The 288,358-nt window shown below is 45.9% G+C and overlaps 1 protein-coding gene and 1 long non-coding RNA gene across 2 annotated transcripts; one reads left to right on the top strand and one right to left on the bottom strand.

The window, feature by feature from the left end:
- Positions 1 to 52,224: 52,224 nt before the first annotated feature.
- On the bottom strand, positions 52,225 to 287,843 carry SH3BP1 (SH3 domain binding protein 1). Its single transcript, XM_078684037.1, has 18 exons — positions 287,456 to 287,843; positions 145,900 to 145,942; positions 143,735 to 143,839; positions 131,520 to 131,596; positions 129,443 to 129,554; positions 128,255 to 128,331; positions 127,958 to 128,090; positions 117,068 to 117,136; positions 116,575 to 116,665; positions 115,961 to 116,100; positions 113,422 to 113,533; positions 112,744 to 112,825; positions 111,208 to 111,288; positions 107,512 to 107,625; positions 106,958 to 107,055; positions 104,155 to 104,317; positions 103,738 to 103,892; positions 52,225 to 53,759 (listed from the first exon to the last, which is right to left on the bottom strand). The coding sequence occupies exons 1-18, from the start codon at positions 287,509 to 287,511 to the stop codon at positions 53,386 to 53,388; spliced, it is 2,082 nt and encodes a 693-aa protein (XP_078540163.1). The 5' UTR covers positions 287,512 to 287,843; the 3' UTR covers positions 52,225 to 53,385.
- LOC144773065 (uncharacterized) lies at positions 206,607 to 220,415 on the top strand. The gene is made up of 4 exons (XR_013599912.1): positions 206,607 to 206,689; positions 206,801 to 206,867; positions 207,323 to 207,373; positions 220,037 to 220,415. It is a non-coding gene; the product is annotated as an uncharacterized LOC144773065 (long non-coding RNA).
- Positions 287,844 to 288,358: the final 515 nt, after the last annotated feature.

Genomic DNA, 288,358 nt, shown 5'->3' with positions numbered 1-288,358 from the left:
GTGCACTGTACTTGAAAGAAAATCAACGAATAAAAGGTACAGCCTTTACAAACAGAGGCTGCAAAGGAGAGCGAGAAAGCAACATTTACAAGGTAGGATTCAAATGGAGGGTGAGAATTGGCAATGAAATGTGCCACTGTACCTGATCTGCAGATAAACACACTATCTGGATGAGGACTGCAATGGACGTACAGCAGCACCGAGGGATGAATACATCCCAGGTGGAAGTATCACACTGAAAACAGTACTGGACGACATTGCAACACAAATCGAATAATATACAACGGACGGCAACAAGAAGGGAAACTGGCAACCAAGGTTCACTGACTTGGGCAGTGCACATTGAGGTTTTGCGGTAAGAGGGGAGAACTGAGCTGATCAGGGCAATTAATAACAGCAAAAGACAGAAAGAAGCCGCAGCTCAGCATACATTCAAAACGGGGATGACTGCAGATAGAAGAAACGTTAAAATGAACGAGGGTCCATTTGTACATTTGAATGGAGACTGGATAAGCAGAACACTGCCACAATATGAATTATTCTACATGGCTCAACTACTAGAGGACTTGCAGGAGTCCGAGATGCACACTGGAAAGATCATGCTATGCTCGTAAGGGTACTACACTTACCTCCGGAGTCCGATCCTTGGGCTTTTTCCGCAGAGCCTCTTTAAACTTGGGCTCCAGGAGGGAGCTCATGATACGAGTTTCCAGAGTTACTCTGCCGGTGGAAGTTCCAAGTCTGAGCGCTGGAGTCCTCCAAGTAATGTGCCGAGAGAAAGCCGGAGTGCACGGCTCAGTGCCAGGCAATGCAATCTGGGGGTCCCGGGCAGCTGCTGTCCGTACATGGGTCCCTGAACATTGCTCCAGCCCGCCCATTACTTGGGCTCAACTAAAGGGGTTGCCAAGTTCCATAATGCTGGTCAGCACAGGCCAAGCGGCCACTCCATGCTCCCCTCTCACTGCCTGCAGCCCACGCACAGACCCCGGCAGGGAAGCCGCACGCTTGGGCTGGGACAGAGGCGAGGAGCGTGCGGGAAGCTCCAGCCGGGACAGGGCTGGCAAAGAGGAGGCGACGCGAGCGGTCCACAGGTTTCAGACTGGAGTCCGCCGTGAGAAGAGCGCTCTCCGAGGCGGCCTCAAGTCCTCGTTACTTTCACTGACTCCCCGTTCTCCTCAGTGAACTCCTCCCGCTCCGTGGGCGCAGCCCCGGTGCCTTTGCGAGTGGCGCAGACTCCTCCCGCAGCCAAGCTAGCGCGTGCCGCAGCCCTCGGGGCCAGGAGTACTGTCAATGGGCAAGAGGGAGCCCACGCGGCGGCGGTGCTATGGCGTCCCCGGGCTCGCCTGCTGCTCCCAGCTCCTTCTCTCACCCTCAGCCCTTCATGCGGCGGCGGTGCTATGGCGTCCCCGGGCTCGCCTGCTGCTCCCGGATCCTTCGCTCACCCTCAGCCCTTCATGCGGCGGCGGTGCCTCGTGACGCCTGCAAGGAGAAGGCAAAACACACACACGGCTGTTACTGCGGGGCTCTGCCTGCCACCCGGGGAAGGAGACCCCGCTGGCACACCTCGTGGTTTACAGCAAACATTTTTGGGTGGATTTGACAGTATTTACAAGCTGTTCCTCAGAACAACAAAAACAAATGTTCCTCACAACAAAAAAACAAAAAAAAATGGCGCCCGTAAAGGTCCGAAAAGTTCGGATTCGGGGGCGTGTTTTTGGCGTTCTGAGTGACGGATGGCGTCACAGGTGGAAAGAACGCCAAAAACACCCCCCCCGAATCCGAAAGAGACGGGGCTTGATTGGAGTGATGCCCCTCTCCTCCAATGGCTGGCCTCCGTTTAGGAAGCCAGCCAATGGAGGAGAGATGGAGGAGAGAGGCGGGTTCAAGCCCCGTCTAAAAAACATTCAATCTCCGACCCAAGACTGCGCAAGCGCAGCCTTTAGGTCCTCGACCTAACAAAGACTGCGCAAGCGCAGCCTTTAGGTCCTCGACCTAAAAAGGGACAGAATCCAGGCGAATTAGGCGCCTTTAGATGCTTCCTGAAATAGTTACACAACGAGCCAGAAACATCTGCTTGGAACGGCTTAAATGTGCATTTTTATACAGAACATGAAATGATAGCGGTCTCCTTGATTCCCTGCCTGCCACTGCTCAATACTTAAGGAAGCAGTTTATATACCACGATTATGACTATAAAATCCATTCAATTCATTATATAAATTTGTTACAGGAACCGGACATCATTTATCTGCCCTACTACAAATCTGTTAAAAAAGCTTGTTGGATCAGTAATAATAATAATTGTTTTGCATGAGTGCTTGCTGGGAACAATATTCCCACTTAAAACAAACACACCCACAAAGTAAGAACTACTTTGAACCATCCGCATCCCATCCTCTCACTGTGTAACACTTAAATCCAAGCAGGCAACTACCACACGCACTCAAACACATACACGTGTCTTCACACCATTTGCTGGCAGCCGAGCCTTACTTCTCTCAAATCAAAAAGACAGACGAGAAGAGCTAATTGCAACTATGTATTTGCAATGAAGCAACATTCCAATGGGAATAGAGCACACAAATATTTTACAATTATGTCCACTGCTTGGCAGATGCTCAATGCATGTTTTAAAATGTTTATTCAAGTTATTTATACTGCTTAAAGGGCCCCTTGCGGAATTGGGAGATTTTAAATATAAGCAGCACAGTTTCATGATAGTTGGCTTGTTTTTTTTGCTAGGCATGGGGAGATTGTGATTTGCCCAGAATCACAGGATGTTCAGCTTCATTGCCGAGACTCAAACTCTGGAGACTTTGTCTCTGTTCTGGGAAGAGCTAACTCTCCCAAGAGGGGTTTAATTCATGGAGCTGAAATGCTTCAGCTGCAGTGCGAGGCGAGGGGTCTCCACTGCTAAAATCGAAAGCGTGTCTGTTTGTTTGCGTTTGGTTTCAGAACCACTCGCGCAGGCAGTGGTTAACGGGCACACATCAAAGACTTTGCCCTAAACCGAAGGACAAGACTAGGTTGCCCTTTGTCACCAATTATATTCACACTGATTCTTGAGCCCCTGGTGAGCTGGATATGCGCAGATCCTTTGATCTGAGGATTGGAGGGGATGGATGGGAAGGTAGAATTTCTCTCAACGCCGATGAAATCTTGTTATATGTGGCTTCACCCCGATCCTCTATTAACAGGGTCCTTCATGTCTGCTCCAGCTTTGAAAGGTACTCAGGATACACCATCAAATGGTCCAAATCGGTAATATACCCACTACACGGGCCCGCCCCAGTCCTCCCTATGGAATGTGAAGCAACTATAGTGATGGATGGCTTTCGGGATCTCGAGAAAGTTGTTAGACTAAGCCTGCACTTTTCCATGAACAGAATCTCCAGTCCTCCTTCATTCGGCTGCAAGGCAATGTCCGACACTGGAGATCATTACAGCTGTCCCTACTGGGACAAGCAGCATTATTCAAAATGATGGCACTACCCTGTTTCCTGTGCGCCCTGCAAAATATGTCATACAGAGTTCCTGAAACGTACCTCAAAGCGATAGATGGGGAAGTCGGAACCCTTCTCTGGGACGGTAAACCCTGCATTGCGGCTCTTAAGCTGGTTCGGGGATGGTAATATGGGGGAATAGCTCTACCAAACATTTGAGTGTATTACAGGGCAGCACCACTATCAATCATTAATAAATGGATATATGGCGCAGAGGAGGAACCGGCCTGCCACATGGGTAAGTGGATGATTCAGATTCAGAGAGGCCCTATATACGAAGCCAAGAAGGCAGCAGCTCATTGGCCCAACAGCCCTAACTGTCGCCCTATGGCACAACATCACAAGAAAATTGGGCTGGAATAATAAAGTGACGCTGAATATGCCCCTGTGGCATGCAGAGATATTGGGCAAGCTAAGCAGATACTGGGGATTCGACAAATGGGACACTATAGGTATATCAAAAGTGAGGGACCTTGTTAAAAAAGGGAAAATAATGTAATTTGCTAACCTACAACAAGAATTTGAGTTGTCCAAGGGGAAAATGTTTAGATATTCGCAAATACAACACGCTCCAAGGGCAGTGCTCCGGGAGGATGGGGATATACCGGAGGCCTCACCACTGGAGGATAGACTGCTGATGGAGTACATAGACTATAGCTTAATTACACTCACCTATCTGAAGAAAGTCAACAACTCTCCTGACCCACTACAGTGCCTCCCAGGTGCGCAGGCAGACAGATTTGGGAAATCTAGAGGAGAAGGACTGGCGCGATATGGTGACCTGTGGGAGGTCACCATATCATCACGGTTAATCCAATTTAAGATACTCCACAGAACATACATTTCATGTACATCGTTGGTTAAGATGGGTAGGAGTGTCGACACAGAGTGTAGAAGGATGTCGGGGGGTTGACACCTTTTGTCATACACTCTGGGACTGCCCGGCTATCCAGGAATACTGTAATACCATAATTGCAAGGGTGAGAGAGGTCAGTGGGGGTGCCCTACCGCTGTCACCTAAACTGTTCTTACTTAATATATGGGAGGCCACCAACATGACTCGCACGGATCAACTCTGGATTACCATGGGTTTTATAATTGCTAAACGAAACATCGCTCGGAGGTGGGGATTGATCGAGTCACCAACCTTGGAAGAGGGGGAACGGGGCATGGTTGCAGAAAAGGCAGTCTATAAAAGCAGGGGGTGCCCTCAGAAATGGGACTGGGTATGGGAAAAATGGAATGCACATAAAGGTAATATTTATGTTTCACCGTCTATCCTAGGATGCGGATCAACATGATTAGACACTTGTAATCAATGAAGAACAGAGAGGGGTGGAGGGTGCTGAAGATGACGATCTGGAAATGAGACACACAGTAGATTTATCTTATTTGAGATGTAATGCTTGCTGCAACTGTAATTTAAAAAAAAGAAGAGTAAACAAAAAAAATCTCTGATAATTTATCAATCTTTGGAGTGTTTATCGACCACCTCGGAAACCTAACAATAATTTTTTGTGAGTGCCCAACTTCCTCTATCATGCCCTCTTATTTACAATATGCTAAATTCCTGGTATTGGGTGAACGTAACCTATATGTTGATGACCCTAGCTGCAAAGCTGCGGAATAACTTACTGAAGCCCTGTCTGACCTCAACCTAGTTCAAAGGGTAGAAGGACGCACCCATAATGGCAGTCACATGTTGGGCGCCATTTTTTCTTTTTTTTTTTTTTTTTTACTTTATTTGTCATTTTCAGAAGCATCGCACATAGACCAACAGCAATGGAAAAAATACACACCATCTTACAGTACAAGACACCCAGAGTGACAGCCCTCAGTTAAAAAAAAAACAAATGTGAAGTCCAAAGGGAATGGGGTCGTTCTCAGCAGGCGATCGCAGCCCTCAAATAGCCCCGTGTTCCATAACATTCCCACCCGGCCCATGCAAACAGTGTTCAGTAGCAGCGCATAAGGTGTAACATCAGCACAAACTAGCCCACTCCTTCTGGGTACAGTTGATTGTCTAGTTGCGCCTGGCGTTCTGCTGCTAGTTTAGCAATGTATGTGCGGTACGGCCCCCATATGTCCAAGGGTCTAGATGACGTAGGGATGGTGGAGGAGTATTCGACACAGTTAACATTGCAGGAGGTCAAGCTCTTTAACCATGATTTGGGCGCCATTTTTTCTAACATTCCTTCTTCAAAAGTTGGGCCCTCAGTTCTTTTAACCTGGTCAGGCAGCTATTTAGTTCCTTTCTGTATATAACAGTCTCTCATAGCCCCTAAAATGAAGACGGCATTTTTATACCACCCATGGCACTATATATCCGATATAACTTTAACCATGGCCTGCTTGCAAGTAATGGTTGACCAGTCAGTAGACATCAATACAGCCAACTCTTCTTTAAATTGAGGTTAAATTCTGACCTCAATAAAATACCATGCTTGAAAAATAGTAATAGCAAAAGGACTTCTTCCTCCGGTGCATGGTTCTCTGCCACGCTGAAAACTGAAACATTTAAATGTAAAAAATAAGAGAGGAAATGGCAGTGTAATTTCGTGGAGGAAGAAAAAATTACCTATACATTTTTCCTTAAACCGTTCTGGAAAAATATTTTAAAAAGCTAAAGCCTATATATTCAAATTGATGATACAGAAAAATCCCTCGAACAATTTTTTAAATTGTTAACTCCTTTCTAAATCCTTCTGCAATAAATTAACCCACCTCATCGACACAGGAGTTTGTTGAAAAATTGCCAGAATGTTTTTATTATAAAGTCTTTAATATCTATTTCAAATTCACAAATAATTAGGAAGTTGTCTCCATGACACATCCATCTGTTTCCCAGATTTCGAACACTCAACTAACCTCTTTTTCAAAGATCTCCTTGAAGGACTCGGTGATCCTGATTCACAAAAGCCAATCTGGCTCCCCTTTGGTCACTTGCCTACTGCACATTCTCAAATGGGCAGCTCAGTCCAATAAACCGCAGATCAACTCTCTTTTAACCTCTCCCTTGGTCAAGGCTCAGTGCCATCATGCTGAAAAATGGCCCTAGTACTTCCTCTTTTTAAAAAAATCCAACCTGGACCCGACATGCCCAGTTAACTATAGACCCATTTCGCTTATCCCAGTTTTTGGGAAGATGCTGGAGTCTCTAGTCAACCGTCAGATTACCAGATTCATTGAGGAGGCCCACATTCCACATCCTTCTCAATCTGGTGTCCATGCTGGCTTCAACACAGCATTTGACACTCTTAGAAGTGACAGATTTTATTAAAACCTGTTCTATAATCATTTTGCTTGACTTATCAGCTGGTTTCGACACTGTGCTGCACAAAATTTTATTAGAACGGCTGGAAAATATGGGTAGTCGACACTGGAATGGCTAAAATCTTTCCTTTCCAAAGGAAAGCAAGCAGTACATCTACCCCCTTTCACCTGAGTTTACAGAGAGGTCAGTTGTAGAGTACAGAAGGGTTCTGCCCTTAGTCCAATTCTCTTTAACATCTATATAGCACCCCCTTGCTGCCATCAAACAATCATGGGGCTTCAACTTAGTCTTATGTAGATGACAGTTGATGTATACCTTTAAACACCTGCATGATTCTGTTACAGCTAACTTCCATAGCTGCTTATTAGCAGCTGCAGAGTGGATGCACGAAAACTGTCAGCTTGAATTTAGAAAAGTCTGGGGTCCTAATATTTTGTACATCCTCTAAATATCTGTCCTATTTGTGGTCGACAGAACTGGGCCAACCTCTGATGCCTACTACCACTGCCAAAACCCTTGGGGTAAAACTAGATAATGCATTATCTCTCAGGTCACACATAAAATGGGAAAAGGCATTAACCTCGCATGCCGTTACAACACAAGCGATACCACGCTTTCCTTTAACAGGCATATTCCTTTATCACGCATGCCTTTACAATGGTTTTCGTTGTAAAGACAATAAAGGCATATGCGCGGTAAAGGCAGTCAGCGCTCTGGATTCAGTGCAAATGGCTAGATTCGAAGCGAGTGGACAGGGTTGGTTTTTGGAGACTTGAAGGGGCTACCTGTCAGGACGAGAATGGAATGAACAGGAAGGATCGGGAAGTGGCATGGGGAGTAGTTTTCAGTTTTTAGGGCTAGGGTTGGGTAGTTTTCAGGGCTGGGGGCTGGGTTTTAGGGCTCAGGGCGGGAGGTCGGGGTAGGTTTCAAGGCTGGGGGTCGGATTTAGGGCTCACAGCAGGGACTGGGGTGTTCTTAGGGCTGGGGTCAGGGTAGTAGAGTTTAAGGCTGGGGCCGGGTTTTAGGGTTCAGGGTAGTTTTGGGGCTGGGGCCAGTTTTAGGGCTCAGAAGGAGGGCTTAGGTGGTTTTATGGCTAGGGTCAATGTAGGTTTTGGGGCTAGTGTCTGGATTTAAGGCTCACGGGGTGGGGGCTGGGGTGTTATTAGGCCTGGGGTCTGGGTTGTTTTCAGGGCTGCCTACTAAGGCTCAGGGCGGTAGGCTGGGGTGTAACCTTTACCTTGCATATGTCTTTACCAATCAAATTGATTGAAAAGGCTTGCCTGATAAAGATGAGGTTGTGGTAAAGACAGCGTTGTTAAGGCATGCCATGTAATTGCATATGTGGTTCTGCCATACAACCACGTAAAAGCCACTGCAGGAGTCTGTTTTTTTCTGTTGAAACCTCTAAGAAAGACGTTTAGATTTTTGCCTGAACACACTGGGAAAATCATCACCCACACTTTAATTACATCAAGACTTGATTATGCCAATGTGCTGCTTCTCAGATCTCCTCAAGCACTGATTAACAGATTAGAGTGGGTCCAGAATGCAGCAGTCAAATTTGTTCTGAACATTCCAAAACGTAATTCAATAAGGAATGGCCTGAAAACCATCCACTGGCTACCTATTAGCCACAGAATAACATTTAAAACTCTCATAATGACATTCAGACAGGGGCAGCTCCTCCATGTGGGCGGAGGAGCGTCGCCTCACTGTTTTCTCTCAGTGCGAGAGGCAGAAACATAAAATGGTATTATGAATACCATTTTATGTTTCTGCTTCTCGCACCGCGAGAAAGCAGAAGGCAGGGTTTGGTTGCGGGTGGGCGGTCCTGCTCCAGGCAGGGGAGGAGTGGCTTGCCTACTGTTGTGGGCGCTGACTGTTTGGTCGGTCCTAGGGCCGACCAAACCAGCCATGCACACTCTACGTATTCTCCATGTCGGCTGCATGCTGCCTACTTCCTGGAGGAGCAGAGAGAAGGAGACGCGATGCAGGACCGGAGGCGAAGGTTAGATGTATGTTTTTTTTAATTTTATTTAAATTAACCCACCCTCCCCACGCAATCCCCCCACTCACGAGTCGTGCCAGCCACGACTGCATTCAGAGCTACTGAAATGAAGGGCCTAGCACAGATCTGAGACAAGATTAAAAGATATCATCCCGCAGAGTACTTGGATCCGCTAACCATAATTTGCTATGCAACCCTGAGATCAATAAAGCAAGAGCAGGAGCTGTTCTTTTATTTTTTTAGCCTAAAAATTTAGAAATCTACCCTCGGAAGTTATTAGGAGTATAACATCAGAGGTCACCTTTGGGACCCTCCTGAAGAAACATCTCTTTAAAGAGATTTAGTATGGGCCCGCTCTGGACAGACTGAGGTTTTCTTTTCTTACTTCTTGTTACAACTCAGCACAGATATGCTCCTACTGGAGCAGCTGTCACGCTGTATACATTCTGATCATTCATTCATTCATGTGCTTAAGCCAGCCCCTGCTGCCCATGTCACTGTCCTTGGCCCAGCCTCTCCAGCCCACCCGCCATTGTCTATGTGCTTGTCCCAGCCCCGTCGGCCTACTCTCCGTTATCCATGTGCTTCCCCAGCCCCTCCTCTGTTTGTATTCTTGTCCAGGCCCTGCCTCCCACCATTCATTGTAAATGTGCTTCCCCCCCAGCCCTTCCTGCCTATCCTCCATTGCCCATGTGCTCGCCCAGCCCCTCCTTTCGTCTTCCACTAGCCTCTTCTTCATTGTCCGTGTGCTTGTCCCAGCCCCTCCCGCTCACACTCCGTTGTAAATGTGCTTGCCCCCCCACCTATGCTCCGTTGCCCGTGTGCTCGAGAGACAAGACAACACAGAGCAATGGAGTAAGAGAGGGAAGGACACAGGTGGGGGACAGAGGACAGACAAGAGGGAATAAACAATAAAAAGTGTCACAGGGCACAGCCCATTGCTACATATCATAGTGCCAATATCTGCCCACTCACCAGCCCTCTCGCAGCAACATGCATGTCGCATAAATAAGCAGACCAGACAACTTTTTTGTTGGAGAAAAATTGCTGCAGGTTTATTAGCATACACAAATGCCAACAAGGTGGGTTATCTTACAGGCGATCCAAAGGCAAGCCGCCCCTCGCGGCCTACCACCTGATGGGCCAATTTGCATTGTGGCCTTAGCCAATCGGTGCTTAGCGGTTGTGGTGAGGAGATAGCCCCTCCCACTTCCGGTGAACCATTGGTCCACCCTCTTGCTCACGCCCCCTCCTACAAGGGGCGGAGCGTTCAAGCGACCCCCGGTTGTACAGGTTTCCAACCGCCCATAGGATAGCGGGGCGCCATCGCACCCCAGGGTCCACCGCACAGACTTCCTGGGGATATTAGGCCTCAGAGCATCCTTTGTGGCCCTGAAGAGGGTACTCCCGGGTACCTTTCCGCCTCTGGATCGCCCTGTAACTCTGCCACAGCCCTGGGTGTGGCGACCGTCGCAGCCAGGGCCCCCCACCAAGGCCAGCATTCCTCTTACTATTTCTAGCGCGTTATTTCTAGGGCCTCTCCCCCAACCAGCCTGAACAGATCCAAGTTTAAATTGGGCAGGAGTGCCAAAATGTCCTCCCAAAGCCCCTTGCGCTTGGCGTAAGGTCTCCCAAGTCTAATGACGTCTTGTCTCCTCTGCCCCTTAAATTACACACAGCGCAGGACTTCCAGCGCATTGGCTCCAGCGCCTCCCTTGACGAGCGCCTTGCCTACAGAGATAGAGACATGTCTGACCACTGAAATTTACCTGTCCCCCACTGGTGGCAAAACCCAACGTAAGTTCAATGTGGTCGTTTTATCGGTGCCATAGCATGCCGTGATGGCCAGCGCAACATTCGTAAAAAGATCCTTGGTGCAAACACCAGGTGTCACGTTCAGGATTGGGGAATTAAGAGTATTTGGTCCGATCATGAAACACTGCAAAGTGTCAATCTACACTGCTTGCTGAACCAGGGACTGGTCACAGATGCCTGGACCCTGCTAACCGCTTGAGACCCTTATATATACACCAGGGTGGTGTCGACTAAAGATAGTGTGTCACAAGGTTCCCTAATTGGTGGATAAGGAGTATCCGCTGGAACCAGTCTGTGAAAGTGTAAATACAGTGACACGCACCTCAGTCCAGAATACCCTTGCCTGATCCTCAGAGGCACCTAGAGCCCGCTGCCCCCGCAGCGCATGGCGAGGGAAAACTGTCCCAAAACCCCCAGACTGAGATTCGAACACTATCACCACCACAGGCTCTAGCTAAAGATTGGCTACCCATGACCTGGCAAGGTTTGACACTTGTACAAGTCGTCCCCCTGTGCCTGGCCTTCGTTGGACCCTATGAAGCTTTTGACAAGCAGCCTATACAACTGTATATACATGCTATGCAACTAGGGGAACTAATACTTCCTCCTCTTACTTCCTGGTATGTGAACACTGCAAAAGGAATCCCGGCTTTCGTACCTGAAAACAACTAAATAGATACTGTCTGGGTGAAAAGCTTACCCAAGCACCTAGCCAAGGGCCCTCCACTGCGAGTCAACCCCTGTTGTAGAACTTTAGACTGTGGAAATTGCCTGCCCCTTGCGGACCCTTCACGTAAAAAACAGCTAAAGCAATTGCCTACCTGGCCGCATATGTGCCAACATGTGTCCCACGATATTAAACAAGTAGAGGCTATAATGTATCAGCCTGAACCACAGTGGAGCCAGAGCTGAGAGGACTTAGTGGGATCAGACTGGAGGAGGTATGTGTGGCTAATGCAGGCCCAAACTTTTTGTGCAAATTGACAATGCATCACCAAAGTGCGAATTTGCCAGAGTATAGAAAACTGTCAATGCTGTGGTACAACTATGTGAGTGTCTCGGCGTGGGCCAGAATGTATGAGTTATATGTGTGGCTCATGCAGGCCCATCCAATCTGCAGGGCTACCCATCTAGTCAGGTGATGTGCTGAATATTGCCTGGTATATAGCTGCTATGCCATAGCCTCCGTCCGTACCCTTCAAGAAAGTAGATACAAAACAGTTGCCTACAAGGCCATAAACGCACCGAGCCTGTGAAGGCCGACCAAGTTACCACCCTTGGCAACCCGTCCCTACAACACCAGGCTTACTTCATAGGCATGGTACTATATGTCCCCAACCTGCGTGTAAGGCTGGTTGGGACCTACTTAGGCAATCACTCTACTAGTACACCGTGCCGAGTAACTTTTAGTGTCTGTCTCTTTGCCAGATATCCCTGTAGGGCACTCGATGGACCTAAGGCGGGTATAGACAGCTGATAGATCGAGCCGGGTGACATGGGACCCTACTAATATCTCACTGTGTACTTCCTGGTGTGGAATACTGCCTACGATCTCTCCATCTTAGGTCCTGAATTACAACTAAAATAATCTGACTCAGGCCGAACTATTACTAGTGCCTCTAGCCAAAGGCCCTCCACTGCATGAGAACCCCAGCAAATCGTCTAAGACTGAGGTCAACAGCTGTTCACCTTGGACCCTGCAAGTGAAACCTCGCCAAACAATCTAGGGCCCTCCTGCTAGGCAAAAACCTTATTTGGCTGGGCGCGTGCCAATCAGTGTCTAAATAATTCTGGACACCCGAAAATAACAAACTGATATCCCAAGGCAATTGACACCAAGCTCTTGGCGTAACCGTGGCTGTTGTAGCAGCCTCTCTGAAAGCCAGGCCGTGCTTTTTCGTGATCAATGAGGAAGGCTGCCGCGCACAGAAACAACCACCCTAGGATATAGAGCGCCGGTGAACTTGCTGCTGTAAATAGCCGGCGGGCCAAAACAGCGCTCCCGGGTGAGGAACTAGAATTAGATTAGGCCTCGCACGAGGAAATAGATTGTAATTTCTCCGTCAGTGTTCAGCGCGATGCAACTAATTAACATGCTGAGAACGCCCCTATGGCTTAAGACACCCTTTTCGTTATATTCTGTCATCCCTTTTATATTAATTTTACTCCGCTCTCCCTGTAAATAGGGTAGCGTCGGACAACAGGACTGGCGCCAATTTTGTTTAGGCAACGCATAGCACTGATTATAAAAACCTCCTTGGCCCTGCATTTTCGCATCTCCCGTTCTCTTGAGAAATAGCTAGACACATTTAGCGAGCAGCTGCTTCTGCTTTTAGGCCCTGTCAAGGTTATAGGAGGGGGCCGGCCAGATAAGCACATTCTTGCAAGCGCTGTGCGGACTCTCACCAAAACCACCAGAAGGGAGTCGACCAGCGTGACCTTGCTATACTGAGCTCAGATAGACTCTTTGTGTGCCATATATGGACATATCCTCTGCCACCTCCTGTACCAACTTGTACTTTTCCATCTTAGGTAACGGTTTCAAATTGTGATAGTATATATGTGTAGACCTGACAATGTGCCAGCAGTCTCTCTGCGGTCCTCGGGGTGTGAGGTCGTTGGGAGCTCCTCTGGCAGAGTATTATTTGTTTAATAAACGCATGAACTTTCTACACTGCCAATCGACTGATTATTGATGAATGGTATTTGGTAATTGTAAGTATAATCCTCTGGGGGTTGTAAAACTTTAGGTACTTCAGTTGGCGATTCCGCCGGGACTCCGCGTTGGGGTCATCCCTCCGTATCTGGAAAATAACGGGACATTACGAGGGGTATTCTCGGTTGGGAGGGTGGACTGACCAAAGAAAAAGGGTTGTTCCGCTTTTCCGATCGGGAAGAGCCTTGGCTGCTAGTGGCCCCACGCCGGAGTCCTACGGGTGAAACCCGGAAGAACAGATCGATTGGCAGTGTAGAAATTTGCAATCGGACCTGAGTGCACCAGGTGAGTGTTTTGTCTCGTTCCATGTTGGATATCCTTCTGCATTTGGTTTTGGAATTGGGTTGTCATAGACCACGGAGATCGCGGTATTTTGGAAGGGGGTCTGACGGAGCAGTAGTGAGACTGCACGGGCGGACACCTCTATTTTGTATTTGATAGAGATATGACTAACATGCCTAAGTGTGAATTGTGAAACGTTCACACCTGGCCGGACCGCCCTCTGAAATGCTGATGGTCAGACTTGGGTAGCACTCGGACAGATCTGGAGCGGTGCTTGAAAAAGTGGGCTAAGCCAGCATAGTCCGGGAGGTGAACCAAGGAGGCCGTTGGATGGTCGGTAGGTTGGTCTGTGGTTGTGGAAAACCTGTGTGACTATCTCTAGGCAGCCCCTATGGGGAGGCTGTTTTGATTTTTGGATTCTTTGGACTTTGGAACATACCGGTTCTCCACAGACGAGAGTCGACGGGCTCCGTCTTTTGATTTAGGCTAGCATTTGGTTCATATTGGTTTGTTTTGTTTGTATTTCCGTCTATGTTCTGTGTTCGTTTAATTGTATTCAGGATGGTCATATGATTCTTAGGGTATGAATGAGTGATTGAGTGAATAGTTGAACATGGCCATGTATGTGTAAGAGTATTGTAAATAATAACTTGCCTTTTTCCTTCTACAGCTACCATTAGAACAGTATTAAACAATGCCGTGTTTCAGTAAACTATGCTTTGGCTGTACGAGCCAAGATAGTACTAGATTAGATGAGAGTCAGCCCGCCCCTCCGGAAGGTACGCCCAAGCCATGATTTATACTGTAAGCACGGGATTGGCCCCTTGGTGTTAATCGTTTATGGCACAAGTACACCAAGGATAATGTAGAGCTGCAGTGGCCATTAACCGGGTCCTTCGATGAGAAAAAGATCAATTATTTGCAGGAACGTCTGTTCGCAAAACACAGCAGACAGTCCATGTTCGATACGCTGAGGACATGGCGGAAAGAGGCCACCCGCAGAAGAGTGAGGGCCGAAAAATTAGTAAAAATGAAGCAAGGACAGACCATTACTCAGAAAGCCATTGAGCATGACAAAAACCAAACCGAGCAGAACATCGAGTACCTAGATAGGCAATTTTGGTTGGAGGTAGATAAGAGCTATGTTGTCCGTAAGGAAGCTGAGGATGAGATAGAGGATCTGTTGGATGTTCGCCCCCCTCCGCCATATGCGCCACAGCGAATATATCCAGCGGTGCCTCTCCCGGCGCCCACGGCCCCTGTGGCGTCGGCTCAAGAGGGAACTCCGCTCCGAGCTCCGAGCTCCAACCGATGTGCCGGGCGCCGTTGCTTCCTCTGCTAGGAACTGAGCCACCCTGATCCCGGACTCACCCCACCCCTTGGGGGCGGCGGGTGTCTCCCCAACAATATTAACCATGCCTAGCCCTGTGGGAACTTCCCAGTCAGCCAGCGCGACACCTGAGTGCAGGGGTCAGGCTCCGATTGGGGATCCGGAGGGCTCGCGTATTAGGCGGTTATTTACGAGAGGGTCTGTAGGCTACGGAGAAAAGGAAGCAATAGCTGACCAAGCAGTTAGATGGATGTACAAAGACATATACACCTTAACTGACATATGGAGTACCATGAAAGACTTTGAACCGGTAATGCAACAGACTGCCTTGCAACACATGTCCCGATTCCTTATTGAAATCTGGGAACAGTGTTTTGGGGAGAAAGGATTAGCCCCACAAATTCTGTACAACATTAAGGACCGTGCCCATAGATTTGAGTTAAGCCCGGAAGAAGTTTATAAGAATGTTGACACTCTAGTGGGTTATCGAGGTAGACTTTTTTCACGGTTCCCTGAATTAGGTTCCCAGCACCCCATGAGGGAGGTACATCCCATTTATCATCCCGAAATTCCTGAACTGCGCAATGATCAGAATGCAATAACACGAGACCGAGTAGAAGCCAGGTTTCAAGAACAATGGGTGTACACACCATGGAAACGAAGTGAAGTGTTGGCTTTAAAAGCACAACTTCCCGACCCCCGTAAGAATCCCACTGCCTACTATAAAGAATTAACAGAGGCAGCATCTTCCGCTGTCATGACTCTAGCAGATATTGAGTTGTTTTTCGGATTATTGGTTCCCGTAGATATATGGCGGCAGGTCCATGATACTCCCCACGCGGCCGAGTTGGGGGGTACATGGGACGAGCTTAAGGCGTTGGATAAAGACCGTAAGCCGGGAGATAAGCCGAAGGCTGAAATAATTGCCTTACCAGCAAAAATTATAGCTTGTATGCACACCTTGATCCCTCCACGAAAGGTGGATTGGGATAAACTGACTGCTTGTAGGCAAAAGAAAGATGAAAGTGTCTCCGATTTCTTTACCAGATTCGAGGGAACCTTCATCGATTTTAGTGGTCAGGACCGCGCTAGCGAGGGTGGAATAAGATTATTTGTAAATAGATTTGTGACCAATCTTATCCCTGAGATGTCGACCCGACTGAAAGCTGCCGAAAGCACCTGGACTACGTCCTCCCCCTCTATCATACTAAGCATGGCTCAGTATTACGAACATAGGGAAAATGAGAGTAAGGATAAAGATGAAAAGAAGACTAAGGATCTCAAAACTCGAGTATTGTTGCAGCAGGTTATGAGGGGTCGAGGCACAGGGAGGGGCGCCAGAGGGCCCGGCTCCAGCGGGCCAGTCTGCAGAGGGGGAGGAGGAGGTCAGCCCTCCCGATGGGGACCCAATCAGTGCGCGTATTGTAGAGAGGAAGGCCATTGGAAAGAGCAGTGTCTGTGGCTTTTAGCACAGAACGGAGCTGTCCGAGGAAGGGGTAGAGGACGAGGCGGCTCAGACCGCAGTGATATGCACAGGGAAGGAACTGCGCAGGAAGAACACGAGCGAAATCATTTCGATAAAACACGAGGCACAGGTAGGCAGTACTACAATGAAGATTATGGTACCGAGGATCAGGATAAATTCGGAGATGTATAGGACAGCCAAGGACAGAGTGGGGGCCAAGTGTCAATACCGGTCAATCAGCAGGGACCCTATGTAACAGGGGAATTGATGGGGACCACTGATAAGTTCTTGATTGACACAGGAGCAATGAATAGTTCGGTTGCTCGCTCGTTGGTCCCAGGGGCCGCTCTGTCCGGGCAAAATAATGTTTCAGTGGGATTTTCAGGAGTTCCTGTAATCAGCCCCATCTCTCAGCCTCTCCCTTTCACGATTGGCCCGTTCACTATGGACTCTCCGTTCCATTTAACCTCCAGTTGCGGAGAGAATCTTTTGGGTTTGGATATGTTGAAAAGATTGAATGCTAAAATACATTGCTCTCCCAATGGTGTTTATTTGACTATTCAAAATCCTGATGTAAGTACAAGACAATGTTTTGCTAAAAATTACCCATTGCCACCTGAATTTGCGAACATATCATATGGGCAACAGGAGATGCGGATGTCGGGAAGCTAGATATCCCTCCTGTCCGGATTACGTTGAAACCCGGTGCTAGATTACCTCGCATACCCCAGTATAAGATCTCCCCAGCGGGAGAGCGAGCATTGCTGTCCACCATACAGGATTTATTTGATAAGGGGGTGGTGGAAGAAACGGCTTCGAACATTTGTAATAGCCCTATTCTGCCTATTTTGAAAAAGGCTCCTGAGACAGGGACATCTGAGAATGTTGATGTATATCGTTTCGTGATTGATTTAAGGGAAGTTAACAAGATAGTGGTGCCCCAATTTCCAGTATGTCTGACATCACTACCATCCTTACTAAGATACCTCCCACTGCTAAGTATTTCTCCGTGATCGATTTAAAGATTGCTTTCTTTAGCATTCCTATTGATCCGGATAGCAGACAGATCTTCGGATTCTCATTATCTGGCTGAAGCTTCAGATTTTGAAGCGCTCCTCAAGGTTATACCGAAAGCCCCAGCATCTATAGCCAAGCCCTTAAGGTGGTCTTGGATGACCTGTCCTTGCCTGATGATAGCGTGCTCTTGCAATACGTTGATGATTTATTAATCGCGTCTGACACTGAAGAGGGTTGTAAAGATGCCACAGTTAAATTACTACACCATCTGGCGGACAGAGGTAATAAAGTTTCCTTGTCCAAGTTCCAATATTGTCGACAGGAAGTGACCTACCTAGGCCACTTACTATCGAAGGAGGGTAGGCGTCTATCACCTGAACGAATTACTACCATCTCTAACATGCCTGTGCCTTGTACTCAGCGTGAAGTCCATGCTTTTCTTGGCATTACCTCTTATTGACGTCAATAGATTCCTAATTTTTCCCTTCTTGCTAAACCTCTGCTACACTTAACCACTAAAGATGTGCATGAACCCCTCCCTTGGACTGATGAATGTCAGCCTGCCTTTGCTTCTCTGAAATCTGCTCTGTGTTCTTCTCCTGTCCTTGGAACTCCTGACTACCGTAAACCTTTTGTACTATATGTGCACGAGGTCGACGGCTGCTCACTTTCAGTGTTGACACAAGGTTTTGGTGGTAAGCAAAGAGATGTGCTTATTTTTCAGCCACATTAGATAATGTGGCTAGAGCACTTCCCAGTTGCCTGAGGGCCACAGCGGCTGTGGCGGCGGCCATCAGAAGGGCTTGTTCTAAATTCTAATTTGACCGTGATGGTGCCGCATGCTGTGGATGCATTATTAAATAAAACAAAAACACAGCATCTGACAAGCGCGCGCCTCACGGGTTATGAATTGACTTTGTTTGCCCCACATGTGACCATTAAGCGTTGTGCCACATTAAATCCGGCTACACTGCTACCTCTCCCTTCGGAGGAACAGGCGAATGATGTCCATGATTGTATCTTCAGGACAGAAGAGGAAACGAAGGGAAGAATCGATCTCACAGACATTCCCTTATCTGAACCCCAAGGGGAATTGTATGTGGACGGTTCTTGTTTTAAATTAGCAGATGGCACAACGACAGCTGCATATGCAATCACCACTCTAAAAACAGTAGTTGAAACATTCCGAATACCCCATCGATCAGCCCAAGCTGCTGAGTTGATGGCTTTACTACGGGCCTGTGAGCTAAGTGAGGGATTAGAGGTCAACATATTTACGGACAGCCAATACGCCTTCGGCGTGGCCCTTAGTTTCGGAAGGTTATGGAGGGAGCGGGGGTTTCTCACCTCACATGGTCAAAAGATACAGAATGGACCCTTGGTATTACGATTGCTTGAAGCATTGACTCTCCCCAAGAAAGTAGCAATCGTAAAATGTAGTGCACATAAAACAGTGGTGGATGAAGTGGGAGAGGGCAATGCGTTTGCAGACCAGGTAGCTAAACAAACAGCCCAGTCAATGATGTCCTCTATGTACGTAAGCTCCTCTGCCAGATGGGTAGGGGAGTCCGATTTGTTTAATAATACTATTAAAAGTGTACAAGAAATTCAGAAAGAAGCAACCACAGCGGAGTTAGACAGGTGGGGACAGGAAGTAGGACGATTGGATGAGAATAACTGTTGGGTGGATTTGACAGACAAACAGAGATGGATGCTGCCCAATGCAATGGTACAGGCTGTTGTCACTATGGCCCACGGACCAGCTCATGTCGGAGCTAAAGGCATTTGTGCCTTGTTGGATCCCGTTTGGAATAACCCCAATATACAAAGAACAGCTGTACGTCTGGTCCAATATTGCATGGTTTGTTTGCAACATAACCCGGGGAAAGGAGAACCAGTTCTGAGTGGGAACTTTGCCCCCCCGACATTGCCATTTGAGGTGCTCCAGATGGACTACATCCATATGGAGCGCGTCAATAACTTAAAGTACGTACTAGTGGTGGTATGCGCCTTCAGCAAATGGGTTGAGGCGTACCCTACGAAAGAAAATACCGCCCTAGCCACCGCAAAGGCGCTTATAAAAGAGTTCATCCCACGCTTCGGATTGCCCCGCTTGATCTGGTCCGATAACGGCGGGCATTTCCATGGGGCCCTTGTGCAGAGTATATGCAATGGGCTCCAGATAAAACAGAAATTCCATGCAGCCAGACACCACCAGTCAGCAGGGCTGGTTGAAAAATATAATGGGATATTGAAGTTGAAGATGGCAAAAATTCAAGAGAGCACTGGTTTAAAATGGCCTGACACCCTCCCATTAGCTCTTATGTCCCTGCGGGTCACCCCCCATTCACGCTCTGGCTTATCTCCTTACGAGATAGTCTTTGGGCGACCTGCTAGTGTGTGGGGTGTGCCTAGGCCGAGATCATTTACTGATGTTGAATACCCTATGTTGATCGATTACCTGTATACTTTGACTAAAGACCTTCGTTCTATTCATCAGCAGGTAGCATCTGTACTGCAACCCCTGCCAGAGGGCCCCGGACATCGCCTGGAACCCGGCCAGTGGGTGTTGGTCAAGAAATACGATCGAGGCTCCGAGATGGTCTGAGCCACATCAGATATTGCTGGCTACGCAGACGGCAGTGAAAGTGGATGGGAAACGACACTGGATCCATGTGTCACATCTGAAAAGAGTTCCTCTTCCACTTCCTTATGACCAGCGACATCCTGAAGGAATCCTGACTCAGGAACGCGAGAGAGCTGTTGCGTTTGTACCATTTTCCGACGCTCGTGAAATCGGAGCTCAAGGAGAGATAGGGCCAGACGGGGCAGTCCCTGGAGAATCTGCAATTGCCCCTGGCCCTGTCCATGTTGATTTGGTTGGCAGCAGTTCTGACGAAGGTATTACACCTTCCCCTTTGTTATTCCCTGATCAGGAAGTGCCCGGTCATGTCCATTACAACCTGCGGCCGAGAACACATCACAGTACCTCAGATGACACTGTTAGGAGATAAGAAAAGGCTTGGATAAAAGTAGGGTTTGCTAGTTTCTACTCTGGGCTACTGAGCGAGTCACTGGACTAAACTAGTTGAGAGGCTGGAACATTGATATTGTGCCAGTGCTTAATTTGTGCCGGTGCTTTCCGGTGCTAAGGGCCGGCACCTATTTCTCAGGGCCGGGTCTATAGTATTGAGAGCCTGAGGAGTGCTGCATGTGCTGACTTTATCGTGAAGTTTCCAGTCGGTCAGCTGCAGAGCAAGGAGTGAGAGGGGCTGTGGTTGGAGGCACCTTCAAGGTTCTGCAATCTGCAGGGATAGGCAGGCCTCGGCGCGAAGGGAACAGGCAGGTTTCAGCGCGACTCAATTAATTTCCGGGTCACTCCTCGCAGGGCTGTTAAACTGACTAGACTAAGATGCAGTGGGTGGCAGTGTGAAGAGCGATTGATACAGGAAGCAGACGGTGAAAGTATTAAGAAATACTTTATTTAAGTAATATGCAGCAGATCACAGGAGCGCAGCCTGTTCAAGTTAAGTCCAGGGAACAACTGACACAAATCATTGAACATAAACTGTATACAGGATTGACTCGAGGGGACGCACTTTTGAAGAGAAACATTCTCTTCAAGAGTGCGTGTACAATGATGGAACACTGAGCGGATGCTAAAACATGAGCGCGCCGTAGCGTGCTATGTTGACAATTAAATAAAGAACTTACGTGTACTTTACATCTTCTCCCTATTTACATAAATAAAAGAAAACAAAATGACAATAAAAAGTCAATATTTAAGAAAGAAAATAATCTTTAAAACGAGTTGGGAGAGAACAATTCCTGTGAGACCTGTCAGAGGAAACATGAGAAGAAGAATTTGCAATAACATGAGGGTCATCAGTAGTATCATATGTTGTTTCTTCAATCTGAGAATCTGAAATAAAGTTTGAATTAGGAAGTGAAATTCGAGAAGAAGAAGAACAATTATTAGTAAGTGTGTCTTCATCAGAGGTGGTACCTAAAGGGAAAAAGGAACAAGAGGACGGTTTATTTACATATTTGGTAGTGGAAATTTTCCTTGCTTGTTCAGGAGTGAGTCTGACAATGACACGCTTACTCCACCACCCCCTTCCATTAAGAAAGAGAGATCCCTTAGATACTTTAAGGACTTGTGTGGGTAAGGAGAAGGTCGAAAGGCCTTTTTTTATCTTGTTATTAAACTTAATCATGACCCAGTCTCCAACATGGAAGGGCTGAACAGAAGAAAGAAACTTTGAATTAAAATTTCTTTCTTGGGATAATTGTTTAGAAGCAACATTTACTTTGACAATTTCTTTGTCAAGACAAGCTAAACAAGAGTTGTCTTGAGTTTTCAAATCTTTTAACCAAGAAGGGCAAATGTTCCCATTAGGATTTCTCTTCCTCAGGAGTCTGAAAGGGGAAATACCAGTTGTACTATGAGGGGTAATCAAATAAGACCATAATTTGCCCCTAAGAAATTTTTCTACATCTAGACTAGAAGACACAGCGGTCTGTATTCCTTCCTTGAAAAACCTATTCATTCTCTCGATTAGTCCGTTGGAAGAAGGAGAGTATAATGCCACTTTAAGATGTTTGATATCATAAGACTTGAGGAATGACTCAAACGAGGATGAACAAAAATGAGAGCCATTGTCACTGACCAGCTCTCTAGGGGGACCTTCAGAGAGAAAAACTTTATTGAGAAAATCAATGGCAGCAACAGAAGTGGGAGATTCTAAGAAGTCAAAAACACACCACTTAGAATGATAGTCAACTAGTGACACAATAAAACGTTTATTACTAGGTAAAATCTCCCAAGGACCAGAGAAGTCAATAGCTAGCTTTTGCCAAGCTTCAGCAGGAAAAGGAACTGTATGTAACGGTAAAAGGGGTGTCTTCCAGTGCTTGTCTGAAACCAGACAAGTAGAACAAGACCCAATCCAGTTAGCAACATCACCATCTAGACCAGGCCACCAAAAGTGTTCCTTCAATTTCCTTGAGGTGCTGCCAACGCCAAGGTGTCCCTGATGAGCAGAGTCAAAAAGTTTCTTCCTAATACCTAAAGGAGGAACACATAAATCACCCCTAAAAATGACATCATTGGCAATGTAAAGTTCACCAGACACTTGAGCAAAGACTTTCAAGGAGGCAGGAAGAGAGCGAATTCTTGGCCACCCTGAGACAATTAGATTTTTAACATTGAGAAGAACTGAATCCTCAGAGTAACTATGCTTCCATTCTGTCTCTGATATACAAAAAGGTGAAAGGACTAACTCTTCTATGGATGCTACCACACACTCAACGTCATCAACGGGATCATCATCAACATCATTTTCAAGCAAAGTAAGTCTTGAAAGGGCATCAGCACGTAAATTATTGCCACCTGAAATGTGTCTAATGGTGAAATTGTACTCATGTAGTCTAGACAAAATACGAACTAACCTAGAGGAAGCCTTGCCTGTACCATTACCATTGAGAAGATGAAGTAAGGGCTTGTGATCACTGAGGAGAATAAAGTGAGAGCCCCATATAAATGTTTTGAATTTTTCAATTGCCCAAGAACAAGCAAGGGCTTCTCTTTCAATAGTGCTATAGTGAGATTCAGCTACATTTAAGGCTCTTGACGCAAAACCTATAGTATTTTCCTTACAAGAGTCTCTTTGAGTTAACACTGCACCTAAGCCCTTTTGACTTGCGTCAACAGCAATGGTACATTCTAAACTTGGATTGAATGATGATAGTGCAGGTGCTTCAACAATAACTTTTTTAACAGTGTCAAAAGCCTTGTTAGCTTCTTCAGACCAAATGAATTTGATATCTTTCTTGAGTAAGGTGCGGAGAGGTTGGACAAACTGAGAATAATTTTGGATGAATCGTGAATAGTACTCAGCAAGTCCAAGAAATGACCTTAGGGCATCCTTATCTTTAGGGACAGCAACATTGGAAATAGCTTTGGTTAAACAAATCTTTGGTTTAATACCATACGCAGAAATACTATGTCCCAAGTAGTCAAGTTCTTTTACCATGAATATGCATTTCTTAACACTTAGAGTTATGCCAACTTCCTGAAAGCGAGATAAAACTTTCTTTAACATTTTAAGATGCTCTGATCTATTTTTTGAATGGATCAGGACATCATCCTGATAGGCTTGTACATTGGGGATGTCATGTAAAATTGTGTCCATGAATTTTTGGAAGACACTGGCGGCAGAAGCCAAACCAAAAGGGAGTCTGAGATATTTAAATGCCCCGAAAGGGGTTATGAAGGTTGTTAACTCAGAGGAGGACTTCGAGAGAGGAATTTGATGGTAAGCACTCTTGAGGTCCAAAAGTGAGAAAATTTTTGATTCTGAAATACCTGCCAACAATTCTTGAATTTTAGGTAAGGGATGGCAATCCACAATGATGTTTTGATTAAGGGAGCGTAAATCCGTACATAAACGAATAGAGGAATCCTTTTTCTTAACGACAACAATAGGACTAACCCATAAAGAAGAATTGGTGGGAACAATAATGCCTTCTGAAACTAAATTGTCTAGAACTTTTTTAAGGTCATCTCTTACATTCAAAGGAACATTCCTCAGTTTATGACAGACAGGAATGGCATTGGGTTTCAATCTGATCAGATGTTCAAAATCTTTGATGTAGCCTACGGAATCTTTGAAAACTTCTGGAAATTCAGATATTAAACTCTGAATCTCCAAGTTTTCTTCATGAACTACATTAAAAATTGAGGTTTCATTGATTTGGACTGGTGTGTCAGAACCAGGAACCAATTTTAAACCCATTCTAGCCAAATCTTGCCATCCGACAATAAGTTTTCCATCAATGGCAATGTATACTTTTGTATTAGTAAATCTACCTAAACATTCAATTCTTGAAATAAAATATCCTAACATGTCAATGCGTTTCTTATTATAGGCTTTGGGAATGATGTCAAGAGGAGATAAAGTTACATTCTTGCTCCAGATTTTATCAAATAAGGTATTAGAGATGATGGTAACAGGTGCCCCTGAATCTGCCATCATGTCTAATTCTATACCATCAACTATTACACAGCAAGTGGGGTCTTTGACAAGTGTAGTGTCTAGATCAAGCTCAACTAAATCAATGGAGAGAATTTTCCTTTCAGGAATAGACAGGTTAGAATCAACATTTTGAATAGAATTAATGTGAAGATCATCAAATGGAGATTGCAAGACAGACATTTCAATGTTGGAAACATTTACATTAGGGTCTTCATCAGAAGAAAGATTATTGATTCTAACACCTTTCCTGTTTCTGCAAACAATATTAAAGTGGCCAATTTTGCTACAAAAAGTACATTTTTTACCCAACGCAGGACATGTGGGGCTGTTACTAAGGTGGTTTTTTGATCCACATCTAAAGCAATAAGAATTAAATTTCTTTTGAAAAGGTTTAAATGATGAGTTTTTTTGAAGAACAGCATTAATTTGTACATCCTTTTCATGTTGAAGAGAATTTCCATCGGTGATGCATCTGGAAGAAACAATCGACCTTTCTATACTTTTGGCCATATCCAACACTTCATTTAACGTGGGGTCACGACAACTTAAAATCCTTTCTTGAATTTTTTTGTGATAGCAGTTGTAGACAAATTGGTCTCTTAAAACAGTATCTAGATATGCTCCAAAATTGCATTCCGCAGCCAAATTTCTTAAAACAGAGATGAAGTCTTCCACAGACTCATCTTGATGTTGTTTCCTTTTCATGAAGTTGAAACGCTCCATCATAACACTTGGCTGATCAATAAATTTTTTATTCAATCTTGAAATTGCATCTGTGAAAACATTCCATCCTTCTCCATCTCCTGATGGAGGTACAGACAATGGAAGATTGTTGAAAATTTGTTTTCCTGCAGTACCCAAATGGCTATATAAAATGGCCAGCTTCCTTTTTGCAGAGTATTCATCTGCTCCAATGGCCACTAAGTAATTTTCAAAACTTATGAACCATAACTTCCATGACTCTTTAGGTTTACCAGGATTGGGTAAAAAATGGTTCAAATAAACAATTTGTTGACTAGTGGCCATGATAAAGTAATTAAAACAGGAAGCTTTCTTGTGAAATAGTAATAACAGTATATAACATGTAGTTAAAACGAAATGCAGGAAGTCTTTAAATTTGTAAATATAAAACAAATACTTTTTTTTTTTAAAATGCAGAAAGTCTTTTCTTTTGTAAATATGAAGCAAATACCTTTTGAATTAGGTGTGCGCGCTGTTTAAAAGCAACTTGAGGGTCACTGGTTGAAGAAAATCAACTTTAAAATCACTCGTTACAGCGTTGTCATAGAGACGAGTGAATAAACCTGGCTGTCTGGGCGTGAGCGTAATGACGTTGAAGACGATGTCATACGCGTAGTTGGCTGTTAGACAAATCAAACGCTGGTATCCCAAAACTGTAAAAAGGGAAGAAATGCCTCACGGCTCAGCGCAGTGCCACAGGATGACGAGGTTTCCAGGAATGCAGTAGCAGATTAAAATCGAGGTTAACGCGGTACACACAAAAATGAAGGTATTTGAGAAGGATGCGCAAAAATGGTGAAATGCTGGTAAAATCGCCGGAGTTGCCGAGATGCTTGTCGCCAATATGTGAAGAGCGATTGATACAGGAAGCAGACGGTGAAAGTATTAAGAAATACTTTATTTAAGTAATATGCAGCAGATCACAGGAGCGCAGCCTGTTCAAGTTAAGTCCAGGGAACAACTGACACAAATCATTGAACATAAACTGTATACAGGATTGACTCGAGGGGACGCACTTTTGAAGAGAAACATTCTCTTCAAGAGTGCGTGTACAATGATGGAACACTGAGCGGATGCTAAAACATGAGCGCGCCGTAGCGTGCTATGTTGACAATTAAATAAAGAACTTACGTGTACTTTACAGGCAGCGCACTGCACCGTGATGTGCTCGCAGCTCATGACACTGGGCTTCTTGGGGGATGGCTTAGCTAGAAGCTGCTAGTGGTAAAATGTATCAATTGAGATGTAACTGATTACCCGCATGGCGCGCATTGCCATTTCACTGACATCATAGGCGCCAGGCGGCCGGCGCGACGTTACCTCCTACTGCAAGCTCCCGGGCTGCATTTAAGTCTGTGGGAAACTTCCCCAAGGTGTGTAGGCTATGGACTGCTGCGCATGTGAAGTGAGCCCACTGTGCAGCAGTAGCGCCTGCTGCTAAGCCGGACACCGTGCAAGTTTGCCGAGGGGAGTGACCAGTGTTGTAAATGCCAAGTCAGGCTGCTGTGATGAGCTCGCTGCGGTAAATCCCGCGGCTGGCCCCGTACGGAAATGCAGCTCTTGCCGGTGGCCGTCGCTCCATATTCATCTTCAAGCAAGTAAGCAGAGGCATAAAAATATTCAGTGAAGGTCTCGCGGGTATTTCAAATGTACTTTAGATTGCCTTGCTTTCCTCCTTCCGTATGACACTGGCTGCATTTGCAGCCACATACTTCACTTCAGGCACCACAATACCTCTGTCTTAGGCTGGCTGACAATTGAGCGGTAGACAGGCGCCCCCCTCCCCTCCCTTGTGTGGGTCAGCCTGGGCTGAGACAGCTTCCCAGGCACACACAGAGCCGCAACCGAGTACTTCACAGACCTTTCCCTTGTTAATGAGGCTTTGATGTTTTACACCCCTTCTTAGAGCCCCTGCAGCTCGACTCTTGCTTTTACTTGAAGAATCGTCCCTACCCCCGAAATGTTTTCTTAACAACCCACCCCCCCCCCCTCCCCGCCGAATTTGCCTGTAGTTGCGCCTCTGGTGGTAGATGTAACTTAACTGCACTGCAGCTGGCCTAAAACTGCACTCACTGATACTACGTCTGCTACTGCCACATATTTTCCACACAATTCATTGCCCAACATGCATCATACCCATTTAAAAATTAAAATTGCTTTTAATTCTCGGTCCGGACACCCAAGTGCTTGCTGTCTCACTCTACTGCAAGTGCTTCACAACAGACGAGACCTTCACCCTGCTCCATTCCCCCTCTCCCCCCTCCCCCCCACACACGTCCAGGTTAGGCTGAGTTATGAACGCATTTGGGTGGCACATGATTTGAGGGATGAGAGTAGACAAAACCTCAGTTTCCTAGTCCTTACTGCTGCAGTTGACAGAAGCACAGTCGACCTTTCCGCATATTTATTATAGTGCTGCGCATGAATGAGCACTCACTGAGTGCAGCCTATTACAAAAGATAAAGCGCAATTAGATTATAACCAGCTTGTCATTCGTGCCTGCCTTTTATCTACATGTTTTGGGTGTGAATCTTTTCTCGGTTTACCTCGTTGCGTGCTGGGACATTAAGTCCTAGCTTTACTAGATTCCTTTGAAAATGAAACTGGAAGAACTACAAGCCCCAGAAAGGCCCTCCCTGGGAATCCTGACACTTTCCAGTGTACAGGAATACACTATCAGAGCCTCGAAGTAAGGCCAGTGCGATCAGCTGTTCCTAAGTGACTGGAGCTGAGGGACACGACAGGAGGCGTAGGATGGGCACAGAGGAGCAAGGCTTCAAGCTAGACCCTGCTGGTAAGGAGAATTCCTGGGAGGGAGAGGATCACAGGTAGGGAAGGCCAAACTGCAGATGGCAGTCCAGAGGCTAAACAATAGACGGACCCTTGTCTCCAGAGTACACCTTACAGTGTCACTCTGTAACCCCTATCCATTCTGTATGCACTTGAACTGGCTGTAGAGTCCGTGGACCTCTTTTGTACACCAAGCAGGCCCAGGTCTCCCCTGTCATTTCCACAGAACCCACAGGAAGGCCATGAGCCCCATGTAAACACATTAACCTTCAATACTTAGTATTTTGACATCCTATATAACCTTTTTAAATGTAACCTCCTTTCCTTCTCCGGCACACTGCTCTCCTATATGAACCCCAAGCCATCGCTATTCTCCGGGCCTCCTTTGTACACTGTGACTTGCAAACCCCGTGCCTCCTGTACTGTACACAGTTACACTGTGACTGGTCTCCTCAGTAAGTAAGCACTAGCTGGATCTCCAGGGTCCCACCATATAGCCTTCAATTTCTGGTGATTACAACAGTTTTAAGAGATTTTCTTATAGTTTCTTTTTTTGCTTAAAAGGGTGTCACTCATAATTTCACTGAAATTATGAAATTGTCATATATGAGGGTTAGAGGCTGAGAGCTAGTTGGTTGTCCCCATATTGAGGCGCTTGTACCGGTGTGTAGGTGTGAGGCCTCTAATGCTTGTGTGAAGAGCCAGGGCTTCAGCTTCTTGCCGAACTCAAGAAGTGAGGAAGCGACTCTGATGAGTTGAGGCTTATGGGTGTCGATGGAGCTAATAAATGAAGTGAGTGGAGCCCCTGGAGGAAGTGGGCGGAGCCGGGGAAGTGGGTGTGGCCTCCTAAAAAAAATTAGAGCACCTGCACTTAATATTTTACAAATTAAGCACTGTATTGTGCTCTGTTCAGAAAGAAAGAATCTGTTCTTGTCACTGGCCAGGTTGTTTGAGCAAAATCCTTTCAGAAGATCTGTATCGTGGGACGTCGTTGGATGTGTACTCGGATTACAAGTCTGCCTGTGAGGCTTTGAAGGACACAGGGAGAAGCACCCTCTGGCAGGAAGGTTGTTTTGGCCCCACTTAGTTACTTTGGACTTTTAGGTAGGAATGTACCCTTTTGGTCGACTTGTACTTGAGGAAGAATTACCTTTTGCTTATAGGTATTTGCCTTTTTACGAACCAATGTTTTCCAGTTGGACCATGCGTGTGAAAATAGCTTTTGTAGTTACAATTGCAGTAATTTTAGCCATCTTTATGTTTTTTTTTTATATACTTAGAATATAAACACCCAATGCAATCAATGATGATGTCGACTGTTGCCCCCCTGAGCATTTTATGTATACTTTAGCACCCCACAAAGAACGACATCGCCAGACCTATGCGAAAAATGTATTTGTAGAAATGCTGCACCAAACGCACAGCCCCACCAACACCACTGACTGCTGGGTTTGTGGCCTTCTGCCTTCTGTTGTACACAATCATGATCTGTTCCTCTCGCTACCTCTCTCCTATTTAGGGAGTTGTGAAGCTTGGTTCAAACTGTTTTCCGCCATGTACAACCATTATATAGAAAATTACAAACAGTTCGTTTACACTGAAAAAGACTATAATATGATTTTAGCGTACATTAGGGCCATCAGGGATTTGATCCACAAGGCAATGGGGGACGGGGATCTTTAGATCCTCAGGCGTATATGAACAGGTATATGGAGGTCCGGAATAGTACTTGGTTGCAGGATGAACTCTATGATTTTAATCAATTTAATTCCACCCAATATTTCCAGCTTTTTGTTGATCGAAATGTTACAAGCGACCGCATTGTACCCATTCCTATTCTGAATACTTCCTCTGATTTCTGTGTGCAGGGAATGGGGCATGTACAAGTTGGTGACAGCGTTTGTAATTATACCTATCAGATGAATATACTTAGCAGTCCACCTCTGTTGACGCCACCCAACGTGTTTTTCGTATGTGGGGAAAATGCTTACACTTGGTTACCCCGGGTTTGGGCCGGGCACTGTTATCTGTCCTTCCTGTACCCGCCTGTATATATAGCACCGTCTGATTATCATAGAACACACCAGTTGCACTCAACGAGAGAAGTGCCCAATAGGCCACATAGGCAGCTCATAGCCACTGAAGTTGATCAGACCGACACCTCCCTGGAGCAGTTCACAGACTTCAGCAAAGGCTTGGTCCCATTCTGGGGACCGATATTTAACAGCAGAGAAATAAGACGGTTGTCTAGAATAGTAGAAAATGTGATTAACATCACCACTGATATCATGGCCAATCTAACGGTTGAGCTTCAGGCGACTAGACTCGTGGCGCTTCAGAACCGTATGGTTTTAGACGTTATCTTGGCTGATCGAGGCGGAGCATGCCGGGTGATCGGTAGCTCTTGCTGTGTTTACATTCCAGACTCCGCCCCTACTGTTCATTTGGCCATCCAGATGCTCCATCGCATAGCAGCAGAGATGCATGAAGATAATGGGTCTTGGTCCCTGTCCGGGTGGTTCTGGGGTCTCCTGGGTACTTGGGGTTGGAAGATATTACTGATTTTGGGGGGAGCGGCAGGTATCCTTTTTGTCTGCTGTCTCTGTCTGCAGTGCGGTCCTGCGTGCTGTTCATATTGTGCTTCTAGATTAACAGCTGCAGTCACCCCTTCAGCAACCCCCACCAAAGCCCAGATGCTCCAGCAGGAGGTCCGTGAACTTATGAGAATGGACAAAGATCTCTTTGACGATTAGTGACCTCTGTTATTAGCTTCATCACGCTAAAAGTAGGGTTTGAGGAACTAGAATTAGATTAGGCCTCGCACGAGGAAATAGATTGTAATTTCTCCGTCAGTGTTCAGCGCGATGCAACTAATTAACATGCTGAGAACGCCCCTATGGCATAAGACACCCTTTTCGTTATATTCTGTCATCCCTTTTATATTCATTTTACTCCGCTCTCCATGTAAATAGGGTAGCGTCGGACAACAGGACCGGCGCCATTTTTGTTTAGGCAACCCATAGCACTGATTATAAAAACCTCCTTGGCCCTGCATTTTCGCCTCTCCCCGTTCTCATGAGAAATAGCTAGACACATGTAGCGGGCAGCTGCTTCTGCTTTTGGGCCCCGTCAAGGTTATAGGAGGGGGCCGGCCAGATAAGCACATTCTTGCAAGCGCTGTGCGGACTCTCACAGAAACCACCAGAAGGGAGTCGACCAGCGTGACCTTGCTATATTGAGCTCAGATAGACGCTTTGTGTGCCATATATGGACATATCCTCTGCCACCTCCTGTACCAACTTGTACTTTTCCATCTTAGGTAACGGTTGCAAATTGTGATAGTATATATGTGTAGACCTGACAATGTGCCAGCAGTCTCTCTGCGGTCCTCGGGGTGTGAGGTCGTTGGGAGCTCCTCTGGCAGAGTATTATTTGTTTAATAAACGCTTGAACTTTCTACACTGCCAATCGACTGATTATTGATGAATGGTATTTGGCAATTGTAAGTATAATCCTCTGGGGGTTGTAAAACTTTAGGTACTTCACGGGAGTCCAGGCTGGACTCTCTCACCTTGTGGGGGATAAAGTTACTAAGTGACAATAGGGAACCCCGCAACTAACTAGTCGGGGAGAAAGTGAGGGCCCCTCCCCCTTGTGCGACAAAGGTGGCTCGATCTGGCAGAACAGGTAAAATGTTATATAAAGTGTGATAAGAGTATCTTCACACAGCACTTAGGGGAGTTCATCAAGGGAAGATAGAACAATTCCCATAGCTTCTAAACACAATCCTACTAGCTGCACTTTGAACGTAGTGCACTCCTACGAGCCCTATCAAGAACAAGCATAAGCAACGCATAATAATGGCATATTCCTGAGCTAATATGCCAACTAAACCATGAATCTGAGGCTGAAACTAAGTGAATATTTAAAGTAACACAATAGAGAATGATACGTTAAAGACAGTGCCGTCGCTGCATCCCCAGAGGGGTGACCCATCCAAATCCCATCGAAATTAATTGCAGGAGTCCTACCCAGGAAACCCTACCTGCTGCCTGCTGCCCTAAAGAGACCCTTGGTGTTGAACCAACCATGCCTTGGTTTGATTAGTGGCCCCCGGAAATGCTAGCCCCCCAACGAATGTGAGAAGTGGGCATGCTCGTCTCGTGGAGGTGCTGGTGGACCTATGTAATATGCTGTTCTTGAGGAATACCATGTCCTTACAAATACACGCATATGAATTGCACGCTGAAAACAGCAAGGAGCATGTCCAACAATGCACCATGCAACCCAGGCCAAACTAGTTTGCCAGTTATGCGAACTAGGTCAACCACATACCTTCTTGAAATGATTTGGGTGCGATAAACACAAAGTTAATTATTCCAATGCTAAGTCACAATGACTGATGCACGTTGTTTACATAACTTCCCCTAACCAACTCTGCATCCCAGGCCTAAAACTGACCTCAACGTTCTCTCTTTCAAAGGCCCTTCCAAGTTGGCAAGCCCTCTCTATTATCTGAAAGAAAACCTTTAAATAGAAGATTAAATTCTCCTAGACTATGTAAGTGTCCTCCCCGTGTGTTCTTGTAGATTAAGAGTCTGCTATTTACTATGAAATATCCTTCTACCTGTTTTAGGTGCTTATTTACATGCCCCCTTCCTCTTCTCATTGAACTCGCTGCTTTATACTTCTTACAAAGATATTAGTTCCCGTACTTGCACAAATGCCACCATAGCCTACGAAATCTTAGTTCTCGTCTGGAGTGTCCTCCATTCCTTGCAATAATATAACTCTACCTAATCTTATAGTGAGGCACTCTGACACCACGGGTGCAGACCGCGCTATGTGAAGGCATAAAATATTGTGAACCACACCTGGGAAAACCTGCCCTCAGAGACACCCCTTAAGTAACTGCACCCGGGCCTTCCTGTGCTTGCGGGAGGTAGTCTGCCTCCCAACTGGCACCTAGTAGTTATAGCCAATACATCCGGATAATGATGCAGCAAGAACATCAAACTGACGACTCCGGGAAGTAGGCTTTGAGGATGCCCTAAGGTGCTGAGTTAAAAGCCGCAGTTGTGCCTGTAAATAAGGCTACCAACTATCCCTTGAGCACGGTGACAGACCGTATTGCTTGTGATCAGCAAGCAGCACATCCTGACGTGATTATACTGACCCTCCCCACCACTTGCAGAGACTACAGTAACAAATCCAGCCTAACTGCAGTAATCTTTTGGTGACGGAGTAAAAAATTCACTGTGTACTACGAGGGGGATGACCGCTCATAGGCAACTTCCACACACAACTGAAAGGGGAGTATTAACACACACATAAGTCAATAGACTCACGCCAAGTGAATAAACTATAAGCCATCGACCCTTCTTTACTGAGCCAGCACAGACTCAGCATTGTTAACACGCACCATTTCCCTGTTCCCCCAGCCAGACACAGAAAGCTACTCTGCAGTGCCACCACGAAGCCAAGTATGGTCAATAATGAGTGCCGTGAAGGAATCCATGAAAATTCCAAAGCATCCACGTTCCAGCACAGCACCGCTGACGCAAACAGAAGCCTCCCAGGTCCCTGGGCATCACCAATGACAACGCTGGCCCATACTTGCAAAGTAATATCTCACAACGCTGTGCTGCGCAGGGAAGGAAAACGGGCAAATACAAAGCTGAGCTATTGCGTGGGAAAACGTGAATAGAGCAATATCTGACAACTTTTCCCTGTAACACACCGAAGGCGAACGTACCATACTGAAGAGCCTAGGCTAACAATACCAAGTTGATCAAATCAGAGTTATATTACTGGTCCTGAGGCATCCTCATGTACTAAATTCTCAAACCCTGGCCTGAAAACCAGGTAACTGCAACGATGTCGAGCAAACTTTCACCACTACCAATCCTCCCAGCAGCGCCCCCAGAGCCGTGTAAATAACATCCGCTGATATTTAAACCCCGCAAGTGGCACGGAGGAAGGTGTATTTAGTATAATCCACGTTAAGCGTGTTGGGGGTGAAAATGTGGTCAAAACGGCATGCCGAAGGGAGGACAGAACTGGGAACCTCTAAATCAATGGGCAAACGCTCGCTGAATGGAGCTATCCTGGGCACTCTAATTAAGTTCCCATAGTCGTGTACTTATCTGGCACAAGGAAAACCGAGAGGGAATGGCTCGCTTGCATGAGCACCGGTTGCGATATCATAAGGCCCGGGTGATTCGTTGATTACATTCTCATAATTCACTCTTACAATGGTGCGATTAGACCGGAGGTTCTAGGAGCACTTTACAATGTCACCCATTGCCTAAACCTACAGGCGCGGGCGAAAAGTGCATTTTCTATAAAATACCCATGCTTACTTTTATATCACAATCACGCTTCCAACAGTTTTGTAATTCACGCTTCCCAAGCGTGTAAGGAAAATAAAAATGGTCCCTAAACGGCTACAGCCGAATCCCAGAATCGAACCAGGAACCTATAGAACAAATGTCAGAGCTCACTGCACTGAGCGGACACTATACTTCCCCTTCAGGATAGGGTATCGCGCTTGATCGCTCGAAGTGCTAGAAGTGCAACGTGCGCCCCGGATACTTCTACGTTGGTCGCTCACAGGATAGCAAGCTGCTACGAGTCCCCGAAATACATCTTGCGAGGCTGCGCGCTCATGACCCCGACTCTCGACCTCGGACAAACCCTGAACTCTTCAGCCCTGCACCCTGCATGCATGCTAATTACCTAGGGATACCCGCGGCTAGGTGCCTCTTACAGGCATACCCACCCGGACTCCTGCACCAGAAATGACAGATACACAACACAAAACGGATGACCTATGCCACTGAAGTTTCATTAAGCACGTTGCCATACTAAGCAGCCGCGACAGATCTGAATTCCGTGACACAACCCCCTCAGCACACGAGGGGCGCTTACCAGGGTGAAATCTATACGTGACATCAGTCGCAGTGGCCAAAACCGTGAACATTTCTATTGTCAAGGCTAGCGTGCATGAAAGAGAGGAGAACAAGAAGCCTCGCTCCGGCTGCGTGCAAAATTGCAGCTGAACAGGTAATGCAAAAGGCTATAACACGTGTAGATTATACATATCGAAGAATAAAAGGAAATCCCCATCAAAACAAATCTTTTTTACCGGGGTTGAGAACCCTGTACCCCTGCTTAAAGACTCCTCCACCTCCTCGCGCCAATAAGTGAAGAAATAACATGGCGAGAGCTTTCCCGGCCCGACGAAGTGCCAAAATCTTAGTGCCTGGTGGTTGTGACACATGCCTACAAGCCAGCTGCACCGGACCCAGGGGGAGAAAAAATTTGCTGCTGACCGTGTGCGCCAATTCGCCCAGGTCACCAACACACAACGCAACCATCTAGGGGGGCCCGGCGGCCAGAACAAATAAAATGTACCAACTTGCACTATCGGACGAGTAGGGAGAAGATGGCCGCCAGGCGAGGGCGCCATGTTCCCCAGGCCTCGCCAGGGCTGGCAGCCGACGATAAAAGAGCGACGAGCAGTTATGGCCGGCCCTACAATACAAATGTCCAAGCCTCCTCAAGGAAAGAGGTAGCAGGGCCTACAAATCAACCTGGCCGGCACCGTGGCCCTGGAAGAATGGTGGGAGGGGGAGAGTCGGGAGACCAGATAGCAAGCTCCCGCCCTGTACAAGACCCCCCCCTCCCTGTTCCCGATGGAGTCACGAAACGCGGTACGCAGCGAAGGGGTGCCAGCCAGCGAAGAGGGGGAACCCCCAAGCTCCGCCTGCCCACGAGTTAAGAGGGATGCATACTAGCGCCTCACAAAGTCCGATACCTAAGTACTAAATAAGGTAACAGCCACAAAGAAAACACCGGACATGATGCATCAGTGGAATACTGTAGCATAACAAAAGTAGCACACGGTGCGCCACTGAGTAAATGGAGACGCGTGTGCAAGGAAACAGATGTTAAAATTGCTGCCGCGCTCAGTAGGACCCCCGGACCCGGACTGTCCGAAATAACCCCTAAACCTCTGCACGTTCATCACCAGTATGTCCCGCAAAAGAAATTGCTGAGCAGTCAGTGCATAACACCACCAAACCCTGGTTTCTGAACTGGAGTCCGCGGGTCCGTGCGCAAGGCCCCTGCCTTGCACCCCTGCTGCCTCCTTGCCAAGAGCGCGCCGATAAAGCATAATAACCGCCCCCTAACACACTACTTCATCACCCGACTCACCGCAATAAAAACAAAACAGCAAACGGCGGAAGCACCGCACCCGACGCCAGACCAGGCCTCTGGACGAGCTCCCAGAGAGCCCACCAAACGGCGTCAGGGTGAGGGGACAGCGGACAAATTGGCCGCTAGGTGGGCGGGGGAGGAATATATACTCTCCCCCGCCCACACCAGGCTGGAAGTGACGAGCGGGACCCTTGCTGGGATCTCATAGCACTGGGCTGCCCCGTGTGCCATCTTGTGGCACTATGGGGGCCGCCCTCTTACTAGTGTCCCCTGCGGGGACGTGTCGGTCGGCCTGCATTGCCTATACAGTATGGCAACAAATCATTGGCAAGCCAGTTGCTCTCATAGGCGAGACCTATTTGCATTGCAAATGCTTGTGTGACTTTTGGTTACAAACTTTTCACCTACTTCCTTGTTTTAATCTTACCACATAATTGCTATTAGATTAGACCACCATATAGCAGTCTGTAGATCCCGACCACCATTTCCTTTTATAGCGTATATCGATGTCATATGGTTTGTCAATGACGTTGTGTCAATAGTGTCAATGGGCAGATAGGCAGCTTACTAAAGGTTCTGCGTACTTCAGTCCTTATAGCAATCATTAGCAAAGCTTTTCTCCTGCATGCTTCAAGGGCCTCATTACAACACCTGCAGTATTCAGGGTGGAATCACAACAATAAGTAAAAATACAAATACCACGGGTGGCATTACTTACCGGTTGTGTTATTACCATATAAAACCATTTTCTACACCTCAGAGTGGAGTACAACTCAATATTACCACTTGCTTTCCCTGTCCTAAGTTGCAGTTTTCGGACTCACACATTTCACAAGCAGTTTTCGTACTCACGCATTTCACATGCACTGCAGTTTTTGGACTTGCACATTTCATATGCAGTTTTCGGACTCACATTTCACATGTAGTTTTCGGACTCACACATTTCACATGCACTGCAGTTTTTGAACTTGCACATTTCACACCCAGTTTTTGGACTCACACATTTCACATGCAGTTTTTGCACGCATGCATTTCACACCCAGTTTTTGAACTCACACATTTCACATGTAGTTTTTGGACTCACGCATTTCACAGTTTTTGGACTCGCACATGTCACGTGCAGTTTCTGGACTCATGTATTTCGAGTGTCATTTTTGGACTCATGCATTTCTCATGCATTTCACATGCAGTTTCTGGACTCACGCATTTCACATTACAGTTCATGGATTTCACCATGAGTTTTACCTGTTGAACATTGTGTGGACATAAACTTGAGGTAGTTACTGCAAAACTTAGTTTCCTAATTTGGGTGGAGACTCTGTACCTGCAGCCATATTAGATGTAATGTAATGATGCCTAAATTGTACACTAGAAAACAGCTCATTCTACTTAAAAGTAACATGTCACTATTTCCAATTAATTGACAAACCTTCAGAGGTCTGTACGAAAAATAGGGTTAATGCCTCGGGGACATTAATAAAAACATAACAAAAGAAAGATGTTTGGGAACCTTCGAAAAACAACCACGTGAAATCGTTATAAATGCTGCACTTGTCAGCTAGAATAACAATTCCATTCCTTGGTATGAAGAATAAGGCTGACCCTGGTATTCTGGGGGCAATCTCTGGTATATTATGTGAATCCATGCGATTGAAGATCCCCATTTTTGCCATAATGGCGACCCTGGCACAATGCTGCTTAATCTTGGCAGACGATGGGCATTCAGGGCATGGTGGTACCCACTGCTGGTATGAAGGTGTAATAACGCAGGCAATTCTTGGTGCATCATGGACATCCCTGGCATGAGATGGCGGCTCTTGTTTTAGTGCCTCTTGGAGAGTTACTGCAGGGTTTCTGCAAGTGGGACTCCTCAGGACATTATAAACACAAGAGCAGGAAAATAGATGCAGTCAGGCCCGGCTCACAAAAATGAAAAGTAGGGGACGGAATTTCGGCCAGCACATGCTGGCATTAATAATGCATTTTTTATTATAAAAACCTCAAATGAGGAATTAAAGCAAACCATAGTATTACTCCCTGTAACTGGGAGAGACTGGGTAAACAACAGATAACACCAGTCACTGTTTCAGAGCCAAAGCACTCCTTCCTTTAATCTTTGAACATACTCGGGCTGTTGGGTGTATGGGCGTAGCTTCTAGGGTGTGTTTGGGGCGTTACCCCACCCTAATAAAAGTATTTTGTGATTTATAGTTGGGTACAGGTGCTTTCAGTCGGGTTTGGTGCGGTGTCTGTCGGAATCACTGTGGAATCTGTTGGAATCACTGTTGGAATCACTGCGGCCACGCCCACCTCCCTTAGGCCACGCCCTCTCCATCCAGTATTTAGGCGCGTTGATCTACTAGCGCGACCAGAGTACTGCTCAGCTCCTGAGGCGGAAAGCCGGGAGATTTTGCTAAGACTGTTGTGCTTTTAATACTTTTAAACTTGTAACTTGTGTGATACTGTGTCTTTTAAAAAAGTAAGGATCCTACCTGCCACTCGCCCAGTGTACTCCACGGCTGCCCCCATTCGAGTGGAATCACTGCGGCCACGCCCACCTCCCTTAGGCCACGCCCCCTCCATCCAGTATTTAGGCGCGTTGATCTACTAGCGCGACAAGAGTACTGCTCAGCTCCTGAGGCGGAAAGCCGGGAGATTTTGCGAAGACTGTTGTGCTTTTAATACTTTTAAACTTGTAACTTGTGTGATACTGTGTCTTTTAAAAAAGTAAGGATCCTACCTGACACTCGCCCAGTGTACTCCACGGCTGCCGCCATTCGAGTGGAATCACTGCGGCCACGCCCACCTCCCTTAGGCCACGCCCCCTCACATCATAAAAATGTGCATCCTCCGGAAGCGCAGCGGGCGCGCCGTTTGCGTGCCGAAGGCGCGCCTAAGGCGAGCCCGTCTGCGCCCGTCCGCGACCAGACCGCGCACAGCGCCAGCCATGCTGCCGGTATAACGCCCCACACAAAAAAGATAGTCATGACCAGGGCGGAACTATTGGCACTGAACACGGCTAAACCCTGTCAGGCGACCAGACTCGACCTGGCTCAGTCGGACCTACCATCCCCTTGTCGGATTTGCGGCGATTTGCTGACCAACGTTCCGCCTCAATCAAACATACGTGTTAAAACATCTAGCCGCCCGACAGCCACAAATCCCCTTCCCATTCTGTTCAGGTCAGCACTATTGAACTGTAGATCTCTCCCTAAGCATGCCGACGATATTAGCCTACTAATAACGGACTCTGAGTGGGATGCCTTGTTTCTTACAGAAACCTGACTAAACATAGATAATATGGCCTCGATTCCTCTGGCGATACCACCGGGTTACAAACTAAGCTTCTCAAATAGAGAGGAAGAGAGAGAGACCTTTTTAGGTCTCGCCTGGCGTTAGCAGCGCGCATGTGCTGCCCTCGCCATGCGGGAGCCTTTTGGAATCGATACGGATTCCATGTATTTTCTGACTACTGTCCTGTGCAGCAGTTTCAAATCTGGTTCGAACTCCAGACCAGGAGCTGTCGGTGCACAGAGGATTAAATCTGCCTCCCACCCGTGGGCCGCCGGGAGGCTGCGCCGTGTAATGCGTACATGCCCCCTTACCCTCCTTCTCCCCCTCTTGCCTTCTTGCTCTATTGCAGGAATTGAATGCCCGGTCCCTGAGCTTCTCCACGCTCTCCAGGGCCTGGGGGCTGTTGGCATAGACTAGATTCACAGAGGCGCCTCTGGTGGCCAAAGGGGTGGGCACGTGATCAGAAACGTGTGAGGCCCGCTGCAAGGGGGCGACTGAGTCAAACCCACCTGCCGACACTCGAGGGAAGAATGAACACAACAGGTAATGCGCTGGCTCTGAGGAGGGGTGGTGGGGCTGTGGTGATGTGGTGGCATCCGTGCACTCTGTGCACTAGATTTTGCCCGGTTCCCATGACCGGAATCTCCTCTGTGTGCTAGAACGCCACCTAGGCCAGTCGAAGCCTCGGGCTCGAATCAGAGCACAGCCGGAGCACTCTGAATGAGTCGGGCAGGTACAGAGGGCCTCTGGCGGGGAAGGAGGGGACGCAAGCTTTGCAGGCCGTATTTTTCCGGGGACGGGGGGAATAAGGAAGGTTGCCCCCAGATTTCCCATAATGGTGGTGTTCCTGAGAAATATTCTCAGCTGTGAAACTGTTCTAGACTGATCATTGACTTTATTTGGGAGAGTGCGGCCTGCATATTTTTGGGGAAGAACAGGGGACTATATTGATACCCCCTTCATCATTGGAAAGAAATTACGAGGCCGGAGCGATCGTTGTATGTCGGCCATGCAAATTTTGGTAATATAATTGGAGGTAGAGGACATTTGTGTTGTTTACTTATTCAGGTTTGTAGAGGTCTCCTTAAAACAGGAGTCAGTGCGGGCTTGGGGGGTTGGAGGTGTAGGGTTACAGCCTCACATGACCAGTTTAGATAAAAGAAAAAAACAATGTTAATGTAACTCATGTCCCTTCTGAAAACGAGAGTATCCCTGAAGAATTGACAGTCATTTTAATGATTTCATGTATCACAGCCAAAAGGTGGGTGCCGGAGTGTAAGTGCACTGTAGCGCCCCTTCCCCAATAAATGGTGGCTTTAAAAACTTTGATCGGCTTTAACTGGGTCTGCAGTACATGTGAGCTTCAGTCAAGCCCGTCAGCTGGAGACTGCCGACTCTTGTAGCTAGCACTGTGTATTAATTACTGAAAGGAATATATATGCTCCTATCTTTGAACTGACCCCCTGTGACTTTTCTTGCCTTTGGGGGTCTGCTTATACTTACCATTTTTATCCAGCATTGTGGGGGTACTGTTTAATCTCTCAGGATACGCAGATCCTGTATGATATGGCATGCCCTGTGAGTGCGTTAATGACCTCTGGTGCTTGTCTGCAGTGACTGGTAGCATACATCCAGTTTGAGCATTGTGTGGCACCAATCTGTTTTATGACCAGCTATTAACCCCTTCGGTGCTGATGACGGCTCCAGGTCGTCATCAGTTACGGTGGGCGTGTGCCGTCATGACCACGCCCGCGATCGGAATGTGCCGCACAGGCGCAGAATTCCGGCCGCAGCCAGAGGTTAATGGGGTTGATGGTCTTACCTGCTTAGGGACTTCGTGACAACCCAGGAATTGCCCCAACGGGACGACAGTGATTTTTCTTGGTATGCCTATACATGCATTGGTAACTACTTGTGGTTTGATTGCCTCCTTCTATGGGTGTCCTTCTCTGATGGACCCCCACACACCTTTCTCCCTACTCTGTGTAATGTTCTCACCTCAGCAGTGGAGTGAGTCTATAGGAGTCATTCAAGGAAAATCTAACTCGCTGTATTACTGACATCTTTCTGCTGTTAAAACACTTTTGATGACTTTGCTATTAATGTTCGTTTGCTATTAATGAAAATCAAATCATCCATGAGACAGAAGTCCCCTTCAAAGAGAGCTGCATGATGCGCAGTGTGTCAGCGCGATAAGTGCAATTTTACAGATCTGCTGCATTTTGTTTTGCTCTCCAGCCCCGCATATGCAGCCCTCCCTAGCGCGGCGACCATGGTATCACCTCCATGAGGACAAGAAAACTCCCCATGGTCATCGCGACTCTACACCCTGTGTTCAGATTGTTGCAGCAACAAAATCGAGCTACTAACCCATAATCGGATAAAAACATGAAAGCAGAATTAAAACAGGCATTGGCAAAGTCAATAGTTCTCTCCTATGAGCTCAGTGGCAGTGTAAAGTGCATTAGCGCTAAATGCACCATAGTCCTTAAAAAAATTCATTTTTAGCCAGGCTGTACAGCAGCCACACTTCTATATAGCAAAACTATAAATCATTGGCAAAGTCTGGAATGCCCGGGTTATAGAGCATAAATCAAAGGCAATGGTCGAGCCAATAGTCTAAAAGGCGAGACCTATTGGCTTTGCCAATGCTTGTTTATGTTGTGATGCACCTAGTGTAAATTTTTTAAATAAAGGAACCAGATTTAGCAATAGCTGTGACCTGATGCGTTCTGTTTATGAAAAAAACACAGTTGATGGACAGAATGTAGAAGAATGTCATACATTCACCCCAGTACAAGGATCTGGGCCTAAATCCATCGTTTTTTTGCACTCCACACCACCCTGGGTTAGACACTGGCTATATGCAAATCAGCTCTGACCCTGTGCCTCATGGGAACAGTCCAGTACGAACTACCAAGCCATGTCTTTCCCAGACCGGAATCAAGCATCCAAGGACCGGTTTCTGGCTATCAGCCTTCATCAGCCTGGATAGCTTGACTTCAGTGGTGTGGAGAGCCTGGGACTCACCCCGAATGGGCTGGGTATGCTCAGACGTGAGTCCCAGGCTCTCCACACCACTGGAGTCAAGCTATCCAGGCTGATGAAGGCTGATAGCCAGAAACCGGTCACTGGATGCTTGATTCCGGTCTGGGAAAGACATGGCTTGGTAGTTCGGACTGGACTGTTCCCATGAGGCACAGGGTCAGAGCTGATTTGCATATAGCCAGTGTCTAACCCAGGGTGGTGTGGAGTGCAAAAAAACGATGGATTTAGGCCCAGATCTCTGTACTGGGGTGAATGTACGACATTGTTCTACATTCTGTCCATCAACTGTGTTTTTTGCAGCGTTCTGTTTATGAGCCATTTCAATTAATTGAAAAAGAGGCTGCTGACCTGGCTCAAATAAAACAAACAGACTAACCAGGGTATGTATGTGTGTGCGTGTATATATATATATATATATATATATATATATATATATATATATATATATATTCACCACAAACAAGGTTGCCCTTTTAAGAAACGCCTGCACAGTCAAAGATATCTTCCTTCATTTATTGTAGATGCAGGTACAGCGTGCCTCTCTTCCCCCTTTGCAAGTGCCAAATGCATTTCGGGCTGCCTGCCCTTTTTCAATGGCTCACTCGAAATTCTGGCAGCTGAGAGGACTCATTACACTCATGTCCCACCCTCATGGGATTTCAGGAATGCTGGGACAGGTAGTCCATATTTCTTAATCCAAAGTGGGCTGCTCTCCGAAAGTCTTGTGAATAACTGTATTCCCCGTAGTGGGTTGAAAGGGGGAGAACCACCTCTGTGCCAACAATTAGTATCCCACAATACCGGAAATCTTTGGCTCCTGAAGGCACTCGAATTTTCGATGCCAGGTCCGCTGGAGTTGCGGCGGGGCGTTTCTGCGACGAGGCGCGCCGCGTTTTCATCACCACAAACAAGGTTGCCCTTTTAAGAAACGCCTGCACAGTCAAAGATATCTTCCTTCATTTATTGTAGATGCAGGTACAGCGTGCCTCTCTTCTCCCTTTGCAAGTGCCAAATGCATTTCGGGCTGCCTGCCCTTTTTCAATGGCTCACTCGAAATTCTGGCAGCTGAGAGGACTCATTACACTCATGTCCCACCCTCATGGGATTTCAGGAATGCTGGGACAGGTAGTCCATATTTCTTAATCCAAAGTGGGCTGCTCTCCGAAAGTCTTGTGAATAACTGTATTCCCCGTAGTGGGTTGAAAGGGGGAGAACCACCTCTATATATATATATATATATCCACACGCACAGCAGCTTCCGCAGCATAATTAGGAGAGCACTCACAGGTCCTTGTTGCAAGATGTTTATTTGGTGCACAGACCCCCCCCCCGCGTATACTATCAGACGCATTTCGGCAATCTGCCTTTTTCGATGTCAGTGATCCCAAGTGTATGACACATTTAAAGTGGTAAACGTCATTCGATAGGAGGTTAAAAACGAAAACATCAAAACAAAAGAAGGGCTCGTGAAGTTACTGCTTAATGCAGAATACATAGCGGTCAGTGGTTGGAGACGTTCCGCGTGCAGGAGTAGCTAAGATCCCCGCTCTCCTGTACGCGGATGACGTGGTGCTGATAGCTCGCACTGGCGTCTGTCTCCAACGGCTCCTGGACGCCTTTGGTACCTTTATGGACCAATTCGGCCTGAAGATAAATACAACTAAATCACATACAATGGTTGTCGGGCGCCAAAGAAATAAGGGGAGATCTAAAACCTTCAAGTGCAAGGGCGAAGTTGTTACTAGAGTCCCGACCTTTCCTTACCTGGGGGTGCTCTTTGATGAAAGGGGTTCTTGGGGCCCCCAGGTTAGGGCAAAAAGCCTGGCGGTGGCCAGGTCATCAGCGGCTCTTATGGGCTTTGCAAATAGGCTGGGCGCCAGGCCGATGGAAGCCCTTTTAAAGGTTTATATTAGCAAATGTATCTCACTGGCAATGTATGGCTCACCCCTTTGGGGCTATGTATATCTTGAACCAATACAGAAGGCAGAAAATAGATTTTTACGTTCCCTTCTGTCTCTCCCACAGTCCACACCGACTTTCTCCATACATGTGGAGGTGGGCTTGGATTTCGTTATTGATAGACTGAACATGGCACCTTTAACCTTTTGGGTAAAGACGTGGCTCAATAAGGAATTATCCCTTAACCACAAGATCATGAACGATGTCATGTCTCTAGACCACTTCAAAAGGGTGCCATGGTTGGCCTATCTGAAGAAGTCTTTCACAGAACTGGGCCGCCCGGAACTCTTTACATCCCCTTTGGGTATTAAGAAACAGGATGTAGATATAATCAAGAAGCAGTTCATGATCAGGGCAAGAGCGGGGCGGGAGGAAAGGGAACTGCAGAAGCCGGCTGTGAGAAAACATTATTTGTTAGTAAATTCCATTGCACTTGCACCTTACCTTAGTTTTGTCACTAGGCCATTCCATAGGTTTCTCCTGACCAAGTTTAGATTTAACCTGATACATTTTTACTTGGGTAGTTTTAAAACATGGAGAAAAACCAGAGTTAGCCCCCCCCTGTACCTGTGATAACTTTTCTGTTCAAGATACCTTGCATTTTGTTATGTTTTGTGGTCTTTTTTTTGGAGCCTAGGAAAAAACATCTGTTGCCTGTTTTAAAGGAGGCTGGTTTCTCTCAGGTGAGACCAGCCCTGCTCTATCTTTAATCACTGAGTAACATCCGTATTACATTTTGTATGGCAAATTTTTTGGTGGCGGCAGCTAGAACTAAAACATGTAAAACAGTATTGGGCTTTTCCCAATGAGCTTTATTTTATAAATTTTTTAAATACTGAAATAATTTTTTATATAGCCCAAACAAAAGTACCTTAACACATGTATTTGATTAGTATGAAATTGTACAATAGCTTTTTATCTGTATATAAATGTTTTTATCTCTTTGTATGATTTTTAACTAAATCGAATAAAGATTTCTTGACTGACTGACCGACTGACATAGCGGTCATCTTAAAGATCATTCCAAAGCCAATACAGTCTTATGTGATTTCATCGGTACTTAATATTTGTAAATTATTATATACAATTTTTATAAGTGGTCAAAAAGATTTGTCAATTTGTATATACATCTATATACATTCATGTTGATGGGTTTATCTTAAAGTTCATAATCTTAGGAAAATTCCTTGATATTACTCCCATCTACTAAATCAGTTTATCTAGCATAGCAGATTATGGCAAGATTAAATACCTATGTTCTGCCTAAATGACAATTCGTTTTACCGTTTAACGGCTATCTAGAACAATGACATACTGACTTTAAGTATAGCCCAATGGGCCACAAACCACTCGAAGTACTGTGAGCTATACAAAATTGCACCCTGAATGAGCAAACATCATAGACCCAAAGCTAGGCCTAGAACGTGAGGAAATAAAAAAAAAAGTAATTCATGTAAACTTTACAAGGGAATGGGGACTAACAATACATCAGTTCGTGTCTTTCAATACAGTCTATGTAAAAAACGGGAGAGAATAAACAGTTCATCCACAGGTGAAGAGTACAGAAAGAAAAATAATAATAATAATAGCATCTCCAATTAATCAAGGTGAGACCACAGTTCCTCATCGATGTTAAGACCTAAAGGAACCCTGGTTTGGAGGTCTATTATATGTTTAGATTCTTAGGCCCTTAATGCCCTAGTTCTGTCTCCTCCTCTTTTATTCTTAACCACCTGATCGATACAAAAGAATTTGAGCAGTTAAGGGTCACTTTTATGCATCAATTCAAAATGGCGAGCCATCGACTATGTCTGATTTTTTCTTTTATATATATATATATATATAAAAATTTGAATCAGGTTTGCGATAACTCCAGTAAGAACCTTGCACTCCACAACTTCGGTTCTCACAAGGATTTAATACAGCAACGCGTTTCACCAGAACTTAAGCTTGACGAGTTCTATCGCAAACCCCGGTTTAAATTCATTTTAAGATTTATAATGGGCCCGGCACCCGTAAGCTTGCACCAGCCCCTCAAGTGTGGAAAAGGCCGGTTTCACTGCAGGATTCCTTTCCAAGTATATATATATATATATATATATATATATATATATATATATATATATATATATATATATATATATATATATATATATATATACCACCGGCAATTCAATACTGCATGCCTCTAGCTGTCATCCTCCTAACTTCAGATGGGGCATACCATATAGTGAATCTCTGAGGGCCAAACGCAACTGCAGCTCTAAAACCAGCTTCCAAAGCACAAAGCAAGACATAATTATAAGGTTCAGAGAAAGAGGCTACTCGTGCAACGCGTTAAAACAAGCTGAAGCACAAGTTGAGAAACAGACCAGAGATGACGTTTTATTCAGGCAATCCAATAAAAAAAATCCCCAAAGATGCTACACAAGAACCCATATGGTTCATCACTTAGTTCAGCAGCCAAGCAGGACAATTACACAAAATTCTTAAACCAAATGGGGAATTTTGAGACAGGATCCCATTCTGAGAAATAAAGTAGGTCTCCAACCCTCTATGACCGCCAAGAGAAACTCCACACCAGAGACCTTCTTGTCCACAGCCACCTTGAGAGTAAATAAACCAATTAGCTCAAAAAAGCCAAAGGTTTTCGCAGATGCGGTAACTGCAAGGCTTGCAGGTATAGCATTAACGTCTCTGAAGTCACCCTGGAGAGAGTGAAAACAAAATGGAAAATCCCCAAATTGATCACCTGCAGCACAGACTATGTGGGTTATGCTAATATGTCCATGTGGCACATTGGCTCCATTACATTTCCGGTTAAAAAACGGATATTAGAACATTTGAGAGCCATCACCGATAAAGATCATAGTTACAGCACAGCCAGACAAACATGCAGGTGATTGGAGGCAGGTAAAGTACTTTGGTTTAGACTCAGTAAGCTTGAACCAGAGGGGTGGCAACCGCTTGGCAGCATTACGCAAATTAGAATCCTGTTTTATTCTACAGGCTGGCACCAAATTTCCGGATGGGTTAAATCTTGATGAGAAGATACATTCCATTTATAAAATTACTTTACAACTACTCCAGACCTTCATGGCAGAATCCTCCCGTTCCCTCCCATTTTCCTCTTTATTTTATCTTCTAAGTATGCTACAGATATCAGATGCCTTTGCAGTGTGTACACATCATTTGCTCAGTTAACTCTTGGGTAGTGCATATTAGGCGTCTGTAGTAACATTTACCAAACAGGAGACTGTTTATCTAATATTTTTTTCTCTATATTGTCTTTCATAGGAACTGTGTGGCAGAAAAGTTAAGATGGGATTGACTCATCAACACCAATGTTTTGCGCACCGGAGTGGACAGATGTTCCAGTGAACTTTCACTACTCTTAGTCACTATAGTCATGCAGGGACTGTCCACACTTATCTCCTGGAATTTGATCAGGTTTTACTTTCTTATATGTCATTCCCATATATGGACTGCACCACTTGGACAACATTGAATGTAAGAATCATGGCTTAACAAGTAAGTGAAATACTCACTGCACAGCAAGATTGGGTACTAGACCAGGGGCATCTCACCCGTGATTAGTCACTTTTCTAGGGATACAATATCTAATAGAGTAATGTTTGCCATACTCATGTCAGGGACAGCTGAACCTGGACAGTTCAATGCAATTTTTCGCACCTTGTGTGTCTTTCACATGTCCTTATTGGGTGTTTGTAAATGGGTATTATACTCCATACCAAGGCTGATGTTTCCAGGCATCGACAAACGTTTGAAATTCATACTATAAGCCACAATGTTATCTTTGTGAAAAAAACAACAACAGTTTCCCAATGCTTTTGCTAAATGTATTTTCACTCTTTTACATTATGCGCACTAACGAACGCCTATAAGCCCCTTTGACTCTATCTACGTTTTCTCGATCTGTAACCACATCGTGCATATTGAGAACTGATAAAGTTGCAAAAATTGAATGATACTTTAAGTAGAGCTTATACACGAAATGACAGTACTATTTGTATTGTAATGGATTGAAAGGTGATGTCAGCCAGTCACATCAATGAGCACATGAACAACAATGTAAACAATTCTTTATTGTCCTTGGGTGTCTGTATTAAGTTTACAACTTTTGTTTTCAACTTTTCTATGTCTATCGAAGCATCATGCTGTGGGTACGTTGATGCATGGATCGTTAAGAACTGTGTGACCCAGGAAGAGGTCATGTGAACAAGACCAAGGCTTTGGTCGAAACGCGTAGTTTTTTTGCCATAAATAAATACCTTTTGCTGGATCAGTGGGCTCATGGATATTCTTTCTGTGGATATTCCTTTATTTTGAGATTATATATATATATATATATATATATATTTGAAGTTTTGAGATGTGGAGTTAGGAATAGTAAATATATAATTTCATATATGCATTTATGGTATGACTTATAAATTCTTTATTGTATAGTTAATTAAAACCGTTACAATATTCCAGTTATTAAAATACTTTCCTTTGCGTACTATAATACATTAAATACAATTTTAAAACCGCCTTTGTTGGTGCAACTTGGTATGTTATATGTTTGGCCTTATTGTCCTTTGCATGTGTTAATTAATAGTTTCAGAGACAAGTTCTAAATCAACCAATGTAAATCGCAAAATCAAAGTTTAAAGGTTCTGACTTGTGTTAGCTTTTCAGTAAATTGTCTAAATTGGTTACATATTTAATTATTCGACAAATGAATTGTGGGTCCAACGCGTTTAAAATCGCTGAGCGGCATGTGAGAATACCTTTTTCGTTGAACTTTCTCCTGAGTAAACTCCGGCGATCACTCTCCAGCACTGGACAGATGCAAATCAGATGTATGAGGTCTTGCACTGCTGCGCCACATAGATTACAATCCTTCGGGCCCGGAGTCCTCCAGCCAGGTTGGTCGACGTTTGTTGGCAGTTTTCCCATGCGTAACTTCAAGTACTTTAGTTTTAGGTGGGGAGGAAATGCGAGGCCTAGGTAGGCAGCTGGTACCGGCCTTTTGTAGGATTGTATAATCATCCATGCGTGTGCACGGCGTCTTAAAGTTGTTTTATCTTCGATCAACGAGTGCATGTTAGCTGCTTTTTTTTACGATCTGCTGAAATGCTGATACTGGTAACTTCCTTTGCCAAACAGCTGTCATCTCAGTGCTTTTCAGGGAGGAATTTAGGTACTTCGCATAGTGAGATTTGGGGTTGCTTTGCAAGGCGGCCCAAATGGCAGAGTTAATTTCTATATCGCAGTTGAGCCAGATGTTATACCAAAATTTAATTGACTCATATCTTTTATGCAATATTTGGGACTGCAATCCAAATTTGAGACACACCTGTGCTGGTGAAGCATCGCACGGTAAACAAAATACGCGTTTGTACACTCTTGTTTGGATTCTATCTAATAGCGGTGCACTTCTTCCATTATGTACCACACACACTGCCATAAGCTATCGTTGGAAGTAGTTTTGCTTTGATAACTGTGAGAAGGGGGGTGAACAAGGGACCTTTTATGGTATGATATTTTGGTCCTCAATATTAAGTAAGTAATTTATGGATTTATAGAGTTCACGAATGCCGAGGCGTCTTCACGCTGAATGTAACGTGTCACGGGAACTGTTGCATAATGGACTAATTAAATCCGCCTAGATGGAAATAGCCAGGTCTTGAGCATTTTCCTGAACAGGAGCCTGTTTGGTTGTAGCCTAATTGCGACCGGCAGCGAGTTCCAGGGCTCCCCCCCCCTCCTCCTCCCCAATCTGGCTCTTCAAAGTTTTGGGACCTGAACTAGTCCCTTATTAGCTGATCTAAGGTCTCGCCACTGGAAGTGCCACAGAAAAAGTTTCTGGACGTCCAGCAAATCCCCTTCATATAGTGCTTTGTGCACCAGACACAGAGCTTCACATTTGATATTTTGCTGGACTGGAAGACAGTGGAGCTCCGAATACTGTTGGAAATAGAATGGTATTTCGGGATGCGACTGGCAGCGAGTTCCAGGTCTCTCCCCCCACCCCCCTCCTCCTCCCCAATCTGGCTCTTCAAAGTTTTGGGACGTGACCTAGTCCTTTATTAGCTGATCTAAGGTCTCACCTCGGGATGTGCCACTGAAAAAGTTTCTGGACGTCCAGCAAACCCCCTTAATATAGTGCTTTGTACAACAGACACAGAGCTTCAAGTTTGATATTTTGCTGGACTGGAAGACAGTGGAGCTCCGAATACTGTTGGAAATAGAATGGTATTTCGGGATGTTGAGTAGCACCCGTGCTGTGGCATTCTGCAGAGATTGAAGTTTTAATTGTTGGTGTTTGTCAACTCCAAGAAAAAGCACATTGCAGTAATCGATTCTCGAAAGAATCAATGCGACTACCACAGTTTTGCTAAGGTCTTGGGGAATTAATGGAAGAATTTTACGCAGAACCTTTAGGAGGAAGAAACAAGAGGGGGGTCAAGAGATTGCACTGGCCTTCACAGTTCAGCTGATCATCAAACATGACCCCTAAGTTTCTAACCTTTCCAGTCAGTTCAGGATACTGCCCTGCTTCCGCTGGCCACCACAAGTGATTCCAGATTGATGGTCCCTTTCCGTACTCCACAACCTGTTTTATCAGTATTTAGTTTAAGGCAATTCAGATGCATCCACCTAATAATGTGTTTCAGACAGTTGTGAAACCTCCCCGCTACTGTTTCTACACTTGAAAATATAAATATTACTATCTGAGTGTCGTCGGCATAAGAGATCAATGATAAACTGTGTGCTTTGATCAGTTTTTCCAGAGGAGTAACGTATATGTTAAACAGGGTCGGTGATAGAGCTGATCCTTGCGGGACTCCACACAGGAGGGAAAACGCCTCAGATGTCGTTACCCCAGCACAACCTCTGTTCCATAGAAGTAAGAATTGAGGTGAGTAGGGTTAGAGCCATCCATTTAATTCCTATCTCACTCAGTCTCTGTGTTAATACTCGGTGGTTCACAGTATCTAATGATGCTGAAAGGTCCAATAGGATAAGGATGGCTCTCCCCCCACTGTTCAGCTGTTTATGTATCTCCTTGGTAGCCATGGCTAGGGCTGATTCTGCAGAGCGACATGGTCTGAAACAATGTTGGGCGGAGTCTAGTAGGCTGTTGGATTCGATGTAACCTGTTAACTCTTGGTTGATGGATTGCTCCAAAATTTTTGCCGCGAGCGGTAGGCAGGGTATGGGCTGGTAGTTTTTTCTTCAGTGGGATCTAATGAGGGTTTTTTCAGAATGGGCCTGATACAAGCTTTCTCCCAAGAAGAAGGGAATGTACCCGACATACAGACGTTGTTCAGGAGTGGCGCCAGATAGGTACTAACCCTGTCTGAGGCCATATGGAGTATGGTGGGAGGACAGGGGTCTGCTGGGGAGCCAGATTTAAAAGTTAGTAGCAGATCGTTTACTATCTCATGAGTTAGAGGGGGAAACTGACAGTTGGGATGAGGAAGGATTATCAAGAATTGTGTCCTCAGTTAGCCTTATATTGGCTGTGTCAGGGGTGTTCACTGCAAGCTCGTTGTAGACCACTTGAACTTTTGCCTGGAAGAAGGTAGCCATCTTATTGCAGAAGGCTTAGTCTATTTTGGATACAATATTAAACTAGCTCGATATTCCATACTCCCTACTGCCTGGAGGTGCATGTACTATGGTGAGCAATCAAGCAACACACAAAATCTCTTTTTCCTTAAAAAATAATTTATTACACTCTGATCAGCTATAAAAAGCGTACCGTTGGCAGGATAAGAACATACATTTTTTAGTTACAGAGCAAGGACATTTTTGGGCTAGTTATACGGGCACAAGACGAATTCTGGGAAGAGGGCTATCTTAGGAGGAGGAGATTTTAGGAAGTGAAAGGGGCAGAGAGGGGTGCACATCGAAGACCCTGAGTCTGCAAGTTATTTCTGTACTCTTGCCATTTGAGCAAAGAAAAGAAGCTGTATCGGTGTACCAGTGAGACCAAATCCAGCTGGCCAAAAACAAAAAAAGCAAATATAGCCCTTGAGAAGCGCCTTGAAGCAGAAGTGCAAAGTGCCATTCTATGGCCTTGAGAAGTAACCCACTGCTCGTGCCCCCACCTGCGAATAATTAGCTTTTGCCTTCTTTTTTTAACATTAACTGGCTTGTGACAACAGAAAGAGATCTAGACAAAGAGAGAGAGAAGTTAGCAAGATAGGTAGAGACATAGAATAACAAATACCAAATGAAGCTGGTCTCTGATTCATATTAGATATTCATCCCAGAGTGCACTGCTCCAAGCTTTCCTTCCCTTGTATTTTAAAATGTTCCATTTTCTCTGATGGCCTTTATTTAACATCTGCATGCTATGAACCCACATTATATGTCCACGTATTGAGTTCCTATGGTGGTGTTTCTTGCCAGTTCTCTTTCTTTGGGGTCTTGATGAAGCTACACCTTAGCCTCCCTCTAATAAGCGAAGGTCCCTATTGCTTTCACGGTGCCCCCATCTCGCCTCTCTTGATCTCTTTCGTTCAATGGTGTCTCTACTGACTTTATTTTAGCTTTTGCCAGCTTGCAATCGCCTCCGCTTCAATGCAAGATAACAAGAATATGTAATTTCCACATGTTTTTTCCAAACTTCACTCTTAACTATTCCCTAATGTTGGCATGTAGGACTGTCTCATTTTCTCTTTCCCACGATCACCTTATCTTTTGTACCATCCTCTCTTTCATTCTCTCTACGATCACCCTCCCCTGCACTCTCTATCTCTCTTCCCCCTTATTTCTCTCCCCCTCTCAAGGTTTCACTCCTTTCTTATTTTCCCTTGAGCCGCATTCCATGATGAGCATCGGGGAAAGGGGTACTGTACAATCCTTTCAGTTTTCAGAAGACAATCTCCTGGCCCTGGGCAGTGGCACAGGTGGTGGGCCAGTTTTCTGTACTGATGCTTCAGAAGGGGCTTCTTGTGTGTTCCCAGGTGGCTGGGCTTCATCTGTGCTTCCCTTGTCCTCTGGCTCCCCGCTCCTGGGGTTTGCCGGCACCACCATGGAAGTCCTGCTCTGGCGTTTTATGGGCTGGGGTGGTATCGGGGGAGGTGGACCGCCCGGGGTCCGGACGCTGCCACCCCAACGTGGGAGAGTTTTAGGTGCAGCTGGGCTCTCTGGTGCATCAGTGCTGGTGTCAGTGGAAGGAGCCACTCGTGGCTGGATAGGCGGGGGGATGGACGGGCGGGCGGGTGCAGGTTTCTTCACTGTAAAATCAAAAAACAAAAAAAAATCCAAATAAATATACATGTGATTTGGCTGAAAAAGAGAACGTTCTGTTTTTTTTCAGTGTAATGAAGAAAAATGGCTTAAATGAATCCTTAAGTCTGAAAGATATATTTTTTTTAATTCTGGGAAGTAGCAAATGTGCCCTGGATGAAGAGTTTAAGATCCCCAAATTGAATCAATGGTGTTGTTTCACATATTATAATAGTTTATTGCAGTGCAGTTCAATATCTCACCACTATAAAGAGTTTACAACCGCAAGATGTAGCTAAATGCATTTTATTTGAGCACTGATTTACTCGGGTGTAAGGATTATTCAAGGCCCAGCAAAATGGAGTTCTTTCATACTGATGCTCCATTCCACTAGCGACAATACCTTTTTTGGGGCCCATTGGTGCAACCTAGTGCCCTCTTGTGGCTATTTATGTTTGTGCTCTAAGACAGCTGTTAGTAGTAGTCTTAAAAAAGCAGTTGCCATAAGAGTTGCATAAATCACTGTTAAGTTGATACACAGCTACTTTAAAGAGCTCAATAATTTGCATGATTAACCTACCTATAGGCTTTGTCTATAATTGACGACGATCAAGGTCTATACGTCATCTGTTTGACCCCTGGATTAATTGGGAGAAGCGACTTAGAAAGGGCGCTCAAATGGGATGGCCAGTTAGAGTCTAGGATTAGCTGAGGAATGCCATTTGTCGGACTGTCTTCAATTGCTGCTCTTAATGTATCAGTGGGTTGAGCCAGCGGCGGCTCCTCTGCTAAGGCAGAGGAGCGTCGCCGCACAGGAAAAATAAAATGTTAATAACACCATGTTATTATCCTTTTATTTTTCAGTACTGGCTCTGTTTAGGTTTAAGGGCGGCTCTGGGGCTGCCCACAGAGCAGGGGGAGGAGTGGTGGGTACTTTGTATATGTGCATGACGGTTTGGTTGGCCAACAGTCATGCGCACTTACCATTTCTCCACCGAGCTGTATTGCACAGCCGGGTGCAGAACATGCATAGCCTCCCACTCCCTGTCTGAGAGCCGAACCAGGCCGCTCAGACCAATCATGGCGCTGCTGTCGTGCTGGTGACAGCAGCGTAGTGATGATTGGCTTAGGGGAGTCTGGGAGCCTATGTGCTTCCTATTTCCTACGTCGACTAAAGAGGACGGAGGAGAGGCGGCGGCCAGCAGGTAAGTGAATTTTTCTTTTTGTATTTCTCAATCCGTCCCCCCCCGCCCCACCACTACTTCCCCGTAGCAGACACTACTGGATTGAGCATCGCTGGTTATGTGTCCCTAGTCTGGGAATGTGGTCAGTTCCCTATCACATTCATTTGGGTTACTCAATTCTCCTTGGCCTGGCTTTTTCCCTGTGCTTGTTGAAGAACACACTAAGGTTCTTGGTACCAGTGACAGTGTTGCAAGGATTGTGCTTAAAAGAACCAAAGTGATGGTCAGTATTTGAACTGTGTCCTGGTGTGTTCAATCGCCGTCCAGTAATTGTCTAAATAGCTCTGATTTAGCTTGTACGTGATTTATTACCAGCAGGTGATTTGGCTACTTTCAAAATGGGTAAAAGAACATTCTGAAGCCCTGGGCCATATACTCTTACAAGGGAGCAGCCAGAAAATCGAAATAACCCCCACTTGAATCATATCTACAAACACACAGAGCAGGCATGCGAGCAACAGGGGCGTAACAAACGCCCCCGCAGCCCTTGCAGTGCGAGGGGGCCTACTCTCTTCAGCAAATGAAGGGGGCCCCCCTCAGCTCTTCTGAGATCTGTGAGAGAGGCTTGCGCTGCAGCAAGCCTCTCTCCCTCCAAAGCAGCTGCTGTCTGCAGCCTGCTCCGAGCCCCTCGACCCCTCCATTTGACTTAAGAGAAACAAAGTATCAAGTTAACCTTGTTTCTCTTCAGTCAGAGGCGCCAGGCCCCTGATTGAGGGTGCAGCCAGTTCCGCAGTGAGAGGTCCGGTCCACCTCAGATTTGGAGAGGAGTAGAGCTGAGCAAGGGGGGGGACGTGCTTCGAGTTGTATCCTATCCCTCCTCCTACACATTTATTAACACCCCGTTGGCTGCAGATACCCACCCATCCCACAGCTCCCACGAGGGACCAGGGGATGCCCCCATCAGGTGGGGGGGGGGGGCGCTCCGTTCCCCTGCAGTCTGCCTAAGTGTCTGCACACTGCCCCCCCCCCCCCCCCCCGGACAGAGAATACACTCCCCACTCCCTGAGTCTGGCACAGTGACCCGCCCCCTCGCTTGCCTCGACAAAAGAGATCAAGCAGCAGCGCTACCTTGCTTGTGACAGACATCAGCTATCCATGCATTCATCCACTCACTGCTCCCTCGCTTGCTGCTGACAGCAGAGCTATCCCTCGCTTGTGACAGACATCAGCTATCCATGCATTCATCCACTCACTGCTCCCTCGCTCGCTGCTGACAGCAGAGCTATCCCTCGCTTGTGACAGACATCAGCTATCCATGCATTCATCCACTCACTGCTCCCTCGCTCGCTGACAGCAAAGCTATCCCTCGCTTGTGACAGACATCAGCTATCCATTCATCCACTCACTGCTCCCTCGCTCGCTGCTGACAGCAGAGCTATCCCTCGCTTGTGACAGACATCAGCTATCCATGCATTCATCCACTGACTGCTCCCTCGCTCGCTGACAGCAAAGCTATCCCTCGCTTGTGACAGACATCAGCTATCCATTCATCCACTGACTGCTCCCTCGCTCGCTGCTGACAGCAGAGCTATCCCTCGCTTGTGACAGACATCAGCTATCCATTCATCCACTGACTGCTCCCTCGCTCGCTGCTGACAGCAGAGCTATCCCTCGCTTGTGACAGACATCAGCTATCCATTCATTCATCCGCTGACTGCACCCTCGCTCGCTGCTGACAGCAGAGCTATCCCTCGCTTGTCACAGACATCAGCTATCCATTCATCCGCTGACTGCAGCCTCGCTCGCTGCTGACAGCAGAGCTATCCCTCGCTTGTGACAGACATCAGCTATTCATGCATTCATCCACTGACTGCTCACTCGCTCGCTGCTGACAGCAGAGCTATCCCTCGCTTGTGACAGACATAAGCTATCCATTCATTCATCCACTGACTGCACCCTCGCTCGCAGCTGACAGCAGAGCTATCCCTCGCTTCTGACAGACATCAGCTATCCATTCATTCATCCACTGACTGAACCCTCTCTCGCAGCTGACAGCAGAGCTATCCCTCGCTTGTGACAGACCTCAGCTATCCATTCATTCATCCGCTGAGTGCACCCTCGCTCGCTGCTGACAGCAGAGCTATCCCTCGCTTGTGACAGACATCAGCTATTCATTCATTCATCCGCTGACTGCACCCTCGCTCGCAGCTGACAGCAGAGCTATCCCTCGCTTGTGACAGACATCAGCTATCCATTCATCCACTGACTGCACCCTCGCTCCCTGCTAACAGCAGAGCTATCCCTCGCTTGTGACAGACATCAGCTATCCATTCATTCATCCACTGACTGCACCCTCGCTTGCATCTGACAGCAGAGCTATCCCTCGCTTGTGACAGACATCAGCTATCAATTCATTCATCCGCTGACTGCACCCTCGCTCGCTGCTGACAGCAGAGCTATCCCTCGCTTCTGACAGACATCAGCTATCCATTCATTCATCCGCTGAGTGCACCCTCGCTCGCTGCTGACAGCAAAGCTATCCCTCGCTTCTGACAGACATCAGCTATCCATTCATTCATCCACTGACCACCCTCGCTCGCTGCTGACAGCAGAGCTATCCCTCGCTTCTGACAGACATCAGCTATCCATTCATCCGGTGACTGCACCCTCGCTCGCTGCTGACCGCAGAGCTATCCCTCGCTTGTGACAGACATCAGCTATCCATCCATTCATCCACTGACTGCACCCTCGCTCGCTTCTCACAGCAGAGCTATCCCTCGCTTGTGACAGACATCAGCTATCCGTTCATCCGCTGACTGCACCCTCGCTCGCTGCTGACAGCAGAGCTATCCCTCGCTTGGCCACAGACAGCAGAACTATGTCTTGCTCCAATGATATATCCCTAGTGAGGCACGTTCATGTGCTCATGAACTGAGGACACAGGGAGACACAGATACAGAGGACACAGGAGGACATGGGGTGCTGTGGACACAGGGAGACAAGGGTACAGCGGCATAGGTACTGAGCATACAGGAAGACAGGTAGCGAGGCCATAGAAGACACGGGTACCGATAACACAGGAAGACCCGGGTACTGAGGACACAGAGAGACACATGTACCGAGGACACAGCAAGACACAGGTACTGATGGCACAGGGAGACACAGATACAGAGGACACAGGAAGACATGGGGTGTTGTGGACACTGGAAGACACAGGGAGACACGGGTACTGATGGCACAGGGAGACACAGATATAGAGGACCCAGGAAGACACAGGGTGCTGTGGACACAGGAAGACAAGGGCACAGCGGCATAGGTACTGAGCATACAGGAAGACAGGTAGCGAGGACACAGGATGACACAATACTGAAGACACATGAAGACACAGGTACCGAAGACACAGGTACTGAGGACACGTGGAGACACATGAACTGAGGACACAGCAAGACACAGGTACTGATGGCACAGGGAGACAAAGATACCGAGCACACAGGAAGACACAGATACTGAGGACACAATAAGACATGGGGTGCTGTGGGCACAGGGAGACAAGGGTACAGCGGCATAGGTACTGAGCATACAGGAAGACAGGTAGCAAGGACACAGGATGACACAATACTGAAGACACATGAAGACACAGGTACCGAGGACACAGGAAGACATGGGTGCTGAGGACACGTGGAGACACATGACCTGAGGACACAGCAAGACACAGGTACTGATGGCACAGGGACACACAGATACCGAGGACACAAGAAGACATGGAGTGCTGTGGACACAGGGAGACATGGGTACAGCGGGAATAGGTACTGAGCATACAGAAAGACAGGTAGTGAGGACACAGGAAGACACGGGTACTGATGACACAGGAAGACACGGGTACTGATGACACAGGAAGACACAGGTACTGAGGACACAGAGACACATGTACTGAGGACACAGAGACACATGTACTGAGGACACAGGAAGACAGGTACTGATGGCACAGGGAGACACAGGTACAGAGGACACAGGAAGACATGGGGTGCTGTGGACACAGGGAGACAAGGGTACAGTGGGCATAGGTACTGCGCATACAGGAAGACAGGTAGCGAGGACACAGGATGACACATTACTGAAGACACGTGAAGACACAGGTACCGAGGACACAGGAAGACAAGGGTACTGAGGGCAAGGGGAGACACATGTACTGAGGACTCAGGAAGACTGGTACAGAGGACACAAGAAGACACGGATACTGATGACACAGGCAGACACAGGTACTGAGGACTCGTGGAGACACATGTCCTGAGGACACAGCAAGACACAGGTACTGATGACACAGGGAGAGAAAGATACCGAGCACACAGGACGAGACACGGGGTGCTGTGGACACAGGAAGACATGGGGTGCTGTGGACACAGGGAGAAAAGGGTACAGCGGGCATAGGTACTGAGCATACAGGAAGACAGGTAGCGAGGACATAGGATGACACAATACTGAAGACACGTGAAGACACAGGTACCGAGGACACAGGAAGACAAGGGTACTGAGGACACGTGGAGACACATGTACTGAGGACACAGGAAGACTGGTACAGAGGACACAAGAAGACACAGATACTGATGACACAGGCAGACACGGGTACTGAGGACTCGTGGAGACACATGTAATGAGGACACAGCAAGACACAGGTACTGATGACACAGGGAGACACGGGTACTGAGGACACAGAGAGACATGTCCTGAGGACACAGCTAGACACAGGTACTGATGGCACAGGGAGACACAGATACAGAGGACACAGGAGGACATGGGGTGCTGTGGACACAGGAAGACACAGGTACAAATGACACAGGAAGGCACAGGTACTGAGGACACAGAGAGACACATGTCCTGAGGACACAGCTAGACACAGGTACTGATGGCACAGGGAGACACAGATACAGAGGACACAGGAAGACATGGGGTGCTGTGGACACAGGGAGACACGGGTACAGCGGGCATAGGTACTGAGCATACAGGAAGACAGGTAGCGAGGACACAGGAAGGAACGGGTACCGATGACACAGGAAGACACGGGTACTGAGGACACAGAGACATGTACTGAGGACACAGGAAGACAGGTACTGATGGCACAGGGAGACACAGATACAGAGGACACAGGAAGACATGGGCTGCTGTGGACACATGAAGACAAGGGTACAGCGGGCATAGGTACTGAGCATACAGGAAGACAGACAGGTAGACAGGACACAGGAAGGCACGGGTACCGATGACACAGGAAGACACGGGTACTGAGGACACAGAGAGACACATGCACTGAGGACACAGCAAGACACTGGTACCGCTGGCACAGGGAGACACAGATACAGAGGACATGTGGTGCTGTGGACACAGGGAGACCAGGGTACTGCGGGCATAGGTACTGAGCATACAGGAAGACCGGTAGCGAGGACACAGGAAGACACGGGTACTGATGACACAGGAAGACACGGGTACTGAAGACACAGAGAGACACATGTACTGAGGACACAGCAAGACACAGGTACTGATGGCACAGGGAGACACAGATACAGAGGACACAGGAGGACATGGGGTGCTGTGGACACGGGGAGATAAGGGTACAGTGGGCAGAGGTACTGAGCATACAGGAAGACAGGTAGCAAGGACACAAGAAGACACGGGTACAGATGACCCAGGAAGACACGGGTACTGAGGACACAGGAAGCCATGGGTACTGAGTACACAGGAAGCCATGGGTACTGAGTACCCAAGTAGACACGGGGTACTGAAGACATAGCAAGCCGCGAGTACCAGGCATGGTGGTGCCGAGGCGCACACACGGAGTTATATCAGCTGGTTAATAACAGGTAGCCCCCCCAGCACAGTAATTTCGCCTGAGAGTTCCTGACAAAATTAGGAGGGGGGCCCCCTCCATGCATCTTGCAGGGGGGGGCCCTCAAATTTCGTTACGCCACTGGCGAGCAAACCTGATCCTTCTTCCTTCACCCCTTCCAAACACCTATCCATCAATCATGTAACTTCTATCAATTCATTTGTATATCCTTTCTCCTTTACATCTATCCATCCATCCATCCATCCGTTCACTCTTCCCAATTAGTCCATTTTCATCTTTCCACCCATTCACCATTTCATCTATTGATCCTTTCACTCTTGCATCCACCCTTACGCCCTTCTGTCCACCAATTCTTTCACTCTTCCTTGTAGGTAAGGGTAACCATCTTGCTTAGGGAAAGCTCCATCAATGAGGGTTCTTTGTATCTCTTGAACTAGCGAGACTCAGGACATTCTTCAGGTTCTAAAATTGGCATAGCAATGTATCCGCATCCTTGGGTGCTGTATTTTCAGGATACCCGCTGAATAGGTAAATTATCGGCATTCAGATTCACTGCATGTACATGTATCTTATGTAGCTATCTTGAAAACCAAGCACGTCTGGCCTTCGCCAACTTCCGTTGAGCACCACTGACAAAGATCTCCAGAGGAAAAAAAACAGTTTCTCCCTAGATAAAAAACACCAACAAACCATGTTAAAAAAAATACTTTTGATAAAAGAAATAAAAGTAATGTCTGGTTTAAGCTGGAATTGCCAAATTGACCCTGACTCTGAGTTTGTATGCAATCCGATGTTTTTTTTCGCAGGAATGTTATTTGTCATGTGCAACAAAAAAAAAAGGCACATAGTCTGAGTTTCTGGGGAATAACACGCAGATTTTGCTTAAAGCACCAACATATGGTAAATATCATACTTCTGACCTAGATAGGTTTCACCTGCCGAAATTTAACAAAGGGTGAGATGTTTAAAGGACTCGATAATTCCCAGATGTGGTAAATACCACTCAACTCGTAATTCTAACAAATGCGCAAAGAGGGGTTTATGCAGGGGACAGAAACCACGGACCCACTCATTATCAGGGCTACATAGTGTAATGCCCAGCACAAGTCAGCATTCTAGTGCTGAGCCTGTAACTACACTGAACACCCACCCACCACTGATGTCACAGGTCATGTGACACAGTACCAATAAAAGAGGCCGAGCGCACGTGCTCTGGGCCAGTTGCACCGAGCAAGCAGTGTGTCCTGCGTCCAGTCATTTACCCAGCATGAGGGCCTTAGGCCCGACCCTACAATGGCGACGAGGGTAGCTGTGTCCACGCGTGCCACAGCTCTCAAAATCATCGAGGAAAAGGGGAAGAGAATGCTGCTCGCCTGAGAGCACCCCCTGCGAAGAATCGAGCCGGCCGCCGAGAGGCCCGTGGGGCGTGTGTCGAGCCCCGGGCGTAGAGCAGAAGGAGGAGGGGACCGGGAGCTCACCCCGCACCTCTCCAGCCTGCCGTGGTCCGCCCTGCCGTGGCGGAGCCCCAAGAAGACAAGCGGAGCCATCGCGGTGCCCACCCGCGGAAGCACAGGCCCGTCGGCCGAAGGTGAGCCCCAGACTGTGAAGCACTAAAAGCGGAGCCCACCCGCTATGAGCCACGAACACTTAATACGCCCCCTGCAATGAGAGCGGCGCCAGCTATCGACTTAAATTAAGCAAGGCTCGCGGAGCCCACCCGCGGCCTGCCTGCAGCGATGCGGCGTCGGCCGCTATTGCCCCTGTTATTGAAGCAAGACTCGCGGAGCCCACCCGCGGCCTGCCTGCCGCGACGCAGCATCGGCCGCTATTGCCCCCGTTATTGAATCAAGACTCGCGGAGCCCACCCGCGGCCTATCCGCAGCCACCCCTGCCCCGCCGCACAGCGGCTGACCAAAGCTACTGCGGCGTAGGGGAATGGGCCCGCAGCGTGTGGGGAGCTGCTGGGCCCTGGAAAAATAAAGCGGAGCCTACCCGCTATAGGAGGAACTTTGCCCCATCGAGGAGCGAGCACGGCCACAGCCCCCACTTCCTTCGCGGGTGCAGCCGAGTGAGCCCGCCGCGGTGAAGGAGGGTTAAATAAAAGAGAGACCAGCAGGTTCGGGCAGCAGCGACGACCCTTCTCCCCGCCCCGCGCAGCGTGTGACCTGAGGGGCTGCTGCGGGCGGGGAGTGCAAGATTGAGACAGCGCAATGCCCGCAGTGAAGAGCAGAAAGCGCCTGGAAACAAACAGAGCAACTCACCTTAGTGAAGGGGAGCCTTCTGGCGAGCCATCCAGCAGTGACTGTTTCAGGCCGCACTCCGGGTCCTCTACTCCAATGACCCCAGCGAGAGCCGAGCCTGGAAAAACGAACTCAGCAGCCTATAGAGAACACTTCCAAGGCTGAAACCAGTGAAAGCATCACGGCCATCTAGTGGCCTTTTGGGGACACTGCAGTGAAGGGGAAAAGACAGCTTCCAGATAAGCCTGCACAAAGGCGAGTGATCATTGCAGCTTTGCCCTAGCAGCCCCAAGTGTGCCACAGGACAGCAGACTCCCCACGTAGGACACTAGCAGCCAAGTTAAATACCACAAGGTGAGACAAGACTAGGACAATCAAAGTGAACACAACGGCAGCACTGAACAGCAGGCGCAAGAGTGGGTGCAGAACACTGCCACACCGGAACCCCACCAAACAAACACACAGCCAAAACCACGTGACCCCCAAAAGCGATGCCTAGAGATTGAGAGAGAACCACCTGCGGGCAGGTGGCTACTCCCAAGAAGAGAGGAACGTGCCACACAGCACAAGGAAGGTTTGCAGCAAAAGACTACGAAGGGCAGCAACCTGCCCGCCGTCACGTCCAAAGATGTATACAAGCCATCACACTGCCGAAGAAGAGAAAAGGTAATGGCGCAAGAGCGCGCCAGAAGCATAAAAGAGCGCGAAGACAACCCCAAGAACGCGCCAGAAACCCCAGAAGCGCATCAGGAGTGCAGCAACTCCACGCAGGACACTACAAAGGATCGCAACCACCAACGCAAAGGAGAAGCAAAACAGAAGAAAATCCATGGAGTGGTGACGTAACCCTCCAGAAGCGAACACCCAAGAAGCATCTACGCCACGCCAGAAGAGAAGACAGCGATGCCTGGTGGCCACAGGTCATCGCTGCAACAAAATGGCGAAAGTAAGAACACCCCCACACGAACCAACAATGGTTCTGGAACTCAGCACCAGGACGTGCGAAAGCGCATGACGCAAATGCGCAGCAGTGCGGACAGCACTAGCCCAAAGCAGCAAGTCACAAGAGAAGACATGAAGAGCGCACCCAGATGCGCACCAAACCAACTCAACTGCGATGAACAGGAAATGGTTGCGCAGACAACCCGCAGCATTGAAGATACACCACAGAAGCAACCTGACCACTCAGCTTGGTCACAAAGCACGAAGTCGACCAGCCAGATGGTCGCAACAAGAAGCTCAGCACCACAAATCCTACCTGCCAGACCTCGGCAGAAGGAACCAGCACGACGTCCAAGAAGCTCAGCACCACAAATCCTACCTGCCAGACCTCGGCAGAAGGGACCAGCACGACGTCCAAGAAGTTCAGACAATGCACGGTCCGACGACCTAGACCCACGAACTTCAACCACACAAATTAACGAAAGCAACAGGAAGAAGAGGTGAAGGTCGCGACGCTAACCCTGGGAAGCGAGTAATGAGAAGTTAGTGTCCTAGGACTAGGACAAGACCAGGAAGACACGTGCAGAGTGCGCGCGCTGCATGGGGAAGCCTGGCCAGAGAAGATGAAGAAAAGGGGAACAGGGTACGTTGCGAAAAGAGGAGAAGAGAAGAAGAAAGATCGGAGCGGCACACTGCCACCGAAGAAAGGAAGGAAAGAGAAGTCAGTGTGACACCCAGTCACTGCAAGGAGAATGAAGAAAGAACAGAGTGGCCACTGCCACTAAGAAGAAAAGAAGGAAGACGCAATCAGAGTGGCACGACTGTCAAGCTAAGAAGAATGAAGAAAGAACTGAGTGGCCACCGCCACTAAGAAAAGAAGAAAGGTGACAGGCACTGGAACACCGGAGTGCAATGGAGAACAAGCCTGGTAAGAGCACCGGCAGAGCAGACCAAAGACAACCACCTACGAGTCATCCATCCACATGGCGAACGCAGAAGGGAGCAAGATAGACTGTTGAAGACATCTACCTCTGGAGTTGGCGGAAGATCGAATGGCGAGGGTGCTCACACATCCAGCTGATGAACTGACCACTCCACACCGACCCGTGGCAACCCAAGAAGAGGCCTCAAGGAACTCTGGTGGCAGCAAGTCCCAAACGGGAGACAGATCTACAGAAGCACGTCTGCAGGACTCAAGAGGATGAAAGCCTCGAGAGCAATGAAGTGAGTCGACAACTCAACCTTCAGGTGGAACTAGGACACAACGGTGAGGCTCGTGGAGCGCCCTGCTCACGGCCCGAAGGCTATGGTAGAGCAACGCGACCAAAAACACCAGTCCAGTGGAAACCTGGCAAAGAGGTCCTCCCGGACATCTTGTGGCAGAAGAAAACCGGCGAGAGGGGCATCCTAGTGAGAGGGATGTTCGCACCTACTATCTTCACCTGCTAAGAAACACACTGAAGCATGCCTGGAAACAACACGCAACCAGCTTGGAGAAAAGTAGCCGGAAGGCAAACAACAACCACGTCATCCATCTCTCTTGAACCATTCGTCACCAAGAGAGCAAAGCAAAAGGCAGGGCTGAGAACAGCCGACAGAGAAAGAATGAACCCGCCGAACAACTAAGAACCGTGCCACCAAGAACTGCTAATTCAAAACGCAAGAACTGCTAATTCAAAACGCAAGAACTGCTAATTCAAAACGCAAGAACTGCTAATTCAAAACGCAAGAACTATACTGCCTGCGGCTTGCAAGCAGCCAAAGAGACTCTTTTGAAAGCGCAAGTCCAATGTTATTTTCTGTGTTTTCTTTCCCCCACAGGTGTTTGGACTTTTCATGTTTGGTTTACTTTTTAACCAATTTGGGGAGGGATGTAATGCCCAGCACAAGTCAGCATTCTAGTGCTGAGCCTGTAACTACACTGAACACCCACCCACCACTGATGTCACAGGTCATGTGACACAGTACCAATAAAAGAGGCCGAGCGCACGTGCTCTGGGCCAGTTGCACCGAGCAAGCAGTGTGTCCTGCGTCCAGTCATTTACCCAGCATGAGGGCCTTAGGCCCGACCCTACACATAGCAGACAAATAATGGGAGATTCTTTCAAAAGAAAGACACTTCTCTCCCTTCTGTGGTGACACGAAGCTGTCTTTATTCTATAGGAACAGTCCATACTGTAGCGTCCCAATGCCCTTTCTTATAAAAACGTTTTCACAATTTCCACTTTATCCTATCCGGGGACAAAGTTAAACATGTGGTCCAGGTATTGTTGGAGGCCTAGCTAGTTCCCAGGGACATTTAAAGATTTGGTGGGCCCTTGGCCAAATGTATTTTTGGGGACCCATTCGGCACAGCTTTGAATATATGACCCAATTTCAGCTCTTCCAGCCTAGTCACAGACAGGCACATTCGTCCAAATTCTACATGTGTTTACATCTAATATTTAGGAATAGCGACGTGTTTTCAACATCACAGCAGTAGCTCATTAAAATGACAGCAAATAATCCCCGTGTCACCCTTCCATTTCTCATATGTGAGGTCCTGTTATGGTCTAAAGGAAACTTTTTTTATGGATGTTGCATGAAATATAAACACAACATTTCTCCTCAAAATGTCTGTAATGGACTTTCACACATCATCCACATTAAAAAAATAAATTGAAGGGAAATGGTATTTAAAACAATCTGTTTAAGAATTATTCATGGTCATTGGGGAAAGACTCTCTGCATCACAGATCTGGCTCTATCAGTGCCCCCCTGAAAGGCTCGGGCGGGCCCTGGGCCAGAGCCCACTATGCCGATGTCTTAAAACGTCACTAGTTCCGGTTTAATAGTATAAGCCGGTGTCACGGAAATCTGGTATCTTCTGTAACAGCGAACAGCGTATTTCACCCAACTGTCCGGAAGATGGCAGTGGAGATCAAAGTTTGTTTTTGTTTAAGCCCAAGCAATGATCACTTTTAAGAGCGATTCCAAGTGGGGGTGTGGGCTGAAGATCTTCAGCTCTTGACCGAATACCACATGTTTTAAGCACACTGGCTCAGTAAGGTTGGTCCCTGCATAAGGGGACTCGATACTGCTTAGAAAAGGGGGTTGGTTTGTCAAAGATTGTTGGCGAGCCATGTTTGCAAAGATTTGCTAGAATATGCTTGAAGGGCAGAAACAAGCACATCTGCGCGATTGTCCCTGGGCCATCTTCTAAAACACATGGATGGCAGTTAGGGGTTCCAGAGGTACATCTAGAATCATCCTTGGCACAACACAGCTCCCCCTGGTGTTGAAACGTCATAAAAGCAGTAGCCGGATCTGAAAGCAAAGAGAGCTTTATAATATTGCTGCCAAGTTTCCCAGGCCCATGCTCGACTGGTTTTGCCCTGTTGTTTTCTTTCGATTCTGGGACTGATTTATTTCATCCATAATAAAACCAGGAATACAAGTCCCAGAATCCCAATATTTCGGAGGCACAACCCAAATATTTGGCAGAAGTCTGTGGATTGTTTACATATGTTTGTATGGATGGCATGATGCGTATATTTCAGTGGAATTCAAGTGCGAGGCAAAAGAAGCACAAGATAAGACTTCTTGGCGGACGGCCCGGTAGTAGCAACAAAGTTCGCCCGGAAAGAATGCTAAATGCTTGAACCTTACTTCTAAAACTTGTGAGTGATGGGGCTGGATCGGAAAAAGTGAGAAAGGTTTTTGACAAAAGGCTGTAATCACACTGTCTGCAGCCCTGCCGGGTGTCACCCGTCATGTGCTTTTTCTAATGCAAGTCAATCATTCTCTGCATTACAGCACATAATTCCTAGGTCATGTAATGCAAGCTCCATCACTCTGCCATTGGCCTTTACCTAAGGTAAATACAATTATTTGTCAGTGAGTGCTAGCTATGGGACTGTTTATGTCCGCCTCTCAGTGCTGTTGAGGCATGTTTTTCCTGCTGGGGTCTTGGTGATCCGTGTACTGTGTCGAGTGGCAGGTGCGCTGCACACATGAAGGAGCCATCTCACAGATCACCATGGAGAGCTGCGGGAGAGTTGCCCTGTCTCCCTCGCATTCCCCTCTGCGCACCAGTGCTTAATTTGTGCTGGTGTTTACTGGTGCTCGGCACGGGTACTTAATTCTTAACACTGACACTTATTTATGACAGCTTGCCACATGGTGGTGCTGTCTGGCTATCTGTGAGCTGAGAACATAAGACAATTGCTTAAACTTTCACTATACCTTTAAAAACAGTAATCCCAGCACTTTCCAGGGCATTCTTATCTCTTTGGGCAAGCTGAAGTGGTCCAAATTGTCACATTTTTAGAAGTTTGATGGTTAGTAGGTAGAATTTGTACTCATTTGGCAGTGTTGATAGAGGCAGTGGGTTGTGCAAGCTCCAGTGGCCACCTGAGGAATATTTGAGCCCTGGCACTTATGTTATTTTTCCCAATTAAGTACTGCTGCACAGTTTGGAGACACCAGCCTAGCCAGGCGAGGTGATGTTCTGTAAGCACTGTGAATGGGAGTCACCCTGCTAGTGCTCAGACCTGACAAGTCTAATATTTTCCTGAATTACACTCATCTGTGTGTTAACTTGTAGGGTGTGAGCATGGGACCTAATAGAGAGTAGTCCAGCATTTTCACTAACCGTCGGCAGGCGCGTAACGTAGGCCCTTGCAGCACCCTCGAGGCAGGGGGAGACACCACCCTTCGCAGGGTCCCATTCAACCTAAGGTCTGTGCATTTGCCTGTGGTATGGGAGTCTCAGGGGCCCATCACCACATTCAGCAGGTGGCACTATCATTTTACATTACGTCACTGACTGTTCGTACTTCAGCGCCCCATTACCAGTGAAAAATAAGTCCCTTCCTTTTCCAGGTTTTAAACGTTCTTTCTGCAGGAATTTGTTTGCTCAGAGGTTTTGCAATTGGCGTGGGAGGCAAGGCTCTGTGTAATATGTCACAATACAGGTCATCTTTTCTCTGTTCATGACAGTAATACAACTGTAAAGATTCCTTCCATATTAAAGTCTGCTTTGCATTAGTAGTTTTCTTGTGCAGCTTCCCCCCCCCCCATCTAGAATAGTAATTTGCAAAATGTGTTCTCTGCAAGGCTTAATGCAAGCTGCAGAGTTTTGAAACATGGTGCATTAACTGTAAATAATTTTCAATATCATTATTTTCCCAGCTCAAATAGGATGAAATATCAGACTCCAGCAGTTTCTTTGATCAATACCCAGACTTTTGTGTGTTGCGCAGACATGTTGGGTGAAATTAACCAGTGTCTGTATTTTTTTTACAAAGCTTAGTGTACACCTAGATCATCCTGCATTACAGTCATAATCTAGCTTTTTTCTTATTGATGCCTTCCAATCATAGGAAAATCTACCTTCTCAAACCAACACCAATTTGCAAGCTGGGATTAGCATGACTGTGAATTTAATGAGGAGAATACAAAACTACGTGTCCCAGAATGTAAAGTGCTGCTGGCTGAAGACAGTCACAACTGACGGTTATTTGGATAGAGGCTTTGAGACCAGGCCAAGCAAAGCAGACTGATTTTGCATTCGAGTTTCAAAAGCTTGTTTTTTGCATAACTTGTATCATGTGCTCACCACTGCATGGGTTTCTTTTTAATATGGCCGTGCCTGTTTCAAGGAAATTGCGTATAATTCTTTTCGCTTGAGCGAGATTTATGCTGGCTGTACTATCTTTGAGATGTAATGCCAAGTCAAGTCAAGTTTAGAATTTGTATAGCGCACTACTCACCCAGAGGGTCTCAAGGCGCTTGAGGGAGGGGGGGGGGTACTTTACTTATCGAATTTCAAAGTTTTTAGTTGTTTTCTGAAGGAAAGGTGGTTCTGTGTGAGGCGGAGGTGGGGGGGGGGAGAGAATTCCAGGTCTTGGCCGCTAAGTAGGAGAAGGATCTTCCCCCATGGTGGATCTTTGGATGCGTGGAATTGCGGCGAGGGCTTGATTGGATGATCGAAGTTGGCGGGTGGGGGTGTAAAAGGACAGGCGTGTGTTGAGGTATTCAGGTCCTAGGTTGTAGAGGGCTTTGTGTGCGTGGGTGAGGAGACGGAACGTTATTCTCTTGTTGACGGGGAGCCAGTGGAGGTATTTCAGGTGACCGGAAATGTGAGCTTGGCGGGGGACGTCTAGGATGAGTCTGGCTGAGGCGTTTTGGATGCGTTGGAGTTTTTTCTGTAGTTTGGCTGTGGTTCCGGCGTAAAGGGTGTTTCCGTAGTCCAGTCGGCTTGTGACCAGTGCATGGGTGACCGTCTTTCTTGTTTCGGTGGGGATCCAACGGAAGATTTTTTTGAGCATGCGGAGGATGTTGAAGCATGATGATGATACGGCGTTGACTTGTCTGGTCATCGAGAGGGAGGAGTCCAGGATGAAGCCCAGGTTACGTGCGTGATCCGTTGGTATGGGTGCGGTTCCCAGGGCCGGTGGCCACCATGAGTCGTCCCAGGCGGAGGGGGATGATCCTAAGATGAGGACTTCCGTTTTGTCCGAGTTCAGTTTTAAACGGCTGTTCTTGATCCACTCGGGTACTTCTTTCATCCCTTTGTGTACGTTGGTTTTGGCGGTGTTTGGGTCTTTGGTGAGGGAGAGGATCAGCTGGGTGTCGTCTGCGTAGGAGATGATGTTGAGGTTGTGTTGGCGCGCGATGGATGCGAGGGGACTCATGTATACGTTGAAGAGGGTGGGACTGAGAGATGATCCTTGTGGTACGCCGCAGATGACTTCGGTGGCCTCTGATCTGAAAGGGGGGAGGCGGACTCTCTGGGTTCTTCCGGCGAGGAACGAGATGATCCAGTCCAGTGCTTTTCCTTGTATTCCGATGTTGCTGAGGCGTTGTATAAGGGTGCTATGACAGACTGTGTCGAAGGCTGCGGAGAGCTCCAGTAGGATGAGGGCAGCTGTTTCTCCGTTGTCCAGTAGAGTTCGAATGTCGTCTGTTGCTGCGATGAGGGCAGTCTCGGTGCTGTGTTTGGCTCGGAAGCCAGACTGTGAAGGGTCGAGGGATTTGTTGGATTCGAGGAAGGCGGCGAGCTGACTGTTGACGGCTTTTTCAATGACTTTGGCAGGGAATGGGAGGAGCGAAATGGGGCGGTAGTTCTTAAGTTCAGTGGGGTCAGCTGTGGGTTTCTTCAGGAGGGCGCTGAGTTCAGCATGTTTCCAGCTTTCCGGGAAGGTAGCGGAGTTGAGGGAGCAGTTGATGACTTCTCGGAGATGGGGTGCGATAATGGAGTCTGCTTTGTTGAAAATGTGGTGGGGACATGGGTCGGTTGGCGATCCTGAGTGGATGGTGTTCATCAGGCGGATGGTGTCTTCAGTGGTGATTGGGTTCCAGGCGTAAAGGTTGTTGGAGGGGGGTATTATTTCGTAGGGAGGTGGGGTGGACTGGTCTCCAAAGCTGTTATGTATGTCAGCGATTTTGTTGTGGAAGAACGAGGCTAGAGAGTCGCAGAGGTCTTGGGAGGGAGTGATGTCGTTGGTGCCGGCGGTGGGGTTGGTAAACTCTGACGATGTTGAATAGTTCCTTGCTGTTGTGGGCGTTGTTCTCGAGTCGATCCTTGAATGCTGATTTCTTGGTGGATCGGATCAGTTGGTGGCGTTTGCGGGTGGCGTTCTTGAAGGTGGCCAGGTTGTCAGTGGTAGGGTTTTTACGCCAGGCTTTTTCGAGGGTGCGACAGATCTTTTGGATTTCTTAAGGTCATCATTGAACCAGGGGTCTTTTTTGCTGCCTTGCTTCATTTGATGGTTTTTCAAGGGTGCTAATTCGTCCGCGCTGTGGGTGATCCATTGTGTGAGGTTGGTGGCTGCTTGGTTTGGGTCCGATGATTTGGCAGGAGGATTTTGGTGGAGCGATGTGAAGAGCTGGTCGGTGGTAATTTTGTTCCAGTTTCTGCGGGGAATTGGTTGTGGGTGGTTGTGGGTCGTAGTTTTTAGGTTTCGCACTGCGAAACTCTATTGTGATCGTTTCTGCTTTCAAGGAGTCAAGGGAGACAGGAGACAAGTGACATGCACGCGCAACCTTGCGAACTGGGATCAGGTCGCGCGCGCTTCCTGTCTCCCATGGCTCCTTGGAAGCAGACTCACATGCACGCACACACACACATACAGACCCCCCCCCCCGCTGCGCATACACACACGCAGGTACACACACACACGCAGGTACACACAGACTCATACATACAGAACCCCCCGCGTTTACACACACACATCAACTAACTTGGCTCGGCGTGTCTTCTTATCACAGCTTGCGCAGGACAGCCAACGTGCACATGCACGGCGACGGCGCAGTGTCTCCGGGCGCGCGCACTCTTGTTTCCCTGGTCTTCCCTGCAGTTCATGGTCGCGCTCAGTGCATCCTCCTCCAGGGCAGCGGCAGCAGCGCTCGAGCGCCAGAGCCTGCTCTCCGGGCTGTAGCATCAGGTAAGACGCTGCTCCTTCGTCTGCAGGCTGGAGGCAGACCACCTCTGCCCTCCCCGGGGGCTCTGCAGACTACCTGGAAACTTTGAGCAATACCAGGAAAACTTCGGGCTCCTCGTTTCTACTACGGCGAGACTTTTCTTATTTTTGGTATATGGGGATACCACACGCCCCTTCCCTGGCTCGCGCTGCATTGTTAAGAGCATTTTTCTGTGATTGGTGAAAGTGACCGCTGTCGCCGAAGTCGGGCTCCTCTGCTGATTTGCCCCTCAGCTCTAAAGTGAGGGGTTCGTAGTTCTTAGATAACTTATATGGAGCGTCCGAACTTCATGATAATACCAATAATAAATAACCATGCGTTTTCTGTAGCGCGTCATACCACGCGTCGGCCCTTCCAGGAGCTGTAAATACCACGATACTACTATTTTCAGTAGCAAACAAAAAAGTGAGTTCCTACTACGTCCCTTCAAAGAGTTTCTCCTGTCAATGCAGGTCAATGTCAGAAGACCCTAGTGTGTGTTTTTAAATGTAAAGTTGATTGCTTTAGCCCTAATTTCATGAAAGTTTTGGTAGAGGGCAGAACTTGCCTGTGCTGGGGACGGGGCGCTGGGACCCTCCTTCGCTTCTCGGAGATGAACATTACAGCTCTGGCCGCAAAGCCGTTGAAGGTTGTTTTCATCTCTGACTAAAACTGACCCGTTTCGAGCCCTCAGATGCCAGACCTCCCCAGCGCACTGAATACACACTGAGTGCCCTTAGCAATGGCACACCTTTGTTCTATGACTCTAACTTTATTGAGAGCTGCTGCCTCGTTTTCACCCAGATTAAGTCTATCGTGTTGAATATTAACCTGTATTTTCTTCCAGTATTCTGTAGCTCACAAACACAACAAACTTTGCAGGACATTTCGGAATAAAGCAGGTGGGTGTTGCACCAGGCGTAGATCTGCACAAGGGCGAACCCAGAGCAAGCTAATTTCACATGCTTTTGTCGAATTTACACAACTGCTCAAATGGAACTTTGTCCTCCTTGTTGTTTTAAATGACTAAGAAATATGCCTGATACGGGTTGCAGATTGATTGACAATTACATTTCAAAACGAAAGTGAGAACCATATTCTGGGTAATATTACAAATAACTTTATATAGGCTTCATACTTCGTTTCTAAGTGTTGTAAATGACAGGTGGGGCTGTTACTCAATTAAATCGTACTCACTTTACCGACCTTAGCAGGCTGGAAGGCTGAGTTGACCTAGCTAAAGTTTGAACGCATGACCTGCAGATCACTCGCTTTCTCTGTGGCGAGTATTTAACCCACTGAGACTTCCTGACTGAATTTTTTATCCTTATTATCCACAAGTGTCACAGTTCAACCATGTGACAGCACAGCTAGTTTTATTAATTAGTGGAGGTAATTAAGCAGAGGTGTAGATGGTATTCCTTCTTATTAGAATAGTGTGTTATGAGGGCCATTGCATTATCTTCTCATTGAGTATAATAATAGTTTGATGCAGCAGGTATGTCACTTTAATTTTGATATCTCATTCATATTTGAGATTTTTCTGAATGCATCTGTATCTTTATGTTCATATCCAGAGATGGCAAAGGTACTTTTTAAAATATTTCGCCATCTATCGTGTTTACTGGATAGTCTTAGAAAGCAGCATTGTTCACATTTCCAAGCACGCCACCATATTGCATGAGTGTCAAAAGTACAAATAATGTTTGGTTGCATTAAATGCTTATGATCCTTGCAAAACTTATGCGGTGCAAAACTGCTATGTAGTTTAGTGGCACTACAAGATGCAAATGTCTTTGCGAGTCACAGTGTCAACATATTACGTATGAATTGCAAGAAAACGGGGGGTGGAAAGGAGGGTTTACATTACCCTTGAAATCTGAAGGAAATGTATCAGTGCTGTAGGATTAATCCAGTAGACTCCTGGCTGCCCTTGTAAAGTCAGTAAGCATTCTCATAGTGGACGCTGTCTGTGACTGACAGCTGGGGGTAAGCAGACACATTGGTGAAGCAGGCACTGCTCTCCTGGGATACAGCATGCTCCCTCCTGATGCCCACTACGTAGAACCTTTTTTTGGCACTGCCACCCTCTTCTTGCAAATGTACAAAATAGAAGTTTGCTCCCAGCAGGCCCTTGAGCACGTGCAACCACCACCTCAAATTAAGTTCTGCTTGCAAACATCCTCTGTGCCGGATTGATACATCCTGTAAAGACCAAATAAGTGGCAGTTGACGTCACAGATGGTGCCCAAATGCTTCGCTGTGATACAACACACGCAAGGGTGTAGCTATCATTGGTGCAGCAGGGGTCCATAGTTTTGAGGGGCCCCTTGAACCCTGATCAATGCTGTATTTTACTACCCCAGCAGCAATCAAAGTGGCTAGTGTCCTTGCTTCCACCAGGACCTGTAGCATCCTTGCTTCGCTACTGACCCAGCCAATAATCCATCCGTCTCAACATGTTCTTAAGAAGTGTACGATTCTCGCGAGTTTCAGCATCGGACATATAAACAAGCGGGCATCAAGCCTTTCTCAACCAGGCAGTCTGCACTCGACGTTTATTGTTTCTTATTTATCTTTATTTGAGCATGTGCGCTTGAGGAATGTACTTTGTGGTGCACCACCATGTTTACTAGCACAACACACATTCCATGTCTCACCAGATAAGTTCACATATTTTGTTTTCATTTCACTTGTCTAAATTCCACTCAGCCATATGTGAAAAGGCGTTTTGCTAGTTGCAGTTGCGGCACGGGGTTTTTGAACATTAATTAATGTATGCCCAGTAGGAAAATATAAGGAACATTTTACAAGGTAACAAAAAAAATCAACAGAAAGGCACATGCAGCGTCAAATAGTTTCAAAATGCAAGTAACTCGATTTAGCTCGAAATGTCTTCATAGCAGGTCTTTAGATGTTCAAAAGCTCACATCCCAGAAAACAGACAGGCCAGGTGCAGAGCAATAAAACAAACCCCAGCCTGATGTATTGATGTAGAGGAGAATATGTCAAAATAATATTTCATCAGATTCCGAGTTCGACACAACTTAATTTAATGTGCAACAGCTGCTGAAAATGTAATATTCGCACCTGCACTTATCACAAACACAGGTGTGTGCACAACGTAATGATTAGGCATAACAATGACAGAAATACTTCGACAGCTGTGCAAACGACGGTGCACAAATCAGTATTTGCATGACAGCATATTGTTTCTGACATGGCTCCTTGACGTGTGGCTCATTTTCCACATGACGCGTACGGACATTTACAAATTATTCTTTTGCCCCACCCGTGCACATGTCTAGAGGGGTTGGAGAGGGATGTATGTCACCCTTATACATTGTGTTTACGGTCCCCTCCAAGGAATCAGGAGAAAAGCAGAACGGGCAGAAGGAACTTGAAAATGGACCATCGCTCGACCCCATCCCAAAATAGATCGTGAAAAGCAGCATAAATAGCGCCAGTTTTTAGGAAAAGTAGGCTGGGACTGTAATATGTGTGTATATCAGGTAACTAAGCCCTTCAGAAGCGTGGGGGGCGCAGGGGAGTCATTATTCTACAGGCCCGTGCATGTTGAGAGCCCGTGCTCATGCTTCACCATTTGTTTATCGATTTTTATCAAGCACAGCTGTCCTGTTTATAAGATTAGATGGCAGCCGAAGCTGGGTGTGTGGTTTTTTTCTCTTTTCTTGCAAGACATTTTTAAGCTTGGAACAGGTCCCTCGACAGGTCTGATAACCCAGGCCCGCACCAACTTCTGACTTACCTGGACGTGACTTAGAAAATCGTGATTTGCTGTCTTTGTTTCTAGGTCAACTGTTTTGAAGACTCCAGCAGCACAGCATCTTGTCAGGCACACCTACCTAAACTGAGCGTCTAATGCATACATTGTGTGGCTTTAGTATTAAAGAATGGATTCAAGGCGGCCTTCACAGGATGTGTGTTCAAGGAATTCACAATGGCATTAAATGGCTTTATTAGGTCTCGCCTAGCGTTGCAGCGCGCATTCGCTGTTCACTTTGCGACGTATGCAGTATACAGTGTTGCGGGGACGCTCCGCCCACTTCCCGGGCAGTTTTTTCATTGGCTTAAATACTAAATGCTGTATTGTAATTGGTTTTCAGCTTGATAGTCCCGCCTCCTGACGGCCATGTCATCATTTTTATCCTTCCATGGCTTTCAGCCCCATTACTTTAAAAACAAATTAGTTCCCTTGCCTCCCCCCGTTCCCTCCCGCAATCTGTGAATTCTCGTCCCACCACCACCCCTAACCTCAACTCCCGTTCATGCCTTCGTTGACGTCCCCACTTCCGTTTAAAATGCAATAGGTCTCGTATAAATACGAGTCCTGTTGCATTTGCAAATGCTTGTTTTGTCATAGAATTGGCTGGGTGAATTCACACTTTATTTTTCCTGACCTGTCCATAACACATGCACAACAGCGACAGCTCGCCGCCCTCATTTATCAGAGCATCACTTTCTGTACATGACAGCTGGTGGGTGCACGGAGCACAGACAAGCAAGGACGCGCAGGGTCAGCCAGCCTTTAGCCAGCTGAGAGTTGCTGCAGACCCCATAGGAGCCCCGGCGGGGGACGCATGTTTTGTTAGTTTACGCCGCCGCTCGTCTGTGCATGTTTCCATTCCTGCTTCCTTTTGTGCTTTTTAAAAGCCAACGTGATGTTAACTTTAAACAACTTAAAATGACATTGTGCATTTACTGACGGGCTAAAGCATGTGCGCGCGGCTTCCCCGGGGGCGTTTCACACTTTAATGATGTACTGGAAACGGATCCTCCTCGCCTCTGCTTGCAGTGCTGCGCTCCCCGAGACACATCTCTTCTACTGGGGTTGTAATAACACTGCCACCCTGCAGACTTTACAAACCTCTGACTTTTGTTTGCTACAGGGGAGCTGCGTTTAATTGTGTGGTCTCTTCTTTACTGAGGTGTCCTAATTGGGAGGAGAACACATTGCATCAAACTACCCCCCATCCCTCCCCCACACCCTCTCCCCCGAAGGAGAAACTATGGCAACGGCGAAGAGTGTAACCTAAGTTGCAGCAACCTGTGTAGGTGCTGTTAGGAGCAAATTCAATGAAGAACTCTTTGTTTTAAAGAAGTTACCAGCAAAACTCTGGAATGCTCTCCCTGCATCGTTGAGAGGACTGAACTCCCTATCCTCCTTTAGGAAACAATTAGAAACCTGGCTTTTCTCAAACTAATTTCACTGTTCTCCGTGATCTCAGGTACTACTCTGGTCTAGCGCCAAGACACCTCCGGGTATTCGCGCGCTCTATAAATCTCACTAACATTAACATTAACATTTAATGTAGATTTCAGTTTAAATCCTTCCCATAATTCAACTGTTTGTGCTGGGGAGCCTTATGCATTCGTGGCCTCGTCCCTTCCGTGCTCAATTTGTGTTTCTTACGCTCGCCGTGCGAGAACTCTCCATGTATTGCAATTTTTCTAACTGTTAGCCCTCCCTAACCCACCCCATACACTTAGGCTTAGTAGTCATGTCATGCCACCATGTAACTGCATAGCAACACATACCTTGTTGCCGTGCCCACTGAAGTGGGTGTAAGGTTCTTTTAGCTTGGCCTGTTACCCTCCACAACCCCGGCATTTTCTCTTGAGCATGTGCTGTTCGCTGGCATCAGCTTCTGGTGGCATAGAGGCATGTTACTCATCACAGTATGCCGCACAGATGTATATTTGTATCGGGTCCATGACCAGGGCAGTGAGCGAGGCATTACTCAAGGGAGTGTAACAAGAACTCAGTGAATAAAGCCCTCTGCAAAAGTACAGAGCAAATAGCCTGGGCAGCTGTAGGAGCACAACCTGCTCTAAAATGCCCCTGAAAGAGTTTGCTCTCTTGTGCACCCTTCTTTGCCCTCAGCTGGGCGCCATCAGTATTGAGTGGCATGTACGAAAGCAAGTCTGTACATGCTGGCACCGCCTGTCAATTGGCACTGCTACTCACACCAAGTACTTTTTTTGTAATATAGCCCAAGCTCGAACTGAAAGAATTAGAGCGCTTTACATGTGCACCAGTTACATTACACTAGGACGCACTTGTTTTTGGTAGGTACAGGAGCTTAAGAAATGTACCCAGAATCACAGCATTCTGAGCTCACACGAGGCTCGGACCTAGACCCCAGGTCCAATCAGACAGCTCTCCTCTTACACCACATCCACTCTCAACTGGCCGTGTTGTCTGCTTCCTCGGACTGTCCTTATCATAGATACAGAAGCTTAGCATTAGATTGCAGCTAGCAAGTGAATGAATGTTTTTGTGTCAGGGGCGTCCACGTTGATTATGCCAACTCTAAGCCCTTAAAGGACCTAGTCTCCTTATTCTCTTTGCACACATGGCTTCATAAAGAGACATTTCTGTATGCTTATTTGAAGTTACTTTTGCTAGATGAGGTGTATGTCATCTTTGTTGTTTCTCGGTTTTTAATGTCAGTAATGAAATATAGAAATTCTATGATGTAAGCCCTACATGTTTAAATTTTATTAGACGCTTTAACATGAGGCTTTTGGCCATATCTTTATCTGTGACTTTTTACATATGGATAACTGTTTTATAAATTTCTTGATGGAGAATACCTTTTAAAATTTGTTGTATAAAATGTACTTGTATGCTTTTATGATTTTCGCAGATAAATCGAATAAAGCCAAATTTGAATTTGAATTTGACATTTCTGTAATTAAAGTATGTTGCAATAATATGCGATAATATGCTGCATGGCCAAATACTTAAAAGGTCCCAAAGGCGAGACCGAATGCATTTCAAATGCTTGTATTTATTTGTTTTAAAAACAACACATAAATAAAAGGCATTGGCATTTAAAATGCCAATAGCTCATACTCTCATAAATGCGAAACCTATTGCATTGCAAATGCTTGTTTTGTAGTTGAAGTGAACGCAGCTGTGGTCCGTCCAATGGAGAGCTGTGGTGTGATTGAAGGAGATGTGCTTGCTGGAGGTGAAGATTGGGTCGAGCGTGGGTCCGGCATAGTGGGTGGGGGTGTCAACAAGTTGTTTAAGTCCGAGATTGGCGAGGTTGTCTAGAAGGGTGGTGGTGTTGCTGTCGTTCTTTTCCAGGTGGAAGTTGAGGTCTCCCAGTAGAATGTAGTCCTCGGAGGGGAGGGCGTGTGGGCTGATGAAGTCAGTGATGTCTTCGCTGAATTGTGTGCGGGGTCCTGGTGGCCTGTAGATGAGGGTGCCTCTGAGTGTGGTCTTGGGGTCGGTGTGGATCTGGAAGTGAAGGTGTTCGGTGGCTGCGAGGTTATCGTCGGAACTGGTTGTGATGCGGATGGTGTTCTTATGGACGATGGCGATGCCTCCTCCTGTTTGGTTGATGCGGTCCTTTCGGATGATCTTGTAGCCGTCCGGGATGGCTATGGCTATGTCGGGTGCTGATGAGGCGTTCATCCAGGTTTCTGTAAGAAAGGCGACGTCCGGCGAAGTGGTGTCGAGTAGGTTCCAAAGTTCAGTGGCGTGTCTGTGGACCGAGCGGGTGTTGAGCAGGATGGTTAGTGTCGGAGCTCTGTTTGGAGTGTGTGGATTTGGTGCGGGTCCCGATGCAGTCGAACTTGCAGGAGTGGCAGGTGAAGGGTCCATGGGTGAGTCCTGGGGCGGCTTGGTAGCAAGGTGGCAGTTGGCCGGGGTTAAGTGTTGAAAGGGTTGCGGCGTTGTACGTTATGCGGGAGGAGTGGATTTTGCGGGGTCCAGGGGGTCTGGCGCTGGGCGCGGACGGGCATAGACGGGCTTACATTTGGCGCACCTTCAGCGCGCATATGGCGCGTCCGCTGCGCGTGAACGCTGCGCGCAAGTGCATCTGACATAAGTGGATAGTGGGGGGCGGAGCGAGGGAGGGGCAGCTGGAAGGTGGGAGCGGGGTGGAGGGCCGGGCTGGGAGGCACAACAACAAACAACAAAATGGCAGCAAGCCAAAGGCCAAACAGGACGAGACTGGGAACAATCGCTATGAAAAGGGAAGCGTCACCGGCACAATCAGGCACAGATTAATCAAGCAGGTAAAGGCAGCAATGCACAATCGAGTATCAATGCCAGTACATCCATTTATGATAAAGCAGCTCAGCCACTCTTGCAAGACCGGTCTATAACCTGAAGGTCACAGGTTAAAATTCTGGCAGGGCCAACCACGCCTTTTAACAATCTGAGCTCAAGGAACTTGCTGCTTTGGTCTTGTAGCATTTATATAGCGCTTCATGCTGTTGGGTGCTGGTCTCACAGAGGAACGGACGGTGCAGTCCTGAACATTCATTTACATCATTATGTATTCTGGGATTTGTAGTTCTGGTTTACTTCAATGGGCCTTTTATTGTTAACAGATTAAAATGGTTTTGCTGATATGTAAATGTAGGTTACACAGTTGCAAATATGAAAGTGAATGATTTGCAACCTTCTCTCTCTCTCTCTCTCTTTGAGGAGGGGTCATAGAGGAGACAAACACGGACATTGCTGCCAAGTGTCCCTGGTTCTAGTATGACTTTTTAGCTAAAATGTATTTTCTTTCTGCATTGTTTTATAATCATTCTCAAATCATTACACTGCACAAAGCGATTCTTTACTGATATTATCCTATTACTTGGCCTTATCTCAATTCTTCTCGTGTTGAAGTGCCACTCACAATGTCACTCATAATCAGTGGTCGAAGTGGGGGAAAAAAAGTAGGGGAACTGTGGGCGGAGAATCAGGGGTGGAAATAACCAGAGGGTTGGGTCAGTGGGCGGGGTCAGATGTGTGGCCGGAAAGAGCAAAACATCCCAATTTTTAGTATTTGTTTGGCATTTCACAGACCAGTTACAGTTTATTACGTTATTTGATTCAACCAATGGATACACATGTTTATTTAAGGTTTAATATAGCCTTATAGCCCGCTGCAGTGGGCTAAACCGGCCATTAAAGGCCTGAGCCCAAGGCGAGGGCCTTCAACAAGGAAGCAGGACTTTAATAGCCAGTATAGCCTTGCTAAGGAAGGACTATAAGGCTATTAGAACATTATGCCACTAGAGGACAGAATGTTCTAACAAATAAAACAAAGGCTTCAGGAGCTCTAGGGGATTGAATTGTCCTTGGGCTCGGAGAGGCCTTTGTAAAACAACATTGTATTGTTGCTCTCTGGGCCTTTACCGGCCCGTAGAAGAACAGAGCACTCCAGTGTATTCAATGGAGTGCTCCACATTCCAATGTTCTAATATGAGTTATTGACATTAAAATACCTTCACAAAGTGGGATACGTTTCCAATCACACAATGTCACACATACGTTTAAAAGTGGAATCACAAGCCATTTGTGTTAGAGACATGCAGTTTCTGTCATCAGCACTTTTCCCTTTTTTAATAAGAGCAGTTCAGACATGAATGGCAAAATATCCTTGTTTACAAATGTTTTCCGCATAATTATGGCTCTGCCATATTTGGCACATAATCTGCTGCATAATCTGAGGATTTTAACAAAAACATTTTTGTAGCTCATACGTATCAAAAGTTACAAAAAATGTGACTTGTGTTGCTGTGAAGTGGACGGCCCTTTGCAAAGGTTGACTGGTCACCTATCTCACTGCTGCATTTGCATATTACACTGGTACTAATGAGGCAAAATCTTTGTAGAGACTGTTAGTATGTGTAAAAATGTCAAAATAGAATATCAGAAATGTACCACTTTATGCTGCACCCTTATTGTTGCTGTATAATTTAGTCAACACTGCAACATAATTTTGTCCTCCATTGCTGTATAATTCCAGTGCCCCAAAGCAGGCAGCACATGTTAAAAGTGCCTGTGTAGGAAGCAGAGAGACTGTGAAGTTTGCGGACTTACTTTGGTGTGTGTGCAAATCCTTCATTGCCGAACCCTGGTGAGTTGCAGCTACTAATGCTGAAACAAAGCAAATGAAGGTACCAATGGGTGAGGTGGACTGGCCTCAAGGTTCCTGTGACCTCTGTGACAGAGTCACAGTTGCTCTAGGGTGTGCTGCTTCGTAGGCCTGCTCGCAAGACTGGAGGTGAACTTTAGTATGGATTGTGGTGGACAGGCCTTCAAGGTTAACCCACACTTGCCACCACTAGGGTTCACTTGCTGGTCCCAAGACACCAGCGTTTCTAAGGTCTAGTGGGGCCTTCTTAGGTCTGCAAGGGAATGTGCTCCCTCACGAGAGTGGTCTGGTCATGAAGGCTGAACCCGATTCCCAATTCCAAATTCGGCAGCTCTGGCGATAGTAGCACACCCTCTCCCCTACTTCTTAACACCATACTGCCCGACTGAGAGAAACTCGCACTGCCTTCAGCGACACCCCAATTGTGCTGCACTATAAACACCTAAATGCGACTCAATTCAAATTATGCACTAAACAAGAGTAATATGCTGCCTGAATAAAAAAGTAACAACATCCTGGAATAAGCAAACAAACATGGGGAATTCAAGATTAAGTAAAGCATGTGAAATGTAAGCAGGAATAACATGGTTACCTTAATGCTTTTACACTTATTATTCAGAAATCAATGAGTGTTTTTGCCTGAAAGGTTAAGGACCTGACTACAGGGCCTCGGAAGGGACCGGTTTTAATGTCTATTGCTTATATCCTTACAAAATGAAAGAAGTATGGTTTAAAAAGACCTCATCCCAGAACACAGAGCTGCAGTACACATCTTATACACTAAAATAAGGAAAACAGCTGATAAGGATCACATTAAACGTTTTCCACTCTATGTATCAACCTGGTATTGCAGTACCTCCAGGAATGGTGCACTTCCCCACCCGGGGAAAACAATGCTGTTCAAAGAAAGATGAGAAAACGAAAGCAGTGCTTCACTGGTAAAATCTGAAGTGGCACTAATGTGTTTGGGTGTTAATAAAACCAATCTGGCCCCTTTGCGACCACTCTGTCATGCTTTATTCAGTTATTTCTCGTATTTTTAGCCTTTTTTTCTTTCCGTCCAAGGCTGCACTTTGGAATAGAAAAATGTCAGAAATAGACGGCATTTCCAGCAAGTGTTTGTCATTTTTGGAACCATTTGACAGGGGAACAAAATGAAGGAAAGGAGAGAAAAGAGACGATGAGAGACTTTTCTTGAAGTCACAGTTTTCAGGAAGTGAGGAGGAGTGAGACAGAGCTAGAAAGAGAGGGAATAAGAGGAAGAAAGAGTGGGGGCTGCCAGAGGCAGAGCAGGAGAAGTGGGCACTGTCCTCGTCTTCTCTGGACAAGAAGGAAAAGATGGAGTCAGTTTCTTTCTCATAATACCCAGCCCACCCCGAACGGCCAAGCCTTATCTATAGACCTTGGCTATTTCTGCCGCCTGGGACACATTTTTAAAATAAAAACAAGTAGGTTCTATTGAATTTAAAAGTAAGGGCAAACCGTGCCCTTCCGGTCCTGTTCACTTTGACCAATGCACATAATGCATGAAAAAAGAAATAACTAATTTATGCAAGCTCAAAATGTGTCAGCTAATGTAGTGTAGTTCCTATTCCCCTTATAGGCTCTGCGCATTGGAATAACATACACTATAGTTTTAGCATAGGACTGAGGTCAGTATGCCAGTATTGAGTATAATAAACTTAATTACTTTGTGTGCCAACTAACTCAGAGGTCACTAGAAACTTCTCGAATAAACAAGAAGTGATTCGTTTCTGACAACCGCATAAACATGACAACTTTGTTTCCCTATAGAATCAGAACCGTTCTCAGAATCGTGGAAACAATAGGTAACAGTTTCACTCATTTAATCGTGCATGCTTAGTTTCTGCAGAGTTACACAGAAAGAATAGACGGGCGTTTCAATAAAAGGATTTATTGAACAGTCTTATTCTTCTGCAAGAGATATGAGCTGTTACAATCGTAAGACAGAATGCAAGATATAAAATGTACAGAGTGAGCAGTAAGAAGAAATAATACTGCAATAGCATGGTCTTTTAGCTATGACATATATTCATATCAATATACATAAATTACACAGGCTAAAATGTGAATACTCGTCTGGTGCTTCTAAATAGTTCTACCCCAGTGTACCTAACCTAAGTGTAGTATGAGGTAATAAGTAGGTGCTGTTTTCTATAGTATGGTAAGCTATAGTTTGTATTGCCAAGAGTCCCTCCTTCTAGTCTGCTCCATACCTTGGAATGAGAGAGGTGGGAATCTTTTTCCGGTTCTCAATCCCTACCACCCCGCAAAGGGAGTCAGGACACTGGAAGCTGGATTCTCTGTGAGCAGGATGACAGCGTCTGGTCAGTGCGTCAGGTGGGGACTAGAATTCCTTCCGAACTTGCCATGGCGAGCCGTTTTGAGCTGTGTAGCCTAGCCGTGGTTTACCATGGTAAGTGAAAGTATATTTATACCTGGAAGGTGCTTAGAAATGCTAGCATTGACGTAAAGTCGGGCAGAGGAAGACATCATGAATGAACCCCTAAGGAAAAGTTGTTCATGCATAATAAATGAGTTCTTGGAGAAATCAATAATCCAAGCAGGGAAAGTCCCAATGGCTTAAGGGTCTGGTTTCTAAGAACTCGTTGTGCCGTGGGATGGACGGATGTAGGTGACCATGCCTGTATTTGGCTGATGCCTAATATATAGACCAGGATTCTTTGCCTAAATAAGGGCAATGTGAGATGTGCCTTATAAGGACATGATTTGGAAAACCTATGTACGGGTATCTAAATCAAAACACAATACAACACTAAGTGGCTGACAAGGGTTGGACTGTAGACAAAGTAGTGTCTACTGTGTTACTACTGGAAGGAACATGGGCACAAAAGAAAGGTCCTTCATACCACATCCCAGTGATAAAGTGCTGGCTTGTGCAGGAAGCAGTGTCTCTAAGCCAATAGATACCTGCACTTATTACTACATGTTTCAAATACTGCCCCCTTTGCAAACCTAGCCTTCTGCCTACCATCCCGCCTAAGACTGCTAAACCTGAGAGCCTCTGCAATCTCACAATACAATTTCTCTCTCCCATCATCAGTGTTTTTTTAATGCATTTTGGGGGACCTGGTCAAGACATACTTTAGGGCTCCTGTTCGCAACAAATGTGTTTCTTGTTGCTCACATTCTGCTAATTCAAACCAAATGATGACAATCAGTATTGAATATTACATCAAAGTTTGAGATATAGAAATAGATAGATTGGAACTAAAAGTTGATTTTCTTTCCCAGGTGCCCCATGGGTGTTGGGTGCACTGGGAAATAGCCCACTTTGCCTGTGCCTTAAACTGTCTCTGCTCACCCTCGCTTTAACTTTCTCTTCAGTTGTTGGCGTACAGCTAAATGTAACTACAGTGGAGGGCATATGTGGGAACGGAGTTTAGACCAGGGGACTCCAATAAGTAGCTCAAGGGCTATTGGTAGCTCGCAGCAACCTCAAAATAGCTCTCAAAGGTGAAGCCAAGCCAGTCTCATAGAGTCTGTGCATATTAAAGAAGGCAGCACAGCTCATCTCAAGACCCTACGAGTGACAGCCAGCCAAACCAATGGCAGGGCCTCATGATAACACTCAAACACACACTATGTTGGCTTATGGGGTCAGCAACATAACATCTGTAGCCACTCTAGATCTAACTAACTCTCAAAGAGATGGGCCTGCTCTGTTAGTTGCACCACATGTGTGAACAATGCACTGTCTAAGAAGAGTGGCATTAGTACCCAATGCTGACCCACCAACATGTGGGAATGCAGGAGCCAGAGTAAAAATATCATCGTTGGGCACATGGTTGGCCTAAGAGTTCAGAAAGAAGGGCATGGATCGAGAGCATAGAAAATTAGGAGAGTCATCCTTTCATGTAGGTGCGTGTGTGTGTCACATTGGGTGCCTCTGTGATAAAGTGTTGCTACCTGAAAGCTGTGCCTAGATTCAAGGACTCCCAAATGTATATGCTGGCCTCATCGTAAGGGCTTTATCGTTGGCACAATTGTGTCTCTTCATGGCATAATTGTGCCAATAGCATAATAAAGGTAATCCTTGACTATTTTGGTCATTTTTGGTCTAGTTGTGCTATACTGACTGCCATCATAGAATATTAAGAGAATGACTGGCCTACTTTTAGCTCTCCCTGACAGAATAGTCACTGCTTCCTGCATAGTAACGGCTGTGTCTAATATTGGTAAATGTTTTCCCAGCATGTCTGCTGGTAACCTTACCTGTAATGTTTAGGTGGTCACCACTGTAACAGTAAATTCTTCATTGTTTGATTATTTAAAATCTTACAATATTTCCAATACAAAAACATATTTAAAAAAATACAGTATATTAAAACCAATTATATCCTAAAACAAATTCTGTAAAAATTATTTTAAAAGCATTTTTTCTAATTTATTCTCCCAGTTTTGTAGATGCTATCTTTAGGAACTTTACAAAGGCAGCGTTCATGATTATATCATCTGAATGAAGACAGATTTTCAATGCCTGCCTACATGTCCTTGTTCCACGCATATTAAAGTGAGGTTTCAGTAATGCGCATCTTTCATTACGAAGTCCAGGGCAGATACATAGGAGGTGGACAATATTCTCTTCTCCACCGTTACATAGTCTACACAATGTGTTGCTGTTGGTCTTTTTCCACGGCAGGATGTGACTGAGGCCTGGTAGTATTCCAAATCGTGCTCTCATGAGACATTGTTTGCTTTTTTCAGACCAGGGTATCTCCAGATATTCTTGTACTTTCTTTTTTTCGTATCCATTTATTACTGACCACGAATGCTTTCTTTTTGCCAACGTATCTTTGTCCTTTACAAGTGATAGGTGATTTGTTGTTCGATTTACTATTTTTTAAAATGATCCATTGCTTATCATATTAATCCAGATTGGCATTAGTGCAAACTCTTCTACTGCCTCATTGAGATATTTCCATGCAACTGATTTCGTATTCTTATTTATTTCTTGCCAAAGTAACTGAAATATATGATTATCATGGTCATTTTTAATCCTATACCAAGTTTTAATAAATTGGCCTTTTCTTGCAAATTCTTGATTGTTTAACCCGAACTCCAGTCTAATTTGTGCCGGTGAAGCATTATTTGGGAGATAGAAAAGAGTTTTATATGTTTCAGAAAGGACCTTGTTTATCATTTCCGCATCCATCCCCATTAATGCTTCGCTACCGTATGTTATTGTTGGGAGCAATTTAGCCCCTATAATTTTCAAGAGCGGTTGATGGGTCAGATTTCCGAGCGATTTCTGTGCTATCTTGAATGCTGCAGTAAGTGAATTCGCTTTTCTTTGTATATCCAGTTTTTGTGATTGATAATTTCCTTTTTGGTCAAATAGTACACCCAAATACTTGTACACTTCTATTTGTTCCATTTGGGTGTTTTCCATATACCATTTGTTTTTTTGTCTCAGTTTTATGTTCCTAGTGACCACCATAATTTTTGTTTTGGTTTCATTTATTATCATTCCATTTTCCTGAGCATACAAAACTATTCTGTTAATTAGGCATTGAAGACCTATTTTAGTATGACTTAAAAGGATGGCGTCATCTGCATACATTAACTTAGATATCTGTTTTTCCCCTAACTTCGGAGGATGTGCGTTGAGTTCATCCAGGTTCCCTGATAGATCTCCAAGGAATAAATTAAAGAGGAGAGGGGCCAACACACATCCCTGCTTTAGCCCGTCTATTGCTGGAATCTTCTTTGTTAGTGATCGGCCGTCCCCCATCCTTACTCTTACCCAGGTTTTACTGTGTAGTAATAGAATCAATTTCAATAGTTCAATTGGAATGTTTTTTTCAGAAAGTTTGTTCCACAATAAATTCCTTTGCACACAGTCAAAAGCAGATTTAAAATCTACAAAGCATAGATACAAGGGCTGTTTTACTCTGAGTGATTTTTCAATTATTAGTGATAACGCCATGATGTTTGTCATTGTTCCAAGCCCCTTAATAAAACCTGTTTGATTGAATGGCAAGATCTTGTTTTCTGATGCCCATTCATTTAATTTAACCAGTAGTACTCCAGCAAACAGCTTAGCATCCGTGTCTTGTAGGGTGATGAGTCTGTAGTTCTCCGCAAGGGCCCAATTACCTTTCTTGAATATGGGGGAGATTAGAGATCCTCGCCAGGACTCAGGGATGTTACCTGTCTCTATAACTTCTTTGAATATGGTTTCCAAGTAGCTCGACCAAAAGTCAGGGTTTTCTTTAAAAAGGGCAAACGGTATCCCATCTTTCTGCTTCTTTATTAGTTTTACTAGTTGTTCTTTTGAGATTACAATTTGTTCTTGCATTTCATCACTGATTATTGAGCTATGCTGTATGTTTGCAATTATTTTTATAGCTCCATTACTGTTTAGATGCTTTTCAAGATAAGTAACCCATTCTTGCTCAGTTAGAGTTGATGAAACTACCAATTTGTTCGGCCGTACTAATTTGTTTATAATTTTCCAAAATTCTCTTGCATTTGCTTGTTTGCTTGCGTAAAATAATTTAGACCACATTTCCTGTTTAGCTTGGTATTTCTCATTCCATATTAGCTTCTTCAGGTATTGGTTTAATGCTTTTAGATTGTTCAACATTTCCTCATTAGTTGCTGTGGTGTTTATTTGTCTCCTTATTCTGTTTCGAGCTCTTTTTAACTTGGTTATTATATATGGAAGATTCATATATGTGTCCCTCCTTCTTCTTTCCATTTTACAATTCTTTTATTGGGGTTAATCTGGATTTGGGGTTTCACTATTTTCTTAGTAAATTCCTCCCACTGCTCAACTGCTGTTTCCGTCGTATTTTCAGTAAAGCAGCTCTTTATAATGTTCTCAACTTTTTCATTCATACTATTCTTATTCAGATTAGTCCAAATTAGTTTTTTTATAATTTATTGTTCCAATGTACCCCGGCACAGTATGATATGGTTGGTTAATATTGTTTCTAATGTTGATAGTTATTAACTGCTGGCAGTGGTCACTATCTCCAACTTTAACTACCCTGTAGGAATTTATGTTTTGAAATATATTCAGTGAAACCATTGTATAATCTATCCTAGTACTCGCATTGTATGCAATATACGTGAATGCAGGGGGTGTTATCCTCTTTAAATCGGCCATTAAGGACTCGCAATCCCAACGCTTCCATATCCTTAATGAATGTTATACCAATTTGGTTTCGTGCCTATTTTATCATGACGCCTTGGTGATCCTGGTGTGGAATCGACCATTGAAGGTCTTGTGATTGTGCTACATCATCCCTTAGGAACGGTGTTAGTAAATTAAGGTTAAAGTCCCCAGTCATCACATAGTCCACTGATGGGTTTTCTAGCATTTGTTCCAATAGTATGGTGTTAAGGGTTGCACATATAGATGTTCTACTTGTTTTTGTTGGGTGGATATATGCATTGATCATAATTAATGACCTATCTTTTTGATCTGCATTTTTATATTTCAGTCTAACTATAAGAATGTTTTTACTGTGTGATACTAGTTGCTCATGTTCAGCTTGTATGCCGCTGGAAATAAAAGTTGCTAACCCCCCACTCGGACGTCCATATCTATGAATTTTACTTGCGTTTTCATAGTATCCTACATAACCCTCCAAAACAAAAGGGTGTTCTTCCCAGGTTTCCTGGAGGAATAAGATGTGACATGGTAAAGGAATAGACTTTATTTGTGCATTGGAAAGCTTTGGTCACCACTGATAATCATGCTTAGGGTGGTCAAAAAATAAAATTATGTTAACACATGTCGTGAGTATTTTACAGTGATAAAATATGCTAGAGGACCAGCAGGACTTTCCTTGAGCAGAAGTAGCTCTCACTTCAGAAAAGGAAGGAGAGCCTCGGTTTAGACAGTTTGAAGCCAGTGGGCAGCGCCTACCTTCCAAGGCATTCTCTCTGGCTTGACCTTCTACTTCTTAGACAGTACACAATTTGTTCTAACTCGCTGCCATTCCTCGATTACTCTCACTGCCACCCCTCGCCTTAAAACCACCTCCTTTCCTCTTCTGTTCCCTCATGGCACCCATTATCACGTTATGTTATTAGAATTTGTATAGCACCTTCTACCAGTAGAAGGGCAATGAAGCACAATGTTGGGTGCTCTTTTTCTATGTTTCTGGGATTTCTAATGATTGGTTCTCTCGGGAGAATATAATACAAAGCTTGTACGAAGTCCACTTCATTAACATTCCAGGACTGGCGCGTGGCATCCCAAGGCCTGCCAAGAGGGACTGTGGTCAGCTCCCAGCCTCTTGTGACCAATACATAGTACTTGCATTGAGCTCCAGCAAATGGTGGAAAATATTTACATGGCAGCCAGCCTCCTTTATAAATAGAGGTTTGTTTGCTTCCTCTTTTTCTTCTTAATCCGCCTTGCTCTGTTACTCCCAAGCATCTAAACTTTCCAACATTTTGATAACCCTCCTTCTCCTCCATCCCTCTAAGGCCACAGGTGTTGTCATCTGATTTCCACTAGCAGCCCACTGGTGGCAGATTTGTCATTTGATGCTTGTTGCCCTTCTCACATGGTCATTCACAGTTGTCTAAGAGAAACCACCTATATTGTCTCGGTTTGTTCTATCAACAGATGTCTACTTTATATCGGGTCAGAGGAGGTCTTCAAGTACCTGTCAACCTTTAGCCTCCTGAAATCTAGGGTTCCTCCTCTCCCTCAAACTACCTTCCCCTGTAATAATCACCCTCCACATTCCTAGACTCAACCTCCACAATCAACTAAACGTTAGCAACCGGATCTCAAACTCAAAATCGGACTTCCTCTTTATGACTAAAACATGGGCAGGAGATGACACAACACCATATACCCAGATACAGGGTCCTCACAAGAAATCATGGCAAGATTACTGAAAGAGGTTTATTAGCTACTGTGATAACTTCCTAATTAACATGATTTAACAATACCTTGCTGTTGCAGTTGGAAAAATGATGTCTCTCGTTCACTGCTCACCTAACCCTACCATCTCTAGCTCATGCTTACTGACACATAGGACATCCACTGAAAATATTCACAGATGTCTTCCTTGAAGCCATCACCGACGTGACCGTAACCCACAACAACCTCTGCATCTTTGGAGGATTGCGCTTCTGGTTTGACCAAACAAAACTCTCTCAAAGAAGATCCCCCCATGTTAAACAGAATTGTTTCAACCTCTTCCAAGTTGTCCCTGTACTGACACTCCGCTTGACACAGTAATGGTGCAATTTTCTCCCCACCAAGACTCATAAAAGTGACATAAAAGATCCCCAACATCTGTTCCAACTACCTCATCTACTTAATCTAAGAGGTCCATGATTAACACTTACAATATCCAAGAACCACAAGACCTCCTGCAGACAACGGAACAAGCTCAACCTCATCACACTCAACTCCCACATCATTGTCTCCTGCAACCCAGTTGCATGACAGAAGTGGAGCAAATTTATCATTGCGTACCAAAGGCTTCAACAGACCCTTCAAGGTTTGACTATGCTGGAACTATCGGCAGAAGACACACTAGTCTCAACATAAATGTAAAGATACTAAAAACAGAACTTTGGAACTTTATTCAAAAGATAAAATGAACACAATGACAAGCTCCACCTTCATTGTTAGCCAAGAATCTACAAAGTAGCATCCAAAAAAAGCAAAAAGTATTTCCTACTTCAATTGGATCTCAGAAGCAAAATTCCAATACAAGGAACTTTGCGGGATCCTCTCTGACTTCTGCACTGTGGACTACACAGTCAACAAGGGCTCCCGCCCAACCATTTGTGATGCCCTTGGAGGCCATCTGCTCAGAAAAAAAGGAACCTTTAACAGTACATCACAAGTAAGTCAGACAGCCATGTTCGACCTTAAACACAAGACATATGACAATGTCTTTTGGACGACAACGGACTTTGCTACACTTCAGACAACTTTCCCCACCCATTTTAATGAATGGCTCATGGCCAATGTCCCAGCTGGCTCTCTGTGGGAACCTTGTCCAAGCTTTGAAGTACATGCAACATTCCAGTAACATGGCCATCCCAACCAGAACCATTATCAACAACTACCTAATCGGACCCATCTTCACAAATTACCTCAAGACTTTTTACTTCAAGCTGATAATAAAGAACTACAATCATTCATTCATTCTGTCCTTATTTCGATCACTTGGATCATAAAAGATGTGCATCAAGGAAAAAACACGAATGATACATGTTCATAAAACAAGAATTAAAAAATCATTACGATTATCATCTTATTGTACAGATTCAAAGTACTAGTGCAAGATGGGATACAGACTGCTAATTACTATTAAAAGTCTCATTAGTTGTAATTAATAAAATTAAATCAGTTGGAATAATTAATAAAATCAGTTGCAGTCCATTCCAATTTAAGATTGTCTAGGCATTGAATTTTTATAGTGCCTATACCAAATCTATATCAGAGTTTAAGATAAAACGAGTGCGCTTGTGCCAAATCGCTGACAGGAACTTAGCTATCGCAAACACGGTCGGAGGTGATTAATCCGTCTTGAGTATTCTGTAAGCAGGAATGCAATGCCTAAAACCTAAGTTTTTGAGAAGAGGAGCAAGCCAGTACTTTCTAGGTTTTTGATAGGCATTGCAGAAGAATAAAACATGTCGTTCATTCTCTAACTGGTGTGAACATGCAGGGCATTGCTTGGTGGGGGAGGGCTGGGACCAGGTACTTGTGAAAGCTCTGAGACGAAGGGTGCCATACCTCCACTGTAAAAATAACTTCCTGGTCAGGGCAGGACAAATTCCATCGAAGACCTGCTCCAAGTGATAGAAGTCTTTAGAATGGATAAAAGAGTTTGTTAAAATCCCTAGCCGCGTATTCCCTAGTAAAAAGTTTAATTTTAAGTCATAGTAGTCCTTTGATAAACGCTTGCGTGAGACCTTGCTGCAAGCGTTTTCAGGGTCTAGCCATAGTTCTGGTCTTCCCAAACTTTCACATGTCTTTTTTATGTACTTTAACCAGGGAGTATTCGTCATATTTGGTAGACTTAAAATCTCTTTCAACTCCATCCTATAGGTCAGGAGCTCTGGGGAAGTCCAGAGTCGTCGCCAGAATGTTAGTGGTTTTAAACCCAGTTCTTCTTCTATCGGTCTAAGGCCCAAATCAAATCTAAGAGGGAGATGCGGGGTGCTTGAAGGAAGGGCTGCCAACTGCCTGATGAACTTGTTTTCTGTAATCGTCAAGTTTTGGCCGGGTGTATGCCCCCACAGTTCCCCGCCATGTATGACTGCCCCCCTCGCCTGCATCTTGTAAATTTCAAGCAATGGACCGAGGGGCTTAAAAGTCGATCTATTTGTCATCCTTGAGATGCCGCCCGTTAACTGCACCAATTTAAGGTTGGCCTTTGTTCGATGTGTGTCCCAGATCATATTTTGGTTGATAGTCACCCCTAGATACTCGAATGTGTGAACCCTCTCTAGCCTCGTTGTGCCTATGGTTGGGTTGGGGCGAGTTGTGGATGGGGGGCTGAAAATCATATATTTGGGTTTCAGGGCATTGATCTCCAGCCCCCTCTCTCCACAAAATGTTACAAAACCATCGAGGACTCGTTGTATCCCCATTGGGGATTTAGATAGCAGCAGGGTGTCATCCGCAAACATAATTGCGGGCACCCTGCTGCCATTGAGCCTGGGGGCATCTATATCATTGATCTTGGTCAAATGGGCGATTACCCCGTTGACAAAGAGGCAGAACAGGGTAGGTGCGAGCACACAACCCTGTCTCACCCCCCTGTCAACGGGGAATCTTGCTGAGAGCATCCCGTTCCTGCCGCACCTGACCCATGCAAAGTTTTCTTGATGGAGTCTTATCAGTATATTCAGAATATCCGATGGAATGCTCAACTCCACTAGCACGGACCACAGTTTAGGTCTTGGCACCAAATCGAAGGCGGCACGCAAGTCTACAAAGACCATATATAGGCTGCCGCCTTCGATTTTTACAGATTTCCAAAATAGCAGGTTAAGACGGAAAATCTGATCCGTTGTTGAGACTTTCCTTCTGAATCCTGCCTGGTAGGGGCTCAGAATGGAAAACTCTTCAATCCAATCTTGGAGGCGATCTAGTATCAGTCTCCCGAATAGCTTTTGTGACATGTCGATGAGACTGATAGGCCTGTAGTTGGCTGGGAGCAGAGGTGAACCCGTCTTTAATATAGGGACAATCTCTGCACCCAGCCAAGTACAGGTAACCTCCATGCCCCCCAGAACGGAGTTAAAGATAGTCAGCAGGTAGGGAACCCATACGCCTGGCTCTTGTTTAAAGTGGTCGCCCGGGAGCCCATCCCGTCCAGGCACTTTGCCAGATGCCAGCCTAGAGATAGCAGCTCGCACCTCTTCCTCGGTAAAAAAAGTCCCCCTCTAGCTGTGGGCCAATGATTGGCACTGGATGACCTGAGACCCCATCTGTGTCCACATTAGCTCCCATATAAAGAGCTTGAAAGTGTTCTTCCCAGACCTTGGCTGAGATGTTAGGTTCGACGGCCGAAAATGGCTCATCGGACCCCGTGTTTACAATTCGCCAGAATTTACGGGAATCCCTATCTGCTAATGTGATGGCGAGATTCTCCCATTTCTCCTGGTCCCATTCCGCTTTGGCATGGGTGATCAACTGCTTATAATCCCTTCTCCTTGCCTGTATTACAGATCTGTCATTACCTTGCTTTAGGGAAAGTAGTAGGTCTGATTTAGCCTTTCGGCAGGCAGCGTTGTACCACGAAGGACGGTGACTCGTGCTGCCCCCGGTTTTTCCTGGGGAGAAAAGAACTTCAGCCATGTTCTTAATAAGCTCCTCATGAGCGGACCAGAGTCTTTTGTGCATATCTTGGGCATTGGGTTGCTCCACTAATGCACTCACTTTTTCAAGTGTGGGAATAGCACAGCCATACAACTCTGAAATCTTTTCTGGATTAGTGGCTAGTTTTTCCCACCGCACTCTGCGTTTATTATTCGTCAGGGTCAACCCTGTGGCGGGCACGTCTGCACCAGCCCGGTTTTCATTATCTATACCCGGGAGAAAATATTCTAATTCTAGCGCATTATGATCGCTATCATCCCTTACTATCACCCTGAAGTCCTTGATTTTAGACCAGGAGGACAATTGAAATAAAATATAGTCCAGTCTTGACTCCCTCCCCACTTTATTGAATGTGCATTTAGGGGGGGTATCGGAATTGATTCGCCCATTGCAGGCCCTAATAGCGTGTTTGAGAGTTAAAGCGGTAATCTGTACTGCTAAAGGTGTCCAGGCTCTGGGGGGAGGGGCCACCGTGGGAGGTACTAACCACAGCGCATCTTCCTCCATTGATGTTCCATCTAGTAGTCCTGTTAGTGGCTCATAATGGCAGTTCAGATCCCCTCCAACCACAAAGGGTGTACCCTTAGCAATGTCATTGAGGAAGGTGGAAAGTTCCTCGATGGTGCTGGATTCCCGAGTTATATTCACCAGCCTGGAGTAAATATTTACCACTGCCAATTTGGTGGAATTGGGCCATTCCATGAGGACGCATTGGACATCCTCAGAGGCTGTAAAAAGGGATGTAGCCTTGCAACCCAAGTGGGTTGCCACCCAAATAGCAAGGCCACCAGAGGGGCGCCCCTTGCCCCCCCCATCGAGCAGGAATGGAAAATACAGCAAAGCCTGGGCGAGTGTAATCCTCTCTCGCCCAGGTTTCTTGGAACATATAGACATCTTTAGAGTCGATGAATGTGCTCCAGTCTGGGCAATCAAGCGTATTTCCTAAACCAGCCAGGTTCCAAGACAGTATCTTCAATAAAGCTGGATTGGAATTGAAGATCGTCCTTGGAGTAGCCCCCTGGCGTATTGAGCTAACCGGCGATGTTGCATTTTGATTCGAGTCCCCATGTCTGGCTATAGGTTGCATGCATGTTTCTAGATGGTGACCCAGCTATGGACTGTTGGCATTCCTTATTATGGTGCTGTTCTACGCGAGACGTAATCCTTGGGGTACCAGCAGTGCCTCGACCGAAAAAGATGGTCTTTCCCACATGCTCACCCCTGGGTCGATAATGAACCACCCCCCTCTTCAGTTGGTAGTGTCAATCATTCATATCCAGGCAGCTAAACCTGTTGTGTGTTGTAAGATAGGCAGGCTGTTGAACTATGGGACAATGAAATTCCCCTCTCTCCCTGCTTCCCCAGCCTCTCCCTCTAATGGGGACTGTATCCCATCCCTCCTCTTCCCATGCATTGCACCAAGGCGGGTAGAAAAAGGATAGGGGTAAGGACTGGATGGATGTCCCTTGGTCACGGTATGGCCACCCACATATGTGGGAAACAGTCCTGGGATCCCTGAAGTTAATCAGGAAATGGTCACGTTGATAGATTTCCTTGTGTTACCTAGCCAGGGAACTCTTCTTACCATGAGTACCTCAGTCGCTACTCCTAGGGGGAGGGTCTGTTTAGAGTGAGCCAGTTGACCACCTTGTTTTTTAAAGAGGCGGCAGATTCTTTAGTCTCTGGATTTAACTCTGGTATACCCGTTAAGATAACTACGTATGGGCTGGCCTCAGGGGGGAGGTCCATGGACCGAATCTTGTTTATTTTGTCACCCACCCCCTGTTTGAATTTGATATTAGACTCAGGGTGATTAGTTGTAGTTGCACCTTGGTTGGGTCGGGAAATTACAGGATGGGTGGTAGGCGGCTGCAGTTGTGAAGTAATTGGAACTATTCTAGCGTCGTTAATAGGGGGTGCTGTTGTACCCCTCTTATTCTTAGATGAAACCCCACCCCTGTTGGCCTTGTTATCTAGTTTAAGACCATCAGCTATTAACGCCGATGTTTTTTCTATGAATGTCAGTCTAGTTTCAATCATAGTTAAACGGGCTTCTAGGGGGCTAAGCAGTGAGCTCAGGAGGGCGCCAATATTGGCGATAGTAGTAGCACCTCCTTCCATTGTTGTGGGACTAGAGTTCGCCTGCTCTGTGACTCGCATAGGTGAAGTGACTAGGGGTATTATCGCAGAATCATCAGGGCATATGAGAACGGTTTTACTCTTTTCTGCGATGTTAGCCTCCGCTGGGATATTATGCTTGGCAATTTTTGCCTTACGTCTCCCAGGGTTTTGGGTCCCTCTTTTCCTTTTGGGTACTGCTCCTTCCCTGTCTCCCAGTTTTTGGCGGCTATCTCTGGTGCTAGGGGTTTCGATATTTGGAGTTATTAATACCCGAGGAGAAGAGCTAGATTGTATTCGGACAGGGGGTGAAGTCAATTGTCGTATTTCTTCAGTGCCTGGGGATTCATTGTCCCTATGTTGTGGCGTCGAATTTGATACATTAGGCAGACCCATCACCCCATTATCCCGTATTTCCAGCTCCAAGGGGTCGATTCCATTCTCAGGAGTTCTGGCGTGCGCTATGGTGCCCATGGAAGATCTTTTTACCCATGCGATTTCCTGTGATATGCGCCTCTCCAATGTAGTGATTTCGTCAATTAGAAGGGAGCCAGCTTTAACAAAATAATTGTCCAAAGTACCTGTTGTGTGTCCTCCAGCCAGCATAGTTTTGCTCCTCGTTTCTCTCGTTGCCATGGTCATTTGGACGAGGTCAAGTTGCTGGGTAGAAATGGGAGCAGCAAGCGAAGGGGGGTAGCCCGGTCCGGTCTCGCCCTTGCTCGAACGGGCTCAAACGGGCCTGCCCTTGGCCCGGGCTTCCGTGGGGGGGCCGTGAATAAGTACCACAAGTAGGCGGGGAGAGAACGGGAAGAGGCACCAGCTGCAGGTGATTAGGGAATGCTGGTCCTAGCAGTCCCGACCTCTCGCTCTGTAGGCCACCAGTGTTCCAAAGTTCCTCGGTTGCACCAACGGTACGGGTGAAAGAATAAGAGCTGCGGGCAATCCTAAGTGCAGAAACTGCTGCGAGAACTACAATCCATTAGACCCAGTCAGCAACTCACCAATCATAAATAGGGCATTACCATTAGAAAATGGTCAAAAGCTTTCACTTAAGTCTCCATGTTCCTAGAAGAAAACAAATTGCCCTCAGACCATTAAACTGGCTTAGAAACAGAATATGACCTTTTCTGCACACAAAGACCACAGTTGACAGGAATGAGGATCAACTGTGCTTCTGGAACGCCCCGAAATATTTGATACAGTCCACCACTCTACCTCATTACTGACGTTAAAAGGATATGTTATTTAAATGATCACGCTAGACTGGATCTCCTGATACCTCACTGATAGAGAAAGCACCAGTTCACTCCCTCTGTATTCTTCAACTCTATTCCTCATTAAATTTGAGGCACTGCAAGAGTCTGTCGGCTCCTCTTTAACACCTCCCTCAGCCACTTACTAGACCTTATACCTGGTACAAGTACATAGATAATACCCAAGTCAGCTTCAATCAGGGAAATCCTATGGAACAAGAATTGCGAGCTTACGTCAGTGCTTCTGAGAAATAGACCAAAGGTTGCTAAAAGAAATATGCCAAATCTTAACTGGTACATTAAGTAGGGGGCTAACCTGCAGAAAATCACAGAATTACCACCCAATTACCATCTGAAAACAAGAAATGAGTCCTCCACCAATGGCATCAACTGAAGTAAAAAAACAAGGAAGTGATCCTAAGACTCAAACTGATCAGTCACCCCTAAATTGAACCAAGTAAACAGAAGTGTCTTTTTTCATCGTCCAAAGCATTTTTCCATACAGAGGGTCTCCCATCGCCTTGGTTCTGTTGCATCTGGAGAATGCAAAAGTGCAACTTGGGAGCGCCTCTACCTACTCCGAAAACTACAAATCCTAAAGTATGCACTAACCACGCAATGACAGCACCCACTCCTCTCAAGCTACATTATGTAATCCCTCCAACCACTTCAATAGCTATCCATCACTAGTTTCTCCTCTTTAAGGAACAATGCATTGCCCACTGTGCCATTCACTGAGACGGATAATAATTTATGATATAAAACTTCGGCGATACACACAAAATACAACTCTGTAATCAGAACTGGTCCCTCGGCTGATCGTTGTGCCCTGCAGGAACTCACATATCCGTAGAACTTTCTTTTTTGTTCATTCAATGAAATTCTGGAACTTACTTCCAGCAATAATAAGAAACGTATAGGACCGCCTTGAATTTAAGAAGGCAGGCAAGAGCAGGCTGCTCTCATACACCCTACAACAAATCAATACCAGACAGTGACCACCCCACGAAGCAGCCACTGACTCCCACAAAGATGCAATGAACACTATTTAGGGTTTGTCAGGGGTAGCAAGGTGCCTGGCTTGTGACCCCTGGTGTCAGGTTTCAAAGGTAGCAACATATTCAGGTTAGAAATAAATCTTCTGTACGTGAAAAGGCGGCAGCACCAGGCTGCACCTGGCTGGGACTGTGCAAAGTTGAAACTTGCAACTGTTTCAGTTATTCCCATGGAGTGAGGTGATGCTTAGCAACATTAATTTTAAGCAGTGGTTAATTTGTAAAAATAATAAGTGCTGGGGCTTTCGTCAGGAGGCATTGCATCAGCCCATTTCTCCTGTTAGCGCTGCCTACCATGAAAACAGATTTAGGATGCGGCGTAATGGCCACAGCTGCCTACGTTGGAGCTGGGGAACCAGGTTTGTGTCTCTGTGTCGGCTCAACAGCCTGTGACTCTGGGTAAATCACGTAATCTCCCTGTGCCTACCATAAATTAATGTGTCCTTAACTGGTGCTCATGAAAAGTGCTGGTGTTGATGATTAAGTGCCGGTGCTGAGCACTGTAAACCACCAGCTCAAATTAAGCACTGATTTCAAGGCCTCCCAGGCTCCACCAAACACAACTTTGCCTGGCTGCTTTTTTCATGAGGTTTGGTGCATTTCTATGGACTGGGGAAAAGGAATGGCAAGGGCTAGTAGAAGTAGTCTGACCTTGACTTCCTGTGCTGCTGGTCCCCTGCTATTTTTGGGCCAAGAGCAGAACTACTAAACGTTGTCAGAATCTTGTAGACAAAGGTAGTATGTGTTTCCAGTTTTTTCCCATTTGTCCGAGAGTGGCTTTATATTGTGGCCAGCATTTTACAAGAATCGTCAGAATTCTAATGACAAAGTTGGTAAAATAACAAAAAAGAAAATCAGTTGATGCTGGTATTTTTCTTCAATTTTAATATAAACCTTGTCCCTGGGCCCTCATCCAGAGCCTACCTCTGGAGCATGTTGCAGTGGGATTTATTAACATCACTGTCTTCTTTGATTAATGAATATATAGAATGAGCATTGATGAAATAGCATTTACAAAGCACTTACTGCCAGAAGTGAGCACCTAACACGCACTGTTATTTACTCTCTAATTTGATGCAGGTCATGCTAACGGCTGGTAGGTCTTTTTTAACCTCTCATGTCCCAAAGAGTGATCATTGCCAATTGGATCGAGTGTTTTACTCTCTTATGTAGATACAGGCATGGGTATCCTAAACTGTACATGGGCAATAAGAACAAGCATATAAACAAATGGTTCTGTTTTCTTTTCTGGGCAACGATGACCTTCGATGTGTGAGGCATGACTGATCTTTTTCTTGTTTGGTGGTCATTGAGGCCCTGTGCAGTCTCCAGCTTTGCACCGGATAGGCCATTCAAAGCTAGCCGTAGATCTCAAATGATATTTCTAACCTTACATCCACTTCTGTAATGCCACTTCCTGTGGCTTCTTCAGGCAGGGCCCATTATCACGTGATGTTACTTTCTGTGATAGATATCATCAAGGTCATAGGATGTCACATGGGGTCAAAGAGCATGTGACGTCACTTCCGCTACTGCTAGCATTTTGGTGAACCGACGTCCGCAGCTACTGCCTTCACTTCTGTCCCCTGGGCACAATCGAGGAGCCCATGTCTCCTCTCCTTATCTTGGAAGGGGACCGATAAGTTCTCTAGGACAATGCAGCAGAAGTCACCACCAGAAGCAATGAAAAACAATTGGAGTCAAAGCCAATAGGTTTGGGCTTTAATAACTGGCTTCAGAGCTATTGGCTTTGCTATTGCCTGTTTGCTTTAATGTTGCAAGATATGTCAACCAAGTTGGATCAATAAAGAATGATAAAATATAGTAAAAACATTCTAAGATGGCTGCCCTTGTGTGCATGCACACACACACACACACACATGCAGCCATCATGACATGTGTTTTTTTCCAGAAAGTATAACAAAAACCATTCAAAGCTGTCCGCCCATGTGTTTGCACCCATGCACATGCACAGGTAGCAGTCTAGGAATGCTGTTTTAAAATTATTTGTTGTAGTTAAGAATGGCAAACCCTTCAACGACTTACTTAAATATCATCACCAAGGAAGAGATGGGCGTTGTGCCTCTGATGAGCATGGGCCAATTTCCTATGAGTAACGAAGGATTAGACGCCTAGTCTTTGGTTGGAAACTTAAATCAGTAGGACTGGACGAGGAACTATTCATGCCAATGTTTTTTTTGCCTAACACTGAATGTAATGATTTGCATCCTGAATGCTAGATTAATGAATGCTTTTTTATATATTGAAAATCTAATAAAATATAATACAAAAAGAACGGCAAACCTAACTCTAATACGGCCACTGCTAGCAGTGCGTGTGTGAGATGCGAGCGCACTGTAAGCATGAGAGGGCCCAATATCAGCATCATTGGACTGCCGTTCATTTGCAAAAGTCAAAAGTAAAATAAATATATATTTACAATGGAAACTATCAAAACCCTGATGTGAGGTGAGACCCAAATCAGAAAGGTCCTCGTGTACAGTCTGGCAGAGCAGGGGAACGGTCACACTTTGGTGAACCCCTTGCCAAGCCCCACCAAACTCCTGGCCCAGCACCATTTAGAGGTGGGGAATTGCATGGATTACAATGATGGATCCAACTGGCTCCGCCATTGAGAACATTTGACCTAAGATCCCAAAGATGGTCACCCTGCCCTGTTTAGGGCGTGATGACTGTCACTAGGTTTCTCTACCTGAAACCCCATGTAAAATGCGGCTGTCCCAGGCAGAGAAATCTTTCAGTGGCCCCCACACACAGAGAGGAAACTCTCTACACATTGATGCCATTGGTTTTATGTTTTTAAAAAACTAGCTCTCACTTTGGAAATTTATTCTACAAAAAACAAACGTTTTTCTGATGGTCACTTGCCAATTCTTCACTGACTCCGGAATCTGGGGATCACGGTTCGATCCCTGGCACCGGCGGCAGATTAGCCCAGCACCATGTGACTCTGGGCAATGCACTAGCTTGCTTAATCTTCCCGATGGCCCCCAGCGCCTAGAAACACTTACGGGTGATTGTATGCTTTACAAATGTGGATTATTAATCTTTAGAGCAACTCCTGCAACCACTGCTATTCTGAACGCTAAGTGATCCCAGCAAGCAGGTGGGGATATCAAAGTACGTATAGGTAGACTCCTCCAAAAGAGCAGAAACCATGGCCTAACGGGGGAAGGTCAGCCTGCTATTGTTTGTTAAAGAGCCTGTATTTCCTTGATTACTGAGGTTTATGAAGTTTGCACAGGGATAAGATGGCACTGCCTTAATTGTTCCATTACAACCAGCAAAATGTATATGGGGGGAGCTGTGTGTAAAAAATTGATAAATGCTGAATTTGATTTGCTACATGCCAATTCTGCACATAATTCTATATTTTCTCTGCACAAACTCTGAACAGGAGGTATTTACCACACATGGTTTATACATCACCCCAGGGTATCAACAATTACCAGTACATACCTCCCCTATTAAGCCATACTTCTTCAGAGCCTAAGACTCAGCCAAGACTATTACAATTGCAAACGTTAGAAACATGAAAAGAAGGGCATTTTGGGGTCAGAAGGAAAGCTGGTCCAGGTAATTTATAACGTAATGAGCAAAATTGATTTTCAAAGTAGATTAATGCATATGAAGGACTTTTTGGCATGTCTACTTATACATAGGGTACAAATGCCAAGGCAAATATCCCATCACATGGGTGCAATTGTACCTTTTACAATGGGAGTTATTTTCCTTCCCAGACAATTTCCACGCTGGAAAAGGATTTACTTCTGCCCTTGACACAAGTGAATATCCAACCGTTTTTATGATGGAAGTAAGTCACAAAAAAATTTGTCAATCACCATAAGATTTTGTGGTGTTCCCACATTTTCCAGGCCACCACCCCCTTGGAATGCCTTTCCCCTGCCCAGTAAATGATTTACACATGAATAATATACCACCATAGTGGGGTAAAATTCTGCATGTGTAAATCCCTTTACAAGTGACAAACAAGGGTGTGTGAATACAAAAGCTGGATTTGCACACATAAAATAACCCATTTGCCTGTGTACATGGAATGTACATACACAAATACGTTTGAGAATCGACCCCGTAGCATCTCGCGAAACTTACCTCTGCGCAGGGTATTGGGGCTGTTCTGATCAGGAGGTGACAGGCCTGCTGCCATCCTCTCTGCCACGTGGAATGGGGGTGGGCTGGCGTTCTCGGGAACTGCCTTTGGTGCAGGTTTCTGGATGGGAGCTGGTGTGGTTGGGCCTGTATCTTTCCTGGAAGAGAGAGAATAGAAAGAGTTAATATTTTAAAACAAAAACAAAACTTGCTTCCACAGTTGTGCCACTTCTTAAAGATCTAAATACAAGGTGTTGATATACTAAGTCTAAATGTCCTACTTTTCAGCATCTCTGAACTGTGAAAGGCTACTTACAGGCAGTTAAAAGTACAAGCTCACACTTTCTGTTGCCCAGTGACTCCAAACATTGCCTTGAACCTTCAGCACCCACAAACCAAGTTAGTGTTTTCCATACTCACCCTTCTACTGGAGTTAGGGAGATTTCTTTGGCAGTTGATACTGGGGTCACCACGTCTGATACTTGGGTCCCTGCTCCTTCTAAGGGAGTGTCGTTTCCATTCAGTGGCATGGGTGTACTGGCAGTCGGAGGAGCAAAGGCGCCAGAAACATTAAAGTCAAAATCTATAGTAAGTGAAAAAAAGAGAAGCGTTTAGAAAGGAAGAAGGGACATGTTTCAGTGAAGTTACAAGGACAGACAAAAGATTGACTCAAAATGCATTCCTCCCCTCCAGTTAAAGAGTGAGACTAAAAGTTGAATGAGTGCAGACGCTAAACTCCACATCAACCCTCCAATTGAGGCTTCTGGAAGAGGGGAGAAAGAAGAGAACCCCAGAACCCAATTAACTAATTAATGCATGAGCTTAACATACTAGGAGTGTCAAAACCCTTAGAAGGTTTTATTGTACAACGATGGTCAAGTGTCACGTGTCACCAAACCGGCTGGAAATAGAATTAGAAAGTTGTCAGTTACTAAAACTGTGTTACCTCTGAGAGGAGACGGTGGCAAGGGTAAAACAACGGGTTGAACATCTTTAAGGAGTATCTCAAAAAGAGATCACAAATAATATGGACTTTAAAAATTCTTAACAATATTTATATTGAGCACTACACAAACTAAATTGCCTGAATTTTCAATCCAGGATAGAAATTGACCAAATATAGTGCAACTCACATACTTAGCAGAGTTTTTCTTTCTCCAGTACAAAATATATTCTCATTATCTACGAGCTGTAATACTGAATGAATGGTAACAAACATTTTTAAAAACTACTAGGCGATGTACTATAATTTTCTTGCTTAAACGTAAGTTTTCGTTGGGGATTCTGTCCCATTGTTAACTACTGTTAACTGACTCCATGACTTTTACAATGTTTTAAACATAGCTTTACAATCCTAATGTAGGGCAGTGTCACAACTTTGTCCATCCTAGATTAACGTAAGAGGACCACTAATAGGCGTGAGATACATCTGTCTGATAGAGCACCTATTCCGAAAGATATTTGAACTAAGAATAATAATAGAGATTGTTAATGTACATTGCCCAAATTGATTTTAGTGCAGGGGAGGGGATTAAGAAAAAAAGATAAGAAAGTTACAAAGTACATCTCTTGCGCAAAGATTTTTAAATGAGTAAAAAAATACAATACACTGGTATATTTGCTCCTGGAAATATTTACCTCAAAAAGGGATTTGAGTAGTCGTTCTTGGTAATCTGTGATAGATACAGCTTCCAAGAGGTTGTGAATGCCATAACAGACTGAAAGGTACCCCAAAGATGGGAGGAAACATTCAGGCATACATTTTGAGCTGTTTCTTTGGGCTCTGGACTAATTTTTATTAACTTTTTCCCATTCCTCTACGGTGCTCCGTGTTTATGAGGAGCGAAGGTCCTTTTCCACTTCTCTTTTCCGTTCTCTTTGTCCCCCGTTACCTTTTGTTTCCAGAGCCCCACTACACAACAATGATACATTTAATCCTATGTACTTTTTCGACATAGGAACCAATTCTCAGTGGGCGTTCAGCACTAGTTTGCATTATCGCTGTCTGACTGAATAGGATATTCCTCGCTACAAGAATAGAGGATGTTCTTGTAATCCACCTAACACAATTCTAACAATGTTCAATATCTTTCATTTTTCTGTTACCTTTAATTTACCTTTTTTCTTGTTCAACATTATCCCTCGACTTTTAACAATCTTATTAATATTTAATAGCAGATTGACCTGATATTTTCATATTCCATAAAAAAAATTGAAAGTAAATAAAAATAATATATTGAATGTACATCTACGTCCACTTTCCTTCCCATGTTTTTCACGGGCTACTATCAAGTTCTAATCTCTTATGGTTAAATCTCTCACAGTTAAATCAAGGTTAATTGATATATGAATGTTGATGTTGGAGTAATGAAGTTACAGTAGCTCCCTATCACCAACCCTGCTTCCTATTCCTTTTCCTTTTCTCACCAAGCACTATGAATGTTGCCACTGTTTTAAAAAACGTTTTGATTTACTCAGCCCATTCTTTTATATAAAGTGTCTGAATATAGCCTTATAGCCCGCTGCCGAAAACAATACCGGTTGTTAAAGGCCCTGAACCCGAGGCGGCTCAGGTCTTTAACGAGAGAGTGGGCTTTTACCAAACTGTATAGCCCGACACAGAAGGGCTATAAGGCAGTTAGAACATTACACCTACTAAGTGTAGAATGTTCTAAATTAAAAAAGGAGGAAACATGAAGACAAACATTGGAATGTTGGAACTCTGGGCTTATACCAGCAATTATAAACCCGGTGCTACTCCATTGTCTTCAATGGAGCTCTAAACATACAAATGTTCTAATACCTGTCGGTGACATGGTGCTATATAAAAGTAATAAATAAATAAATAAGATATCTACTCTCGCCCACATTCCCCACTGTAATAGCTGCATAGTCAAAGATGCAAATAAGAAACAACTATTATTGAGTAGCTCACATACGGGCCCCCCAGCAATGCAACTTTTATTTCATCTTCAGTTTTGCTGTTGATGTTCAATGTTTCACACAACTTCTCCGTTAATCCCCTTTTTTACACTTTGAAATAAGTAAGCATGTTTTAATTTCACCGACTGGACAGTGAAGGTGTTTAGTGGCAAACAGCTTTTTTTCAGCATTTCTTGGTAAATACTGTAAAGTAGGCGGCACACTTATGTCGTCATATTACCTGCAGATACTTTGTGCAAATTTATTTAAACTTTTTGGCATAGAAATGGGTTTTACATACCTCCTGGGAAGAGTTCGTCAGCGCTTTGAATAAGACCTTCCACGACACCAACCACAAGGATTGAAGAAACCGACGCCATGTCCAGCTCGGCGGAGTCCCTGGGCAGAGAGCAGAGGGAAAGGTTTGAGTACGGTAGCAGCATGGTTTAGGATTGAACTGCTCCTGATCGAGGAGCATCAGCAGAGCTGCATGTGGGTCTATGTACAGGAATAGTAGGGGGTGCTAGAGTTCAGGATTGATGAGTATTGGGAGATCCATGTATTTGAAAGAGCAGATGGTGCAGGAGCTGAAGACAGAGGTGCATTGACAGAGCAGCAAGTGGGTTTCAGTACTTGAATGGGAGGGATTGAGGGGCAAAGGGGTCCCAAAAGGTTGATTAGCAGTAGGCATTCCATGGTAGAGCTGGGTTGCATTGGGAGCGCTATGTGTGGATGCCGGTGGTGGAACTGCGGGGGCTAATGTAGTCATAGCTGCAGTGTAGTGGCACAGCTTTGCGGGAACTCATGCAATAACAACATGCAGGCCCTTTATAAAGGTGGACAGACTCTGCTCACTTGTCAATTCGGGGCCACAGCAGGTTTGGTCCTAAAACGATGGCGATGTTCCCCGGCGACATCTTGTTCACTTCCTGATTCTCTGCCAGCTTCGATAAGAATTTGATGAGGTATCTGAAAGTAAGAAAAAACAGAGAACCCAAGTGGGTACATGTGCAGGAGGAGAAGGAGAGGATGAGTTCATGTGCAAAGACTAGAGAGGAGAGCTTTCTGGAGTTAGTTAAAGCAATGAAGAGTGAGTGTGTCTATGAAGTGGGAGAGGAGACATGAATTTTCTCCCATGTAGGTCAAGATACAAGAGAAGAAAGTAGATAGAAAAGTGGGCTGTCCAAGTGAAGAAATGCTGTACAGGATACAGGAACAAATTAATGATAAACAAAAAGTTGCCAGACAGGAAGAAGATAGAAAATGGACGTCTTGTGGTTTAGTCGCACTATTGAAAGCCTGACAGCATTGCATCTCAAGTCGTCAAGATGGTCTTGGGACATGAAACCTGATGACACTAGGCCGTCCCTGTTGTCCCCCAGACATGCAAGTCATCCTGTGGTCTGGATGGGATATTCATTCAGAATTACACCGTGGGTCATGGCTACATGGAGATATGAAAACTAGTGTGCAATGGTTACCAAAGATTGTGGGTGCAGTTAACTTTAATCAGACAAAACATATGTAATCATTAGAAGACAATAAAATTAACAACATGAGATAGTAAATCCCAAGAAATATAATTAATAGACTATGAGGATGTGGTGTACTACTTGCTCCAAGAACAGATCGTAGAGTTTTGCTTGCAAATGATTGTTTTAAAAAGCTGCTATCAAGAAGCAGAGTGATCCAAAATGCCCTAATTACTTACTTGTACTCGCGTTACTCTGAGCCCTACTCCCCTAGCTTTAAGGCATCACACTATGAGGCAGTCCTGCCTCCCCAGACACCAATCACCATGCAAACTAACCAATAATAGCACCCTTCTTTCTCCCCACCCCTCCTGTTCGTTTAAAAGCACCAACTCTACCTTACTTAGTTGACGTGGAGACGACCAAGGGGGTGGGAGGTATGTAATGAATTAAAGCAAGGGTATAGCACTCAGATAATGCAATTACTGGTAAGTAATCAGGGCATCGTCCCATCTCACTTCAGTTCATCATGCTATGAGATTTACTAATCATTACCAGGAGAACTATGTTTGCATGCTCAAACTCAAAACTTTAACTGAAATTGATAGAAACCACAAGATATAACTATATTTACTTCATAGAAGTTAGAATTGTAGAATCAAAAATGTCATTCAAATCCATCTCTTACACAATCCTGTAGTGAGGAACAAAAGTGAAAGGAGAAGCCCAGGTGGCTGCCCTACAAATCTCTGCAACTGATGCTCCCTGAACCTCTGCTAGAGATGCAGACCTTTTCCTTGTGGACCTGCCCTAAATTCTAAGAAGTGATGATTGGGCCACTGCTCTATACACCAATAACATCAAACAACTAACCCATTCACTTAGGAGAGTCTCCACTTTTCTTTGTTGGACCAAAATTGACAAAAAATGACTATGAGGCTCTAAATGCTGCCACTCTACCTAAATAGATAAGGAGAGCCGTCCATACAACAGGATTATCGAGCCTAACCTCTTCATTTCTCTTGGTGTCTTGAGAGAGGAACAATATTCCAGTAGAATCACTTCCTATTTGTTGCTAAAGGTATAATTAATTTTGGTACCAAAAGAAGTACTTGGAAGTAAGACAGTCCTATCTTAAAAAAGTCTACAAAAAATGCTCACAAGCTAATGATTCTAATTCTCCTTGTCGAAGTAATTGTGACTAAAAATAAATTTTTCAGGGCTAGGATCATAAGATCTACTCTTTTATGAGGTTCAAAAGGAAGATCCTTTAAGGAATCCAATACCAACTGGGAAAAAGATGAGAAGGTACAGGATGGATGTTACTCAACCCCTTAAACTGGCGGTGGACCAACTCGATCATCAAAATGGTCCCCTGAGGAAATTGTAAAAGCCCTTATCGTCCCCCACTGATTTTGTAATGCGGACATACTGAGACCCAAGTGAGAACAGTCCTGAAGGAAGCAAAGAACTTGATTTAAATGAGCATTCCTGGGATCCAATTTTTTAGTACCACACCATTTACTAAAGGTCCCCGGTCGAAAGCTTATGACTTGAGAGCTGAGGCCCTTCTAGATGCTTTCAGAGTTGTAGCCAGTTCTTCCAGCAAACCTCCATTTCTCATTCCTGACCTCTAAACTTTCAAGCCACTAGTCCGAGTCTTCCCAGATTCTCCTGCCCGACTTCCAGAAAAACTAGAAGAAAAGTAACCATAGGAAACGTCAACTCCTCTGTCTCTTTCATTGATATTAGGAAAGGAAACCAATCCAAGCGGGCCGCTCTGGTGCTATCAAGATCTCTTAAGCTTCCTACCTCCTTACTCTGACTAGGAATCTGAGAATCAGAGAAAGAGGACGAAATGCATGTAGGAGACCTTGAGGCCATCGGCAAGAAAGAGCACCCACTGCCCAGGCCTATTCCTCCATCCCCTCAAAAAAGAATTCTCTACTTGTGCATTCAGACTGAAAGTAAATGACTATTGCAGGACAAACCCAATGCTGAACTATCTGTGAAAAGATCTTTAGAAGGTAGCAAAAATTCACCAAACACGGAAAATGTCCCTTCTCAGGTAGTCTGTGAAGGTTTTGGATATCCTGGACATGAATCACAAAAATCAAAGAGATTCTCTGCTCTGCCTATAAAAAAAAGTTGTCGGATACCCTTGCTAAGGAGTGAGATCTGGTGACCACGTTTGTTGACATATTATTTTGTCGTTATATTGTGTACCTTCACCAACAATACTTTCAGATTGATGTGGTGAGAAAACGCTTTTAGTGCTCACAGACAGCTTCCAGCTAAATTTAATTTGTAGACTCTTAGCTCTGAGTGAGAGACCAAAATCCCTGAGCCAGGCACAGACCCAAACATGCCCCCCACTCCGTTAGACTGGCCTCTCAACAGATTGTTCACCCTCACTCATCTGGTCAGGTCTTGTCTCACTTTGCCTGTGACTGACATCTGCAATGAAAAATCCTCGGAGAGTGGGCTACGTTCTGATACCCTACGACAAAAAGATGTTGGTGATCACTATCCTGAATGGGTGTGATGTGTTCACATTAGATTACCATAAATGTGATGCTGCTATGCCATTTAGAACTGTGACATATAGCACTTTGTGTTTAAAATTCATAAATCAATAACAAATATCCACAGCTTTTGCATTCATGCATTATAACCAAAATGTGAATTTATTTGAAAGATATGCGTGGTTAAAACCCAAGATCAAATAAAGTGAAGCTTGAACGTAAAATAATGTGGACGGGAAAGAAACATTTGTAAGTAAATTAGAAAAGAGTGAGGTAAGAAACATTAAATGATATGCTATGTTAGCTATGTTTGTGTACAGCTGTTTAAGGGAGAGTTATAGTCATAGATGTTTCATAACAAGGAGATAACACATTTTCAACATCCATATCTAATTATAAAGCAATTAAAGAGCAAAATGTAATGTAATGTAAAGACCATGACACTAGCACATTACAATTGGAATAAAAGTACTTTTTTTCCTGAGCCTGGTTTTGGTACTCTTGATAAGATACTAGCGGCAACATACTGACCCATGTCTTCTGTATTTGCTTACCGTAGATTATTTTGGTTCCTCTCTGGGAGCTTGTTGAAGGCGGCCCTGAAACTCTCCAAGCGCCCCTCAGGCTCCTTTATGCTGAATAGAAAAGGGAGTGAGAGAATCAATGTAAGGTTAAGGAGTATCAATAGGTGCATGAGTCTCCTGCAGAGTGGGAACAACTGGCAGATCAGTGTCAGGTCAATAAAAGGTGGACCGCTCACTAATAACAACACATATATTTACAGCAGGCTTGTAATACTATCCCAAAAGTTAAGGAAGTATTAACATTATGTTCATTAGTTTATAATTTTCTTCACTATCACCCTTCTTTTTCATTCTCCGTCTTCTCTCCCTATTGTAACACTAGGTCTATCACTTTCATCCTCTTCGTGTTCTTTATCGCTCTTTCTTCCCAAGACATTATCGGATTGTTTCTCGTTCACCAATTTCAATTGGAAAGGATACAATTTACAATCTACAACATCAAACCCAAGACCCTTGTTGCCTCCTGCCCAGTATTTGGGACATCCCACAATATTGCAGTTGACAATTCTTCAAGCAAACTTTATCAGGTGTTGCACCTCTAATATAGAATTATCTTCCCATTAAGATCCATATGGTTGGTGACACACTGCCATTGGCTTTACATATCGCTTTGGTAATGTGGAAAAGTAGTTCCCTAATGCGCACACAGATCAATCTGTCAGCACCAGAAGTAACCTGGAAGCGGCTACGCTCCAGATAATCACATCCCCGCTAGCCACACACTTGCCTATCCCCCAGACAATTATCCACAGATCTGTTCACACAGTGCAAGCCACATCCTCTTCCTTTACTAAAGCTTTTTGTTTGAAAAGCTCTGAAAACACATTTATGAAGGCATGTTTTTCACGGTGTGACCATTTGACATTTAGTGGTTGGTACGTTTCATTACGAGGGTTTCTTGTTTTCGGAGTTAGTGCTTCCGGTGGACTTTTACCAATGTTTTAAGACTTGTAAAAATCAGTCAATATCAATATTCACACATTTTACACTGAAAAATATCACCAGGTAGTGTTTTTCCGGTGTTTGCAGAGAATGTTGCTTTTACTGCTCTGAATGTATTCTGTGACATGCCGGTAGGGGACCTCTAATGGGGTGAGAAGTGAGGGAGGGAGTAGGAGGAATTGGAGAGGCGAGGAAAAGGTATTTTCTGGCAAAGGGACCATTGTATTAAAGAAACTGGGAAGGAGGTTCGACTGCTGGAGCAGCCAAAACCTCTTGTGATTTTACCATGCGGAATTACTGCACAGTAAAATCAGGTCTGGTTATCTCACACTCAGACATACCATATGTGTAAAAACTGACCCCGAATCAGTCGGGCCAAAATCTCATTAGGTGATTTGACTCCGCCTGACTCATAATGAAGGCTTTAGAGGATACAAAGTGGGTGCCACAAAGTGGGTCATCGAGAGATTGCTTGCTTGTTACTTGACAAGGTCTTTCCTGCCTATGTTTCAAAGATCTGACTCGGACGCGCCGTGTACATCACCATCAGTCGTGCCATCTCACCTGGCTGCCTTCATCCAATCCTCGTAGAGTTCAAAGGTCATCAGAGGTTCGGGGAGCTCCCTCAAGTAACATTTTAGAGCCCCTGGAAGAAAAGCAAAGAGGTTGTCTCAGAAGGGTTATGATGGAAAAGGGTCGGTGCAAGGCATGCCCAGTGCTGCAAAGGGTGTCAATCAGTGCTTGAGTTGGCATCTTTAATGGTATCAAAGATTTCATCTCAGACTGGCTATCGTTAAATAGGCACAGGTGATTTGCCCAGTTGGGGACATCCAATATAGGTCCACGTAATGCGCCCTGGAATGATTGAATAGCGTCATAGCCATGATGCTCAAAAATAAATAAATAAATCAGTTTGGTAGGTTTGTAAATATTAAACAACTTTGCTAGTAGGTGAAATTTCCTTAGAAAAACTGGAGACTCTTCGTACAAAAATAATTTTCCAGTTTGTTCCCCATATTTGTTAGATTTTCTTTCGCATCACACTTTTTCAGAGATTTTTGGCCTACTGTTTTAAATTCCCATAATTGCCAGAAGTAACTTCACAAAACTGTAGATGTAACTTCATAGACGTTGTCTCTCGTTATGTAAGAGTGTTTCATTTTGGCTTTAGGTGCATGAGGCTGTGAAAGATGTTCATTGTACTACAAAATGTCATAGAAGAAGCCGTTTATGTAGACGTACCTGCCACGGCGTGTGGCTCTGTGTAGAACTCCTCCAAGTCACCAGATCCGCCAGCCAGACTCATCTTCAGCTTCCGAAGGGTGGAGGCTCCCGCTGCGAGTCTGAAGAGGCCCTGTGGAAGAAGACCAGTGGCTCAGAAGGTTCTCAATCAGCAGGACGCAGTCCAAGGCCTGGTGGAACTCTGAGGAAACCTTATTACTAACCTGTCATCAGGCATCAGTGGAGGAGTTGTAGGGAGTGAGAAGGTTTCTCTGCTAGATCTACTTAGGGATCAGGACCGATTCATTGAGGATTGTGGATAGATGCATGCCTTTTTTTGTGGAATGATTGGGATACTTTGTGAAGATTGTATATATTGTGAAAAAAGAAAGAACGACGAGGGAACCCATCATTGAGAAAATGAAATGAAGAAAGCGAGCATGAAGAGTAATTATGAAGAAAATCAATTAAACATTGGAAGCAATTTTTCTATGGTCATTGTCACTTCATTTTAGTTGTAAGATTTGATATGGGTGGGAGCGGCTTCAAGAGTTAGGGTTTGAACTGTGTAAGGGTTGTGAGAAAATTGTGGTATAGGATTGGGTTGGGAATAGAGTTAGGGTTCGAATTAGGGTTGTGGTTGGGCTTTTGGACAGGGTTATGGTTATGATTAGGGATCATGCTAAACATAAGTGTTAGGTCTATGGTTAGTAAAACCAAGAGGTGTGCTGTTCCTAAAGATGAAAAGGAGTTAAGGTCCTAACCAGGGGGTGAAGGGGGGGGGAGGGGGGGGTAGGGGTGCCCCAATAAGGAGCAAGGGCCCTCACACACCCCAAGGCATCATCAGGCAGCTCCTCATTGGGCCGACGCTACAATGCCCAACTGGTCCAGCAGGGGGCTCTTTGCCGGAGATCTTTTTCCTGGGGTCTTGGCCGATGATGAAGCAGGTGTGTGTGGTCTGTGAGGTGTATATACACAAAGGTGAGTAGAGTGTGGGGAGCATGTGAGTTAAAAATAACTATGAGAACCAGCTGAGCCAACTTTAATTAGCGGTTTCCATGTCATGATTAAAAACCTACAATATTTGCAAGAGGAGGATCCAGTAACCTCATCAAGCATTTAAGTAAGGATGTCGGTTAACATGTTTCATGCCCTCTAGTGTGTTTAAGATCGTGGCATTTCTTCAAGACCTAAAAACCCTACTAACTACTCACTAAGGGGCAGTTCATATATGTGTGTAGGAATAAGTAACCATACCCTCATCAAATTACACCAGCCAGAACGGTGTTCCTTAGAGAGAGCGCCTTGTGGCAAGTCACCACTGCCTCAGAGGTGGTGGGTGAGGTCGCCATCAACTTGATGCCGGGAAGTCCTATGGCCGGTGTACCCTTTTACGTCCTTCCCGCCCTGGATATATTACTTATTTCTACAACCAGTTATGAACTGCCCTTCAGTGCGTAGCTAGTAGGGTTTTGCAGCACCGGCCCAATGAGGAAATGCCCGATGATGAAGCATGACATCCCTCAGGTGTGTGAGGGGCCCTTGCTTCTTATAGGAGCACTCCCCTCGGTTAGGACCTTACCTCCTTTTCTTCTTTAGGAACAGCACACCTCTTGGTTTCACAGTGTATATGTTGGGGCAAGTTTGCTGGACCTTTTTTGCCCCCAGAACCTCCTTGTTTATTTGTTAGGTCTATCGTTAGTACAGTGTTTAGGTAAAAGTTTAGTACTCGGTTAGGGCAGGGGTAAGTATTACGATTATAATGATGGTTTTTAAAATGATTGTCTTAGTTCTCATATTCTTAGTAATGTCTTCTTCATAACTGTTAGTACACTATAAAATGTAATTTTTCGTCATAAAAGTTTCTTCATAAACCTTTCTTAAATATATTCATCTGTAGATCATTTATAATCACACAGATTTATATATGAAGTCCTCCATCAATAAGTAAATTGAGATCTGGTAAACAAAACTGTGGGTAGTGAGCAGGGGGAGTCTGCAGGACCGGCTGAGACTCTGAAGTGAGTGATTCATGCAGTGATTAGTTTCTAAAAAAAAAATAATGCCGTGTCCAAGGTATCGCTAAGGATGCAACTGCAGCATGCACCAACCACTGCTGCTGCAAGTGCTTCAAAATGTGTCTATCAATGGCCCGTGGATGCACTGCTATTACTATTTTTAGCGCATATTGCATTGCTAAAGTGAAAATAGGCACACAGCGCCACCATGTGATGAACTGTCATAAAAAAGTGATGGTGTTAAGAATTAAGTGTGGGTGCCAAGCACTGGCAAACACCGATATAAATAAAGCACTGGATTTACGGTAATAAACGACAGTCTCCTTGGGCATGTCTGGATATGGGGTATAAAAGAGAATTATTTTTATGTGAAGGTGTCCTGGGAATGCTTCGGATCTAGTGAAAAGGACCATGGGTTGTCTGCTGTCTGGGAATGCTTGGAGATCTAGCATGGAGAATTGGATAATGTTTGGGGTTCTGGCGGAGAGACAGTGGAAAGAGTCAGCTAGCAGACTTATTCTTCTGATGGCATTCATACTCACTTCTTCGTTCATGCCCTTGCTGAGAAGCATCATCACACAAGCTTCGATGGGGAGGGCAATTTCCCTGCTGAACTTTTCCAAGTGGGTTTCCAGATCTACGCCGTACACCCCAGACAGCGAACTGTCCTTCAGCAGGGAGTCTGAAACAAGAAAGCGTAAGCGTACAGGAATGAGACGTGCAGTGAGGCCTAGACAATGCATTGCCTTCTCAGTGGGAGGACTAAAATGATAAGGTAAAGGTAAGGAGGAGCAAGGGAAGGTTATGCTGGTTTGAACTGAAACCGTGATTACGAGAACATTACTTAGAGAGCATGAGATGGTAGAATCTCTTTGGGGTTGTGCATGAGCACACTCCATGTCCCCATCAGTATTCTAAAAAGCCTATTAAACTCGGCCCCATAACCCTCTTGCATCTACTTAAGTGGCTTATCAAACAGATGGAACCATCTACCATATTCCTGTCAAGATGGTGGCATCAGATAGCCAAATAACAGAGTCACAGCAGAATATCATGTCAAGCAAATAAGTTAGCTATCTCCAATCTCCACACAGGTGAGGAAGAGTAAAATTACAATAGAGGGCCCCTATCTTCTTGAAAGGGAAGTGGGCTTCACCTGTCATGCCGTGGCTCTCCTTCAGCTCCGTCAGGACGCGATCCAGTGAGTTAAGGGACCTCCGGTGGTACTCTGCTTGGATATCCAGGAGCTGTGAGACAGAGACACACAAGCACTTGATCTATCATACATGCTTCTCAGAGACACCATTAAACACAACACACCACAGGCAATGAGGGTACAAATAAACCAGGGCGAAAGAACAATATTGAAAGCGTAGAACAGACAACATCGGTATTAGGGACCACCTGGTAGAGGGTGACCACCATCCTCCCGATCATTAAGGACACTGTTACCTGCCTTGGACCTTTGGGTAATAACTTAATGCATTTTGGGTTTTGTACCCTTGTTTTGCTTCTATTCACCTAATGACACAACCCCACCTGAAAGCAATGATTTGTAGGTGAAAAATTCAGGATAAGAGGCAGTGTCCGTGAGGACCTGCCGTGAGGTGGTCTCCCTATCACAGTAAGATATGAACACCGGAACTTACGTTAACAAAGTACTTTGCATAGTCATCTTCCTTGGTGGCGAAGTGGTAGAGATCAGCCAGGTACTCATCCTAAAAAGGTCAGGGAGAGAGCAGCTTCAGTATCATCAATGCCACTGGTATAAGCTTCATCATCATTCTCAGATCCTTTATCAGTACAATCGCTATGGTTACCTGTTGAAGTGCAAGTCTGCCTGTTACTATCAAACCCACCATCAGGACAACAAATATAGCCTATCAAGTAGTTAACTTGGGCATTACTGCAATCTTCTTCATCGGCCACACCACGGATATAAGACTGATATGTGAGTCTCAATAGGCAACATCTACATCTACTGAATGAAAACAAGTTACTTACCTGTAACTTTGGTTCTCCAGTATTTGTAACTTTCATAGATTCACATAGCTTGTATCATTCCCCGTCGTCGGAATGGGAGTCCCGGTAAATAAAAAAAATAACATAGCAGTAGGTACAAAAGAGAAAGAAAAGGCCTAGGCCTCATCTCATTTTGTAGCATATCCACCTCTTTTTGTGAAAGAGAACCGACTAATGCAACAACCAATCAGATTTCGTTGTGTAACCTTATAACCAAATATGCTGAAGGCTGAGCTTCCCAGGGGAGGAGGGTGGGCGCATGGAAATCTATAAAAGTTACCAATACTGGAGAACCAAAGTTACAGGTAAGTAACTTGTTTTCTTACTCCAGTATTGGAACTTTCATAGATTCCCATAGCTTGTATCAGTTAGCAAAAATGCACATTTTGTGAGATAAACACTGGAATAACTTTGCAGCTACATTCTCATAAGTAATCACCAGACATTTCAAACATTAGTCAGTAAACATCTTTTGATACAAAATGTGCAATAGCAATAACAGGAAGGAGGGTTAGAAGGGAAAGCTCACTGCTCACTGGAAGAGGTTCCTCAGGACTGCCTGTCCCGCTGCCGCCTCACTCTGCGTGGAAGAGTCTAAGCAGTAATGCTTAGTGAAGGTATGGACATTGCTCCATGGAGCCGCCCTGTAAATGTCCTTGATCGGCACTCCAGCGAAAGGAGCCGCAGATGCTGAAACTGATCTTTGGGAGTGCACCCAGACTCGCCCTTCAAGGGGCTTACCAGCCGCTTGGTGGCAGAAGTGAATCGTGCTGGCAATCCAACGTGCAACCCCTTGCTTCGAAAGGGGAAGACCTTTGCGAGGTGCACTGAAAGCGACAAAGAGCTGAGTCAATTTCCTGAAGTCCTTGGTGCACTGGAGATAGAATTTTAAACATCTTTGGACATTCAAGGAATCAAGAGACCTCTCCGCTGGAGTTGAAGGTCGAGGGAAAAAAGATTTTAGAATGACAGGCTCATTCAGATGAAAATCCGAAGGTACTTTCGGGATGAATTTCGGATTTGTCCTCAGAATAAGAGTGTCCTTCTTGAACTGTAAGAAACTATCCTTTATAAAGAGAGCTTGAAGTTCCCCAACCCTCCTGGCTGATGTTAAAGCGAGAAGGAGGGCCACTTTCCATGAAAGAAATTTAAGATCCGCTCTATGAATAGGCTCAAACGGAGGTCTCATGAGTTGAGCAAGAACCAGGTTGAGATGCCACATGGGATGCAGAGGTCTAACCGGAGGGAAAACTATAAAGAGTCCTTTCAAAAATTGTTTGACAATCCTCGCCGACCAGAGGGAAGGACCAGAAACCGTCTGTCTGAATCTAGAGATAGCAGCCAGGTGCACCTTGATAGAAGAATGGGCCAGACCTGACTTGGCCAGAGACAAAATGTAAGGTAAGATTTGATGAGGAGCAGAAGAGAAAGGATGAATGTTCTCTCGGCGGCACCACAAACAGAAACGTTTCCACTTGGAACGATAGGTCTTATTCGTACTTGGTGCACAGGCCTGAGCTAGCACTTCTTTACATTCTTGAGAAATATCTAAGTTTTGAAACTCTCGGTGCTCAGGAGCCACGCAGTCAACAGAAGTGAGCTCGGATCTGGATGCACCACCTGGCCCTGGGACATTGTCAATAGAGAGGGAATTGGCCGCAGAATAATTGGATGATCCTGGGAGAGCAGGAGAAGCTCTGTGAACCAGAACTGGCAGGTCTACGCCGGTGCTACTAGAATCATTGTGCAGGGTTCTGCTTTGAGTTTCCTGAGCAGTCTTGGAATTAGGGGAATTGGAGGAAAGGCGTAAACAAGTGCACTTTGACAAGGCCATCAAAAGCGCATTCCCCAACGACCCTTAATGGTGTTCCCTGCTTGCGTAAATGTGGCATTTCCTGTTCTCTTGAGTGGCGAACAGGTCTATAGACGGAGTACCCCAACGATTGAAAACCTTCTCGAGAGTGCCCTGGTCCAATTCCCACTCGTGACAGACCGACTTCAGACGACTCAATGTATCTGCGGTCGTGTTGAGGGTACCCGGAAGATGTTCGGCCGAAAGAGCGATTTGGTGCTGAATCACCCACTCCCCTTGGGCTTCCTTGGAGAGCAGCTGAGACCTTGTTCTACCCTGTTTGTTCACATAGTGCATGGCCGTCGAGTTGTCTGTAAGGACCAGGATGGTGGAATTTCGTATTTTTGGAAGGAAAGCCTGTAAGGCCAGTCGAATCGCCTTGAGTCCATAAGGTTGATGTGGAGAGTGCGCTGTTTGGGCCTCCAGTGGCCGCTCACTTGAAGACGACAACTCCCCAGCCTTCTAGAGAGGCGTCCGTGGTCAGTATCAAAGGAGCTGGCCTAACTGTGAAAGTGAGACCCTTTGAGATATTATCCTTGATCATTCACCAGCTGACCGCCTCTTTCATAAGAGGAAGGGTGAATATCTTGTTGTTGAATGATCCTTCCGCTTGGCGCCACTGCATGTCCAGTTGCTTCTGGAGCAGGCACATACGAAGCCTGTAATGTGGAATTAAGGGAATGCAAGATGAGATTGATCCTAGAAGAGATTTGTATAGGCGAACAGACAGAGACCGTCTTGTTTGTAATCGACGGGCGGAGGAAATCAGTCTGTTCGGTCTTTCTTCTGATGGAAAAGCCTTGCAACAAGCTGTGTCCAGAATGGCCCCTAGACACTTGGCCGACCTGGAACAACAGAGGACTGATTTGACCTTGTTGAGTTGAAGTCCCAGATGATTGAAAAGTTGAATGCAACTTTCGACTGCTCTTGTAGTTGGCTGAGAAGATGGCGCTTTCACCAACCAATCGTCTAGGTAAAGGAAAACTTCTAGCGATTGTTTTCTGAGAAACACTGCCAACAGGGCCAATACCTTAGTGAAAATCCGTGGTGCGGATCTGAGTGCGAAAGGCAGGACCTTGAATTGAAAATGGCTATTGGATACTGAGAAGCGTATAAACCTCCTGTGGGCCGGGTGGATAGGAACATGGAAGTATGCGTCCTCGAGATCCAGAGTGGCCATATAATCGCCTGGATTGAAAAGCTACAAAATGTCCTGAAAGGGTACCATGCGAAACAAGAGTTTTATGGTATAGGTGTTGTGCTCCTTCAGGACTAAGATAGGGCGCCATTTTTTGACTGTCTTGCGAACGAGGAGGAACCGGGAATAGAATCATTTGCCTCGTTGGGACAGAGGTACCGGTTCTATCGCTCCTTTGAGAAGCAGTTCTAGACGTAGAAGGTGTAGATGTTTAGATTCGGTGGCGCGAGGGGCTCTGGATGGTGGAAGGTGTTGAAACTCTAGCGTGTGGCCAAACCGGATGATATTGAGAACCCACCGACCCGATGTGATGATTTCCCAGTTGTGGAGGAATTGAGATATCCTGCCCCCTACTGGTGTTACAGGGGTTGAAGGAACAGTAGACAGAGTCGGGAAGCCGCTAGTAGAGCTTAGAGGAATCTCTCCCCTGTCGTCCTCTTGAAGGCTGGTGAGAGAGAGATGCCGATTGGCCCTGGCGTTGAGAGTACTGGGGTCTGTATGATTGTGATTGCTGCGAATAGGAGGAGTGTCGCTGCTGTTGGTATCCTCCTCTGTAAGTAGAAAAACCTCTCCCTCTTGCCCCACGGAAAGGTACTTTGCAGTATTGCCAAGTCCTAAGGGACCTTGCCGTTTCGGTGTCCTTCTTAATATCCTGCAGCACGTCGTCCACATGCTTTCCAAAAAGCATTTCCCCATCAAATGGCAGATCTAAGATTTTATTTTGAACTCAGGTGGCCCGAAGCCAACCTTGCCGTCTAAGGACAGCAGCACCTGCCAAAGAGCGGAAAGCAGTGGTGACAATGTCCATTGCGCAATCGGTGATCTCTAAAGAAGACCGTTCCCCTTCATCCAGGATCTTCTTTGCGTCAGCCTTAGAACCATCTGGTAGCTGGTCCATATACGGAGCTAAGTCGCACCACATTTGGCGATCATATCGTCCCAAAATTGCTAATACATTGGCAGCCTTTACAAGGAGACTGGACATAGAGCAAAACCTTTTTCCCACATTTCCTAGACGCCTACCCTCCTTATCCGGTGGTGTGGTAAGGGGCGCCAACGGATTTTTTGACTTCCTTTGGGCCGCCTGAGAGATGACAGGGTCTGGCTTCGGTTGACCAACCAGGCAAGCAGGACCAACCTCTGGAGCCTTGTATTTCATCTCCAGTCGCCGGAGAACAGGTATGACGGTAGCTGGAGACTGCATTACCTTTATCCCCTCATTCCATATATGTTCCACAATCAGGATTGAACAGACAGACTTTCTGTAAGGCTCCTTAAAATCATAAAGGAAACATTCCGATTGTACAGTTGGAATGGGAAGATCAAACAGTTTGGAAGTCCTTTCCATCAGCTTATGGAAACCTCCGATGTCCGCTGGAGGAGAATCTATAGGATCCGATTGTCAGGTACCCCACAAGGCTTACCTTTGCTTGTGGAGTAATCTCGCAGAGACGACAAGAGCAAACGCCCCCGTACCCACCTTATCCCGTGGAGAACAGATGTACCCAGCTGGGATGAGATGGGACCAGGGAAGGAAGCTAAAGATGATGGGAAGGAGCCCATGGTATCAGGAAGAAATGTCTCTTGACTGGGGTAGGACCATGGACTCCAGCTCCTACCCCAGTCAAGAGACAGGGAGACAAAGGAAGACCCAGTTAGGATGAAACCTACCCTACCCACTCCTACGTACCCCTCTACACACAATCAGAGGAATAGCTACCTGGCGGCTGAAGCACCAAGTCTCAGGAAATCATCTTTAGCAAGGAGAAAGGTAATGGTGCTCCAGCGTAGTCAGCAATACAAATACAAGCGCTCATGCGCGATAAAGACATAAACCATGGAAAGCGCTCCTGCGCAAATAGGAAAAAACAAAGGAAAGCGCTCCTGCGCGAATGAGGCAAAAAACAAAGGAAAGCGCTCCAGCGCAATGAGGCAAAAAACAAAGGAAAGCGCTCCTGCGCAATGAAAGTCAACCCACCCACATGTGTAGTGCTCCAGCGTGGCGTGGTTGGCAAAGAAAAAGTACTTCAGCACTATAAGCGTTGATAGACAAGGTAAGTGTTCCAGCGCAGTGTGGGCATACAACAAAAACAATGTCAAGCAATGTCAACCCCTTCCAAGCGGATAGCGCTCCAGCGCGGAGTAGTTAGGCAAGGTTAGGCGCCCCAGCGCGATGCGTGCAAAATGGCAGGTTAGGCTCCCCAGCGCGATGCGTGCAAAATGGCAGGTTAGGTGCTCCAGCGCGATGCGTGTAAGATGGCAGGGAAAGTGCTCCAGCGCGGCAAAAAGTAGGATAGTTACCAAAACTGCACCAAGGCAATACGAGGTCGCGGCAGGCAGGTACGACCTCAGGGTACCTGATAGGGCAGACGATCCGTGGAAGGCAGCAACAGCCAGGACATTCAGCGCGAATTCGAAGCGCCAAGCCGGCGGGAACCGCGGTGTTTATGAAGTTCCCCCGGAAGCTAGACCGCAAATCGACTTCCCCCCCGGAAGTGAGGATAGAGGTACTCTGCATGTGTGTTGGGGATACGCAGAGCGGCCAAACGCCGCAACCCTGACAGTACCCCCTCCCAAGACAGATCCCCCACCCAACCTCGGGATCAGACAGGGATGGCAGGGCGAGGGCTCAGTGGGTGACTGACATGAAAGGCCCGGACTAACTTGGGAGCATGGCGTACATGTGACAAGGGCTCCCAGGACCGTTCCTCCGGCCTATACCCCTTCCAGTCTACCAGGTAATAGAGCTTCCCTCTGGTGCGACGAGATCCCAATATAGCCCTGACCTTTTATTCCAGATGGTCTTCAACAAGCACCGGAGAGGGAGGAGAAGGAATATTACAGTCAGGGTGAACAGCACGCAGTAGAGAGACGTGGAAGACAGGGTGTATTCTCAATGACATACGGTGCCAAAAAGCGAGGCAACAGTTTCTTGGGGCCGTGCATGTTGAGGTGTCGAATGGAGAGCCACACCCTGTCCCCTTTCCGGTATTCGGGTTCCTGCAGCCGGTGTTTGTCAGCATGCATCTTGTAGGTTTCCTTGGCTTTGGCCAACTCGAACAGGGCTTGTTGCCAGAGGTCGCACAGTGTTCCATGATATGCCTGAACCGTGGGCAAGGGGCTGTTCTGGGGTTCCTCCCAAGCCGTGGTATGGGGATGTTTTCTCTGGAGGCAATAAAAAGGAGACATGCCGATGGCCGAATGCTTGCTGTTATTGTATGCGTATTCCACCATCCACAGTACTTCTGCCCAATCCTTTTCCACCACCAACAGTAAACAGCGGAGGTACTGTTCCATGGTGTGGTTGGTCCTCACGGCTTGTCCATCCATTTGGGGATGGTACGCAGAAGACAGGCACACGTCCATATCCATAGTCTTGCATACCTCGTTCCAGAAGCGGGACACGAATTGCGAACCCCGGTCTGTTATTGCCACCGAGGGATGCCGTGGAGGCGAACCACGTTATGCAGAAAAAACACAGCCAACTCGGCTGCCAAAGGCAGTTTCTTCAGTGGCATGAAATGAGCCATCTTTGAGAGGTGGTCCACGATGGTAAGAACTGTGGTGTATCCCGATCTGGTGAGTGGGAGTTCCACTACAAAATCCATGGACACGGTGTGCCACGGATACGGAGGAACAGGAATGGGATGTAGCTGCCCTGTAGGGGGCTCTGACCTGTTCTTCCCTTGTACACAAATAGCACAACGAGCAACGTAGGTCCTTGCGTCGGCTTCCATGGTAGGCCACCAGAAATGTCTCTGTATCAGGTCTAGGGTTTTATGGTATCCTCGATGATTGGAAAGGACATGATCATGGCACATGTACAGTGCTTGTTGTTGACGAGCCACCATTGGTAGGTAGTACCGGTTATCTCTGAACAAGAACCCGTTCTCGTTGGTCATACCCTCATGTGCTCCTGCCAAGACAGCCGGATTAGTCTGGCTTACGTCCTTTTGTAGCTGAGTCAGGAACTCCGAAGACAAAACAACCCCCTGGAAGCGATGTTCTGGAATGATAGAAACTGGCTTGTTAATGGGTAAGGTGTCGTCGGTTTCCTCCAGTCGGGAAAGTGCATCCGCCTTGGCGTTCTCCTTCCCATGTCTGTATGTGATCGTGAAGTTGTATTCGTTGAAAAACAAGGTCCAACGCAGTTGTCTGGATGTAAGAGCGCGTGCTGAGCGTAGGAATTGGAGGTTCCTGTGATCCGTGTAGATGGTCACAGGGTGTTTGGCGTCTTTCAGGTAGTGGCGCCATTCCTCAAATGCCTTTTTTATGGCCAACAGTTCCCGATCAGATACCGTGTAATTGCGCTCAGCGGGTTGAAGTTTTTTGGAATAGAAAGCCACAGTATGTAAGAGCCCTGTACTGGTATCTCTTTGTGTCAACACGCCCCCCAATGCGTCCTGTGAGGCATCAGCCTCGAACTACGAATGGCAGTTCAATGTCTGGGTGTGTCCTAACGGGGGCTGTAGTGAATCGCTTTTTCAATTCCTGAAACGAGTTTTCTGCTTTTGCATCCCAACGATAGGGGAAACCTTTGCGTAGTAGTCGAGTGATAGGAGCAACCATCCCGGAGAAACCTGTGATGAAGCGGCGGTAGTAGTCAGAGAACCCTAGGAACCTCTGGACGCTTTTCACGGAGGTTGGAGTTGGCCATAGTAAGATGGCTTCCACTTTTTTGGTGTCCATCTGTATACCGGCAGGAGTGATGATATGTCCCAGGAACTCAACAGCGGTAGTGTGGAAAACGCTTTTCTCTAGTTTCACATAAAGACGGTGTCTTTCCAATTGCTGGAGGACAGTCCGGACATGCTGGGCGTGTTCCGTGATGTTCTGTGAATAGATCAGTATATCGTCGATATAGACAATACAGAAGACATCTACGTGGTCCCTTAACACCTCATCTATGAAATACTGGAACGCTGCGGGGGCGTTGCAGAGTCCGAAAGGCATGACCTGGTACTCGAAAAGGCCGAACCTGGTCTGGAAGGCGGTCTTCCATTCGTCACCCTTCCGGACTCTGACGAGATGATAAGCCCCCCGCAGGTCTGCAACCAGGTCAGTAAACGTCTATCGCGGTCTCTCAGGGTCTTGGAAGAGAAGGTCTGACAGATCTTACAGTCAGTGGCCTTGTGGTCAGGGTACAAGCAATAAATGTAGTCCTTATGCTTGTCCTCAACATAAAGCCTCTTCTTAGAACAAGTGGCACAGGCTTCTAACAAAGCTTTCTTCTTCTTGTCTGACATCCTGAAGAGAACTGTAGAGAAAAACAGATGAAATCCAAAGTTGAGGAGAAATCTGAGTAGAGATCCGTGGAGACTCCCTTAGCACAACGTGCAGTAGAAAATCTGGGGCTCTGAGGCTCTCTCAGGAAGGTTCTAATGGGTGAGGCTAATCTGATTCGTTGTTGCATTAGTTTGGTCTCTTTTACAAAAAGAGGTGGATATGCTACAAAATTAGATGAGGCCTAGGCCTTTTCTTTCTCTTTTGTACCTACTGCTATGTAATTTTTTTCATTTACCGAGACTCCCATTCCGACGACGGGGAATGATACAAGCTATGGGACTCTATGAAAGTTCCAATACTGGAGTAACAGTCAATGCTCACCCCTTCTCCAAGATCAATGTCATAGGCCTTTTGTGACCATTCCTGCTGCCAGCATCACTGTGGAGGGGACACCAGCCTCACCAACATCATTAGCTTACCAACCAATGTCAAGATCCCGCATCATCAATAAGATCATCGGAGAAGTAGCCTGTATGTTCAGCGGTCCATCCATCCTTCCATCCGACCTTGTGCTCATAGTATGGTCCCAATATTATTGCTATTATTATTAACATTCTTATGTATGATGTCAGAGCTGATGCGATGGCAGAGCCAACGCCGAAGTCCTTCTACCCAGTAGTAATGGCTAAAGGCTATCAGGGAGCATGGGCATCACAGGGAAATTAATTTGGGTAATCTCCAGAGGTGAAATGTGTACAATCTTGTATGGCCAAATAAACCAAGATGGCAATGACAGGTAGATTAGTGAGCCAGTCAGGAAAGGAAGGGGTTGAACTTACACACTAGTTTGGTTTATTTACATTGATGTGAACATCAAAGTGGTGGGCCTTCAATCAAACACCTTCCGGAGTAGGGTAACATAACTTTAATCTTACAATGCTAGAACTGGGAACACCTCGATAGAAGTCAACGGTACACACACACACGGAAGTGTACACAGTAGATCCTGTGTTCCCGTTAAACACACAGGCTGTTTGCAAGAGCATTTATTTTAGCATAAACGGATGGATCATATGTGCTGTAAACATTTAGAGGTGGTACTCCATCTGCCAAAAGGACTGAAACTTATAACTACTTGCCCCTTTACCTCAGGTTATCAAAATATCATGCTTTCTTCTGAAAAGTTTTGAAAACTTTACTTCCTTTGGTTTAAATTACATTTCCAATGATGCATGCGTGATTGTATGCTAAATACTTATATTTAGGTTATTTCTAAGTCTAGTGTTATCCAAACTCTTGATTTTACTAACATTATGCATGTAATATACTATCAGCTAGCACTCTTAATCCATTAGTCTTTTGTTGTGTGATGCACATTTTCTTCCACCCACTACAGCTTATATCATGGAGCAATAGGTCAGCCCACTTCAGCCATTGGCTAACTATACGGTGAGTGACAACATTATGCACATCCGCACCATCAACTAGTTCCCTTGAGTGACAGGGACTACTATGACTGTGTGCTTTTCGAGACCAAATAAAAACGTTTGCTTTTAGTATTTTTTTAATATGTGGTCGAGTACCCAGCAGTAAAATAGCAAAGTTTTACACATACCATAACAAAGCAAAACAAGCCAGGACAAAGCAAAAAGACTGGCAGTAAACGCCAGACCAATTGGCTTTGCCAATGTTTGCAGTATTGTATAACCTTGTTACAAGTTGCTTTAAATGTTCTGCTATGTGGATAAGGCAGTTGATGTGGCATTCTACAAACCAGTGAAGCAAAACTCTTCGACAAATGCAGTGAATGTATTTGATTTTGTCTTTACTGTTGGGCAAGTACGTAAAATACATTTAAAAATGTGAACTTCAACTTTTTTGGGGCAGAAGAGAACATCTGTCTTACGCCAAGGATAACTTGGCTTTGTCAGGATTTTGGATGGTAGGAGATTATATGGTTACCACCCATAGTTAAACGCTGCAGTCATAATGATCAGAGCCAGCCTAGACAACAAGAACATGGGTACAACCAAAACCAACATACCCATCTCCATTGAAATATGGTTAATAACAACCTGTACCAAAAACAAATCCGTCCTCGCTACAGACCATGGAAACTAAATACGAATAATCCTGTGGGTGACGATTTTGACCCACGTCTGGCAAACAAATGATGGACTTTTCCCCTTGGTCTCTTCTAGATGGGCTCCCACTAATAACCCCTGGAAGACATGTGCCAACCTTGCACTGCTCCAGCTTCCTCTTCAAGTCCTCTTCTTCCTCCTTCAGCATCTCCAACCTAGAGGCCCCTCCGGTGCCAGCCACCGTGCCAATGCCAACTCCGGTTGAAGAAGACCTCAGAGCTTGGTTGTACCTGGATGAGGGTATCAAGGAAGAAAGGAACAAGAACAAAATCATCAACAAAACACACTGGGGTAGATGTGCAGGGTTGAATGATGATCTCAGAGAAATCAGTGCCCGACACCCATCTAAGTGCTTGATACCCACACGCCATAGTTGTACACAGCAGAGCCTCACCTGGCCTTGGCGTTATTGAAGTCGGTGATCAGCTTCTGGAGTTGTTTTTTGCGCTTCAAGATGCCCGGAAGTTCTTCCTGAAATAAAAAAAAAACACCAAATGCAGAATTAAATTAGGAAACAATGGTGTCTTCTAAGACAGAACCTGACCCAGGTCTGCAGAAAGGGGAACTCTCCACCACTCGTACTCTCCTCGTCACAGGAAAAGGAAATACATACAAAATTAGAATGGACAAATCTTTCCAAGTGTCAAACAGCACATACATACTAGCGAACAAACTCTGAGACACAGCTATCAAGCTCACTAGTATGCTCACTAAACCTGATCCCCCTTTGGGTCACCCACAAGCTCATGCAATTCCATCATCAGGAAATCCGGAGTCCAGATAATATAACATAGCATAGCATGAGATATAATAACATAACATAAACCTCTACCAGTACATTGAGCTTTTGCACTGCACGGAGTTTAGCATTACATAGCATAATATAGCAACAAAAGGGGCTCAAGCAAGACTAAATTTGGACCTGCGATTGCAGGTGGTATGCACCAGCATCTTGCTTGGGAACTGGGATTTATTTTTCATCAGCAGAGTGTGACCCAGATAGAGCAAAACAGAAGGCAGAAAATTGAGAAAGTATGAAGAAGAGAAAGATAGCAAAACAGCGAGAAATGGGGACTCCAGAATTAAAAAGAACCTTCAAGAATGAGAAGAAGAGACCAGAAGTTTAGGGTGATCGAAGAAAAAGGCATGAACTGAAATCAATACTAGACCCCCTCGGTATGCAGCTACACCGAAACTGAGCAGCACCTTGGCAGGCTTCTCCGAAACATTGTAGGCCGCTGCACTTATTTATTTTTTACACATTTTTTCCCCATATTTAAGGACAGAATTTGAGCTTTAGTTAGTTGCATTCTCGAGGGGGCTTTTCTCTGTCCCCCGCATAACTCTGTCAGTGGGGTCAATCTGTGTTAAGCCCACCCTCAAACACACGCAATCCTCCACCAATGGAGTCTAGCCAACGCTTAGATATCCCTCAAGGGCACATTTCTCCAACAATGAGGCACAGCGCAGTAGGGTCATTCCATTTTTGGAGTAGGATGGGAGTTGAGATGTGTGTACATAGGCGTGTGAGCTGTAAAGGCAGGGGGAAGATGGCCAAAGGTGCTTTGAGAAGAACGGATACCTCGCTTAGCTTCTGCAAAGGTTGCACCACGTCCTTCTCCAGGGAGAGCTCGTAGGCGGCGAGGTCACGGGCCAGTTTGCTTTCTGTCCAGTAGGTCAGTTCGAGTGTCCTCCTGTAAGAGAGGAATAGAGGGGAGGTTAAAGGACAGAGAGACAAGGTTATATGTTAAACAGTGTTCCTTCCCTTTCATCTACGCACCTTCCTTTGAAAGTGTGCCACATTGTCCTATGCCCTGGTCTTGATTCAGTGATCTTCAGTACTGCCCAGGCTACCCTGTCCTCTGTGAGTGACAACCTTGTCACAGTCTGCCCTTTCCTCAGTGAGCAGCAGTCCTGCTCCAGCTTCCCCTTTCCTCAGTGAGAACCAGGCTTGGTCCAATCTTCCTCGTCATTGGGGAGTCATAGTTGACCTAGGTGTGACCAGCTATATAAACACTTTCAAAGCAGCCTCCAGAGCTTTTCTCCACCCAGAAGGGGTCCTCAGCCTCCCTCAAGCTGATGCCTTGATGCTGAAAACTCTAAAGTAGTCACCCCGCCATTCATATACTTTCTATGATCTATTGCACTGTAATGTGAGTCTTCACTCACCGCTCTTATACTCTACACCATCTAGTTATTATTTTAATGCTGTTTTTATTCTCTAACAAAGGCCTAGCATTTTGTTACAACACAAGTAAACAAAAGGCAAGCCTTCTCTTATCCCTCATCCAACAGAAGTAAAGTACACCCTGCTTGTAAGAGCTCCACAAAAGCTACAGCAGATACATGCCAATTCCTATCACTGTCACAAGTTACCGGTAGGGGTGATTACTGATGAAACTCCACAATCTTACTGGTCATGACAGTGCCCACTTCCCAGCACTGGCATTACAACAACGTTTCAGTTCCATTGTCTATCAAAAAGTGCTTATGCTGTAAAAAAGCAAATAAATATATAAAAATAAATAAGTGCAGGGGCCCACAATTTTCTTAGTGGTTCACCGCCAGAGCAGCCGAATGTAGGGATACCAAATACCAATGCAGCATAGTCTGGCTTTCACCCCATGCCTCTTTCTTCCATTAGCCTACACTACCTGTCTCTTTATCTCAGTCTTCATCCCTGCTTTTTCCCTTTGCCATTCTTTTCCCATCTTTCACCTCTGCCTTTGTCATCCCTTTTTCGTCTTTCTCTGGGTCAACCACTGACGACAAACCGTAAGTCCAAGTACCCAAAAACTAGATCCTCTCTGCCCACCACCAGCAACCACCAGTACACAAATTTGGCGAAGTAACCCCAATTTAGGCATTGTTGACAATAAATTGGTGTACGCCAAAATCTTAAAAGCCCATGTCAGCTGCACTAACATTGTGAAAGAGAAACGCGTTCTGAGATGAATAAATGATCTGAATTAAGTGACAATCCTGATCCTGAGTTACCTTCCATATATCTCATGTGGTTAGTTTGATTCCATTTTTTTTTCTTTTTATTGAATTTTATTAAGTATAAATAACAGCACAGCACATGGTCTTAGGAACTTACAGTATTAAGCATATACAATCACATATTTACAAGGAGATGGCACATTACCGCTATTCATGCCAGTTTATCAACACGTTCACCATATTACAATATAACAAAGAGTACCCACAGTACATCACAGATATTTCAGTGTAATTTGCATTCCATGAGGCATTTAAATCTTTCCTCTTCTATCGAAGATGCAAGCAGCCTATCCAGTCCCTTTCCAAAGGTTTTTCTCATGTCAAAGGAAGGTGGCCAAAACAGTCTTGGTTTTCCAAAGTTCTCCCATGTTAGATGAGAGTAGCTCCTCCAGGACCGTCTTTTGCCTACATTCTGGTACTCATTCATTTATTTTCTCCATTAAGAATTTAGGGCTACCATTGCCACTGAATATATGGTCAGGATAAGTATATATATATATATAGGGAAGTATGTATTTACTGTTCTTAAATCACATCTACTTAACATGACAAGATGTTGGTAGCCAATATCATGACCACAGTAGTTTGGTTGGTCGGAATTAAAAGCACATTGTGGTGGGATGACATCAGGCCTGCTGTACAGGAGCAACACTCACCGGAGGATGGAGTCAGGATCCAGCTCGTTCATGCTTTCCACCATGGCGGTGCACAGGGACATGAGAGGAAGCTTCTTCTGCAGGAGAAGGAAAGTAAAAATATGGCGTCAAAGCAGGAACTGTAACATGTCGCACCTTTCACAGCTGATTGTATATACCGTAACTCGATGGTAAACTGCACAGCCCTCAAGAGGCTCACGCACTCAAAATTCTCCATGATGTTTTCTCAGACAACACTCTGATACCACTGCACCATTGAATAAGCTTGTCAGAAGTAGATGTGAGGAAACCAGAATCCTACAAAAGGGACTAGAGGAGATGGTTTGTCTGAAGATCCGTTGAAAAATCATATCAATTCCCTAGTATGCAAAGGAATATGCCTCTTCACTCCGCATGTAATTAACCCCTCCCATGCTCGCGACGGAACCGTTCCATCACGAGCCTCGGGTGGGCTGTGCTGGTGACGGAACAGTTCCTTCACGGCCCGCTCACCGCGCCTGTGCGGCGCGAATTCCGCGCCTGTGCTGAAGATTCTATTAGGTGGGCGGGGCCGTGACGGAACCGTTCCGTCATAAGCACAGCTCACCCGCGAGCCGTGACGGAGCGGTTCGGTCACGAGCACGGGACTGCTGCGCGGCCCCGCCTCCCCCTTAGCGCTGCCGCGGAATAGCCGCCGCAGCAATAGATGACAATAGATGGTGCAGGTTACAGAGCAGGGCCATCCCATAGATCACTAAGCACTGTTTTTGTCAAATCTCTTATGTGTAGAGAGAATATATATATTTTATTGAACGGGACATTGTTGGTCAAGGGCACGGGTGGCATGGTTTTTTGTTCTGTTAATTGCCTGGTGAGTAGAGAGGAGCTCTCACAGGTTATGGAATATGTCAGTCAGTCAGTCAAAAAGGCTTTATTTCGACATATAACAATATCTTAAAAAGCATACAATCAATAAAAAAATACTTTTCAGTACATTTAAAATAAACCGTAACTTTCTGCTATCAGAAAATGGATCTATAGGTTTTAAAAATAAGCATTTAGTTTAAAACAGACCATGGTAAAAAGTGTAATTAAACAATTTGCCTAAGTCTTTTTGACCGGATTCGCCATGCCCACCCAAGGTACTTCGAGGTGGCACATGCGTAAAAAGTACGAGTGTCCGAATAAAGAATTCTTAAGGCCACGTTGCAATGCCTAGTGCCCAGAGTACGACACATGGGTTTGAGCCATTTTGACCGTGGAACTATATATGCAGGACACTCGAATAAAAAGTGGGGGACAGATTCTCTGCGCTGTGGGCAAAAGGGACACCACGGAGCAGTCTGGTATGGGATTTTCCAGTGGCAAGTAAATTCCATTACGGGGAGAAGACCAATTCTGAATTTAAAGTACAGGGACCTTTCCCAAGAGGCTGAGATGGTGTCCAGATACAGTTCTCTATAGGGGGTATCTTTGGACTCCATGAAGTTTCTAGTCGATTTGCATATCGAGGTGGAGGAATTCCTTCTGTTTGTCACCCAATTCCAATAAAGTTGTTTTATTGTGGATTTGGGGGGGGCTGACTGTTGGTGCCAAGCTTCTTCCAGCCCCAGATTGGTAAGTAAGGCTTTGATATCCGTTAGCCACTTTATTTTCGCCCACCCTGCCGAACTTAGTAACTCCCGTAGACCATCCGCATAACTTGAGAGTTCAGGAACTCTCCAGATGCGAGCCCACAGAAGCAAAGGGCGTAACTTCGCTAGATCTTCTATAGCCCGACAGCCCATGTCCAATTGCAGAGGCAAGATGGGGACAGACGGGCCAAGGGACATCAAGCTTCTCAAGAAGGAATTCTCAGCTCGAGTAAGGTCTTTCAAGTTCGACATTCCCCATAATTCCGCCCCATACAAGGCAGCACTTACTCCTCTGGCCGCGTAGATGTCCAATACTGCAGCTATAGGTTTAGTTGAGGCTGCTCTCTGCTCTTTAAGCAGGGTCCCGGTTATTCTTTTTAGGTTTAGCAACATTTTGAGCAGATGCTGGTCCCATTTCATGGAATCCACCAACCTGATGCCCAGATAATCGAAGGTTTTAGTCCTGTCCAATGCCACGGAGCCCAATGTTGGCGGAGGGCCCAGTTTTTGCGGAGGGTTCAAAATAAGGTACTTTGTTTTATCTGTATTTATACAGAGTCCTCTTTGTTTACAAAAATCGTCAAAGCCTGAGAGAAGCTGTTGTAGGCCCATTGGCGATTTTGAAAGGAGCAAAGTATCGTCCGCAAAAAGCAGGGTGGGGATGGAGCGACCTGCCAGACGAGGGGCATCTGCTGGAATCCTTGACAAGTGGTCCACCACCCCATTAACATAGAGCGAAAAGAGTGTTGGGGCAAGAACGCACCCTTGCCGCACTCCTCTGTTCACATCTATTCTTCGGGTTTTTTGGCCATTGGGACCCCAGCGAATTTGGGCGTAGTTGGTTTCATGGAACTTCATGACCAGGTGGAGCAGGTAAGGTGGCAGGCCAAGATCGTTAAGAACCTTCCAGAGTTTATTTCTGGGGACCAAATCGAAGGCCGTCCGGAGGTCGATGAAGGCCAGATATAATGTACCCTTCCCAATTGTGACGACCTTCCAGTGGATCATAAGAAGCCTTAGCGATTGTTCAATTGTTCCAGTGCCAGCACGGAACCCTGCCTGAAAATCCGAAAGGATCCTGTTCTCATCTGCCCATTGCTGTATTCTTGTTAAAAGAACCTTGCCTGCAACTTTTTGTGAGCAGTCGATCAGGCTGATTGGCCTGTAGTTCCCTGGGTCATCTCTCGAGCCTTTTTTGTGAAGGGGAACCACTTCAGCGGCCATCCAAGAGGCAGGCAAAGGTGCGCCTTCCAAAGCAGCATTCAAAACCGAAGAGATCAGTGTGCTCCAATCATCTATGTCAGCTCGGAGCAAGTCACCCGGAAGACCATCGGGGCCAGCCGCCTTGCGTGGAACCAAAGATTTTATTGCACTTTCCGCTTCTATCTTAGTAAACAGACATTCCTCGAATCTTTCCATCACTCTTAGGGGCTGTGGGAAAACAAAATCCAACGCTTCAACTGCGGATGCCGTATACAATTTCGAAAAATGTGTAAACCATAAGTCCTCGCTTATATTACAGGTGATAACTGTATCAAGGGGTCTGTTCTTCTTGTGAACTAAGTCCCAGAAAGCTTTTGCGTTTTTTCCGCCGCTGGCAGCTCGGAGATCCTGCCAAAACTTGTCTTCCCAGTCTCTCTTTGCTGTTTTGAGCTCCAATTTATAGCCCTTCCGTTCAGTGGATATTAAGGTGGCATTACCACTTTTCACCGCCAGTATCAGGGCTCTCTTCTTGGCACGACACTCCTTCGTGTACCATCCTGACTTGCCTTGTTGGTTATTACGATTAGGGTTCCCATTTTTAGGTTTCGCACTGCGAAACTCTATTGTGATCGTTTCTGCTTTCAAGGAGTCAAGGGAGACAGGAGACAAGTGATGTGCACGAGCTCGTAAACGGATCAGGTCACGCGCGCTTCCTGTCTCCCATGGCTCCTTGGAAGCAGACTCACACACATACATTCAGACCCCCTCGCTCCCCCCGCCCCCCGCCGCTGCGCATACACACATGCACACACACACATAGAGAACTCCCCCCCCCGCCGGGCGCACATACACACAGAACCCCCCCCCTCACACACACACACACACATCCCCTACCTCGTCTCGGCGTGTCTTCTTAGCACAGCGCAGGGACAGCCAACGTGCACGTGCACGGCGACGGCGTCTCCTGTGCTACAACCGTGGTTTCGGTTTCGCGCCTAACCTACTTTTATGCCCTGTGGCCATCGTTGGCAGGTAACCCCTGGCACTGCACAACCACCATGGACCCTCGGCCTGCGTCATGCGCCCCTCCTGCTGAGTGAGGTAAACTCATCTAGCAAGCTCTGTGTTGTTTCCGATGGTCTGTTCACTACTCCACCCTATCCTGTTGGTTTCGTTTCTCTTGCTGCGGACTGTGAGGAGAGACTGCACCTCTTGAAGCCTGAGAGGAAACCGCTTAAAAGCGCCTGACCGTGAACGGAGACTATACCATTAAGGTAAGGGCCCTTGCACCAGTCGCCCTGGAGTATCTTGTAGCGGGGGAGCTGGGGACACAAGCAAGGAGGGCAGTGCCAGACCGGTCCTGGGGTGGGTAACTGGCACAGTGGTCTCCAGGACAGACTGCAGCGTCTTCTCTTTACTGAGCGCGGAGTCTAACAACAGCTGTGATTACGTCTATCTAAGAGCTGCTTCCTTCACTGGAGGATGAGCAGTTTCACTTGTGTTTCAGAAAGGGGCGCCTACGCTTTTAAAATCGATCCATTTGTAAACTTCATTAAGATTTTAATTTTCACAAGATTCCCACGAACTTCTTTTAAGAGTGCTAATTGTGAGTTTCCAGGAAAGGCGGGGCGCATGAGCTCAGTATTTTAATATCTCTCCTCGAAGGTCCGATGGCTGAACTTAGAGATGTCGAAAGGTGCTGTGGAAATGCTGAGTGTGCATATCCGGGCGCATGGATGTGGCATGTTGACTCAGCCCTTCATTCTCCCGAGGTGCATAAAATCGGCGCCATCGTACGTTGCTCACCGTAGTTTTGTAACACCTCTCAAAGTGTGCGCCTTTGCTCTGGTAATCGGATTTTGTGCTAAGCAAAGCAATCACAAGTATAATTTATATTTGTATTTTCTCGTGAGTAAACGTGACAGAAATTAGTTAATTAATGGGTAAACTATTTCTCGTGTGGTATAATCTAGTCAGACTGGCAGAATATTAGTTTGCCCTTCTCTCTGGACAGCCTGGGGCTATTCTTTTGGAAGATGATGATCATGCATAAGGAATTTGAAAAGTTTACCGTTATGGTTACAGTTACTTTTACATCAACACTAATTATCGCCGGTATCATGTTTCCTGAGTATCAACAGTCGGTTTTCATTATCCAAGTGCCATTCTTTTCATAACCATTGAGCAGTGAATAGAGGAGAGTGCCTCGTGGAGATCCATTACTGTCTGCAGCAGGCAGTCCACCTGCTGAGCTATTTTACAAAAACCAAAAATAATCATATCTGATATTCAGTATAAGAATAAGGTGATCGCCACTGTTTGTGTGACCCGTTAGTTCGGTGGGGCTCCGGTTTCTAATCGAGAAATCACACTCCTTAAAAGTAAGGACTAGTGGTGCGTGACAGTAAGTGCAACTGAATAAGAATGTGCGAGTGAGTCAGTGGGAATAAACAAGACTGAGGAACAATGAGAGTGAATGAGTAAAAGGGAAAGTCTGCGAATGAATGAGAGAGTGAGAGTGAGAAAGTGAGTGAGAATTTGTATGAATGTGAATAAGTGTTGGGGCATTGAGTGGGGAGGGGAGTGTAATTGAGTGGTAAATGGAGAAGTGGGAGTCTGAGTGAGCATGAGTCCGCATGAGTGTGTGGCCCTAGCATACAAGGGGTTACACTTGGTATTTGTGCTACCATGGCACAATGCTGGCACTAGCGCATACATGGAATTCTTGGATTAAGGGGCCCTTCTCAATTTACTGACACACTAGAGGTAATTTTTAGCATAAGTGACACCCATAGCAAACAGCTGGTTTTGGCATATTTTCAGTAATTCTTTGTATTAGGGTACCTGTGATAAAATGTAGCCTCTGGCATACTGTAGGTAGGGGGGAGGGGCAGGCACCAGTGACAAAATGCTGACCCTCACATCCTAGAGAAAAAAATACTTTTAGGTCACCCATGGTAGATGGAAAGTATCACGGGTCTAAGGTGTAAAGCTAATGCTGGCACCGGCCTAATGGAGATAGGTATTGACTTTTTTAAATTTTATATTGGAGCACCTATTGCTCATTTTTGCAATAAAAACGGGGGTCAACTCCTGGAGAGTGCCAGGCATCATTGCCAGACTGTGAAACCGAGAGCAACCAACAAACCTGCTGCAGCCAGCCCCGCTTTTTGCCTCCATCCATCATACTCTGTCTCCTTCGCACCTCTCTCCTCCCTTCCTGTTCTCGAACTCACTCGGTTTCTTGAAGCTCCCTTGAAGCTCCGCGTGCCTGCTGCTACTCATTTCAGTGAGCTGCGGAACGAGCTGCTAGGGGCACCAGCAGCAGCCCCGGGCTTTCAAACCTGGCCTGAGGCCTCAGAGCTCCCATCCACCTCACAGGATAAACGGCCAGGCCGGGTGCGGGATGCGTTTAAAAATGGGACCGACGGAGCACGTAGGCTTTCCGACAGGGCAGAGGGACTGTGAGAGCGTTAGCCTTATATGTCAGGGTAATATATCCCGATACGTCGGTGCCTCAGAATCCTGGTGTGAATGGGTGAGCGCCATGTCCGGCTCAGGAAAGATCTTTACTAGCCCCTGAAGAATCGAAGGCTCTTGAGACATGGTCACTTTTTTGACAGTACACAGGTCAGTGCTTTTTAAATGCCAGTGGGCTGGATCTGTGTCAGACGCACATCAGAACGAAGACCTATGCGAATAGACTGCTACCTTTGAAAGACCAGTAGGCCTGCCACTGTGTCGCCTGCCCGCTTTCTTCAAAGACCTCTGCCGAGGGTGGGCACATACAGGGTTCACACACCACAGCTCATATGAAATTGTGCACAGATGCAATGAAGGAGCTACTCTATTTCCAATATTTTTTATGCTTGTGTAAGACGAAGAAGAAGGAAAACGATCTTTGCACCATGGCGAAACACAGAACAATAACTTTTTCACTATTTTTGTTAGCATATGTACAAAAACAGCTAGGGAAAATAAATGTGATTCATTTTCAGCATGGACATGATTAGGCTCGAAAAAAACGATGTATCTGCCACCTGGTGGGACCTTTAGTGGTCTAACATGTGACCTTATTCAATTTGTGAGTCAGTGAGGTTTTTTAGTAGGGGGTAAAAGAGTTATTTGGTTAATCTGAAAGGGCCATGGACTGCACAGGGGGGCCTCCACCCTTAAGTCAGTTTATGTACATACCATGTGTGTGAAGTGCTTGTTAATTTTCACTATGGGAGAATCTCCTAACACGAGACACACAATCCGGGCCTCCTCCCATGGTGCTTTAATTAAACCGCCTATATTTTGTTGTTGCATACATCAAGGCAGCATCCGTTTACATCTTAAAATAAGAACAAAGGAAGCCCGGCTGCAAAGAAATAGGCGACAAGTCTTGTAACATCTCAAATACACTGCCCTTTAAAAACCAGAGCATTCTGCAAGAGCTCCTCCTTTAGCAGCGTTTTATGTTCACCTTCACCTACTGACATTATAAATAACAAACCTTATATTTATTTGTTGGTTTTAAAAACAAATACATAAAAGACATTGCCATTTACAATACCAATAACTTTAAACTTTGGAAATGCGAAACCTATTGCATTGCAAATGCTTGTTTACTTTGGCCTTGAAAAGGTCCCCAATTGAGAGAGAGACCTCACAGAACAATGCTGTAATCTGATTAGGGCAAATAGGCTGACTTTTTAAAATGGCACAGGCTGTGGAAGTAACAGTTCTGATACATGCCATTTTCTCCTCATCTATTGCCACTTTGTCCCATTTCAAGCGTCTTAAGCAGTTTGTTGGGACCACTCCTCCCAGTGGCCCTGTTGCGAGAGCGTCATGGTTTCCATTTCCAGGGAAGTTCTCTTTCCACCAGGTTGATAGTGTCAAAGAAAGGGCATTATGGTCACTGTCCAGGGAGGGTAGGACTACCATATCCTTCATGTGAGCCCACAAAGAAAAGTTTAGAAGGATATAATCGATCCGGGAAGAATGGCCAACCCTATTATATGTATGAGCCCCCACTAGGTCTGATGGTGTCCTCCCATTGACTGCCCTTAGACCATGCTCTAAAGTGAGGGAATTTAGTTGGATGATTCTGGGTGTCCAACTATTTATGATGGGCAAGTCAAGTGACGGGACACCTCTCCTAGAATCTTCATCATTTAGGTCCAGGGATTCATCGGGTAACAAAGGCTCAAATGTGCAATTGAAGTCCCCCATGACCAAAATTAGGGAATCGCTACAGCACTCACCCAGGGCTACCTCCAGGTCCAAGAGTGTTGGTGACAAAGCTCTCCCGGTGGCCCCTCGTGTATAGATATTAAAAATCTCCAGTTTTTCTGCTCTCCTTGGGCAAGTTACAGTGAGATGCATCAAATCTGGAGTTTTTTGGGGGTGATGGTGTACCCTCCATCCCAAAGTAATGTTTATCCAAACCAAGAGACCTCCGAAGGGGCGACCTCTTCCCGAGGCTGGAATTTCTGCCGGGACAAAAAAGGTGGCATTACCTACTCGGTGCCTTGGTTCTACGCACCATGTCTCTTGAAATGCGCAAACTGAGTGGGGTTCAACGAGCGCCACCCAGTCTGGGAGATCTAGCTTGCTGCTTAAGCCTGCCACATTCCAACTAATGATTTTCAAAGGGGCAGGATGCTGGGGCTCATTATAACCGCTATTCCCACCCTGAGGACCCGAAGTTTGAGGACTATCCCCTAGTTCAAGTTTATCTGTCCCATCACCTGAAGGAAAGGGTAGGATTGGGATAGGCGAGGGATCGGGCACAACAATGTTGGTCAGCGGTACCTCCCCTACCAGAGAAGTTGTGTCAGCCCTTTGGGGGGAGACATTTGTTACCTCTAAGGTGTTAAGTCACCAGCCCCAACCCTGTGGAGTGGTTGGTTGGGAGGGGGTCCATGCCCTTGCTCTAGAATCCAAGGTCGGGTAATGAGAGAACCATACACCTCTACCCCCATCTTGAAAGAACTTATTATTATTATTATTGAGCCCCATTAAGGGGGGAGGGTGATAAAAATACCCCAAATCCCTAGTTTGTATGTCGCAAAAGTTGTGCTGCGACTGTTGGTTACAAATCATGCCAGCAACTCTGGGATCATTAAAATTAATCAACACACAGTCCCCGGTAATAGCCTTGCGTCTGTTACCGATCCAACCCACCCTTCGGACGAAGGCTATTCTACCATCAATGTGCCCTGGGAGGGGTCTATTAGCTTTTAGCCAGGAGAGCGTCTTGTGTTTGAGTTCAGAATAGGACTCACAAGACCCCTCGTCAAGCTCAGGTACCCCTGTTAGAATAACCACATAGGGCTTGCAGCCAGGCGGAAGGCTAGCATTTGGCGTACGCCGTTTTATCCTGTCTTTGGCTGGGGATTTTGTTGTAGTTTTTGCTGGGGATTTGGGCGCTACATGCGAAGCAGAAGTAGAAGGGGATGTGATTATAATTGCGGCGCCCTTGCTTACGGTCACTATATCTCCAGTTGCCTTAGTTTGGGAAGTAATAGGCTTGGGATTTGCAGCAAATTTGACCTTGGGTGCCTTTGGTACATGGGTGCTGGATTTGTTCATTGGACATGCCAAACTAGGCTCAGGGGTAGGGGTCGGTGGGGGGGGTATGGTTCCAGTAATAGGTTTGGGAGCCTTAGCCGAGGCAGGCGTTTTTGAACTAGGTGAGGGATCAGGGAGGGCTGTCGGATTAGACGGAACTGTTGGAGCGGCACCGCTCCTTAGCCCACCGTTTTCTTCAGCCTGAGTTTTAGCGTGAAATTTAACTAACGATTTCACTGCATAAAAATTGTCCAGCATTGACTGCTCGAGTGAGGCTAGTTTGCGTGTGAGGCCATCGATCTTATCTACGAGTGGCATCACCACAGACTTAATGATGCTCTCAACTTGGAGGAAAATGCTAGCATCTATAGGGGCCAGTTGCCCAGGAGTGCCCTCGACAGCAGCGTCTCCAATATGGGGCGCTTGGGGTTTTGAGCGAAGAACCTGATTCGGGGTAATACCCCCTTTTGGTGTGATGTTCCTACTAACCTTACTATGAGGTTTTAGAGAGCCTCCCCTACGGGGACTAATGGGGCGCTTTCTCTTCTTTCGAGGGACGATGCCTAGGGTTAGATTCCCTACAGGTACAGTTTCGGGGACTACCACTCTAGGAGTGTTAGTATCAGAATGGCCTGCAGTGGATGGGGAATTCGCAGCTGTATTAACAAACACATGGGGGCTCGAATCATCAGGGGTATTGGGAGTGCAATCTGGAATCTGCCTCTCTGGTGATGGAACACTAAAAAGAGAGGAAGTGGAGTGTGTCGGGTCGAGCACAATACTTGGAGCTGTGGTGGTTACCCTTTCTAGGCTAGCCCTAATCCGACTCACTCTCTCATCAATGGTGGGGGAATCAACTATTACTAAGGGAGTTGATGGAATATGACCAGGGCTATCAGCTAGGGCAATGGCGCCCAAAGAAGAGCGCTTATTAGACGTGCTAAAGGAGTCCCGAGACAACCTTCGCTCAGCCAAGATTATCTCCTTCTCAACTATGGAAACAGCACGGGTTATGAACTGGTCCATAGTGCCTATAACAACGTCTCCAGCAGATTTCTTTGTCTTACAAGACCGGGTTCCTGAAGCCATAGTCCTGGTGGCTGGAAGTCCACTTTGTGGGGCCAAGGGATGTGGCCCAGCCCGGCCTCCTCTGGCCCCGAACGGCCACAGACGGTCCCGCCCTTGTCCCGGGCTTCTCCCGGCGCGCTCCCGCTCGCTCCCGCGTAGCGGTAGAGCAAGCGTCTGTAAATAGATGGTGTGATTGGTGAAGGGGCGGGGCTTGCAGGGAGAGCGGCCCAGGTGATTGCAGGCGGGCTATCAGGGACTCCTGGGATATGGAGTCCCTGACCACGCTGCTCGCAGCCCTGCAAGGCTTACCGGCACCCTTGGCGTCTGCACGCACTCCCGAAGTTCCTCTGCTCCCAGACACGAAGCGGGACCCGCGGAGCGGGTCCGGCGAGGGGTAGCCTGGGTCCACAAGAAGGAAGCTGTTCCACCAGCAAACGGGCAGCAGGTACGCACAAAGAAAGTCCCAAGGAGGTAGTGGGAACAGTGGCTTTTAGCTCGTAGGTGAAGGGGCGGGGCTTGCAGGGAGAGCGGCCCAGGTGATTGCAGGCGGGCTATCAGGGACTCCTGGGATATGGAGTCCCTGACCACGCTGCTCGCAGCCCTGCAAGGCTTACCGGCACCCTTGGCGTCTGCACGCACTCCCGAAGTTCCTCTGCTCCCAGACACGAAGCGGGACCCGCGGAGCGGGTCCGGCGAGGGGTAGCCTGGGTCCACAAGAAGGAAGCTGTTCCACCAGCAAACGGGCAGCAGGTACGCACAAAGAAAGTCCCAAGGAGGTAGTGGGAACAGTGGCTTTTAGCTCGTAGGTGAAGGGGCGGGGCTTGCAGGGAGAGCGGCCCAGGTGATTGCAGGCGGGCTATCAGGGACTCCTGGGATATGGAGTCCCTGACCACGCTGCTCGCAGCCCTGCAAGGCTTACCGGCACCCTTGGCGTCTGCACGCACTCCCGAAGTTCCTCTGCTCCCAGACACGAAGCGGGACCCGCGGAGCGGGTCCGGCGAGGGGTAGCCTGGGTCCACAAGAAGGAAGCTGTTCCACCAGCAAACGGGCAGCAGGTACGCACAAAGAAAGTCCCAAGGAGGTAGTGGGAACAGTGGCTTTTAGCTCGTAGGTGAAGGGGCGGGGCTTGCAGGGAGAGCGGCCCAGGTGATTGCAGGCGGGCTATCAGGGACTCCTGGGATATGGAGTCCCTGACCACGCTGCTCGCAATATGCTCTAAATATTAAATTAAAAAAATGGTGGACATAGTGAAAATGTGCTTTTACATTTAGGGATGAACGCAGTTTGTTAAAACAAAATGGAATACTTTATGTTATAGCCTAAATCCCTCACGTATACGATCATATATTTGGTAGGGTTTGGACCACGGAGCCCTTTCCACTTTCCAAACCTTGAAAGGGATTCCTTAAAAGTCGCTGCCCCATTTGTTATGGAATATGGTTGGAGAGTAGCACCGTAGCCATCATTTACCTGGTGTGCGACTTCACTCTGTGCAGGGAGTAAAATGCATTGTGGGTCATCCATGCACAGAGATATTGTGGAAGGTGAAAGAGGCTTCTGGGAAAATAAAGTTTGGGGCAGGGATGGTTTGATGGAGAGACACTGAATCAGGAGGACTAGGGATGTGATGCACAAAGAAGGCGGAATTAACATTTAAGCAGCTCTGGCCTCAGGTAGTACAGAAGATCTGATGGGGATGGGGAATGTTCTGAATGTTACAACATGTAGGTAGGAGGCAAGAGAGGGGCAGTAGTTGGTTTCTTAACTCACCAGCCGTTTCTCCAGGTCAGACCCGCTCTGGCCCTGCATGCAGGCCTGCAAGCGCTTGGAGACCACATGGGCAGCCTTCTTCACCGGTTCTATCCGTTGATCCACCTGGAGAAGAGAAACAGTGAAGTTACTCAGGGTTCTTGTGGGCTTGTGATAGCACAACCCTCTTGTTAACTACAGTTCCCAGAGCATTCCTCTATATCTGCACTGAAACTCTCATGCAGACTATTATCTGTGATCATTCCTAGCAGCAGATAAAGTCTATTCAAGAGAAGGTGGAAATCCAGAATAGATATTTACTCCAACAGGAGCCACACTCAGATTTTATTCCAGGAGGTGCAGAAATCAAGGTCAGGCATCCTTTTTAATTTGTGCCAGAGACACCAGAGTCCACTCCAGGGGGTACAGATATCCCTATAGCTCACTGCCACCAAGACGGAAATCATGCCCCACCACGCCCATCTCCCTCATCTACTCTTCTCCGTCCCTGTCATTATGCATTATCTGAATTATGCGGACTACAATTATGTATTATCTTATCCAGGAAACGTATCCCCTTCTTCCTAAATTTAGTAATCAAGTACAGATCTGGGACTAGACTTACAATGACTAGAAATAGAAATCACCAAATAGCGATTTTTTGCAAATCGCTATTACCAATGGACAAAAGTAATATCTGACCCATTAGTGATTCATAGTAGGTTGCAAATAGACATACCTCATGAATATTAATGAGTTAAGTCACAATTTGAGACCCACTAGGATTCGCTGCCATCATAGATATGGCGGCCTGCTGGGGCAGCAGACAATGTCTATAATTGTTTTTAAATAAAGCAATCATTTTTTTTAAATGCAGTCTGTTTTCCTTTAAGGAAAACAGGATGCGCTAAAAAAAAAAAAAAATTAAGAAAAGTTTCATTTTTTAACCTCATGCGTGCGGCGGTTTTTCGCAGAAGGGGTTAATAGATATAGCCCTTGGCAGTGGGCCTAAGACTTCATCAGCCTCGAAGTGGTTAAGAGTAGGAATATTTTTTTAAACCTTCTCAAAGGGGAAGGGATCCCAAAGGGACCACTTCCTATGTGAGTATGGGTTACCACCAACTTTGAGTTGGTGGTAAAGTGGGAATGTTTAGCGACCGCATTTGGATCGCAAAACATTCATACTTCCCAATCCGATTTGGTATTTGGAAATGAAGCCCTAAACATGTTTCTTCTACATCCCAAATCGATATGCATTTGCAATTTCAAATTGCGATTCGGTAACATGTTGCCGAATCGCAATTAAGGATTAATACATACCAAATTGCATTTTTGCAGTCAGAAATGGCCCGATTGTTTGCAACTGCAAAAGTGCTTTACACATATAGCCCCTGGATCTTCTGTTAGTCACTCTCTTCTCCAACTATAATGGTTGGCAGATATATGTGTCTTGAGATGCTTGTTTTTTCCACCCTTCGCTTACAGTGACAAAGACTCCCACAAATGTAAGCCCATCTTCACAAAAAGTAACAAACTACAAATCCTGACATCTTTGATCTGTCTTATCGCTCTACTGTTTCCCACCCCTGTTGCTACTAACTTTTATGATATTCATAAAATGTGCAGCCTTCTTTCTCACTCCTCCTCAATGTCTTTGTAGCCCATCATTAACTTTATACGTCGATTTCCTCTTTCTGTAGACATTTCTTCCTATTGTAGTTCCCCTGGTTGGATACACTTTGCTTCCTGTTTTCAGTTCCTCTTCTTTGCGTTGTCTTCAAAAGAATGCATGATCTCGCTCCACCTTACCATCCACCCGTCATTTTGCCAGTTTGCTCCTCCTATGCTCTTCCGACTAGCTCTCAATTTCTTCTTACTTGGCACACTTGTGCCAAATCCGGGTTCTGATTTTTTTTCCTCTTACTGCGTGAGAATACGGGAACTCTCTAGGTCTCACTATCTACCCAGCCCAACTCTTGTCGTATTTTGCACTTAATGGAGTAGAAGTACTTGTGTTTGATTAGCACCATACTGTTTTTCTAATTGTTATTAATATTAATCAAACTCCAGAACATGTTCAAGAGTTGCACCTTGACTCTCTTCCAAGAGGCACTAGGTGCACTTCCCATCATAACACACTGTATTCACTGACAATACTAGCTTTTTCAGATTTAAATGGTACTTACCAATAACAACTCTTCATTCAAGAGATCAGCTACTTCCTGACTTCTGTGAAGACAAAAATTGAGAATTGTAATTTTTTTAAATGTATAGTTTATTAAAGTATAAATTTCATAAACACATTTCAACATCAACCAAGAATAAAACATTAAAACCAAACATATTATAATCATATAGCACTACAAACTTAAATTATCCACAATTATAGCTTTGCAGCATTATACAGAAATTTCCCCCAGCCAAAGTAGTTTAGGAATGTTCCAAAGAAAACACAAAAGAACTGTCTCTTTCAATGTCTTTTGCCTATTCTTCCTCATTGTTGGGACCAAATGAAATAGCCTGTGGTCATAACGACAGGGCCGTGCTAGTAGGAAGGGGCCACAAATGTTGTTAGTTATAAGATTTTAAGAACATTGGTTTACTTCCAGTGCATCCCATTTACAAAGAAGTTGTCCTTTTCTAATGCCTAGTATCATATTCAGTAGATGTTGGTGCAGCGTATGGTCATGTATGATGCTCAAGTACTTAGAAAAGCCCATGTGTGTCTTTATCTGCGCACAGGATTGATGATGAAAACATTCTTGACAAATACTGACTATTACCATCAAAGCTCATCGTGACCACATCCATTCGAGCTTAGCTTTGTGTAATATTAAATGTTCATCTTACATTACAAGTTTGATTCAGTTTTCACACTTCTTACAAAGTTGATTCAGTCTTGAAATAACATTATGAGTCCCTAACATAGAGCTAATAGGGGGTCCTCTATACAGGCCTTTATGAACCTTTTATGGAACCCCATAAAACCTTTGTACAAAACTAACAAGACTTCACATCCGATGCTAAGTGAGATCAAACCAACAGCCCCTGAAATGCCAGTAACTTTAGCTCTTTAAGGAACTTCCAACTATCACTGTATAATTTGGGATAATCCCATTGGTTAATCAAATTGGTAAGTGCATATCCATTCAAAGTTGTCTTCCAAAAATTGACTTCCAATTTGGAATGAACCCGTTGGTTAATCAAGTTGGTAAGAGCACATCCATCCAAAGCTCTTCTAACAATCAATTTCCAATTGGAATGATCCAATTGGTTAATTAAGTTGTACATCTGTCCAAAGCCGACTTCCAATAATCACCTTTCAACTTGAAATAATCCAATTGGTTAATCAATATGTTAAGAGCAGCTCCATACAGTGCTACAGGCTTCATTTTTCCATTACAGGTGTACAACAGAGGAAGGAGAGAAAGACCACTCTACCTACTGTTAAAGATGTGTAAGACACGCATTACCCTAAGGGCTCTGCTCATTGTTGTCTCATACTGAAAATATCAAAAAAGATTACCATTAAGTATTATTAGAGATATTTAGTGATGTAAACGCTCTACCTTTTCATTATCGAGGTTAGACTTAAGTTGCTTACCTTATACCTTGTTCAATAGGCAGAGAGATAATCTATTTGACACTTTCGACCTGTCCATTGTCGATTGCCTGAATGTAAGAAAGAATTCGACTGTTGGAATGTTGAGCGCTCGATTGAAGACAATGGAGCATCAGTGGGCTACAAAACATGGTATAAGCTTGCTGCTATCAACTTTTCAGGATCCTAATCTACAGCCCCAGACTCTCTCTTTCCCCTCCATCTCCACCGACTATGTGGATTGTACAGGGGAAAGAGAGGGGCAGAGGCTGTGGAAGATGGCACATCTTCCGCCTTCCCCTGAACCTCCTCCTGCTACTGGAGCTGAGGAAGGAGGGAGGGGGATTTCTGCTCCGCTCCTGGGTCTCCCTTGGCTCTGCTGAAACAAGCATTTGCAATGCAATAGGTCTCGCATTAATGAATGAATGAATGAAAATATTTGTAAAGCGCGCGATGGCCAAAACGGCATCCTGGCGCTGGGAGCTCTAAAGAACCGGACAGACAGGGCCAGGAGGATTAGCGGGGGTAGGCCAGGGAAAACAGGAAAGTTTTTAGCGCTTTACGGAAGTGTGAAAAGATAGGGATCGAGCGCATAGGGAAGTTTGAGCTATTGGTATTGGTATTGAAAATGACAAATTTTTTATTTATGTGTTGGTTTTGAAAATAGCGGAATTAATAGCTTTGTCATTTACAATGCCAATAGTTATAACTTTCGCAAATGTGACACCTACAGCATTTGTAATGCAATATGTGTTGTATTTACGTGACTTAGGTGTATTGATATTACAAATAACAATGTCTTTTAATTTTTCTAAATACTTAATACTTAAATAAAAGTTATTGTAATATATAATGGCAATAACTTAATCTTCACAGAAGTTATTTACAAAAGTTTGTTCAGTGTATTTTATTGTGATGAAAATCCAAGAACAGAAGTGAAATATTAACATCTTTTTGTGACATTTGTAATAAAGCTTGAAACATTGATAGAACATATTTGAACAAGTTGTTGTTGAATGGTTGCATAGATTGATGCTGGGGTAGCACATAGTGATGCTGTGGTGCCCCAGAGTGATGCTGTGGTGACCCTGAGTGATGCTGTGGTGATGCGATAGAAAGATAGAGTGAGTGAGGGCGATAGATAGATAGAGGGCAGGCAATAGATAGAGGGCGGGCGATAGATAGATAGATAAAGTGAGGGTGATAGATAGAGTGAGGGCGATAGATCGATAGATAGAGTGATGGCGATAGATCGAGTTTGTGCGATAGATAGACAAATAGAGTGAGGGCGATAGAGTGAGGGGGCGATAGATAGCTAGATAGATAGAGGGCGATAGAGTGAGGGTGATAGATAGATAGATTGATAGAGTGAGGGCGATAGATAGAGTGAGGGCGATAGATAGATAGAGTAATTATTTGGCGTTTAATTATGTGGCACTTAGTGGTATTTGCAGTGTATGTGGCGTTGAGCGCAGTGTAATTATGTAGCATATAATTATGTGGCACTGAGGGGTATCATGAGGAGTGTATGTTGTATTCAGTAGAGTGTAATTGTGTGGCGTGTAATTATGTGGCACAGAGTGGTATTTGGAGTGTATGTTGCATTTAATTATGTAGCATATAATTATGAGGCACTGAGTGGTATTGTATGGAGTGTGTGTTGCATTCAGTAGGGTGTAGTTATGTGGTGTGTAATAATGTGGCACAGAGTGGCATTTGGAGTGTATGTTGCATTGAGCGCAGTGTAATTATGTAGCATATAATTATGTGGCACTGAGTGGTACTGTGTGGAGTGTATTTTGTATTCAATAGAGTGTAATTGTGTGGTGTGTAATTATGTGGCACTGAGTGGTATTTGGAGTGTATGTTGCATTGAGTGCAGTGTAATTATGTAGCATATACTTATGTGGCACTGAGTGGCATTGTGCGGAGTGTGTGTTGCATTCAGTAGAGTGTAATTATGTGGCATGTAACTATGTGTCACTGTGTGGTATTTGGAGTGTATGTTGCATTGAGTGCAGTGTAATTATGTGGCGTGTAATAATGTGGCACTGAGTGGTATTTGGAGAGTATGTTGCGTTGAGCGCATTGTAATTATGGAGCATATAATTATGTGGCACTGAGTGGTATTGTCTGGAGTGTATGTTGCATGGAGTGCAGTGTAATTATGAAGCATATAATTATGTGGCACTGAGTGGTATTGTGTGTAGTGTGTGTTGCCCACTTCTCGACAATAACTTTAATCAGCGAGTCTAGGTCTTTAAGAACAGCTAGCACCAACTCAGTGAATGTTATTATCACCTCAATTAATCAAATATAAACTAGTCAGGTAGCGACGAAAGCTCACTGTGCTCACACGAGTATCTCAAGCTTCAAAAGCATCACGTTCTCCACACTCAGCAAGCAGGGCCTGTTGCACAGACTTTGCTCAGTGAGCACGGAGAAGGACGGTTGACGAAATAGATAACGTGATAGACTTGCCCGCTAGCCAATCCCCCCGTCTTATTGCCTGAGAAGACTTAACTCCCCCTACTGTTGTTTGCCTTTGAGGCTCGTGCACAGCAAGCAAGCTACTGAATGTCCTGAGCTGCGCCTGTGGCTCCGAGATAGAGATAGCTGTAAACTCTGGAAATAAAAACAAGCTGTCGCCATCACACTTTCACTTTAATGAAAACAAGCTGAGGATCGCCGGGCGCGAAACCGAAACCGCAGTGGGAGTGCATGAGACGCCGTCGCTGTGAGCGTGCACATCGGCTGTCCCGGCGCAACCTGTGGATCGTAGAGAAGACACGCCGAGCTCCGACTCTGAATTGGAGACTGCTGCCGCCGAGAGTGACCCGCTGCGGAGGGAGAGGGACATGCGAGAAGAGCCCGGTGAGTGACGGGGGAGTGGGGGTAGAGAGAGGGGATGTGTGTGCGCGCACGGCAGCGGCGGGGGGGGTTCTCTATGTGTGTGTGTGTGTGTGTGTGTGTGTGCGTGTGTGTGTCTCTGTCTGTGCGCTCGTGTGTGTCTGCTTACAAGGAGCCAAGGGAGACAGGAGATGGTGAACGTGCGCGCAACCTGATCCGTTTCCACGCGTGCCCATCTCTTGCCTCCCTTAGCTCCATGTAAGAAGAACTGATCACACGAGTCCTCGCAGCGACGATTGCTTCGCGATGCATCGCAGGTGCGAGACCTAAAAAGAGAAGCAGTGTGGCAGAAGCAATGGAGAATAAGGGGCAGACTTCAGCCTTCTTTCACAGTTAGTGATGAGTAGCACACACTAGCAGCTGTCAGGCACATAAAGCAGGAGCTGTGAAAGAAAATGAAGTTTCTGAGGCACGTGGGAGTTGTAAACCACTTTTACATCCATAATGAATGAGTTAATGTGTTGAATATGATAGAAGTGAATCTTGTTGGCTCTGCTGGGGAAGAGTGGGCCAAAGATTAACAGCGATAGAATATATTTCTAAAATATACATACACATTTTCTCAATAGTGTATTGAAGAACGTTTTATACTGGTGGCGGGAGATTGGCATTTAACTGAATTACAAAAACACAACAGGGGGGCCTGAGGAGGTTTAATGGACCAGCGAGGGCAAACTCCCCAATCCTAAATATCTAACACACAAAGAGCCCTCGGGTCCGGGGTCGCACAAGGCGAGTGTGTGGGTGGGAACAACTAAGCTAGGAGGTGGGGGGTGAATCCCTTTTAAGGACAGTTTCCCTCACACACCAGAGATGTCATGCTTCATCATAAGGATACCTCCTCGCGTCACGACTAGACTCGTAACGTGGGCTACAACCCCCTCGCTGCGAGGGAGGAGCTCAGGGATGTTTTCAGAGACGAGGGGTATTCATAAAACCCAATGTGATCATAGTGTGTGGTGAAGGGAGTGCAGTGATTAAAACTAGCTACAAGGTTAGCCAGACATAATTTATTGTTGCTACCTGGTGCTAGGATTAAAAACAAGTAGTGGGTAGTGTAACTGCCAACATTAGAGGCAGTTGCACTAGAAAGTGATCAACATGTTTCTGCCTATTGACCTACACAAGTGTCATGGCTTTCATCAAGATCTCTTAATATAGCTACTGCTACATGTGGGTGAAAAAATAATAGAGAGTGTTGGTGTGTATACGAGTGATACTAAACCAGTGATCTGGCAGTTCAGCAGATTCACCGGTAAGACCTGCAAAAGTCAGGTATTATAACACATCTGTCCCTGGCCGGTAGCCTTAAGCACATATGCCCATCCAACCACTCAGCTCAAGCGTGGAGACGACAGTGTCTGTCCATAGGACTGGAAAAAGGCTCACACCCCCACCTCCTAGCATAGTTGATCCCATCCACACACTCGCCTTGTGCAACCCTGGACCTGAGGGCTGTTTGTGTGTTAGATATTTAACTGAATTAAACAGCACAATGGACTCCCAAAACGTGCTGCTGTTCCCAGAACCCCAGCAGTTGAGCTCAGCAAATAACATCTCCGTTGCCATTGCAAATATGGTAGTTTTGCACATGTCTCTACTTTTGGGACCATCTGTCGTCCACCGGTGGCACACCTCTTCTGCTAAGATTTTCATTTTGGATCCATTTGTTGAATTTGTTGGATATTTTTATATGCTTGGCACTAGGATTAATGCATCATCGTCCCCATACGTCCTCACTCCCCAAGCAGTCTCAGATACCCTTTGCACAGCTCAGACGAGTGGAGTGTGTCTCTGTAAGCCAACTTAAAACACTATGTACTTTAATCAGTGCCTAATTTGTAAAAAATAAGTGAAGGAGAAAATATATTTTCTTAGGCGTCCACTATCAGCATTGTGGAATGGTGGAATTGCTAAACACAAAAACGGTCTAGTCTTCATTCCAACTCATGCCTCTTTCTTCCACTTCGCTACTCTTTCTATCTCTTTAACTCACTCCTGGAGGTTCTTTTGTATCCTCCTTTCCCCTTTTGTCATTGTCTTCCTATATTCACCTTCTTCCATTTGTTGCATCTCTCTCTCACACTCGTTCTGTCAGTATGAAAAATAAGTCCCCATGCCAAAAATGGATGGCGGTGCCCACCATCGGTAGCCACTGGCACAAGTGCAGGGCTGACTGTGGACTCACCACACTGCGTTCCTCACGGGGAATGTTGGGTTGCAATGTTCTACATTTTGAATATGGGTTTATAATGCGCCCAGGGATCTAATGGCAGTTTCTGCCTGGAACTCCGTGGCTCTCTGTCAGGGTACCAGTTGTCCTGGGTTAAAGCCATTCTTCACTGTTCTACAGCCCTGTTTCTTCTTGTCAGCTATGATGAGGACGAAGTAAGCACAAGAACTAAGGGTGGCAATGCTGGGTATTGAAGATGAATCTCAGAGGAGCCTATCGCTCTACCGGGAAGAGATCCAGCCTTTCACTGAGCTGCAAATATGTCCATTACCCATATCACAGGGGTGTCAATCAAAAGTCAATGAAGGGTGGATCTGTTTCAGATTTCCAGGACATCAAAATAAGACATATTTACAAAGAATTAATCGAAATAAGAGTCATTAACATAGTAAAATTAGTCATATTTTATAGCACAACTATTTGAAATCATTGCAAATAAAGCCATTAATACTACTAAACTTGCAATCTTACAACTTAAAATGTCATGCCCTTATAAGAAGTTGGGATCTCTACCGTTCTTTAAAATCATTACAAGTTAGCACGGGCATTGTTTCCACTACCTGACGGAGCTTACAAGTGTTTTTTCTTGACCTTATAGGTAAGAAAGCTCCACTGGCTTATGATGCTGAAGCAACGTGATCTTATAGAGAGCAATGCCCAAAAATGTTAATTTGAGGTTGGCCCCACATAAACAGGCTTTTGCTGCTTCGTAGCGAGTTCTGAGATTTAATATCAGGCAGGATTGTCTTATAAATGTCCACCTTATTTTACCGCAATAGCAAATTATGTGGATCAATGTCTCCTTGTGAGATTTACACAATCTAGATGTGATATAGTAATGTAGTAGAATGTTAATTGTGGAAGAATTCCTTATTCTGCATAGTTTAGGTTCACCGTAATGTTTAGCCTAGCTTAGCAGGTACCTCTGTTATGTCATGTGTTTAGATATGAGTGAGATTCTTAATTGCAATGTGTGTAGAGGCAGTTGCTTGTTGAGTTAAGAGATGAGTGGATGCAGCAATAAAGCTTCTTAACTTAAATACGTTGTGGATCATTTTCACTACCATGTTATTAATGTTTCGCCTCTGAGGCGGCCACCTTATTGACACCAAATAAAATTCTTGTACTGATTAACCATCTCTTCTTCTCTATACTGAGTGAAAGGTCCCAGTACCTTTGTTTTAAGTTGTATACATATATGCTTAATACCATCTAGCCAGTCCCCCCCCCCCCCCAGATTAAGCAGTCGTCTGCGAAACATATTAATTCTGCTAACTATAGTCCTAACTTATTTGCTTGATGGGGTGAAACGGGCATAGTCCAGATGGTTTGAAACTGCAAGGTTTCTAGGGAGGCATCTAGAAATAGTCACCATGGGTTAGTGTTTTCAGAGTCTTTTATGACCTGGCACAGCAGATGCTTAAGGAACATTCTGGGGCAGGTCAAAATTTGGTGCAATAGACTATGGAGAAGGCATGGAGAAGGCATTCAGATGATATGCTTACTCGTGAAGACTGAACTCCAGTCACACTTGAGATTGCTGTGAGCTATCGTGGCGAATAAAGAGAAGTCTGTAGGTGTGGCACTGAGCTGTGTCGAAAGCAAAAACAACATTCTGTCCATCAACTGTGTTTTTTGCAATTTTCACCCCACTGAGCTGTGTCGAGCCATTTGGCACATTTTCAGTGGAAAATGATCTGTAGTGATAAATTATGTATTGATTTTCTCTGTTGTGGTCATGTCTGGGGCCAGTCTGATCGTCACCTAAGTGTTTGAGTATAAACTTGTAGTTATCGGCCTGTTGGGTGCCCCGGGTTAATAATTTCCCTCCTAATTTGCCCCTATCTATGCAGTTTTAAAAGCAATACAATGTGAATATAAAAGATTACCCCTTTTTATTGATGGTTAAGGGAATAAACACAGATAATACCATTAAGTTGTCCTCGCTACTGCTGCCCTTTTGGACGTCTGTTTAGTAGTTGGGTATCATCTTTTTATTTTCGGCCCATGCCTCAAGGGGCCTTAATATGGATTTAGCAAAGCATTTCCCTTCTAAGTTTAGTAGTGCTATTAGTCGATAATGGGCTTCTAGTGCATATAGTGGAGTTAACACCTCTGCTGATAAGTCCATAATTGACTTTAAAGAGTGGCCATGGTAATCCCTTATGGCCAAGGTCCCAATCCTTTCTAGTTGACCTTAGTATAGATTTTTCAAACATAGAGATGACTATGTCCTGCTGGTAGGGGTACGAAATTGTGGCAATAGCCATCTCCTACAGATCAGAGTCCAATATCAAGAAAGAGGTACCTTTGTTTGTTCCATATAAGTTCATTACATAAGTAATCCATTCTTGTGGTGTGATATTATTTATGTCTGATCTTTTACTTCCAGAGATCGCTTTATTTGACTCTCGCCAATATTTCCATTGGTCTTTAGTTTGGCAAGCATTATATAGTGGTACCCATCTTGCTTCCTCTTCTTTGCGGTTTCGTTCAAGAACAGATTCTTGTAACTAGCTCCTAATACTCTTATATATTATGTCACAGTTCCTATATTTAGATTTTCCAAGTCACTTTTAGAGTGACTTAGTATTTTTCTTTCAACAGAGCAGACATGTTCCACCATGCGAAATGTATGCGTCCTTTTAGCCAACATTTCAGTGTCCAACCCGGAAGGCATACATATATTTGCTTTGTCCCGCCACTGGGCCGTCGGAAATATTTTCTTAAGGTATTCAATGAAGGTGTCATGGTTCACGGTCGTCTTTTTATTCGTTTCATAGGACTGATCTCTATAAAGTTACCTGCTTTATAAAACTTTAATAAGTGAAATGAAGTTTGATATGTTGGGGTAGGTGGTCGCACAGCCCCAGCACAGCTCCGTTTTCCATTTTCAGTCCTCAGAGCAGGCTTTGAAGCTCATCGTGGTGAGCCTGGGTGAGATGTATTATGTGACAGACTGAATGCCCGAGCAGAGCTATTCAGAGAAACAACAGAGCATGATCTGGGCAGACCTGTGGTCTTTCTGCCGGATGAAAATATGTAAATGCCCTTGTAACATGTAGCACTGAAGTTTACCGGTTTCTAGGAGCTCCATGCTTGAGCAGAAAACACCTTGAGGCACAGTGGTCATTCCCTGATTTACTAGGTTATCGATCACCTATCTACTAAGCAACCAGTCCCACTGATCAGACGACACTCTGCCATTCATTCTCCATCAAACTCCCAACCACTTAACCCTTCATTAGCCAGTCAGATAATCACCACAACTAACTGAAAGAAGATCACAACATTCCCAAACACACAGTTTTACTGATAAAACTAGGTTGGGCGCGAACGATAATGTGCTCAAATTGGGTTCCAGCGAATATTTGTAATTTGCGCATCACCAAGTAAAGCCTCTTCGTCTGTTTTTATCCTATTAAAATCTTTGTTACCATCACACTTCAGGCTTACAAAATAAGCGTTTCATTTCTGCTTTCCTACCTGCTCATATTTTTAAACATTTGAATTATTGTGTGTCAAATATCAAATTTAGATGTGTCGGAATTACCATCGTCTTTCCTTACTTAACCCTCCTTCCTTTGTGGCGCGAGAGCTAATGGAAAAAGACTGTGCCGCCGACAAACAGTAGCTAATGTTTTCTTCCACAGCTCAAGCAGACTTATTTCATAAGCCAAAGAGTAGTTGTTGGGCAACTAACTGTTTGAAGCCCCATAAATGAAACAAGGCAATTACATATATTTCCAAAGCACAACTCCTCCTCCCAGGTCTACAGTACAATATGTACCTGACCACACTGTAGAAGCATCACCAGTACTGGTATGCAAACAAAGACCCTACAGAACAGATAGCCCGCTTGCAGATTCCCAAGATGGCTGCCATCTACAGCAGTGACCTGAAACTGCAGCCCAAGCTGGCCGCTGGGGCTTTTCTAGGAGCTGATTTAGACTAATCAAGGAGTTTATCGCCTAGAACCTGAATTGTATACCTCAAATCATTTCTCATCCGTAGTCTTTGGCATGATATGACCCAAATCCAATCGTACTTCTCCTGCCAGCAGTGCGCTCCATCCTCATATGCCTATCTGGCATAGAAAGAAGGCTATACAGGCAGGTTCCCATCAGTAGGTCCCTGTAAGCACTATTTTTCCCCTCTACTTAGCTTGGTATTCTAAGAAAAACTTGGAAAATAGGATTCTGAAGAAATGTCTTGTGTTTGGTCCCAGCGCTTGAGTCATGTGTGTTAATCATGTGTTGAAGGTCTAATTTTACACAGTGTCTGCATGAGGAAGTGTGTGCTTCTCTGCTGTGCGAGGACATGCATGCGAGACTGCAGGAGGGTAAGAGTGCCCGATTTGCCGGACTCTCATTGGCCCTGTAGGTGGCAAAGCAGTGACACGGAATAAAAGGGTTGGGTTAACCGTGACAATCCATGTAAGAGGAATTGGGAGAGGGGTAGGACTACTTTAGGAGGTGCCAGATATCGGTACGCAGGCGGTGCACGTGACTGTCAAGCGTGTGAGGGCAGTGCTCAGGGAGCTCTCATGTTTGGAAAATTCCTACAAGTGACAACTAATAATTGTATTTGATGTCATCAGAGGAACTGATGAGGAAAACAAAAATGCGATGGGTGGCTTGCTTGAATTAATTTCAGCTTTTGGTAATTACTCTGAGCTGCACTTCAGTTCAACGTTCTTTTGCACAAACGCAACAGTATCCTGCCATTTGCAAATCAGCTTTGGTCTAGTTCCAAAAGAAACCCAAACTTCCAGACCAGGCTCGGCACACAGCAGAACTCCTACATGGAGACAAATTTCGACCACTCTTACCAGACGTGACACGCATCTTACTGTGAGCGAGGCATCGCCCGACCTCAAATGTGTGAGTCTCACTGGCAATGAGTGACACCCGAGTCTCTGAGCTCGAGGACTGCCTTAATGGAGAATCTGCTAGTTAGTGAGAGGGAAAGATATTTATTGAAATCTGGCTGAAGAGATGCAGGGAAAACTTCACAAGGAGGGCTTCCTGCTCTCATGTAACACTGGCTGGGCTCCTGTGTCCAGGACAGGCTTCAGGGTGAGTGGTTCAAGAGTTTGCTAGCTAGGCCCATGGCCCTCATCAGCCGTGGCGGTGGCCACTTCTGGAGGACAGGGGGTGGCGGCAGGGCCTGCTTTAGGGCAGTGCGAATGGTGCGGCCGCCCTGGAGGCTGACCTGTGGCGGGAGCTCTGACCTCAGGGGAGGCGCTGTGTTTAGCAATAGCTTATGATTGGAGAGACGAGGAGCACTTTTGCCCGGTGGTAGTGAGAGAGTATCAGAGGAAGCGGTCATGGGGTGGGGGGCCCAAAAAATGGTAGTCGCTCCAGGCGCCCCCAGCGCTAAAGCCGGTCCTGGTTGGTCGGTGCAATTGCACAGGGCCCATTCACAACACCGCATATACGAGAGTGAAGATGAACAGGAAGTGGGTGATGTGCTTGGGGAGGCATTACGTGAGAATGAAGAAACCAGAATGAAGAAATACAATAACCACAAACCCCAAAAAAAGAAATGCCTTACTGAAGAAATATAATAATGAACAAGCATTGAAAATGCAATAGGTCTCGCAATAGAAAAGTTTAAGATTTTGGTGTGGTAAATGTAAATATTTTTTAATTTTTGTTTATGTTTTACAAATTATAAAAGTATTAATTTTGTTATTTGAAATGCCAATAGCTATACATTTAGCAAATGTTACATCTATGGCATTAGTAAAGGTACATGTTTAGTTTTCCCCTGTCTTACATGTATTGATCTGACAAATCACAATCTTTTAAAAATGTTATAAATAATACGTTTGCAATGCAATAGGGCTCGCATTAGTAAAGTTAGGGGTATTAGTATTGTAAATGACAAATTTTTTATTTATGTTTTTGTTTTGAAAATAACGAAATTAATAACTTTGTCATTTACAATGCCAATAGTGTTAACTTTTGCAAACGTGACACCTATAGCATTTGTAATGCAATATGTGTTGTATTTACATGACTTAGATGTATTAATATTAAAAATAACAATGGGTTGTATTTTTTCCAATATTTAATACTTAAATAAAAGTTATTGTCATTTCTAATTGCAATAGCTTAAACTTTTGCAAATAACTTTTTGGAAGATTATGTTTAGTGTATTTTATTGTGATGAAAATACAAGAACAGAAGTGAAATATTAACATTTTTTTGTGACATTTGTAATAAAGTTTGAAACATTGAGAGAACATATTTGAATCAGTTGTTGTTGAATGGTTGCACAGATTGATGCTGTGGTGGCTCTGAATGATGTTGTGGCGGCGACGAGTGATGCTGTGGCGTTCAGTGATGCTGTGGTAGCGCATAGTGGGTGAGGGATGGAGTGTGGGCGAGGGATGCAGTGTGGGGCGGGGGAGGGAAGGAGTGTGGGGCAGGGGAGGGATGGAGTGTGGGGCGGGGGAGGGATGGAGTGTGGGGCGGGGGAGGGATGGAGTGTGGGGCGGAGGAGGGATGGGGTGTGGGGCGGGGGAGGGATGGAGTGTGGGGCGGGGGAGGGATGGAGTGTGGGGCGGGGAGGGATGGATGGAGTCGGGGGATGGATGGATGGAGTGGGGGGATGGATGGATGGAGTGGGGGTATGGATGGATGGAGTGGGGGGATGGATGGATGGATGGAGTGGGGGGATGGATGGATGGATGGAGTGAGATGGATGGATGGAGTGGGGGGGATGGATGGATGGAGTGGGATGGATGGATGGATGGAGTGGGGTGGATGGATGGATGGGGTGGGATGGATGGATGGATGGATGGAGTGGGGGGATGGATGGATGGAGTGAGATGGATGGATGGAGTGGGGGGATGGATGGATGGAGTGGGGGGATGGATGGATGGATGGATTGGGGGGATGGATGGATGGATGGAGTGGGGTGGATAGATGGATGGATAGAGTGGGATGGATGGATGGGTGGAGTGGGATGGATGGATGGAGTGGGATGGATGGATGGATGGATGGATGGAGTGGGATGGATGATGGATGGTTGGAGTGGGGGGATGGATGGATGGATGGAGTGGGGGGTGGATGGATGGATGGAGTGGGGGGGGTGGATGGATGGATGGAGTGGGGGATGGATGGATGGAGTGGGATGGATAGATGGAGTGGGGGGATGGATGGATGGAGTGGGGGGATGGATGGATGGATGGATGGATAGAGTGGGGGGATGGATGGATAGAGTGGAGTGGGGGGATGGATGGATGGAGTGGGGGGATGGATGGATGGATGGATGGATAGAGTGGGGGGATGGATGGATAGAGTGGGGGGATGGATGGATGGAGTGGGGGGATGGATGGATGATGGATGGAGTGGGGGGTGGATGGATGGAGTGGGGGGTGGATGGATGGAGTGGGATGGATGGGTGGAGTGGGATGGATGGAGTGGGGGGGTGGATGAAATGGGGGGGATGGATGGATGGAGTGGGGGGGATGGATGGATGGATGGATGGAGTGGGGGAGCCGAAGGCAAGAAAAAAACGAGTGCAATCAGGGGAGCAGAAGGCAAGAAAATGAGTGCCTTCAGAGGAGCAGAAGGCACGAAAAACGAGTACAATCAGAGGAGAAGAAGGCACAAAAAATAGAAGAAAGGGAGAAGCATGGGGAGTGGGCAGGAAAGAGATGGGGGTGAGAGGATAAAGAGTTGGATAGAAGGACCAGGAGAAAAGGATGGAAGGTGGTGAAAGGAGGGTGGATGAGATAAGGGCGAGGATGTAGGTGGAAGAGACAGACTCAAAAGAGATGGGAGTGGAAAGAGACTATAGAGGAAAAGGAGGCTGGAGAGGAGAGGAGCAAGAAAGAGATCAGGGGGGAGGGGGCAGGGAGGCCAGAGGAGCTGTGAAGCATCCAGACTGTCCTGAAGAAAATAAGGTGCGAGGTCGAGGTGAGGCCAGAAAGAGATGAGAAGGGCGGATGGAGAGGGGAGAGAGGAGGTGAACATATGGCGGTGGGAACGGAAACATGCTAGAAATGACGAGCAGGGAGAGAATAAAACAGATGTGGGGAAGAGAAGGGGTTTACGCAGGAAGAGGGGAAGTAGGACGCTGCAAGGCGAGGAAAGAACATCGTAAGATGAGAAAGAGGGGTGGGGAGAACAGAAGGAGATGAGGACGGATAAGCATAGGGAGAGAAAATAAAGAAAATGAGGCAAGAGTGGAGAAGATAACGAGATACAGAAGAGACGATGGCGGAGGGGACGAAAACAATGAGATAAGGATGAGAGGATGGGAAGGAGGCTGGAGAAGTGAAGGGCATGGAGGGCGGGAGAAGGGTGAGGGAGCGAGCATAGGAAGGAGGAGGGAAAAAGATTCTGAGGGAATAGTGGAGGGGAGAAGAGAAAGGAGAAGCAGAGGGAAGAGAGACAAGAATGAAATGTGGATGCGTAAGAAGGGTAGGAAAGAAAGAGTGACGGGTGAGGACTCTAGGGTGGAATATTGTAAGAAATGGGAGGCAAAGAGAAGTGATGTGAAGAAAATGGATGAGAGAACATTATAAAAGAGAGTGCTGCTCTAGAGGGTACACGAGGAGAGTGAGGACAGGGCATGCAAAGAATGCACCTGAAGATGCTTACAGATGGTGAGAGGGAGCAAAGGGAGGGCTGGGGAAATAATGATGTGGAAGAAGTGAGGCGTAGCCAGAGATTGGGGGCGGGGGGGGGGGGTAGAGGAGTAGGTGCAATGGAATGGTGAGGGGAAGTGGCATAGCGGAAGGAGTGAAGGAGCACGAGAGACTGCGCAGAGAGGTCAAGAGAGTGACGTGTGTGGTGGTGTGCATCAGGAGGCACTGGGACAAAGGCAGTCAGAGAACAAGTGAAAAGAGACAGGCCACGTGGAGTAAGAGACAGCAAAGTGGAGAGGGTGGTCACAGGATTAGAAGCAGCCCAGGTAGAAATGTGGGGAAAGAAGTGAGCCGCGGAAGGACTGCATGGTGCACGCGGGAAGGAGGGGAGGAACAAGGGAGGGGAAGGACACCTTCGGGTAATGTTTGCGCTATATAAAAGCGCATTAAATAAATAAGTAAATGAAGTCCGCTTTAGGAATTGTAAAATTCCTGGAGTCCAGTTTGTTTTGCTCTCTGCCGTCAAGTATTTTCAGTAGAGCAAGGAGTACGATTACAAACATGAACATTACGAACCTCCTGGAAAGTAAAGATACTTGCTTTGGCTGCAATAAATGTGCTGGTTTGTAGAGAGGATTCCTGTAAACAACAAGCTCTTGGCATTGCTGTGATTAGGGGGGGGCGGAGAAATGCAGCTCGGGAGCAAATGGGGGGAGGGGGCAGGGAGGCCAGAGGAGCTGTGAAGCATCCAGACTGTCCTGAAGAAAATAAGGTGCGAGGTGAGGCCAGAAAGAGATGAGAAGGGCGGATGGAGAGGGGGGAGAGGAGGTGAACATATGGCGGTGGGGACGGAAACATGCTAGAAATGACGAGCAGGGAGAGAATACAAGCCTTTCACCGTAACACGGCTGGCAGGGGAGGGGGCGGAGAGGGGAGAGGTGCGACACGGCAGTAGGAGGAGGAGGGGGGAGGAGAGTAGGGGAGGCACGGCCTAGCGGCAGGCAGGCAGGGGAGGAGAGGAGGAGGGGGGAGGAGAGTAGGGGAGGCACGGCCTAGCGGCCGTGCAATCAAGTAGTGAGGGGGCGGAGCTGGGGGAGGCTGTGAGAGAGAGTAGGCAAGGCAGGCGGCTGGGGGCATGTGCACGCGCTTTTAAGCTCAATGCACATGCGCATTGAGCTTAAAAGTCACGGGCACTGCAAGGAATCGCCACGATTCCTTGCAAGTTAGATAAAGTCTGGATGAGCCCCTATAGTCTCGCTTGCTCGATGCGCATGCGCATCGACAGGCGAGACCTAAAAAAGAATACGGATGTTAAGGCAATGCAACTTTTCGATTTTTTAGGCAACGTAATATTAATGAGCAAGTACTGAAAAGGCAATGAAATCTGGCTTTGGCTGCCAGACTTTTAGCTCTGTCAATGTTTTGTCGTGGTGTTTGCAAAACTTCATATTGCCGAAGCTGCTGGGCACTGGCTAAAACTCCTTATAAGAATGTATATTCTACATCTAATTTAAGTAAACTCAAAAGGTCTTGGCTACTGCTAGACCTAAAAAGGAGTTAGGGTTGAAATTAAGGATAAAGTAAAGGTTTAAACAGGAAAATAGGTTTAGGGTTAGAGAAATAGTTCAGGTTTGTGCTGGGGTTAGGATAAGGATTTAAGTTAGGGACAGGGTTAGAGTAAGGGTGAAAGTAAAGGTTTGTGTTGGGGTTTATTAAGTTTGGGGGGAGTGAAGGCAAGTAAGGGCAAGGGTCAGATTTAGGAGTAGGTAAGGTCAGGGGTAAGGGTCAAGGTTATGGTTAGATATAAGGTTAAGATTAATTTCGATGCTATATTTTGGCACTCTTGAATGTTGCTTATGGGTTCTTCATTATGGTTAATAGTATACAAAAAGAAAAAAATTTGGTTAACTATGGAATAGTTACTATGGTGTCCTCCAAACCTAATATTTTCTCAAGATTGCCTTCGGCCTCACATCTCCCCATCTTATGCCCTTTATTCTAATCTCCATGTTAGAAAACTCTCAAGCGCTCTCATCAACGCCCACTCTCTTGCTAAGCACCCTACACAGGTCCATGACGATATCATAGCCTTCCATCTCGCTATGACATTTATAACAGAAACCTGGCTTAAAGAATACTCAGACCTGGACCATGCCATCCCCAAGGGCATCCTGTGTTACAACTTATCTTCCTTCCCCCAGGTGCATTGTTGCAGGTATTTACAAAACCACATTATCCATTATTTCTTTTTCCATCAGTTCTGTTACTGATGAGGAATATCTGCCTCTTAATCCTAGCCTAAATCCTAAACACAAAATTCAATTTTACTTCTATATCGCCCTGTAGACCGGATCCCCTCTTTTCCCAATTCCTTTTTAGATGTGGTTTCACCCACTGGCGTTAAATGTCACAAGCTTATTGCATTGGATGACTATAACACGTGGGCAGAGAATCGCACAGATGATTTGGCTGGCGATCCCACCACCCGTTGCTCTCCTCTAGATCTACCAAAACTGGTTATTGTACATTTAGCAGGATACAAGTTAGACTGGATTTGTGCTCAACTCGAGCTGGTGGACTTCAAACAGACCCTTAAATTTCAGAGGACCGCTCACACTGCCAGTACATTAGTCCCTTCAGTCTGAAAAAGAACTTGGTTTTAATTAAAACAAAAAGGTGCTAGTATAAGGCGTTTTTAACCACGCTGCTTTCATGGATGGTGAAATTTACCAATGTTGTGCATCCTTTAATAATTATATTACATTAGCGATAGATACCAACATTTCCCTGAAACAATATGAAACCAAATAATTAGTGCCTTCGGTTCCTTGGTATATGGAAGAGCTCAAGAAAGCAAAAAAAGACTTTGTAAACACTTTGAAAGACAATGGCATGCTACAAATTCATCCCATGGCAAAGATTTATACAGGCAGCAAATTCTTAATTATAAAAGAAAATCGTATAAAAGGCTTGTGCCCGTTACTACTAGTCACACATTGGAAAAGTATCTAACCCTCCCAAATAACTCTATGAAATCTTTAATAGCATATCTCACCCAGAAGCCACCAAGTCAGCTATTTTATCATCTCAATTAGTTAGCTCCGATTTGACGAATTTCTTCTTTTCTAACATTCAATGCTATTTCCAAGATTCGCCTCAATGACTCTGCCAATGTTAAACCATTCTCTCCTCAGCTAGCATTCCTCTTCCCCTATTTCCGGTGGCTTAACATGTTTTACTCCGATAAAGAGAGAAATTGTGCTTGCTGAAATTAAAAACATTAAATTTGCTTCTCCTATAGATCCATGCCCCACAAAAATTGTTGAAACTCTCACTCCTTCTATTTCTCCTGCACTAAATGTGCCGTGCATTGCTTCTTTAGCATCTGCCCTTGTTCCTAAGAACTGGAAAAAGCCCACATCATTCGCGTCCTGAAAAAAGCACATGGCAGAACTTTACATTTTGGCTATCGCCCCATTTCTCTTTTACCTTTCATTGCTAAAATCACTGAATCTTTTCACCCACTTCAACATCAAAGATAGTGCCCTTCAGTGGTTCGCCTCCTTCTTAACTGGCTGCCACCAAGCAGTTACTCTCCCCCTACCAACCTACCAATCGATGTTTAAAGCAATTGCATGTGGAGTTCCACAGGGCACCTCCCTCCGTCTCTCTCTTTTTAATCTCTGTATCTCAACTTTCACCATTCTCATTAATTCCTTCACTGTTCAGACTACTGTTGATGACACACAACTCATTCTTAGACATGGTGGCGATTCAACTCGGTCAACCTCTCTTCAAGGATTGCATGCATGCAGATGTAAACTGAATGAACACTAATATCCTCTGACTCAACTCGGATAAGACTTGGGTGCTGGTTTTTAGGTCTCGCCTGAGACCTTGCATGGGGTGTCACTTGCAAACATTTTGTTTGCTTAGAAGAAGCCTAGAGACCGCTAATTCCTTACCATTAAAAGAGGAACTGGTGACTGGATAGACTTGGATGTTGCTATTAGGAACAGGTGATCCTCATGTGTGTAAAATGTCTAGTAGAATTTAATATTAATTTTGCAGTTATTGCTTGTGCCATTCTTGTGTTTACTTTTATTTTCACAACGTATTTGGGCGTCTATCTTTCTGGTGTTCCCCTCCTGCATTGTGGGCTTGCTTCTCTCCTATGTTATTTTTTGCTCTACCCCTCCCACCTCTCCTGCATTGTGCTTACTCTGTCCCTCCCGCATTGTTGTTGCTTGTCCCTTCCACCCCCCTCCTGCGCTGTTGCTTGCCACCTCCTGTCTCACCAGAAAAAAAAGCGATATGATGCGGACAGCGATGGCTGCCTCACAATGTCTTTTTTCTAACTTTCACCATGCACAGCAGTCTTGGTGTTCTACAACATGGCTAAAAGACACTGACAAAGCTAATAGCTATCAAATAGGCAAGACCCATTGGTGGCCATCCAATTAGCCCCCCTCACCTTTACCCCCCAGTTTATTTTAGCTGTGTCAGCCTGCAACGTGAAAGTCATTTTAGACCCTCACGTCTCATTCTGTATTCACATCAAAAAACTTTCCACCATTTGCCTCTCACTGCTAAGGATAATAAAAAATATTCATCGTAATACCTCCTGAAAAATTATGTAAACCGTTAGTCTAGACCAAGCTTCTCCAAAAGTTTGTTTGTGCGCTACTGATAGCTCTCCAGCCACATGTAAATGGCTCCATGTGTGCAGGTCAGCCGACTAAATTAGAAGCTTTTGCTTAGTTGAATGAATATTTTATACAAAACTTCAATGTGTGTATTTGAGGAAGCAAAAGTGTGTGTATTTTCAGAACTTCTAAAATGAGGTTTTGGAAAAATTTGAAACTTATTACAACTACTATTACATTGGCGCCACAGGCTTTGCAGCTGTGGCTGTTATGCATTATTCATGTAGAGGCTTTCCACATTGACAAAGCCTTTTTTTATATTACTGCTGGCAACCGTGCCTCATGAACCGAAGTGATCACAGCTCATGATCTTGTATGGAGTGGCCACTAATGCCACCTTATTTTTGTTGTGGTCGCTATTACAAACTAATGACGCTAGTAGCTTGAGAGGCTTTGCACTGAACATAAGCAGCTCGTATTACATAAAAGGTTGGAGACTCCTGGTCTAGACCCTTATTGTTGTGTGTGGACTACTGCAATGATCTCGGTCAGTCTTCCAACTTACATCTCGGCATGCCTAAAACGCATTCAAAATGCAGCAGAACGTCTGACCATTGACTGTAACAGACAATCTAGTCTTTCCAATCATATTCACTCCCTTCACTGCCTACCCATCTCTAAAAGATGCATCTCCAAATCTCTCTGCCTCTAGTCTCATCCAACCCTGGATACGTGTCTCATGATTTTTAAATGCTCCGAGCCATCCAGAACTCTTCAATAGAACGCTGCAAATTTTTGGGTCAATTTCAATACTGCAAATCTTAGATTGATGTCAGTGCATTTTCTGTGGCCATGGCCACAGTCTAGAACTCTCTCCATATCCACCTCAGATCCATCTGCTAACACAAGCACTTAAAAAAATCCTCTGTTTGATAATTAACTTATTTACCTAGTTCCACTTGGCTACCTCTTTCAGCACCAGAGATCCCTAATACCTGGGTAATCAAGCACTTTCAAAATCCATAATCAAATCAAATAAGTCCTTCCCAAACAGCAGCATACATTGACTGGCTAGAGTAGAGTTACAGTGCCCATTGCATTTGCTCAAAGAGAGAAACAAATGTCCAGGCTGTAGTTCAAACTGCCTCCAAGTTGGGAGAAACCATTCACAATCAGACCTGTCTTTGACTCATTGCATATGACTCACTCCGGGAGAAGCACCCATACGTCCCTGATAGTCTAACTCGTAACTACCTTGATTATCCTTCATTTGCCACTGACCACCAGTGTGTTCTTGGTCAGATCTGCGTCTTCCCCAAAACCTTTACAAGTGCTCAATGGACTGCATAGGAGATAGATTAACTCGATGCAAGGGAGCAGGAGAGGTTGTAAATACTCAGACTGAGTCACTCTTATCCCTTTTATAGGAAGGGTGTGGGAGAAATTTCACATTGAGTCACTCCTGGTCCTTCAGGGGAAGGGCACCTGTGAGACAGAGGCAAGAGGTGCTTAGAACAAGTCACTCCTGTTTTTTAGGCGTGCAGGTGTGGAAACAACATGGAACATTAGATTATAGCTGCAGTGAACTACTAAGAGTGCAAAGGTTTGAGTGACAGACACAAAATCCCCTAACCTAACGCTCCTAGGGACACACCGGCTTCACCGCTCAGCTCTCCCAAAGAACACCCTGTGGTTGCCTACTCTTCCCCAGACTACTAGTGTTGTCTTTGGCAGATTGAGAAAATCTCTGGAAAGGATTATACCAGAGTTTGCTCAGGCAACTTTTCATTGAAAGGGGGAGTCGAGAAGCGGTAATAACATTGAGCGATAATCCAAGATGATAAAATAATGATTATTCTCAATATCTAGGGGAAGGTGACTAGTATTTGGCAGCATCAGTGCCAGCTACTGGTGTTTCTCCTCATTATACCAGGTTCCTATCTGCTTCTTCTTTTCTAGGTTATCCAAGACTCCTATAAAGCCCTGGACTCTTCATTATCAAAGCAGTTAAAATAAAACACATATGTGGAAAGTAAGAGTACCTAACGCTTATGGCTTCAGTGATAAGACTCCACAAATAACTCAGTATTAATATATTGGGCCACCATCCAAGAAACCTCTATGAACTCTGGTCAGAGCAGGCAGGCCGTTCTCCACTCAGCACTAGCTCCACCTTGTGAGGGGGCTGCTGTCCCTCAGGCCTTTCCTCTGCCCAGAGGCAGGCAAGTCAGTTGTCTCTGGGTTCGCTCCTCAGGGCTTGCAACTCTGATGCACTGAAAGCACCTCCCACAAGGTCCAGATGGTCTTGCTCTTAAAAGTATAACTGAACTTAGGATCTTGTATATATTGTATTCTGGGGGGATCTGGACAAGAGACCAGATCCTATCAGAAATGATGCATCCTTCAAAATCAGGCTGGCCAGCCTATAGAAAGCAAGGAGCATTTGTCTTTGATATTGCTATGAGATGGCAAACTAGAACTGGCTTGACACAGAGTTGGATGATGGTTCCAGCTCGAAAGCAGAACGATAGAAAAAGAAAGCTTCCACGGATTGACACCGGCAGGTAGAATGTGGGACCTTCATGAAGGCAAAAGAGCACCAGCTTGAGCTTTCAAGAAAGGTTAAATACCTCAGTGACCCCTTTAAAGGACCCACAATAGCCAACCTTACCATACAGGCATACAGACTAGAGATTGAATCGTTGACTGCAATGGACGATACGCTTGCAAAACTTTGTACCGACCAGCATGGATCTCTTTCACGTATGAACTCACCATTCACACATAATGCAGCGAAAGCATTTGTAAAAGGGGTGATCACAATCGATGTATTTTTGTGGGATGAACTGGTAGTGGTGGTAGAACATAACCGCAGACACCCAAAGAAAAAGGTGTTATTCTTCAAGTATTAATCAGAGTACAGCAAACAACAGTCACCAGCAGCCACCAGGAAGATTTCAACATAGGGATGAAAAGACAAGGTCAACCTAACTCCTTTTTAAAAAATATATTATTGCTGCTGGGTTATAATGAAATTGTTTACCACTTGCACAGGACACCGCCAAATGCATTGTCCCTTGGAGCCTGTATAGTATTGGTATTCTTAATCAACTCAATGATCCTTGTTTTCCCAGTCTTTTCAGGAGGATGAAGGGGTCAGTTTGGTCCTGTAGGGAAGTGTACCTGTATCTGCAGAATAAGCACTGAAAGGGTCGGGCTGGCCTACAGGGCAATCTGGCAGTGCCGTAAGGGCCAGTGTTACATCCTGGTGCGTGTAACATAGAATTATTATGTTGATTCAATTCTTGGAAGCAAAGTGCACCATTGCCTACGAATCAAGGACTCTACCTGATGCTGAGAAGCATTATTCTACTATTGAGAGAGAAGCATTATTAGCCCGTTGGTGGGCTGTGAGCTACTGCAGGAAATGTGTGTCTGGTATGGAATTTATCATGAGAGCCAACCATCGTCCCTTGGTGGAGGTCTTCTCCACCAATGAAGCTGTAAGTGCTTCTGCTAGAAATTCACCTTTGGTGCTGAGAATGTTGGAGTATAATTATAAGATGGAGTATATATATTCCAGGGGAAAAAATAAGTATTTCAACTGGCTGCCTCGGTTGCCTGCGAGTACCGAGATTGATAAGAACGTTTGTGATGAAGAGATTAAGGAAGCATGTGTGAAGAAAACCACAGAGGGTAGAATTTCTAATGAAGAAAGGAGGTTAGGGGGCACTAGGTGGCCAGCGAGCAAGATGGACGCACTGGTGTGAGGCTCCTGCAGCTCGGCGCAAAAATCTGTTCATTAATCCTACCCAGCAGAAATAACCATTGCAATAAGGTTTCTATCATCTCCTGCGACTCCGCTGCGAACTTGGGATGCGTGGAGCACTCCGTGATGCCGCTGTAACCATATCCTGCTGTCGCCGCTGCAACTGCCTGTCTGGTCAACGAGACTATGTGACGGTGAAGAGGACCCGACCATTATGCAGGCGATTAATCGACCAGCCAGAACGAGATTATAGCGTGCAGAGCTCCAGCGGCCATTACCCCGTGCCTACTAACTAGGGAAGACACGGGCGCGCAGGGCTTAAGTCACACACTCGCTTCTCCCGACAATTTGGATTAGTGGAGTGACTACCGAATAATTCTACTCGAGCAGCACGAGGGGCTCGGTGGCCTGAGGATACCCTAATTCACTTCTCCAGGGAGTATAGACACCTCCGGCAGCACTACCGAAAAAGCCTGACCGCCTCAGTGACACTGTGGGCAGCATTGACCTTGTTGTGCGTCTTGTGGGCCTGTATCTCCACAGCAATCTCTGGACAAACAGCGATTTCCTGCTGGCCGCCTTTACCACGAGCTGCATCGGGAGGAAGAGGCACACAGTTATGTTATGTTATTTATGTTAAGATGAATTTATTGAGCGCACGGACACCAGAAGGTTTCATGGCGCTAGTCGAATGACTGTTTGATGCAGGGACCAGGTTAATAAGATTGCCCAAAGAGCCATGTTTTCAGAGCCTTTCTAAAGCCCAGTAGATTGTCACAATTCCTGACAGAAAGTGGGAATGAGTTCCAGAGCCTAGGTGCCAAAAAGGCGAACCTCCGTCCACCCTGTCTTTTTAGTTTGATGGTAGGGGTGGTGAGAAGATGGAGGTGGGCAGACCGAAGGTTGCGCATAGGGACATGTTTAATAATCCGATTATTGAGAAACTTAGGGCTCGCACAGTGTAATGTTTTAAAGACTATGCAACCTGTCTTAAAGGCGGTGCGTTGTGCTATTGGCAGCCAATGCAGTTTAGACAATAGGGGCCTGGCCGATTGCTATCTCGGTTGTTTGTAAATCAGTCTCGCCACCTGATTCTGTATTATTTGGAGGCGGTTAAGCAGACCCTGGGGAAGGCCGATGTAAAGGGAATTAGAAAAGTCGAGACGTGAGAGCACCAGAGCTATAACCACCTGAACCAGAACTTGATGGGATGGCAAGTATGACATTTTCCTTATTTTCCGCAGCTGGAAAAGGCTGGAAGATAATACGGCCCCCACATGCCCTCGGAGTGAGAGGTCAGAGTCTATAGTCACCCCAAGACTTTTTACTGAGGGGGAAGGGACAGGGGGTGGGCCTAATTCGCCTGGCCAAAAATGGGGTCCCCAACAAGTAGAGCTCTTCCCAGGCAACACCAGTTCGGTCTTGCCTGGGTTGAGCTTCAATTGATTCAAGTCCATCCAACGCTGAATGTGAAGCATTGTGGATTGGAATTCGACAACAGCATTAGGGGAAGCCAGAGAGAAAACAAGCTGAAGAGCGTCAGCGTAGTTGAAGACAGTTGTTCTCATTGCTTTGAGTGAGTAAATCAGGGGCCTGATGTAAAGATTGAACAATAGTGGTGAAAGGGACGAGCCCTGTGGAACTCCACAATAAGTGGACAGATTGGGGGCAGTTCAGTCCCCAAGACGCACTGCTTGGGATCTGTCAGTAAGGAAGGACTTTATCCACTTAAAGACAGCGCCCCGGATGCCGGCTTGTTCGACACGGTTCAACAAGATGGCGTGGTCGACCGTGTCGAACGCTGCCGACAAATCCAGGAGCACAAGTGCCTGAGGGAGCCCCATATCAGCATTGGCCCTCAAAGTGTCCAACACCGCCAGTATAACGGACACCGTGGAGTGGGCAGGATGGAATCCAGCTTGGTTAGGCTCGAGATAATCAGATTTCTCGATGAAGTTAGAGAGGCACCTCGCCACGTGGGCCTCCAAGACTTTGGCACAGAAGGGGAGGAGGGAGATAGGGCGGTAATTTGATGAGTTAGAGGGATCAGCTCCTGGCTTCTTAAGAAGAGGAACCAATGTGGCATTTTTGATGGATCTAGGTACTTCTCCCTTACTGAGGGATTCATTGAGAAAGGGAATAATACTGTGAGGGAGGGCAGAGAAGATGTCCCTCAAAACCGAGGGAGGGCAGCAGTCTTTGGGAGAGCCCGACTTAACTCGGGACATTAACTCCAGTAAGGTGTCAGGACTTATAGCTGTAAATTGGTTCATAGTTGAAGAGTTATTAGCAATGTCGTCTAATGATTTCACATGGGCAGAGATAGGAATACTGGCCCTGATGGTTTCAATTTTTTCCACAAAGAAGATGTTCAATGAGTTACACAACTTTTGAGTGGGGGCCTGACAGGGAGAAATTCTGTCATTACTGCTGAGGTCATTTACAATCCTGAAAATCTCTATAGATTTATTAGGGGCAGCAAGGATTCTTGTGGAGAAATACGAGGCTTTAGCGGCCAATAATATTTTCTTGTAGTCTCTACAAGCCGACAGATAAAGCGGTCTATCTTCGCTGTCATAACAGTGCCTCCATTTCCTCTCCAGCTGACGGAGCACTAGTTTTTGAGTTTTCAGCTCAATGGTGAACCATTTATGGGCTTCAGCGCGTCTGGCCCGTGAGAATTTAATAAGAAGAGCGTGAGTATCACTGGCCGCCAATAGCCAGTCAGTGGGATCTTTCTCCCTGGAATCAACACTAGAGTAGAAGTTAACAATGGGGATGGAGCTAGCTAGTGTGTTAATGAATTCCTGGGTATTAAGTGTTCTCCACTTTCTGGTCAAGCCTCCCTCCGCCTTAGGAGTCTTAGCCCTGCCACTGAAAGAAACAGTAAATTTGATCAGATGGTGGTCAGACCATATACAGGGAGATGTAATAGGTGGCGAGAGTTCAAGGTTAAGAGACCAGACTTGGTCCAGAATGTGGCCCTTATCTTGGGTAGGGGCAGTAAGATGTTGGACCAGGTGGATGTTGGAGAGCAATTCAGAGAGTTCAGCCGACTGAGGCCCTCCGCATACATCGTTGAACCAATAATTCAGGTCCCCGATAAGTAGGAATCTGGCATGGTTCATGATGAGATTGGCTATTTGTTCACTGAGGGATAGGGGAAAGGTCGGCATGGACTGGGGAGGGCGGTAAATAAGCACCAAAGCCAAAGATCCCAAATTACTGTCAAGCTTGATGACGATGTTCTCCACCTCTGGCAAAACCAGAGAGGTCAATGTGCTGAACTTATGGCTTTTGTGTATAATAGCAGCAACTCCCCCTCCCGTTTTCCCTACAGGCCGGTAAGCAAACAGGATATAATAGTCAGAAGGGAGTGCTGCTAGGATATCTGGCGTAGAGTCCTGCGTGGGCCAGGTCTCAGAGAGCAGGAGGACATCCGGTTTAACAGATAATAACAGCAAAAATATGTCCAGTTGTGGTTCACCAGAGAACGGGTGTTAAGGTACAGGACCCGGAGAGAGGTCGAGTTACCTGCAGTTGAGTAATTAGTGGGGGAGACAGAGGGCGTTACAGATAGAGGAATGGGATGATCCACTTGATCATGCAGAATGCTATGGGCTTTAATACGAGCAAGAGCTTCATTAGTTAATGCAGCTTGGGAGTGCTCTAACGATCTGAGTTTCGGCGGAGAGTAGGTGATAATTCGACCAGGGTTCATGGCCCCTGGGCCCGGTCGGGCGCAGACGGCTTGCCTTTGGCGCGCCCGCTGCGCGCGTCCGCTGTGCTTCCGCATGCTGGCGTACATATAAAGCCCAGTCCCGCCTCCAAGCTCCACCCCGTCCCGGCCGATTGGCTGAGGCCGCTGGGAGGGGATTAGCCCAAGAACAGAGAACAATTTCCCCTGACACGCGATTCGGGTAAGTTTTAAGAACAGTATCTAAAAATGAATAGCAGATTTTCACAGGCTATGCTTATCAGGAATGGTCCGCGCGGCAGCAGCAACAAACACACAATTGCTCGCTCCCCGCGCGACACTCTGATTTAAAGCCCGGTCCCGCCTCCAAGCTCCACCCCGTCCCGGCCGATTGGCTGAGGCCGCTGAGAGGGGATTAGTCCAAGGACAGAGACAATTCCAGTACAGGCCCATAGGCAATAGAACAGTGCATGGCTGGAGTGCACAGAGACAGGGGCGACATCCTCATAGGCCACTAACAGCCCCTGCTACTGGTGACAGTGGGACAGACAAGTGGTATACAATTACTGCAAACTGTCAAGACACCACACCCTAGTGTCAACGATGGGGAAACCGGACACAAGGCAATCACGGCTAACCTTTGAAACCAAGAAAACACTTGCCTGCACCAGGATATAGAGAGTAGCTGGTGGTGAATCCGTGTAAGACTCCCCCAATATGCTAAATGAGGATATGAAAGTTATCCTTCAAGCGGTCAGGCACGGCTTAACCACCATAGCAGAGAAAATTGATGTCATGGCGACACGGATGGATGCCATAGTTCACAGGCTGGATGGTCACGAAGAGCGCATAAAAGAAACTGAGTGCTGCATCTCCGATTCTGAAGACACGATCTCCCAGATTCAGGCAAATGTAGCACAAATGGACAAGCTCTTGAAACTGATGGCAGCCAAGAACGAAGACCTCAAGGTGCAAAGTAGGCGCAATAATATTTGCGTTCTTTGTATTCCGGAAAGCACCAACACCGGAAAAATGGAAGACTACATTGAGAAGCTGTTGCTGGCAACCATTGGTGCAGAATCATTCTCATCCCAATTCATAGTCGTATGTGCACATTGCTCATTGGGGCCTCGCCCGCCACCAGGGGGCACGCCTCGATCCATCATCGAGCGGCTCTTGAATTATAGAAACCGGGATGTTGCACTTCGATTGGCACGAGACAAACATCAACTAAACTTTGAAGGCGTCATGTTTACCATATACCCTGATTTTACGGCGACAGTGCAGGAAGAGAGGCGCAAGTTCATACCCGTCAAACAAAAATCGTGACAGGTCCAAATAGATTATGCACTATTATACCCTGCATGCCTCAAAGTCACTCATCAAGGCAAACAGACCTTCTTCACCAAGCCACAACAAGTGGACAAACTCTTGAAACACCTCAAACGCACCAAAGAAACCTCCATCTCACCAGGCACGTCCTCAAGATCTGCATCGCCGACCACGGAGAACGACCTGCACTGAATATACGATGACTAATAACTACAATGATTGGAGAACCGCAGGGGCACATCGTCTTGAGAACATTGCTCAACAAACCCTTTCAAGCATCTAACACCAGTCGCTACAGACCACTCAGGTGACAAACTGGGATTTAAAAAACATTTGCACCGGGCACCCTCTGCCCTATCTGAGATAGCTAGTACCACAAATTGGATCTCTAAGGGCGAGGAGTCACTGTGCATGCACCTAGGGAATCCCCCCAACGGGCAGTCCCCCATTGATCTTCGCTGCATAGTATGCACAGCATGTCCTTGTTGTTTTGGGGAGTGGGGGAATGCAGTTCTGGCATGATTGCGAGGCTTCAGTGGGTGGGGTGGAGGGGGGGTTGTTTCTTCAGGACTCCAATATAGGCACGACACAGGATGTTAGACAGAAATGTGGTTGCACTCTCACTATTGCACGTGCTCTGTGGCTACAAGGCCTCTTGCTGCATCTTACCGGGGCCTAGGGCTGACTTGACACCTCTCGAGAAATTGCAGATCCTTACATGGAACATCAGAGGGTTAGGAGACTCACAGAAACGTCGCCAGATACTGGCATATTTAGACCGACATCAGATCCATGTAGCTATGCTACAAGAAACCCATATTAACCCTAAACATAGCAATAACTTCGCACATAAATGGGCTGACCACAGGATATTTCCATCATACTCTTCGTATGCCAGGGGGACGGCCATACTTATCAACAAGCATTTGCAATGCACTAGATCTCGCAATAGATAAATGTAGAGCTATTGGCTTTACAAATGGAAAAGAAATGTGGCTTCCGCCTGCCTTTGTTTAGGGCTCGCCTTTTCCATTCCGCAGGAATGGATTGAAGAGAATTCTAGTGGTCAAAATACTCGTCAAACTATGGCTTTTTCGGTGCGGTTTTCTTCGAGTTCACATGGCCACAGGCACGTGCTTTTGGGCCATAAACTTTCACGGCCATCTGTTCCCCAGCTCCAGCACCTCCCCTCTCTCTCCCCGCACACAGCCTTACTCTGATTTCTCCTCCCCCTCCCCAGCCAGCTTCCCCCAGGCTGTGTTCCCTCTCACCTTTCCTCCTCTCTGTCCCTCTCTCTCCGTACATCCTTTAACTTTGTCCACCTCCTCCTTTATCTCAGCTCCCGTCTTTCTCGCTGATCTCCTTGTACTTTCTCACATGCCATCCCCTGTCTCACGTTTCTCACCGGTTCAGTCCCTTTTCATCTCTCTTTCACCTGTCTCCCACCATTGTTACTGCTTTGTCTGTCCCACCTGGTTGTCTCAATATCGCATACCTATATCTCACCTTTCCTCAGTTGGTTTTTCTACCCTTTCTCTCTCCGCATAATTATGGATTTGCCGCATTTTCAGGATAATCCACCACCTGCTGCACAGTTTTCAACATAGTTAAAGATCGTGCAGGCAGTTCTGATGAGATTCCTATGAAAAGTTATAGTACGTCAGCATATGTCTCAAAGTCGAGAACCGAAGGCGAAAATTCTCCAAGTTATTATTAAATCATGGGTGCCTCTTAAAACTTGTGCTGCTTCCTCGTGGCTGCTTGCAGGAATTTTATCGATGTTCATCAAACCATCCCTCCCACAGGCTTCCCCAGCGAGCGCTCGGCCGGCCTCCCTACTCCTCCCCCCTAATCACCACCCCCTCCCTCTCCATCACGGCCGCAGGCCGTGACTCGCATCTGCTTCTCCAGGCCCCACCCGTAGCTGGGTCACTACACCTCCACCCTCACTTACAAAAACCAGTGCTGTTTCACATCCGCGGCCCAAACAGCGCAGCCAATACACCCAGTCCCTAACCGCAACAGACCTTTTTATAGTTAAAAACTGGGACAACGCAAAGTCCTGGCAAAGCGCTGCCTCCACAGCGGTCACTCTTCAGGAACTCGAACTCTGCCAGGGCACCTCACTCCTGATCTACACACGGCTCTGACGAGGAACCTCCTTCCTGAGACACACAGAAGAAACACGGGACCGATGCTGTACCCCACCCACGCTGCCATGCAAGAGTCAGAAGGCGCAGCAGACACCCAGGACCAACGCTCACATAAATGTCTCCAATGTACTTTAATCCTGAGGAACATTAGGCAAAGCTCCGCTGACGCACCACACTCACATCGGCACTCAGTACACACAACGTGCTGCTATTGTGCACAACGTGCATTTATAAAGCACATATACATTGGAGCTGATATACAGATGTTTATTGTTGTCAATGGCACTCATTTAATCGACCTCGGAATGATGAAAGGCTGAGTGGCACCACCATGACTTGAACCTGCGATCACGAGGGCGAGCACTGATTACTGGCGTGGAGGGATTCATCCACAGGCCCCAGGTCCTGCACTTCACTCCTAACACAGCACTGATCTTTGCATCTGCCACTAACCCCCCTTCCACCCCCCTTCTCCCCTCCCTACACACACACACACACACACACACACACACACACACAGTTATTATTAAATCATGGGTGCCTCTTAAAACTTGTGCTGCTTCCTCATGGCTGCTTGCAGGAATTTTATCGATGTTCATCAAACCATCCCTCCCACAGGCTTCCCCAGCGTGCGCTCGGCCGGCCTCCCTTCTCCTCCCCCCTAATCACCACCCCCTCCCTCTCCATCATGGCCGCAGGCCGTGACTCGCATCTACTTCTCCTACCCACCCCCGTTGCGCTCTCCCCAGGCCCCCCTTGCCTACATAACATTTGGTCTTGTGCTGGAGTATCTGTCATCTCTTGCGGTATTCTTTGACCCTCTTCTCCTCCTTTATCTCAGCTCCCGTCTTTCTCGCTCACATGCCATCCCCTGTCTCACGTTTCTCACCGGTTCTGTCCTTTTTCACATGCTTTGCCCTGCTACTCCATAACCTGGTTTTCGACCCTGCTATGCCGCTATGCCGAGTCTTGTGGTTCAGTGGACGAATGCAATCACTGTAGCGGCCTGTGTTCACCTCATGGTCACAGGTTCAAATATTGATGGGTCCACTCAGCCTTTCATCCTTCTGAGGACTCCCTCTCCAATCCCTCTCTCTCTCCTCCCTCACCTCTCTCTCGCCTCTCTCCCCTCTATTACTCACCCCTCTCCTCACTCTCTCCAGGCCTGACTCTCTCCTCCCCTCTCACCACTCTCCCCTCTCCCCTCTCACCACCACTCTCCCCTCTCAACCCCACTCTCCTCACCACTCTCCCCTCTCCTAATTGCATTTTTTCCGTGACACCACATCAAAGGGCTTCTCCTCCCCTAATTATTTTTTTACGGCCAGCCGGCCGTACTTTAAGTTTCACGCCCGCCATACAACATACAACCACACATACAACCATACACACAACCACATCCGTGCACGCTTTCACCAGTCGCACAACCACATCAGTGCACGCTTTCACCAGTCACACACACACCACCAGCCGTCGGTGCACGCTTTCACCAGGCACACACCACCAGCGTCAGTGCACGCTTTCACCAGGCACACACACCACCAGCCGTCAGTGCACGCTTCCACCAGGCACACACACCACTAGCCGGCAGTGCACGCTTCCACCAGGCACACACACCACTAGCCGGCAGTGCACACTTCCACCACAGCACCACTCAGCACCACCACAGCACCACTCAGCACCACTACAGCATCACTCAGGGGCACCACAACATCACTATGCGCTACAACAGCATCAATCTGTGCAACAATTCAACAACAACTGGTTCAAATATTTTCTCTCAATGTTTCAAGCTTTATTACAAATGTCATAAAAATATGTTAAATGTTTTCACTTCTGTTCTTGTTAAAACATTGTGATTTGTCAGATCAATAAATGTAAGACCGGGGAAAACTAAACATGTACCTTTACTAATGCTATAGATGTAACATTTGCTAACTTTATAACTATTGGCATTTCTAATAACAAAATTAATATTTTTATATTTTGAAAAACAAAGAAAATTTTTTAAAAAATTACATTTTACACACCAAAAGCTCAGACTTTCTATTGCGAGACCTATTGCATTGCAAATGCTTGTTTTGTATTTATTGACTTTTGTTGAAATGGTGGCATGCCACACTTTAGCGTTAGATGCCTAAAGCTAAGCGCAGTATGCCGACATTGCTACCAAAGTCAATAAATAGAAAAACAAGTTTAAGCTATTGGCATTGTAAATAACAATCCCTTTTATTTATTTGTTTTAAAAAAAAACAAAATATAAATAAAAGGCAATGTCATTTGCAATGCCAATAGCTCAAACTCAAGTAAATGCGAGACCTATTGCATTGCGAATGCTTGTTATCGGTTATGCTTGATCTAAAAGTTGTGTTTAGTTTAAAAACGTTGATTTGTTTTCCTTTTACACTAATAGCATCACAATTCTCCCTGAAGTTAAACCCACACTTCCCAGCACATTCCTGATGACTCTGAGCCTCCCCTATGGGACTACATGGAAGTCATTTTGGAGCGCTGAGCGCAATTTATCAGAGACAAAAAAGCATTGAAGTATAAAATAACGCCTCTCTGATGTCTCCAGAACCGGGCGGTTTTAAAGCTTCTATAGGGTACTATCAACTCCAGGCAAAATAACAACGGAGCAAAGCAAGTGATAGTGACTAATGGCAACGGAATCAAACTTACTTGATTTATTTACAGAGCTTCCTACTGCATGGGCGAGTGCCAGTCACCCGGACGCAGAGCGAAGACAAACAGTAAACGCATTACAAAACTGCAAAGCTGAAATAAAACCCTTAAATTAAGATAATCATGGGAAGCATGCAGCAAAGGAACTACAGTTTAAATGACTTTCATCTGGCATGAGTACAGCGCTTGACACGTTACATAATGTGCACCGTATAACTCACCGTCTCTAGGCGCCTGGGGCCACTGAGAGCATACACTGCAAGCGCGTGAAAGATGCAGGGGCGACAAACGAGATTGTTATTGTTGGTATTGTTAGTCATATTTCTAGAGCGCTGCTGGTACCCGAAGGTGTCCTGGCGCTGTGAGAAGTCCTCCCAGAGGGATTAAAGGTGGAATAGGACCCAGATGGTGAGCCTTGGGCCTTTTTTCTCAGCTCCCGAGACTACGGGGTGTGGCGTCCCTCTGAGTCCGACGCTTTTTAGCATTTATGTGGCCCCGCTCGACAAAGTTGTTAGATCGTTTGGTTTGGAGGTTTTATCCTATGCAGATGATACCATAATTTGCGTATCTATTACCCATAATATCAGAGATGCGTCTTCCAACTTTAGGCTCTGCATGGAAGCAGTTGCATCCTGGATGGGCTCAAACTTCCTTAAACTAAAAGGGGAGAAGACAGAGGTGTTGATTTTTTGGCAGTAGTCTAGATATATGTTCCAGCGACTGGCGGCCTGAGTCATTGGGCGCCTGTCCCTGCCCTGTCTCACTTGGAAAAAATCTTGGTATTTTGGTGGATAACTCTCTCACCATGAGTAGGCAGGTGAGCAGGACAGTTTCCACCTATTTTGGGATCATTAGAACTTTAAAGAAAATGTCACCTTACCTTTCATTGGATTCCCGTAAACAGGCTGTGGCCGTACTTGTGACATCCAGACTGGATTACTGTAATGCCCTTTATTTGGGCATTAACAGAGGTCTGATTCAGCAGTTGCAACTGGTGCAGAACATTGGGGCCAGGTTTGTGATGAACCTTCCTAAATTTCATTCTATCTCCCCCTCTCTTAGGGCGTTACACTGGCTGCCCATTGACCGCAGGATCCTTTTTGAAACCTTATGCCTAGTTCACAAGGCTCTTCTGGGCACTTTTACATCGTTATAATTAATCCCTCTAGGAATACTAGGTCTGCGGATAAGAACTTGCTTACAGTGCCAAGGTTCAGCAAGGTTAGATGGGGAGGCCGTGCCTTCTCTCCGGTCGCCACCAAACTTTGGTACTCCCTTCCTCATGATCTTTCTGGCCTTTCTTCTCATTTATTGTTTCGTAAGGCCCTGAAGACTTGGTTCTTCACTCAGTCTGTAGCTTAACTCTCTCTGCCTCCGTCATGCATAGTCTACTTTAGCGCCTTGATGCCCTTGGACTAAGTTTGCGCTTTATAAGATCCCATTTCATTCATTCATTCACGATCACGATATTATTTCGTGAAAAGCGATGTTTTCAACGCCTTTCTTAAGGCCAATAAGTTCGTCATGTTCCTGAGGTGTACTGGGAGGTCATTCCAGGCCTTTGCAGCATTCACCACAAAGCTTCTCACAGCTGGAGTTTTTTTTTTTTTACCAATGGCACCATCACCAGTTTTCCAGCTGATGACCTTAACAATCTGTTTGGTGTATACCAGCGTATTATTTGTTGCAGATAGTCTGGCCCATTTCCATGAAGGGCTATAAATACCAAACATAGTGCTTTAAAAAGAGTGCGCTTCCTAACCGGCAGCCAATGGAGTTTTTTTTTAATCTCAGCCGAGATAGAGGCATATTTAGGGGTACCAGACCGGAAACAAGCTTCCGAGGACCGGTTTCTGGCATTACAGCCATCTTCAGCCCGGTTTGCTTGAATCCAGTGGCAAAGAGAGCAAGGGACTCACGTCTGAGCATACCCTATCACCAACCCCTTTTGTACCACTTTGTTCGCAATAAGTTGGCAGGGTATGCTCAGATGTGAGTCCCTTGCTCACTTTGCCACTGGATTCAGGCAAGCCGGGCTGAAGACGGCTGAAATGCCAGAAACCGGTCCTCGGAAGCTTGTTTCCCGTCCAGGGAAGGCATGGCTTGGCAGTTCGGGCTGGACTGTTCCCATGAGGCACAGGGTCAGACTGATTTGCATATGGCCATGTCTGAACTGGGGTGGCAGAGTGGGCTAAAGAACGGTGATGGATTAAACCCAGATCTGTTGACTGGGTGTGAGTGTTTGATTGGTTCAGATGCTCCGTCCATCACCACCCCCTTTTGTACCACTTTGTTCGCCATCAGTTGGCAGGGTATGCTCAGACGTGAGTCCCTTGCTCACTTTGCCACTGGATTCAAGCAAGCCGGGCTGAAGACGGCTGAAATGCCAGAAACCGGTCCTCGGAAGCTTGTTTCCGGTCCAGGGAAGGCATGGCTTGACAGTTCGGGCTGGACTGTTCCCATGAGGCACAGGGTCAGACTGATTTGCATATGGCCATGTCTGAACTGGGGTGGCAGAGTGGGCTAAAGAACGGTGATGGATTAAACCCAGATCTGTTGACTGGGTGTGAGTATTTGATTGGTTCAGATGCTCCGTCCATCACCACCCCCTTTTGTACCACTTTCATATTACCAGAGGCACCAGGCAGGGGTGCCCTCTGACCCCCCTGCTTTTCGCTCTAGCGGTCGAAGCACTAGTGGCTAAATTGAGACAATACCACCAAGATAAGGCACTCCACTGCAACCTGCAACAGATCCTCATATCTCTTTATGCGGATGACATCACAGTATATATCAGAGATCCGCAACATCACTTGAACCCAATTCTACTGGAATTCATAGTCTTTGGGGAATTGTCCGGAATCCACATCAACTGGGGGAACCCCAATTTTTTCCCCTTACTACAGCGACTACTCGATTCCCCTTAGATTTTCCATTGGAATGGTGTGACACCGATCTGCGTTATTTAGGGATTCGCATCTCCAGAGACAGGGAGGAGCTGATGCATCTCAATTATGGCACCACTCTCAACCGCATCAATGGATGTGTCACCCGTTGGATCTCACTGCTGCACTCTTTGGCAGGGCAGGCATCCTTGATCAAGATGGTAATACTTCCACTGCTATTATATCTTTTTCTGAATATCCCATACCATTCTGGAGGGTATTTTTTTTTAAAACACTCCGTTCTGCAATGATCTGCCTGGTGTGTGTGTGGGGGGGGGGGGGGCAACCAGCCGCGATTGCAATAGAATATCCTCACTAGGCTCTATTCACAAGTAGGATTCGATATCCCTAATTTCGAGCTGTACTACACAAGCGCACATGTTCACTATGCCTATTACTGAGTACATCCCCCCGGTAAATGTCGCAAGCTGCGGCAGAGCACTAGCTAGCCGACCCCATACCTATTGAGGGTGATAAAACACCAACCACGATTACATGCACGATAAATGCCTGGAATTGTATCCGCATCCTCAAGGAACAGACCACAATTGACACATGGAGGAATCTCTATAATAATGAGACGTTTCGAACATCTGAACAAATAGTTCAGGGGCCCTCTCCCCTGGATATCTTTCTTTACGTACGACTTCGCCAAGGCATCCGATCCGTCACCCCGGAGTTCCCCCGGGAACCCTACGATCTCACCCCCTTACAACTGATGCTGTGTGCTACTTTCCCAGGACGTCTGGTCTCTACAGTTTATCACACCACACACACTCAACGGGAGGAGCTTCCATACCCATCGCCCACACACTTGGACTCGGAACTTGGTTATAAGCTGTCAGATGACCATTGGACATACTGCTGCTCGCAAACCGAACAAATCTCTGCCAGCAGCAGACTACGTATCACACACTAAATTCCTTACACTCTAGTTAAAATGTACAAATACAAGCTAAAAGATTCGGGTCGATGCGATAGGTGTGGTACCCCAGGTGCTGACCTTCTCCATCTGGCCTGGGACAGCACAGGGGTGCATGACTATTGAAGACAGGTCTTGGAAGCCATCGAACAGATGGTGGCGCTCACTATTGAGAAATCTCCAATATTAGCCTTGTTAGGCTATACCAAACTCATCCCTAAACAATATCGCAGATATGTTGCTATAGGACTCTTGATGGCTAAGTGCCATGTTGCCTGCCGCTGGGGCAGAGGAAGAGCGCCCAAATTTAAGGACTAGCTCAATTACTTAATTTACTGCCAGGAGCAACTGTCCAACTATTCAGAGTTGCTTCCCCGCACTTCACAGCCTTGAGACATATGGGGACCCCTCACTTGTTACCTTCTCTGCAACAAACACATCATAAAGATTTCCCCACAAGAGGCGCACAGGGTACTTACGGGATACATGCTGCATGTTCTCCTCCCCCTGCACCACACCCCCCGCATGACAACACCTCCCCCCATACTCTCATCCTGGGATATAACCGTTAAGCAATGATGCGCTGAGTGTCTCATCGTTCCATGTATTTTGCATGCCCAGAAATATGTTGAATTTGCCATGAGCAATGTTATACTGTGATGTCAGTGGTAAAAAACACACCAAGAGCGTGACGGACTATGTGGCCATTTTTCAGTACTATACTACGCTAAAATGGGATGAGGAATGTAACTTACATGCATACATACTGTGTCTGCTTTTACATGCTTTTACTGATTCTGTATTGTTTACTTGGAAAAATCAATAAAAATACATTTATATGGATAGGAGGTTACCATCAGGCAGATGGTGTGCTGCAGGAAGTGAGGAGGTATTTGTTGGAGTTTTTTAAAATCTTTTTAATGGAGTTTTATATAGTGCAAACTTGACCCAAAGGTATCGGGTATTAGAGCGTTTTACTTGAGCACCAGTCGTGTTACATGAGGACACCTTCTTTTTTGATAGGCATGGGGAGATTAAGTGATTTGCCCAGAATCGCAGGATGTTGCGCGTCTTGGCTGAGACTCGAACCTGGTTCCCCAGATTAGAGGTCGCCTGCCCTTGCAGTTAGGCCAACTCCTCTCCCTTAGAGAGGGTTGGCCATCAAAGGGTAGAGTCTGATGCTGCAGAATCATTCTGTAATGTGAGAACAGAATTGTCAGTTGAGGGTGAAGTGACGGTAAATTCTTGGGTTGCCCACGAATTTGAGAGAATTCATCTTGAAATTGGCCCATGAGCCAAAAAGGGCCAAAACGCTCTGCATTAGGGCAGAATATTGGTAGCCTAAGTCTTGGCCGGACTGAGTATACGGGACTGCCTACTATGTGCCGAGAACTCAGTATCAGGCATTTCATAACATGGAGCTTGGAATGACAAATCCCAGAAAACAAGACAGTATCATTTGATAACTTCCAGCAAATTGAATACTCCATAAAAGAAAATTGCTGTGTATATTTCTTGACCACTTTGTGTTTTCGGAAAGCACCCTAGGTATGCCTTGGTGGCTGTTGTTTATTATTCACGCTGGCCAGAGATCAGATTCATCAAGCATATCAATGAGGAAGTGTTGCTTGAGTTACTAGGAGTGATGTGTGACAGTGAAGGTGTACTTGAGACCACAGTAACCAACAATTGGGTTCAGTTTTGCATGGCATGCAATTGCCTCTAAGTAGTGGAGCTAATTGGAAGGAAGTGGTGAAAAAATTACTGTAGTTATATCACACTACACATCATTGTGGAACTGGTAAGTTCCTGTTTGAGATGATGAGAGGTCAGAAGCCAAGGGCCAATCCTTGGGTGCGGAAGTAAAAATAGAATAAAAACAACTCCGCGTTCTTAAAGATGAACTTACGGTTGGAGTTTGGGGACATGTTTTGAAGGGAAGTAGAGTGGATAAGTGTGTCTATAAGTTATCCGCCTCTTCATGCAAAATGAGTGCATTGTTACACAACCTTGCTCAGTGATGGAAATGTCTCGAAACGCCAAAACGTTGTGAGGGTGCCCAAGTGTCTCACCCAGGAATGGAGTAACAGCGGGGTAAAGAGATTAGAACGTGATGCAGGAGCAAACATGCAAAGGGAATGTACAACATTTAGAATGCCTAAGGGGCTAGATGTTTTTTTTAACCTTTCTTGGTTTGTGCAGGTTTTAATTGATCTCTTTCTTATGTTGTACTTGCATGTAGTTATATGTTTACTTGTTTAAAAAAAATGACTCGAATGTTATTATGTTTCTATATTTTATGTTAAGTTATTAATTGCATTTTTCTTTTAAGGAAGGGAGAAGTGTTACATCCTGGTGTGTATAGCACATTGCATTCTTGAAGCAGAGTGTGTGTGGGTTCTGTTCTGTCAGTTTGCACGCAGGCTCCCACTCAGTACGATCTGTTTCATTTAATCCAGCCTTACTGGAGTCGTGGTAGTCCTCTAGTTCTTAACAGCTGGTGGGACGGTCAGTGTGTGGGCCGGCCTTCTGGCTGGTGGGTCGGTTCTTACTGTTGATTTTCCTTATATTAACACAAACGCATGCACTCTCCCACACCTTGCAAAACAACAACACAGGGTCTGGTGGCTTAGTGGACAAATGTGTACACTGTAAGGGCCTGTGTTTGACCTCATGGCCACAGGTTCAAATCCCGGCGGGTCCGTTCAGCCTTTTATTCTTCTGAGGTCGATAAAATGAGTACCATTGAGTTAGGTAAAATAAACATCTGTTATTCAGTGCCAAGATATCCTTCGGTGAACATACGCTTTAAAAATACACATGTTATGTTCAATAGGTCAAAAGTGTTCAGATTTGCAAATGTGGCCCACTTATTCAGTTGTCCGATTCGCTAATTGGGGCAACTTTTATTTTGGTTCCTGGTTCTATTTTTTGTTCCAGTTCAACAGCACAAATCTCTGCAACATGCACGTTAATCCAGTAAGCAAACTCCTGGTTGTAGGGAGTGGGCACCAACACTCGTTTTTTGTAACCAGGACCTATTTTTCATCATCAGTCTTTGAACCATAGCAAGAAAAACAAGCATTTACAATGCAACGGTCTCGCCTTTGCAAAAGTTAGAGCTATTGGCATTGTAAATGACAACATTTGTATTTATGTGTTGGTTTTGAAAACAGATAAATAAATGGCATTGTAATTTACAATGCCAATAGCTTAATGTCTCGCAAATGCGAGACCTATTGCATTTGCACCCACACACAAACACACAGAGCCACACACATACACACACAGAGCCACACACACACAGGCACACACACAGAGCCACACACACACAGAGCCACACACACACAGAGCCACACAGAACCATACACACACACACAGAGCCACACACAGAGAGCCACACACACACACACACAGAGCCACACAGAACCACACACACACACAGAGCCACACACACACACACAGAGCCACACACACATATACAGAGCCGCAGAGCAGAATTCCAAGAGCCAGCAAAGGCAAGTGTGTGGAGGGAGTAAGGGGTTCACACTAAGGGCACAAAGCTGCGCGTGTATGTGTGTGTGTGGACTGCGAGGGTTTAGGACTGCAGACCGTACAGTCGATTATGCACAGTGGATAAGGGGGTTCAGGGCTACAGCCTGCAAAGCCAAGAATGCACAGACAAGGGAAGAGGCTGCAGAGCCGGGTGTGCACAGGCATGGGAGGGGGGGGGGGGGGTCAAAAGCTATCGAGTGCGGAGCCGGGAATGCATAGGCAGGAGGGGGTCAAAGGCTATAGAGTGTGCAGTGCAGCCAAGTGTCCACAGTCAAGGGTGGGGTGAAGGCTACAGAGTGTTGAGCCGAGAGTGCACAGGCAGGGGAGGGGTGAAGGGTGCGGAGCCGAGAGTGCACAGGGAGGGGGATCAAAGGCTACAGAGTATGGAGCCGAGAGTGCACAGGCAGGGGAGGGGGGGTCAAAGGCTATAGAGTGCGGACCAGAGAGTGCACAGGCAGGGAGGGGTGAAGGCTACAGAGTGCGGAGCCGGGTGTGCACAGGCAGGGGAGGGGTGAAGAGTGCGGAGCCAAGAGTGCACAGGCAGGGGAAGAGTGAAGGCTACAGAGTGTGGAGCCGAGAGTGCACAGGCAGGGAGGGGTGAAGGCTACAGAGTGCGGAGCCGGGTGTGCAAAGGCAGGAGAGGGGTAAAACTAGAGATTGAAGAGCCGGGTGTGCACAGGGCGGTAAGAGGGTAGAACTAAGGGTGGCAGCACCGGGCGTGTGCAGATTGCAGAGCCGGGTGTGCACATGGCGGTAATGTTAGGCATGCACAAGGAGGTGAGGGGTTAGGACTGTAGGCAGCAGGGCCTACTGTCCACTGGGAGCGAAGGGACTAGGGTTTGAGTTCGGCAGGAGGCTGAAGCATCCTGTGATTCTGGGCAAACCACTTCATATCCCCGCGCCTAGAAATGAATGTGTGCGTTTGTAACGCGACTGGTGCTCGTGTAAAGCACTCGGATACCTTCAGGTCCACTTAGCGCTACATAAAACTGGAGAATAAAAATCAATGGTTTAAATGTTGGGGTATTGGGGCTCCCACGGCCCGCCTTTCGGGCGCGGTGGTAGGGCTGGCAGTAAAGAGTGGAGAGAGAGAGAGAGACAGGGAAGGACAGGCGGGAGTCTTGAGGGTTGGGGTCTTAGCACACTTCGAGGGTCTCAGAGAAGGGTAGTGCAAGAGCAGGGGCCGAGCCGTGTCGGTGCGTGCACCGTGCACACTTCAACAATGAATGTGTCGGAGGAGTGCGCTTGCCTCCCCTAAGGAGGTGGCTATATCATCCAGGCTAAGACTCATCCAGCTCAAAATATTACACCGGGTATATATTTCCTGCACTAAGTTGAAGCTGATGGGACGAAGCGAGGAGGGTCTCTGTAGGAGGGGATGCGGAGTGGTCGGAACCTTTTTCCACATAGTGTGGGAATGCCCAGTGTTACAGAACTATTGGAGGTGAGTGATACGCTGCCTGCAAGAGGTGTGGTGGGTGGAGCTACGTCTGGAGGCTAAGAGATGCCTATTGAATGTCTGGGAGCCAACAGACCTACCACCAAAGGGGAGGTTATGGGTTACGCTTGGACATGCAGTGGCAAAGCGCAACATTGCTAGACTTCAGGGGGCAGTCACGCCTCCGAAGATCAGCGCATGGAAAAAGGACATGGACTGGTGCATGCTCCAGGAAAAGACTGTGAACATGGCACGAGGGTGCCCCAAAAAATGGGAGGCGGTGTGGTCCAAATGGAACAAGTACAGAGGCAACATATGTGAGCCCCCTCAACCCTCACATACAGAAATAGAGGTAGAAGTGTAAGTTGATATATGACATGCTGGTGTATTCGCTCTAAAATTGATGGTAACCTGTAAACTCTGTGCTATTTAAGGTGCGCTTAAACAACTATAATGTATGACAGTGTTGACCGCCACTGGTACCTAAACTGTTAATAAAAAAGATTTAAAAAACAATGAACGTGTACCCAGGAAACATGAAAGTCGCCTGCTAAGAGGGTATTTCCCAGCTCTGCAGTGAAAGTAAACAAACCAACACTGCTAATCTCATGATCTCAGGGAACATCCACGCCTCCTGTCAATCATTGCACAAGGCGGCAGTAAACAAATGTGTCCTCTGAGGCCAGCACTCTTAGAGGACAGTGGGTAGTTGTCCATATTTACAATGCGTTTTTACTTATATGTTTTGATTTGTTGCTAATTATTTATTACTCTCCAGTTATGTTTGGAAGGTTTTTGATTTTCGAAAGCTGAAATGATCACTATAAGTAAACATGTTAGAAAGTTTCTTTTTTTGGAATATACAAATAAGTGATTGATAAAGCTTATGGTTACATCGCAACAGTGTGTCCCCGCGCTGAGACCAAAAACCTGCAAAAGGGGGAGCAGAAAAGCCAGGTTTTCAGTTTGCTCCTGAAAATCTGCTCAGAGGGTTCTGCTCTCAAATATGGTAGGAGAGAATTTCAGGCTTTAGAGGCTAGAAAGGCAAAAGAGTGTGCCCCCTAGTCTGGCTCCATTTGCACGGGTACCTGAGATAGCTTGGCAGTGGAGGACCTAAGATAAAAGGAAGTAGCATATGGTTGGATCAAGGAGCGAAGATATTTAGGACCTTGGTGGGAGAGAATTCTGTGACAGAAGCACATGGCTTTGAAACTGATTCTTTTTACCATTGGAAGCCAGTAAATTTGGGCCAGAGCCGCTGATGGATGATCTTCTAGGAAGGTCAAGAGCCAAGCGAGCCACCGCATTTTGGACTCTTTGAAGCTTACTATGGTTGCACTTGGTGGCTCCCAGATATAAGACAATGCAGTAATCAAGCTGAAACGTTACTAAGAAATGCACAGGATTTTCCTAAGGGTCTTAAGAGTGTTGAAACATTTCCTCTTGACACTGCTGATCTGGTTTTTTGAAGGTGGGTTTGGATTCAAACCACACCCCTAAGTTTTTGACTTTGGGTTTGGGTTCCATGAGCTTGCCAAGGGTATCCGGACACCGGGCCGATGTCCAGCTCAAGGGGGCTTTGCCCGCTATCAAGATTTCTGTTTTGTTGGCATTAAATTTCAGACAGCTGATGGGCATCCAGGTGGCGACCTCTGTCAGGCAAGATTTCATTTGTCTCCCTGACTCACCTTCAGACTGCAAGAGCGTGACAATTAATTGAGTGTTGGCAGCGTACAGCACTAATTTCACCTTATGTCTGTCAATGGTCTCTACTGAGTCGGAAGTATATATTAAACAAAGTGGGGCTGAGAAAAGAACCCTCTGAGGCTCCTTGTCGTAGATTAACAATCTCAGATATGCAAGGCTTCTGGGTGACCTGGAAGGAGTGATCCCATAGAAAGGAAGTAAACCAGTTAAGCGCCATGCCGCCAACACCACACTCCCCTAGCCTCTGTACTAAAAGGCCGTGGGAGAGAGTTTCAAAAGTCGCGCTTAGATCGAGCAATATCAGGGCCGAACTCTGACCTTTGTCAGAGCTTTGTCTCAGAGATTCCTGTGCCAGAAGTATTGTATTGTATTGTAATTGAATTTATATAGCGCTTACTACCCCTAACGAGGCGTCAAAGCGCTTTTTCGGCGGGTAGCACGCTACTCCGGGACCCATAGAGGATTAGTGTTGAATTAGTATAGTGAAACATGCAAGTACATTTTAAGTGGTGAATAGGTTACTCAGTTATTTGGATTTGGAATGATAGCAGAAGGATAGAGGAGGACAAAGGTTTGTATTTATTTATCGCTCGCTTGTTGACGCATGCTATTCAGGAAGCCTATAAAGGATTAGTGGTGAATTAATATGGTGAAATAGGAGGTAATTTCAGTGGTGGATATTAGTCTGTTACTTGGAGTGAGAAGGATAGCGGATGGATAAAAGCAAACCATAGCGTGCTTCCATTTCTTGGGGACTAGACCTAAGTTGAGGGACATGGTAATCAAATTTTTACAGTGAGGAAGAATAGCTGCTAAGCCTAAGCGTAGAATTTTGGGCGGAGCTGGGTCAAGAGGAGAGCCCGATTTGATTTGAAGGAAGTGACCATGCACTTCATCGAGGGAGGGGTCAGCGAGATTGACCAGCTCCCGGGGTTGTCCATAGCTGGTAGTTAACCTGCCTTCTGGGCCTCGGTAGGAAAGGTGTCATAAATCTTAGCCACTTTCAAGGCAAAGAATGTGGCTAGGTTGTTGCAGTTATCAATAAACGGAGTGGCAATAGCAGACACATTCCACAGAAGAGAGCGACTTACCGTATTTTCTGGCATATAAAACGACTTTTTAACCCTTGAAAATCTTTTCAAAAGTCGGGGGTCGTCTTATACGCCGGGGTCATTTTATGAGCAAGCAAATATAGCTCAAACCCTATATTTTAAAGGAAAAGTAGGGGGTCGTCTTATACGCCCAGTCGCCTTATACGCCAGAAAATACAGTAAGTATGGAGAAGATTTTTTTAGATGGTTTATTCACATTGTCAATTTTCTGTGTATAGAACTGTTAGACCTGTCTGCCTTTGGATAGCCCCTCCTAATAATTATTTATTTTGTCCCCTTTTTGCCCCTCAAAACCCTTTTATCTTTTTATGTCCACTGGATTAGGCCTAGGTGCCTTTTCTGACTAGAAAGTAGGGGATACACAAAATGCTGGTCATTAACTGCCATAACTGTTTTCCTCAGAGGATAGACCCATAGGACAATATAGGGACGCTTTAGAACCTTCCAGCTGGTTCTGGAAGCCTGGGGCTAGCCTATAAAAGGGTCAACGCTAGGGCAGCCATTTTAGAAGTGGAAAGAAACCAGAGAGCGTCCAGCTAGGAGTCCAGGCCACAAGTCAGGGAGAACAGTGCACTGTAAGCGGGTTGATGGTCCCTTGGGGCTGCTATCCCCTGTTGTTGATACTTCCCCTGCGTGTGGATCTGACCCTGCTGGGGCCCCCTAAATCTGATTGCTGCTCAGGGACTCCCAGAAGTTAGGAACAGTGAGACGCTGGGACTCCCCCCCCCCTTCTCCCTCATTACCCCCATTGGCGTCAGAAGACCGGCGGTTGCTGAAGGTGGTTTGCTCACCTGTGCTGTGTGCACGGCCCGGCAGCTGGCTGACCTACTGCCCCGAGAAGTGGCGTCGGGGTTTGAGGAAGACCTGGTGTGGTGGCGTCGCTAGGTCCGCTGCAGTGCGGAAAGAGGAGAGCTGCGTCTGATTTCCGCGCAGGCTCAGTGGCGCAGAGCCTGGGGGGAGTGTCTCGGAGGAGGAGCAGCCTGAGGCGACTTGCCGGTGGTGAGTGGCGGCGGCGTCTACCTCCTGCGCAGGGCCGGAAGCGCGGCTTTATGGAGAGGCGTCTCAGCGAGTGAGCAGCTTGTGAGGAGAAGCGGCGGTGTCTCTGCACGGCGCAGGTCCTGTGGGTGAGTCAGCCGGCGGGAGGAGCAAGTACCGGCAGGAGGAGGCGGAGATCTCCCCTTTTTCCGGCAGTCAGCCGCTAAGGGCCCGTCTTGTCCAGAGAAGGCAGCGCGAGGTGGGAACTGAATTCCCTGACTGGCCAAAGCCCCAAACCCACTGATTCCCCAACCGAGTGCGCAGTAAGTGGGAAGGGGGAGGCTGGGCAAGCTTAAAAAGCCTCCGGTCACTTGAGGAAGTGGGGGCTCAGTCAGCCGGCAGGTGAACCAGGAGGGAAGAGCCCCTGAAAGAAAACCAACTGTACTGTGAGCTGACACAAGTGTGTGGGGAAGGTTCATTCACTCAGGTGCCATTCTATCTAGACTTGGGCCAATCTGAGGGTGGAAGTAAAGAAGATAACTTAAAGAAAGTGCAGACTGTACTATTTTAGATAGGAGGCGAGGAATCTTGATGGTGCAGCGCCTTTCTCCTTAATGACTGGGTAACCTTAAGGACCTGCCCTCATGGAATGAGTAAGCCTTCCCAATAGATCAAAGCCTATTCCCAGAAGGATCTAGAACTGTGTACTGAACAACAAATGTAAGATAAATGTAAGGAAAGAGTTGGTGGATTCATGTTAACTTGCAATTAACCTACCAGTCAGTAAGCTGTTTGGATCTTTCTTCAAGTTACCAATGTAGAAGTGACCCTAGAGCTATATACCTTTTACTAGGGAATGTAATGAGGTTATGAAGAATTTCCTGTCTTGACAAACTAAAAGTGCCAGGGAAGAATTGTCTTTGAATTGTGTGCCAATACCTTCATAAATGATTATAAGTACAGGTATTACAGAGAAACAATCTAGATGCTGATTTGAAAAATTGTATGCAACTATAAAACTAAACTCAAGAAAGGATAAAGCTTTTCTACTTTTATGAAAAGTAAGGTGTAATGTCATTTTTGGGATGGATGGGCACTGAGTTACTGAGTGGGTGCGACGCAAACTTTGCACATGTACTTTGGAGTTAAGCCTTGCCATTTAGTGCCAAGCTACCTTATGTGACTTGGAGACCCCAGGTCCAACATAATTGGTGTCCAGCGGTGGGATGTTAACTGTGTTTGCGTCCACTCTGAAGTAACAAAGTGTACTCCATAGGCTTACACCTGGATTTTTCTCCTGGCGGACTTCCTAATTACTTCTTTTGGTTTTTTTCCAAATTTACTCCTGGTGGTGGGTGGAGGTAGCTTCGAATAGTCCCTTTTGAACCAATTCTTCCCGAGTGGTTATCCCTATATCTCTCATAAGCAAAATGGAATTTGCTCTGGAGGAACTGGAGACCTATACTACAGCCCAGCTTAGAGACTTTTGCCAGAAGATGGGAGTGTTTTTTAAGCGTGGTGCTAAGAAGGGGGAACTCCAGACCAGTTTGAGGGCTTGGGTGGCAGCACATGGAGAGGGAAAGGAGGAGGAAGAGGAGACGGACCGGGACACAGTCATAGAGGTAGGAGGATTTTTTCCACTTGAGATGGGGAACCTACTATCAGGACCTAGGACCCTTTCAAGGGAGGGCAGCAGTGTCTCCGGAAGAAGCTTAACCGAAGCTGAACTAGTGGACCGGAGGGAAAAGAGACAGCTGAAGTGGGAGTTAGCCAAGATGGAAAAGGAGAAAGAGGAACAGAGGATGGCTCACGAGTTGAAACTGAGGGAGCTAGAACTCAAGGCCCTACAGATAGGACCCTCTAATTCTCCAAATGGTGGCAGCGAAACAAAAGAACTGACCAGGGAATCCAGACCTTACCTACCCAAAGATATAGTTGCCAGTTACAGCTCAGGGGATGACATCGCCAAGTGGCTGGCTGCCTATGAGGTCTCCTTAAGAGCCCATGGGATCCAGGAAAAACACTGGGGGGTGGTTTATACAAATACATGCCTCCTACTGGACGGGATACACTCTTGGCCCTAGAGCAGGATGAGCAGACTCACTACCCCACCATGAAAGTGGCGCTGATCAAAAAGTTTGGACTGACCCCAGAGAAATACAGGCAAAAGTTCAGGGGGAGTCACAAATTAAGCACCCAAAACTGGGTGGGTTTCCTGGACTATGCAAGGAAGGAATTGGAGGGCTGGATACAAGGCAGCGAGGTGAGGGACTATGAGGGGTTGTACGACCTATTCCTCAAAGAGCACCTACTCGAGAAATGTTTTCCCGAGCTGCGTCAACACCTGGTGGACAGCAAGCTGACCAACCCCAGAAAGCTTGCAGAGGAGGCGGACATCTGGGCAAGTACCCGGGTGTCCTCAAAGGGGACTGGAGGGGATTCCCAAAGGGCCGGACAGGGCGCCCCCCAGAAGAAGGAGGGGGGGAGATAAAAAGCGGGAGTTCTCTAAAGGTCCCCAAAATAGTTTCCAGAGTAAGGGAACAGGATTCACCCCTAAGGCTAACCCGCCCAGAAACCCTCATCCTGGCTAAAGTCAGCAGCCAAGGGTTGTCCACTGCTTTGAGTGTGGTGGTGTTGGACATTATAAGGGAGATGTCAAGTGCCCAAAGAGACCACCCCCTCCCACTGGAGTAAAAGCCCCAGGAGTAGCTAGTGTAGTGCTCGGGGAGGAGTTGCCCTTAAATAAGGGGGGTGAGTGGGCGGTGTCACCTTAGTGTCCCTGGGAGATCGGGAGATGGTTCCTAAGATCCAGGTGCCCTCAAATACTGTAAAGTATGGGCAATGGGTCACCATCAATGGCCAAACAGGGGAGGCTCTGAGAGACACAGGAGCCAGTATGACTATGGTAAGGAGTCAACTGGTGTCTCCAGAGCAGGTGATTCCACATGTACTCCACCCCGCCGCGATGGCTGACGGCAGATTGGGCTACTATCCTGTGGCCGAGGTCCGCTTTGAGTGGGAAGGGGTTGCAGGTTCACTTCGAGTTGCCGTAAGCCCTGCCGTGCCAGTCGATTGTCTGCTGGGAAATGACATGGAGCACAATGTCTGGAAGGAGGTGGAATACCGGACTCATTCGGAGATGCTGGGTACACCTGACTGTGCCTGTGTAAGCACAAGGTCTGCGACTACCCGGAGAGGGAGTTCGCCTGGGCTGGAGCCTGGAACAATGGCCCAGCCCGCTGCCAAAAAGGGAAAGACCTGAAGACAGGAGAAGCCTGCTTCGGCTTCCACGCCCCATGAGACAGATCGGCCACCTGCGAAGGTGGGCCAGGAGTCCGTGGAGGGGGAAGTAGTCTCCCTGGAGGACTTACCTATCCCTGCTGAGTGGCATGTGGAGGGAGGGCCTACCAGGGAGGAGTTCTGTAAGGGCCAGAAGGAGTGCCCTACCCTTGAGGGACTGAGGCGACAGGCCGAAGCCCAGGCAGCAGGGAACGTTGCAGGACACTACCACATTTACTGGGAGGACGGACTCCTCTACAGTGAACCCAAGGTACCTTTGCCCGGTTCATCAAGGGCCTTGGTAGTCCCTCAACGATACCAAGCCTTTCTTCTAGAATTGGCTCATGAGATTCCCTTGGCAGGACACTTAGGTCAGGACAAGACCTTTGCCCGGCTTGTCCCCCACTTTTACTGGCCTCAGATGAAAGTGGCATCTGACACATACTGTCGGACGTGTGTATCCTGTCAAGCCAGTGGGAAGACAGGGGTGAAGCTGAAAGCTCCCCTGGAACCACTTCCTGTCGTTAGCACCCCCTTTGAAAGGGTGGGCATCGACATTGTGGGGCCATTGGATCCACCAACTACAGCTGGTCACAGGTTTATCCTGGTTCTGGTGGATCACGCCACGCGGTACCCAGAGGCAATTCCTCTGAGGACTGTCACTGCACCTGTTGTGGCTAGGGCCCTGATGGGGATCTTTACCCGAGTGGGTTTCCCCAAGGAAGTTGTGTCCGACAGGGGGACCAACTTCATGTCAGCATATATGCGGGCAATGTGGAAGGAGTGTGGAGTGACCTACCGGTTCACCACTCCATACCACCCCCAGTCCAATGGACTGGTAGAGAGGTTTAATAAGACCTTGAAAGGCATGATAAGAAGTCTGCCTGAGAGCCTGTGGAGGAAATGGGACGTCCTCCTGCCCTGTTTGCTATTCTCCTCCTTATAGTGCCGCAGAAGGGAGTGGGCTTCAGCCCCTTTGAGCTGTTGTACGGGCACCCTGTGCGTGGACCTCTCAGCCTGGTGAAGGATGGACGGGAAAAGTCTCCCAGAAAGCCTCCTCAGGATGTGGTGAGCTACATGCTGGCCTTCCGGAGCCAAATGGCAAAGTTGTGGAAGCAAGCTTCTGACAACTTGGAAGCCAGTCAGGCAGTAATGAAAGAATGGTACGACCACAACGCTCACCCGGTGGAGTTGGAGCCTGGCCAGAAAGTGTGGGTGATGGAACCTGGAGAGCTAAGTGCCCTTCAAGATTGTTGGGCAGGCCCCTTTGAGGTGTTGGAAAAGAAGGGTAAGGCCACCTACCTGGTGGATCTTAAGACCCCTCGACAGCCCTTAGGGGTGCTGCATGCCAATCGCCTCAAACCCCACCATGAGAGGCCCGAGGTCATCTTGATGATGGTGACTGATGGTGCCGAGGAAGCAGAAAGCGAGCTTCTCCCTGATCTCTTCTCGTCTCAAGAGAAGGATGGGTCGGTGGAGGGAGTGATTCTCTCCCCATCCCTAACTCCTGAGCAGCGAGAGGACTGCCGCCAGGTATTGGAGCAGTACTCCTCGTTGTTCTCCCTTGTCCCGGGAAGAACCCATCTGTGTACCATGATGTGGACACAGGAGACAGCCCGCCAGTGAAGTCAAAGACCTACCGGCTGTCAGACAAGGTGAAGGCCAGCATCCATGGTGAGGTTACCAAGATGCTGGAGCTAGGAGTCATTGAACTTTCCAGTAGCCCCTGGTCCAGTCCGGTGGTTCTAGTGCCAAAAGCTGCTCCACCAGGCACCACTCCAGAACTGAGGTTCTGTGTGGATTACCGGGGACTGAACTCCGTGACCAAGACTGATGCTCATCCGATCCCTAGGGCGGATGAATTGATTGACCGGCTGGGAGCTGCCCAATATCTGAGTACCTTTGCCCTTACTTCAGGGTACTGGCAGATCTCCCTTACAGATGGAGCAAAAGAAAGGTCAGCTTTCTCCACGCCTGAGGGACACTTCCAGTTCTGCGTGATGCCCTTTGGGCTCAAGAACGCCCCTGCCACTTTTCAGCGGCTGGTGAACCAGGTCCTCTCCGGAATGGAGGCTTTCTCCGCTGCTTACCTGGATGACATTGCCGTCTTCAGCAGCAGTTGGGAGGACCATTTGCGTCACTTGCAAGCAGTTCTCCAGGCCCTGAAACAAGCTGGCTTGACAATCAAAGCCAGCAAATGTCAGATTGGGCAGGGGTCGGTGGTGTACCTAGGCCACTTGGTGGGTAGGGGAACAGTGCAGCCCCTCCAGGCAAAGATTGAGGCAATCATGGCCTGGGAACCCCCCAAGACCCAGACTGAGGTCCGAGCTTTCCTGGGCCTCACAGGTTACTACCGTCGCTTTGTGAAGGGGTATGGCACTATTGTAGCGCCCCTCACAGAGCTCACATCCAAGAAACAACCTCAACGGGTAGTCTGGACAGAGGCTTGTCAGCAAGCCTTTGAGAAATTGAAACAGGCAATGTGTGCAGCACCGGTCCTGAGGGCCCCAGACTTCTCCAAGGAGTTCATCGTCCAGACAGACGCATCCGAGCATGGCATTGGGGCAGTGTTATCGCAACTCAATGAAGAGGGTCTGGATCAGCCTGTAGTCTTCTTGTCCAGGAGACTGCTTCCCCGGGAACAGAAGTGGAGTGCAATTGAGCGGGAAGCTTTTGCGGTGGTGTGGGCTCTGAAGAAGCTGCGGCCATACCTGTTTGGCTCGCACTTCCTGGTTCAGACCGACCACCGACCCCTCCGTTGGCTGATGCAAATGAAGGGGGAAAATCCCAAGCTGTTGAGGTGGTCCATCTCCCTACAGGGACTGGACTTCCGGGTGGAACATCGGCCTGGAGTGGACCACGCCAATGCAGACGGTCTCTCTAGGTATTTCCGCCTTAGTGATGAGGACTCCCAAGGGGTTGGGTAGCTCTCCCCACTTTCAGCTGGGGGGGGGACGCGTGTTAGACCCGTCTGCCTTTGGATAGCCCCTCCTAATAATTATTTATTTTGTCCCCTTTTTGCCCCTCAAAACCCTTTTATATTTTTATGTCCACTGGATTTTTTAGGTCTTGACCCAGGGGTTAGATGCTCTTTTTGCCCTCATAGTCTTCTTTTCTGAGGCCTAGGTGCCTTTTCTGACTAGAAAGTAGGGGATACACAAAATGGTGGTCATTAACTGCCATAACTGTTTTCCTCAGAGGATAGACCCATAGGACAATATAGGGACGCTCTAGAACCTTCCAGCTGGTTCTGGAAGCCTGGGGCTAGCCTATAAAAGGGTCAACGCTAGGGCAGCCATTTTAGAAGTGGAAAGAAACCAGAGAGAGTCCAGCTAGGAGTCCAGGCCACTAGTCAGGGAGAACAGTGCACTGTAGGCGGGTTGATGGTCCCTTGGGGCTGCTATCCCCTGTTGTTGATACTTCCCTTGCGTGTGGATCTGACCCTGCTGGGACCCCCTTAATTTGATTGCTGCACAGGGACTCCCAGAAGTTAGGAACAGTGAGACGCTGGGACTCCCCCCCCCCCCCCTTCTCCCTCATTACCCCCATTGGCGTCAGAAGACCGGCGGTTGCTGAAGGTGGTTTGCTCACCTGTGCTGTGTGCACGTCCCGGCAGCTGGCTGACCTACTGCCCCGAGAAGTGGCGTCGGGGTTTGAGGAGGACCTGGTGTGGTGGCGTCGCTAGGTCCGCTGCAGTGCGGAAAGAGGAGAGCTGCGTCTGATTTCCGCGCAGGCTCAGTGGCGCAGAGCCTGGGGGGAGTGTCTCGGAGGAGGAGCTGCCTGAGTGGCGGCGGCGTCTACCTCCTGCGCAGGGCCGGAAGCGCGGCTCTATGGAGAGGCGTCTCAGCGAGTGAGCAGCTTGTGAGGAGACGCGGCGGTGTCTCTGCACGGCGCAGGTCCTGTGGGTGAGTCAGCCGGCGGGAGGAGCAAGTACCGGCAGGAGGAGGCGGAGATCTCCCCTTTTTCCGGCAGTCAGCCGCTAAGGGCCTGTCTTGTCCAGAGAAGGCAGCGCAAGGTGGGAATTGAATTCCCTAACTGGCCAAAGCCCCAGACCCACTGATTCCCCAACCGAGTGCGCAGTAAGTGGGAAGGGGGAGGCTGGGCAAGCTTAAAAAGCCTCCGGTCACTTGAGGAAGTGGGGGCTCAGTCAGCCGGCGGGTGAACCAGGAGGGAAGAGCCCCTGAAAGAAAACCAACTGTACTGTGAGCTGACACAAGTGTGTGGGGAAGGTTAATTCACTCAGGTGCCATTCTATCTAGACTTGGGCCAATCTGAGGGTGGAAGTAAAGAAGATAACTTAAAGAAAGTGCAGACTGTACTATTTTAGATAGGAGGCGAGGAATCTTGATGGTGCAGCGCCTTTCTCCTTAATGACTGGGTAACCTTAAGGACCTGCCCTCATGGAATGAGTAAGCCTTCCCAATAGATCAAAGCCTATTCCCAGAAGGATCTAGAACTGTGTACTGAACAACAAATGTAAGATGAATGTAAGGAAAGAGTTGGTGGATTCATGTTAACTTGCAATTAACCTACCAGTCAGTAAGCTGTTTGAATCTTTCTTCAAGTTACCAATGTAGAAGTGACCCTAGAGCTATATACCTTTTACTAGGGAATGTAATGAGGTTATGAAGAATTTCCTGTCTTGACAAACTAAAAGTGCCAGGGAAGAATTGTCTTTGAATTATGTGCCAATACCTTCATAAAAGATTATAAGTACAGGTATTACAGAGAAACAATCTAGATGCTGATTTGAAAAATTGTATGCAACTATAAAACTAAACTCAAGAAAGGATAAAGCTTTTCTACTTTTATGAAAAGTAAGGTGTAATGTCATTTTTGGGATGGATGGGCACTGAGTTACTGAGTGGGTGTGACGCAAACTTTGCACATGTACTTTGGAGTTAAGCCTTGCCATTTAGTGCCAAGCTACCTTATGTGACTTGGAGACCCCAGGTCCAACAAGAACTCTGCGTGAGCTTCTGATCAGCTTATGGTACTGTTTTAACACAAGTTCATGGCGAGAGTGGCTGGTCGGACTGTTGTATTTTCTCCAGTCATGTTCAATGCGCTTGCAACATTTTTTAGCTGTAGCTAAGTGCTCATTTTACCAAGGTGCAGAGGGGAGTGACCTAGGATTCCATTTGGGGGCCAGCCGGGCTATACCATCTAAGGTCCAAGGCATTTGCCTATGTTGTTTTCTGCTAGATCTATGTCTAAATCCTCTCATAGATTAGGATTAGAGGCAGCTAGGACAGTCGTGAAAGTCTCCGAGTTCATCTTGGCCCATTTCCTAGAAAGGACAGATTGTTCCTTGTAAGTGCAAAGGGTGGGTTTAGACAGAGGAAAGGAAAAGGGAATCATATAATGGTCCGTGCATTGGCCATAGTAAAGTAGGCCGACTCGGGAGAGGTGTGGGAGTTCTCCAGCCAATCTGGAAAGGAAGAGGCGGGCACAGCAAGCACTAATCGGGGCCTAGCAACCCCGGCAGGTCAAAATATTAAAGACAACTGAAAGGTGAGAAAGGTAAAATCCTACACGGATTCCCTTTGTGAATGTTCTTAAAATGTTTTTAAGAGCAGGTAGTGGTTCCACGGCCCACTGGCTGCTTTTGAAAAATGAAATTTAGATTTTTCTTTTTTAAATGCAAGCCGTTTTCTTCTATGGAAAAAAGTCTGAATAAAAAAAAAATGATTGCTTTATTTAAAAGCAATCACAGACATGGCGGGCTGCTGACCCCAGCAAGCCACCATCCTGTATTTTCAGCGATTCCTAATGGGTCTCAAATTGCAGCCTGCCTCATTAACATTAATGAGGTAGGTCGATTTGCGACCCATTAGGAAACACCAACAGAAACTCGTAGAGTTTCATAGATTCAAATAGGTATTACCTAATTGCGATTCTCAGATAATCACAATTAGACAATTGCTATTTGAAATAATGATACATGTGGCCCTAAATTACAAGTGGACCGGAAATTGTTCAGTGTACTACAGGTTTAATCTAGAGAAACATTTGTTTTCTTTAATTATATACAATGTACCCTGGTTTCCTTTTGCGGTCCCCTTTGCCGGTAATTTCATATCTGGGGTGACGACATATCCAGGCTGCCGGCCACTGGGACAGGCAGAGATCGGATTATAGAGTCTAAAGCATGCACACCCAGGCACTGGTCATAGTCCTGCATCATCATCATAGGAAGCTATTATAACAGTTAGAAGCTACTGCTACAAGCCTGGTGCTAGCAGGTAGGCCGGGTGGGCCAGATCCATCCAAACATGACCTTTGGCCCTCCTAGTCCTAGATGATGAGGCCACGAGAAAGCACCTGTTTGTTGACTGCTTCCTCCATGTCAACAGCCAAACGTGGTGATTTTTTTTCACTTTGTTTACTTTATCAGTTAGGGGGCATCAGGAACCTCTAGAATGCATTGCACTGCAAGAATAACGGTTTTAATTATGTACAGATGGGGAGAAAAAAAACTCAGCTTTAGATGATTTTCCCTTTTTCTGTACTGGTCATGCCGGTAAACTAAAAACAACCCAGACAATCCTAGCTCATGTCTGAGGCAATCGGAAGTAGAGAGGTGTGTGGTGGGAGGAGAGGGGGCAGGGGTTTACCTGCAACAATGCAGCAGGTGCAGTGGCCGGCCAGGATTATGAACGACCTTCGGCACCTCAATAATTATTGTGTCTATGTGGATGTTCTGAGAGTGTGATGTAGTTTAGTCTGTGTAGGACGAGCACAGTAATATACTGTAGAATGGGGCATGCATTATCGTATTCAGATAGTGGCAGTTCATGTCTCATTAGATGAGCAGCCAGAATGTGGAATTACAACGCCAACTAGAATATGTGCGTCTGTTTGTGCTCTGCCAGATGCTGTGGTCAAGTAAATAACCATTTTATCTCAAGTAAGAAATTGTCCTGGGCTGGATTTATTCTGACCTGTGTGGCGGGGTTACAAAAGTGTGCATTTCATATTCTGATATTCTTGTTACAGTACGTTGCACATTCCCAGGTTATAGTTGGGGGGCACTGGAATTATGCAATTTTGTGAGTATTTTGTTTTGTGCTGAATTATGGACTTGGTACATTTGCCACAGAATCCATTATCTGATGCATAATCTGCAGATTTAAAAAAATACTTCTAGTTCAAATGGATCAAAAGTAGTTAAAAATACTGCAATAAGTTGCCGCACAGTTGAAGGCCCTTTGCAAAGGCTGACTGGTCACCTTTCTGTTGCCTATTTCTATACTTGGGTGGTAAACTCGTACTACTGAGGTGCGACATAGGCCCTGATAGTGATAACAAGTGGAAAAAAAAGACAAAGTAATGAATTAATACTATCACAAAATGTGCCTCATTACGCCGTGTTATCTGTCTTTCCTTGCTGCATAATTTAGTCCACCCTGCTGCATATTTTTTGTTCCTCCCCGGATGCATAATTTCAGTGGTCCTGTTTATAGTGATCTTACTCTTCACACGTACTACCAATGGTCCTGATCAAAATTCAGTTCAATAAAGCACTACTAAAAGTTATGCAATGTGGCATAATATACACATGGTGGCATTAAGGCTAATCAATCAAACTCACCTCAGAACTAAATCACTCATTGCACAGGAATATTTAAGAATATTGCTAAAGTTCTGCTACACACAAAGTATGATTTTCATATAAATGGATAGTCTCTGCGTACATCGCAGCATATACTTTTTTACACCTATGTTAAAACCAAATATGTACAATTTAATTTGTAAGGCAAAATTTCATCTGTCCTATTTGGTCACATTTCCTAAATAGTGTTCGTTTACTTTTTACATTCCACTGCATAGCACTAGGTTTGATAAGGCTTGCTGTTACAGTGAGAGGTCGCCCAGCTGATGATTCATGCAAAGAAGCTGCAGAGAGTGTGGTCCTTCGACCTTCAGGACCCAAAGCTGCATCACATACACATTCAGAAAATCTATGCTGTCTGCTTGCCTCAAATAAGTGATTGTGTCATTTTATCAATATCATTTTGCACACCCATCCAGTGTTTAATGAATGCAAAACACGCCACATACAAGCACCCACCACACGCATAAACACCTTGTTTATACCGATACATGCAACACATAAGCACACTCGGTATGCACCCTTTACAACGCAACTTTTACCAGGCAGTGCTGTTACAACGCATGTATTACAACGAAAACCATTACAACGCATTACACTGGGGGGCGCTCTAGGATGAGGAATAGTTTTAATTTACAATCCAACACCTTCCCTAGTGTCCACGGGGACTGGAGTTGGAATAGTAAATTAAACTATTCACTATCCAGCACCCCCAAGTGTAATGCGTTGTAATGGTTTTCGTTGTAATACTTGCGTTGTAACAGCATGCGTGGTAATAGCATGCGTTGTAACGTCATACGTCCGCACACTCACACCAGGCTCAAATGAACAGTGCACACAGAAACAGGTTCCCGGCTGCCTTCAGTACAGCCGGGAACCCGCGCCTGCTCTGGGACCAGTGCTTTCAGTGAAATACGGAGAGGCTGTTTATAAGTATAGAAATCATGGGTTTCACAATGCAGGCTACTTGCTGTATGCAATTTAAAGAGGGTAGGTAGATCCCCTTGCAGGCAGGTGCAGTTAGCAACTGCGCCTGCTTGCAGGTCTTTGTCTGAGGGGGTCCATGGCAGCCTCTTGGGACCCTCCAGAAGGCTGGCATAAAGAGGCACACAGACTGTGCACCACCTATTTGTGGCGTATTGTCAGTGCACATCCTGACCCCTGCACTCGCATCCATGATATGGGTTGGGTGCCGAGGCAAAGCCATTCTCTCATTTGCATGGGGCCATGCTCCCATGAAAGTGAGGGAACGCGGTCTGAAGATAGTGCTGGATCTACATGTGTACTAGCGCTATCAGTTTTACAGAAGGATTTAAACAAACAGCACAGGTGCACCACAGATAGACTTAGACAAAGAGTTTTATAAAATCCATGTCCACAAGTATTCTTCCAGGTTCTTCTTTTATTTCAATGAAGTTTTAAAACAGGATCGAGATGATCAAATCACAGCTGACGCGTTTCGTCCTTATCAGAAGGACTTCTTCAGGGCGCAACTAATCTGTTCTATTGTTGAAGTTGTAAATAGTCCACAGAGCAAGAGGAATAATTGGTGTGAAATACTTCCGACATCAAATGTATTATGTTTGGGATTTGCACAGCGCCTTTTCTAAAATGAGATGCGGGTGGGTGTATGATAACTCCAGTCAGAGGGATCCCAGGCCAGCCAGGGAACAGGGTGTCAAAAGAGTGACTGCACTATTGCAACAGCGGGCCAGAATCAGTAGGGGTGTTCCTTTTTCATCAGTGGAAGATGGGACAGAGTCCCATCTTCCACTGATGAAAGAGGAACACCCTGACTGATTCTGGCCGGCTGCTGCGAATAGTGCCCTCACTCTTGACACCCTGTTCTCTGACCTGGGAGTTATCATACACCCAGTCATAAAACATCTGCCTCTTCTGAGCCAGGGGTCGCAAAGGAAGTGCTAGGCATTGCAGGGAACAAGCTAGAAGTCAAAGATCTCTATTTACCAGCTTCCGGCACATAAATGGGGAGCACATTTGCTCCAAGCGTGGCGGGGCTGTATGTGTTTAACTTCGAACATAAACACATCCTACCTAACACCAACCCCCATTTTGCAAACATTATTCTATGGCAGCGATACATAGATGATGTGCTGTTAATTTGGAAGGGTATTGAGGAGTCATTACTTGCATTTTTTGGTTGGTTAAATCATCAGGACATGCATCTCAAGTTCACACATGAATATGACAGCACTGAGATTGTATTCCTGGATGTGATAATCACAAGAGTAGGTAGGAAACTAATATCTAAGACCTATTTCAAGCCTACTGCAAGAAATAACCTGTTACACTACTCAAGCTTTCATCCACAGCCATTGAGAAAGAATCTCCCTTTCGGACAATACCTCCGCATTAGGAGGAATTGTAGTGAGGTCTCCGATTACAAAACACAAGCCCGGGACCTCACTGAGAAACTACAGAAGAGGGGATATCCTAATCACCTCCTATCTAAAAGTTACAAGAGGGCACGAAATCAGAACAGAGATGCTCTTTTAGAAGACAACCCGAGAGCAATAGACTCAGAGATACCCCTGACATGTGTTACGACTTACAACACAGCATCAAACATAGTGAGTCGCAGTATTAAGAGACACTGGAGGATCTTAACATCCAACAACTGTACATAGGAGAAACCTTTGTTCTCTTTTAAAAGAGCTAGGAGCCTGAAGGACTCCGTTGTACATACACGCCCACGACAACAGGAACAGAGAACAAGGAGTGTACTGGATGCATGGGGACTTCCTCCCGTATGTGGTCATTTTCCTTGTGGAGGATGTAGTGTGTGTTCCTTCACCTCCGCATCCAAGACACTCACCCTTGAACCAGGCAAAACGTGGCAGCAACGGCAACATACGAATTGCAATACGTGCAATGTTGTGTATCTGATTACCTGCCCATGTGGATTGAGATACATTGGGATGACCAAGAGAATGGTTAAACTCCGGATTGGTGAGCACCGTAGCAATATAAGATGTGGTAAAAGTAACACCAAACTTACCACTCATTTTAAGGAGCATAAACATTCCCCTTCGGACATCCATTGGACCGTGGTAGAGCACCTTGACTATGGAACAGAGACTACCCTGTTTGAAAAGGAACAGAGATGGGTGCATCGTCTTTCGAGCCATGTGACTGGTCTGAATGATGATATCCCCTGGGGGACGGTTATGAGACGTTGAAGCCGGACCAGGGATGGTAATTGAGACTCTTACCACTGTGTTGTGCTTTTATGATTGTTATCCCTGACAGGGAGTTGCATGGGGGCATGAGAAGCAATCTACTAGTTACTTCTCCAGGATGGTGACATCTTTGGTTTTGTAACTAAGTAATTCGATAGTTTTGCGAGCTCTGACCAGCCTCCTTCCTCCTTTGTTGTCAAATAGCTATACAAATTCTTTTTCTGTCAATAGCGAGATAAATTCCTTTAAGTGACATGGCCGATGGGATGTTATCATCCGGTTTCTTGCAATACACAGCGTGTTTCCAGTCGACAATAATAACTATTCAGCACACATTAAGAGAATATGTTGTTATGGTTTTTTCAAAATCCGGGACTAATAAAGTTTTCATGAGGCTGAGAGACGAACGTTTCACCCCTTCTCTATGTCGTTTGTGGACTGACAACACGTCATCACAGTCAGCTGACCTGGACGTGTGACGTGCTTTACGTTATCGCGCGTCCATTCCCCATAACAGCTACGCGCAATGAGGAACGTTATGTCCAGATAGCAGCGTTTACAGAAGTAGGTGGACGGCGGCGAGTCGCTGGGTAGTACGTAAGTGTTGGTAGACGATAGTTTTGGTTTGACTGCGTACACTGGAACTAACGAGGCCATGGGTGGAGAATGCTTTTTGTAAAACGGCCCCGTTTTGCTGTTATTTTGTAGATGACACGCAGCGTGAAGACTAAGCCTTGCTGCTGATCTATGGTGCATATCCAAATACCGGTATGATGTGAGTACAATATATCACGATATTACGCTATGTATAATACTGCACCATAGTTTAACAGACTGCACAATCTTCCATTAATCTGATCATACGAGTTCGCAGTCCCGACTGGGATTTATTTTGAACAAGGGTAGCATATAGAATATATTTCTCTCTTTTTTGATATTATGAGCATAATGTTTGACTGAGATATGTCTCCTTTTGAATCGAAAGTGAGGCTTGAAACTAAGCATGACTAAAGATTGGTCTAGTTATAAACCCATTGATAGGGGTCCATATGAAAGAATGAGCTCCCAATCAGTTGAGGCGTCTTCACCCTGACATTTTAGGGATTTTGCAGACACACCATAGACGAGTGAATAATGAGACTATTGTAATGATGTTGGTGAAAATGAACCGTTGATATTGGTTAAACATATATTTACTGTATGTTTTTGTCTAATGTTATTTCATTACAGATTGGGCTCCGGTTGAGCTACTAGGAGCTTTTTACGACACGGTATGAAACCGTAAGTTTTTTACAAAAAGAAAAAACTTCACAATTTTTTTATTTTCTTTTCACATTCATATCCTCACGGCGCGGACGTGCCTTAGCGAGCATGGACCCCCGGGGGATTACACTTAGTTGGTCCTGATGAAAGCTGCGCCGAAAAGGGCATATTGACAGCAGAAACATGTTGACCTCGTTCTTTAGGAAACAGTGATTTTTACATTAAAAATCACAGTCTCCCCACCTGTTTTTAACGTGACCAACAGACCTACGAATAAAGTTTTTTGAGGCACTGCTGGTCTCTTAACTTTTCACTCAACTCACTGAGCACACACCACCGACATCACAATCAACCTGCTCCGCTGCAATCGCAGGCGTTGAAGCACACGGAGGAGATATTCGGTCTCCCTCGTGGGAACCCCATGATGAAGCATGTCATCACTAGGGTGAGTGAGGGTTCTTTTTACAAATAGAATTATTCCTCTTACCAATAGAGTTGTCTGCCTTTTTCTATTTATTTGTTTTCTCACCAGCACACAGTGATTCGACTGATAGTCACTCTTTTGTTGTTGATATATACCCACAAATGACGTCCATGCTCTCTGCGCCATACACCCCGTAAGGTTACCTCTTTGACCGCAAGTACTAGTTTTACAATTGCCAGGCATGAAAACTGCTCTCTTTCTTTTGTTCAAAATGTATTGCTGTTTTCTAAACGTCACCAATGAAAGCAAAAGAATGAAATGAAAATTAACAGTAACAAAGATCACAGTGTGCAAAGAAATATGTTTTGGACAAATTGCAAGGAGTAAATCGCCAGTCTTCCTAGTGCAAAGAGTGATTACAGAGACCTCCTTAAACTTGAACTTCTATTATATTCTGTTTGGTATCCAGATGCTTTTATTGAAGCCTGGATTGCAGGAGATTATGAGGGTTGGGCCCGAGCAGTATAAACATCAGCTTTTACTCTCAAATAACTCTCCACGTGCTCTGTATGACTGTTGAGGAGAAAATATAATTTAAATCTAGAACTTTTAGGCTACCTAAAGAATTGTCAAAAATTGGGCAGACATTGGCCCACACAAAGGCACCCTTTGGCCCGTCCAGATGAAAATCCCTGCAAGTAGGCCTATACCACTACCAAAAGGCTGACACAGCTAAGACCAAATCACACTCTGTGAGAACCAGTTTCAGAAATGAGAAAAGCTGGCTTTTGGCCAAAGAACAGTCACTTTCACCAAGGTCACAAAAAGCAGATTAGAAAGATTAGAAAGTAAAGAGTGAGCATGGTGCCTCGGGGCAGGTGTGCATTTTCCATTTACCGTGAAAAGCAAATGTGTAATAACTAATAGGTCCTCGGGAAAGTGCTCCACACTTGATCTAGCAGCAAATACAAAGTCATAGATGAGTATTTGTGAATAACAGGGATTTGCTTCTCTGAGTGGATGTGAGTGACATCAATTATATGAGAACAAAGCTGCAGTTATCTTGAAAGTCTCTCAGAAACCCAAAGAAGGAAACAATCATGTCAGATCACAGTAACTCAGCTGCAATTATAATTTTTTTTACCCCCATACACCTTTTTCTCCTGTTCAGACGAGCAGCGCAGGGATCTTTAGAGAGCATGGGGGATGGCGGATCGCCACATTTCAGAACATTAGCTTAAGGGCCTAGCACTTCAATGCTCTGATGTCAGAGCACTGAGCAAACCGAGTTTCGAACCGGTTTCTGTGCTAAAGTCAAAAAATGCTTACGAATAATTCCCTTCCACTGAGTCCATACTTCCTTGTTCTGATCATTGCATATGTATTGATTAGAAGAAGGAAAGGGGCAAAGAGCACTGAAAGAGGTGGTTGAAAGGGGTTCAGGTCACACAGAGTTGTGTGTAGGTAGTTGACATGCACTATAGGTGACATAGACCTCAAATTTAGCCTCTCCCACTTTCATTCAAATTTATCTCCTTGCAGTTTCCTCAGAAATCTCGACGTGCTATGGAAATAGTTCTGCACGCTGCATCCTCAGTGTGTCTCTAGGCTGTCATCCAAGAGCACAGAGGTGTCACTAAGTTCAGTTGTGTCGAACTATGGATATCTAGTTCAGACCTACCCAGGCTAAGGCGAGTGTCTACTCTTGTGTGACCTGTAGAGTGCAGGGCCGGACAAGAAACCCAAAGCAGCCCTGGCAATGTTGATGGATCAACCCCCTGCTGCCTTTGTTACTGGGGGCCACCAGTAAAAAAAATGCTCCCACCACTGTAAAATTGGCCCCCACCCTTCCAGCTTCCAGGGGAATCGCCTGATGCCCGCTACAGCCAGTCCAGCCCTGGTGGAGTGATTGGCACAACCTCTAATGCCTATCGATGCATAAGCACTCTACCAGCTAAAGAAATAGGATGGTGTACCCAGCTAAAGGAATAGGGGTGGTGTACCCGGCTTGTCAGAAGCTTTTGTGTGACTCAGGTCACAAACGTTATGCAGACCCTTCTCTCGTTTTATGCCGGAAGCTAGTGGCAGCTAAAGTTACCTCCCTTGTCGACAAACAGTCCTGCCAAGCGTCACGCAACAGGTGTGACGCTCACGCATTTCAGTGCGGTGATCCGCATCCCCGCACTGAAATGCAATGTCACGCATACCAGCGGCGCCTGTCACTGTGCCCGGCCGGGCTCTCTCTGTGCTGCTCCCTCGAGAAAGGTGCGCCGCCGCCGGCCTGCCCGTCATGTTCCTAAACACTCACACACTGTCCTGCAGCTCTCCGCTCTGAGAGCGCTGCAATGTATCGACTCTGCACTCTGCCACCAGGAGCTGCCTGTTGCCATGGAAACAGAATGCGTCTACGACACATGAATTTTAATGGTGCGGCTGCCTGCGGCGCCAGCGCGGCGCGTTGACACAGGGGCCGGGCTGCCAGTGCCCGGCTCTCGGCCCGACCGGTGATACTGCAGCCAATCACCGACGACGGTGTCACCAGGGGGGCCGGGAATAATTAATTTGGATGTGCGGCGGTACAGTCTGCAGTCACGTCCGGCGGCCCGGAAGTAAAGCCGCCGGCGGGGGATTTAAATCTGAGAGTGCAGCCTGCCACAGCCTCTCTCATGCCATGATGGCAGGCCGCTCGCCGCAGCCGCAGGGGGCCGCAAACCGATTGCGGCACGGGCGGGGCGGCCGAGGCGAGGAGTGCAGTGACCGGCGACGAGTGGAGGCAGCAGCAAGCAGCTCTGCCTGGAGATGAAGACAGGCAGTGCCCTGGCAGTAGTGGCAGTCACTGCTGCACATCGTGGCTGGGCAGCAGCAAGTCGTCAACAAGTAGTAAGTAAAGTTTCAGCCCCCACGCAGCCCTGGCTACGCACGCGACGCCTGTGATGAGATGTCAGTCACAGTTTATTTTTATTAATGTTCAGCAGTGCGCACGTCGTGCTCTGGTGCATCAATGCATTTAAGCCAGCTTGCAATTTTGTACAACAGCCAGTTAAGTCAGCCCCCACGCAGCGCTGCACACGCGACGCGGCCGGTGCCACAGTTTATAATGTTCAGTAGTGCACCTCGTGTTATGGTGCATTGCATCAATGCCATTATGCTAGCAATATTGTACAACAGGTTTGGTAGAGTAACTAATTCCATGAATTTTTTTCGCGAGAAAGTGTCACTCATAGTCGTTGAAATGTCACTCATAATTTCACTCAAATTTTTAAAATGTCACACATGGCAATCTGAAACCTTGGCAGCTATGGACAAAGTATCACAAAACAGGCAAAGCCTACTTTAGTGATTATAAATAGATTTAGATATGGCTGAGTGGGGCCCCGATTTTTATGGTAAACAGCCCATGCTACTCCTCCCGTTCATACAAATGTCTTCTTCATCGGTGCTTTAAACATAACCCTCTGCAAGAGCCTGTAATAAGGGACAGTTGTTCAAATACAAAAAGATGCAAAAAATATAATGATTTCTAGAAATAATAATATGATCGCCTTTCTGTTTTAGTCCATTGGTAAATTTCTATAACTCGGTGTTAACTATAAAGGAGTCTATTTAACAAATGACAATAATTGTTTAATCTTGAAACTGCAACATATTAGAAAACGCCATAAAAACACCATATAAAGTACAGTCATGGAATTTAACGCAATGTAATCATTATTTAAACCTGTTGCAGTCAGAAAACCCATCCACATTTGCCGAGGTGCAATTATCTGTACTTTCATTTTCTTTAGGTTTTATTTTCTGGACAAGGCCTACCAGCAAAACTACATTACACCATCACTCAACATAGCAAGACAAATAAAATTGTTCCTCAAGATTTATTCCAGAAAGTCGATTCATCTAGTTTTGACATTTGCATTAGTAATTTGTATATATTAAGCTTGCAATAAGTAAGAAACAGAGTATTTTTTTGGAAAAAAAACTATAACTAAAATGGCATTATTGCTACACGTATTTCTTTACCACGAAAAGGACATTTTAGCGCTTTTAGCCCCTTCAAGCAGGGTTATGATCTTGGACTAGTGATCATTCGCCGAGCTGACAACACTATCCACACTTGAAATCAGGGAATCCCCGCAGCTAACTTACTCGAGGGTGTCAACAAAGAAGGGAATCATCAGTGATTTGTATCACATAGCTGCCAAGGTTTCAGATTTCTATGTGTGACATTTCTATAATTTCAGTGTAATTATGAGTGACATTTCAACGACTATGAGTGACACTTTCTCGCGAGCAAAATCAAGGAATGATGACGAAGGAAACATATAAATAACAGAAATTTACATCCATTTGAGCAACAAGACTCTCTAAGAAGATCTTGAAACTGCTGCAAAGCACCAGAAATGGAAGGGTACTCAGCGGAGACAGACTGCATGACGGCAGTTATCAGAAACAGAGGGTAGGCAGGCACTCCAGCTGCTCATAAGACGATCTCGTTGATCTGATCATTCATGGACTGTGTGCCAGTCTAAATAAGTAATGTTTGATAGCATAGCAAGTGCAACTATGAGATTATACTGTCACTCAGTCTCAGGGAAATACAGTTTTTTTGCTAATCTGGTGAGCTAGAGCTGCGGCAACAAGCAGGCCCTGTCACACTGCAGCCAAGCTGCCGGTCTCCATGGCAGCATAAATTTCATGAGACAGTGTAGGAACTACTTAAACAAATGCAGGATGTAACAGAAAATATATATTTCCTTAAACAAGAACACAGGTAGCCTTTTGACAGAAAGAGTCCGCCTGTTTTAAAAGGCAACAACTGACGCTACTCTTGGGATATACATTGCAAATATATAAAAATACCAGATAACGTCAGATATAGAAGGAGTAGCAGTGCACTCTAGGGAAAACATGTTTGTGTACTTTAATCTAGGCAGTGTTCGTACATAGAATGTGTTGAAAGTCATGCCCTGCTTGCACGAGATTCGTGCAGAAACTGCGGTGTCTTTGGTGCTCCAGAAAACATGTTTTTCACCTTGACTACTTCTCTTGAGCGACCATGGCAAAGACACTAGAACATCAACCACAGTTTGAAACTCCGGTCTTCAAAGCAGCGAGTAGTGCCTGGAAGTGAGCCAACTGAGCTATCTATCAGAGCTTTACTGAAGTCTGCATGCACAAACCTACTCACTGTACTCGGCGCTGTGACTGACATGGGCACTATTTCAGCCTGTTGCTTGGGGTTTAATGGTGCTGCTACAAATAAAAAGACAATGAAGGGACAGTTTGCCTTTTCTAACTCATAGTGCTGTGCAGGTAAGAATTCTTGTCTCACAGCCACAAGGAAAGAATTCTCATCAAATGACACTGACAGGCAGGCCTTGCTGTGCATCTGCGGGTGAGATGAACATTTTGGGGGTAATTTGCCAGGTGTACATTGTTTAAAATATATTGCCCGATTTGTTGGAAAATTGAAGTGAATATGTTTTTTTTTTTTAGCTGGGTGTTTTTCGGTAGGGGAAAGACACAAATGTACATTTTCTCCTTTCTTTTAGCAGTGAGGTGGTGTGCTGTCTGTCTATGCTCTGCCCTAATGGGTGTCTTTCCGTGTTTTCAATCAATGTGTTAGATCCTCGAGGTGAGCCTTTGATCTGTAACTGCTCCCTGAGTCGTGAGTGACTGCTGATTGCTCCTAAAATGTGCCAGACCCAGCTGTAAAGTTGTGCATGACCCCCTGCGGCCCTCGCAGCACGTGCCTCGGTGATTTCACACTGCCCTCGGCCTCGGGCCTCCCTGATATTAAGGTTCAGGATTAAAAAAAAAGATTTGCTGCGGCGTTGCCCACAGACCTGGCTCAATAGTAACTTCGGTACCTGGAGCAACCTATAGTCCACCCTGCCTGTTAAAATAGAGGAGGGAGTTGTAAACCAGTAAAACCACAACATTCCCAAGAAAATATTGTGATTTTCCTGCATACATAAGCAGCCACGGCGGGTGCCCTGGGGTGGTGCCAGGGCCTTTAAGGTTAAGAGGCTGGGTAATCGGGCACGTCCTCTGAAGTTTCGGTTGACTGACTTTTTATCACTTTAATTACAAACACCCCGACGCCAACAGAGAGGAGCCGAGGCCCGTGCATGGCGCTGCAGGAATCGATGGGCTCTCGGGGCCAGTGACCTCGGAGGCGAGGGAAAGGACTCCCCGGAGAGGCTGAAACTCAGCCTTTACATGTAGACAGAGAACATGGATGATTTGGGAGATAAGCACTACCGGGCTCTGGTCACGACTCGAGGCAGCAGTTCCCATCGCCGCCTGCGTCTCCCAGACACTTCCACTCTGCTGAGTAGTTACCTGAGGTGAGTTCATTTTCTAAAACCTTCGCATAATTTGAGGACACGCTAGCTGAAAATAGATCAGTGTTAGGAATCTGACCGGAGGAGAGTCTGTTGTCAGTCGGCATTGTATGTTATGTTAACACGCACACACACAGGCACTTACTTGGGCTTGGGCCGAGGCCACAGATAAGAGTCGATCCGAACTCGAAGAGTGTGGCGAATGGCGATCCATAATTGCAGGCAGCGACTCTGCTCTGCTAAGCTGGCTGCAGCAGGCAGGCTCAGGCCGGCGTGGGCCACCACGGGCCCTGGCATTTCAGGTTTGCCGCCCGGATGCCTGCGGTGATAATCGTCCAGGCTGAGGCTGTCCAACTCCTCTAGGCCCCGGGCGGAGGGGCGGCCGTCCAGTTAGTCTCTCATCGGACACACTACCAGCACCTCAATGACGTCAGGCTGGCAGTGCAATAGCAACGATAATGGATTGCGCTACATTGCAACAGATGAGTGAGTGTAAAACTGCCAGCAGCCTCCACTCCGCTGGGGGCCCTAAGCTGGATGCAGCACGCAACGGGGGGCTCGCTGCCACACTTGACAGTTTTAGGCAGAGCTTTGAGTGAAAGCTGAGACACATGCATATGCGTGACAACGCATTTCAGTGCGGTAATGCGGAGTACCACACTGAAATGCGTTAGTCTAACCCGTGATGCTTGGCAGGACTGGTATCGCAAGAAAAACACTATTTTCTAAAACGTTTTCAACTAGGACTTCTTCTCTTCCTCCGAGACATTTTTATTAAGGCACTTGCAAATTGCCTCCTCTTGAGGTTAAACCCGGATGTCCTCAAACTTGGCACAGAAACTGCAGCATACGATATTCTCCATTGGGAGTGGAGCATCAGCCACACCAAACGACAGTCCTACTATGCTCTGTTACATATTGACTAGAGAAACTTCAGAGAGAAGCTTAAGATAAAGTAGGTCCTTCTTCACTTGTTCCTTTAAAATCCTTTCGGAGCTTGATGACATCGCTTAAGGAGAATTATAGATAATGAAAATATTGCGGTCCGCCATCTACGATTAGGCTCACTTGAAGAGTCGGCCAATTTGGAATGGTGTTGAGAGCACATTAAAAATCTGGTTACAGTGTGAGTGTCCAGGGGGTGAGCTGTTATCTACTGGGAACAGCCTCAGCATTCTTAATACCAAATTAAAAACCAAGCCAGCTTCTCCGACGAATCCAGACACAATAAAGCCCGTGATTATAAAGCGAGACTGGTCAAAAAGATGTTGATGTATTGTAAAATGCATCATATATGCCCCAGTGTTTCATTTTATCACTACGACTTTCATTAGGGGGATTCGAAAAGCAAACATCTGTTTCCTGTCCCAATCATACTTACACAAATCACTTAATTATTAAAATCATCTCATGTCATTACTTTCATTAATCCTTGATGACTTGCTCTCAGTTTTAATCAGGCCAACAATATACCAACATTGATCTCTATGGGACATAACATACACACTTTTACAACTATTTGCAATAATATAAATTCGTGCAACATAGTTAATTGCTGTAAATTGCACTGAACTAGCTTCACAAATATTGAAGCTGATTAGACTAGTGACAAACTAATATTAGTACAAATACATTACATGGTCGATGTATATTCCAACCATATTTTATTGAAATTGGTGATCCTAGCTTCCAAAACAATTCAGTAAATATTCAACATGGCCTATTGCCATTGCATCTCATTGCAATGACTGCAATTGGAGGAAGAGATCATGTTATCGTTTTCACTCCTAAATTTGAAAAGAATCTATCATTACAATTTCCCTCTCATTAATATTACATGTTTAAGCTATAATATTTATTGGAATTTGGTAATAATCTATTTTATAAAAGAGTCAAACCACGCCTCTTGACACATTGTCACAACTGTCTCCAGGTAGTAATTTCTGTGAGCCTCTGTAAAACAGCATATACATACTTGTAAACAGGCATGCATAACCCAGAGAATGAAGGAAGAAACCTATAAGAAGGATATGGATTTATTCTCTCTATCACAGATCCCAACATAACAGCAGACGTACAGTCTATTCTTCAAATATGCATCTGACAGAAATATTGTAATTGTATTTCCCTATTGGGACCAAGGGGCAGTATACAATTTAGCTAATTAATACCTTAGACTCTAATCTTCTGACCGAAGATTTCCATTTTCTATTCAGAGACACGGCACAGTCCTACCTCCCTCAAATGGTCTGGAATACCCAAAGTAGTTTCAATAAATGCATCAATATGCCTGTATCCATTCATCCTATTGGTTCATAAACCAAATACATAGCCTGGAAGTTGACAAATGTCCAGATTTTACATGTAACATTTTTTTCTCTCTCGCACTCTTATTTAGCCCCAGATAGCGGCTAATATAATCTCCAAAATACAAAACACTCAAGTTTCAGAGGCAGCCAAGTACCGAGGGAGCTGGAACTTCATGTATGGTAATTGGTCAAATAATTTCTGTTCCTAAATATAATTAGCGGGCATTCGCTCATGCAGTAGCAAAATCTTTTGTCTGACATCATTTGCTATTGATTCTTACCAATGTTGGACGCATATATTGACTCTTATTACTGTGCTTGCTGTGATTAATTTGTGCCTGTGGTTGCTGGGGTTTTGCACCAGCACTCATTAGGTCTTGCGTGGGCATGGCAGCGAAGCTGCTCTGCGAGAGATATTGTTAGAAAAAATGTTCTAAAGGGGACTCTAATCCCCGCCCCTCCTTTCCATTTGGTAGCGTCAGCGTTTATGGTAAATGCTGGCTTCCCAATGGAAAGTAGTGTTTTTGGGTGCCACCCAGTCTGTTTTTTGGACAGCCCCTCTGGGCACCATGGCCTGCTTTACGGCTGCCGTGAAGACTTTTCTTATCTGCTTGTTTATTGAACAAGCAGATAAGAAAATTCTTCACCACAGGGGCACGGGGAGTGCAGCTCTTCCCCCATTCTGGCGTTTGTTTTTTTATATCTCTTCAAGCCGTAGTTTAGACGGAGGTGGGGTGCGAGGCAAGTACTTATCGATGAAAGCTTGGTGCCGTTTCTGAGTTAGTTACTGTAATAAATAGGGTGCGATTCCTGTGTTTGTTGGAGGTGCATGCCTTGGGTGGCATGGGGGCTGCAATTCACGAGTAGTCCTTGGGCTGAAAGAATCTGCATTTACTGCTCCGGCGTCAGCATATGGCCAGTCAGGCTTGTGTTGTTAGCAAGGGCCTTTTATCTACGTGGAATGTACCAGTAAGCAAGATCTCGATGTGAGCAGAAATGGATGGGTTGGAGGGGAAGGGAAAGGAGATTTAGAGGCGCGCGATCAGATGCCAGCGTTCCAGAGTGAACTCTGAGAAAGACCTCTCCGAGGGTGGGGCGGTGCGCGTTCAAGGCGAACACTCAGCTCGGCTGTAATTGAGCCTTTCAGAAACTGCTTGAAATTTAATACAGCCCTAATTCAGATTTAGGGGCGCCTGCCTGCTAATGGGGTGACATCGCTCTCGTGTGGAAGCAGAGAGATGCAGGAAATTTAGTGCCCGGCTAGAAATGTGAAAAGACACGTGCAGCAACGCTGGGGTGAGCAAACCCCCCCATTTTCCCCCGCCCCAAGACATCACCGACCCCCCTCCTTTGTGTCCCGAGTGCCCGCAGGCACCGCGGCCGATAGCAACCGTAACCCATCCAACCTGCCCCGGAAGGATGAAAGGCTGAGGCATGAAGACCGGAAATACGCACTGCCTTCCTCTGCGCTCTACCAATTGGTATCAATGATATGAATATTCAATCCAAACGCAAAATGCGCGAACAGTGGTATATTTCCACTCTCAACACCGTGCGTATTGGCCTTAATTCTAGGGAAGAATGGGATCGCTTGATAGGGGCCACATGAGATGGGAGTTTCTTTCCTTGCTCATGACTGAAAGAAAGTTCACTTATAATTTTGCTTCTTCCCCAATCTTTGTTCGAATCTCAGCTCACCAAGAGGTGATTCTTTGCATTTTGTTGGAGGGATCATTGTTCATGGTTGGTATTTGGGTAGCGTTTTGCCGGGGTCATGTGGATGTCCTGGTACGGGTTGTGTGGAGTGCCGTGGTTGTTATGGGGGGAGGGAGAGTCTTATTACTTGCCATATATTGGTTGGTGGGACTCTCCCTCTCTTCGATGCAGCTATGGTAGTTTGTGCGACCTTTGTTAGGATGTCTGCGTGAGTTTGGACATTGATGATGGGCTGTGTTCCTTGTAATAAAATGTAAAGGACTGGCAGGGATACGATGCGTGCCCTATTAGCTATTTGCTCTTAAACAGTACATAGTTTGGCTTCAGTTTCGACATTTTTTAAAAATAAAAATGAGAGACTATAAAAGGATCCAGCTTTCAATATTTTTTGTTCCTCCTGTATATTTACTTAAGAAATGTTTGTGTGCGAGAACAAATGTCTAGTTAGTCCTTTTTCTATGTTGAATAATAGCGGAATGAATACATGCTCTGCCGCTCTAGTCTTTGTTTTGAGATACCGGATACGGATGTAGTGTCTGTATGCCTACCAGGAAATGGATAGGCGTTGTCCGGGTAAAATTACTGCAAATTTAGAGTATTTAAACCCCGTGTGATGACACAAGTTATCTGCTCGCTTTTTTCACCCTTGGAGGCGGATGGCCCGTGTGTCTTGACGTCTACTCACACAGGTAATACGCGGCGATTTCGGGGTAATGGTTATGCGCGTGGCAGGAAGGGAGTTCTGTTGGTTGACTCCTTTTGATTGGCAGAGATTTATAATGTATTGCTTTTTCTGCTTAGACCGCTGGCAGTACCGCATTTTAACCCATTATCGGAATATTGAGGCTTTCACTACACGAAAGGAATTTGGACCATGTGCTCCGAATTTTTCTCCGCATTTTCAGGTAAATAGCTAGACGTTACCTGCGAGTACATTAGGGTTTTAACTGTATTTGTTTATATTGAGAACGTAGCGATATAGGCATATGTGAGTGTGTATTTGTCTTCTTCATTTAGAGGGCTGTTTAAGATAATGTACCCTAGTCTCATCCTCATATATATTCATTTAGGCCTAAATCGATCTGTGTTTTGGTTAGGCGGTGACATGGGTCACGATGTGGGAATCTGTCATTGCTAAATACTTTACTCGTGAATGTATTATCTCGAGTTGCCCCCTAGTATTAGATAGTGATGATTATTTTTTGTCTTTTAGAGTGCACTTGAATACAAGGCAGCCATTGTAAAGATCACAGAGTGATTGTTTTTAAAGATTTTTTGCGGGACTATCGAATTTGTTAGAGGTTTGTCTCGCATTTTCAATAAAGATACAATAATATAAAGTATCGCTTATATAATGCAACTGACTGGGGATATATACTTCGATTTTTTATCCAATATACAGATATTAACAGACTGTCTATAATAAAAGATTCAACACTGGAGGTCTCCTCAGCCCCAGGAGTTAAGGTATTGAGCTGAGCCTTTTTCCTGTTGTATTTGAGTCTTATTACTGAATTTTGGTATTCAGGATGTTTGGCATTGTTTCCAACACTGATCTTACTATGTGCAACGAGGAGTATCCAGGTATGGAACTTTCTAAATTACACTTGGTACTGCTTAGTGCTAAGTGCCTGTACTTTATCACAATCTATGAAGGCTCCTTTGCCTCATTTTATATACCTTGACGTTTTTAAGTACCCCGGTATATTAAATTGCTGTATGTATGATTTGTTGGTATGATTGCTGTGTCGCTTATCTCCTTATCACACCTATGTATATTAAGTGTTTATACTTTTTATGAACAATGAGGTTACGTAAAATGATGTCTTATATTTTAATGTATTAGGATTGATTTGATGAAATATGTTTTGTATTTTATATACTACAGATGACAATATGTTAAAGTGGGAATGAACTATTTTATCCTGAAGAAGATGTCGGCTGTAAACTTATTGCCCACCGAAACGCGTCGATGCCCACATGAGTGGATGTACTTTAAGTCTGTGGAGACAATCATTTTTAAAGAAATTCAAAATTTAAATCAGAATTGATCTCTGTGTTGACTATTGTATTTTCCTTCTCCTAATAGGAATTATTTTTTCCTAATGTGTTTTTTCCCCATTTCTCATTACTTCAGATTGTTTCTGTATATGTTTTATTGATAACGTTTTCTGCTTTCTCTAATTGATTAGAAATGTATTGATGACAGGGTTAGATTATGTTTTAACTGGTGCTTGATTCGCTTTTAATAAATTGTATATTTTTAATATTTCAGTTTTTACATTTCCTCTTTGTTTATTTTCATTATTTTTGGTATGGTATAAACGGCTTTGATAAAATCTATGATGACTGTGTGATATTACCCAAAGGGGATTCTTTCCTAGACAAGTATCAATGATTCTATGTCAGGACCGGGGGCTTCCGATTATGCTGTCTCAATTTCTTTACTGAACTCACAGCAGCCAATTAAAAGTAAACTACACAATGAAAAAAAAAATATCCCATGAGGCTTTGAACCACGCCTCCTCATTACAGCCAATGGCAACATGTAAAAGAATACACAATAGAGAGACACCATCTTGGCTTCCTCTTTCTTTGCTGCTCCGCAGTCAAGATAAGGGTTTCTCTATTTTGTCTACTTTGCACTGTACTTGATTTTGGCTTATTCTGGCTTTGATTATTGCCTGATTATTGCCTTATTCAGTACATTGTTTAATGGACTGCATTGTTTTATTTCCGCGCTTTGTACCTGGTGCAGCGCGTTAGATTTCTGCCTTGTACTCGAGGGCTGCTCAGCTCCTTTGTGACTCGCGCTCTGTGTTTCAATTATTTTCTCCCCGCTCTTCAAGCACGTGTTTTGCCTTAGATTTGCCCCTTAGTTTTCCCTCACGCTGCCACCAGCATCGATGCTCTTTCCCGATCGCAGCTCAGTAAGGTTCAATCAATCAATCAATCAGAGTACTTTTAGAGGGTCCCATGGCGCTGAGGGGAGGGGTGGTGCTGCTACTGCTCGAAGAGCCAGGTCTTGAGCAGTCTTCTGAAGGCGAGTAGGTCTTGTTTCACTTATTAACACCAGTTTAATAGATGGAAACGCAAATTAGCAACTGAAAGGTGCACAGTCAGCCTTTGCAGAAGGCCTGCCACGCAACATCTGTAAAACTTGTTTTAAAGTAACGTTTGAACTAAAAACATATATTTTTGCTTAGCGCTACACTTTATTCAGCAGTGTCTTATTTGTATGGTAACTGCAGAATTATGCGGAAAAAAACAATTGCAGGTTACCATAATTCCGGTGGTCATGAGTATACTTGTTTTTTTGAGCCGGTGAAGGGCACCGGACATATTTTTGGGCACTGGGACTTCGCTTTCATCTTCAGACTTTGACCCGGAGTAGGAAAGAGAAAGGCACAAAATGGAGAGAGAGAAAGATAGGGAAACATTGATAAAGGAGAAAAGCAGGGAGGAAAAAAGTATCCTGCTATCACGAGAGGAGGTGTCAGAAAGTCTAGGGTGGTCAAAGAAAGTGCCATACAGTGAAATGAGGACAGGACAGCTGTGGTATTACCCTCATCCAGTTCTATGAATTAACTATTGTGTTTTTCAAATATGTCCATACGCCATTACGGTGCGTTGAGACTATTGAGAGTAGAACTTTAGTACTTTTTCAGGGTGTATTCCGTGCCTCCTTCGAAAGCAGGTCCCCCCCTTCCATATCATCGGAGCAGGGGGCACTCTGTGCCTCCACCCCCTCCAAGCACACAGGACCGCCTTTCCTGGGAGAGCCCCGGCCTCCAAGTGCCTTAGTGCGCCTGTTGTACTGAGCACGAGGCCTGCTGTGACAGGAGCCAGTCTCCGGTTACGTTATGCGCAGGACTTTAAGTGGGCCGGGTCTCAAGGAGTCTGAGCACCGGCAGTTTTTTAAAGGGGGCCTCGAAACGGGTCTCTGTCGGGCTCTGTTTTGGGCTCTGTTTTGTGCGCTGGCACAGGTGATCCGTTTCTTTCCAGACTGCAGTGACAGCAAACTGCTGTCACTCTAGGCCGGAAAAAAGAGCCAGGGCGCAAAACAGCCCGATAGAGACCCTTTACGAGAGAGCAAGCACATTGATGTGCGCTGCTCACACTGCCTTCTCACTAGTGGAGAAGTTACGGCATGACGTCATGCCAGGTGAAGGTTGTGGGGGAAGGGAAATCCTTTTAAAGAGTCATTTTCCTTCTGAATTTCCTTCTCTCTCTGAAACGCAAGAGCAGCAAAGTTGTGGTAGGGTCACCAGGCCTTTAATTGGAAGCGTTTTCAATATTATATGTAACAAGCCATAGTTGCAGCTTATTTATCTTATGCAACTAATAACAATTGACAAAGCCAATAGTCCTTACTACTTGTAGGTATGATGTTACTTGTTGTATCATATCTGGATGCAATGGCAGAAACAGCAAAATACAAGTGAGGCGGCACACTATGCTAAACACAGATTTTTAGCATAAGTGTTTTAAAACCACGCCCCTAATTACACTGGCCACGCCCATTTGAGAGACCCCCCAGTTTTTTAATCCCACTTAAAGCCCTGGTTATGCGACTCTTGACCTTCCTGGTAGGTCGCTCCCCCCACCCGCTGCAGCTCCGCCTGCACCCCAGCTGAGGTGTGTTGATCGAAGTCGAGGCCCTCCACCACCCGCAGGCTCCACCTGCGCCTCATTCCTAGTGGCCAGTGGTGGCCCTGGTTTGTTTCCGCTCTACTGTGCCCCTCTCTGCCTGTCCGCTCCTCTTCTGTGCCCCCCTGCCCCCAGCTCGCCGTTCTGTGTGCCCCATTGCTTGATCCAGTGCCCAGTTTTCTTCTACTGTTGCCCCCTCTGATTCCGGGCCTCGTCTTTTCCTGCAGTTGCCCCCTTTGATTCTGTGCCCCGTTTTCTTCTGCTGTTGCCCACTTTGATTCTGTGCCCAGTGTTTTCCTGCTGTTGCCCCCTCTGATTCTGTGCCCCGCTTGCTGACTTCCGTGCCCCCTTGATCCCTGCCCCAGACCGTCTCCTTCCCGCGGTCGCTCTGCTCCTCTTCCCTGCCCCCATCCCCGCCGCTGCTTCCCCTACGGCCCGCCCCCTCCGCGCCCATTCGCTGCCCCTGCAAACACACCTCCTGCCTCCCAGCTGCTTCTCCCTCTCCCTCCTCCCCGAATATGGCGGTCGCGCCAAAGGCGCGCCTAAGGCAAGCCTGTCTGCGCCCGTCCGTGCCTGGACTGAGCCCAGCGCCAGAACCCATGCCCCCCTGCACCAGCCACGAAGTCCGCCTCTGCCCCAACGCCAACACCCTCGTCGCTCTCAACCCAGGAAGGACCTACACCTGCTGCAAGGCCGCCCCGAAGCGCACCCACGGTCCCTTCACCTGCCTGAACTGCAGCTTCTCCTGCCTCGAAGGCACAGAGACACCCGCCACGACAGAACCCAACCGACTTAGATGCATCCTGATCAACACCTGCTCCGCACACAAACACGCCATCGAGCTCTGGGACTTACTCGACAATGCATCCCCGGACGTCGCCTTCCTGACCGAGGCCTCCTCGCCAGACATCGCCATAGCCATCCCCGACGGGTACAAGATCACCCGAAGAGACCGCACCAACGGGGCCGGCGGAGGAATCGCTATTGTCCACAAAAACACCATCAGGGTCTCAACAAACACCAACGACACCCTCAGCACCGCCGAACACATGCACTTCCAGATCCACACGGAACCGAAGACCACCCTAAGAGGCACCCTCGTCTACAGACCGCCAGGACCACGGCCTCAATTCTGCAACTCCATCGCCGACCTCATCAGCACGCATGCACTGACCTCCACCGACTACATCCTCCTCGGAGACCGTAACTATCATCTGGAGAACAACAACGACAACTCATCCACCCTGATCGACAACCTTGCCAACCTCGGACAAACAGCTCGTCACGACGCCGACCCACATCGCCGGTCACACTCTTGATGCCATCTTCTCCTCAAGCCCCCACGTCACCTTTAGCCACGCCTCCGAACTCACCTGGACAGACCACCACTGCATCCACTTCTCTTTCCGAAAACCCCCCACACACCACCGCACCCTACAGATCCCCCGCCGCCGCTGGGGCAAAGTCACTGAGGAACAACTACAGACAGGCCTCGCACTCAACCCTCCGACCAATCCCACCAACCCCGATGATGGTGCACTCACCCTCGAACGCTGGATGAACGACTGCGCCAACACCGTAGCCCCGCTGAAAAAACCCACCAACAGAGACACCAGCAAAAGAGCCAACTGGTTCACCCCGGAACTCCTCGCCTCAAAGCGCACCTACCGGAAATTGGAGAACATATGGCATAGCGACAAGACGTCGGACAGCCGGGCTGCCCACAAACACGCCATAAGCAACCACCACCACCTCATCAGGACTGCCAAAAGGATCTCCTTTACAGACCGCCTTGACAACAACGCACACAACAGCAAGGAGCTCTTCAACATTGTGAAGGAACTCTTCAACCCCAGCTCCAGCGCCAACAACATCCTGCCTTCGCAAGCCCTGTGTGACTCCCTCGCCACCTTCTTTCACCGAAAAATCACCGACATCAATGACAGTTTCAAACCCCGGACAACCCCTACGGACCACGCCGCACCGGACCCACCGCACCCCACAGTCCAAGACTCCCTGACAAACTGGGCCAACGTGAGCACCGAGGACACGATCAAGATCATGGGCACAATCCACTCCGTATCCCCGTCCGACCCTCTCCCACACCACATCTTCAACAAAGCCAGGAACTCCATCGCACCCCACCTGCGCAACATCATCAACCTCTCCTTCGAGACCGCTAACTTCCCTGAGAACTGGAAGCCCGCAGAGATCAACGCCGTACTGAAGAAACCCAAGGCAGACCCGAGCGACCTCAAAAACCTCCGACCCATCTCCCTGCTTCCGTTTCCAGCAAAGGTCATCGAGAAGATAGTTAACATCTAGCTCACCCGTCACCTCGAAGACAACAACATCCTGGACCCCTAACAATCAGGATTCCGCAGCAACCACAGCACCGAAACCGCCCTCATCACCGCCACAGACGACATCAGGATGGAGTAGTTTCTGTCCTGTAACTCCAGTTCTGTAGTAGGGGTATCTCTGTTATAGTCATAATCTAGTGAATAGTCCCGCCCATATGCGTGGACCCCGGAGCAATCAAAAATAATCTCTTACAGTGTCAAAAAATGCAGAAATGCATAGACACTTAAGAGAGAATTTAAAGACAGATAATGCAGCCAAAAAGGCTACACTGTCCAGTACTTCAACTAGAAATTCCACCACAAAATCCACAAAACAGCAAAGCCTGTACAGATTTCCCTTGCTTAACAGCAAAATCCCTCAGGAATGATAGAGAGAAGAACCTGGACAGACAAGCCCCATAGGCTGCCATTATGTGGCTTAAATAGGATACTGTGCCTTTAAGGAACCTTCCAGAACCTTCTCCCAGTATCCCAGAATGCATAGCAGGTCCAACTTAGTTCCAGTTCTTTTTGAAGGCGTAAACAACGCCAGACCTGTAGCATTATGTACCTGAACAAATCTCCACCGGGGAGGCGGGAGGGCGCTTATGACTATAACAGAGATACCCCTACTACAGAACTGGAGTTACAGGACAGAAACTACTCCTTCTGTAGTAGGGGATCTCTGTGTATAGTCATAATCTAGTGAATAGAATGGCAAGCCCATCCCCACACCAAGCGGCGGTGGAGAATATGAAAATCACGCCACTATTGTGCGAACAAATTCCGCAGCGAAGCCTGCCCAACCTGAGAGTCTGCCCTGGCATCAGTGTCCAGGCAGTAATGCGGTGGAATGAGCCTTAGGCTTACCCCCTAAGGTCTTATTAGCTTTGCAGTAACACAATTGTATGCAGGACACAATCCACCTCGAGATGGACTGCTTAGAGGTAGCAAGACCTGTCCTGACTGAGCCATAATTAATGAACAATTGGTCTGACCTACGAATATCTTTAGTCTTATCAAGATAAAACTTCAGCACCCTCCTCACATCCAGGGAATGTAAAGACCTTTCCGCTGGAGATGACGGATTCTGAAAGAACGTAGGCAAAGTGATAGTCTGATTGATATGAAAATCAGAAACAACCTTGGGAAGAAACTTAGGGTGAGTACGCATAACAACCTTAGCAGCATGAAACACAGTATAAGGTTCTTGGCAACACAACGCCTGAATCTCACTCACCCTGCGGGCCGATGTAATGGCCACGAGGAACGCCGCCTTCCAGGACAGGTGCTGCAACGAAGCCTTATGAATGGGTTCAAAAGGCTCCTTCATCAATCTGGACAGCACCACATTCAAGTCCCACGAAGGCGAAGGAAGCCTGACAGGAAGGAACACTTTCTTCAAGCCTTCCAAAAAATCTTTGATCACAGGGATCTGGAAGAAGGAAGTCTGTGAAGGGCCTTTCCTGTAGGCAGTCAAAGCAGCCAGATGAACCTTAATGGAATGGACATTAAGGCCCGACTGCGCCAGATGCAGCAGATACGGAAGGATGACATCTTCCTTGCATGTCGTAGGGTCATAGTTCTTAGACTTGCACCAGATGCAAAACCTCTTCCACTTGTAAGCATAAGAAGTCCTAGTGGAAGGTCGCTTAGCCTCCTTCAGTATGTCCATACAATCTTCTGGGAGATTCAGATGGCCATATTGCACTATTTCAGGAGCCATGCCGCCAAACTCAAAGACGAGAGGTTGGGGTGTACCATCCGCCCCCCGAACTTCGTGAGAAGGTCCGGCCTGCACAGCAGCCTCATGTGAGGAAGGAGAGAGCGGTGAAGCAGGTCCGTGAACCACCACTGTCTGGGCCATTCCGGGGCAACCAGGATCATCCGCGCCCTGGACTGTGACAGCTTGATGAGAACCGCCGGAATCAGGGGAATTGGTGGAAAAGCGTACAGAAAGCTGTTCGACCAGTTGATCCATAACGCGTTCCCCAGCGTCCCCTGCTGGTAGTACCTGGAGGCGAAGCCTCGGCATTTGCTGTTTTCGGCGGTGGCGAACAGATCCACGTCTGGAGTTCCCCACCTTGCGAAGACTTCTCCTAGTACTTCGTCGTTTAAGACCCATTCGTGGTTTTCTTGAATGAGTCTGCTCAGTTCGTCTGCCTGAACATTCTGCACACCTGGCAGATGGGTGGCCGTTATAGACAGTCCTCGAGCCAGAAGCCAGTGCCAGATCGCCTGCGCCTCCTGCGACAGAGTGCGCGATCTCGAGCCCCCCTGCTTGTTGAGGTAATACATCGTTGTCGTGTTGTCCGTCTGAACAAGCAGAGAGTTGGTCTGAAAGGACGGGTGAAAAGCCTTCAGTGCCAAGTGCACAGCCCTGAGTTCCAGGAAATTGATGTGGTACGTGGCCTCCATCTGGGACCACGTCCCTTGAATTTGTAGGTCTCCGGAGTGCGCTCCCCAGCCCTGGAGAGAAGCATCCGTCACGATAGTCTGTGTGGGAATGTCCTTGTGGAAGGGAACCCCTCTGAGGAGATTCTCCTTCGAGCACCACCACTTCAGAGACTGAAGAGCATGCAGAGACAGTCGTATCTTGTCGTCCCAAGATCCTCTCCTCTGGTCCCATTGATCCTCCAAGCACTCCTGTAGCGGTCTCATGTGCAGCCGCGCATGTGGCGTCAGGAAGATACACGAGGCCATCGATCCCAGCAGAGAAGACACCGTCCTCACTGTCGTGGACGGAGTAGACATGAGAGCCTGAGCCTTCCGAAGGAGTGATAAACGTCGCTCTTCCGAAGGAGACACGCTTGCCAACAGTGTATTGATGGAGGCTCCCAAGTACTGGATGCACTGGACCGGAATCGGGACCGACTTGGACATGTTGATGTGCAACCCCAGCTTGTTCAAGAGAACGCACGTCTTCTGGAAGTGTGCTTGAGCTTCCGAGAAGGAGGAGGCCTTGATCAACCAATCGTCCAGGTACGGGTAGACAAACACCTTGTTCTTCCGCAGGTGTGCCGCTACCACTGCCATGCATTTCGAGAATGTCCTGGGTGCAGACTTCAGTCCGAAGGGCAGCACCGTGTACTGATAGTGATTGGTGCCGACTTGAAAACGCAGAAACTTCCTGTGTTTGCATGCAATGGGCACGTGGAAGTATGCGTCCTGTAGATCTATGGCACACATCCAATCTCCTCGTTGCAGCTGAGGGTAGATTTGATGCAACGACAGCATGCGAAACTTTTCTCTGCGAATCCACTTGTTTGCCTGTCGCAAATCCAGAATGGGCCTCAACTCGTTTTTGTCCTTCTTGCGGACAAGAAAGAACCGAGAGTAAAGACCTCTTCCTCTTTGAGACAGAGGTACGTCTTCTATCGCCCTTTTCCTTAGCAGAATGTCCGCCTCCGCCTGAAGCTCGCGCAGTTGATACTGCGAGCTGACGGGAGGAATCGATGGAGGAGGGCTGGTGAAACGCAGACTGTATCCATTGCAAACAATATTCAGCACCCACTTGTCCTGAGTAATTTTTCTCCACTCTGCCAGAAAAAATTGAACGCTTCCCCCCACCGGAGCGGGTAACGGATGAGGGGGAAGTAACAGCTCAGGGTCGAGGCCCGGCCGGGCCCTTGGAAGCGGTAGAGGACTGCTGTCTACCTCTACCCCCCTGGCGTTTCTGGAAGGGCCGTCTGTACTGCTGCTGCTGTTGCTGTCCGGCAGACTGCCCTCTTCCACGACCCTGCGACCCGAACCGCCGTTGGAACTGGCGGTAGGGTTTCTTCTCCTTGGGCTTCTCCAAGCCCACCGCCGTCAGGGTCTCCGCCTCGGCCTTCATCCTGGCCATCTCGTCATCCGCGTGTTTTCCGAAGAGGGTATCTCCGGAAAACGGGAGATTCGCCACACGTTGTTGTGCTTCTGGCTTAAGAGACGTCAACCGGAGCCAAGCATGGCGCCTCTGGTTAATCCCGTGGCAGTATCCGTGCGCAGACAGCAAGGAAATATCCGCCGCGGCGCTAATGGCCTGGTTAGAGACCAGCATCCCCTCCTGGACGATCTCCATGAAGTCCTCTTTGCGGTCTCGAGGAACGAGGTCCGCAAACTGCTCCATTGAGTCCCACAGTGCACGGTCGTATCGTCCCAACAAAGCCGAGTCACTGGCAGCCTTCATTGACGAGGAGGATGTACCACACGCTTTTCGCCCAGCAGAGTCGATCCAGCGGCTCTCCTTGTCCGGAGGCACCGTGGACGCAGGGGAGGTGGCATGAAGCGCCCGGGCCGCCGTCACAATGACCGAATCCGGCGCCGGGTCCTTTCTCAAGAAGGCTGGGTCCGAGTCCGGAGCTCTGTATTTCTTGAGGAGCCTGGAAGGCGCAGACTTCACAACCGCCGGCGTCAGGAAAAGCTGTTCAGCCGGCTTGAGGAGCCCCGGCACCAGAGGCAGTAGGGGGCGAGACAAGTGTTTCTTGTGCAACGTCTCAAAGATGACAGAAGTCGAAGGCGTAGGCGCTTCAACTTTGATCCCCAACTTCGCCGCTCCGCGCAGGAGAACCTCTTGGAATGTGCCGATATCGTCGATCGGGGACACCCTAGTCTCCGGCGAATCAGACAGCGTGGGCGAGTAAGAACGGGTCCCAGATGAGCGTGACCTGGACCGACGCCTCCTATGGCGATGCCTGGATCTCGATGAAGATCCGCGTCCACTCCTAGACTTGTCCCGTCTCCCCGAGCGAGACCTCGATCTCTTGGGTCTGGGACGGTCCGCCGGCCTCCCCGGTTCCGGAGTCCGAGGCTTCGGCTTCGACTTAGGAGTCTTCTTCGGCGGCGTCGGAAACTTGGGCATCGACACCGCCCGCGGTGGAACCGGGGGTGGGGGAGTCACTGGAAGCGGGGCCTGCGGAGCCGGTCGAGCAGGCAATGGAGGGGGGGTCGGAGCCTTCGGAGGCGGGCCCCTTGGCAAGGGAGGCAGTGAAGGAGGCGCTGAAGGCTTCTTCGGGGTATATACCTCGGAATACGCCGTTCCCGGCGAGCCATCATCCTGTCCGGAATGTGGGGAGCCCCCCACAGTCCTGGGCCTGTCTTTTCGACCTCCTGACGCCGAAGATCGGTGCCCAGACGGCGAGCCTGGGTCCCTAGACGTCGAACGGCCCTTCGGCGTCGACCGCCTCTCACTCCTCGACGTCGAACGGTGTCGACGTCTCGACTTCGACCCCGACCAGATGGACGAGCCACGGAATCTCGACGACGGGCGATGGTGCCTCGACGGCGACCTCGACCTCTTCGGACGTCTCGACGTCGACCTGGATCGTCTCGACGTCGACCTCTTGGAACGTTTCGACGTCGATCTCTTGGAATGTCTCGACGTCGACGTCTTCCGCGCCGGAGACTTCTTCCGTCTCGACGGCGGCCTCGACGACGAGGATCCCCTCGACGACGATGTCCTCGACGGCGAACGGCGGTGTCGCCTCGACGGCGAGCGCCGACGCCGGGTCCTCCGATGTCGACCACTCGACGCCGACGGCGACGACGAGGAGATCGACACCGGCTTCGACGGCGGCCGGAACACGTCCGTCGACGGGCGACGTTTTCTCAACCCAGAGCCCTGGGGAGACCGGGAACTGGCCGTGGACCTTCCCCTCGACGTCGTGGTCAGCGCAACTGACCCAGACGGAGATCTTGGGCGCGGGCTGGACTTCCTGCCCCTGGGGAGCCCCCCAGAGGCCTCAGCATGGGCAGAAGGAGCCCCTCCTGACCCACCTCGTGCCTTCAATCTTCTTTCTTCAAGTCCCTGAAGTCTGATTTTACGCCTGTCCTTCAGGGTCCTTCCAGAGAAGCCTCTACAGATCACACACTCCTCAGGGATGTGGGAAGAGGGAAGGCAGAGGATACAGACCTCATGGGGGTCTGACTTGGCCTTCTTTCTGGAGCACTCCGGGCATTTGTCAAATAATGCTGGCATTATGGACAATAAAAGAGTGCAGGAACCCAAGAAGAAAGTCACTAAAGTACTTTAAAAGCACGAAAAATCGAATTTAGTGTAAAAACACCAACAAAACCCTTGAAAAGGGAGAGCTCAGTGCTCCAGGGTCCTGCTTGCAGGAGCCGGAAAAAAGAACTGAAACTAAGTTGGACCTGCTATGCATTCTGGGATACTGGGAGAAGGTTCTGGAAGGTTCCTTAAAGGCACAGTATCCTATTTAGGCCACATAATGGCAGCCTATAGGGCTTGTCTGTCCAGGTTCTTCTCTCTATCATTCCTGAGGGATTTTGCTGTTAAGCAAGGGAAATCTGTACAGGCTTTGCTGTTTTGTGGATTTTGTGGTGGAATTTCTAGTTGAAGTACTGGACAGTGTAGCCTTTTTGGCTGCATTATCTGTCTTTAAATTCTCTCTTAAGTGTCTATGCATTTCTGCATTTTTTGACACTAAGATTATTTTTGATTGCTCCGGGGTCCACGCATATGGGCGGGACTATTCACTAGATTATGACTATACACAGAGATCCCCTACTACAGAACCTTTAGACAACGGCGAGACGGCGGCCTTCATCCTCCCTAGATCTCTCCGCCGCCTTCTACACTGTCTGCCAGCACACGCTACGTACGCGCCTCCAAGATGCAGGGATCCGGGAGAAGGCCTTGGACTGGACCACCTCCTTCCTCTCCGGCAGAACTCAGAGAGTCCGCCTTCCCCCGTTCCGGTCCGAGGACTCCGAGATCATCTGCGGCGTCCCACAGGGATCCTCCCTCAGCCCCACGCTGTTCAACGTTTACATGGCATCACTAGCACGCATCGCCCAACAGCACAACTTCAACATAATCTCCTACACCGACGACACGCAGCTGATCCTCTCCCTCACAAAGGACTCTCTCACCGCCAAATCCCACCTCCACCAGGGAATGAAGGCCGTCGCCGACTGGATGAAGGAAAGTCGACTTAAGAAGCTGAACTCAGACAAGACAGAGATCCTCATCCTCAGGCCCAGCATGGGATGACTCCTGGTGGCAAGCATCACTGGGGACCCCCCCCCAGCCCCTACCGACCACGCACGCAACCTGGGAGTCATCCTCGACTCGAAACTCACCATGACCAAACAAGTCAACGCAGTCTCCTCCACCTGCTTCAACACTCTTTCCGCATGCTCCACAAGATCTACAGATGGATCCCTATAAACACGAGGAAAACAGTCACCCAGGCCCTAGTCAGTAGCAGACATCGACTATGGAAACGCCCTCTACGCCGGAGCCTCGTCCAAGCTCATCAACAGACTACAAAAAATCCAGAACGCCTCCGCACGCCTGATCCTCGACGTCCCGCGGCACGACCACATCACCCTCACCTGAGGAACCTACACTGGCTCCCAGTCGACAGAAGGATCTCCTTCAAACTCCTGATCCACCCACACAAGGCACTCCACAAAACCGGCCCAGCCTACCTCAACAGCCGACTCTCCTTCTACGTACCCAACAGGATACTCCGCTCCGCTGACCACGCCCTGGCAACGGTCCCGCAGATCCGTAGAACCACCTCCGGATGCAGATCCTTCTCCCACCGCGCCGCCAAGAAATTGAACACCCTCCCCCTTTACCTACGACAAACCAAAGACCTACTGACCTTCAGGAGACAACTCAAGACCTGGCTTTTCGACCAGTAGCAGCATCACCCCCACCCCCACCCAAGCGCTTGAAACCCTTGCGGGTAAGTAGCGCGCTTTACAAACTAACTGATTGATTGATATGCTCTATTTATTTATTCAGCGTGACAGCTCGGGTGTGTACAGCCTCTGTCGTGCCACCGGCAGGACAGGGTGGAAAGGGGAGGGCGAGAGCCCTCTGGTGGACGGAGGGACGCGCTCCGGCGTAGAGGAGAGGAGTAACGCGCTTTGTAACGGGGGCCGAGAGACTGCAGGGGATGTCAATGGTGGGTGCCGTGAGGGTCATCTGAAGAGCTGTATCAGAGACGTGTATTGAGAACGGAAGGGATGTCTGTGTTATGAACGTCGTAATTTGAGTTGCTTACAGGTTACTAAACCGTATATTCCCACAACACACGTGCCTGCGAGTCTGTGGCGAAGATTGTTCTGGGACAGTAAGTTACATATTTGTAACCAATCTTAGTCACTTTCTTCCTAGACTTAGGTGCATTCATTGTGTCTGTGAATTCTGTATCTAAAGATAAAATTGTACGCAACAGAATTCAGGCTCCGCCTCACACTTGCACACATTCTTGTAACCGGGGGCCGCTGAAATTGCGGCGACAGCACTTTATGTATAATTGATAGAGCTGCTGTATTTGCCACACCTTTAACCATCTGCTACAAAAAAGTATTGACATAGGCATCGCCTTTGGGACATAGTGACTTCGCCAGTTATCTTTGGTGATCTGCAACAGGATAGGTAACAAGCATTTGCAATGTAATAGGTCTCGCATTTGCGAGAGTTTGAGCTATAGGCATTGTAAATGAGAATGCCATTTATTTATATGTTGGTTTTCAAAACAGATAAAAAAGGCATTGTCCTTAACAATGCCAATAGCTTAAACTTTTGCAAATGCAAGACCTATTGCATTGCAAATGGTTGTTTTTAGAGGCTGGGACTTTCTTTTTATCATCGCTCTTAGATCAAGAGCAAGAGTGAAGAAGGCAGAAAAGGGAAAAAGAAGAAAGCCAGAAATACATAACTAAAGGGCGAAAGGAGGGATGACAACCCTACTAGAGTGAAATAAAGAGATGTGAATTGTAAGATTGTAGAAGAAAGAGGCACGAGGTGGAATCAACACTATGCAGCCTTGGTATTCTGCAGTGCAAATTTGCTACATAATATTTGATTTTTAAAATTAAATATCAGGTCAAGAACAGTTTCTTCATAAAACAAAATAATGCATTCCATTTTTAATTTATAACAACCAATGCATTGTTAGTTACAATAAATTAATTAAAAGTAAAATGTACATTACTGTATTTTTACTAAAAATTTCAATAATAAAAACACATAAATCAGCTGAGGTCCTTCACAAGCGTTAAAAAAATAGGCGACCACTGAAGTAACCTATCTGAATTTGACTCACATAAAAATGTAAATGCAGCGACACTGTGAATACTATTCTCAATAAATATAAGCTTCAAAATTTTACACTCATTGATTTGAAAGCAGGACGAAGAGCATCATGTCTAGGCAGAGAGCAAGGGCACATTGATAAAATATTTTCCTCAACCATAATGTGTTGAATATTATTAAAAGGCTTCTACCATCCTATAGTTCTTTCTTAGAGGCTGATTGGTAAGTCAGTGGAGGCTGGAGCAAAACACCATGTTATACCAGTGCTCTAGGTCATTGCAAACAGTTCTCCATTGAAAATAGTTATTATTAGTAAGGATACATCTGGACATACCCGACAGCATTTCTGTCTGGAAATGGTAAGGCGTCCAGCAAACATGGCATATAGGTGTATATTATGCAGTGCCATCCTCTGTCATCATGATATATTCGGACTCCCAAAGCAAACTGAGTTCCGTTTTTTTAAAGATCATTACATCCTGGACATAGTATGGCAATGATGAAGGTGTGGTTCCAGAAAAGAGTATAGATAAATAGCAAATCCTCTGTTACCGAAGCAAAGTTTGAGGGGATAAATTGATTTGAAAAGGTGTCTGCCTATATACACCTAAAAGTATTTAGCAAAATATTGAAACTGGGAGTGAGTGAATAAATGTTAGTAAGAAATAGGTCTTTCAATTTTTCAATCAATTTTCGTTTTAATCTTTTAGCTAGATTGTCTAGCAATTTTGAATATCCTTCTTTCTCATCAAGCTGTCATTTAGATTATTTAATACACTGAATGGTCCTGATGATGTTAATATTCCCCTTGTCTCCGAGGGGTTGGTCATAACTCTTTTTGTCATCGTCTAGACTTTTTGAACTTTTGGGATCAAATCTCTGGACATTACCTAAATTAGGCAACTTGTTATTGTCGTGTCAAAGTCCTGTGCATTGTGGCACTGTCTTTCTCTGAAAGAATTTAGGACCTAGGTACTGGAGGAAGTCGTAAAATGAAGGTTTTCAAATTGTTGTCTTGACCAAATGGACTGACGATATTGAACATCTTGAAAACTAGTTCCTGCGATCTAAGGATGCACATTCCTGTGAAGAGTTGTTTTGGTTGGGTATCCCCGCAGAGACATGGATTGTCCTGCTTATGATTTATTTTTATGACTATCCGCTCAGGAACCATAGATCAATTATAACGGATTACCCATGGTTCTTGGGCAAACGATTGGGTATCTCCTTGTGTTAACTTACACCTTTGGTATAAACGTAAGTTATTTGTGTGTCACCTACACCAAACAAGCTGGAACCTCAACATAAAGATTGTTCTTGTAAGAATTATGATTAAGGTGGTGCATGTGTATTTAAAACACAGATTAAAAATTGAAACAGCCAAGTGCTCAATAGATTTGTAGGATTTAAATCACCAATAACAGCATAAAAAACATATCTGTCCTAATGTTTAGGTTGCCAATGATTGTCCACTAGGGTTTGAGTGATGCAAGATTTTGAGGATAAATACCTGGAATACAACCACATCCTCAACACCTCACAATCAGAATTCCGTGCCAACCACAGCACTGAGACTGCACTGATTGCTGCCACAGATAACTTCAGAACTCTCCTCAACCGTAGAGAGACTGGGGCCCTTAACCTCCTCGACCTCTCTACTGGTTTCTACACGGTCTCCCACCACACCCTCATTGAAAGACTCTACAACATAGGCATACAGCAAAACGTCCTCAATTGGATTACCTCCTCACTTACAGGATGCACACAGAGCATCTGAATGCCCCACTTCACCTACGCACCCAAGGACAGCATATGCGTTGTGCCACAAGGATCATCCCCCAGCCCCATCCTGTTCAACATCTACATGACCCCCCTTCGCTGAGGTTGTCAGATTCCACAGACTCAACATAATCTCTTACGCAGACGACACACAACTAATCCTCCCGCTCACTAAGGACCCCTTCCAGCACCAAAACCAACTTCTGCTACGCCATGACCAACGTAGCCAATGGGATGAGACAACTACTTCAAACTCAACTACAACAAAACAGAAGTACTGATCTTTGGGAAAAAGACCTCCATTTGGCCAGCAGATCTTGGATCTACACCCACACAGACCGACCATGCCTGCAAACTCCGAATCATCCTCAACAGCCAACTGACCATGAAACAAGTCAACGCAGTCCACTCCTCCTTCTTCCACACCCTTTGCTTGCTCCTCAGAATCTTCAGATGGATTCCAAACACCACCAGAAAGACAGTCATACAGGCCCCCGTCTCCAGCCACCTCGACTAGAACAACACTCTCTACGGCGGAATCTCCGACCAACTCCTCAGCAGAATCCAGACCATACAGAATGCTAAAGGCAGGCTCATCCTGGATATCTCCAGATGGACACGCATTACTCCAACCCTCAGAAACCCCATTGGTTCCCCATCCAGAAGAGATGCCAGTTCAAGATCCTGACACACCCCTACAATGCTCTTCACAACCAATGACCATCCTACATCAACCACCGAATCAGCTTCCATCTGCCCTCAAGGCACCTGCGCTCTGTCTCACTCTCCCTCGCTCATACCATCCGCATCTGATACAGCCCCAGCGGGGCTGCTCCTTCTCCTACATCGCCACCAAGAACTGGAACAACCTGCCCCTCCACCTCAAAATAGCACCATCCCTGGAGGACTTCAGGAAGAAACTCAAGAACTGGCTTTTCGACAGAGAAACAGCACCTCAGCACCCAGATAATCTTAGTGGTGACAGTGCTGCGCTTTCCAAATGCTGACTGATTGACTGAAGAGATTAATTTAAATACAACTATTATAAATGAGAACAATTAACACATTCAATGCTTATTTTGAAAATCTGCCATTTTATGGACCTCATGAACCAATGCTAGCATCCCTGATTGAGCCAAACACCCTCTATAATTTGTCACACACACCAATGCTATTTAAGGATAACGGGAGTCTGAACTGAGATCTTCATAGTTTATTTTACAATCCACACCTCCCGAGTCCCTCCATTTTAAAACAGGCGAATTCAGAAACTTTAGCACGTACATATGAGGAGGAAGTGGTGGCTTGGTGTACCAATCCCTACTGCAGAAGCCACGTAGGAACTGATAGAAAGAGGTTGTGTAGATAGTGTCTGATAGATGGAGTGTCATTCTGGGGTCCACAGAGATTGCAACTCTGACCATTATTCCAAATTTGCAAATGATAGGTCAGCCGTCTCAACCTCACCTGTATAATACTGAAGTAATTTCTAATTAAAACACATATAGTGTGATATTTTCGGTCGTTTTCTAAAGTCTAAGTTTATGTGCTGTTACTTTTTGCAAAATTATTTATTTGGGTCAAAGGTCACATGATGTCACTTCCTGCCAAGTAACTAAGACTCTATGATGTCACTTCGATTACCTCTATGATTTTGGAGCTACGATTTCAAATCAGTGTGGCAATGGAGAAAAAATCCATAGCATTTCAATTCAGGGCAACGAAGTACACATCTTTGGTGCATCACACAGAACAAGTTTATTTTCCCAGCTTCTTACTGGAGATGTTTTCAAGCTAAAATGTTTTTGCAAGAGAATTTTTCGATAAAAAGTGTTGCTGGAAAATTCCCGCTCTGGGAAATGAATTTGCGGGATTTATCACAGAAAACCCTATGTTGGTAGTTTTTTTTTAATTGCTTCTCAGATATGGAGTAGGCAAAATGTAGAACCTGGCACAACCTTAAAAAAGAAGCGATTTGGTAGCAATGATGGTAGCTTTTAATGAACTAATGCAATGATACACATATCGGAGCTACAGTGAATATAGAAGCTTTTTGCGACAGAATAAAGTGGTATTTAAATTTAAAAAAACAGCTGCTATCACCGAGCAAAAGACAGTAGGGATGTGGGGAGGGAAGTTATTTAAAAGTGAGAGTGTGGGTGCTCATCTAAGTAGTTTAAGCAACAAGAGGAGACTTCTTAAGGAAGACATTCTCCTGTTTCAAATTACTGCAGAGTCCAACTGGCCTATGGGGCAATCTAGCAGAGCCAGAAGGTTCAGCCTGACAGGTCACTATGTGGGGCGGTTTTGTTGGACCTATGTGGCCCAGTTTGGTGGTGTGGTGGACTGGTTTTGTGCCAGACTGAGTGAGATGGTGGTGCACACGTCTTTTAAGAATCAATAGGAAGCAGCAGCATGCAGCACTGTGCATGTGATGGTAGGTTGCACTGAGCGCATAGAAAAGCACTGACAGAAAGTATCAGATGGTTTGGAAGGAGTTGCATCATGTCATATTAGGTGTGCCGCGTCAGGGAGTGCAGTTTAAATTTGAAAATAAATCAGCCCACGGCCTATCCACCATGAATGCTGCACGCATAGACTCCTCCCCACCCCCTCTACAAGAGTATCCATGTGCGGGCACTGAATGTGTCAGTGAACGGCCAATGGCCAGTCCCACCTGAAGTGTAAGCAGCAGCTAATTTGTTGGATGTGCATGGTGCCTCTGGGCAAGTGGACTTAAGTGAAGGGGGTGTTGCTGAGCCAGGCACACCGACAAGATATTACTTGAAATGCAGTTTCTTCCTTTCATAGCCAAACTGTTTAAATATTTTGGGGAAAAATCTCTGTAGTGTTTCCTGGCACAGAAACATCAACCAGATGGTTATCAACCATTTTGCTGTCTTCATCACAGCAGCAGCATCTACTCTAGCTAACAAATCAATAACCAAACTGTAAAGATTCCAGAGCCATCCTGCTCATCTCCGGCTCAGCCTGAAGCAACATGGCAAATAACAGCTTGGCTGAAGACCATCTACTGGCTCCCTGTAAAGTCAATAGCAAATTTAAAATTCATCTGACTCACTTGCAAAATAAATAGGCAGGAGCCAAACTAAAATAGCAATATAACACTGGTGCCAAACAAAAGAAACATCCTTTTGAGGAGCAACCTGTGGTGATGGTGTTGAAACCAGGGAGAGGTATAATACAATAAAGGTGCAGAGTATGCCTTAGTCCCGTCGATTGAGTAGCTCATATCATATTTAGCTGTGTCGACTCTATGGTCTTAAGGAGTTTCAAATCCTGTTGAAAATCCCTGATAAGGCTACTTTATTTCAGGCTTGAGCAAACTAGACAGGTTAATATTGTTTCAAGTACCTTTGCAACACAGGATTTGCCTGAGATAAGTCAGAAATTTGAAAGATTGTCTTGGTCCGCCAAAGGCTTTCTTCCACCATGAGTTATGATGGCCTTCACCCCGCAGAGAGGAAGATATTAATTATTCTGGTGATTAAAGGTAACAGTACGGTCAGACATAGGCTAAGTACTTTGGCATTACAAATGCTGTGTGACTGGAAGGATGTTGTGGAGGACATCAAGGTTTTTCTGCTGTAATCAGTAACTAATGAGAACTCACAAATAATTGATAAACAGGCACGTAAGACTGAGTGAGGACCATCAAACCAAGGGGTGGTGGATGAAATACTCGATTTTGCTATTGGAGAAGGAAAAAAGGTTGTCACACAGCTCAATTGAGGGTACCGGAGGGCTTTTATTAGACTGTGGGTTATCACCTTCTTATAGGTATGAATAGATTTGTTGACTGAATTATCTACCTCACTAGTCCTTATATTCGGTATACTTATACCTGGAAGTAATCTTTTTTTTATTTTTGCTGTGGTGCAAGATTATGTGTAGGTCCTACAGTGTGCTCTGCAGGTGATATGATGATAGTCGCTTTTATTTCTGTGTCTTTCCTATGCTCAACTTTAATGTTTCAATTGTGGAACCTTACCCTTGCACCATTTATAGGTCACCAGGAAATTAAACTTGTGGGAGTTCAATAGGGCAAGAGTACATAATGCGCAAGAGCATTTTCTCAAGATGCACTATGATTTTTTCAGATGGGGCCAAATGGGCCCAGTTAGCCCAGAAGTAGTTGTGTGAAACGTAAGATCAGAGTTTAAGATTCTGTTGAACACAATGTTCTTGGGCTCAATAAAGATTATTTCTTTTATCATACTCACTTAAATTAAAGAAGCTAAACTATGGCCTGCCCAGGATAATTGCTGTGGGTAGACAAGGAGGTCAGTAATAATGAAAAGTAGATTGTCACATTGTCCTAATGAGTGATTTAGTAGAAGCCAAGAGTGTCCATTTCTTCAACGATGTTTTGACTGTACAAGTTGGAAGATCAGCTGCCCAGACATTCAGTAACTGGAATACTATTCCAACCTGCACCAGTAATGGTGCACTTCACTAGTGGTAAACTGCACAGTGGCATGATCTCTAGTGGAAGCAAGGACTTCACCTCCCCAAGACAACAACTGAACACTAGATAGGACAAACCACCTCTCAAACGCTTTACCTCACCCTTCTTTTGCTTTCCATATTTACTGCCTCCTTTTCTCTATGTCCCATCTTTCCTCTCTTTCCTCTTGTTGGTGCCTTGAGTCAGTTAGTCCAAGGCCATGCACTCACCCACTGCTGTTATGTACCATTTTCTGGGGTCCGACGACAACAGAGCAAGTAGAAATCCCTAGGGGGATTCTAGTTTTAAGATGCGGGGTAGCGCCAAGCCACTACAAATGCTCTAACTTTTCTCCAACCCATACAGTATTTTCTATGGATAAAATAACAAGCCTCAAAAAAATCTACTCGCCCACTCTCTATAATGAGTCACATTTTATCAGGGCGCTCTATTTTTAGGGCCTACCGGGTTGGTCTGGCAAGAGAGCTCAAGCTGGCAAAGAGCAAGTGTTCTGTTTATTCAAAAGGTGAATGTTCAATAAAGATGTCTTTAAATCTTGCCATCATCTTATCAAATTTGTTGTGCCTTCAAAGACAGATGTCAAATGTCAGCGTATGTCTTCATACATATTGCTGCCTATTTTATCCTGGAGACTGGTATTTAATATTCTTTCTTGCAAGTGTAAAGTCAGAGGATTTTGCAAAGTGAACTGTCTGACAAGTGAGAAATGAAAGTCAAAGAGATGTAACTGTTTTCTAATACATAACATTTAAATAGATGTAAATGAACAGTACAAAAATTTCAAAGTAGATCAGCATTTAGGAAGCACTCTGTAATTCAGAAGTGTGATGGAAACAAGGATTTTAATAGGCTCAAAACAAATCAGAACAATTTACTTGGTGATGTACAAAAGACGAATATTTCTTGAAACCCAATTTCCAAACATTACCGTTTGTTGTTTGCCATATAGTATTAGCATCAAAACTGCATGTTAGTGGGAATTTTCTGGCCATTTCAATGGAGAATGTGCTTGTAATTGAGTGTGCTACAAAATCATGCTTTAATAATATATTTATTAAAAGTGGTAAGTTGTTAAAAATAAACTCAGAAACATTTCTGCCCTCTCCCTGATTATACATGGAGCAAAAATGTAGTCCATTAACGCTAATAAAGATTTTTTGTGTAGAGCAGACATGCCGAACTCACATATTTAAAGGTGCTCTCATATGTGAAAATGAAGGAAAAGGCAGCTCGGTGAAATAAAGTATTTGGCAAGACTCACATAATTTCAGACCAGTTTATAGGTCAAGGCATTACAGTTAGGTTTAGTAGATTAAAGTCACTAGACCTGCAGGTCTGGTAACATTGTTATGATTTTTGAGGCCTAAAATCCCCTCAGACTATGCAATTCAATCTCCTGGCAAGACTGTATCCTTAGCCACTCAACACCAGACTGCACCATTTGCCTGTCATTTTTTCAAGGACCTTCAAATACAGCCAGCAATGCATTCTGCTATGTATAGAGTAGAGTGGAATGCACCTGGCCATATGCAGTCAGTACAGAGAACGATTGTACAACATTACACAGGATATGTGTGCTACTGTTAAACCCCTACCCCAGTTGCTGAGTTTAATGAGTTTTTTAAATTAGTTGAGGGAGGATTGCATGGAGACATGAAAGGAAGAAGGCATGGCCTATGACATACCCCAATGTGCTCTGCCTCCGCTTTCTGTGTTCTGAAATGACAGCTACTGTTACAGCAGATAGAAGCAAAGCATGGAATTATGTAGACCTCTCACCCTTGGCAACATTTCCAGAATGTTGTTAAATTTGCCTGGGGTAGTATTTCCACTTTTGCTGCATGAATTTAATGAAGTGACATACTCCTTTGCAGTGACCTTTTTATGTCGAAGCCTACCACACACTGCAGATGTCTGGTTTGCTAACATCTTGGGCACATTCTAAAAGCTTCCCTGGACATGCATTCCACCCATTGCTTACCATTGGCTTTGTGGTTTGTTACTCACATTTGCTTGATTTCTATTTGCTAATTCTGTTTTAGGTTGTCTGGCTTGAGGCTGTCCCTTCCATGGCCCAAACTTTATTTACTTTATCCTCCCACCAGGACTAGATTTCTGTAAACAGGCCTTTAAAGCTTGTTCTTGTTTTGTCACATTTGCTGTGCATTCAAAGACAGAGATCAAATGTCAGGCTCTATCTTCCAGGGAGCTTGGTGTTTACTACTCTTTTTCTAAATTAAAAGTGAGAGGATTTATGTCACAAAATGCTGCTACTGGGGGGGTGCTTGCAAAAGGCTGTAGGCTGTTATTTTTTCTAGCACACAACAAAATTTAAATGTATGTAAGTGAATTGTGCAGATCTTTCAGAATATATCAGAATTAGAAAACCACAAGTGAAGCATCTTTTTTGGTAATTATGAAGTGTGGTGGAAACAAATATTTTAATATGATAAAAAAACAAATGCATTAGTTGATGACATTTCCACACATTCTTGTTTGTTCCCCTCCATTCTTTTATCAGTGAAACGGTGTCTGTACAAATGTGCAATGGTCATTGCAATTGAAGATTTGTTGTCTGTAATGTCAGTGCAATACAACACCATGCATACTTAACTTTACCCCACTCCACTCTACTAAGCATTACTTCACACCACTGCAGTTATCTCTGCACCATTCCACACTACATCGCTCCACACTGCGTCACTGCGCTCTACTCTGCACCACTCTTATGCCACTGCACTCTACCCCACACTACTCTACTATGCGCCACTGCACTCTACATCAGTCCACTATATGCGGCTCCACTCTTTGCCACTGCACTCTTTGCCACTGCACTTAATGAATACACTCTACTCTGTGCCACTCTACTCCAGCACACTCTATGCCAATACACTCTATGCCATTCTAACCTACTCTGCACTCTACGCCACTGTACTCTACCATGCACAACTTCACTCTGAAACAATCTACTCTATGCCACTTCTCTCAGCGCCACTCCACTCAGCATCACTGCACTCTATTCTGCACCACTGCGGTCTATGCCAATGCAATATACACTACTTTACTCAAAACCAATGCACTCTACACCACTCAACTCTACACCCCTACATTGGAAATCACTCTATTCTGCAACACTGTACTCTACGCAACTCTACACTATGGCACTCTACGTCACTTTACTCTGCACCACTCTACACCACTGCACACTACACCAACGCACTCAATGGCACTCTACTCTACAAAACAGCACTCTACAACACTCGACTCTGCACTGACATGAATGGTATAAAGGTTGAAAAGTGGGAGCAAGTGAAAAGAAAGAAGGGGGGCAAGATTGATGTATTGAGGAAGGTGCATTGTTTATCCTATTATTTTATCAAGGGCAAGGTTGAAGGTCCATTAGACCTTTGAGGGTAGTGAAGCAGGGGTGTATCAGTGTTTTTATCCTCTTAGTAGGGAAGAAACACACTTAATTTCACTGTTGCATTTCTCTAATATTACTACAAACATTGCACTCAGAAAGCACATATGCATGCGTTTCCTCACGTCAGTGCCGTCAGTGCTTCATTTGTAAAAGAATGAGTACCAGTGCCGAATATGTAGTCTTGAATCACCTCATGCCTCTTTAATCCACTACCAGAAACTCCCTGCCCTTTTATCTCACTCTTGCAGGTTCCTGCTTACTGCCTTTGTGAGGGTTTTTCCATCTTTCTTTCCCTCCTGCTTCCCCTTTTGTCTGTTTTTCTCTCTGTTGCTCTTGGGCAATGTGCACAGGTGTCAATTCACCAAAATGCCTGGGGTAGCGGAAGTGACATCACATGCCATTTGACCTTTACTTTGACTCACACAGTTTTTCACATACACACACATTCACACATGCTCTCACATAAACACGCACTCCTTCGTATGCAAGCATGCATTCAACATACATTTAAAAGCATGTTTTCTTAACTTAGCTGCCCGATCGTGTCATATTCCAACTATGTACTCCAATTTTATTACAATAATAGTGAAGATTAGTCACTGTTTGAATAATAAAAAAAATTGACAGAAAACCAGGACAGTGGTGCCCCACCAGATGTTCATTAGGAGAGCTGCCTCTGTGTTCCAGGCACTGATTTTGCCACGTCTGAGGCCAGGGGGTAGCAAAGGCAGTGCAACTGGTCACAGGGGGCAAGCCTAGGGTAGTAGCTGCAACTTCAAAATGACGCCAAACGTAATGTGTGATCAGGTCCCCAAAAGTGCGTGGTGGTGACCTTCAACTGCTTAAATTGAGACACCCACACCTTTACAAACCACTCAAGTAGCATGGCTTAGAGCACTAAGTTGAAAATATGGACCAATTTTTGCTACCCAATGCACAAACGGTGGGCACTTTTATTTTCGTGTCCAGACCTATTGTGTGTCCCAGTCCAACCATGCATGACTGGTGAACTGCATGGATGGCAGTGAACGCAGGATGAAAGGTGGAGTTGTGGTTTCCTGTTTCATAGAATTTGAAGCGCCTTTGGTAGTGTGGGCAAATCTTTTAAACCGCGCCTTCTCCTACTGAGGGGCATATTAACTTCACACAGTTTAGAACACTAAAAAAGGTGTCAAATAATCTTCTAACAGCAGTTTTTCGTGGGTAATATAAACAGTAAATCCTAATTTGATGGGAGAATGTTCCCACTATCTCCAGAAACAGTCCTGGGTGTTTTGTGCACTAAACCAGCCCCACTTAGGGGAAGGTAGAGAAGAATAGGGGAAGGTAGAGAAGAATAGGTAACGGCCTGACAACCTCAAAATATTTACATATTTTGCAAACAGTAGCATTTTAAAAGCTGCCGCCACACTCGTCCTGGATCTCCCTAGACGAACCTACATCACCCCCTACCTCAGGAAACTCCATTGGGTCCCTGTACATAAAAGATGCCAGTTCAAGCTCCTGACCCATGCGTACAAGGTCCTACATAACTGCGGACTTGCCGACTGGATTTTTACCAGCCCACGAGACACATTTGCGTCCCTTTCTCTAACCCTCACCCCTTGCATCCAACGTAACAGATGCAGAGGTCGCCTCCTAGCAGCGAAGACATGGAATGAGCTAACCTTTCAGCTAAGACCTCCCCATCTCTTCCAGAGTTCCAAACTCCCTGAATAACTGGCTATTCGGCTAATCAACATGGACTCTGCCAGCTCCTGGACACCCTCAGGGGTGACAAGAAGAGCCAAAAATATGGTGATTGATTGACTGTTAAGTGAAACAAGAGCAAAGGCAGTGAGTGATTGTGTAGGACATAAGGTACCCACATCATATGTGATAATGGCAACTGCAAGTCACTAAAATTTCTGTGACCATACAGTGGAAGGAGAAGGGCAAGCACCTTAAATGCTAGAAACTCCAAGGTGTCTTACAAGATAATTTTTTCAAATGGAGCAAGTACTTTATTACTTTTAGTACGCAGTTATTTTCTAACCTTACACGAGAGAAACATTGTTGCGTATCTTTCTTGGTACTTGCCCCGAAATTGAAAAGCTTTCCAGCATTCTGAGGAAAAATACCACTTTCTTTGTCATTTAGCAAACAACTGAAAACAGAACGTTTTAAAGGCAGCCTCACCAGTAGGCCAAAACTGCTACGTGGTAATTTCACACCTGAATTTACTGCTACTCCAGGATCACTAATTCTAGGATGCAAAATTACTCCGGTATTATAAGTAGACAGAATTTCAATTATGCTGGTGTAATTTCATTAATTCCGCATTACCCTTTGACGCAGAATTACCAATAGTAATGTGATTATGCCCACACATAATTATGCGTAATTTGGGGGGGGGGGGAATCCTACCTTAGCACATTCACGCATTCACTATTCACATTCTGTTGCATTTAGAGCTACTACTTACCGCAAAAAGCAGCCTCATGTCCATTTTGACGTCACTGCCCCCATTTTTGCAGGTAATTCTCACATTTCTGACAATTTTCCAGGGATATTATTGGCCTGGTTATACCTGGTGAATATGTCCTTGGAAAACTCTGCGGTATTACTACACGCAGGAACACAACTCTTGGAAGCCTGCTTTGTCGGGTAACACAAGTTGCCACCTAAATAGGAATTTGCTCTGAACATGGAATGAGGGCTGAAGTGTCTGAAGATGGGCCACTATCTGTAGATGTGTACTATATTTATAATATAACAATAAACATTGTCTTTAAAGCATCATAATTCCCTTCTCCTTACGCCAATATAGTTTCTCTCTTACCCCCTTTCACGCAACAGCCTTTCGCGTGGTAAATGATGTCAGTCATTTTGATAATGGCTTCGGGTTTTAACATGTGGTAACCTACTGAGAGAGAACTCAAAACCGGAAGTAGATGTAACCGCACTAAAGCAAATACCTCCTGATCAGCTAATGGGGGAGGATTTGACTGGAAGAGAAGGAAATGGAAGCCCAAACCGTCTATTGCGTAAGAAGCATGGTGTTCCTTTTCACGCTCTACACAGCAAACGGCAGGAGGGGCGTGCTGACGTCACAACTCAACTGTAAAACGCCTACAGGCTTTTGCAGGCTTCCGGTTACTATGCATGCATTAAGATACCACATACAGTTTAAATGTAGTCATTGTTTTATGTTATTTGTTGTTTTCATATGTAGCCATATCTATTTTTCCCATTTTATTGGTATTTAATATCTATATTTGTTTTCGTTGGGGTATAAATTAAGCTGTAACGACTCTTATTTTGACATATGTTTTACAGATTAATGTACTGTTACACCACGGTGCCTCTAAACTAAATAGTAATATGCAGCAAATCAATACATGATTCACCTCAGAATATTTTTCTGTAGAAATGATGCTGAATGACTCACGAGGAAAATCCTAAGAAAAGTATATGCACTCGAATACAAAATGCTTCCAAGTCACCAACGCAACGGGGTTGAAGAGCACTCTTGCGAAATCGGAAACTAGGTATGTGCTTACGTATTGCATGCTTGTCAGCTAACGGTGCCAGCTGACGCTCACGAGAGAAAACTGCAAATGCCTAAGCGTAGGAAAGGCCAGAACACCCTCTCCCTGGCTGCACACGCACACAAACAATGGGTGAACCAATAATCGCGAATTCCACAAGCCCACGTTCACATGACAAAAACTTTGCACATACCTAGACTAAACTCCAGGGGAGAAGTAAGAAAAATAAAATACCCCCACTTTTATCCATCCCATGAACGCCGTCCGGTAAGTAAAGCAAGTAAAGTCTACCCACTCTAGATGAGGTTCCTTGATCCACCTTTCTGTTCCTCTATTGCTCCAGTCATGCATCCATCCATCCATCGTTTCATGTTTCCACCATACATCCAACCTTTCACTGTTCCATCCCTCTCATCATTACAGTCTTGCATCCATTCATCCTTCTACTCACACTTCCAACCATTCCTCCATACTTTTACCCATTCATTCATTTTCATCCATCCGCCAATTCACCCTTCTTTTATCAATCCACCAATTCATCCTTTCACCCTTCCTTCCATCCATCTATTCATCCACCCATTCATCCTGGGCACAAGCCCCCAAAACAGAAGTGTGGGGGGACTAACCTAGTTAGGCAGTATGCAAGTGACATCACGGCGCACGACATCGCAGAGCACGGCATCACGGCAGGCAACATCGTGGCGCATGACATCACACATGGCATCACAGGAATTGACATCATATAAAGTGCCATCACAAGCCACGACTTTACAGGAAGTGGCATCACAAGAAGTGACATCAGATCCAAAGCCCTCACATATATGTTTAGCAGGTCTATCATTTGTATGTTTGATCGCATTGCGAGGATAATAGCACAGTGAGCTATGGAAGATGATCTATGACTTCTACACCTTGCAATCCCCCAGTTTTATGTAACACATCCTGTACATTTATTTACAAACTTGTATAATTTATTGTAGATGTAATATGCACATGTTGACGTAAAGCGCTCTGACAATCTGTATTGGGATGAGTAGGGCTATACAAAAAAATAGTGGTATTTAAATTATTTCTACGCCTCCTCAGGGTAAGTAAGCTCTATATAAATACAATTTGCTTTGTGTAAATACTGGGAAAGACCAACACATCTGACATTCCATGCATATCTCCGAAACAGGGACTGAACAAACTGAAAATCTGCCTCTCTTAAGTATGTGTAAAGTGCTAACAAGGTGTGAGCCTTTGTTCCCCCTCTGCTTCATTTGCATCAGGTGTGAGGCTCCTGACTGCTCCCAGTCAAGAGACTCAAACAAAAGGAGTCCTGATGACACCTCAAATTCAGCCTTTGTTAAGGGGCCAGCAGGAGTCTTAAATAATCAATCAATCAATCATGGCATTTGTAAAGTGCACTACTTACCTGTGAGGGTCTCAAGGCGCTGGGGGGACGGGGGGGGGATGATGCTACTGCTCAAAGAGCCAGGTCTTAAGGAGCCTTCTGAAGGTCAGCAGGTCTTGGGTCTGCTGTAGGTGGAGGGGGAGGGTGTTCCAGGTCTTGGCGGTGAGGTGGGAGAACAATCTGCCGCCGGAGGTCGCTCTTCGGATGCGGGGGACTGTGGCGAGGTTGGCAGAGCGAAGCTGGCCAGTGGGGGTGTAGAAGCTGAGTCGTCTGTTGAGGTACGCTGGTCCGGTATTGTGGAGTGCCTTGTGTGCGTGGGTGAGGAGCTTGAAGGTTATCCTCCTGTTGACAGGGAGCCAGTGCAGGTCTCTCAGGTGGGGTGTGATGTGGCTGCAGCGAGGGATGTTGAGGGTCAGGCGTGCAGAGGCGTTCCAAATGCGTTGAAGTAGTTGCAGGAGTTTGGCCGAGGCTCCCGCCTAGAGGGCGTTTCCGTATCCAACCTGCTGCTGACGAGGGCCTGGGTGACCGTTCTTCTCGTTTCAGTGGGGATCCACTTGCAGATCTTGCGGAGCATGCGGAGGGTGTTGAAGCAGGAGGAGGAGCCCCCGTCCCTGCCTGCACGTTGTTGCTTGTTGCAGATGGAAAGCAGACAACGTGCAGGCGCTGCTGAATGTGTCCCAGTGTTTGGCAATTACACAAGTATGAGTTCAGGACATTATTCAGTGAGACTCAAACTCTTGGCAGGGTGAAAATAGTGGGTGGACGCCGTCCACCCGCGTGTACCCCCGACTCATGCCCTGATCCAGCCTATCATTACAGACACTTTTTTTCACCCACCCATGTAAATCTTGTTTTCCCCTTCCATCCATCAGTCCTTTTGTCCTTGCATTCATCCTTTCATTCCACAGTTCCTTCCATATTTTTATATGTCCTTCCTTTTGCTCTTCCTTCCAAACCTCTCTCCCACTCTCTCTTTCATTCCCTTTCTTTTTCTCTTAATTTCTTAGCTGTGGTTAACTCCTGATCACTGTGTTGTTTATCCCTTTCCTTTCGATTTTTTTAATAGCTTTTGTCTCCATAGCTGGAGCCAGGACAGGGTCATACATAACTATAATAGTCAACCCTCCATCCCCTCCACTTAAGCTGTAAAAGCGGCGGGTGGAGTGGCTGTTCACAACGCCACTGCTAAACTCCCACTACAGTCACCAAGAGCAAGGTTGATGTGCACATAAGTGCAGTATAGGGGACACCCACTGATATGTTGTGCAAGCAACTGGCACTTGTGAGAAGCGCGAGGATCTGTAATTGTTGGGCGCTTTGAGGAAGTGGCACTAGTGGCCAATGTGAATAGAGGGCAGTTGTGAGCAGTGTAAGGAGATGGCTTAGGTGGACAGGATAGTGTAAAAAGCTGACACTGGCAAGCAGCGAGGGCCAGGAGCTAGTGAAAAGTGTGACAGGCCAAAAGGCTACAGCCGGCACTCCAGAATGATCACGCTTTATAATCTTCAAATTCACTTTTAAACTTAATCCAAGTGATGTGTTGTACGACACAGGAAGACTGGAAAAAATGTGACAGCATGGATTGGGTAGTGTAAGCTCAATACACTCCTCTTCGTACCAGTTCTTAATGTGTGGCAATGTTTGCTGGTACTCAGCACTGGCGCTAATTTTGTAAAACTGGCACATATTTACGACAGCCCACCATATGGTGGCACTGTCTGTCTTATTTTTTAAAAAGCACACATGCAAAGTGTTTACAAATACAATATACTTTTAAAAAAATACTAAGGTACTCAGGCCATTCCTACAGCATTGGGTCACCTAGTATAATCCAAATTGTCACATTTATAGGACTGCACTGGTAATTAGGTTTCCTTGGCACTGGTGTTTGGCAGCACTGGTGGGGGCCTTAGCAAGGTGGCTTCCTGAGAAATACCTTGACCCTGGCACACATATTATTTTACAAATTAAGCACTGCTGGTAAACACACATCAGAAGGTAGTAAAACAGAAATTGAAAGCAGAAACTATGCTTAGTCATAAGCAGCATTTAAAAAGGAAGTTAAAGTTAGTTTTTTTGTTACCGTGTTTGACCTTCAGATACTGGCAGCAATAAATTCCTTCTACCACCTCCTGTCACTTCCTTCTTCCAATTCAGTGGGTTAACTGATAAAAACGGTGTCGCAATAGACTCCTACCATTGCCTGTGGATTTTCTCAGTTTACATGCACAAATGCAATTCGCTTGCAGAGTTCTGTGTAAGTAATCCGATTTTTTAAAATAAAAGATTATTTATGCTGCAAAAATGTCAGGGTAAAGGTATTCATTTTTAGTTCTCCACCAATTTGCATAAAGCAGGGTCCGTGCATCAGGCTCACACCATTCCACAATGGCACCCAATTGAAGAAGCACTCTTCTGCAGAGACACTCATGCTATTACCCGGCCTCAGAGCACCGCAAGGACTGGTCTTAGCTGGCTGGTTGGGCGCTCACTAAGGGACTGAAAGCCTGTGCTTAATCTCAACCCGGCTGTGCAACACAGTTGGCTTGGAGAAATATAAGGGCACATGTCAGTTTGGCAGTCCTAAGATGGTCGGCCAAACTGACACGCTCACTTACAGTGCCCAGCACCACTCCTCCCAGTCCGTGCCCCTTTCAATCAAGGATTTTTCTGTCCCTGACGCTCCCAAGACTCAGATCGGCTCACCCAGTGAAAAATTAAATGATAATAAAATAGATTATTATCATTTTATTTTTCATCTGCTGCTGCAGCGGGAAGCGGCTCCTCTGCCGTTGAGAACACTGCTGTGCAGCATGCTGCTGTAGTGCATACTGGTACAATCCTGGGCTCCAGTGCTTAATTTCTAAAAAATGAAGTTACAGGGCCCTTGTCAGGAGGCCAATGCAGCTTGACTACCCATTGCCCATGCAAGTGCCCCAATGAACGATTTTTTATTTTTTTATTTTATTTTAGCGATTTGTATAGCGCCTGGTGACCCAAGGGCATCCCCGCGCTGTAATGAGATTGTATATCCTGAAGGAGAGGGAGGGAGGAGGAACAATTATTTCGGGAATAGGTGCGTTTTCAGTTTTTTGCGGAAGGTCAGGTAGCTGGCTTCCAGTCTGAGGGTGCGTGGGAGGGAATTCCATCTCACGGCCGCTTGCACCGAGAATCGTCGACATCCGGTGCGGGTCCTTTTGAATTTGGGGACGTTGGCCAGGTGCTCACTGTCTGAACGGAGGGATCTGGATGCTTTGTAGGGGGTGACCAGGCTGCTGAGGATAGTAGGGCCAGATCCGTTGATAAGTTTGTGTGTTGTACACATGGCTTTGAATTCCACCCTTTGGCGAACAGGGAGCCAGTGCAAGGCCTTGAGGGCTGGTTTTGCTGACACTTTCGAAGGAAGGTTCGTGAGCAGACGGGCCGCAGCGTTCTGTGTCCGCTGTAGTCTAGTCAGGGTGGCCTCTGGAGCACCCAGGTAGACCATATTGCTGTAGTCAAGACGGGACAATACTAGCCCCTGGATAAGAAGTTTCCTAGAGGCAGGTGGTAGTAATGGGAGGATCTTACGGGTGGTGCGCATGAGCCCAAAACAGGTGCCAGCAGTTTTGGCCGCTTGCGTCTTCATGGTGAGCTCCGGTTCGAGCCATACTCCAAGGGTTTTGATTTCACGCTTCGGGGAGGGGATTTCTCCGAATACGTCGGGCCAGACTGTTGGGGGGATAGTTGCCCATTGTTTTCCCAGGAGCATCACTTCGGTCTTAGACCCATTTAATTTTAGTGGTGAATCACTCATCCAGCTGTGTATTTGGGTAAGGCAGTTCGCCAGTTTCTCCGGGTGGTCGACTAGTTGGGATAGAGAGACGACCAGTTGAGTGTCATCAGCGTAGCTTACCATTTTTATGTTAAATGGTGTCACCACGTCTTCCAGGGGAGCCATATATGCGTTAAAAAGCGTCGGGCTCAGGGAAGATCCCTGAGGGACCCCGCTTGTGAGGGGGAGGGTGGCTGAGTGGTAGTTGCCGTCCCATACCTGGAACGTGCGTCCGGTGAGGAAGGATTCTGTCCAACTAAGTGCCGTCCCGGTGATCCCTGCTGCCGCGAGCCGATGGAGGAGGACACGGTGGTTGACTGTGTCGAAGGCTGCGCTGAGATCCAGGAGGATCACTGCCACTGACCCTCCTGAATCCAGTATGCGCCTTGCCTCCTCGATGACGGCGAGGAGAGCAGTATCTGTGCCATGGCCCGGGCGGAAACCAGTTTGGGAATCCCGTAAGATGTTGTTTGTTTCAAAGAACTGGGACAGTTGTCTGTTGACCAGTTTCTCAGCTAGCTTGCTGATTGCCGGTAGGAGAGAAATTGGACAATAGTTTCCCATGTCTGCTGGATCGAGCTGTGGTTTTTTAAGGAGTGCTTTTACCACCGCGCTCTTACAGCTGGCAGGGACAGATCCAACACAACTATTAACCATCAGACCCTACAAGTGCGACAATTCAGACTATTCCAGGCCCCCAAAGTTATAAGAATGGCTTGGGCAGCAGGCATTAGTCATTTTTAATGTATATTGTATTAATTAACAACTGTTGTTGAGTTCATCTCTAATTTAGACAAACGCTGCCATCATGTGGCATACTGTAATAAGTGCCCGTGCTGACAATTAAGTGCTGGTCTCGAGCACCGGAAACCACCGACTCAACTTAAGGACTGCTGGGCTCTCTGTTCTTGATTTATGCAAATTGATACTTAACATAAAATGAAAAACTTTGCAGTTGCATTCTTGCAGCATTAGTACTTGTTCAAAAAAAGGACCAATTGCAGATTAATAACAATCTCCAAACAAAAGGTTATTTTTATTTTTTCTCTAAAGAGGACTAGTGCAGCTGAGGTATATAACATTACCCAAAGTAATAAGATGACTGTGTCATGTGTGACACCATCAGCATATCCTGGTTCTTAATTCATAAAATAATATGTGGAGGGGTCAGAAGATACTCTTAGGAGCCTACCTCTGGTGCTGCCGAAAGACGGGGCTGCTGAACACCAAGGCTGCCTAGTCTGGAGTCTACCTAATGCCTCTTTTTTATTTTTTTGTGCAGATTTATATAGCGCAAACTCGACCCGAAGATATTGAAGCAATTTACATGAGCACCGGTTACGTTACACAAGGACACAATCATTTATAAAAAATACCACTTTTTTTTTTATAGGCACTGTAGATTAAGTGATTTGCCCAGAATCACAGGATGTGAATGCGACCTCGAGGCTCGAACCTTGGTTTCACAGCTCAAAAGTCGGCAGTCTGGCCATCAGACCACATCGTCTTCCTTCTATCACCCTACATTTCCTCTCTCTGTTTTCCTATCGTTCTCTCCTTCCTTCTCCCACCTCTCGTATCACTCTTTTTTGCTTGGTCAGAGTGTGTTGATATAACATAAGTTCTGGTTCTCAGAAATGAATTCCAGGGCCCACATCTGCCCAAACAAAGCACTGGCCATTCCTGACTTTTTATACTGGAACCTTTGAGCTCATACTTCAAATGTTAAAAGCCAAACTGCAAGTCCTAGGAAGCCACGTGTTATTAGCTAAAAATCCAAGAATGTCTGAGGATGTCACAGCTGACATTGGGTCAGGAGGTAGCTATGATTACATATCATTGTCACTACATCATGTCTCTGTTTGTCAGCATAGAGATGTGCAGTCACTCACAATAACAGAATATAATCTGGCGAAGGGAACAACAGTGGTGAAGCACAGCAGCACATGGTGGGTTGAAAGGACAAAATGGCAGCCGTCTACAAGATCGCCGAAGGAGCGCTAGCTGAGCTCCAGGGTGAGTGCCCTAAGCTTCCTTCACTGATAAGGTTTCCACTTGAGAATGGGGGTGAAGAACTACCCATCATGAAATGGTCTATGAAGCCGGTGCACACAATGTGAGGGAAGAGCAGTGGACTTTGTCTGGGCGCTGGAGATACAAGCAGAAGCAGGCTTCCACAGATGAACTATGGCCCTGAGGCGGTGGGCTGCACCAGAAAGGCATGCGGATGACCTGCAGAGAGCAGAGACAGGCCCATGAAGGCCAGTTCAGGGCATCACACCCACAGAGGTACCGACGGATGCCTAGCTTGACCCAATGGCTACCGGGGGTGAGGCGGTTCTGCAGTTTCCGGGAATGGCTTGGAGGCTCTGACAGAGAAAACACCAACTCTGAAGTTCCTTAGGAACTGACCGCGTTATTGCAGAAACTGATTGCTCTGTGTGGGTTAGGAGAACGGTCTGCTGCCTGTGTGCTGCCCGGCAGATCTAACTAAAAATGAGTTTGAATTTAAATGGGGGTTTTGCGGGGGTGGGGGAGCAGCGTCGGATTGGTAACGCGGGCATTCGGGCAATGCCCGAGGGGCCGGTGTCCGAGTGCTGCTGTGGGCCTCTTTTTTAGCAGTCTGGGGGGCCATTTGGGCGCGGTCTCTATTGTTCGAATACAGCCTGCGGCCCACAAGGTGTCTGAGTGGCCTTCCTGGAGGCAGATGGGCGCTCATTACCTCCGTTTAGCCACAGGCAGAGTTGTCACTCCCTTTGTCTCGCTGGCCGGCCCATTAATGTGTGCACATACTGAGTGGTGGCAGGGAGCCTGAGTAGAAGTGGCCTAACTTGTTTCACCACTGTAAACTAACGCGTGCATTTTTTTTTACCCCCCCCCCCCTCCTAACGTTTTTTTATGAGATTACGCCAAGCAGTGATTTGAGGAGTGATTATGCAAATATGGGCCGATTTGCTTTTGCGTGCCAGGGCCGATTTTCAATCCCAATCCAACCCTGGTGGGGAGCATGCCTTGCCTCGCGAGATCTTCGGCAGGAAAGTAGAGTCCAGGGACAGAGGGAATGGGAATTGGTCAGGCTGCGTGGGGGTGGAGATTGTGAGCATACTGTCAAATGTATGTCGGCACAGGTTGCCATTTTGTATAATTTGTGGCACACACCGGTTGGGTAGGGACAGTTTTGATGTCCCCCAGTCAGCAGTAGGGCAGGCATGCAGGGGTTTTGGTACTGCGGGTTGTCATGCCTGTGAATAAGGACGGACACTAGTAATCTACAATGATCTCTTAATCTCTTTTCATATATTTTCTGTGCTGGAGCTCCCTGCGGAACTCACCCCTTTCCTTCCTCCAACAACTTACTGGCCCCTCCCTTCCTATTCCTGTCTACCACCTCCCGCCCTCCGACCTTGCCCCAGCTGCATGGTCCTAGTGTTATGCTAATACATTATGCATGGAGATATTACATCTCCTCCTTCCTGGCGAAATGTTCAGTGAACAGTCACTCTTACAAGTGGGTCGCTGAGTGGTTCGCTGTGACTAGCGTGGTGGGTCGGGTTCCCTCGACCAACTCGGGCCCGAATGCACATTAACTCTTTCACTGCTACTTAATTCTTGACTTGATTCATCAGGGTCATGTTCTGACTTTTCCATTTGGGCATTGGCTGCAGGGTCACACTTCTCGAAATGACACATTTTGTGTGATTCTCTTGTCTTCAGAAGCAGCTGTGACCATGGTCCCATTGTGGCTGATAACTCTCATGGGTTGGGACATAGTATTGGCTATCTTACTTTGTCTTTTGTTCTTGTTGAACAAGCACCCAATCTCCTTTCTGAATGTTAGATGGCCTTGTGTTCCGTCGAGCATCTGTGTATTCTTTCATTTTGGCTTTCTTGGTCCTGTCTACTTCCGCCTATGCTGCGTGATCACACTGCTGAGGACATTTGTGTATTGCAGTGTCCATGATGGGTATTCTCGTATGCAATACCCTACCCAACATCAGAGCGACTGGACATTTATCAGTTGTGCTGAGGTGTGGTCCGATATGCTCGTAGTACTTCATTCAGAGCAAGCTGAAGAATTCTGCTTTGCTCAGCACTAGTCTTGGCCAGAAGGCCTGTCAGTTAACCCCTTCGCTGCGGGGCATTTTCACCTGCTGTGCGGGGGAGAGGGGGGGCCGCGCGCGGCGCCCCTGTGCTTGTGACAAGCTCGGCTCGTCATGAGGCACAGCAGAGCTGCACTCATGACGAGTGCAGCTCGTCACGACCACACCCGTTTTGGAACGTTCAGCACAGCGGGGAAATTATCCCCGCGTGTGAACGTTCCAACGGTCATGACGAGCTCGTCATGAACACAGCTCAACCGTGCCTCATGACGAGCTCAGCTCGTCATGAGCATGGAAGAGGTTAATGATTTCATATTGGAGGCATTTTAGTAAAGTTCACTGTGCTTCTGCGGATATGGCCATAGCGCTGGTCAACAGGTATGGCACAGGGACATTGCTGGCAAAATGTGACCTAAAAATCAGCCTTATGTTTGCTTCCTGTTACCTCTTATGGCTAGGAGTTTTTTGGCATGCAGTTTTCAGGATATTTCTTTGTAGACAAAGCTTTGCCGATGGGCTGCTCTAGTTCTTGTTGGGTGTTTGAAGTTTTTAGTTCTTTTCTGCAGATGCTGTTTAGTTACTCAATGGAGAAGGATACATTACCTGGATGATTAGTTTATAGTGGGTTCCACCGTGTCCAAGGAAAATAAAGATGCTTTGGGTATGTTTCAGGAATTGAACTGATGAGAGATAATGGGGTTCTGTTGGTGTAGTAGAAGATAGTGGGACCAGTGGAGGTGATTACTTTTCTAGAAATCGAGTTGGACTCCAGGCGCATAGAGATCAAACTTCCTGAGAATAACAAACAGATGTTGTTGGATGTGTTCGAAAGGATGTTGTTGAAGTCCAAAGCACAAGTGAAAGATTTTCAAGTGCTTCTTGGGCACCTTAATTTCCCTTGCAAGTAGAGTGTGTGCTGGTAGGACGTTTTGTAGTCATTTTGGCATAGCGTTGGCAGGAGCATCGCTTCTACATTACAGGTTGCGCTTGAAAGCAGAGGTGAAGGAGGATGTGAATGTGTGGAGAATTTTCTTCAGAGATTTCAATGAGATTCCCATGGCTGGTTTGGAAGAACAGGTGGAGTGGTCGTTGGAGCTTTTCTCCGATACTAGTGGGGGGCACAGTTTCAGCATTTTTGGGCAGGGGCAATCGTTTGTGGATGAGTGGCTAGAGGGCAGGAAATGAGGGGGACAACGATAGCCATTCTTGAGTTTTTTCCATTGGTGGTGGCGGTTTGCTTGTAGGGGTGTCAATTTGACTACAGCAATTGGTCATGTTCTTTGTAGATAATTTGGTTGAGGTGAACACTGTCAACAAGCAGTCCGCCAGAGATCAAAATGTTTGGCGGTTGCTGAGGGTTTTTGTTTTGGAATGCCTGCGATTGAATGTGTCTTACAGAGCAAGACACATTATGTCATTGATTGAGAGGGGTTGTCAGCAATCACAATAGGGGGTAAGTTATGTTATGTTAGCGCATATTTATAAAGCGCACGGCTACTCCCTGGAGTGTCCCGGTGCTGAAAACAGCCGTACGCGACATAACATAGAGCAAAGCAGACCACTAGCGAACGGCTCAAAACTGGAAGACCCACGTTTTTAGACTTTTCCTGAAGGTCAGGAGATCAGGGCTCTGTCTGATAGAGAGAGGGAGGCTATTCCACAGCTGTGAGGCAACTGCATGAAAAGATCTGCCTCCAGTCCGAGACAATCGCACCCGGGGAGTGACAATCAAAAGTTGGGATGAAGATCTCATGGTGCGCTGGGGGAAATGAGGCTGAAATCTGTCCCTAAGATAAGGGGCTCCAATCTTATGGAAGGCTTTAAAAACCAGAACCAGGGCTTTAAACTGAATTATTTTCCATACCGAAAGCCAATGAAGTGAAGACAGGAGCTAGGTGGTATGAGTTCTAGAACCTGTCAAAAAGATGGCTCTAGCTGCTGCGCTCTGGATCACTTGTAGCCGGCCCAAAATATATTCAGGGAGGCTGAGATACAAGGAATTAACGTAGTCCAGTCTAGACATTATTAAAGCCTGAACCCCTGTCTTCCTGTAAGGGATGGAGAGCCAAGGGAGAAAATTTCGCAACATTCTCAACAGCCCAAAGCATACTCCGGCTACCGAATGTACTTGAGCTGAGTCGAGAGAGTTGAGTGCAGCTTAATTCCCAAATTCTTCACCGTGGAAACAGCCAACACAGGGGGGGGACATACCCTGGGGCCCACCATTCAAGTCAAGTTTCAGGTGGCCGGGGCCCAAAGAAGATAATCTCAGACTTCTCGGAGTTACATTTAAGATGGTTATGACTTAACCAAGAGAAGACTTTAGAGAGACAGGTATTGATTAAGTTGCCATCAAACTCAACTCCTTTCTCGCAGGTGAACAACAGCTGAGTGTCATCAGCGTATGACACTATTTTGGCTCCGAATTCCTCAGCGAGGAGGGCCAGGGGGGCCATGTACAAGTTAAATAATGTGGGGCTCAAAATAGAACCTTGAGGCACCCCCACATTCAGAAGAGGAATGACCACAGAGAAAGGAGGAGACCAGAAGGTTTGAGAGCGGTTGGCGAGAGAGGACGCAAACCAACTAAACACCGTGCCTCCAATACTGCTGTTGCTAAGTCTTCGCAGTAATCTCGAATGAGGCATGGTGTCGAAAGCTGCGGAGAGGTACAGTAAAACCAGGACGGCATTACCTCCTCTGTCCAATGTAGTTTTAATAGTTTCTGCAACTTCCTATAGGGCAGTTTCAGTACTGAAATTGGCTCTAAAGCCTGACTGGCTTGAATGCAGCAAATCATTGATCTCCACATAATTCGTTAGGACCTGGTTTACAGATTTTTCCAAAACTTTCGAAAAGAAAGGCAGGAGAGAAATAGGCCTGTAATTACAGGCTGCCTCAGGGTCAGCCGACGGTTTCTTAAGTAGCGGGAGGATTTTAGCATGTTTCCACATTTGTGGCATCAGCCCTTCCCGTAAAGCGGTGTTCAAAATAGAATTCACACAGGAGTTGATCACATCTGCCAATGAGGACAGAACCTTCACTGGACAGGGATCAGTGGGGTAACCCGTTTTCAAAGCTTTCATAAACACCAAAAATTGTTCTAGAGTAATCTCCGGGAACTCAGTAAGGGAGGCACTAGGGCTGGTGCATGCAGCTAGATGGGAACCCTCAACATCCTCCAAGCCCACTAACTGAACTTCAAAGGAATCCTGAATCAATTTAAATTTTTCATAAAAGAAGAGTGCCATTCGTTCAGTCCAGTCGCTTGTAGGCACAAACGGTTGGCTTATAGACGCAGGGGAGGAGAAGCTTTTTACAACATTAAAAAGAATTTTACTTTTATTAGCCACCAAATCTATTTTTGTTGACAGAAAGAGTTTCTTTCCCTCGCGTACTTTCTTGTAATGAGTTTTCAGGGCAAGTTTGTAAATCAGTTTATCGGAGGGATAATAATTCCTCCTCCACTCACTTTCGAGATGTTTACAGGCCCTTTTACTAGCCCTTAAGGCCTCAGAGAACCAAGGGGCTGAAATTCGAGTGGATTTTACAGGTCTTGCAGAGGGAGGTGCCAGTTCAATGGCTTGTTGCTGTAACCAACCCTCTAAAGTCATTACATCTTGTTCCAGAACACCACTTAACCCCTTCCATGCTCATGACGAGCTCAGCTCATCATGCAGTACACTGTTCGTGTGCTCATGACAAGCTGAGCTCGTCATGAACAATGGGATACTAGGGACACCAACACCGGGGGAGAATTGCTGTAGCATTGAAGGTGTTAAGGGAATCGGCTGCTGTCGCAAGGAGCACTGAATGGCCTCAGGTGTCATCAGGTGAAATGGCCTAACACAGTGACTACCCCTGGCTGTATCCAGGAGTTGGGGCCCTGCGGCATCTCTCAAATTTTAAAATTGATCAAATGATGGTCAGACCAGGTTAAGGCTATAGGGGCATCCACATAAATCTGATTGGAAGAAAACACCTGGTCCAATATATGCCCTTTATCATGCATAGGTAAACATACGAAAGGGGTCAAATTAGGAATATCAAAGGATTCATGCAATCTTAAAGGATCAGGGTCCAAAGATTCATCCATATGGATGTTGAAATCACCCAAAACCATACAATGGCTATATTTAGTTGCAATGGGGGAAAGTGAATGGCTAATAGAGTCCAAGAAGTTTTACGCCAGACCAGGTGGACGGTAGATTACTACTCCTGCCATAGATTGATGGGCCGAGAATGTCAGGAGAAAACCCAGGCTCTCCGCCCCCTCAATCTCCACATTTGCTAAAGGAGTACAGATGAAGGAGCACCTCTCCCCGCAGGGCAATCCTTCTTCAGAATCAGATAGCCCTGAGGAATCGCATTGGCAATGGTCGGATTTGAAGCGTCCATTAGCCAAGTTTCTGTGAGAAACAGCAAGTTGGGGGAGGAGTCGGCTAAAAGGTCGTACATTTCCAGTTCATGTTGTTTTTAAGGAGCGGACATTCAATAAAGAAGCCTTCAAAAATGTATCTGGAACATCATGTCCCCTAATCAAGGTGATCATATCCCTATTGACTTTGTGCTCTCTAGGAGGAGGCCAGGCTGGCCAGTCACAATCTTTACACCTCAAGGAGAATCTGTTCCCCAGAATAGCTGAGTGGGCTCTACACACCGAACCTTTGTCAAGATCTAACAGGTAGTCCCTACCATAGGCAATTACCTGGGGCGATTCCAGAGCAAAACCGCCAGCATGGCCGACCCGGACCCTTCCGGGACGCTGACTGGCGCAGACAGGCTTGCCTTTGGCGTCCCGTTTTGAAGGGGCCAGCTTCAACCACTAGACCGTGCCGAAGTGAGGAAAATGGCGGCTAGCAGTCACGGAGCTCAAAAAGACTGGTTCAATTCCCCCTCCCTCCAAATTCAAATTCCCAAGTTAAAATTCCCACACAGCGGGTGTCACTTTCTAAGGGAAGTTGCTATGGGGCTATGAACCATCTGCAAAGGAAATGGGTAAATGGATGTTGGAAGGAGGGGCGAGGGAACGGGGTAATGGGAACAGAGTGAGGTGGCCTTTGACGCTATGCATTCTGAAGAAGGTGATCTCAATACTTCTGTGAGTTTGCAGGGACAGATAGGAGAGTTTGAGGTTTTCAGTGATAATTGTTTGGTGATACTTTGGGGCTTTCAGGGTGACGGAAGTAGTGGGGTCAAAAGCCAGGGGCAGTATGAGGTGGAAGGAATTGAGAATGGGGAACAGGACTCTACAGGTTTGGCTTCCTAGATCCAAGAAAGATCAGTCAGAAAGGGTCATGTGTGTTTTATTGAGTGCACAGGGATATCAAAGCATTCATTGAGAGCTCCCCCAGACACACAGGTTTGCCCATGGGTATGGTAGAAGAGATTCTTGGGATAACGGAAGGGCTTACATCACATTTTTAGGCATGTGGATGAGGCCCGAGTTTCGGTGTTGCACATGCTGGGGGTATTGAGGAGGGCTATCAAAGAACTGGACTTCTCGGCTCATGAGTTTTGTACACACTCAGAGGGTGGGCAGAAGAAGACATCACACATTTGGGCAGGTGGAGATCGGATTGCTATCAGAGATACTTACGGTTGGAATGGACTTTGCAGGACATGCATTAATTTAGTTGTTTCCATTCTAAGTTGTGTCTTAGGCTCCAGGAAAGGACACAGAGGTGTGGATATATGGGCAGTCTTTCGTCAAATGGGAAGCTCGCCATGTGAAGATCAGGACAGGTGGAAAGGAGCTTGGGTTTCAGGATATGGCAGTGCAGCTCAAGTGGTTTAGCAAGGGAGGAATGAGATGTTATAAGTTGCTTCCCAAGCCTAATTTGCTGATGAACGATTGCTCTTGCCCAGAAGTCCTAGATCTACATTTGGGTGAGAATGATTTAGTACAATTGAAGGGACTAGTGCTTTTGAAGAGTATCAAAGATGATCTGAAGGAGATAAAACTATTGTGGTCTGGGACAACCATTGTGCGGACTTAATTTTTACCACGGAGAGCATGGCAAGGGGCGGTGAAGCTGGGTGCTATTGACAGGGCAAGGAGGAAAGGGAACAGGGAGTAAAGAAAATTTTGCAAGTCTGAAGAAATTGTTTTTCTGGAGCATACGGACTTAAAATATGAAACAGTCAAGTTTTTTCAGGATGACGGTGTGCATCAGTCGGACTTTGGGACAGAGTTGTTCTTGATGCAAGTGAGGAGCATATAGGCAGATTTATTTCACGTCACGGTCATGGTTCGAGTACCCCTATCCTGGGGGTTTGGGGGACAGAAAAACTCTTGGGGTTTTTCTGGTGGTGGTTAGTTAAGATTTGTGTACCCATTTCATTATAGCTACCTTTTCCACACTATCACGACTTTCCTGTGGTTTTGGTGGGGTGAGAAGCATGTTATGCCCACTCACCCCCCAGAAACTTTGAGTGGGTGGTAGAATTCAGGGACAGAAGGGATTCGGCATTGGTCAGAGCACGCAAGGGCAAAGCTTGTGGGCATAATACCAAGGGCATGTGCGTAGAGGTCGTCATGTTGTGTAATTTGCAACACACTGTTTTGACAGGAACAGTTTTGTCACCCTCACCTTCCCTGCTCAATAGTTAGCTGTTATGGTTCTTATTGAGGGAATTGTGTTTCTTTTTGGGAACAGTTTGTGGGTGGTAGTATTGGTTTTTTTTTCAGTCTTGGATTGGATTTTCCTGTTTGAAACTGTTTTTTCTTGGAGGATTGGTATAGTTTAGTGAGACAAGGGTGCAGAGAGATAGGTATGGATGATCTTTGCTGACAATGAACATGTGCTTTTGGTAGTTGGTCATACAAGTTTAGTTATTGCAAGGAAAGTTGTTCATATTGAGACCCTGAAGAGGATGCAGGGGGGTAGTTTGATGTAGCAAAAAGGCAACAGTGGTGTATGCACGATGGTTGGATGCATGAAGTGTGAAGTGTGAGGGAGGAGAGTTGTGATTGGGCTTTTGGTCATTGATAAGGGTTACTCAGGAGAGAAGGGAGAAGGATGCATAGTTATTAATATGTATAGTGCGACTACAGGTCCAATGTTTAGAATGTATGGCTTAGTGCCAAGGTTTATGGATTATCATTTGTGCACTTGTTTCATTAAAGCAGCCTTTTCCACACTATCATAATTTTTCCATGTGTTCTTGGGTGCGCTATCCAGTCCGAAATTTACTAGGCTGAATTCAAGGATTTTCATTTTTTTTTTAAATATGTCACTCTTGTTTTTTGTATATTATGAAGTTTCACCTAGCTTACTCTCTAGTGTAATTGCAATCAGCATCACATTCGAAGGGGTCAAGTAACTAAACTGTATGCTTAGGGAAGCTGAAAACTGATTATAACTTAAAACATACAGACTATGTGTGGATCTTGGTAACAATAGCACATGAATATCATATTAGATGAATAAATACTGTTCAAAAGGCGAGCTCACCAAGCAAGGTATTAAAAAAATACATGGCAGGCAACAAAACTAGAAGCAATCCTACACCTCCAATGGCATGAAAAAAAAAATAGCAGCACAACTTCTTCCCCTGAATATAAGAATAAAAATGTGCAGGGAACAGTCTGCTTGCAAAGTGATAATCAGTAGTTGAAAGCAAGTTCTGAAGTACCTTCCTACTCTCCTCAAACACATTATTTAGATCCTACCTCCACAGGGCTAAGAATTAGTGAGGCGTATTTCACAGTACTAAGTGTATCGAGTGTACTAAACCTACTGCCTATACCAAGTACATCCACAAGTGTCCCTACAAATCTGACCATAGCTCCGCCCTTAGCCCTAATGCCTTCTCCAAGCATGAATCTCCAAAGTATGCCCCCCTACCCCCAACATAAAGATGGAACAGCCCAGATTACTAACCATGACAGACAGACTTGCCCAAAGAATGCACCAGAAGAAGATGGCCAGACTAGAGAAAGATGGAGCAGTGGTCAAAACAGCCCACCCCCCTCTAAGATTCTTCTCTGAGCAATCAGCTAAGCCAGATCAATCTGGTCAGCCTCCTGATAACATGCAGGAATGTACAGCAGCACAGAAGACACAACTGGCCCACAATCCTGCATTTCTAACTACAAAAAATAATAGTAATAATCAAGTTTGTAAAGCGCATGGTTACATTAGGCTAGTGTGTCCCCGCACTATGGTACCAGCAAAAAAAGAAGCATATTTACAACGCCACCCAAGGGGAATTGCAGCACAGGTTCACCTTATTCCTACCTTATCCAAGGAATCGCAATAGCCAATTGAGGAAACTCACTCTAAACTACTGACCAGGAAAGAATTAAGCAAGCTCCATGTGGAGCAAGCTCTGCAACACCTAGAAATAAAAGAGCCCAAGACTCCTTGCCAGGGCCAAAGAACAAGAGACAAGAGCACCAGCACCTCAGGCATCAGCAAGAGCAATAAGAGAAATATTATTTCTGATCAGCAAATTAGCTATGCTACTCGTGTTGTTTGATGCACATCGTCACATTTTCAGCATCCAAATTGATACGCAATATTGGAACCATCCAACCAGTCTCTGGAAGGAGCAAACTGCAAAAGTAAGGAACCATCGGTAGAAGGCAAGTTATATCACACAAGTCAGTATACTTCTGAAAGAGAGAACTTGGAGTAGAACTTTATAGGCTCCTCCACCACCACTTCTACTAAACTAATGTTCAAAACTATCTTAAAGGAGGTTAGTCAGATTAAAAACAATCAAGTTTCCCAGTCTGCCAACTCTGAAAGACTGACTCAGCAGGCTTTGTCAATGAAAGAGCAATTAATTACATTTGTGGAAAAGAATAATGATGCTAAGATCTCAGGTTTGGAACAAACCTCTGCAGACCATCAGCATGAACAGAAGCTAATAGCTATTCAGGTCAGGACCCACACATGGAAACGTGAAGACTTCGAAAAATGCTCTTTTAGGTCTAACTTACGGATAGTTGGGGTACCTGAAGGCACAGAAGGATCTAAAAGGGACATAATTGACTAGGTCTCTAACTTACTTTCCTGCAATGTCCTTGGTGACTAAAAAGAAACTAGCGGCAGCTGCTTTTCATCACATGCCCAAGCACACCGGGTTCCTGCAGGCCTCCCGAAGCCAGGAGGGAAGCTGGGCACCATCATTGCCTACTTTCAGGACTTTAAACACTAAGGACAGAGGGCCAGGTGTACGACCCTATTCTGCATGCACAAACGGGTTTGCGACCCTTTTGCGCATTCAAAATCTAATAGGGCCATGTACAATCCCTATTTAGCGTGTTGCCCTTTTTTTGCGACTCGCTAAGTCGGAATTGCGAGTCGCTATTTGGATTGGGCATTCCAAGGGGGCATCGCTTCCTAATAGCGAGTCAGAGGCCTATGTAAGAATGTTTTGCGGCCACAATTGCGGTTGCAAAACACTTGCAATTTACCACGCTCTTCAACAGGGTGGTAAAGCACTTGCAAACGGGGAAGGGGTCCCCAGGGGACCCCTTCCCCTTTGTGAATGCAGGGGAAAATATTTTCTAGGGGCAGGTAGTTTCATTTTTCTTTTTTTAAACGCATCCCATTTTCCTTTAAGGAAAAAGGGCGGCATTTTCTTTTTTAAAGTGCATTATTTAAAAGCTGTCCCAGACATGGAGGTCTGCTGAGCCCAGCAGGCCACCATACCTGGGAGGGCCAGCCATTCCCAATGGGGTCGTACATTGCGAGTGCCTCATGAATATTGATAAGGCATGCAAATTGCGACCCCATTTGGAATCGCAAACAGTGTCTCTGACACTATTAGACATGGCAAATAGCGACTCTCAAATTACGACTCGCAATTGAGCGCAATTTGCTAAATGCCATAGTCGTACATCTGGCCCCTTGTCCTCAGCATTACTAGAGACAGGAAGAGATTCACAGCCAGGGAGGGCTATTTATTCTCTATCTTTCAGGATTTCGCTTGGGAAACCGTTATCAGATTGAAAGAAATGAGAGCTCTGATACCAACATTTATGGTATTATCAAACCTAGTGTCTTTGATAGGTGGGATATCGCTTAGAATTAACTGGCAAAGCACCTTCATAACTTTCTCAGACTCTCTACTGCCTCACTAATTCTTGGATGATAAGCAGTAATTAAGCATGATATGATTTGCAGTGCTAAGCTAGGATTTCTTTTGTCTATGCCAGTGTAAAATGTAAGACGCATGCATGATGTATTGAGGGGAGGAAATTAGATATTAGACGTTAAATCTTGCATGCCGAGGGTCAACCTAACACATCTACAGATGTATTCAAGAGGGCACGTCTAACTCTTTTGGGTTGTCCAGATTTCAAGTTTGACATCTAAGCAAAATGTGGAACACCTATCACCTGGTGGAGCTGAACCAGAGTATGGGAGGAGACCCAGAGGGGAGGGAAGCAGTGGTGTAAAAAAACTTGAGGCGGGGCTGCTCCCCGGCCCATCACCTACCATTTTTGCTGGGGGCCTCCTGGAGTTTGGGCCCTCCTGCATCGCGAGGGCTGCGGGGCTTATGCTATGCCACTGAAAGGGGGGGTACTAGAGGGAGGAGAGAGAGAGGCGGGCCGAGGGATAAAAGTTTGAAAATAGGAGCAGCAATTACTGATGGTACCATGAATAGAAACAACAATGGTTAAAACTGTGTCGTAAAATGTGAATGGCATTAACTAGGGTGGGAAAAAAAATCAAGTGTTCTCTGATGCCTACAGACTTAAGCCGGATGTATTAGCTTTACAAGAAACACATCTTACTAAATCAGAAGCTATGATCAACGAACTGTCTAAAACTAGTTAAAGATGCAGCACACAGAGATTATTTGGGGTAGCCAGTTTCACACACACACACACAATATATATATATATATATATATATATATATATATATATATATATATATATATATATATATATATATATTGCAAACAAGCTCAGAACTGGAAGGCGCTTCCACAAAATCTCCAACGCCACCACAGCAAAGAACACGAGACCCAGTAGTTCAGGTGAGTAGATTCTTTAATCAGCACCTTCGTCAAGCATAACGTTTCGGCCTCCGAAAGGCCTTGGTCACATGACACATAGAGAGCGCGATCAAAATTTAAAGTGCTAGTGCTCTGAATCCACAGCTTTTCATTGGACACTGCCTAGTCTTCCAAATGCTATCGAAGACAGACTTAAAAACACCATTGTACATCTCAGGATAATCCCCAACGATCAATTAATCAAAGTGATTTGTGCATTTAACATTGTGAAACAAACATTTCATATCACGATATTGGTGTTTTTTGAAAACTAGTACTTAAAGTCATAAGCATTGTTTATAACTGGATAATCCATATTGCAAATAAAGACCTCAAGTTCAGAAAAAAACAGTTGACAAATTAATTACTGTATAAAATACCAAGAGATGACTAAACTGATTTATACTAGATCAACTGTGCCATACAAAGATAAATATATCCTAAAGGAATCACGTACACAGTGTCCAACTACTCGTATGCGGAAAGATAACAAAACAGTGAAATTGTGAACATATATCTCATAATTGTAAACATATGTGTGTATTAAAATTGTTTTCTGTATTGCATAGGCTGATCCCAACCTATGCAAGGATGTCGTTCGTTAACTTTCTTTCCAGAACCGAATGTTAACACAGGCTAATAAAAAGTTTTCAACACTAACTACTGCGCCATGAAGTGTCTTAAATACACTAGTCAAATGAGGAGATAACATGATAACCTAAAAACAAGTACACAACGATATTTGTGAAGATAGCAATTACAACAAATAACGCTGCTTCTGTATATCATTCGATTTTTATAGACACGTATACAAATCTTCAGTCGAGTTTAATCCCCAAGGGGATTTGCTGTTCAACTCGATGATGTATTTAGTCTCCAAGGCTCTGAGGATACCCTCTCTATCACCACCTCTTCTTAATGGGCCTACCATGTCAATTGCAAAGTACCTAAGGAGTGCACTGTTGTTGTTGTGACTCTCCTTAAAGTGCCGTGCAACTGGGTACGTGGCATCATTGGTGTTGATGGCTCTGATGTGCTGGAGTACCCTTTTGTGGACCTGCAATTTTGTGCTCCCCACGTATCGCAGGCCACATGGGCACTCCAGCACATACACCACGTACTCGCTTTTGCAGGTTAGCTGCTTTAGGATTTTACGGGGCGTGTCTGAGAACGGAATGGTGTATTCTGTTTTACTCACACCATGCAGGCAAGCTTTGCAACTGGAACATTTCCTGAAGCCCTTGCTTCCTGCTAGCCAATTGCTGGGCGGAATCACCTCAGGACTAGATTTTATTAATGCATCTTGTAAAGATCGTGCTTTCCTGTACGTGATGGCCGGTTTCCTTGGCATATGTTCTCCTATCACTGGATCCAATCTTATAAGATCCCAGTGTCTGTTGACAATTTTTCTTAAGGCCCCTTGTTGCCTGTTGTAGGTCCAAATTAATCTGGTGGGTTGTTTATCACCACAAATGGTAGGTTTCAGAGTTTTCTTGTGAATGAGGGCAGTGTCTCTGGATATAGCATTTGCTTTATTTATAGCAGCGTTGATAATGCTATGGCTGTATCCCCTGGCCAGGAACCTTTGCTTGCTAGCCTCTTGGACCTGTTTACATTGCACTCCTGTACTACATACCCGCCTGATTCTGAGCATTTCCCCATAGGGGATGCTCCTAATCAGGTGGGGAGGATGATGACTCTTAGCATGTAGTACAGTATTGCCTGCAGTAGGCGTCCTGTACATAGTTGTCTCTAACTGACCATCATTCACTTCAATTGAGACATCCAAAAAGTTGGCTTTGTTGTGACTTATTTCTGAGGTAAAGGCTAAATTGTAATTGTTGCAATTCAGTTTTTCGATGAACTGACGGACTTCTGTCTCTCTCTATATATATATATATATATATTGGCGCAAAGAGGGTCTCTATAATATTATACAAAAAAACACTTAAAATATTAAATAGCAAATCAGACCCTGTTGACAGACAATAGCAGAGCAAGCTAATAATGATAATAATGATTGATTTGTTAGTGCGCATCAGTATGTGTCGCACTACGAAAGCCACAACGTTTTAGCCAAAAGGATGCTGGAACTAAGCAAGGATCTATTCTATAATATCCCTTTTATCATCATGGGGGCATTAATTGCATTTAAAACCCAGCAATGGATACCGCAAACGTGGTTTTTAAAAAAAAATATTTGTGGCAAAAATATTAGAGCTAGTATCATTAATGTGATAAAGACATTAGTTTAGTGCTCTGCTCATCCCAACATCTATAGTGGAAATTCAACACCTTTTATACTGTGATCATTCAGCTGTTTCACTTCTGTGGAATACCATAAATCCAGATTTAACGCCAATTTGTGTTTCCCTGAATATATCTTGGAACATGATGATTACATTATTTACAGATGTAGATGGAGGAATTTATCCAAATAAAAAAAGAGGTTGGCTCAACCTTCTATAATCTGGGCACAATTAAAGCGTATATCAGCAGCATCACATGCTCTGTTTTATGGCAAATTATGAAAGCAGAAAGGGAATACGAAATGTTACTTTGCAAACAACTAGATAGATGAATCCAGAAACATTGTAGATTAAATACTGCTCACTTCCATAGCGCCCAGAATACATACTTCAAAATACTGGGTTTACTCTGGCGTATTACTGCAATAGTAACGTTAAAACTTAATAAAAAAGCTTTTCTACATCAAGCCAAATCGTGTGAAATTGGAGAAAAATCTGGCAAACTATTATCTTGTTTAAGTCAATGCGACAACCAAACACCTGTGATTACCCGAGCAATATCACTCCACATTTTACTAGGAGGACTTGAACTACAACAATAGGGTCACACTAAAATATAAAAACAAAAAGCGAGCTACCTAAACTAGGCTATAGGGATAATTAGATGCTCGAAGCAGAATATACATTAGAGAAGGTGGCTACCACTACTCTCAGTCTGCCTGTGGAGAAAGCCCCAGGACCAAATAATATTCCAGCAGAAATGTATAAAGGGATAGCCAATATAGCGTTGCCGTTCATGAGTACTAGAGAACTATTGTGCCACTCTTTACTCATGAATTATTTTTATGATAAGTCAATAATTGTGTGTTGTATTTAGTTAGTCTTTTATGTACAGTGATTTATTGATTTGGTTATAAAAAAAATTATGTATATGAAATTAATGTCTCTTTTTTAATGTAAATGGTAATAAATATCAGAATGTGAATTCATTGGTAGCTCTCTTTCCTTTAATATTTCCGTGTTTATCATTAAACTTTAGTTATGATTGCCTAGGTTGTTTCTTGTCGATTGTTTATCTATCCCTGACCTAGGAATCACAAACTCCATATAACCAGGGGGTCCTTGATAGCTAAACATCAACTTTCCAATAATATGTCCATAAGACTGTAGTTACTGGTCTTGGTTAGTAGGAGGGCGTCGACGTTTCGACTCGACTGTGCTTTGAGGGATTCCGACCTTAGCTGCGAGTCAAAGTGAGTTGCCGAATAACATCACCACGTATATATCCAAGTTAAAATGGCCCCTTCCTTAGTCCGAAGGCCACTCGAAACCGCCAGCCATCTCAGTCGGCATCAATCTAGGACTGAGCCAACCTCTGGTTGGCTCAGTCCTATATACGTGGTGATGTTATTCAGCAACTCACTTTGAAACGGTTTCCACGGCGACATTGGGCCTTCGGAATGTCCAATAAGCACACCTGTGAGGCCAGGCTTGGCTCCAGGTCAAGGTTGCAAACATACAGTCCTGATGAAGACTCGCAGCTAAGGTCTGAATCCCTCAAAGCACAGTCGAGTCGAAAAGTCGACGCCCTCCTACTAACCAAGACCTGTACCTACAGTCTTATGGTCATATTATTGGAAAGTGCATTAAGTACACATTTGAAATTTACAGATTACTTGTAAATCCAATTTGGACAGGCTTGTAATGGCTGTTTTTTGTTACCAGTAATTGTAAAATATCGAACATATTACCTTTATTCTTTGATTCAATCTTTCACCTCCCACCACTACTACCCTCCCTTTTCACCTTTTTCGCGCGCAACCTTTAGTCATTGAAAAAGTTTAATATATATTTTTTGATTCATGCAAATAAATACTTGGTATTTAACTACAGAATTTGGCGCTTTTTGCTTGTGTGGTCTATGAACTTTTGTATATGCATAGGATCTTTGTTAGATTATTAAATAATCAGGTTATAGTGTTTTCACACAACCTTCATTGTTAAACCTTTTTGAATTGTGGTAACGGACCATTGTTTTCATTCCCGATATCTAGGAATAGTCATCGCACCAGCTTTCAACCAATGTTTTGCGCTCAACCCTCTTGCTTAATTACAACAGATTAAAGCGTCACTGGATAAATGGGTGCACCTTCAATTTCATTACTCAGCTAAATGAGTTCTCTAATATTTACGTGCCCTACCCTTATAAGTACATAAGACCTATTACAGACAACTGGATGCTATTATATCCAAATTTATGTGGAAAGGGAAAATTGCACGCAGATCTATTAAATTATTACAGCTTCCCTTAACTAAAGGGGAATGGGCTTTCTTGGATTGGTGTTTATACCATTAGGGGAGCCTCAGCAATCGGATCAGACTTTTGTATTCTGGAGAGCCAGCTAACTGGTTGTATATAACATCTCATGGAAACAGTATGCACAATGAAGGAGGCAAATTCACAGCTGCAAATATTTCAAGAAAATTAGATAAAAACATTTAGAGATCTGAATAAGATTTGGAAGGACATTAAATGACACTTACAAATACCCAACCTCTATACTTATGCAAGGGTATGCAATAACCCCAGTGGTGGCTGCCACTGAGTAGCACGGGTGAGGCGGGGGGACTGTAAAAGAAATGAAAATGTGATTTACCTTGCTGCCGGACCAACGCCTTGCGTCGTCCTCTGAAACAGGAAGCACAGGAAGCTAAGACAATCACAACACTACAACGCAGCAATGAGATTGGTCTGAGCGCGGTGGATCCAGTACATGTTCCTCACCCGGCTGTGTACTGTAGCCCGGTGGGGAACATGCAAACAGTGCAGGACTGTTTGGCCGGCCAAACCGGCATGCTCACTTAAGTGCCCACCATACTTTCCCTCTCTGGCTGTGACGTCAGCCAAGCCCCAGAAACTGCATGACAAAGGGAAAATAAAACAATAATAATGGTGTGTTATCATTTTATTTTTCCTTTTACCACTGCAAAAAATGCAGTGGGGTGAGATTCCTCTGTCTTATCTGAGTAGCCGCACCTGAATAACCTTGAACATTTACATATCTGTACTTCAGAACATGAGCTGTGTTGGGGTTGTTTACCTGGGAGACCTCTTCAATAACAGTAGGCTCCAATCATTCTTAGACAGACGACTTAACCCCTTGTCCGCGGTGGTAATTCCGCCGCGGCGCTGGGGGGGAGGAGGGCCGTGGGCTGTGCCAATGACGGAGTGGTTCCGTCACATCCCCGCCCGCCTAATAGAACGCGGCGCGCAGGCGCAAAATCAACGCCGCGCAGGCGCAGCGGCCGGGCCATGACGGAACCACTCCGTCATTATCACAGCCCACCCGTGGCTGGTGACGGAGTGGTTCTGTCACCAGCATAGAAGGGGTAAAATTCTCACTACTTCACAATTAATTTTTTCATTATGTACAATTTGAAGCATTCTTGCTTAAGAAGGATTTTGAACAGACACCCCCACTGACTCAACATGAGTATGCAATGATGCTTTCATGTCCGAACCACTTCAATATTGCAACAACACACTCCTACTGATGCAGCTTCAGACTGATGACTTGGAGAAGTGGGCTGACAGATGATCGGAGATATTGGGAGTGGCAACCACAAGCCAGGAGCTTGCCCACACTCTCAATCCTCTTTGTAAAATTATCACTGCAACGAAGTACCGTGCCTATATGTATCATACGATGTTTGATTTCTCTGTCACTCTCTCTCAACTTAGCAAATGGTATAAAACACATAATTGTACACGAGGATGCAGATGCAAGACATATGTTTATCATATGCCCCAGTTTAAATGGATTTTGGACCTTTATTATCAATATAATTTAAGTTATACAACCATCCCTTATCATCCTCACCCCTAACTCAATCATGTTGGGTACAAAGACAGAAGACTGGGGTTTTCTTTATGCAATGACTAGTGCTAGGTTGATAATTGCTAGGAAATGGAACTAGAAGCTGCAACCACATTTGAGGAATGGTGGAGGGAATTTAAGCAGGTTAATGAACTTAATATCGGATAGATAAAGTGCGTGGATCAACTCTGAAGTTCATTCGAATCGGGGGGGGGGGGAAATGTGTCATTATTTAGTACACTGAATAAAATATTAATAACATTTGGAGGTAAATGCAGTATGCTCAACTAATTAATGATTATTGAAAATTGTATTCATTTGCTGCCTTCAAACTCGACTATTTCTGTCTTTTATCAGTTTTTTGTATTGTGTGCGCCTTAAAAAAATAAAAAAATAAAAAAGGGTGACACAGTGGGTGACAGTGATGAATAAGGTTGAATATGTTCTGGTGTGTGTCTTGAGCAAGATGCACAAGGCTGAGCCAGTGCAGCAATGTCAACATGGCGGCCAGGTTTGAGGGCACTTCTGAGGTTCAGGGTTAGCCAGAGCAAGAGAAGATGGGGCCGCATTACTTTAGGGTTCAGTAAATATTCAACCAATCCGAACAGTTGATTCTTTCAGCCTCGTTCCCAAGTCCCAAATGAATCTATATTCTTCTTGTATTGAGAGTTATCAGCAAAGTCCAGTGGCATAGCTTCCATTGGTTCAGAAGGAACAGTGGTTCAGAAGCCTTCAGGACTCTGATAATTGCTTTATTTTATAACTCAAACAACAGCCCGAGGGTCCATTCCCTTCCTTGCACTAGGGCACGTAAATAAACAATCTACACTACTGCTAAATCGAAATTACAACAGCAGCAGTAACTCAGCGGATCTGTGATGTCACCCAGGGACTACATCTGCATCTCTCAGTGGACCATAACGCTTTTGTTGTTTCCTCTTTGCTATCAAAGACCGCATCAGTGGACTGGGTGGGTTTTCTATCTACTTGGATCATGCTATCTCTGCCACTGACAAAAATGTAGTATTTTTTTCCCCTCCAAAACGTTCCTTAACCAATTATTCTACTGGGGCTTGTCCTGTGCTATCAAGGCCATGTTACCTTATTTTTAAGTTCAACTTTATCCCTTTGGGCATCTTTGTATCTGATGCAGTGAAGTTAAAACCAGTGCCAAAAAGGGAAGTTGACAAGGGCCCAACCTTGTGTTAGGGGCTTTTTGACAGCACTACTGATCAGCAAAAACTCCTAACTTTTCAGGTAGCTTCCGCTTCAACTTCATGGCCAAACAGGTAAAGGAGCAGTGTGGTGTTGGGCACGTAGAGCAATGTCTTTTGCCTGGGAATGTAAGGTGAACGCCTGATTGGATGGAAGTTTCAGGGAAAAAGCAGTTGGAGTTGGGTCTGTGTCTTGTGCCGGTGTGTACCGAAAGCTAGTAAATAAAAGTATTTGCTGAACACTGTTGCGCTTGCTGCTGTTCTTACCGGTTGGATGTCGCAACTCTGACTTGCGTCACAAATGGAATGCAGACTTAAGGCCTGATTTAGACTTTGACGGACCGACTTACTCCTTTAAAAATGTGACTGATTTACCATCCGCCGTATTACAATCCCATTATATACTATGGAACTGGCAATTAAACGGACGGAAAATCAGTCATGTTTGTGACAGAGGAACCTGTCTGCAAACTCTAAATCAGGACGCTAACACTGATGTGCAAAGTTAAAATGTCTGATAGGAGCATATTTGCCGAAATGAAAACTTGGATCTACCTCGTGGTAGGCTAGCGGTACCCGACAAGATGCCTTAAAGTTAGTAGGCGTCAGTGGAGAGTCAGTTACCGTGAACTCTCTGATTGAGATGAGGATGTGTCCGGGCAATAGTATTCTGGATGTGTTTTCTGGTCACCTTTTCAATTCCTTAGGTCCAGATAGATTTGTGGCATTCAAACCATCAAAGAAATACACACCCTGACCAAGTTAGAATGATCTAGGAAGGGGCAAAATTGTTGACACACTTCTCAATCTGACGAGCTGGAAATAAAAATTTTAGCAACTGTAGTGGCACGTGCTGCACAATTCCACTTATGTTGGGAACCTATATCACTAGACAAATATATAAGTTAAGGGCTGATGGTCACAGTTTACTGTTCAAAGAAAAAAGAGGATAGCAGAGCAATCTCTGGCTTAGAATTTGATTACAGAGCATGCCTTCAATTCAACTGTTGTAAACCAAATTTAGCAGTTGTCACATCCAGATCTCCGTCCATCCAAAATATATTTTAAATATATCATAGCAAAACGGAAGGGAGAATCAGGTCTGCTAAGGGTTTCCAATTTGTATTAAAAACAGAGGCAGGAGACATTCTTATGAACATCTCATGGGTTGGGCCTGGGAGAGCACCTCAAAAGATGGACTATAAACTGACCATCAGCTTGCAGAAAGAAAGGCGACCTGTCAACAGCCACGATTCCTGGCCTTGAGTGATCTCAGTGGAGTGCATGGTCACTGGATTGGAATTCAGCTACTAGAGCTAATAAAATTAGCACATAGTCTATGCCACCGTCTCACCGCATTCTGGTCCAGCTTTGAGCCAGAGACAATTCCATCCATCTACCGAGCCTGAAACTTATCAGGGAAGTCAGAAGTCTCTTGGAAACCTGTAAGTGATGGTCACTCTATTCCACAAGTCGTAAAACTATGGACTTTGGGAGATTAGTCTGAAAATGTCTGACCACTACATTCTAGTGGGAAAATGTTTGGTGCAAAGGAATACTTGATAGTCAGGAGGATGCTGTTTGCCACATGAGCTCCTGGTGATTGTACATTAGCAAGAAGGCCACGATTCACAGTGGACTCCATATTCTGCAGGTTACAAAGAAATTAAATTACGAAGTGGTCAACTAACTACAGGCAGCAAATATGCATAGTGCCTCAGGGATCATTTAGCAATCCCTCAGTGTGTTGCTGCCAGGTTTTGAAATCATAGCTCACCTCAAGCAGCTGCTGTACAAGGTAGAAACCTCCTTCCACAAGTCTCACCAGTCTGAGTCCAACCTATGGAATCATTCTGAACCAATGTATGTAACATTAGCCCTCGTTTTTATCATTATAATTTATACTCAGGTTAAATGAAATTGAAAATTGTATTTGCTGATAAAGTTTGTAGCATCTCTAGAGGACTTAAGAATCACCCTTTGAATACCCGTGTTTTTGCCTTGCCTAGTGGCAATGGATACATCTTACCTAGATAAAGGGAATTTTTTTTTTTTACAAGATGGTTTTGTGTTGTTGCTGATAATACTAAGCCTACATTTCTTCTGAGTCAAACACCTTTGGAGCTGACTACATTTCCTGCTCTATCTTTCGGTTCTTTTTTAGTTTGTGGTTGCTTTTCATATATTGTCATATTGGCACAAGTGCTCCCTCTACTAAAGAAGCCCTTCTCCGAACAAGGGGATTTGGGGAACTTTCTCCAGCTTACAAATGTGTATTTGGTAAGCCTGGGCAGAGTTTGTGGATTTCCGCTATGCGGAACCTCGTGAAGTGCAAAAAAAACTATGCCGCGCTACATGGAGCTCCGCAGGCGGTGGAGTGAGTTAGAAAAATTATCGTTTGTGGTAATTTTCAGCGCCCGGTGTTTGTCCTTGCTGTGAAATGATCATGAATGGCACCATGCACATCAAAGTGGGCCCTACTTCCTTTCTGCCGCTCGAGTAGAATGGACGGTTTCTCAACACGAGCTGTAGCGAGCATACGCGGCCCCTCCCATTAGAAATCCGACAGCCCGCCATTCTGAAATCTTGCTGGGAGGTTGATTGCGCTCGCTCGCACCAACTTGACATTGACGAGCGCAAATGAGGAAAAACCTCGCCGGGAGTAGGATTTTCCTCACTCGTGCTTGCCAACATGACGCGGTGTGTGGAAAACTCTGCAAATTCCGCAAGCGGAGCGGATTTCACCGCCCAGACTTAGTATTTTGCAGAAAAGTGGTTAAAAATGTGTTTTGCTCCTAATTTTTTGACAAGTATAATCTCATAATTTTCTTTGCCATTGGCCATACTTTGGTCTTCATGCAGCGTTGCGTACAGCCTGACACTTTACCCGTGCACTGGATGGGGAGAACACATGTCTGCTTGTGCACCTGAAACTATTAGCCACCAGGCAGCATTTTAGGGGTACATATGGAAATTGACAGATCTGCTTGGAAGTGGTTCTCCACATTCCAGGTGGAATGATTTTAGGAGGGCCATATATACACCACGCTCACTGACTGCCTCTCTCTCCGAATTGCTCTATGGCAAATGTGTATTGCATTTGGAGCCTCCATGCCAGGGTACAATGATACTGTCCTACTGGCCAAACCCAGATGAAGACTTTGTCCGAACTAAAGTGAATGAAGAACCACTGGCCAGCAAAGAGGTTAATATCACTGGTTAATGCATGACCCCAATCCCAACTGGTAAGTATGGCGTGTAACTGAGGCTGTAGTTACACCACTCAAAACCAACCCATTAACGGGGAGCTTATTAGAGGGTACATTTCACCCCTGGTTAGACTACCGAGTTCTGTGAAGTAGCCAATGTTACATGCAATGTACAGAAATTAGTTCTCTATTTCACAGAATCATTCAAAGTTAGTCCATTAGCACCAGATCTGTGCCAGATTTTGTGAATAACCACAGACTAAGCAAATGAGTTCCATTTGTGTCAATTGTATGTAAACTTAGACTATGTAGATATCTTGAAAATCTGCCACAGATCCTTCTCACATAGATCCATACGGGCCATTCTATCACAGAACACATAGTGTGTCAGAAGAGGCGTATCCAGTCGAAATCCCAAAGAGACTAGTGAATGCAATATTAACAGGATAACCACTCAGTATGTGTAGACATGTATTTATTTTATATATTTGAAAAGTTTTATATAGCGTGAACAAGACCTGTCAGGGTATCAGAGTGCTGTACATCGAAGTAGACAGGTTAGCTGGTGAAGGAGAAAATAATAGACATATAGAATCAGTGTATGTAAATTTAGTTTGTTTGGACATCCTGAAAATATGGCATGGATCGTGCCCACTTGTCCTCATCCTGGGCATCTCTGTCACAGGTTCTTGAGGGTGTCAGAAGTAGACCGGTATAATATTTTCAATACAGTAAAATTGCTTCACATCTATGACATACAATTCAATTTTTCACAAATCACGTTTTCATTTGTCCTCATACATCAAAAACATGTATAAGAGTAAAAATAATAAAGTAAAAACACAGAAACTGTATGGGATAAAAATGTAAAAAGAAATTCGGATAGGATGGTAACTGAATGGAAAGTAAAAAATAAAGAACTGATTTTGTTAGGGGTTAGCAAATCTAAAAAAATGTTGCACAAGATCTATCGACCATTATTGCTAGGGGGACACCGAATACTAGCAGCGTTTGGGCTAAAACTATTCCAACAATGGAAGGCAGCTGAAAAAGAACTGAATATGGACGATACAGTGAACATATTGAAAAAATATCGAAATTTTCAGGGTTTACACAGAAATTTGCAAAAAACAGATGACGGCCAAACAAACCATAGCAAAAACTGCCAAAAAGCCATTCACTACTGATAGCACATGCTCCCTAGTCTGTGATGAGTGAGAAAAAGACACTTAATGCAAGATTCTGCAGGCAGAAGACAATGTTTGGCCACCACTGCCAACCACCTGGCAAGAAGCCAACAAACTGAAAAGCACACACTGCAAAAATGCAGATTCAAAAAAACACACATAGCTCTGTAAATAAAAATGGGACTTACGTCTAAACCCACAATAAAACATATGCCCCATGTATGTCAGAACTAGAATTAAATAGTAAATTCACCACTCTTAAAAAAAGGTGGGTGAAATTGGTTGATTTTTTTTATAGAAAACAGGTACAGATTTTTGCAGGGCAGTATAACTGTATGTGCGATTTTAGGTCTTTATTTATTTCTTTACAACGCTTGGTTTTTCAGTCGATGTTTTCATAAGGAACCACAAATTGTTCTTGTGTAATTTGATGACTTGAGACCAGAGATAATGAGGCCTAGGATGTGATACTCTTTAAGTGGTGGAAAACCTGTCTCTAGTATTTACCAGGTGAGTATGGTATGTAACCTATGCATGATGATGTCATGGAAGTGGTACGTCAGCATAGGAAAAGATTTACACAATAATGGGTCACACCCTATGATTTAAGTGCAAGGCTATGATACGAACTATGTTCAGGTGAGAATGAGACGACATCTTTCGCAACACAGGAAGGATCACTCATGACTCATTAACTGACAACCAGCTTGGAGGACACATCTTACACCACACTGCCTTATCACATTTTCTAAGTCCTTACAAATGAGGAGGTAAAGCAGGCAGAATGAAAACAACATAACCTCATCACAGCTGGAGCCTACCCGTTAGAAGGTGCCGCCTAATTGCCGCACCTTAAAGAAGGGTACAGCGGCCATTTTGAGCAGAACAGAAATCACATCTGTACCAAAGGAAGTACTAGGGTCAGGGGTTGTACCCTATCTGATTTTGAACCCCACACCCCCCAGAGGAACATTCTGGATGATAATGAACCTAATCAGAGTGAACCTCTCTATCTGGGATCTTTCATTTCTGTTGGTATCTCTGAAGGAGATCATAACTACTGTTGACCCGCTAGTACTGAATTGGAGCTGGTTGACGGCTCTGCGGGCCACTGACATTTTGTGGACTGGTACTTATTTTTCCTCATCGGACAATATCCCGAGAGGAAGAGAAGGAAAGAAATTCAAAGCAGAAAGCCGGAGGAAGAGAAAGACAGAAAAAACATCACAAAGGGAGAAAGCAGGAAAGTGCGAGAGTGAGATAAACGGGCCGGTAGTGGACTGGAGAGGCCTATGGTGGATTTAGGATTACGCAACCTTGGAATTCGGTGCACCGAAATTCAGTTTCACCAGCAGCGGGCTTCTGAGCAGAGCCATCGGTGCCAGCACTCTTTCGTTTACACGTTAATCTTGGTTGCCCACCAGATTTTTATACACATCAGTAGCTCTGATGGATGCCTATTTTGAAGTGCCATTCCACCCAGAAGTTCATAATTTCCTAAGGGTGGTCATCCCCTCAAGACCCTTCCTGCTATCATTTCTTCAACTGAATTGAAGGCCAGTGAGTCTTCTGAAAGGTCTTGGAACCTCTGGTGGGTCTCCTGCTCCCGAGAGGGGTGCAGGTGTATCTTTAGCTGGGCAATCAGTTGTCAATTCATATTCTTTTTCCCTGTTTCTGGCACAAACAGGCATGGAGTGCAGAGTACTCCAGTCTTTTAGGTGAATAAGCATGAAGAAATCAAACATGCCAATTTGCTGTCTGAGGGAGTTCATCAGTACTGTATCAGTACTGTGATACCTCGGAGGGGCGGTTTTTTTTTACTACCAGCCAAGACCTCAAGCTCAGAACTTGGCTGAAGCAGCTCCTGAGGCTGAACAGGGTCCATGTCAGAGAAGAAGATTGTAGCCTGCCTGCCTGTTCCTGGGCCCCAAGGCCAGATCCAATCTCAAGCCTCTAGACCAGCACATTTTGGGGCTTCAGGATCTGGTTTCACAGAACTATGCTCTCCCTATGACTCTGCCTCCTTCATTGATTCTTTCTCACCAGTGGTGGTTATTGAAAGCCGGTCTCGGTGTAGGGATCAAGCTTTGATCCCCGTTTCCTCCGTTTATGAAAAAGGATGCTGTGCCAGTCTATCGGGTTGGGGAGGAGGAGGGACACTCTAGACTCAGCTCAGAGTCTGTAGTTTTGAATAATAGTATGAAGCACACGCCATTCAAATCAGTTGCAATTTCGTTGAAAAACAGTTCGAACTGGTAATGAGAGAAAGAGAGTTCTTTGTCTTGTCTTCAATGGTTGTGTTTATTTTCTTCAGATGACCTTCCTTTAGCCAACCCGTGTTTTGTCGTTTCTGGGAGATATCCCTGCGGATTCATCAGGGCTAGAATTAATACAGATACCACCATCGTTTTGCGATATTTTGACACAATATAAATATAGAGGGTTACAATGCACGCTCTTTTGCAATGTTAGAAGTACTTGGAGCACAATCACACTCAGTGTGTATCTTGGTTAACATTACAGCGTGGTCAGGGACTGTGGTTTGTTCAGGGGCCCAAGATGTCTTCAAGTTAGAGAGAACTGAAAGGCTATTCGGGTGGGCCTGCAAACATTTCCCGTGCAGATCAAGGGGAAGGCTCATGTGGTGAAGACAGACAACCATGTTACAAGATCTTAAATCACCCAGAGGGGAGACGGGGAATCACCCTTCTTGGCTCTCCTGCCGCAAACCCTATTGACATGGGCTGAGACTCGCTTGCATTCTACAGGCCTCTTACTTGCCATGGGGAACGAATGCTCAAGCCCGCTGCCTGAGCCAAGCCTCCCCATCCTCGCTGGACGTCTTTCTCAGCCTCGAGGTCTTTCAGGAAATCAATAGATAGTTTGGGCTTGTCTTGGGTGGACATGTTTCCTCCAAAGTATGCTCTGAAGTCAGTATTTTGCATAAAGGGATGGAGGAGTGCACACTCTTTCCTTTCAGTAGTTTCAGGGGAAATTGTTGGCCTTTCCCCAAATCTCTTTTCTGCTCTAGGTTCTGACCAAAATCAGGAGGAACAGGTCCTTGATTATTCTGGTACCCATCTTCTGCCCCCACACGTCCTGGTTGTCTGTACTCCAAGTTATGACAGTCGGGCAAGAGCAGGATCTTCCTCTGTCTTCTCTGACACAGCAGTGGCCAGTCCTGTCCGTCAGCCAGCTGCCCGCTTACGGTTGACTTGACTTGGTTTTGAGTTAGGGCTGGCTACCTCTTCTCTTTGTGCCCAACTGACAGTGATCTGTACATTTTAAAAACCTTGGGAGGCTTTGCCCTCTTTTGAGGGCTATGCTTCTCATGTTTTATGGGGGATTGAACTGGCTTGCACTAGGGTGTAGCCTATGGTTCTTTCCTTGGATCTTTCTCAGTATCTAGGGTTCCGATGAGTGCTTCTTTTGAATTTTTTGTGGCGGCCCGTTATGAAAGTTGTGAACTGAAAGGTGGCGATGTTGGTGGTAAACAAATCTACCAGATGACTGGGGGGATTTTAGACTCTTATCTTCGGAGCAACACTTGAGGCTAGTCCCTAAAGGGCTAGTGTTATACGCCTCTACTTCTTTTAAGTATATAGCTTTTACCCCGTTTAAACCTTTCTCAGAACATTGCTTTATCTATGTTAGCTCTTAGTATTTAAAACATCTCAGCCTTATTTACAGTTCCAATTAGAGCATGGGGCAAGGCGTTGTATCCTCCTCTTATGATTGGGTACTCTTCCTTTAGCAACTCTTATAGCTAAGTGGCAACTCTTATAGCTAAGTGAGAAGGCACAAATAATTCTAAAGGCATATGTGATCTATGCAAAGGCGGCCAACAAGATCTGCATCATGTTTTATTAATTTGCCCCAACCCAAGTTTGGTAGAGGCTAGACGACGGTTGATATTGCCTATTCAGTTAAGATACAATGCCATGTTAGCTTAAGATCTAATTTTGCTGTGTAACTCTGCTGCTAATGAATTTGTCTGTTATCTCTTGTTTACATTTTTTTTAACGTTTTTTGATGTTATTTTAAAATCTTATAATTTTAGCATTTCTATTAACTGTATAAAATATGTTGTATAAAATAGTACTAATTAATCATTTAAATTAGAAATTCAATAGTTTTATTCATGCCCCAAGAATAATAATTTTAAATATCTGTATTTGTTGATCTTTTGTGAGGTCTGAATCAAATAAAAAAAAATTTGAATTTTACGTTAGAGCCTGAAACTGCTGATCCACCTTTTAATTTGCTCAATGTAGATCAGGCAGTTAGAATTTATTTGGTCCGCCTTGAGCCATACTGTGAGACGGATGCTCCGTTTGTGTCTTTGGTCTTGGACATATAGCGAATAAGCCTACTGTCCTCGCTGCAAGTGGATGGATTCCTTTCCCAGTTGCCTTTGCTTATGCTAGTTCAAGGGTTAACCTTCCCTCTTCTGTGAAGGGATGGCAACCTCGTGGGCAGAATGCAAAGGTGTTTCCATGATTGATATATGAAGTGCAGCTACATGGGTTTCTCAGCACACCTTACTTCACCCTTCAAACTGGATGTCTGTGGATTCATTTGGGACTGCTGTGTTTAGCTTAGCTCCCTTCTTGACTGATTAAGCTATTCTGTTTTTGGGAGTCTGCACTGACATCTGTTCACTGAATTGCGCACTACTTATCTGTACCATATACTCACTTTTTGGCTCGCTATTGCCTCATTTGGGACGAGAAAGAGTGAGTAAAGAAGACTGAACATGGGAATGTAGTGGTAATGCCCAGATTATCTACTGGTAATCTTCATTACACCGAATCCTACTCTTCCTCATCCCTCAGGGTGGAGTGAGTGATCCATGGTCCTCTTTTATGGGCAGGATGTTGTAACGGGGCAGTGCCTTCTAATTGACAGGCTCCATTTAAGGTGGCACTATCATACATGGCAACATTTAGAAACAAGAAAGAGGGAGAAAGTGAAAAAAATAATGGAGTATTAATTTTCCCCATTGACTAATACTAAAACTCAGGCTAATTTAGGAGGGATTTAAACACAGAAGAGCAAAGTTTTGTTCATGAAGAAGAAGAGAGGAAGACAAATTGGATATAATGAAGATTTCCAGACTACGAAAGTAAAAGTGAACTCAGAGGAAGAGGAGAAAGGGAGGGGAGACATACAAGTAAGCAGACCGAGAGGCAGGTGAAGGGTATGAGTGGCTAACAGACAGGTTCTCCAGTCACGGGCGTAGCTTCAGGAGGGGTGTTTGGGGTGTGAGAGCCCCCTCAAATAAATGCTTACTTGGCTTGGTAGTTGGGTCTGAGGGCCCAGGATCGGGTCTGCTATGCCTGTGTTGGTTTTTTGCACATGTTTAATTGGGAAATACGAGATTCTCACCCCCTAAATCTCACCGACTAAGCTACGCACTGGTCTCCAGTTTAGTTAACATGAGAAATTGAGGATTTGGGGGCAGTCGACCACTAGGAGGTCTGCCCCCTGGGTTTTCTTGGGGAAGTAGTGCAGTCCAGAGGACCACACGTGGGTTTTGGACTAGTTTTGGGCTGATGTGTAGCCCAACAGATATAGGGGTTCCATTTTGTGTGCCAGCCACAGGGGAAGCTATGTATTCAGATGTCGCTTGATCCTGGTGCACTAGCGGTTGGCTGATAAGTTGCTATGATTTGCAGAAGTTTATTGTTTGTCAGTGCCCGTTCAGGCTGAAGGGGAACGGGTAGGAAGTTCTGGATGACATAGGAAGTTCAAAGTTAGGTAGGAAGTGCAATGAGGTTCAAAGGGTAGTTGAGGTATGAAAAGGGAACGGATTTTAGAGATCCCGCTAACATCTGAGCAGCTCTGATGCAAGTATGTTATTCAGGTTTGAAGTTGTTATGGGGAGGGTTAATTTAGGGGTGGGGTAGTTTATCGTAGGTGATTAAAGATGTATAGTGAGGTTATAGTTTTGTAAGGCAAAGGAAAAGGTTATGTTGTAAAATGCACTTGTTTCAATAAAGTGCCTTTTTTCACACAACCCTGGCGTTAATGGTCTGGCAGCCCCCTCTTTCCCAAAAGAAGTAGAGATGTAGTGAAAGGAAAATAGAAAAGAGAGCGAGCTGGAGGTCGGAGAGGCAGAGGTGGGCGAGAAAGTAGGACAGTGAGAGGAAGTGAGTTTGGGGAGACCAAAGGGTGAGAGAAAGGGGGCCAAAGAGGTATAAACGGGGACACCTACAACACCTGCATTGGGGGTGCATACCTTTCTGTCCCTAAAACAATTGAGTGTAGGGCCTAATAATTCTCCAAGATACCCGAGTCGGGTGGGGGTGCTCACCACACTGCAGATAGCCCCATCATTTTGCATGACATCACTGCAGGGGGGTTGTGGGGAAAAGGTGAAACAGAACAGATAGCTGGAGGCGGCAAGTGGGAGAAGTTTATGACGGAGATAGGCACGTGGGCGAGCCAGAAGAGAGAGAGACACAGTGAGAGAGACGTGTGGGAGTGAGAAGGTTGGGAGAGCAGAAAAGAGACTCAAGAAAGTGAAGGAAGCAAGCCGTGAGACAGAAGGAGAGAAAAAGAAGGGAAATCACAGGAATAAGTAGGAGAAAGAGAAATGTGGAAGAGGCAGCAGAATAATGAAAGGGAGAAAACAGCGGACTGAGGAAGAAAACTTGGAACGAGCTGCACAGTGACCAATAAAAGTGAAGACGGTAGATTAGAAATAAGGTGGAGAGAAAGCTGTAAGCAAGAAGGCGGGCAGGTGGTTCGATCTCACACATTATGAAGTATGAGAGAGGCAGGTGTAAAACAGATCTAAGCCAAGATACGAGGGTTCAGGAATCCGGGTGTTTTGCCAACAGCGCGTGCTGGAACTTGCTGGCCACACTCATATTAAGAAAAGTAAAAAAACAAGTTCTACAAAAAGGAAACAGGTGGCCTGGTCATACTCATCGTGACAGTTGGTATATTGGAAACGCAAGTGGCCATAGGGAAAAGACTGAGACTGGTGGGAGAAAATCCAGTTAGAGAGAAAGCATCAATTAATGGTGAGGGGAAGACGGAGGGAGAAGAAGATAGAAAGAAGGAGAGAGAGAGTTTGTGGGAGAAGGAAAGTGTCAGGTGGGAGAGATGAGATAGAAAGGTTATAAGTGAACCACATCATCAACCAGGTCTGACTTTTACCAAGCACCTATCTGCATTCTGGGACTTGTAGTCCGACAATTACAAAGGGAGGCTTGCAACTACAAGCCAGTCAATACAAAATGTCGGGGAATTAAAAAAACACAAGATTGGGTCAGCAGTAGCACATGACAAGGAGCCCTAGGCAGCCCTCCTAGAGAAATAAATAGTTGGCAGGGTGTCTTATTTGTGGCCGCCCTTTCTGTATTTACTTTGATCTCTGGCTTGGCTAATCAGACAGTGTCTACAGCTGCCCCTCGCCTGGACTCTCACGCCAAGGCCACCATATGCTCCTGTCAGCCTGTGTACGCCGAGGTGAGACTGAGGTGTGAGCTACAACGGTGCCAGGGTCCACAGTCAACGAGCATAATAAATACCGACTAAACATATTTCAACTTGTGACCTCTCCTCATACACAGAGCTCTGCTTTCAGCACATTAACCCCGTGCCCTCAAATACCTTACTAGCTCTGGTCCACGTGACTTGAAAGTTTCACACAGATTTCTGCATCGGGCACTTTAACCCCCTCAGCCACGAATACTGGGAGGGAGCCCTGCTAAACGAAAGTTACGTAAACATGCATGCCAACATTTTACAACAGGGAAGTGGGATATTTACCAACAACAAAAAATCGGGGCCGCGTATTTTCCCACATTGATTTCTATAGAAACAAAGGCGATTTCAGGCTGGGGAGAGCTAAAAGAAAGCCGGGTTTGCTGATTAAATCGGGAGCCTACTGCCTAAATCGGGTCCAGTGGCATATATGCATAAACACCTTCGCAGCAGGCGCAGTAACCCCCTCAGCTCCTACCTGCCCGCGGTGTGATTGGTCAGCTGCCGCATGCGGTTCAGGTGTTTCTTCATCATGGCTCGGCTCGGCTAGGTCCGCTCCACGGGTCCGCTTCGGGAGCAGGGTCAGCCCGTCATGTCAGCCCAGGGAGGTCCGGTGCCTGCCGCCGAGGGAGCGCTGGCCGCCTCCCTCTGGTGCTGTCAGCGGAGCGCGGTCAGAGCACTTCCCCTCGCATCGCACACTCCCTGCGGGCGAGACAGGCGTGACCGAGGGAGGAGACAGGCAGAGACCGCGCGGGAGGCGAGAGCCTGCCTGGGGGGAGACAGGCGTGCACTCCCCGAGAGACCGAAACAGCCCTCAGAGAGAGCCCAAACTACAGCCGCCTCCCTGAGGGAGAGACTGGTGTAGCGTAGGTAGATGAGGGAGGGACCGAGAATCCTGGGGGAGAACGAGAGAGTCAGCCTTGGGCCGATGGAGGGTGGACCCTGAGAGAGACGGAGAGTGCGAGAGACACAACTAACTCCCTGTGGGCTGAGGGAGAGGAAAAAAGAGACGACTCTACCGGAAGCGTCGGAGCAAACCCGACTCCTGATAGGAATTCAGTTTGTTAAGATTAAATCCAAACTCTCCTCTGCCGATAGAGAGGACTTAATGTGAGGGTTTAAGCGAGACTGGCCTCTGTCAAGAGATAGGACTTCCGTCTGTGAGGGTTTAAGCGAGACTGGCCTCTGTCAAGAGATAGGACTTCAGTCTGTGAGGGTTAAATAGCGACTGGCCTCTGTCAAGAGATAGGACTTCAGTCTGTGAGGGTTAAAGAGCGACTGGCTTCTGTCAAGAGATAGGACTTCCGTCTGTGAGGGTTGAAGAGCGACTGGCTTCTGTCAAGAGATAGGACTTCTGTCTGTGAGGGTTAAAGAGAGACTG

This window comes from Lissotriton helveticus, chromosome 1_1 (assembly GCF_964261635.1).
Source record: "Lissotriton helveticus chromosome 1_1, aLisHel1.1, whole genome shotgun sequence".
NCBI classification, from domain to species: Eukaryota; Metazoa; Chordata; class Amphibia; order Caudata; family Salamandridae; genus Lissotriton; species Lissotriton helveticus.
Note: the sequence above shows the minus strand (reverse complement) of the source record. Positions and strands in the feature narration are given on the sequence as shown.

Bases quoted from the DNA above. Each gene is read 5' to 3' on its own strand.
- SH3BP1 (XM_078684037.1), bottom strand. From the start codon at position 287,511: ATGATGAAGAAACACCTGAACCGCATGCGGCAGCTGACCAATCACACC. The intron at 145,943-287,455 runs GTAGGAGCTGAG...TTGTCTTCACAG, and splicing joins ACCAATCACACCGCGGGCAG to AAGTCAGGAAGTAGCTGATC. The intron at 128,332-129,442 runs GTATCCGTTCTT...TTTTTATTTCAG, and splicing joins CTTTGCAGAAGCTAAGCGAG to GAAGAACTTCCGGGCATCTT.